General features: G+C 47.5%; 3 protein-coding genes across 6 annotated transcripts; 1 reads left to right on the top strand and 2 right to left on the bottom strand.

The window, feature by feature from the left end:
• Positions 1 to 18,003: 18,003 nt before the first annotated feature.
• LOC140467257 (tubulin alpha chain, testis-specific-like) lies at positions 18,004 to 26,434 on the bottom strand. 2 transcript variants are annotated; one of them, XM_072563504.1, is made up of 5 exons: positions 26,281 to 26,434; positions 24,384 to 24,606; positions 22,973 to 23,121; positions 19,959 to 20,639; positions 18,004 to 18,381 (listed from the first exon to the last, which is right to left on the bottom strand). In XM_072563504.1, the coding sequence occupies exons 1-5, from the start codon at positions 26,281 to 26,283 to the stop codon at positions 18,088 to 18,090; spliced, it is 1,350 nt and encodes a 449-aa protein (XP_072419605.1). In that variant the 5' UTR covers positions 26,284 to 26,434; the 3' UTR covers positions 18,004 to 18,087. The 2 variants fall into 2 exon arrangements, with proteins under 2 accessions (XP_072419605.1, XP_072419606.1); XM_072563505.1 differs by lacking the exon at positions 26,281 to 26,434.
• An 8,332-nt stretch (positions 26,435 to 34,766) lies between these two features.
• Positions 34,767 to 38,093, bottom strand: rabif (RAB interacting factor). The gene is given in 3 exon segments (XM_072563503.1): positions 34,767 to 35,324; positions 37,863 to 37,906; positions 37,909 to 38,093. Coding segments are annotated over 3 exon segments (375 nt in total). The 5' UTR covers positions 37,991 to 38,093; the 3' UTR covers positions 34,767 to 35,075.
• Positions 38,094 to 73,074: 34,981 nt separating this feature from the next.
• On the top strand, positions 73,075 to 287,730 carry LOC140467254 (voltage-dependent L-type calcium channel subunit alpha-1S-like). 3 transcript variants are annotated; one of them, XM_072563500.1, is made up of 44 exons: positions 73,087 to 73,342; positions 75,336 to 75,441; positions 85,240 to 85,379; positions 93,845 to 93,963; positions 101,716 to 101,868; positions 107,963 to 108,159; positions 116,224 to 116,327; positions 127,576 to 127,727; positions 132,680 to 132,764; positions 139,436 to 139,596; positions 139,782 to 140,007; positions 144,332 to 144,539; positions 163,265 to 163,385; positions 164,133 to 164,247; positions 164,885 to 164,981; positions 166,993 to 167,062; positions 177,586 to 177,718; positions 178,882 to 179,011; positions 179,161 to 179,220; positions 185,673 to 185,779; positions 189,238 to 189,325; positions 192,718 to 192,825; positions 204,463 to 204,515; positions 215,952 to 216,092; positions 219,974 to 220,175; positions 222,204 to 222,362; positions 224,419 to 224,529; positions 233,786 to 233,869; positions 235,115 to 235,171; positions 242,384 to 242,512; positions 243,347 to 243,412; positions 243,630 to 243,721; positions 244,020 to 244,179; positions 246,872 to 246,999; positions 248,024 to 248,120; positions 256,092 to 256,194; positions 260,611 to 260,712; positions 266,149 to 266,288; positions 271,844 to 271,972; positions 273,473 to 273,708; positions 276,135 to 276,241; positions 281,976 to 282,088; positions 284,935 to 285,021; positions 286,585 to 287,730. In XM_072563500.1, exons 1-44 carry the CDS (start codon positions 73,176 to 73,178, stop codon positions 286,792 to 286,794), a joined length of 5,553 nt encoding a protein of 1,850 aa, XP_072419601.1. In that variant the 5' UTR covers positions 73,087 to 73,175; the 3' UTR covers positions 286,795 to 287,730. The 3 variants fall into 3 exon arrangements, with proteins under 3 accessions (XP_072419602.1, XP_072419601.1, XP_072419603.1); XM_072563501.1 differs by lacking the exon at positions 235,115 to 235,171 and having other exon boundaries at positions 73,075 to 73,342; XM_072563502.1 differs by lacking the exons at positions 73,087 to 73,342; positions 85,240 to 85,379 and having other exon boundaries at positions 75,337 to 75,441.
• Positions 287,731 to 288,358: the final 628 nt, after the last annotated feature.

The raw sequence follows: 288,358 nt of genomic DNA, 5'->3' as shown, positions 1-288,358 counted from the left end.
TTACTGGCTGCTCACCTTTCACTCCCTCCAACAACCCGATGACCTGGATATTCTTTGTCCGACCTCTGTTTTCCAGGTCGTCGACCTGCTCTGTTCAGGCCCAGAGCTGCTTCTCGAGGGCCTGGATCCGCTCCATCGAGGACTCAATTACGGTCTCCGATGCTGCAGTCTGCCGTTTGACCTCCTCCATTTGCTTTCCAAGCCCTTTTAGCTCCTGCTCATGTTTGTACAGCTTGGCCAAGATCAGTTCCAGCCTGGTGCGACTCTCCTCAATCGAATCCTCGATCATCTCCTGGAGCTTCACAAACTCTGCAGCCAAGGTCTGTTGGGTAGGTGATTCCTGCGGAGTTGCAGAGGAGGTCACGGGTGTGCCCGATGCCACCGGGCAATGTCCTGTGTGTTGGGACTTAGCCGAACCTTTACTTTTAGTCTGGATTAGAATGGTACTGGAAAGGCACAGCAGTTCAGGCAGCATCCAAGGAGCAGGAAAATCGACGTCTCAGGCAAAAACCCTGAGATGTCGATTTTCCTGCTCCTCAGATGCTGCCAGAACTGCTGTGCTTTTCCAGCACCACTCTAATCCAGAATCTGTCTTCCAGCATCTGCAGACATTGTTTTTACCTCTTTACTTTTAGTCATCTTCCCTTGCTAAAAAAAGGATTTATAACAATTCCATAACTATATAATTATCGAATTTTTCCAAAATAACAGGTGGTGAGGGTAAGAACACTACTTTGCTTGAGTTGTGGTGCAGAGCTCAGCAGGGCAGACATTTCAGATCGCTGGCATCTTGGATTCCCCCTAAGCCTATTCTTATAGCTCAATTTCACCATCCCAGGCAACATCCTGATGAACCTCCTCTGAAGCCCCTCTCGCGCTGTCACATTGTTTCTGGAAGGAGGTGACCAGAATTGCAGACAGTACTCCAGTTGTGGCCTAACCAATGCTCTGTACAACTCCAACATTACCTCCTTGATCTTATTCTCTATGCCATGATTGTTGAAAACAAGTGTCCCAAATGCCTTCTTAACAATCCTATTCATGGTCTCTGCTGACTTCAGGGATCTGTGAATGATTAACCCAAGATCCCTCTGTTCCTCTGAGCTACCCAGTGGACCACCATTCATTAAATGCCCTCATCCTGTTTCTTCTTCCAAAGTTCATTACCTCACACTTCTCAGGGTTAAGTACCATCAGCCACTACCCATCTGACCATCCCATCTATATCTTCCTGTAACTTACAACCATCTATATCATATATGTGTATAATAAACAATAAGGATCCCAGTACTGATACTTGTGGTACACCACTGCATACCAGTCTCTAGTCATTTGAAGAGTTTTCTACCACTACCCTTTGTGTCCTATTACTAAGCCAATTTCTGATCCATCTCACCAGGTTTCCCTCAATTCCATGTGATTTAAGCTTCTCAGTCTCCCATGTGCAACCTTGTCAAAAGCTTTGTTAACATTCATACATAAACCACATCAATTGAACTTCCCTCAGCCATGTATTTAGTCACATTTTCAAAACATTCTGACATATTTGTTAGGCCTGCCTTTCTCTGACCTTGACTATTCCTAATTAACTTATGCCTTTCCATTAATTTGCTCCTTCAGAATTTTCTCCAATAGTTTCCCTATCACTAACACGAGACTCACTGGTCTTCAATTTCCTGGTTCATCTCTAATAATCTTCTCATAAAGTGGAACCACATTAACTGTCCTCCAGTCTTCAGGCACCTCCAACAAGGCCAGAGAGGAATTAAGAACTTGTATCCGAACCCCTGCAATTTCCTATCTCACTCCCCACAGCAGCCTGGGATGTAATTCATCCGAGCCAGGGGATTTGTCTGCTTTCAAACCCAGCAGAACCTCCGATACTTCCCCATTTCCTATGTCAATCTGTGCAAGTTCCTCACAATCCCTTTTCCTGAACTCTGTACCTATGTTCTCCTTTTTTGGAATAAAGATTGAAGAAAATTATTCATTCAACACCTTTCTGATATCTTGTGGCTTCACCCACAGGTAGCTTTAGTCCTTAATGGGCCCTACTCTTTCCCTGTTTAACTTCTTCCCTGTAATGTATTTATAAAATATCTTCAGATTCTCTCAAATCCTGTACACGTCCTTCCTCTTGCCCACTTTTTGCTCTTCTAATTGCTTTCTAAGTTCCATCCTGCTCTTCCTGTATTCATCTAGGGCTGCAGCTGAATTTGGACTTGCTAAACACCCTGCTCTTCTTCCTTATCCAGTCCTGAATTCTCCTAGACATCTAGAGTTCTCTGAACTTATTGCTCCTACGTTTCTCTCTAAAGGGTATAGTTGGACCTATACTCTCCCCAGCTCCTTTTTGAATGGTCCCCATTGCTCCGCTGCAGACTTACCTGCAAAGAGCTATTCCCAGTCTACAGTGGCCAGATCCTGCTTTAATTTAATAAAATCTATCTCTCCCCCCCCTCAGTCCAAAGCTGTAACTTGCAGGCCATCTTTTCTCTTGTCCAGAACAAATTTAAACTCTCCCCGTGTTGTGGTCACTATCATTAAAATGTTCCCCCGTTGCCACATCAAACACGTTGCCTACTTTCACTAGATCCAGCACCGTACCATCCCTTATTTGGCCTTCTACATATTGACAAAAAAAAATCCCCTGGATACATTTCAAGAAATCTGTCCCTCTAAATCCTTAACCCGGTGACACATATCATCAGTGTCTACAGATATATCCACTTCAAAAGCTATTAACCCAGTAGTACCTCCTGTCTCTGTTAATTTCACTTAACACTTCACAGTCATCCTTCCTGATGCCATCTAATACCTGCAGTCATCTTTTCCATTGTGAAGAATGATGCAAAGTATTTCAGTTCTGAAGAAGAGTCTTACCCCATTCAAAACATTAATTCTGTTTCTCGCTCCACAAATGCAGCTAGATCAGAATTTCATCATCATTCTCTGTGTTTAACTCTAACACGGTCTTATTTGTTAGGGAGCTGACTACCTGCAGTCTATAGGACCATAAGATATGGGAGCAGAATTGGGCCATTGAGCCCATTGTTCCACCATTTGGTATTCAGTAATGCACAACACATCCCTGCCTGGTTACCGGCAACAAGTGCTAATTGACTCTCTGTTGCCACACCACATTGCTGTGCTTGGCCCTGGGCTACACTTCCTCTAGCTCTTTCACAGCTGCACCAGAGTTAGCAAAATTGTGCAGTTTACTTGACCCATCATCATGTCTGCCTGAGGTGATCTGTGAACAATTTGTAGGAAATGATCCAGTCACAATATCCCTTGAGATCCTCCCTTCTCTCCTGATCATTTTGCTCGATGGGAAGCCCCATAATAACTATCAGATGCACACTAATCTCCACCCATTCTACCACGATTTGCATGATACTGAAGGATGATTGTCAAGTTAATTACTCTTGCTTCCACCTTTTCTCAATCACTATTGACATTCCCATGATCATCCTTCCCATTATGAGCTTCAGTCCCTGACCCAGACAGCCCTGTCCCATTGCCTTTTGTCTGCCATCACATGATATCAATTGTGCTGTCACAGAAAATGTCTTCCAAAGGGAAAAAACAGTAACCACATTTTCAGCAAATGGATTGCCACACCTGCTGCATGTCATTTATATGCAGTCGTGATTCTGAAGGCATCTATTTTCTGCTGGTAGCTAACCTAATTTGTAAATGCATTTCATTCTAAGAAGGTTGCCTTTTGAGCATGTCTTGAATGTAGACACATGGAAAAGGACTCCTCAACACTTGTCACTTGTAAACTTGCAAGAAAGCCTGACATCCTTGGTGGACAAGTTGTTGGAGGGAATCCTGAGGAACAAGGTTTACATGGATATTTCAAAAGGCAAGGACTGACTAGGGATAATCAACATGGCTTTGTGCATGGGAAATGATGTCTCACTAACTTGATTGAGTTTTTTGAAGAAGCAGCGTAGAGGATTTATCAGAGCAGAATGGTGGACATGAGTTATATTGACTTCAGTAAGGCATTCAACAAGGTTCCTCATAGTAGACTGATTAGCGAGGTTAAATCACATGGAATACAGAGAGAACTAGCCATTTGGATACAGAACTGGCTTGAAAGTAGAAGACAGAGGGTGGTGGTGGAGGGTTGCTTTTCAGACTGGAGGCCTGTGACCAGAGGTGTACAACAAGGATCATAGAACATAGAACAATACAGCACAGAACAGGCCCTTCGGTTCATGATGTTGTGCCGAACATTTGTCCTAGCTTAAGCACCCATCCATGTACCTATCCAATTGCCGCTTAAAGGTCGCCAATGATTCTGACTTTGCCACTCCTACAGGCACCGCATTCCATGCCCCCACCACTCTCTGGGTAAAGAACCTACCCCTGACATCCCCCCTATACCTTCCACCCTTCACCTTAAATTTATGTCCCCTTGTAACACTCTGTTGTACCCAGGGAAAATGTCTCTGACTGTCTACTCTATCTATTCCTCTGATCATCTTATAAACCTCTGTCAAGTCACCCCTCATCCTTCACCGTTCCAATGAGAAAAGGCCTAGAGCTCTCAACCTATCCTTGTACGACCTATTCTCCATTCCAGGCAACATCCTGGTAAATCTTCTCTGCACCCTCTCCAAAGCTTCCACATCTTTCCTAAAGTGAGGCGACCAGAACTGCACACAGTACTCCAAATGTGGCCTTACCAAGGTCCTGTACAGCTGCAACATCACTTCACGACTCTTGAATTCAATTCCTCTGCTAATGAATGCTAATACACCATAGGCCTTCTTACAAGCTCTATCCACCTGAGTGGCAACTTTCAAAGATCTATGAACATAGATCCCAAGATCCCTCTGCTCCTCCACCTTACTAAGAACCCTACCATTAACCCTGTATTCCGCACTCTTATTTGTCCTTCCAAAATGGACAACCTCACACTTGACAGGGTTGAACTCCATCTACCACTCCTCAGCCCAGCTCTGCATTATATCTAAGTCCCTTTGCAGTCGACAACAGCCCTCCTCACTATCCACAACTCCACCAGTCTTCGTATCATCTGCAAATTTACTGACCCACCCTTCGACTCCCTCTTCCAAGTCATTAACAAAAATTACAAACAGATTAATAAAAATTACAATCAGTGCTACGTCCACTATTTTTTGTCATTTAAGTGAATGATTTGGATGCGAACGTAGGAGGTATAGTTAGTAAGTTGCAGATGACACCAAGGTGGGAAGTATAGTGTACAGCAAGGAAGGTTACCCCAAATGGCTGAAGAGTGGCAGATGGAGTTTAATTTAGATAAAGGTGCGGTGCTACATTTTGGAAAAGCAAATCAGACCAGGACTTATACACTTAATGGTAAGGTTCTGGGGAGTGTTGCTGAACAAAGAGACCTTGGAGGTAAGTTCATAGCTCCTTGAAAGTGGAGTCACAGATAGATAGGATAGTGAAGAAGGCGTTTGGTATTCTTTCCTTTATTATCAAAGCATTGAAAAGAGAAGTTGGGAGGTCATGTTGCAGCTGTTTGGGACTTTGATTAGGCCACTGTTGGAATATCATGTGCAGTTCTGGTCTCCCTCCTATTGGAAAGATGTGTGAAACTTGACAGGGTTCAGAAAAGATTTACAAGTATGTTGCCGTGGTTGGATGATTTGAGCGATAAGGCTGGGGCTGTTTTCCCTGGGGTGTTGGAGGCTGAGGGGATGACCTTATAGAGGTTTATAAAATCATGAGGGGCATGGATAGGATAAATAGACAAAATCTTTTCCCTGGGACTGGGGAGTCCAGAACTGGAGGGCATAGGTTTAGGGTTAGAGGGGAAAGATTTAAAAGGGACCTAAGGGGCAACTTTTTCACATAGAGGGTGGAATGTCTATGGAATGAGCTGCCAGAGGAAGTGGTGGAGGCTGGTAAAATTGTCACATGTAAAAGGCATCTGGATGGATATATGAATAGGAAGGGTTTGGAGGGATATGGGCCGGGTGCTGGCAGGTGGGACTAGATTGGGTTGGGATATCTGGTCTGCTTGAATGAATTAGACCGAAGGGTCTGTTTCCATGCTGTACATCTCTTGACTCGATGACTCTAGTCCCACTCGGCCCATATCTCTCCAAACCCTTCCTATTCATATACCCATCCAGATGCTTTTTAAATGTTGCAATTGCACCAACCTTCACCACTTCCTCTGTGTGAAAAAACTGCCCCTTAGGTTCCCCTCTGACCATAAACCTATGCCCTCTAGTTCTGGACTCCCACACTCCTTTATAAGGTCACCTCACCCTCCAATGCTCCAGGAAAAACTGTCCCAACCTATTCACCCTTTCCCTATAGCTCAAATCCTCCAATCCTGGCAACATCCTTGTAAATTGCTTCTGAACCCTTTCATGTTTAGATTAATTTAGGATAACTAGGCAAGGATGAGTTGGACTGAAGGGCCTGTTTATGTGTTGTATATTTCTATAACTCTATAACTGAATCCTTCCTTAAGCACAGAACTGTGGATGCTGGAGATCTGAAACAAAAACAGAGATTGTTGGAGAAACTCAGTAGGTCTGGCAGCATCGGTTGGAAGAAAGCAGAGTCAACTTTTTGTATCCAGTGACTTCGTCAGAGCTGTTAGTAGCTAGGAAAAGCTGGTATTTATGCTGAACCTAAAGTGAGGAATTGGTTGAGGGATGGAGAAAAGTTGTGAGCAGATATGTTGAGAAGCAGCCCAGAGTGAGAGAGAGAGAGACAGAGACAGAGAATCTTTCAGTTTCATCACATTGTTGGGAAGTTGATTTTGAGTCTGCTGCCCAATTAAAATTAACATCCCCCACCAGACACACTTCCCACTCATAGGAATAGCACAATCTTCCACCCTGAGAGTATTTTCTGGTGATTTTCATTCATGTAACGTAAGCTGTCAACGTGGGCAGATGTTAGGTGAATATGAATGATTTATTGTCACATGCATTTGTATTTTACAGTGAGGAAAAATAGTAAAATACAGTGAAAAGCTTTTCCACTGTTAGCCATCATCCTGCACCATTTTGAATAGTTTAAATATTAGAAACAAAGATATAGCTTAAAGGGAGTCCATCAGTCCTGAACCAGCTCATTATCAAAGACACCTGGGTCACCATTCCTCCTGCATCACCTCATCACTGTCTCCACAGGACCCAACCAGTGTTGAAGTCGCCACTCTTCATGCTGCGCCGATTCTCCTTCGCCACTGACTGACTGCTGTTTGCGCTGCACTCACCAACATCAGAGTTGCATCTCTCACCATAGGGCCTACCTCGTCGATGTTGCCATGTTGCCCTTCTGCCACGGCCAGCACCGGACCCAACCAGTGATAAAATTGCCAATCCTTAACATGTCTTAGATTTTCCTTAGGCATTTGCTTCAGCTGTGTAGAGAGCTTTCCCCAACCTCTAACACTCTCTTCTGAGATCCTAAATTTGCCAGCTCTGCACAATTATTTGTCCACTCTGCTAATTCAACAACTTTAAGTTTGAACTGGGCTGCGCAACATGGTATGTTGCTGTACTCAAGGTTGGAATTGATAGAATTGAGGTGATAACTTCAACAACACACATTGTCAAGCACAGGCACAAGAATCTGGAGAGCCATGATCATTTCAGGGTAGCAGCTTTGATTTCAGGTGCAATGGATGGTAGCTATAAACAGATTGGAGTTTGTTAGGTGAAAGTCAAAGAACAATTTTAACATGAGATTGACTATTATACACAACAAATGCTGAATGCAGTTTAGTATTGGACTAGGTTCAGCGTTAGGGATTAGCAACTTCTGAATTAAATTTTTAGAAAACAAGCTTCAATTTAAATTCCCCAATTTAGGAAATTCTCCAAGTTTAGTGCTCTGTAGAAGCAATACTTTGTTAAATGAGTAGACCAATATTTGGAGATGTCCTCATTGTGTACAGTTCCGATCGCCCTTATATAGGAAGGATATTATTAAATTGGAGTGGCTTCAGAAATGATTTACTTGGATGTTGTCAGGATGAGAGGGTTTGAGTTATAAGGAGAGGGTGGGTAGGTTTGGACATTTTCACTGGAGATTGAAAGCTGAGCATAGATAAAGTGATTTGCAAAGGTCTTTTCACTAGAACAGGGGAGTTCAAACTAGGGGCATATTTTTAAGCTGAGAGTAGAAAGATTTAAAAGGGGCAACATTTTCACACAGAGAGTGGTTTGTATGTAGAATGAGCTGCTAGAGGAAGTGATAGGTGCAGCCACAGTTAGAACATTTCAATGATATTTGGACAGGTAGTTGAATAGGAAAGGTTCAAAGAGATATAGGCCAAATGCATCTCAGCTTGAGAAACAATGCATCATGAAAGTCATTTATGTAATCTGGCCAGTTTTGGGTTTTTTTCTTTTAATTATCTTATTGTTTGTCTTTTGTGTGAATGATGGCTGAAAACACATGTTTTGAGTTTAAAGCATAGACATTAATTAGATTACCGTGTTCCATCCAATCCATACAGTGTAGAAACAGACCATTTGGCCCAACAAGTTTACACAAACCCTCCAAACAGCATCCCACCTGGACCCATTCCCTCTATCCTTTCCCTGCTCTCCTGAAATGATAATGGCTGTCCAGATTCTCGTGTCTATGCTTGACAATGTGTTGTTGAAGTTATCACCTCAATGACGCACATTGCATTTCTATCAATTCCAACCCATGGGAAATGTACCTATACTACGCATCCCTGAATACTATGGACACTTTAGCATGGCCAATTCAAGTAACATGCATATCTTTGCACTGTGGGAGGAAACTAGAGCATCCAACAGAAACCCACGCAGACATGGGAAGAACATGCAAACTCCATGCAGACAGTTGCCTGAGGGTGTAATTGAACCCAGGTCCCTGGTGCTGTGAGGCAGCAGTGCTAAGCAGTGCTTAGCCACCATGCTGCCCTTGTTTGTTTACTTTTCTCTCTGCTAAAGTTATTGTGTATTTTATAAATAGTTAGGTCTTCGCTTAAATACAAAATGGGTGTCTGAACTTAGTTATTCAAAAACTCTTAAGAACCATTGGGTTGACTATGGGTGGTTTTGATAATTTAATTATAACTGTCTTGCAAGTAGAGGTAAAAAAGCTGATTTGATTCAGGTTGTAACAAAGAACACACCTGGGGAATGTGATGGAGGAGCTGGGGATATTGGCTGTAAATTGTGGTACAATGAATATGACAATGTGAAGCAGTTTCCTGTCTAGTTTGTGGGACAGCTTGCCTAATTGTGGCACAAGTGACCTGATGAATGAGGAGGACTTTACAGGGTTTCTTGACCAATATTAACTGTCATTTCTAATGCCATTGCCAAATGATCAATCAACTTTTATTTTTTTCTGTAGTGATTTGATACAACTGAGCAGCTTGCTAGGCCACTTCAGATGGCAGTCAATAATTAACACATTGCTCTGGCTAGAATGTTTAAGGATGGTAAATATCATTATCCGAGGGGCATGAGCAGACCAGAGAACTTTAGATTCATAGTACTGTGGAAGCTGGAAATTAGAAATAAAAACAGAAATTGTTGGAAAAGCACAGCAGGGTCTGACAGCATTTGTGGAGAGAAATCAGAATTAATGTTTGGGTCCAGTGTCCCTTCTTCAGAACATTTTGGTGTGCGCATCTGCAGTCATTGTTTTTACCTATGTTCTTTTTAGTCAAGAGCCTACTGCAATCTAATTTAGCCATAGAGACATATAGTACAGAAACAGGTCCTTCGGTCCAACTTGTCTTTGTTGACTAGAAATCCTAAACTGACCCAGTCCCATTTGTCAACATTTGGCCCACTTACCTCTAAACCCTTACTATTCATATACCCATCCAGATGCCTTATAAATATTGTAATAGTACCAACCTCCACCACTTCCTCTGGCAGCTCAATCCATACACGCACTGCCCTCTGCAGGAAAACGTTGCCCCTTAAGTACCTTTTAAATATTATCTCTCTCAACCTAAACCTCTAGTTACCCTCTAATTTTGGATCCCCCCTACCCTGGAGAAAAGACCATAACTGTTCACCATATCCATGTTCCTCATGATGTTATAAACTTCTATAAGGTCACCCTCTCAGCCTGTGACACTCCAAGGAAAATAGCCCTAGCCTATTCATCCTCTCCCTACAGCTCAAACTCTCCAACCCTGCAAACATCCTTGTAAGTCTTTTCTGAACCCTTTCGAAAGCAAGAAGAGCTGAAAATGTGTTGCTGGAAAAACACAGCAGGTCAGGCAGCATCCAAGGAGCAGGAGAGTCCACGTTTCGGGCATGAGCCCTTCTTCAGGAATGAGGAGGGTGTGCCAAGCAGGCTAAGATAAAAGATAGGGAGGGGGGACTTGGGGGAGGAGCATTGGGAATGCGATAGGTGGAAGGTGGTTAAGGTGAGGGTGATAGGCCGGAGTGGGGGTGGGGGCGGAGAGGTCAGGAAGAAGATTGCAGGTTAGGAAGATGGTGCTGAGGGTTGGGACTGAGACAAGGTGGGGGGAGCGGAAATGAGGAAACTGGAGAAATCTGAGTTCATCCCTTGTGGTTGGAGGGTTCCTAGGTGGAAGATGAGGCGTTCTTCCCCCAGCCGTTGTGTTGCTATGGTCTGGCGATGGAGGAGTCCAAGGACCTGCATGTCCTTGGCAGAGTGGGAGGGGGAGTTGAAGTGTTGAGCCACAGGGTGGTTGGATTGGTTGGTCCGGGTGTCCCAGAGGTGTTCTCTGAAACGTTCCGCAAGTAGGTGGCCTGTCTCCCCAATATAGAGGAGGCCACATCGGGTGCAGCGGATGCAGTAAATGATGTGTGTGGAGGTGCAGGTGAATTTGTGGTGGATATGGAAGGATCCCTTGGGGCCTTGGAGGGAAGTAAGGGGGGAGGTGTGGGCGCAAGTTTTGCATTTCTTGCGGTTGCAGGGGAAGGTGCCGGGAGTGGAGGTTGGGTTGGTAGAAGGTGTGGACCTGACGAGGGATGATACGATGTATATGGAGGTTGGTGGGGTGGTAGGTGAGGACCAGTGGGGTTCTGTCCTGGTGGCGAGTGCGGAGGAGCGAGAAATGGAGTATCATGCGTCGTAATTTCCGTCACCTCCAAACGGACCCCACTACCAGGGATATATTTCCCTCCCCTCCCCTAACAGTGTTCCGAAAAGACCACTCCCTCCGTGACTCCCTCGTCAGGTCCACACCCCCCACCACCCCAACCTCCACTCCCGGCACCTTCCCCTGCAACCGCAAGAAATGCAAAACTTGCACCCACACCTCCCCCCTTACTTCCCTCCAAGGCCCCAAGGGATCCTTCCATATCCACCACAAATTCACCTGCACCTCCACACACATCATCTATTGCATCCGCTGCACCCGATGTGGCCTCCTCTATATTGGGGAGACAGGCCGCCTACTTGCGGAACGTTTCAGAGAACACTCTGGGACACCCAGACCAACCAACCCAACCACCCCGTAGCCCAACACTTCAACTTCCCCTCCCACTCCACCAAGGACATGCAGGTCCTTGGACTCCTCCATCGCCAGACCATGGCAACACGATGGTTGGAGGAAGAGCACCTCATCTTCCGCGTGGGAACCCTCCAACCACAAGGGATGAACTCAGATTTCTCCAGTTTCCTCATTTCCCCTCCCCCCACCTTGTCTCAGTCAAATCCCTCGAACTCAGCACCGCCTTCCTAACCTGCAATCTTCTTCCTGACCTCTCCGCCCCCACCCCACTCCGGCCTATCACCCTCACCTTGACCTCCCTCCACCTATCGCATTCCCAACGCCCCTCCCTCAAATCCCTCCTTCCTACCTTTTATCTTAGCCTGCTGGACACACTTTCCTCATTCCTAAAGAAGGGCTGATGCCCGAAATGTCGATACTCCTGTTCCTTGGATGCTGCATGACCTTCTGCGCTTTTCCAGCCACACATTTTCAGCTCAGCTTGCTATAGGAAGGATATTATTAAACTGGAAAGGGTGTGAAAGAAATCTGCAAGGATTATGCCTGGACTCAAGAGTCTGAATTATACAAAGAGGTTGGACAAACTATCACCTTTTTTTTAAGAGTGTAAGAGACTGATGGGGGAATCTTATCGAAGTGTATAAGATCATGAGAGGCATGAATAGGGTGAATGCACAAAGTCTTTTTCCCAGGGTTGGGGAATCGAGGACGAGTGAGCATCAGTTTAAGGTTAAGAGGGGAAAGAATGAAAGAGAACCTGTTGGGCAACTTTTTTTACATAGCAGAAGTAATTGAGGTGGGTAGATTAACAACATTTAAAAGGCATTTGGACAAATACATAGTTAGGAAAGGGTTAGAAGGATATGGGCCAAGTGCAGGGAAATGGGGTTAGAGTTGATGGACATTTTGATCAGCATGGGCCAGTTTGGGCCAAAGGGCTTATCGTTGTGCTGTAGGACTATGACTCCCTACCTAAGAAAGAATAGAGTTACTTTGGAGGGAGTGCAGTGGATGTTTAATAGGCTGATTATAGGTGAATGCAGGATTGTCCTGTGGGGAGAGATTAGTTCGTCTGGATCTGAATACTCTGGATTTTAGAAGAACAAGAAGGGATCTGGTTGAAACATATAAAATTCTAACAGAGTTGGACACACTCGATGCGGGAAGAATGTTTTCCCCAGCTGGGAAATCTAGAACCAAGGGTCACAGTCACAGGATAGTGTAGGCCATTAAGGGCTGATATGAGAAAAAAGTTTTCACTCAAAGGGTAGTGACCTTGTGGAATTCTCTCCCACAGATGGTTTTGAAGGTCAAGTTACTGAATACATTCAAGAAAGAACTAGATAAATTATTAAATATTAAAGGTATGATGAGGTATCAGGAGAAAGTGGGAACATTGGGCGGCAAGGTGGCTCAGTGGTTAGCACTGCTGCCTCATAGCTCCAGGGTCCCAGGTTCAATTCCAGCCTCGGGTGACTGTCTGTGTGGAGTTTTCACATTCTCCCCGTGTCTCCTCCCACAGTCCAAAGATGTGCGGGTCAGGTGAATTGGCCAGGCTAAATTGACCATAGTGTTAGGTGCATTAGTCGGACGGAAATGGGTCAGTGTGGGTTACTCTTCGGAGGGTCAGTGTGGACTGGTTGGGCCGAAGGGCCTGTTTCCACACTGTAGGGAATCTAAAAAAAATGACATTGCAATAAAGGATCAGCCATGATCACACTGAATGGAGGCAGAGCAGCTCAAAAGGGCCAAATGGCCTACTCCTGCTCCAAGTTCCTATATAAAAGAGTTTGAGTAGCCCTGTACCCTTAGGTAATGATATGAACGTGACTGCATTATTTGAAGCAAAATGGGTTATTTTTCCTTTAGAGAAAACCCCTTCATAGCTCTCACCTACCCTAAGTACCTCTCCTGCACTCACAACTATGTTCATCCCTGGTCTCTTAGTTATAGTTAAAGCTTTAATTTGATCCATGACATTTTCCATTTGAGTTTCCTTTTCAGACTCATTTTTTACATTTTCTAGTAAATCTCACAGGTTTTGCTCACAACTTCCAGCATTCTGAATAAATGTGGCCCTGTTTATTTACAATGGAAATACTTCAGTTTGAATATTATCAGCTATCCATTCCTCACCTTGGCTACTTCCTATCACCCTTCCACTTTCTTAACCCCTTCAACTTTATGAGGGTGGCAGAAAAAAGGCTTTGATTTACTAACAAGTCATAATTGTCAGCTGATGTTGTTAGGTAAAAACAATGACTGCAGATGCTGGAAACCAGATTCTGGATTAGTGAAGCTACTTTCTCCCCACCCCCACCCTCCTCTAGCTTATCTCTCCACGCTTCAGGCTCTCTGCCTTTATTCCTGATGAAGGGCTTTTGCCCGAAACGTCGATTTTACTGCTCCTCGGATGCTGCCTGAACTGCTGTGCTCTTCTAGCACCACTAATCCAGAAGCTGATGTTGTTGCCCACCTCATAGCTGCAATCCTTTGATCTTCACCATGGGTTCTTATTACAAAAGGTAGTGAGTGTTTAATTTCTCAAGACGTCTTTGGTGGCTCTCTCCACAGGAATTTTCTGTTCAGATATTTATCCTTCTCAGCAACTGTTCAGCTTTGTGGTTCCTTTGATTCTCTGCTGGCCTGAAAACTGTACCAACAATATTTTTAAGAAGTGGTATTTTGGGTTCCTCCCTTTTCCAAAGGATTTCAGATCTGCTTCTTGACTTTCAATACTGCCACCATTTTGTAGGCAGTTGATCCCATTACTGCCACCATCTTTTGTCACCTGGGTTTTATGTCTCCATCTAGGAGTTTAGGTTCAAGACAAACTGAGGAGAAAGCAAGTCAAGAACTGTCTTCAGGATTAGTCTGCTTTAGAACTCTGATTGCATGTTCACACTAAATAGTAGTTTACATGGTAATCTGAGATATACTAGCTCTAAACATTATTAGAGGACTTTTATCTCGTGCTTCTCTCTACCAATCACATGCACACCACACTTTGCTATTTATGCCAAGGAGGCTTCAGGTGGGTGAGGGATTCATGTTTGGGATTGCCCCCAATGCACACAGGACTCCCTTTTCTGCCCACGCAACCCATGCAGTGAAATGTGCTCGCCATTTCTTTGTCTACTGCAGCCAAATGAAAAATCGAAGCAGAGACAACTGTTGTGGGCGGCATGGTGGCACTGCTGCCTCACAGTGCCAGAGACACAGGTTCAATTCCCGCCTCAGGCAACTGTCTGCGTGGAGTTTGCACATGCTCCCCGTGTCTGTGTGGGTTTCCTCCGGGTGCTCCGGTTTCCTCCCACAGTCCAAACGTGTGCAGGGTAGGTGAATTGGCCACGCTAAATTGCCCGTAATGTTAGGTGAAGGGGTAAATGTAGGGCAATGGGTCTGGGTGAGTTGCTCTTCGGCGGGTCGGTGTGGACTTGTTGGGCTGAAGGGCCTGTTTCCACACTGTAGGTAATCTAATCATCTAATCAACTCAGGTCCTTAAGTGACAATCAATTGACTCAAGATCAAGCAGGCTGCCTGACATTACCATAACATTAGTCAGGGAGATGGGGATGGGTGAGCAAGCAGCAGACTGGCCTTCGCTCTTTTATGGGCATCCTATTTCAAATACGCTGGTGTGACATGTTGAAATTTGCTCAAGAGTAAGGGTGAATTATCCGTGGTCAGTCTGTATTGACACATTCAGCAGATTATCCCTAATCTGTCATTAGTGGCTGCAATTTCAGGTTCCTGAAAGTGGCCATGGTGGATGACACTCACAATCTTTCCATGAGGTGGCCAATTAGGAAGCATCCCAAGAAACTCTAAACAATTTAGTACATCCACAAGACCAGGGTGGCAGGAGCCCTGATCCGGCCCTTCCATGTCTCCATGACCCAGTTACTACTTGTCTGTAACTGTTCAGGTAACTAACAGGAACATCATATTTGCTATGTTGAAACATCTGACAGGAACTCAGTTGTCCTGTTAAGTAGAAGACTTATATTTCTATAAGGAGAAAGTGAGGTGTACAGATGCTGGAGATCAGGAGAATCCTAATGAAGGGCTTATGCCTGAAATGTTGATTCTCCTGCTCCTTGGATGCTGCCTAACCTGCTGTGCTTTTCCAGCACCACACTCTCAACTTATATTTCTGTAATACTTTTTATAACTTCAAGACATCACAAAACAATCCATTGTCTGTGAATTACCTTTTCCAAATGTAGTCACTGTTAGAAAATGTAGGAAATGTAGGAACCAATTTGCACAGAACATGGTCCCTCAAACAGCATTGTATAATGAACAGACAATCTAATTTAGACAAATAAATATTGATTAGGACATTAGGGAAAAGCTCCAGAATTGCTCTAAAAAGTGCAATGGATCTTTGTCTGTTTAATGTCTCATCTGTAAGAAGTTGATTCAACAGGAAAATGCCAGTACTAAAATATATTAATGTGTACACTGCAAAATTAATACTGCGTATATAACTTATTTACAAAGGAATGCCTTATCATTGTAGAGTGTGATGAGCTTGTTGGATTTATACAATGAATGTAAGCATTATACTGGTGGAAAGACCAAAGCAAATCCTTCTTGCTGAGGAACAGAGAAACAGGGCCCAGTAAATCCATCTAGGGTAACAGTACAGTATAGGTGTAACTGTGTCAAAGAATAGTGAATGTCTAACTGTGTGACAAATTAAATGTATCAACAAAAGGTGTGACTCTGTGTTTAAATCTAAAATAAGATTTTTCTGTTTTTTTTTGTACATATTTTTTATACATATTTATACATATTTTTCTGTTCAACCTGTTCAAAGACGATCTTACATACCTCTGGAGCAGGTAGGATTTGAACCCAGGCCTCCTGGCTAGAGGTAGGGACATGACCATTGTGCCACAGGTGCCCTTGAAGGTCTGATATTGTAATATCCAGCTGCTTATTTAATCAGAAGATGCACAAAATAACTCTAGCAGCAAAATTAATTTGTTGAAAAGTTCATCCTTGATACTTTTCAAAAATTACTGAATATCAAGGTGTTTGAAGATGTTCTAAATAAAAGGAATGGTAACCTACCTGATGTTATGGAACTAATAATCAAGAGTCCTGGACTAATACCTTAAAGGCAGAGTTCAAATGGCATCACAGCGCAGAGGGAATTGAAATATAATTAAGAAATCAGGAATACAAAGTTAGTCTCAGTAATGATGATCATGAAACCATTGCATTGTGGTGAAACCCATCTAGTTCACCCATGCCCTTTGGGAAGGACATCTTCCATCTGGAACATAGTCAAGACAGAGTGCTCTGGGAGTCCTCAGCATTGATTGTGGACCCCATGAAACCTTACTGAGTACAAAACCAAGGAGTTTCTGATTAAAAGTTGTATTGGATTAGAAATATCAATTGTTTCTCTCTACATAAATACTGTCAGACCCTGTTGAGTTTTTCCTACACTTTCTGAAGTTATGCTAAATGTTTGTAAAGCATGGTTGGCCAGCAAAGTTTTTTGTGGCAACTTCAGAAAGCTTGTCAAGGCTATTGAGGGTATGTACAAATGTATCATGTTGGTATTAAATATGCAGGACTTACCAAGAAAGAGCAGAGAATGTGGAAGGTTCTCTTGGGGTAGAGAAGACAGAGGAGGAAATTAATAAGTGCTCAAAAATCATGAGTTAAATGGTAGCAAATAAGAAAATAATATTTTCAGTGACAGGTTTGGATAACTAGAGGATATATTTAAAATGACTTTCCAAAGAATCAGAAGCAGCACAGGTCATGTATTTTTTGTGCAGCAATTTATGATCTGAAGGAAGCAGGGATTTGAGAGAAGGATCAATTAGATATTGTTTCAAAAGATCAGTAAAGACACATGGTTTCTTTCTGTCCTGTATTAGCCAATAATTCTGTGAAATAATTCAAGGGCATGAAAAGGATGTTCTGATGGCTTGAGAAGGTTACACAATTCTAGGACAACCTCGCCAAACATTAGTCATTAAAATAATGGGCAAAATGGCACTTTTTTTATTTATTCACTTGTGCGACGTGGGTGTCGCTGGCTGACCAGCACTTATTACCCATCCCTGGTTGCACTTGAATTTAGTGGTTGGCTAGCCCATGTCAGAGGGCAGTTGAGAGTCAACCCATTGCTTTAGGAAGATGGTAGATTTCCTTCCCTTAAGGATATTAGTGAGCCAGATGGGTTTTTCCAACTGTTGACAATGGTTTCATGGTCCTCAGTAGATCCTTAATTCCAGATTTTTTTATTGAATTCAAATTCCACCTCTACTGTGGCTGGTTTTGAACCTGGGTCCTCAGAACATTATACTGGATTAGTGGTGCTGGAAGAGCACAGCAGTTCAGGCAGCATCCAACGAGCAGCGAAATCAACGTTTCGGGCAAAAGCCCTTCATCAGGAATAAAGGTTAGCTGAGTTTCTGGTATTCATGAGAATACCACATGGTCATCACCTCCCTCTATAGGACTTTATCCAGGACATGCAGGATATTAGTCTAATCTCATCCATTAAAACACAAAGAAAATTGTTTTCAGGTTTTATTTATTAGAAATTTTATGTTGTACAGGTAATGCAACACAGCAAATCTATGAATTCTGGAATGTGGCTTTCAATATTCCTCATCATCCATTTCATCCTCCAGAGAGTCTGCTCCAACCTCCTCATAATCCTTCTCCAAAGCAGCCAGGTCTTCGCGTGCCTCTGAGAACTCTCCCTCTTCCATCCCTTCACCCACGAACCAATGGACAAATGCACGCTTGGCATACATCAGGTCAAACTTGTGATCCAGGCGACACCAGGCCTCAGAAATGGCAGTTGTGTTACTCAGCATACAAACAGCACGTTGAACTTTGGCTAGGTCCCCCTCAGGCACTACAGTGGGAGGCTGGTAATTGATCCCAACCTGACAACGAGAGAGAGCGAGGGAGAGAAAAGGAAAGTATTATTAGATAAAACTAACACCAATAGCAATTCATCACACAGAAAAGGCCAAATACATACAGTAATGTGTAGTACACTCTACTATTGTTTTAGATTAAAATACAGCAACAACAAAACAGAATGGTGTTAGTCATCAGGGTAGAGGTCTGTCATTCAGGGTATTGAGCTGATTGCAATAAACAGCACGAGTAAATTCAAAATTAACAACATAAGCGAACATGAAGAGTTAAGGTTCTTCATACAACAGCCTTGTATAAATATCATTTTTTAAAATTTTACATCCAGTTTGAGTGAATGACTAATCATTAACATGCTCAATAATGACTCCTTTATTAACCAATTTTGTCACCAGATATCTTTCTCCAAGAAATTAGAAAAGAGGTACATCGGCTTGCACATTTGGTTTAAGGGGCTGTCAGGAATAAATAGAATTGGGATTGTACAATCTACAACAAACCAGATACTGAAAGTCAACAGGCAGCACCCACCTGAACTCCAGTCTTTCATTCAGGTTACGGCAGTCACTGGCATTTATTGTCCTGTGACTTTGCCAGTTGGAGGGCACATAGGTTTCAATCTCTGTGGGACTATAGTTACACCTCTGAGACATTTGTTGAGTAGTTATGATAAATCTGACAACTTGATGATCCCGACATTGTACTTCCAGACTATCAAAAAACTACTGTGGGATTTGATCTCTCATTCACTGGATTATTTGCCAGTACCTTACTGGAGTCTTGGCCATCCAGACTGGGTCCTTTACACTTTACAGACACTTTACTAATATGCAATTCCAGGAGAAAGCAAGGAATGCAGATGCTGGAGATCAGAGTCGAGAGTGCGGTGCTGGAAAAGCATAGCAGGTCAGGCAGCATCTGAGGAGCAGGAGAATCGTTTCATCAGGAATGAGGCGTGTGGGCTGGGGGGCTGAGAGATAAATGGGAGGGGGGTGGGGCTGGGGGGGAAGGTAGCTGGGAATATGATAGGTAGATGAAGGTGGGGGAGAAGGTCGGAGAGGAGGGTGGAGCGGATAGGTGGGAAAGATCATGGACAGGTCAAGAGGGCAGTGCAGAGTTGGAGGCTTGGGACTGGGATAGGGTGGGGGGAGGAGAAATGAATAAACTGGTGAAATCCACATTAATTCCGTGTGGTTGCAGGGTCGCAAGGGGGCGTTCTTCCTCCAGGCGTCGGGTGGTTAGGATTTGGTGATGGAGGAGACCCAGGACCTGCATGTCCTGGAGGAGTGGGAGGGGGAATTGAAGTGTTCAGCCATGGGGTGGTGGAATTGGTTGGTGCAGATATCCCAGAGATGTTCTCTGAAATGATCCACAAGTTGGCATCCTGTCTTCCCAATGTAGAGGAGACCACATTGGGTGCAACAGATACAGTATGTGACATTGTGGAGGTACAGGTAAATTGCTGTCAGATGTGGAAAGATCTGCAATTCTAGTCTAATTAGAGCTACATTGACCCAGTCAGGTTTATATTCAGCTTCAGCAAGAATACAATTCAGTGATTCCTTTGAGTGAAGCCACTCACCTTGAACCCAGTGGGGCACCAGTCCACAAATTGGATCGAGCGCTTGCTCTTGATGGTGGCGATGGCAGCATTGACATCCTTGGGCACCACATCTCCTCGGTACAGCATGCAGCATGCCATGTACTTGCCATGGCGGGGGTCACATTTAACCATCTGGTTGCAAGGCTCAAAGCAAGCATTGGTGATTTCCGACACAGATAACTGCTCATGAGAGGCCTTCTCAGCAGAAATGATGGGTGCATAGGTGACCAATGGAAAGTGAATACGAGGGTAAGGGACCAGATTGGTCTGGAACTCTGTCAGGTCTATGTTCAAAGCCCCATCAAAGCGCAATGAAGCCGTTATTGAGGACACAATCTGGCCAATCAGCCGGTTGAGATTAGTGTATGTGGGACGTTCTATATCTAGGTTCCGACGACAGATATCATAAATTGCTTCATTATCCACCATGAAAGCACAGTCAGAGTGTTCCAAGGTAGTGTGAGTGGTGAGGATAGAGTTGTATGGTTCGACCACTGCAGTGGAAACCTGCGGGGCTGGATAAACAGCAAATTCCAGCTTGGATTTCTTCCCATAGTTGACAGACAAACGCTCCATCAACAGAGAGGTGAAGCCAGAGCCTGTGCCTCCCCCAAAACTGTGGAATATTAGGAAACCCTGGAGGCCAGTGCATTGATCCGACTGGAAAGGCAAAGAAAAAGGTTTAGTCAGTCAATGTGAACATTTAGCATTGCAAAGTATTCCCACCAGCCAGAAGGAAACAAAAAACAAACAGTGACTCCCACTACACTTCACTTCTACCAATTCTCACAGTGTTGAAAATCTTGTGAATTTCACATATTTCCTGTGTCATGAATTTGAAGCTGACAGATCAGCATTTAGAATGATATCATCACTAACCAATTAGATTTTTGATTTCTTAAATTCCAATGCTAAACCAATTATATAACATACACAATAGTCAAAGCTGCAGTTCTTCATTTAATTATCTTGTATTTTTCTTTAATTGAAAGGCCCATTGCTCAAAGGCCACAGTGTGCTGGGTGTATCTTCTGGGACTGCATCAACTGAAGGCAGATTTTTCAGTTTGAGCGGGTGCTGTTTACACAACTTCAAAGGATGCCTTGGCAACATTCTGTGTCATCCTATATCAGTTGTTTTTTTAAAAAGGCTGGAGGATAAACTTAGAAATATTGAAACTGGGAGGAGGAGTAGGCCATTCAGCCTTTTGAGCATGCTTCATCATCCAATATGATTGTCTCATTCTCTACCTCAATGTCACAATCCCAATTTCTGCCCACATTCCTTGAAGCTTTTAAAATCTGAAAATATATCTATCTCTTTCTTGAATATATCCAGCAACTTCACTTCCACAGCCTTCTGTGATAGTGAACATCACAGGTTCACGACCCTTTGAGTGAAGAAGTTTCTCCTTTTTGTCAGCCCTAAATGGCCTGCCCAAATCCTGACTCTGTGATCCCTGCTTCTAGACTCCAAACCAGGGAAAACATCCTCTCTGCATTTAGTCTGTCTAACCCTATTAGAATTGTGTAGGTTTCAATCAGATTCCCCCCTCATCCATCTAAATTCTAGTGAATACAGGAGAAAGTGAGGACTGCGGATGCTGGAGATCAGAGCTGAAAATGTGTTGCTGGAAAAGTGCAGCAGGTCAGGCAGCATCTAAGGAGCAGGAGAATCGATGTTTCGGGCATGAGCCCTTCTTCCTCATTCCTGAAGAAGGGCTCATGCCCGAAACGTCGATTCTCCTGCTCCTTGGATGCTGCCTGACCTGCTGCACTTTTCCAGCAACGCATTTTCAGCTCTAGTGAATACAGCCCAAGTTAAACCAATCTTTCCTGATAGGACATTCCTGCCAATCCTAGTTTCAGCCCAGTGAAACACCACTACACACTCTCTACTGCAAGTATGTCTTCTCTTAGGTTCTGCAGGCAAAAATGCATGCAGTACTCCAAGTGTGGTCTCACCAAGGTTTTCTGTAACTGGAGTAAGACATGAACACAAATCCTCTTATATTTAAAGTGTATTTACCATTTGCCTTCCTAATTATTTGCTGCACCTGCTAGCCTATTTCCATTGACTGGTGCACAAGAACAACCAGATCCTTTGTACATTCACATTCCCCAATATGTCACTCTTAAAAGTAACACTCTTCCTTACTGTTGTTCACGTGTATAACTTCACATTTAGTCATGTTGCACTGCATTTGTTATGTGGTTTGCATACTCATTCAACTTGTCTAAATCACCTTGAAGTTTCTTTGCTTCCTCCTTATCCCTCACAATCTCACCCAGGACTATATTGTCAGCAAATTTTGAAATGATGCATTTGGTTCCCTCATTCAGGCCATTTATATATATCATGAGTCGGTAGTTTCCCCATGTACTTGTTGTCCTTGTCATTCTAGGTGATAGAGGTTCTGGATTTGGAAGGTACTGTCAAAGAAACAGTGCAACTAGTGGATGGCACACATTACTGTATGTCCCAGAACATAATTTATAAAATTATGTTAATTTATTCTCTATTATTGGTCCAATATTGTCCAAACATAGTCTGTAGATTTCTGCTAATAAAGCATTTTCATAGAAAGTCATAGCTAGGCTCATCACTTGAAAATTGGTCCTGCTGGGGGCTGTTTACGTGAAAAGAAACAAGATATTCAGCTGTTCAATATTAACCACACTATGGTCCAACAAATAGTCTGTCGCAGGGAGAGAGATGTGACAGATCCACATTGATCTGTGCTAAGTATGCTCTGACATGAAGGGTGATTCCAGCCATCCCGAGTAAAGAATTGAGAGAACAACATAGGAAATTGTGACAAGGACTGAAGGAGAGCACAATATGATGCCAAATGTAGTACAATGGAACATCTGATGACCAAGGAAAGGACACAATCCTTAATTGGAGATGAAGAGCTGCAAACAGGTCAAGAGCCTAACATGTGCTGACTTGTTCATGTGACACTTCCTTGCACTCCCCATCCCAATACTAACCAACTTTCGGACACGGTCCAGGACCATGTCAATGATTTCTTTTCCCACAGTGTAATGTCCTCGGGCATAGTTGTTAGCAGCGTCTTCCTTTCCTGTGATCAATTGTTCTGGATGAAAAAGCTGCCGGTAAATCCCCGTCCTGATCTGGTCTAGAAGAGAAGAAGGTAACAAAGGATCCTCAACAAATTGAAGCACTACACAGGATTGTGCAACACCAGTGAGCACAAAGTGACCCAAGTAGGGAAATGTGAACTGAGTCTCTCTGGTAGGAATAATAGAAGATTGTAATTTCTTTATTGAATGTCCTCACACATAAATCAAAAAAGTTAATATACAGGCACATCAAGCAATTAGGAAGACAAACAAAAATAATATTAGGATTATTGTGAAGGATTTTGAATACAAATTCTTGCTATAACTGTATAATACTAAAAAAAAAGCAAGCACAAGCCAGGTGCTCTGGTTTCCTCCCACAGTCCTGAAGAAGGGCTTATGCCCGAAACGTCGATTCTCCTGCTCCTTGGATGCTGCCCGACCTGCTGCGCTTTTCCAGCAACACATTTTTAAGCTCTGATCTCCAGCATCTGCAGTCCTCACTTTTTCCTCCCACAGTCCAAAGATATGCAGGTCAGGTGAATTGGCCATACTAAATTGCCCATAGTGTTAGGTGTATTAGTCAGAGGGAAATGGGTGGGTTACTCTTCGGAGGGTCGGTGTGGACTTGCTGGGCCGAAGGGCCTGTTTCCATACTGTAGGGAATCTAATCTAATCTAATTTAAAGCCACCCCTTTACCATAGCCTGGGATCACTTAAAAAACCGGACTGCGTGATCCCAAAATGTTCCATAAGACCATAAGGCATAGGAGTGGAAGTAAGGCCATTCAGCCCATCGAGTCCACTCCGCCATTCAATCATGGCTGATGCGCATTTCAGCTCCACTTACCAGTGTTCTCCCCGTAGCCCTTAATTCCTCTAGAGCCCCTATTCCTCTATACACTGACCCAGCCTCCAGCTCCCATTGCTGTGGACAGCTGATTGATGGATTATGCCCAGGAGATAAACAGAAGGCTTCTTTGAAACATGGCAAATCAAACTCTAATTGTTCAGAACTAAGGAAGGGTCACTCAACCTGAAATATTAACTCGGAATCCTCTCTCCAGATTCTGCCAGACTGCTGAGCTTTTCCAGCCATTTCTGTTTGTGTTTCTGTCCTAATTCTTCACCTGGTCGAACAGGAACAGGCATTGACCTGTGGACCACTGTGGAGTGGTCTGCATGGTACCCAGAAAAGGAGGTTTGACCTTACAGACAGTTCTGTTCAAAAGCATTAGATCTTCATTAACAGACAAAGATAAGTCTCAGGACATCTTCCCACCACCACAGTTTACCACTAACCTTCCTCATTCCTTACCTATCACTGAAGGCTCCAGGTCTACAAAGACAGCACGGGGGACGTGTTTTCCTGCTCCTGTTTCATTGAAGAAGGTATTGAAGGAGTCATTATCCCAATCAGCGATCTTACTGCTAGGCATGATCCCATCTGGCTGGATTCCATGCTCAAGGCAGTACAATTCCCAACATGCATTGCCAATCTGGACTCCAGCCTGGCCCACGTGGACAGAGATACACTCTCTCTGAAGGAAGGGCAGAGAAAACATGAAGTGGTTAGTGCATCCTCAGTACCCCTCATTAACATATACCCTCCACAATCCCATCCTGCAATAAAACAGCCAGAGAGAAAGCAAGCTAACGTTTCGAGTCTAGTTGACTCTTCATCAGAGGTCTGATGACTCTTCATCTAGGCTCAAAAGATTAGCTTGCTTTCTCTCCATGGACATTGCCTGTGATCTCTAGCATTTCCAGTATTTTTTCCAGTATAGGTTCCAGCACCTGCAGTAATTTGCTTCAGAAGCCATTATCTGTTCAATATGATTAACATGTCTCAACGTGTAACAACAAGAATTGGATTCTCCCTGCTCTAAAGCCAGGTTGAGCCAACAGGCTGACTGTAAACCACTCCTCAAACTGACTTGGGGCTGAAACCAGGCGTGTCACTGAATTTGAGATCTTGTAAGATTGCTTTCAGGGATAAATTTGCCTTCTCCCCTCTGTGTGCTGACTGCCTCTCACACCAGCAGCAGGGCTAAAAACATAGGGAGGCAATTTAGAAAAATTTAAAAAAGGCTTCAAATTCCAGGTTTCTCAGAGTTCTGAGAAGCCCTCCAGACATTGTGAACAAGACCTTAACATGGGCTGAGAGGGTTGGGAGAGCAGGGAGTTGTCAAACCGGCTCAGCCTGTCAGCTAGGTAAAAACAATGACTGCAGATGCTGGAAACCAAAATCTGGATTAGTGATGCTAGAAAAGCACAGCAGTTCAGGCAGCATCCGAGGAGCAGTAAAATCGACGTTTCGGGCAAAAGCCCTTCATCAGGAATAAAGGCAGAGAGCCTGAAGGGTGGAGAGATAAGTGAGAGGAGGGTCAGGGTGGGGGTTGGGGAGAAAGTAGCCTGTCATCTCACTGTTCGCTATTCTATTAGCCAGGATGAGTTAAAGCAGACGTCTCGAATAGATGTACACGACACTGGACGTAAAAGTGAATTAGTCAAGGCTTTTTTGGGGGTTGGACTAATGCCCACGGCTGATGGATTCAAGCACAGCACCATTCCCAGGTTGCCAAGGTTGGAGTTGCTGAGGGGACACAGATATAATCAGGAAAAGCTCCACTCACTCCAGAGAGGAGTCCCACTGATCACCTCAGCGCCCTGTCAATGAGGAAATAAGTCCCAGAGTCAAACAACAGCGAGACGGGGGTAGCTTTGCTCAGAAAACTGTGCCAACTTATGGCTCTCTATAAACACCCGACCCAAGTTTCAGCTGTGCAGGAGGCAGACAGGGACCCCACTCCCACCGGATCCCTCTCCGGGACCCCACTCCCTCCGGATCCCTCTCCGGGACCCCACTCCCTCCGGATCCCTCTCCGGGACCCCACTCCCTCCGCATCCCTCTCTAGGACCCCACTCCCATCGGATCCCTCTCCGGGACCCCACTCCCTCCGGATCCCTCTCTAGGACCCCACTCCCACCGGATCCCTCTCTAGGACCCCACTCCCACCGGATTCCTCTCCGGGACCCCACTCCCACCGGATTCCTCTCCGGGACCCCACTCCCTCCGGATCCCTCTCCGGGACCCCACTCCCATCGGATCCCTCTCTAGGACCCCACTCCTTCCGGATCCCTCTCTAGGACCCCACTCCCACCGGGATCCCCCCTGCCCCCCACGCCCACCCACCCCAGGCTCCTGAACTTACCATCCTTCCAGCCGCTTCCCTCTCCCAGCTACTGCAATCGGAAAAGCCGCCCGCCCTCCGTTAAATCGGGAGCGGCTGCGGGCGGGGTTTCCGCACCATCCAGAGAGCCGGGGGCAAAGAAGGTAAGACTCTCTCTCTCTCTCTCTGTCCATCACACCGATCCCGGGCATCCTGTGGGGAAGAGCCTGTCAAAGAAGCCTCAATTCTTTAGAGGAAATTTGTCCTTACTCATACCAGACAAAATCCCAACGGGTCTCCACGGGATTCTCTCTGAAGTCCCACTATCCTTTCCGTTGTGTGCCGAGCCCATTACTACCGGTTAAGGAGAAGAATTATCCACCCGGGAAATTCCGTGTCACCGGTCATGGATTTTGCGGATTTGTGCCAGCTGATCAGAACTAGACAGGCGTTGCAGGAGATGGGTTAGACATTGGCTTTGAGTTCACTGGCATTCCTTTCTTCAGTTCCTTTTCCACACTTCTTGTAGCCGGCTGATGTTCCAGGAGGCTCCTCCCAGTCAGTTTCTACTGAACAAGGGTCTCCCACTCATTCACGCTGATGTGCCGTTTCCTGAGGGAAGCTTTCAAAAGAAGTGTTTGAAATGCTTCATATGTCCTTCTCCCATTCAAGTGCCTTTCTTGAACTGGGTGAAGATTTGCTTTGGTAGTCAGAACTCTTGGCATCCTAAACATGTGGCCAGTGGACCTGGTTTTGGATGACTATGGCCTTGATGCCAGTGCCCTTGGCAGCTTCATGGACATTGATGTTAGTACACTTGTCCTCCCAGCTGATGTGGAGAATTTGTCTCAAACAGCTGATGGTACTTCTCAAGGGTCTTGATGTTCTAGGTTGGTGCCCTGTGTGAGACATCTTTTAACATGGGAATGCTATTGCGCATCAGCAGACACATGGTCCTTGATGGTAGATCCTGCTCCAGTGGCAATCAAATCTGAACAGGTGGAGATCCTCCTACTGCTTCAGCCTTCATCTGCCCTTGCAGCTGTTGATATCACACCAATATCTTCTGCTTGAATTGCTGTTGAGAATTGTTTGGAAATGCACTTTTGTCTAGTCCCTTCTCTCTACTACCATGGTGGCTCTCTCAGGAGTTGAAAACTCCTGATGGTTTCACTCTCAGGAACAACAGAATACTCAAGTCTTTCCACAGCAGCAAAGGAAGGTGTCCAATGTTGCTGGATCTGTTAAAACCCTATTGAAGTTTATAGGCATGGTGGCTCAGTGGTTAGCTCTGCTACCTCACAGCACCAGGGTCCCAGGTTCAATTCCAGCCGAGGGCAACTGTTTGTGTGGAGTTTGCACATTCTCCCCGTGTCTCTGTGGGTTTCCTCCGGGTGCTCCGGTTTCCACCCACAATCCAAAAATGTGCAGGTCAGGTGAATTGGCCATGCTAAATTGCCCATAGTGTTAGGTGCATTAGTCAGAGGGAAATAGGTCTGGGCGGGTTTCTCTTTGGAAGGTCGGTGTGGACTTGTTGGGCCGAAGGGCTTGTTTCCACACTGTAGGGAATCTAATTTAATCTTGTAACAGTGGCTGTCATGGTGCAGAGGGAGTGTCCTTACTTCTGAGGCTTCAAGTCCCACCTCTTCAAAGCTGTGTCATAATATGTTTGGACAGTTTGACTACAAATACCTAAACCTTGTGATCTTTAATGCCGAGAAGGAACTGCCTTTAATACCCAGTGAATCTGTTCTCTAATATTTTCCGCAGTACTGAGAACACTTACAATTCAGAATGCTACATTTTAGCCAAAAATACATCACTTCCTGACAGTTCATTCAATCTATTATGTTTTAAGTCAATTTCCACATCATTTGAAATATTCTTTTGTTGCTCATTTTAGTCTTATAATAAATTATTTTGTTTCCATTTGTGAGGTTTGACACCACTCTATGCAAACCATTGCACTTCATACAAATTAGATGTGGCCCTAAAATAAAGGCTGATAAAAGTACGTTCTGATAAAGGATTATAGTCAATTATCATTATTATTTGTAAATGTGTTTGAAAGTAGAGGTAAATGAATTTTTGGTTTTCAGTTGTGTGAAGATAACTTGTATTTTGTAAGGGTCAGAAAGGTTTATCTGACAGCCTGTAAGAGATTAATGGAAAGGGCCCAAAAGCAGGTTCAATACAGAAGAATTTTGACTAGCAAAAGGGCAAATTAGTTTTTACAGTCTGCAAGCCAGCGCTCGAAAGACATCTCAAGCGATTTTAGTATTTCAGATGAAGGAGACTTGGATAAGCTTTTCTTAGGATCTATGAGAAAATGAATGAGTTAACCTATCTGTGTCTCAGGTGCAGACAGAGAAGTATGTCAGGTGAACGTGCAGAAAGGAAACACAATATTTTTTACTGTTTATAGTATCTTTCCAAATTTGCGATATAAATAGCTTTGCTTTTTGCCTATTCTTTTGTGTAATTCTCATTGTATTGGAGATACATTTGCAACAGCAGAACTGGAAGATTCTTTATCTGCTGTCAGGAAGCACTAAACAGCCACGGGATAACAAGAATTCAAAAGATATTTACAGTGTTGATGGCTGATCTAGGGCACCACATTGCAACTATGGTCTCAGGTTAAAACTTTACACTGTCAGGACACCACAATGATTTTAAAACTGCATAATCTTTTATCTGCTTGTTTTTATATCAGACGCTATTCCGTTTTTTAAAAAGTCTGATGTCAAATTAATGCCTCAATTGATGTTTAATGTCACATCTTTATTATTTTATTAGTAAGTAGTAAAATTCCTCTGTCTCACACGATAAATTTAGTAATTGGCTCTGTAATGTTTCTGGTGAACTAGTTAACTTTGTTTTAATTGGAGTGAGGTATAACTGCATGTTAAAAAGATTGACTAAGAAGATGAGGTGCAATTCACTCTCATCTGGTCGTATCACATTTCCTTAGTCTTCCTAATTACTTTATCTGCCTGCTGACATTTGTGATTCATGTGCGTGTACTGCAGCATTTGACTGTTTCTCTCCATTTAAATATCCTGCTGCTTTTACAATTTTTTTCTGCCGAAGTGGACAAATTCACTTTTTCATTGTTACGTTTTTGGCCATTCCCTTAACCTAATTATATTCCTTCACAGACTCTATCCTCGTGATTTGCTTTCCTACCTATCTTCACATCATCATCAAATTTAGCTGCAATACAGTTGGTTCCTTTAATCATTAAGATTGTTAATGGGTGAGATTGTACCAAGGCTTCCTGTAGCACTCCATTAACTAGTTTACCATCCCTGATAATGACCCATTTATCCTGATTCCATCTGCTGCTACTAATCCTCTATCGAAGCTAGTATCTGCCCAACATCTTTAGCTCTTATCATGAATAGTAACTTTTATTATGAGGCATCTTTCAAATGCCTTATAGAAATTCAAACACACACCTACAACTTTCCTTTATCCACCCTGTTTATTACAAAATCATATTGATCCTGCCTGATTATATAATGATTTTCTCAATGTAGAAGCAATGGGCTAGTGTTCATCAGAAATGGAAACGCCTGGTTTTATTATAGGTGAATATCATCTAACGTGTGGCAATGGACTAAATCTTGATTTGGATAATCCTATACACCACATATGAAGTCAGTGTTGGAGGTTTGAATGGAGGCATTAGTTTTACATCACACTCATTGGTCCCAAAGACAATCGATTCCATTCTCCACAGAAATCAAAACTTTTTTATTTGCGTCTGGCTGCATGGTGTTTCTCCATATTGGGATCCAACTTGGAAGCTTTGAGGTTGCTTTATTTGGGACATCCCGAGGTGCGGGTTCTCAAGTTCAGCTGGTTGTACACTACTGCCCTTAATATCCAGGAATTCTCCATGTAGATCAACTGAACAAAGCTGAATTCTGATGAACATGCTCTTGGGCCACATTCCTGATGAAGGGCCTATGCTCAAAACATCGATTCTCCTGCTCCTTGGATGCTGCCTGACCTGCTGTGGTTTCCAGCACATTCTTTGACTCTGATCTCCAGCATGTGCAGTGCTCACCTTCTCCTGAACATGCTCCCTGCCAAGTATGCAGTATTTTACAGGAACCTTGGTGTTGGGAATGTTTGTTCTTCCTCCTCATGATTCAGACAGTGAAGATCATAGAATCATTGCATCTCTACAGAGTGGATACAGGCCATTCAGTCCACTGAGTCCACACCAATCCTCCAAACAGCATCTCACTCAGACCTGCCACCTAACCCTAAGCCTGCATCTCCCATGGCGAATTCACTTGGCATGCCCATCTTTGGACTATGGGAGAAAATCAGAGCACCAGGGGGAACCTCACGCAGACACAGGGAGAATGTGCTAACTCCATGCAGACACGGGAGGAATGTGCAAACTCCACACAGACAATCACCCAAGGATGGAATTGGATTGGGGTCCCTGGTGCTATGAAGTAGCAGTGTTAACTACTGAGTCACTGTGCCACTGCATAAGATGGAATACATTTAAAATAAAAACAAAATCCTGGAGAATCTCAGCAGATCTGTCAGCATCTGCAGAGAGAGTAACAGAGTTACTGTTATGACTTAGAACCTTGAAATGCTTCTCGTTGCTTTTTATGATGCCAGTAGGTTGTTCAAGTCTCACAGCCTTAAAGAAATCACACAAGAACATCTGCCTCGTGAACGGTGATCATCATTCTGAGACAAACGCTTTCCAAAGTATGAGTCTTCAAAACCATAAAACTTCCTTCGGCCCTCAAAAAAAATCTATTTCCTGAGACTCAAGTCAATTTTATAACCAGGTTGCTACTGTCCTTTTTGTTCCATGAACTCTTAACTTTATTCATGAGTTTATCAAGTACCTTTTGGAAGTGTGTATGCATCAACAGCATGACCTCCATCAATTCCCTCATTAAAAAGAAAAACTCCAGGTAATTTAAACATGATTTGAACTAAACAGATCCAATCTGGCTTTCCTTTCATTAACCTGCAATTGCTCGGGTAACTATCAGTTTTATCCCAGATTATCATTTCCGAAAACCTCCCATCACTGAAAGTTAAACGGTAGTTGTTGGGCTTATCCCTACACCCTTTTGAACAAGGTGTAGAATGTACAATTCTTGGCTCCATCACTGTATCAAATGAGAATCTCAAGATTACAGTCAATGCCTCTGCAATATCCACCTTCTCTCAATATCCTTTGATGTATTTCATTTGCTTCTGGTGACTTATCAACTTTGATTTTAGTATTAGATTGGCTAATGGTAATTTGTGATCTTTTCCAGTTTTAATCCATCAGTTATAACTTGATTCACCATGATTTTACTAGTATCAAACTCTTTGGTAAAGGTAAATGCAAAGTACTCTATTTATGAAATTATTTTTTGGTCCCTAATCTGCTCCATTCCTCCCTTTACCACCATTTTACTACTTGTGTGCAAAAGATTATTTTAGGCTTCAAGAAGGGGGCAAGTGATAAACCAGGAACTTCAGATCAGTCAGTCTAACCTCAGTGGTGGGCAAATTATTAGAAGTATTCACAAGAACAGAATTAATCTACATTCAGAGAGGAGAGACAGAGATTAATCAAGAACAGTTAGCATGGTTTAAGGCGAGGACATTTCTGACCAACTTGATTGATATTTTTCAAAGAAGTGACCAGAGTGTAGATGAGGGCAATACTTTTGATGTAATCTTCTTGGACTTCAGCAAGGCTTTTGCAAAGATCCTGTGCGGGAGACTGATAGTGAAGCTAAGGCCCATAGGATCCAAAGAAATTTAGCTCAGTGGATCCAGAATTGGCTGAGTGTCAGGAAGCAGAGGGTAATGGTTGAGGAGTGTTTTTTGTGACTGGAAGTCTATGTCCAGTCAGGTTCTGCAAGGATTAGTGTTGGGGCCCTTGCTGTACAGTATTGAGCTTTTCTAAGTGCATGCTATAATCTCCAGTGTAGAAGCAGTTTTAACTAAGGGCGTGGCAAGTTCCATCACGTCCACACTGGCCCTCTGGACAGCATTCCAACCAGACCCAATCCCCCCCCCCCATCTCTGTATTTCCCATGACTTAACCCACCTAGCCTGTACACTATGGGCAATTTAGCATGGTCAATCCACCTAACCTTTGGACACCGTCTTTGGACTGTGGAAGGAAACCCGAGCACTTGGAGGAAAGCCATGCAGACACAGAGAGAACGTACAAAGTCCACACAATTGGTCCAAGAATAGAATTGGACTTGGATCTCTGGCGCCATGAGGTTGCGGTGCTAACCGCTGAGCCACTGTACCACCCAGAAAACAAAATAACCCAATTAAGGCATAGATGAGGAGAAATTGTTTCATAGTGATGCAAGTCTTTGAATATTTTTGAAGCAGAGATAGATTGATTCTTTATCTGGGAGCAAGCAGGAATGTGGATGAATCAGATCAGCCCCGATTTTATTGCATAATGGAACAAGTTGCCTCATGCTCCTCTGCCATATGGTTGTAATTTTGATAAATCTAGCCCATTTCATTTATCATTGCAAGGAATCTATGGTTTTCTGTGATGGTGCTACATACGTGGAATTCTCTAACATCTCAGGCCTTCTGAGGACAAATTTTCATTCCTGCAGCTTTGCCAATGTACCCAAGAAATATTATTCTCTGTTTCGTAAACTTGCACTCCTTGTTCCATGTTAGACCTGCATTCTGTAGCACTTTAATGACTACTCTCACTCTATAGTCATGTCATTCTTTTATAGATCTATCTAGATAGTACATATTGCTGATTACCCTGTTAACAGTTTTGAATGTGCTTGATATTGATTCTGAAAGAGATCTAATTCCAAAATGTAATCTGCTAAAGCAATAGTGCCCAAAAGATCTAATAAATGTAGGCAGCTTTCTAGAGTTCACATCCAGAGTTAATTACTTAAAGCATCTAGTTTGCTTCACAGTTGTCTGTATTCTAACTGAGATACTGTAAAACAAAAACTTTTCCAGTTTTTGTACCGGGCTCCCCCGTTGAACCATAACTTCTATTGGTTTGGATTGTTCCTGTTTAATTGAGGAAACTTCAAAATGGCAGCTGATGCACTTTTTTGTTTGTCTTCTGTAAATCACCTCACTTCATTCTCCCGCAAATGAGTCCCCTGTTCTATTGAAATAGAAAAGTTGCACTACTTCCTCTTATGATTAACTTCTCTGGGTCATAAAAGGTTGACAAAGCTTCACCTGATACTCATTATTATCTGGTTACAAATTAATTGTCTTCAACCCTTCATATGCATAATTATCAACTAGCAACTCTGCTAGTTAATCAATAAATCAAAGCTTTAAACTGGCCTGTTTTCTATTAAACTTGAGCCAATCATTACATTTGTACAAACACAAAGTGTTGTAATGCCAGTAATATCTCTCTACTATGCAGCATTCTCATCAATGCCCTATAGAACATAGGAAAATACAGCACAGCACAGGCCCTTTGGCCCTCGATGTTGCGCCGATCCAAGCCCACCTAACCTATACTAGCCCACTAACCTCCATATGCCTATCCAATGCCCGTTTAAATACCCATAAAGAGGGAGAGTCCACCACTGCTATTGGCAGGGCATTCCATGAACTCGTGACTCGCTGAGTAAAGAAACTACCCCTAACATCTGTCCGATATCTACCACCCCTTAATTTATAGCTATGCCCCCTCGTCTTACTGATATTGTATGTTAGTTCAAAGCATAGTGTGCTGACTTTTCTTTCAAGCCTTTTGGAGCTTATACTGCTCAATAACTGTTTAATCTTTTCTTCTGATTCTCCCACTCTTGAGCCTAATGCGTCGCTCAATTTTCCTAGAATCAGTCAGCTTCTTATACTTTCCCTGAGCCCTGGGGATGTTTGTATGAAGTAGAGTTTGTCCTGCTTCAGAACTCTGCTTTCCACCCTACAATGCCCATGAAATGGAGTTAAGGCAACACTATGATCAGACATTGCTGAACGGTGCAGTGAGCTTCATGCACTGAATAGTCTGCTCCTACTTCTTACAACCTTCATGAATCTATAATTATACTTGACCTTCTTTCTCATCTGTTCCAAAATAACTTAAATTTAAAACTACTGCCCAGTTTAACGTATTTATTGTCAACATCTTTCCCGTATACAACTGTTTCTAATTCATCTGATTTATATACTGCAAACTGTTCACTAACTTCTTAAAGAATATTATTCCTTACCTTTGGATACACCAAATATTTGCTTGACATTATTTCTAATTATTCCACTATTTCACTCCCCCCAACACCCCCACCCCCAACCCCCCCCCACCTCCGCACATACTGCAGGAATGCAAATTGCACAACCCTGACCCTCCCTGGCGGACTGCAGTGGCACAGCCCTGACCCTCCCTGGCGGACTGCAGTGGCACAGCCCTGACCCTCCCTGGCGGACTGCAGTGGCACAAACCCAATCATATTCCTCACATTCTCTCCCACTAGTTGCAAAATCTGATTGGCTCTGCTCTTCAAAGACAGCACACAGCATTTACAACGGCTTTTAATAATAACAAAAGTGGTTCAAACTGAGCAATCACCTCATCAGAAACTGTGTGGCATGTGATAGTGAAATACTAGACTGGTCAGTATGCCACAGGTAAAGAGCTGTGTGTGCAGTCTACACCATGGCTCACACAGACATCTGCGAAGAACAGTCTGTTGGGGATGCCATGTGAGGAAGTCTTGTGTTCAGCCCCGAGTCTCAGGCGGCAGGCAGGGAGTATATGCAGAGTGAGAGACAGAAGCATCCCACCAGTGGATTGTGCTGTAACCCTGCTGGCTCCTCATCGCCTGCTATTCATGTTGCACTCGATCCAGAGCCACATAAAAGCTCTTCTTATCATCCAGGCAGTGCCAGCCAATGGGCCCAATCTCACAGTCAGCACAAACCAGATACTTGATATTGTTCACGTTCTTGGTGAAGCCAACATTCTCAAAGGTATACATGTCATCAACGAACCAATGCTCCTGTAGCATATCCCCTTGTACTGAGCTTTCCTCAGTGCCCAGTGCCACCCTCTGCCTCATCGATGGAAGAAACAGCTGCAAAATAAAGGCCATCTTAAATCTCCAATCACTCCCACCCCCCGACACCTCCCCTTACTTACCACCGTCCGTCCCACTCCGCTCCCCACCCCCCAGCACCTCGCGCCCCCTCCACACCAACTCTCGCCCCCGCACCCCTACACTCTCCCTCCCTCCCCCCAAACCCCCCCCTCCCTCCCCCCAAACCCCCCTCTCCCTCCCCCAAACCCCCCTCTCCCTCCCCCCAAACCCCCCTCTCCCTCCCCCCAAACCCCCTCCCTTTCCCCTCGTCCGAACGCCGCTCTCCCTCCCCACCAACCCCTCTCCGCCATCCCCCTCCCCACCCTCTCTACCCTCCACTGCCCCGCCCCCTCTCGACCCCCTCCACCTCCCGCCCTGCCCCCTCTCTACCCTCCACTGCCTTGCCCCCTCCCCACCCTCCACTGCCCCGCCCCCTCCACCTCCCACCCCTCCACTGCCCCGCCCCCTCCACCTCCCACCCCTCCACAACCTCCTCTGCCACCCACCCCTCCGCCTCCTGCCTCCCACACCCCGCCCCCTCTCCCCCACCTCCTCCCCCTCTCCCCCACCTCCTCCCCCTCTCCCACTCCTCCGCCCCCCCTCCTCCCCCTCCCCCCTCCTCCGCCCCCCCCTCCCCCTCCCCCCTCCTCCGCCCCCCCTCCCCCTCCGCCGCCCCCCCCCTCCGCCGCCCCCCCTCCTCCCCCTCCCCCGCCCCCCCTCCTCCCCCTCCCCCTCCGCCGCCCCCCCTCCTCCCCCTCCCCCGTCTCCCCCCTCCCCTCCCCCTCCTCCCCCCCCCCCCCCTCCTCCCCCCCCTCCTCCCCCCCCCTCTCCCCCCCCTCCTCCCCCTCCCCCGTCTCCCCCCTCCCCTCCCCCTCCTCGCCCCCCCCGTCTCCCCCCCCTTCTCCCTCCCCCTCCCCCGTCTCCCCCCCTCCTCCCCCCGTCTCCCCCCCTCCTCCCCCTCTCCCCCCCCTCCTCCCTCCTCCCTCCCCCCCCCCCTCCTCCCCCCCTTCTCCCCTCCTCTCTCCTCCCCCTCCCTCCCCCCCTCCTCCTCCCCCTCCCTCCCCTCCTCCCCCTCCCTCCCCCCCCCTCCCCTCCTCCCCCTCCCTCCCCTCCCCCTCCTCCCCTCCCCCTCCTCCCCTCCCTCCCCCTCCCTCCTCCCTCCCCTCCCCCTCCCTCCTCCTCCCTCCCCTCCCCCTCCTCCTCCCTCCCCTCCCCCTCCCTCCTCCCCCTCCTCCCCTCCCTCCCCCCCCTCCCTTCCTCCCCTCCCTCCCCCCCCTCCCTCCCCCCCCTCCCTCCCCCCCCTCCCTTCCTCCCCTCCCTCCCCCCCTCCTCCCCCTCCCTCCCCCCCTCCTCCCCCTCCCTCCCCCGTCTCCTCCCCTCCCTCCCTTCCTCCCCTCCCTCCCCCCCTCCCCCCCTCCTCCCCCTCCCTCCCCCCCTCCTCCCCCTCCCTCCCCCGTCTCCCCCCCTCCCTCCCCCCCTCCCTTCCCCCCCCTCCCCCCCTCCCTCCCCCCCCTCCCTCCCCCCCCTCCCCTCCCTCCCCCCCTCTCCCCCCCCCCCCCTCCCTTCCCCCCCCTCCCTTCCCCCCCCTCCCCCCCCCCCCCTCCCTTCCCCCCCCTCCCTTCCCCCCCTCCCCTCCCTTCCCCCCCCTCCCTTCCCCCCCCTCCCCTCCCTCCCCCCCTCCCTTCCCCCCCCTCCCTTCCCCCCCCTCCCTTCCTCCCCCCTCCCCCCCCCCCTCCCTTCCCCCCCCTCCCTTCCCCCCCCTCCCTTCCTCCCCCTCCTCCCTCCCCCCCTCCTCCCCCTCCCTCCCCCGTCTCCCCCCCTCTCCCTTCCCCCCCTCCCCCCCTCCCTCCCCCCCTCCCTCCCCCCCCTCCCTTCCCCCCCCTCCCTTCCTCCCCCTCCTCCCTCCCCCCCACCTCCCCCTCCCTCCTCCCTCCCCCGTCTCCCCCCCCTCCCTCCCCCGTCTCCCCCCCCTCCCTCCCCCGTCTCCCCCCCTCCCTTCCCCCCTCCCCCCCTCCCTTCCCCCCCCTCCCTTCCCCCCCCTCCCTTCCTCCCCCTCCTCCCTCCCCCCCCTCCTCCCCCTCCCTCCCTCCCTCCCCCGTCTCCCCCCCCTCCCTCCCCCGTCTCCCCCCCTCCCTCCCCCGTCTCCCCCCCTCCCTTCCCCCCTCCCCCCCTCCCTTCCCCCCCCTCCCTTCCTCCCCCTCCTCCCTCCCCCCCTCCTCCCCCTCCCTCCCTCCCTCCCCCGTCTCCCCCCCCTCCCTCCCCCGTCTCCCCCCCCTCCCTCCCCCGTCTCCCCCCCCTCCCCCGTCCTCCCCCCCCTCCTCCCCCTCCCCCTCTCTCCCCCTCTCTCCACCCCCTCCCCCTCTCTCCACCCCCGCCCCCCCTCCCCCCCTCTCCACCCCCTCCCCCTCTCTCCACCCCGCCCCCCCTCCCCCCCCTCTCCACCCCCGCCCCCCCTCCCCCCCCTCTCTCCGCCCCTCTCTCCGCCCCCCACCCCGACCCCCCTCCCCCTCTCTCCACCCCCCACCCCGCCCCCACCTCTCTCCGCTGGTACCGAGCTGCCCCGGGGCTGAGCACTCGGAGCCGCACCGCTCGCACACAACCGCCTTTCCGTTCCTGCCGGCGGCGTTAACGAGGCCGGTGGCCTCGGGGACCGAGCGCAGCATCCACCTCTCCTGGCCCGCTCCCTGACTCCATGGACCCGGCGGACAAGGCAGCTCACTTCCGCTTCCGGTCGCACCCTCTCATCCTTCCCCCTCCCCCCTGATCCCTGAACAAAGAGCCCGCGCGGGATCAGAGCGCCGTGACCGCGGGCCTGGCCCCGCCCACATCCTGAGGGGGAGGGGGAGGGGGAGGGGGAGGGGGTGGGGCCGGGGGCGGGGCTTGATCCTGGCGGGAAATGGTGGGTGGACGGAGTGGATGTAAATGGTGGAGCTGGTGGTTTGGGGGGATACGGCTGGGGCTGGAGGAGGGGGCCTGACTGATGCTGGGATCACAACATCTCATAACCGTTTTATCCCCCTCCCCCCAAAAACAAGAATTTATCCCTCTCTCTCTTCAAAATATTCAATGATCCCACCCTCTGTGGAAGACCATTCCAAAGTTGGACAATTCTTTGAGAGAAAAAAAACTCATCTCTGCTTAGAGTGACCCTTAAGTTTTGCATAAATCATGTAGTTATGGACAGACCCACAAATGGCCTCCTTTCCATATCCCATCTTGTCAACATAATAAACATCTGTTTCAATAAATCACCCCTTGCACTGTAAATGCAAGAAAAAAACAAGTCTAGCCTGTCCAACCTAGCTTTATAAGACAAGCCACCGATGTTGGGTATTTGTATAGTATAACTTCTCTGAACTTCCGAATTCTCTTTGTTCAATAAAGTGAATAAATCTGCACACAGCATTCACAGGTGTGCTGTCACAGTATCCTCCCTCTCATAATAGACAATAGCTCCCCTCTATCCACAGCATGGGTTCCTCCTTCAAAGAATTCTAATAAATAGGTTAAATATGAATTTTTCCTTGACAATATCGTGTTGAATCTTCCTAATTATCTTGAGCTTTTCTGAGTGCACACTATAATCTCCAATGTGTTTAGTTAAGGGTGCAGCAAGTTCCATCAAGTCCACACCCACCCTCTGAAGAGAATCCCAACCAGACAGAATCCCTACCCTTTCCCTCTAATTTCCATGACTAATCATAGAATCCCTACAGTGTGGAAATGGGCCCTTTGGACCAACAAGTCCACGCAAAAGCTTGGAAGAGTAACCCACCCAGACCCGTTCCCCTACGCTATTATCCTATATTTACCCCTGATTAATGCACCGAACCAACAAATCCCTGCATACTATTGTTAATTTAGCATAGCCAACCTACTTAACCTGTACATCTTTGGACTGTGGGAGGAAACTTGAGCACTCGGAGAAAACCCAGACAGAAAGAGGGAGAATGTGAAAACTCTAAATAATTGCCTAAGTGTGGAATCAAACCCAGGCCCCTAATGCTGTGAGGCTGCAGTGCTAATCACAAAGCCATTGTGAGTTTGATTTCCAATGATGTCTTATAGCCTGTGTTATTCAGATCAAACATAAGATAAATGCTACGTTAGCTTTTGAAAAATTATGTCCCACAAAGAAAATTCACTTATGCTAAAATTCTCTCTGTGGGTCCTTCAAGTCTCTGGGTTTTTCCTCAGACTTTACAGGGCCATAGTGCATTGTTCAAGGATTAATGCAATTATAAATGTCTCCTTCGTGATTGATGATGAAATCACAATGTGTGTATTTTTTGACTGCAAGTGAATGAATTTAATAATCATGCCAAATCCCTCAATCTCGAATTTCCATCAATCCAAGGGACCACCCTGGTTCAATGAACAGTACAGATGGGCATGCCTGAAGCAGTACCAGGTTAATCTAAAACTGAGGTATCAAACTGATGAAGTTGAGAAACAGGACTACTTGCATGCTAAACAACATATGTAACAAGTGATAGACAGATCGAAGCATCTTGACAACTAACATATCAGATCTAAGTTCTGAAGTGCTGCCACATCCAGTCGTGAATGGTGGTGGACAATTCAACAAATCACTGGAAGAGTAGGCTCCACAAATATGCACATCCTCAATTATGGTGCAGCCCAGTACAGCACTGCAAATGATAAGACTAATGATAGTCCTCAGCCAGAAGTACTGAGTGTATTATTCATATTGGCCTCTCCCAGAGGGACATATCATCACAGGTGCCAGTCTTCAGCCAATTCAATTCACTCCACACAATAGCAAGAGACAGTTGGAGGCACTGGAAACTGCAAAATCTTTGGTCCTGATAGCATTCCTGCAGAAGTAATGAAAACTTGGGTTCTAGAACTTGCCACATCCTGAACCAAACTGTTCCAATACAGTTACAGCACTGGCATCGACCTGACATTGTGGAAAATTGCCCTTGTGTATCATGCATGCAAAGGCAGGATCAATCCAACCTAGGGAATTACTGCACCATCAGTCTACTCTCTATCATCAGTAAAGTGATGGAAGGTGTCATCAACAGAGCGATCAAGCAGCACCTGCCCAGCAATAACCTGCTCAGTGACACCCAGTTTGGGTTCCACCAGGGCCACTCACCTCCTGACCTCATTCCAGCCTTGGTTCAAACATGAACAAAGTAGCTGAATTCCAGAGATGAGGTCAGAATAAATGCCCTTGACATCAAGGCTGCAGTTGACTGAGTGTGGCATCAAGGTCAATAAGAATCAAGGGAAAATGCCACCAGTTGGGATCATATGTGGTACAAAAGATTCTGGATTGTTGGAGGTTAGTCATTTCAGCTCCAGGAAATCTCCTTAGGATTTCTCAGGGTAGTATCCTAGGTATTATCATCATTAGTTGCTTCACCAATGACATTCTCGCCATTAAAAGGTCAGAAGATAGGGAAATTCACTGATGGTTGTGTAACATTAACCACCATTCACGACTTTTCAGATATGGAAGCAGTCCGTGTCCAAATGCAGCAAGACCTGGACATTAACAATTTGGTTACGGCAGGAATCATAATTCATTCTGGGGATGTGGGCAGCGGAACCAGTTGAGTCCACATCCCATGGATGTATACCCACTATTCAGAACTACATATATCAATACATCTGTTACAAAGGCACAAATTATTGTCCCTTCTCCTTCCATGTCATGTGATATCTCAAAAGGTCCCGTAATTTCATTTCACTGACAATTAAACTTTGATTCACATCTGAAGCATCTATAAATTATTCTATGGTTGTTCCTGAGGTTGAAATTGAGGTGGTTACATAAGTTAAGGATTTAATCAAATTATTTGTTCTCCCAATTTTCCTGTCTGATCAAATAAGGTTACAGAAAGTGACCTGGTTTTTGTATTTAGCATGAAACTTTAGTTCTAAGAAATCAATTCAAACCACAGGCAAACAAAACTGATTTATCAACATAAAACCATCTGAAATACTTCTCAGACCCTTACATACACACACACACACACACACAATCACGATAAACAAACATGGATGTCATGGAAAGGAAAACATTCAATAACAGCAGTCCACAGGATTTGATTAAGTATCTTTTGCTTCCTACGTTCTTCTGATCTTCAAGTTTCTTATTATTTCCAGGTTCTTTCAGTTTTTTTTAACTGCAAAGGGCAATAGATAGCATCTTTCAGTCACTGATTACAGACCACAGCTTGTAGAAAATGGTGGGAGAGAACAGCTAACTATCTTCTATGTTTTGGTTATTTGATTGGAGAGAGAGGCTGTTTCCGATTGCCCTGTAGTGTTTGCACAGTTGCATCCACCCGCTCAGGAGCCAGTCGGAGTTGTCATTTCTGGCCTCCTGCCTCCATAACTGGTCCTGATTGTACAAACCAGTGGGCAATCTGTCTCAGGGTGAAGCTGCCTCAACATACTTGCCATGGTGGCTCAGACCTTCTACACACCCACCCCACTTCCATGGACTGAAGAAAACAATAATGTAAATATTACTCACGCTCCACCACCACACCCCCAATCTCGACCCTCAATCTCCCTCCTCCACTCTTCCCCTCCCTCTCCCCTGCCCCCCACTCATCCACCCTACCCCTCCCCCTCCACCACACACCCTCATCCTCCTCCTCATACTCTCCCTCCCCCATCCTTCCTCTCACACCCCCTCCACCCTCCACTTATCCTCTCACACTCCCCTTCTCTTCACCTCACATCCCCCCATTCTCACCCTCCCTCACTCTTGGCCCCCAATCTCCCCTTCCCCCACTCTTCCCCTCACCCTCCCCTTCCTGACTCTCGGCCCCCAATCTCCCGCTCCTCCACTCCTGCCTTCCCCTCTCCCACTCTTCTCCATCCCTCATTTCCCCCCAATCCTTCCCCTCAGTCTTCCCTTCTCTCTCTCCCCCCCTCACTTTCCCCCTCCCCCTCTCTTCATCATAGACTAGAATAGAATCCCTAGCAGTGTGGAAACAGGCCCTTCGGCCCAACAAGTCCACACCGACCCTCCGAAGAGTATCCCACCCAAACCTGTTCGCCGACCCTATGACTTGACATTTACTTTTGACTAATGCATCGAACTTAAATACCCCTGAACATTACGGGCAATTTAGCATGGCCAATTCACCTGACCTGCACATCTTTGGATTGTGGGAGAAAACTGGAGCACCCGGAGGAAACCCACACAGGCACAGGAAGAATGTGCAAACTCCACACAGTCACCCAAGGCTAGTATTGAACCCAGGTGCCTGGCGCTGTGAGGCAGCCGTGCTAACCACTGAGCCACCGTCCCACCCTGTGCTTCCTCTTCCACTCACCCACTCTTCCCATCAATTCCCCCCACTCTTCCCCTCTCTCCCCCCTCCCTGCCCCTTCTCCCCCTCTTCCACTCACTCTCCCCTCCCCCTCTCTTCCCCATCACTCTCCCCCTACTCCTCTCTTCCCCTCACTCCCTCCTCCCCTCACTCTTCCCCTCCCCATCACTCTCCCCCTACTCCTCTCTTCCCCTCACTCCCTCCTCCCTCTCTCTTCCTCTCACTCTCTCCTCCCCTCAATCTCTCCCTGCCCTTCTCATCCCCTCACTTGCCTCCTGCCCCTCACTCTCCCCCTCCCTGCCCCTCACTCTCCCCATCTTCCCATCACTCACTCTTCCCCTGTCCCTCCCCAACTCTTCTCCTCCCCTCCACTCATCCTCTCACACTCCCCTTCTCTTCACCTCACATCCTCCCATTCTCACCCTCCCTCACTCTTGGCCCCCAATCTCCCACTCTTCCACTTCCCATCCCCCTCACTCTCTCCCATCGTCCCTCACTCTCACCCCTCCTCTCCCCCTCACGGTCACTGCCCCCACTCTCCCCCATCACTCTTTGCCCCTCCCCCTTCTGCTCTGCATTTGCCTCTCTCCGCCCCACCCACAATTGCCCTTACTCTCCATTCCTCCACTCTTGTCCTCACTCACCCCCTCCCCAAATCCTGCCCTACCCCTCCCCTAGTCTTGCCCCCCAACTCTTGCGTGCACTCTCCCCCTCACCCACTCTTACCTTCACTCTCCTCCTCCCTCACTCTTTCTCTCTCCCCCACTTCCTCCCCTTCCACACTCTTCCTGTCCACCACCCTAACTTTTCCCCTTATTGCCCCGATCCTCCACTCTTCTCTTCGTTGCTACCCTCACCCTCGCCCTCCCCCTCACTCTTGCCTTTGCTCTCTCCTTTGCTCTTTGCTGCCCCCTCATTTTTGCCCTCCCCCATTTCCACTCACCCTCTCTCCATTCCCCTCATTCACTCCCATCCCTAACCTTCAGACCCCTCTCCATCCCTCACTCCCATCTCCCTCACCCCTCTCCCCCTCACTCCCCTTCCCCTGTTTTCCCCCTCCTCGCCCCCACACTCTCCCCCCTCCCCATCACTCTCATCACTTTCCCTATCCCCCTCACTATTACCACACCCTCCACTTCTCCCCAACAATCTCCCTCTCCCTTCCCCTGCCATTCCCCCCCACATTCTCCATCCCATACCTCCCACACTCTCCCTCCCATTCCCTCCCACACACTCCCACATTCATGCCCCGCACACTCCCTCCATTTCCCCCCACTCCTCCAATTCCCCCACACTCTCCCTCCCATTCACCCCACACTCTCCTCCCATTCCCCCCACTCTCTCCTCCCATTCCCCCCACTCTCTCCTCCCATTCCCCCCACTCTCTCCTCCCATTCCCCCCACTCTCTCCTCCCATTCCCCCCACTCTCTCCTCCCATTCCCCCACTCTCTCCTCCCATTCCCCCTACACTCTCCTCCCATTCCCCCCACACTCTCCTCCCATTGCCCACCACGCTCTCCCCCCACACTCTCCTCCCATTACCCCCACTCTCTCCTCCCATTCCCCAACACATTCTCCCACCACCCTCTCCTCCCATTCCCCACCCACACTCTCATTACATTCCCCACACTCTCTCCTCCCATTTCACCCCCAGTCTCCTCCCATTCCCCCCACTCTCCTCTCATTCCCCCACTCTCTCACTCCCATTCCGCCCCACACTCTCCCTCCCGCTGCGCCCCACACTGTCCCTCCATACACCCCCAAACTCTTCCTCCGATTACCCACATACTCTCCCCCGTACTCTCCCTCCCATAACCCCCCACGTTCTCCTTCCCATTCCCCCCACTCACCTCCCATTCCCACCCACACTCTCCCTCCCATTCCCCCCACCACATTCTCCCTTCCATTCCCCACCCCCCACACTCTCCATCCCATACCCCCCACACTCTCCCTCCCATTCCCTCCCAAACTCTCCCACATTCTTGCCCCCAACACTCTCTCTCCCCACACTCCCCCATACACTCTAACCCCCACACTCTCCTCCCATTCCCCCTCCACACTCTCCCTCCCATTCCCCCCCACACTCTCCCTCCCATTCCACCACTCAATCTCCCTCCCATTCCCCCCCCACACTCTCCCACCCATTCCCCCACTCTCCCTCCCATTCACCCCCACACTCTCCCTCCCATTCCCCCCACTCTCCCTCCCATTCCCCCCACTCTCCCTCCCATTACCCCCCACACTCTCGCTCCCATTCCACCCCCATCCTCTCCCTCCCATACCCCCACACTCTCCCTCCCATTCCAGCCACTCTCCCTCCCATTCCAGCCACTCTCCCTCCCATTCCACCTCACTCTCCTTCCCATTCCCCTCCACAATCGCCCTCCCATTCCCCCCCCACACTCTCCCTCCCATTCCCCCCACCACACTCTCCTCCCATTTCCCGCACACTCTCCCTCCCATTCCCCCCCACAATCCCCCTCCCATTTCTCCCACTCTCCCTCCCATTCCCCCCCCACACTCTCCCTCCCATTCCCCCCACCATACTCTCCTCCCATTCCCCCCCCACAATCCCCCTCCCATTTCTCCCACTCTCTCTCCCATTACGCCCCCCACACTCTCCCTCGCATTCCCCCACACTCTCCCTCGCATTCCCCCACACTCTCCCTCCCATCTCCCCCACACTCTCCCTCGCATTCCCCCACACTCTCCCTCGCATTCCCCCACACTCTCCCTCCCATCTCCCCCACACTCTCCCTCCCATTCCACCCCCATCCTCTCCCTCCCATCTCCCCCACACTCTCCCTCCCATTCCCCTCACACTCTCCCTCCCATTCTCCCACACTCTCCCTCCCATCTCTCCCACACTCTCCCTCCCATCTCTCCCACACTCTCCCTCCCATCTCTCCCACACTCTCCCTCCCATCTCCCCCATCCTCTCCCTCCCATCTCCCCCATCCTCTCCCTCCCATCTCCCCCATCCTCTCCCTCCCATCTCCCCCACACTCTCCCTCCCATTCCCCCCATACTCTCCCTCTCATTCTCCCACACTCTCCCTCCCATCTCTCCCACACTCTCCCTCCCATCTCCCCCACACTCTCCCTCCCATCTCCCCCACACTCTCCCTCCCATTCCACCCCCACACACATTCCTGAAGAAGTGCTCATGCCCGCAATTGATTCTCCTGCTCCTTGGATGCTGCCTGACCTGCTGCGCTTTTCCAGCAACACATTTTCACCCCCCACACTCTCTTCCCATTCCTCCACCATACTCGCCTTCCCATTCCTGCCCCATACTCTCCCTCCCATTCCCCCCCACACTCTCCCTCCCATTCCCCCTCACACTCTCCCTCCCATTCCTGCCCCATACTCTCCCTCCCATTCCCCCCCCACACTCTCCCTCCCATTCCACCCCCACACTCTCCCTCACAATCCCCCCCAACACTCTCCCCCATTCCCCCACACACTCTCCCTCCCATTCCCCCCCACACTCTCCCTCCCATTCCACCCCCACACTCTCCCTCCCATTCCCCTCCACTCTCCCACCCATTCCCAACCCACACTCTCCCTCCCGCTGCGCCCCACACTCTCCCTCCCATACACCCCCAAACTCTTCCTCCGATTACCCCGCACACTCTCCCCCCATACTCTCCCTCCCATAACCCCCCACGTTCTCCCTCCCATTCCCCCCACAAACCCTCCCTCCCATTCCCCCCACTCACCTCCCATTCCCCCCCACACTCTCCCTCCCATTTCTCCCACTCTCCCTCCCATTCCCCCCCACACTCTCCCTCCCTTTCCCCCCCCACACTCTCCCTCCCATTCCCCCCCACACTCTCCCTCCCATTTCTCCCACTCTCCCTCCCATTCCCCCCACCACTCTCCCTCCCATTCCAACATCTACTCTCCCTCCCATTCCCACCCCACACTCTCCCTCCCATTACCCCACACTCTCCCTCCCATTCCACCCCCACACTCTCCCTCCCATTCCCCCTCCACATTCTCCCTCCCATTCCCCCTCCACACTCTCCCACCCATTCCCCCACACTCATTCCTGAAGAAGGGCTCATGCCCGAAACGTCGATTCTCCTGCTCCTTGGATGTTGCCTGACCTGCACCGCTTTTCCAGCAACACATTTTCACCCCCACAGTCTCCCTCCCATTCCCCCCACATTCCCCCCCCACTTTCCCTCCCATTCCCCCCCACTCACCCTCCCATTCCTCCCCCCACTTTCCCTCCCATTCCAACCCCACTCTGTCCCTCCCATTGACCCCCCACGTTCTCCCTCACATTCCCCCCACAAACTCTCCCATTCCCCCCCACTCTCCCTCCCATTCCCCACACACCCCTTCCCATTCCCACCCACACTCTCCCTCCCATTCTCCCCACACTCTCCCTCCCATTTACCCCCCCACACACCCCCCAACACTCCCCCTCCCATTCCCCCCCACACTCTCCCTCCCATTCCCCCCCCACTCTCCCTCACATTCCCCCCACAAATTCTCCCTCCGATTTCCCCCCACTCTCCTCCCATCCCACCCTCACTCTCCCTCACATTCCCCCCCCACACTCTCCCTCCCATTTCCCCCCACACTCTCCCTCCCATTCCCCCCCCACACTCTCCCTCACATTCCCCTCCAAACTCTCCCCATTCCCTCCCCACACTCTCCCTCCCATTTCCACCCACACTCTCACTCCCATTCCGCCCCACTCTCCCTCCCGCTGCGCCCCACACTCTCCCTCCCATACCCCCACAAACTCTCCCTCACATTCCCCCCAAAAACTCTCCCTCCCATTCCCCCCACACTCTCCCTCCCATTCCACCCCCACACTCTCCCTCCGATTCCTGCCCCACACTCTCCCTCCCATTCCCCCCCACATTCTCCCTCCTGTTCCACCACCCCACTCTCCCTCCCATTCCCAACCCACACTCTCCCTCCCATTCCCACCCCACTTTCCCTCCCATTCCCTCCCCACTCTCCCTCTCATTCCACCCCCACACTCTCCCTCCCAATCCCCCACACGTTCTCCCTCCCATTTCCCCCACAAACTCTCCCATTCCCCCTATTCCCCTTCCCATTACCCCACACTCCCCTTCCATTCCCCCCCACACTCTCCCTCCCATTCCCTCCACACTCCCCCTCCCATTCCCCCCCACAAATTCTCCCTCCCATTTCCCTGCACTCTCCTCCCAACTCCCCCACACTCTCCCTCCCATTCCACCCCTACACACATTCCTGAAGAAGGGCTCATGCCCGAAAAGTTGATTCTCCTGCTCCTTGGATGCTGCCTGACCTGCTGCGCTTTTCCAGCAACACATTTTCACCCCCACACTCTCTTTCCCATTCCCCCCCACACTCTCCCTCCCATTCCACTACCCACTCTCCCTCCCAATCTCCCCCACACTCTCCCTCCCATTCATCCAACACTCTCCCTCCCTTTCCCAACCCAAACTCTCCCTCCCAAGCCCCCCCCCCACTCTCCTCCCTTCACCCCCAACACTCTCCGTCCCATTCCCCCCCACACTCTCACTCCCATTCCGCCCAAATACTCTCCCTCCCGCTGCCCCCCATACTCTCCTGCCCATACTCCCCAAACTCTTCCTCCGGTTCCCCCGCACACTCTCCTCCCATAACCCCCCCTCTCCCTCCCATAACCCCCCTCACAAACTCTCCCTCCCATTCCCCCCGACACTCTCCCTCCCATTTCTCCCACTCACCCTCCTATTCGCCGCACTGACCCTCCCATTTCCCCCCCCACACTCTCCCTCCCATTCCCGCCCCACACTCTCCCTCCCATTCCACCACCTACTCTCCCTCCCATTCCCGCCCCACACTCTCCTTCCCATTCCCGCCCCACACTCTCCCTCCCATTTCTCCCACTCACCCTCCTATTCGCCGCACTGACCCTCCCATTTCCCCCCCCACACTCTCCCTCCCATTCCCGCCCCACACTCTCCCTCCCATTCCACCACCTACTCTCCCTCCCATTCCCGCCCCACACTCTCCTTCCCATTCCCGCCCCACACTCTCCCTCCCATTCCACCACCTCCTCTCCCTCCCATTCCCCCCCACTCTCCCTCCCATTCTGCACACTCTCTTACCATTCCCCCCCATGCTCTCTCTCCCATTCCACCACCCACTTTCCCTCCCATTCCCCACCCACACTCTCCCACCCATTCCCACCCCACACACTGCCTCCCATTCCCCCCCGACACTCTCCCTCCCATTTCTCCCACTCTCCCTCCCACACTCTCCCTCCCATTCCACCCCACACTCATTCCTGAAGAAGGGCTCATGCCCGAAACGTCGATTCTCCTGCTCCTTGGATGCTGCCTGACCTGCTGCGTTTTTCCAGCAACACATTTTCACCCCCACAGTCTCCCTCCCATTCCCGCCCCACATTCTCCCTCCCATTCCCCCCCACACTCTCCCTCCCATTCCACCACCCACTCTCCCTCCCATACCACCCCACACTCTCCCTCCCATTCCCCCCACTCTCCCTCCCATTCCCCCACATTCTCCCCCATTCCGCCCCACACTCTCCTCCCCATTCCCCCGCACACTCCCCCTCCCCATTCCCCACCACATGCTCCCCCCCACTCTCCCTCCCATTTCTCCCACTCTCCCTCCTATTCCCCCTCTCACACTCTCCCCCCATTCCCCCACACTCTCCCCCCATTCCCCCACACTCTCCCCCCCATTCCCCCAAAATCTCCCTCCCATTCACCCCACAATCTCCCTCCCTTTCCCCCCCACACTCTCCCTCCCATTCCCCCCTACACTCTCCCTCCCATTCACCCTCACAATCTCCATCCCATTCCCACCCCTCACACCCTCCCATTCCCCCCCACACACACTCCCTCCCATTCCCCCCACCCTCCTCTCATTCCCCCCCACACTCTCCCTCCCATTTCTCCCACTCTCCCTCCCATTCCCCTCCACACTCTCCCACCCATTCCCCCCACAATCTCCCACCCATTGCCCCCTCCACACTCTCCCTCCCATTCCTCCACACACTCTCCCTCCCATTCTCCCACTCTCCCTACCCTTACCCCCCCCTCCCCCCAACACACTCCCTCCTATTCCCCCACACTCATTCCTGAAGAAGGGCTCATACCCGAAACCTTGATTCTCCTGCTCCTTGGATGCTGCCTGACCTGCTGCGCTTTTCCAGCAACACATTTTCACCCCCACTCTCCCGCCCATTCCCACCCACTCACCCTCCCATTCCCCCCCAACGTTCTCCCTACCATTCCCCAGACAAACTCTCACATTCCACCCCACTCTCCCTCCCATTACCCCCCCACACTCTCCCTCCCATTCCCCCCCCACACTCTCCCTCACATTCCCCCCCACACTCTCCTCCCATTCCCCCCACAAACTCTCCCTCCCATTCCCCCACTCACCTCCCATTCCCCCCCACTCTCCCACCCATTTCTCCCACTCTCCCTCCCATTCCCCCCACAAACTCTCCCTCCCATTCCCCCACTCACCTCCCATTCCCCCCCACTCTCCCACCCATTTCTCCCACTCTCCCTCCCATTCCCCCCACAAACTCTCCCTCCCATTCCCCCACTCACCTCCCATTCCCCCCACTCTCCCACCCATTTCTCCCACTCTCCCTCCCATTCCCCCCCACTCTCCCACCCATTTCTCCCACTCTCCCTCCCATTCCCCCCAACACTCTCCCTCCCATTACAACATCTACTCTCCCTCCTTTTCCACCCCCACACTCTCCCTCCCATTCACTCCCCCACACTCTCCCTCCCATTCCCCCCCCCCACACTCTCCCTCCCATTCCCCCCAACACTCTCCCTCCCATTCCCCCCAACACTCTCCCTCCCATTCCAACATCTACTCTCCCTCCTTTTCCACCCCCACACTCTCCCCCCCATTCCCCTCCCCCCCCCACACTCTCCCTCCCATTTCCCCACACTCTCCCTCCCATTCCACCCCGACACTCAAGCCTGAAGAAGGGCTCATGCCCGAAACATCGATTCTCCTGCTCCTTGGATGCTGCCTGACCTGCACCGCTTTTCCAGCAACACATTTTCACCTCCACACTCTCCTTCCCATTGCCCCCCACACTACCCCTCCCATTCCCCCCACACTCCCCCCCCACACTGTCCCTCCCATTCCCCCCACAAATTCTCCCTCCCATTCCCACCACTCTCGCACTCCCAATCCCCCCCCCACTCTCCCTCCCATCCCCCCCACACTCTCCCTCCCATTCCCACCCACACTCTCCCTTCCATTCCACCCCCCCACACTCTCCCTCCCATTCCCGCCCCACACTCTCCCTCCCATTCCCGCCCCACACTCTCCCTCCCATTCCACCACCTACTCTCCCTCCCATTCCCCCCCACACTCTCCCTCCCATTCTGCACACTCTCTTACCATTCCCCCCATACTCTCTCTCCCATTCCACCACCCACTTTCCCTCCCATTCCCCACCCACACTCTCCCACCCATTCACACCCCACATACTGCCTCCCATTTCCCCCCCACACACTGCCTCCCATTCCCCCCCACACTCTCCCTCCCATTTCTCCCACTCCCCCTCCCACACTCTCCCTCCCATTCCACCCCACACTCATTCCTGAAGAAGGGCTCATGCCCGAAACGTCGATTCTCCTGCTCCTTGGATGCTGCCTGACCTGCTGCGTTTTTCCAGCAACACATTTTCACCCCCACAGTCTCCCTCCCATTCCCGCCCCACATTCTCCCTCCCATTCCCCCCCACACTCTCCCTCCCATTCCCCCCCACACTCTCCCTCCCATTCCACGACCCAATCTCCCTCCCATTCCACCCCACACTCTCCCTCCCATTACCCGCACTCTCCCTCCCATTCCCCCCACTCTCCCTCCCATTCCCCGACGTTCTCCCCCATTCCGCCCCACACTCTCCTCCCCATTCCCCCGCACACTCCCCCTCCCCATTCCCCACCACACGCTCCCCCCCACTCTCCCTCCCATTTCTCCCACTCTCCCTCCTATTCCCCCTCTCACACTCTCCCCACATTCCCCCACACTCTCCCCCCATTCCCCCAAAATCTCCCTCCCATTCACCCCACAATCTCCCTCCCTTTCCCCCCCACACTCTCCCTCCCATTCCCCCCCACACTCTCCCTCCCATTCCCCCCTACACTCTCCCTCCCATTCACCCTCACAATCTCCATCCCATTCCCACCCCTCACACCCTCCCATTCCCCCCCACACACACTCCCTCCCATTCCCCCCACCCTCCTCTCATTCCCCCCCACACTCTCCCTCCCATTTCTCCCACTCTCCCTCCTATTCCCCCTCCCACAGTCTCCCTCCCATTTCCCCACACTCTCCCTCCCATTGCACCCCACACTCATTCCTGAAGAAGGGCTCATGCCCGAAACGTCGATTCTCCTGATCCTTGGATGCTGCCTGACCTGCTGCGTTTTTCCAGCAACACATTTTCACCCCCTAGACTCTCCCTCCCATTCCCTCCTAGACTCTCCCTCCCAATCCCCCCCACACTCTCCCTCCCATTTCCCCCTACACTCTCCCTCCCATACCACCCCACAGTCTCCCTCCCATTCACCCACACGCTCCCTCCCATTCCACCACACTCTCCCTCCCATTCCACCACCCCACACTCCCTCCCATTACCCCACTCTCTCCCTCCCATTCCACCACACTCTCCCTCCCATTCCACCACCCACACTCCCTCCCATTACCCCACTCTCTCCCTCCCATTCCCCCCCACACTCTCCCACCCAGTGCCCCCTCCACACTTGCCCTCCCATTCCCCTCACTCTCCTCCCATTCGCCCACTCTCCTCCCATTCCCCCACTCTCCTCCCATTCCCCCCACACTCTCCCTCCCATTTCACCCCCCCACACTCTCCCTCCCATTCCACCCCCACACTCATTCCTGAAGAAGGGCTCATGCCCGAAACGTTGATTCTCCTGTTCCTTTGATGCTGCCTGACCTGCTGTGCTTTTCCAGCAACACATTTTCACCCCTACACTCTCCTTCCCATTCCCCCCATAACACTCTCCCTCCCATTCCCCCCCACACTCTCCCTTCCATTCCCCCCTACAGTCTCCCTCCCATTCCACCACCCACTCTCCCTCCCATTCCCCCCCACACTCTCCCTTCCATTCTCCCCTACACTCTCCCTCCCATTCCACCACCCACTCTCCCTCCCATTCCCCACCCACACTCTCCCACCCATTCACACTCACACTCTCCCACCCATTCCCACCCCACACTCTCCCTCCGATTGCCCCCTCCACATCTCCCTCCCATTCCCCTCCACACTCTCCCTCCGATTCTCCCACTCTCCCTCCCATTCCCCTCCACACTCTCCCAACCATTCCCCACCCACACTCTCCCACCCATTCCCCCCACAGTCTCCCTCCCATCGCCCCCTCCACACTCTCCCTTCCATTCCTCCACACACTCTCCCTCCCATTCTCCCACTCTCCCTACCCTTACCCCCCCCTCCCCCCAACACACTCCCTCCTATTCCCCCACACTCATTCCTGAAGATGGGCTCATACCCGAAACCTTGATTCTCCTGCTCCTTGGATGCTGCCTGACCTGCTGCGCTTTTCCAGCAACACATTTTCACCACCCACTCTCCCGCCCATTCCCACCCACTCGCCCTCCCATTCCCCCCCACACTCTCCCTCCCATTCCACCACCCACTCTCCCTCCCATTCCACCACCCACTCTCCCTCCCATACCCCCCACTCTCCCTCCCATTCCCCCACATTCTCCCCCATTCCCCCGCACACTCCCCCTCCCCATCACACGCTCCCCCCCACTCTCCCTCCCATTTCTCCCACTCTCTCTCCTATTCCCCCTCTCACACTCTCCCCCCATTCCCCCACACTCTCCCCCCATTTCCCCACACTCTCCCCCCCATTCCCCCAAAATCTCCCTCCCATTCACCCCACAATCTCCCTCCCATTCCCCCCCACACTCTCCCTCCCATTCCCCCCCACACTCTCCCTCCCATTCCCCCCTACACTCTCCCTCCCATTCACCCTCACAATCTCCATCCCATTCCCACCCCTCACACCCTCTCATTCCCCCCCACACTCTCCCTCCCATTTCTCCCACTCTCCCTTCTATTCCCCCTCCCACACTCTCCCTCCCATTTCCCCACACTCTCCCTCCCATTCCACCCCACACTCATTCCTGAAGAAGGGCTCATGCCCGAAACGTCGATTCTCCTGATCCTTGGATGCTGCCTGACCTGCTGCGTTTTTCCAGCAACACATTTTCACCCCCTAGACTCTCCCTCCCATTCCCTCCTAGACTCTCCCTCCCATTCCCCCCTACACTCTCCCTCCCATACCACCCCACAGTCTCCCTCCCATTCACCCACATGCTCCCTCCCATTCCACCACACTCTCCCTCCCATTCCACCACCCCACTCTCCCCCCCATTCCCCCAAAATCTCCCTCCCATTCACCCCACAATCTCCCTCCCTTTCCCCCCCACACTCTCCCTCCCATTCCCCCCCACACTCTCCCCCCCATTCACCCCACAATCTCCCTCCCTTTCCCCCCCACACTCTCCCTCCCATTCCCCCCCACACTCTCCCTCCCATTCCCCCCTACACTCTCCCTCCCATTCACCCACACGCTCCCTCCCATTCCCCCCCACACTCTCCCACCCAGTGCCCCCTCCACACTTGCCCTCCCATTCCCCTCACTCTCCTCCCATTCCCCCACTCTCCTCCCATTCCCCCACTCTCCTCCCATTCCCCCCACACTCTCCCTCCCATTTCACCCCCCCACACTCTCCCTCCCATTCCACCCCCACACTCATTCCTGAAGAAGGGCTCATGCCCGAAACGTTGATTCTCCTGTTCCTTTGATGCTGCCTGTCCTGCTGTGCTTTTCCAGCAACACATTTTCACCCCTACACTCTCCTTCCCATTCCCCCCATAACACTCTCCCTCCCATTCCCCCCTACACTCTCCCTCCCATTCCACCACCCACTCTCCCTCCCATTCCCCCCCACACTCTCCCTTCCATTCTCCCCTACACTCTCCCTCCCATTCTACCACCCACTCTCCCTCCCATTCCCCACCCACACTCTCCCACCCATTCCCACCCGACACTCTCCCTCCGATTGCCCCCTCCACTTCTCCCTCCCATTCCCCTCCACACTCTCCCAACCATTCCCCACCCACACTCTCCCACCCATTTCCCCCACAGTCTCCCTCCCATCGCCCCCTCCACACTCTCCCTTCCATTCCTCCACACACTCTCCCTCCCATTCTCCCACTCTCCCTACCCTTACCCCCCCCTCCCCCCAACACACTCCCTCCTATTCCCCCACACTCATTCCTGAAGAAGGGCTCATACCCGAAACCTTGATTCTCCTGCTCCTTGGATGCTGCCTGACCTGCTGCGCTTTTCCAGCAACACATTTTCACCCCCACACTCTCCCGCCCATTCCCACCCACTCGCCCTCCCATTCCCCCCCAACGTTCTCCCTACCATTCCCCCGACAAACTCTCACATTCCACCCCACTCTCCCTCCCATTCCCCCCCAACACACTCCCTCACATTCCGCCCCACACTCTCCTCCCATTCCCCCCAAAAACTCTCCCTCCCATTCCCCCACTCACCTCCCATTCCCCCCCACTCTCCCACCCATTTCTCCCACTCTCCCTCCCATTCCCCCCAACACTCTCCCTCCCATTCCAACATCTACTCTCCCTCCTTTTCCACCCCCACACTCTCCCTCCCATTCCCCTCCCCCCCCCAAACTCTCCCTCCCATTTCCCCACACTCTCCCTCCCATTCCACCCCGACACTCAAGCCTGAAGAAGGGCTCATGCCCGAAACATCGATTCTCCTGCTCCTTGGATGCTGCCTGACCTGCACCGCTTTTCCAGCAACACATTTTCACCTCCACACTCTCCTTCCCATTCCCCCCACACTCCCCCCCCACACTGTCCCTCCCATTCCCCCCACAAATTCTCCCTCCCATTCCCCCCACTCTCGCACTCCCAATCCCCCCGCACACTCTCCTCCCATAACCCCCCCTCTCCCTCCCATAACCCCCCTCACAAACTCTCCCTCCCATTTCCCCCCCCACACTCTCCCTCCCATTCCCCCCTCACACTCTCCCTCCCATTCCCGCCCCACATTCTCCCTCCCATTCCCCCCCACACTCTCCCTCCCATTCCACCACCCACTCTCCCTCCCATACCACCCCACACTCTCCCTCCCATTCCCCCCACTCCCCCTCCCATTCCCCCACATTCTCCCCCATTCCGCCCCACACTCTCCTCCCCATTCCCCCGCAAACTCCCCCTCCCCATTCCCCACCACATGCTCCCCCCCACTCTCCCTCCCATTTCTCCCACTCTCCCTCCTATTCCCCCTCTCACACTCTCCCCCCATTCCCCCACACTCTCCCCCCATTCCCCCACACTCTCCCCCCCATTCCCCCAAAATCTCCCTCCCATTCACCCCACAATCTCCCTCCCTTTCCCCCCCACACTCTCCCTCCCATTCCCCCCCACACTCTCCCTCCCATTCCCCCCTACACTCTCCCTCCTATTCACCCTCACAATCTCCATCCCATTCCCACCCCTCACACCCTCCCATTCCCCCCCACACACACTCCCTCCCATTCCCCCCACCCTCCTCTCATTCCCAACACTCTCCCTCCCATTTCTCCCACTCTCCCTCCCATTCCCCTCCACACTCTCCCAACCATTCCCCACCCACACTCTCCCACCCATTCCCCCCACAATCTCCCACCCATTGCCCCCTCCACACTCTCCCTCCCATTCCCCCCGACTCTCCCACCCATTTCTCCCACTCTCCCTCCCATTCCCCCCAACACTCTCCCTCCCATTCCAACATCTACTCTCCCTCCTTTTCCACCCCCACACTCTCCCTCCCATTCCCCTCCCCCCCCCCAAACTCTCCCTCCCATTTCCCCACACTCTCCCTCCCATTCCACCCCGACACTCAAGCCTGAAGAAGGGCTCATGCCCGAAACATCGATTCTCCTGCTCCTTGGATGCTGCCTGACCTGCACCGCTTTTCCAGCAACACATTTTCACCTCCACACTCTCCTTCCCATTCCCCCCACACTCCCCCCCCACACTGTCCCTCCCATTCCCCCCACAAATTCTCCCTCCCATTCCCCCCACTCTCGCACTCCCAATCCCCCCCCACTCTCCCTCCCATCCCCCCCACACTCTCCCTTCCATTCCCCCACCCCCACACTCTCCCTCCCATTCCCAACCCACACTCTCCCTCCCATTCCCACCCCACTTTCCCTCCCATTCCCTCCCCATGCTCCCTCTCATTCCACCCCCACACTCTCCCTCCCAATCCCCCACACGTTCTCCCTCCCATTTCCCCCACAAACTCTCCCATTCCCCCTCCCATTACCCCACACTCCCCTTCCCATTCCCCCCCACACTCTCCCTCCCAATCCCTCCACACATTCCCTCCCATTCCCTCCACACTCCCCCTCCCATTCGCCCCCACAAATTCTCCCTCCCATTTCCCTGCACTCTCCTCCCATCTCCCCAACACTCTCCCTCCCATTCCACCCCCACACACATTCCTGAAGAAGGGCTCATGCCCGAAAAGTTGATTCTCCTGCTCCTTGGATGCTGCCTGACCTGCTGCGCTTTTCCAGCAACACATTTTCACCCCCACACTCTCTTTCCCATTCCCCCCCCCCACACTCTCCCTCCCATTCCACTACCCACTCTCCCTCCCAATCTCCCCCACACTCTCCCTCCCATTCATCCAACACTCTCCCTCCCTTTCCCCACCCACACTCTCCCTCCCATTCCCCCCACACTTTCTCTCCCATTCCACCACCCACTCTCCCTCCCATTCCCCATCCACACTCTCCCACCCATTCCCACCCCAAACTCTCCCTCCCAAGCCCCCTCCCCACTCTCCTCCCTTCACCCCCCACACTCTCCTCCCTTCACCCCGCACACTCTCCCTCCCATTCCCCCCCACACTCTCACTCCCATTCCGCCCAAATACTCTCCCTCCCGCTGCCCCCCATACTCTCCCGCCCATACTCCCCAAACTCTTCCTCCGATTCCCCCGCACACTCTCCTCCCATAACCCCCCCCCACAAACTCTCCCTCCCATTCCCCCCGACACTCTCCCTCCCATTTCTCCCACTCACCCTCCTATTCGCCGCACTGACCCTCCCATTCCCCCCTCACACTCTCTCTCCCATTCCCCCCTCACACTCTCCTCCCATAACCCCCCCTCTCCCTCCCATAACCCCCCCTCCCACAAACTCTCCCTCCCATTCCCCCCGACACTCTCCCTCCCATTTCTCCCACTCACCCTCCTATTCGCCGCACTGACCCTCCCATTTCCCCCCCCCACACTCTCCCTCCCATTTCCCCCCCCCCACACTCTCCCTCCCATTCCCCCCTCACACTCTCCCTCTCATTTCCCCCCCCACACTCTCCCTCCCATTCCCGCCCCACACTCTCCCTCCCATTCCACCATCTACTCTCCCTCCCATTCCCCCCCACACTCTCCCTCCCATTCCACCACCTACTCTCCCTCCCATTCCCCCCCACACTCTCCCTCCCATTCTGCACACTCTCTTACCATTCCCCCCCATACTCTCTCTCCCATTCCACCACCCACTTTCCCTCCCATTCCCCACCCACACTCTCCCACCCATTCCCACCCCACACACTGCCTCCCATTTCCCCCCCACACACTGCCTCCCATTCCCCCCCACACTCTCCCTCCCATTTCTCCCACCCATTCCCACCCCACACTCTCCCTCCCATTCCACCCCACACTCATTCCTGAAGAAGGGCTCATGCCCGAAACGTCGATTCTCCTGCTCCTTGGATGCTGCCTGACCTGCTGCGTTTTTCCAGCAACACATTTTCACCCCCTAGACTCTCCCTCCCATTCCCGCCCCACATTCTCCCTCCCATTCCCCCCCACACTCTCCCTTCCATTCCCCCCCACACTCTCCCTCCCATTCCCCCCCACACTCTCCCTCCCATTCCACCACCCACTCTCCCTCCCATTCCACCACCCAGTCTCCCTCCCATTACCCCCACTCTCCCTCCCATTCCCCCCACTCTCCCTCCCATTCCCCCACATTCTCCCCCAATCCGCCCCACACTCTCCTCCCCATTCCCCCGCACACTCCCCCTCCCCATTCCCCACCACACGCTTCCCCCCCACTCTCCCTCCCATTTCTCCCACTCTCCCTCCTATTTCCCCTCTCACACTCTCCCCCCATTCCCCCACACTCTCCCCCCATTCCCCCAAAATCTCCCTCCCATTCACCCCACAATCTCCCTCCCTTTCCCCCCCACAATCTCCATCCCATTCCCACCCCTCACACCCTCCCATTCCCCCCCACACACACTCCCTCCCATTCCCCCCACCCTCCTCTCATTCCCCCCCACACTCTCCCTCCCATTTCTCCCACTCTCCCTCCTATTCCCCCTCCCATACTCTCCCTCCCATTTCCCCACACTCTCCCTCCCATTCCACCCCACACTCATTCCTGAAGAAGGGCTCATGCCCGAAATGTCGATTCTCTTGATCCTTGGATGCTGCCTGACCTGCTGCGTTTTTCCAGCAACACATTTTCACCCCCTAGACTCTCCCTCCCATTCCCTCCTAGACTCTCCCTCCCATTCCCCCCCACACTCTCCCTCCCATTCCCCCCCACACTCTCCCTCCCATTCCCCCCCACACTCTCCCTCCCATACCACCCCACACTCTCCCTCCCATTCACCCACACGCTCCCTCCCATTCCACCACACTCTCCCTCCCATTCCACCACCCACACTCCCTCCCATTACCCCACTCTCTCCCTCCCATTCCCCCCCCACTCTCACATCCATTCCCACCCCACACTCTCCCACCCAGTGCCCCCTCCACACTTGCCCTCCCATTCCCCTCACTCTCCTCCCATTCGCCCACTCTCCTCCCATTCCCCCCACACTCTCCCTGCCATTTCACCCCCCCACACTCTCCCTCCCATTCCACCCACACACTCATTCCTGAAGAAGGGCTCATGCCCGAAACGTTGATTCTCCTGCTCCTTTGATGCTGCCTGACCTGCTGCGCTTTTCCAGCAACACATTTTCACCCCTACACTCTCCTTCCCATTCCCCCCATAACACTCTCCCTTCCATTCCCCCCTACACTCTCCCTCCCATTCCACCACCCACTCTCCCTCCCATTCCACTACCCACTCTCCCTCCCATACCACCCCACACTCTCCCTCCCATTCCCCCCACTCTCCCTCCCATTCCCCCCACTCTCCCTCCCATTCCCCCACATTCTCCCCCATTCCGCCCCACACTCTCCTCCCCATTCCCCCGCACACTCCCCCTCCCCATCACACGCTCCCCCCCACTCTCCCTCCCATTTCTCCCACTCTCTCTCCTATTCACCCTCTCACACTCTCCCCCCATTCCCCCACACTCTCCCCCCATTCCCCCACACTCTCCCCCCCATTCCCCCACACTCTCCCCCCCATTCACCCCACAATCTCCCTCCCTTTCCCCCCCACACTCTCCCTCCCATTCCCCCCCACACTCTCCCTCCCATTCCCCCCTACACTCTCCCTCCCATTCACCCACACGCTCCCTCCCATTCCCCCCCATACTCTCCCACCCAGTGCCCCCTCCACACTTGCCCTCCCATTCCCCTCACTCTCCTCCCATTCCCCCACTCTCCTCCCATTCCCCCACTCTCCTCCCATTCCCCCCACACTCTCCCTCCCATTTCACCCCCCCACACTCTCCCTCCCATTCCACCCCCACACTCATTCCTGAAGAAGGGCTCATGCCCGAAACGTTGATTCTCCTGTTCCTTTGATGCTGCCTGACCTGCTGTGCTTTTCCAGCAACACATTTTCACCCCTACACTCTCCTTCCCATTCCCCCCATAACACTCTCCCTCCCATTCCCCCCCACACTCTCCCTTCCATTCCCCCCTACACTCTCCCTCCCATTCCACCACCCACTCTCCCTCCCATTCCCCCCCACACTCTCCCTTCCATTCCCCCCTACACTCTCCCTCCCATTCCACCACCCACTCTCCCTCCCATTCCCCATCCACACTCTCCCACCCATTCACACTCACACTCTCCCACCCATTCCCACCCGACACTCTCCCTCCGATTGCCCCCTCCACTTCTCCCTCCCATTCCCCTCCACACTCTCCCAACCATTCCCCACCCACACTCTCCCACCCATTTCCCCCACAGTCTCCCTCCCATCGCCCCCTCCACACTCTCCCTTCCATTCCTCCACACACTCTCCCTCCCATTCTCCCACTCTCCCTACCCTTACCCCCCCCTCCCCCCAACACACTCCCTCCTATTCCCCCACACTCATTCCTGAAGAAGGGCTCATACCCGAAACCTTGATTCTCCTGCTCCTTGGATGCTGCCTGACCTGCTGCGCTTTTCCAGCAACACATTTTCACCCCCACACTCTCCCGCCCATTCCCACCCACTCGCCCTCCCATTCCCCCCCAACGTTCTCCCTACCATTCCCCCGACAAACTCTCACATTCCACCCCACTCTCCCTCCCATTCCCCCCCCACACTCTCCCTCACATTCCCCCCCACACTCACCTCCCATTCCCCCCACAAACTCTCCCTCCCATTCCCCCACTCACCTCCCATTCCCCCCCACTCTCCCACCCATTTCTCCCACTCTCCCTCCCATTCCCCCCAACACTCTCCCTCCCATTCCAACATCTACTCTCCCTCCTTTTCCACCCCCACACTCTCCCTCCCATTCCCCTCCCCCCCCCCAAACTCTCCCTCCCATTTCCCCACACTCTCCCTCCCATTCCACCCCGACACTCAAGCCTGAAGAAGGGCTCATGCCCGAAACATCGATTCTCCTGCTCCTTGGATGCTGCCTGACCTGCACCGCTTTTCCAGCAACACATTTTCACCTCCACACTCTCCTTCCCATTCCCCCCCATACTACCCCTCCCATTCCCCCCACACTGTCCCTCCCATTCCCCCCACACTCCCCCCCACATTGTCCCTCCCATTCCCCCCACAAATTCTCCCTCCCATTCCCCCCACAAATTCTCCCTCCCATTCCCCCCACTCTCGCACTCCCAATCCCGCCCCCACTCTCCCTCCCATCCCCCCCACACTCTCCCTCCCATTCCCAATCCACACTCTCCCTCCCATTCCCACCCGACTTTCCCTCCCATTCCCTCCCCACTCTCCCTCTCATTCCACCCCCACACTCTTCCTCCCAATCCCCCACACGTTCTCCCTCCCATTTCCCCCACAAACTCTCCCATTCCACCTATTCCCCTTCCCATTACCCCACACTCCCCTTCCCATTCCCCCCACACTCTCCCTCCCAATCCCTCCACACTTTCCCTCCCATTCCCTCCACACTCCCCCTCCCATTCCCCCCCACAAATTCTCCCTCCCATTTCCCTGCACTCTCCTCCCAACTCCCCCACACTCTCCCTCCCATTCCACCCCTACACACATTCCTAAAGAGGGCTCATGCCCGAAAAGTTGATTCTCCTGCTCCTTGGATGCTGCCTGACCTGCTGCGCTTTTCCAGCAACACATTTTCACCCCCACACTCTCTTTCCCATTCCCCCCCCACACTCTCCCTCCCATTCCACTACCCACTCTCCCTCCCAATCTCCCCCACACTCTCCCTCCCATTCATCCAACACTCTCCCTCCCTTTCCCCACCCACACTCTCCCTCCCTTTCCCCACCCACACTCTCCCTCCCTTTCCCCACCCACACTCTCCCTCCCATTTCCCCCCACACTCTCCCTCCCATTCCCCCCACACTTTCTCTCCCATTCCACCACCCACTCTCCCTCCCATTACCCCCCCACCTATTCCCCACACCCACTCTCCCTCCCATTCCCCATCCACACTCTCCCACCCATTCCCACCCCAAACTCTCCCTCCCAAGCCCCCTCCCCACTCTCCTCCCTTCACCCCCCACACTCTCCTCCCATTCCCCCCCACACTCTCACTCCCATTCCGCCCAAATACTCTCCCTCCCGCTGCCCCCCATACTCTCCCGCCCATACTCCCCAAACTCTTCCTCCGGTTCCCCCGCACACTCTCCTCCCATAACCCCCCCTCTCCCTCCCATAACCCCCCTCACAAACTCTCCCTCCCATTCCCCCCGACACTCTCCCTCCCATTTCTCCCACTCACCCTCCTATTCGCCGCACTGACCCTCCCATTTCCCCCCCCACACTCTCCCTCCCATTCCCCCCTCACACTCTCCCTCCCATTCCCGCCCCACACTCTCCCTCCCATTCCCGCCCCACACTCTCCCTCCCATTCCACCACCTACTCTCCCTCCCATTCCCCCCATACTCTCCCTCCCATTCTGCACACTCTCTTACCATTCCACCCCATGCTCTCTCTCCCATTCCACCACCCACTTTCCCTCCCATTCCCCACCCACACTCTCCCACCCATTCCCACCCCACACACTGCCTCCCATTCCCCCCCGACACTCTCCCTCCCATTTCTCCCACTCCCCCTCCCACACTCTCCCTCCCATTCCACCCCACACTCATTCCTGAAGAAGGGCTCATGCCCGAAACGTTGATTCTCCTGATCCTTGGATGCTGCCTGACCTGCTGCGTTTTTCCAGCAATACATTTTCACCCCCTAGACTCTCCCTCCCATTCCCTCCTAGACTCTCCCTCCCATTCCCCCCCACACTCTCCCTCCCATACCACCCCACACTCTCCCTCCCATTCCCCCACACTCTCCCTCCCATTCCACCACCCACTCTCCCTCCCATACCACCCCACACTCTCCCTCCCATTCCCCCCACTCTCCCTCCCATTCCCCCACACTCTCCCCCCATTCCCCCACACTCTCCCCCCATTCCCCCACACTCTCCCCCATTCCACCCCACACTCTCCTCCCCATTCCCCCGCACACTCCCCCTCCCCATCACACCGTCCCCCCCCACTGTCCATCCCATTCCCCCCGCACTCTCCCTCCCATTCCCCCCACATTCTCCCTCCCATTCCCCACCACACTCTCCCTCCCATTCCCCCCCACACAGCCTCCCATTCCCCCCCACTCTCCCTGCCATACGTCCCACACTCTCCCCCCACATTCCCCCACTCTCCCCCCCCATTCTCCCACACTCTCCCCCCAGTCCCCCACAATCTCCCTTCCATTCACCCCACTCTCTCCCTCCCATTCCCCCCTACACTCTCCCTCCCATTCCCGCCCACACTCTCCCTCCCATTCCCCCCCACACTCTCCCTCCCATTCCCCCCCACACTCTCCCTCCCATTCCCCCCCACACTCTCCCTCCCATTGCCCCCACACTCTCCCTCCCATTCACCTCACACTCTCCCTCCCATTCACCCCACACTCTCCCTCCCATTCCCCCCCATACTCTCCCTCCCATTCCCCTCCATACTCTCCCTCCCATTCCCCTCCATACTCTCCCTCCCATTCCCCTCCATACTCTCCCTCCATTACCCCACACTCTCCCTCCCATTCTACACCCACACTATCCCTCCCATTCCCCCCACTCTCCTCCCTTCCCTCCACACTCTCCATCCCATTTCTCCCACTCTCTCTCCTATTCCCCCTCCCATACTCTCCTTCCCATTCCCCACCCACACTCTCCCACCCATTCACACACCACACTCTCGCTCACATTCCCCCCCACACTCTCCCTCTCATTCCCCTATTCCCCCCCACCCTCTCCCTCTCATTCCCCCATTCCCCCCACACTCTCCCCTATTCCACCCCCCACTCTCCTCCCATTCCCCCCCACTCTCCTCCCATTCCCCCCCATACTCTCCACCCCACATCCCCCCACACTCTCCCCCATTCCACCCCCCACTCTCCTCCCATTCCCCCCACTCTCCTCCCATTCCCCCCCACACTCTCGCTCCATCCACCCCCCACATTCTCGCTCCCATCCCCCACATACTCTCCCCATTCCCACCCCCACACTCCCCCCATAACCCCCACACTCTCCCTCCCATTCCACCCCCACTCTCCCTCCCACCCCCCACACATTCTCCCTCCAATTCCCCCTACACTCTCTCTCCGATTCCCCCCACACTCTCCCTCCCATTCCCCCCACACTCTCCCTCCCATTCCCCCCACACTCTCCCTCCCATTCCCCCCACACTCTCCTCCATTCCCCCAGACTCTCCCTCCCATTCCCCCCCCACACTCTCCCCCATCCCCCCAACTCTTCCCCAATCCCCCACACTCTCTCCCCCATTCCCCGCCATTTCCCCCGCCACTCTTCCCCATTCCCCCCACACTCTCAACCCCATTCTCCCCCATTCCCCAGCCCCACCCTCCCCCATTCCCCCCCACTCTTCTCCATTCCCCCCACACTCTTCCCCATTCCCCCCACACTCTCCCTCCCATTCCCCCCTACACTCTCCCTCCCATTCACCCACACGCTCCCTCCCATTCCCCCCCACACTCTCCCATCCATTCCCACCCCACACTCTCCCACCCAGTGCCCCCTCCACACTTGCCCTCCCATTCCCCTCACTCTCCTCCCATTCCCCCACTCTCCTCCCATTCCCCCACTCTCCTCCCATTCCCCCCACACTCTCCCTCCCATTTCACCCCCCCACACTCTCCCTCCCATTCCACCCCCACACTCATTCCTGAAGAAGGGCTCATGCCCGAAACGTTGATTCTCCTGTTCCTTTGAAGCTGCCTGACCTGCTGTGCTTTTCCAGCAACACATTTTCACCCCTACACTCTCCTTCCCATTCCCCCCATAACACTCTCCCTCCCATTCCCCCCCACACTCTCCCTTCCATTCCCCCCTACACTCTCCCTCCCATTCCCCCCCACACTCTCCCTCCCATTCCACCACCCACTCTCCCTCCCATTCCCCCCCACACTCTCCCTTCCATTCCCCCCTACACTCTCCCTTCCATTCCCCCCCACACTCTCCCTCCCATTCCACCACCCACTCTCCCTCCCATTCCCCCCCACACTCTCCCTTCCATTCTCCCCTACACTCTCCCGCCCATTCCCACCCACTCGCCCTCCCATTCCCCCCCAACGTTCTCCCTACCATTCCCCCGACAAACTCTCACATTCCACCCCACTCTCCCTCCCATTCCCCCCCCACACTCTCCCTCACATTCCCCCCCACACTCTCCTCCCATTCCCCCCACAAACTCTCCCTCCCATTCCCCCACTCACCTCCCATTCCCCCCCACTCTCCCACCCATTTCTCCCACTCTCCCTCCCATTCCCCCCAACACTCTCCCTCCCATTCCAACATCTACTCTCCCTCCTTTTCCACCCCCACACTCTCCCCCCCATTCCCCTCCCCCCCCCCAAACTCTCCCTCCCATTTCGCCACACTCTCCCTCCCATTCCACCCCGACACTCAAGCCTGAAGAAGGGCTCATGCCCGAAACATCGATTCTCCTGCTCCTTGGATGCTGCCTGACCTGCACCGCTTTTCCAGCAACACATTTTCACCTCCACACTCTCCTTCCCATTCCCCCCCCATACTACCCCTCCCATTCCCCCCACACTCCCCCCCACACTGTCCCTCCCATTCCCCCCACACTCCCCCCCACACTGTCCCTCCCATTCCCCCCACAAATTCTCCCTCCCATTCCCCCCACAAATTCTCCCTCCCATTCCCCCCACTCTCGCACTCCCAATCCCGCCCCCACTCTCCCTCCCATCCCCCCCCACACTCTCCCTCCCATTCCCACCCACACTCTCCCTTCCATTCCCCCCCCCCACACTCTCCCTCCCATTCCCAACCCACACTCTCCCTCCCATTCCCACCCCACTTTCCCTCCCCACTCTCCCTCTCATTCCACCCCCACACTCTCCCTCCCAATCCCCCACACATTCTCCCTCCCATTTCCCCCACAAACTCTCCCATTCCACCTATTCCCCTTCCCATTACCCCACACTCCCCTTCCCATTCCCCCCCACACTCTCCCTCCCAATCCCTCGACACTTTCCCTCCCATTCCCTCCACACTCCCCCTCCCATTCCCCCCCACAAATTCTCCCTCCCATTTCCCTGCACTCTCCTCCCAACTCCCCCACACTCTCCCTCCCATTCCACCCCTACACACATTCCTGAAGAAGGGCTCATGCCCGAAAAGTTGATTCTCCTGCTCCTTGGATGCTGCCTGACCTGCTGCGCTTTTCCAGCAACACATTTTCACCCCCACACTCTCTTTCCCATTCCCCCCCACACTCTCCCTCCCATTCCACTACCCACTCTCCCTCCCAATCTCCCCCACACTCTCCCTCCCATTCATCCAACACTCTCCCTCCCTTTCCCCACCCACACTCTCCCTCCCTTTCCCCACCCACACTCTCCCTCCCTTTCCCCACCCACACTCTCCCTCCCATTTCCCCCCACACTCTCCCTCCCATTCCCACCACACTTTCTCTCCCATTCCACCACCCACTCTCCCTCCCATCACCCCCCCACCCATTCCCCACACCCACTCTCCCTCCCATTCCCCATCCACACTCTCCCACCCATTCCCACCCCAAACTCTCCCTCCCAAGCCCCCCCCCACTCTCCTCCCTTCACCCCCCACACTCTCCCCCCTTCACCCCGCACACTCTCCCCCCATTCTCCCCCCACACTCTCCCCCCCATTCCCCCAAAATCTCCCTCCCATTCACCCCACAATCTCCCTCCCATTCACCCCACAATCTCCCTCCCTTTCCCCCCCACACTCTCCCTCCCATTCCCCCCCACACTCTCCCTCCCATTCCCCCCTACACTCTCCCTCCCATTCACCCTCACAATCTCCATCCCATTCCCACCCCTCACACCCTCCCATTCCCCCCCACACACACTCCCTCCCATTCCCCCCACCCTCCTCTCATTCCCCCCCACACTCTCCCTCCCATTTCTCCCACTCTCCCTCCTATTCCCCCTCCCACACTCTCCCTCCCATTTCCCCACACTCTCCCTCCCATTCCACCCCACACTCATTCCTGAAGAAGGGCTCATGCCCGAAACGTCGATTCTCCTGATCCTTGGATGCTGCCTGACCTGCTGCGTTTTTCCAGCAACACATTTTCACCCCCTAGACTCTCCCTCCCATTCCCTCCTAGACTCTCCCTCCCATTCCCCCCCACACTCTCCCTCCCATTCCCCCCCACACTCTCCCTCCCATACCACCCCACACTCTCCCTCCCATTCCCCCACACTCTCCCTCTCATTCCACCACCCACTCTCCCTCCCATACCACCCCACACTCTCCCTCCCATTCCCCCACACTCTCCCCCCATTCCCCCACACTCTCCCCCCATTCTCCCCCATTCCACCCCACACTCTCCTCCCCATTCCCCCGCACACTCCCCCTCCCCATCACACCGTCCCCCCCCACTGTCCATCCCATTCCCCCCGCACTCTCCCTCCCATTCCCCCCACATTCTCCCTCCCATCCCCCCCACACTCTCCCTCCCATTCCCACCCACACTCTCCCTTCCATTCCCCCCCCCCCCACACTCTCCCTCCCATTCCCAACCCACACTCTCCCTCCCATTCCCACCCCACTTTCCCTCCCATTCCCTCCCCACTCTCCCTCTCATTCCACCCCCACACTCTCCCTCCCAATCCCCCACACGTTCTCCCTCCCATTTCCCCCACAAACTCTCCCATTCCACCTATTCCCCTTCCCATTACCCCACACTCCCCTTCCCATTCCCCCCCACACTCTCCCTCCCAATCCCTCCACACTTTCCCTCCCATTCCCTCCACACTCCCCCTCCCATTCCCCCCCACAAATTCTCCCTCCCATTTCCCTGCACTCTCCTCCCAACTCCCCCACACTCTCCCTCCCATTCCACCCCTACACACATTCCTGAAGAAGGGCTCATGCCCGAAAAGTTGATTCTCCTGCTCCTTGGATGCTGCCTGACCTGCTGCGCTTTTCCAGCAACACATTTTCACCCCCACACTCTCTTTCCCATTCCCCCCCACACTCTCCCTCCCATTCCACTACCCACTCTCCCTCCCAATCTCCCCCACACTCTCCCTCCCATTCATCCAACACTCTCCCTCCCTTTCCCCACCCACACTCTCCCTCCCTTTGCCCACCCACACTCTCCCTCCCTTTGCCCACCCACACTCTCCCTCCCATTTCCCCCCACACTCTCCCTCCCATTCCCACCACACTTTCTCTCCCATTCCACCACCCACTCTCCCTCCCATCACCCCCCCACCCATTCCCCACACCCACTCTCCCTCCCATTCCCCATCCACACTCTCCCACCCATTCCCACCCCAAACTCTCCCTCCCTTCACCCCCCCCCACTCTCCTCCCTTCACCCCCCACACTCTCCCCCCTTCACCCCGCACACTCTCCCCCCATTCTCCCCCCACACTCTCCCCCCCATTCCCCCAAAATCTCCCTCCCATTCACCCCACAATCTCCCTCCCATTCACCCCACAATCTCCCTCCCTTTCCCCCCCACACTCTCCCTCCCATTCCCCCCCACACTCTCCCTCCCATTCCCCCCCACACTCTCCCTCCCATTCCCCCCTACACTCTCCCTCCCATTCACCCTCACAATCTCCATCCCATTCCCACCCCTCACACCCTCCCATTCCCCCCCACACACACTCCCTCCCATTCCCCCCACCCTCCTCTCATTCCCCCCCACACTCTCCCTCCCATTTCTCCCACTCTCCCTCCTATTCCCCCTCCCACACTCTCCCTCCCATTTCCCCACACTCTCCCTCCCATTCCACCCCACACTCATTCCTGAAGAAGGGCTCATGCCCGAAAAGTTGATTCTCCTGCTCCTTGGATGCTGCCTGACCTGCTGCGCTTTTCCAGCAACACATTTTCACCCCCACACTCTCTTTCCCATTCCCCCCCACACTCTCCCTCCCATTCCACTACCCACTCTCCCTCCCAATCTCCCCCACACTCTCCCTCCCATTCATCCAACACTCTCCCTCCCTTTCCCCACCCACACTCTCCCTCCCTTTCCCCACCCACACTCTCCCTCCCTTTCCCCACCCACACTCTCCCTCCCTTTCCCCACCCACACTCTCCCTCCCATTTCCCCCCACACTCTCCCTCCCATTCCCACCACACTTTCTCTCCCATTCCACCACCCACTCTCCCTCCCATCACCCCCCCACCCATTCCCCACACCCACTCTCCCTCCCATTCCCCATCCACACTCTCCCACCCATTCCCACCCCAAACTCTCCCTCCCTTCACCCCCCCCCACTCTCCTCCCTTCACCCCCCACACTCTCCCCCCTTCACCGAGCACACTCTCCCCCCAATCTCCCCCCACACTCTCCCCCCCATTCCCCCAAAATCTCCCTCCCATTCACCCCACAATCTCCCTCCCATTCCCCCCACAATCTCCCTCCCTTTCCCCCCCACACTCTCCCTCCCATTCCCCCCCACACTCTCCCTCCCATTCCCCCCTACACTCTCCCTCCCATTCACCCTCACAATCTCCATCCCATTCCCACCCCTCACACCCTCCCATTCCCCCCCACACACACTCCCTCCCATTCCCCCCACCCTCCTCTCATTCCCCCCCACACTCTCCCTCCCATTTCTCCCACTCTCCCTCCTATTCCCCCTCCCACACTCTCCCTCCCATTTCCCCACACTCTCCCTCCCATTCCACCCCACACTCATTCCTGAAGAAGGGCTCATGCCCGAAACATCGATTCTCCTGATCCTTGGATGCTGCCTGACCTGCTGCGTTTTTCCAGCAACACATTTTCACCCCCTAGACTCTCCCTCCCATTCCCTCCTAGACTCTCCCTCCCATTCCCCCCCACACTCTCCCTCCCATTCCCCCCCACACTCTCCCTCCCATACCACCCCACACTCTCCCTCCCATTCCCCCACACTCTCCCTCTCATTCCACCACCCACTCTCCCTCCCATACCACCCCACACTCTCCCTCCCATTCCCCCCACTCTCCCTCCCATTCCCCCACACTCTCCCCCCATTCCCCCACACTCTCCCCCCATTCCCCCACATTCTCCCCCATTCCACCCCACACTCTCCTCCCCATTCCCCCGCACACTCCCCCTCCCCATCACACCCTCCCCCCCCCACTGTCCATCCCATTCCCCCCGCACTCTCCCTCCCATTCCCCCCACATTCTCCCTCCCATTCCCCACCACACTCTCCCTCCCATTGCCCCCCACACACCCTCCCATTCCCCCCCACTCTCCCTGCCATACGTCCCACACTCTCCCTCCCATTCCCCCACACTCTCCCCCCACATTCCCCCACACTCTCCCCCCACATTCCCCCACTCTCCCCCCCCATTCTCCCACACTCTCCCCCCATTCCCCCACAATCTCCCTTCCATTCACCCCACTCTCTCCCTCCCATTCCCCCCTACACTCTCCCTCCCATTCCCGCCCACACTCTCCCTCCCATTCCCCCCCCACACTCTCCCTCCCAGTCCCCCCCAAACTCTCCCTCCCATTCCCCCCCACACTCTCCCTCCCATTCCCCCCCACACTCTCCCTCCCATTCCCCCCCACACTCTCCCTCCCATTCCCCCCCACACTCTCCCTCCCATTCACCCCACACTCTCCCTCCCATTCACCCCACACTCTCCCTCCCATTCCCCCCCATACTCTCCCTCCCATTCCCCTCCATACTCTCCCTCCCATTCCCCTCCATACTCTCCCTCCATTACCCCACACTCTCCCTCCCATTCTACACCCACACTATCCCTCCCATTCCCCCCACTCTCCTCCCTTCCCTCCACACTCTCCATCCCATTTCTCCCACTCTCTCTCCTATTCCCCCTCCCACACTCTCCCTCCCATTCCCCCCCACACTCTCCCTCCCATTCCCCCCCACACTCTCCCTCCCATTCACCCCACACTCTCCCTCCCATTCACCCCACACTCTCCCTCCCATTCCCCCCCATACTCTCCCTCCCATTCCCCTCCATACTCTCCCTCCCATTCCCCTCCATACTCTCCCTCCATTACCCCACACTCTCCCTCCCATTCTACACCCACACTATCCCTCCCATTCCCCCCACTCTCCTCCCTTCCCTCCACACTCTCCATCCCATTTCTCCCACTCTCTCTCCTATTCCCCCTCCCACACTCTCCTTCCCATTCCCCACCCACACTCTCCCACCCATTCACACACCACACTCTCGCTCACATTCCCCCCACACTCTCCCTCTCATTCCCCTATTCCCCCCACCCTCTCCCTCTCATTCCCCCATTCCCCCCACACTCTCCCCTATTCCACCCCCCACTCTCCTCCCATTCCCCCCCACTCTCCTCCCATTCCCCCCCATACTCTCCACCCCACATCCCCCCACACTCTCCCCCATTCCACCCCCCACTCTCCTCCCATTCCCCCCACTCTCCTCCCATTCCCCCCCACACTCTCGCTCCATCCACCCCCCACATTCTCGCTCCCATCCCCCCCATACTCTCCCCATTCCCACCCCCACACTCCCCCCATAACCCCCACACTCTCCCTCCCATTCCACCCCCACTCTCCCTCCCACCCCCCACACATTCTCCCTCCAATTCCCCCTACACTCTCCGATTCCCCCCACACTCTCCCTCCGATCTCCCCCCACACTCTCCCTCCCATTCCCCCCACACTCTCCCTCCCATTCCCCCCACACTCTCCTCCATTCCCCCAGACTCTCCCTCCCATTCCCCCCACACACTCTCCCCCATCCCCCCAACTCTTCCCCAATCCCCCACACTCTCTCCCCCATTCCCCCCACTCTTCGCCATTTCCCCCGCCACTCTTCCTCATTCCCCCCACACTCTCAACCCCATTCTCCCCAATCTTCCCCATTCCCCACCCACTCTCCCCCATTCCCCCCCACTCTTCTCCACTCCCCGCCACACTCTCTCCCCCATTCCCCCTCCCCCATTCCCCCCACACTCTCTCCCCCATTCCCCCCACTCTCCCCCATTCCTTCCCCACTCCCCCATTCCCACCCTACTCTCCCCCATCACCCCACTCTTCCCCATTCCCCACACTCTCCCCCATTCCCCCCGCTCTTCCCCATTCCCCCCATCTCCCCCATTCCACCCCATCTCCCCCATTCCCTCCACTCTTCCTCCCATTCCCCCCACTCTTCCCCATTCCCCCCATCTCCCCCATTCCACCCCATCTCCCCCATTCCCCCCGCTCTTCCCCATTCCCCCCATCTCCCCCATTCCACCCCATCTCCCCCATTCCCTCCACTCTTCCTCCCATTCCCCCCACTCTTCTCCATTCCCCCCAGACACTCTCCCATTCCCCCCCCACTCTCCCATTCCCCCCTCACACTCTTTCCCATTCCCCCCCCTCTCCCTCTCCCACCCCCCCCCCGGTGCAGCTGTCTCTCTCTCTCTCTCTCCCGGACCGCTTGCTGTTGCTCTAATTTTATCCCGGGATATTTCTGGGCGGTCAGCAGTTTCACCGCGGGGCCGGAGCTGGAGCTGGAGCTGGAGCTGGAGCCGGAGCGGGGCTTGGGGACGGGGACACCATGGACTCGAACCTGGAGGCGGCCGGGGATTTGAGGAGCCGGCGAACGGACAGTAAAAAGCCCAAGAAGCCAGTGTGTGCCGGTCCCCCTCGGCCACCCCGATCTCTCCTGTGCCTAACCCTCCAAAACCCAGTCCGCAAACTCTGCACCAGCATCGTGGAGTGGAAGTATCCTTCAGAGTGGGGGGGATAGGGGGGTGGGTGGAGAGGGAGGGAGGGAGGGATGGGGGAGCTTGGTGAGGCTGGGATGGAGGGCTGGGCTGGGCTGGGCTGGGGGGGGGAGAGGGTGGAGGAGAAATGGGAGGGGGAAAAGAAGAGGGAAGAGTGAGGAGAGGAGTGAGGGAGGAGAAGGAGTGAGGGAGGGAGAGGGCCATTGGAAGAGAAGGAGGGAGAGAAAGGGGATTAGGACAGGGAGAGATTGAAGGAGGAGGTACAGAATTGTCACCGGGAGGGAGGAAGGGAGGGAAGGTAAGAGGAGAGGCTGAACAGGCTGGGGCTGTTTTCCCTGGAGCGTCGGAGGCTGAGGGGTGACCTTATAGAGGTTTACAAAATTGTGAGGGGCATAGATAGGATAAATAGACAAAGTCTTTTCCCTGGGGTCGGGGAGTCCAGAACTAGAGGGCATAGGTTTAGGGTGAGAGGGGAAGGATATAAAAGAGACATAAGGGGCAACTTTTTCACGCAGAGGGTGGTACGTGTATGGAATGAGCTGCCAGAGGATGTGGTGAGGCTGGTACAATTGCAACATTTAAAAGGCATCTGGATGGGTATATGAATAGGAAGGGTTTGGAGGGATATGGGCCGGGTGCTGGCAGGTGGGACTAGATTGGGTTGGGATATCTGGCCAGCATGGACGGGTTGGACCAAAGGGTCTCTATGACTCTAAGTGGGAAAGACAGCGTAAGAGAGAACAAGAGAAAGAGTGGAGAGGAAGAGAGAAGGTGGTATAGGGACAGTGATGGGGAGACAGAGGGAATGTAAGAGTGAGTGGCAGTGAGGGAGTGATTGGGAGAAGAGAGAGAATGTGGAAGAAATGGGAGATAGTGCGGAGGGAGGGTTGAAGGAAGGAGAAATGGAGCAACAGTGCAAGACAATCTAAAACAAAAGGGATGGTGAGGGGGTGAGTCTGGAAAGGAGAGGGTACGCCGGGATGCCGAGGTTAACTACAGAGAGTGGGAGTTAAAGAGATCAAAGCTGCAGAGAGAAGGTACCTGACAGGCAGATCGAGACCCAGAAGGAAAGTGAGAACCAGCATAATGGGTACAATGTTTGCATATGAATAATGTGTGTCTATAATGATTTATAGGGATGTGGTTGCAAACAGAGATAGATTTAAAGTATAGGATAAATAGAGACAGGCCAAAAGAGGGACGTGAGGAGACAGGAATAGAGTTGTTGAATGTTGTGGGAGATGTCATTCAACATCGGTTGTGCAGCTGTCACTGCTCTCTGTCCATATAAGGTGAGCTAAAGCCTGCTCAATGTATCAGTGGTCAGGGGTAGCACTGAGCTCACACTCCTGTATTAAAGGGGATTACAGACCCTCTACAGTTGGTTGCAACAGATCTCACTAAACGGCTGCTTCATAATTTTACAGGTCTTTAACAGAGACTCCTCTCATTACTACATTAATTCAAACTATTGTTAGTAAGCACAGAGTCAGATCTTTCATTGAGGCAAAGCACAGGGAGCTTTACTATGCATCTGACTCCTTGCTATACCTGTCCTGGAGGTGTTTGATGAGTACAGTGTAGATAGAGATTTACTCTGTATGTAAACAGACTCTATGTCTATGTACTGTACCTGCCTTGAGAGTGTTCAGTGGAGATGGTGTTGAAGGAACTATCTAACCCCATGCTGTATCTTTCTTGGGAGATTTAATGGAATAACTTTGAAGGAGTTTCTGATGGGCAAATGTACAGGGAATTTTACCCTGTATCATAGTTGTCCTAATTTCCCGAGAATTGTTGCATGGGAGTAGTTAGAGAGAATTTTATTGTGTAGTTAACCTCTGTACACCTGTGTTAGAGTAATGGGATGAGACAGTACAGGGAGAGCTTTATTCCATATATGACCCATATTTTACCTGCCCTCAATGTGTTTTATGAGACCAGGGATGTCGTTAGTTGTGTGAGTGCGATATCCTTGACACCATTGTCAGACCCTTTGAAATCATCATACTAATTACTATCTTTGCCAATTGCGTGGCTCTGGCTGTGTACACGCCCCTACCAGAAGATGACACCAATTCCTTGAATTTCAAGTTGGTAAGTTATTAGTGAGTCCTTCACAATTATCTCAATACGTGAGTGGGCTGCAACACAAACAGCAGATAATCTCTCAGCTAAGCACACTCAGCTACCACTAATCCAGAATCTGGTTTCCAGCATCTGCAGCCATTGTTTTTACCACACTCCAAACCTGCTCAGTGGAAGGAAACGACCATAGGCACCCTAGTTAGGATATCACAGGTACACCCTAACCTGACTTCCAAACCAGAGAGTCAGCTGGTGAAGGAAAAAACAGGAGTCAGTCTTTCCACGGGTTTTTATTAATTTACAGACTCAAACTTGGCTAGCACACACCTCTTCACTGAACATGCACCCTTTCAGCCACTGCATTTACATCCATTTCCCCCCCATCAGAGTATTTACATCTCTACCCTACCCCCTTTACTGCATTTCAAACCCTCTCCCAAGTCTACTTACATCCCTCTCTCTAGTGTATTTACATCCCTGTCTCCTCAGTGTATTTGCATCACTCTGTCCAGTACTTTTACATCCCTATCATTATTTAATTTAAAGTTTGGGAGAAGATTTGTAGCTCGGGTGCTCATTGTTGTGGTTCTGTTCGACGAGCTGGGAATTTGTCTTGCAAGACAAATTCCCAGCTCGGCGAACAGAACCACAACATTATTTAATTGAAAATTAGCCTGCGATCTAGGACAGAAGGGTGCGACTGCAGATTTGCAGGAATGTGGACCCAGGGTTGTTGTTGTGGAGCCTCAGCCCTTGCAGCTGTCCCACAGTGACAAGGTCCCTGCAGGCTGTGTGGACACTGTGGGGACAATGAGCAAACTGACCACAGCATGTTCAAGTTGCAGGAGGAAATAGAAATGTAGTTGTGGTAGGAAATCGTATAATTAGGGGGACAGAACATGTTCTCTGAAGCTGTGAGTGGGAAGTCCTAAGAGCTGTGTTGCATGTCCAGTGCCAGGATTAAGGATACCTTTTTGGGGCGGGAGAGGAGGGATCTAGCTGTCATCATCCACATTGGTGTCAATAACATTGGTAGGACTAGAATTGCGATCCTTATGAAAGAATTTGAACAGTCAAGAACTAAATTACAAAAATGGACCTAGATGGTAATAATCACTGGATTACTACCCAAGCCCTGGGCAAACTAGTATTGGGTAAATAAAGTGAAGGAGTTAACTATGTGACTCAAAGATTTGTATGGGTGAAATGGGTTAGAGGGAGCTGGTTTGATGGGATGTGCTTCATTTGAATTGTGTGGATCAGTGTCCTGACAAATTGAATACCCAGAGCTGTAGAGAAGATTTTAAACTAATTGGGGGGGGGGGGGGAATTGTGGGTGGGGAGTAGGGATTTGAAAATCTAGGTGTACAGAGCAAGAGGATATGACAGTATTATAGGGTAGCCATTTGAATAATGATGCCAGGGGTGGTACAGGATGCAGAAACATCGAAAACAGCAGTAAATAGAGCCAAAGGAGCAAACATTAATTACTTTTTACTTGAAAATGCTTAGTATTCAAAACAAAATAAATGCAAGTTTATGGCTATGAACTTAAAGCCATTAGGGAGACATACTTATCAGGAGCTCAAAGCTTGGAACTAAATATTCAGGAATATGTCTTGCTTCAAATGTACAGACAAGAAGGAAAGGATGGTCAGATAGTATTGTTAGTATGAGATGGATTAACTGTGATAGCAAGAAAGCATCATGGCTCAGAAGACGTAAAATCCGTGCAGTTAGAGGTAAGAAAGAAAAATTGAAGGCAAAAAGAAGATGCAAAAAAATCTACGGGTCCCTTAACAGTAAACAGAGGTAGGACTGAGAGTGAATCAAGGATAATCAAGCTATATCAAATAGGCAGTACATTGATCATGGATGACTTTAATCTTTATGTAGATTACAGTAGTCACAGCAGAGGAAGAGAATAATATGTTGTGGGTCCAAACAGATTTCAGGCTATTTTAGAGCTAGTGATGTACAATGAGGCAGGTTTAACACATTATGTCAGAGTAAACGATCCCTTCAGAAATCGTAACTATAACATGGTAGAATTTAGCATTCAGTTGGAGAGGGAGAAATGTGGGTAGGAAACACCTGTGCTTAACTTAAATAAGAGTAATCACAGAGGAATGAGGGCAAAGCTGGTTGGAGTGGATTAGCTGCAAAGATGTTTGAAGAAAGTAATTTATGGCCCCAAAGCAAAAATGTATCTCAGTAAGAAAGATTTTGATTTGATTTGATTGATTTATTGTGGTCACATTTACCTGAATACAGTGAAAAGTTCTGTTTTGCAAGCAGTACAGTCGGATCATAACATACAAGGGCATACAGATCATAGGGTGTTTAGGCAGACTGAGGCATACAGGGTTATGCTGCACATAAGGTGAACGAAAACACGATTAACATGAGATTTGAAATTAGAGCAGTCCATTCAGCAGTCTAATAACAGCAGGGAAAAAGCTATCCTTGAATTAATTGCTATGTGTGTTCAAGATTCTGTATCTTCTGCCTGACAAGAGGTTAGAGTATTACTGGGGCGGGAGGGGTCTTTGATGTTGGCAGCCTTTCTGCAGCAGTGAAAAGTGTAGATGGAGTCCATGGATGGGAGGTTGTCTTCCATGATGGTCTGCGCTTTCTTCACAACTTTCTGTAGTTTCTTCCAGTCCTGGGCAAAGCAGTTGCTGTATAAAGCTGTTATGAACCCAGATAGAATGCACCCTATGATGTGTCTGTAAAAGTTGGTGAGGGTCCTTATGGAAATGCTGAATTTCCTAAGCGGCCTGAGGAGGAAGAGACGTTGTTGTGCCTCTTGATTGCCACGTCTACGTGGGTGTCCAGGACAGATGGTTGGTTATTGTCACTCCAAGGAACTTGACACTCGACTCACCACCTCAGCTCTATTGACGTAGATAGAAGCGTGTTCTCCTCCTTTCTTGCTGGAGTTAATGATCAATTCTTTAGTTTTGTTCATATTGTGAGAGAGATTGTTATCATTGCACCACAACACCAAGCACTTTATCTCCTTCACGTATTCTGACTCACTGCTGTTTGATATCTGTACTCCCACAGTGGCGTTGGCAGCGAACTTGCAGATGGCATTCTTACAAAATGTGGCGACACAGTCATGAGTGTACAATGGGAGGCTCAGTACTCATCCTTGCTGGGCACCAGTGTGGAGAATTATGATGGAGGAGCTGCTTTTGTCTGTCTTTACTCATTGCAGTCTGTGGATCAGGAAGCTGAGGATCCAGTTACAGATGGGGAGCAGAAGGAATCTAGGAAGAGGATCAGCTAACTGTGGTTATCCAGGAGAGTTCAGGATAGCATCTGATTGAAAGAACAAACATACAATGTGGCAAAGATTAGTGATAGGCCGGAGGATTGGGAAAGTTTTAAAAACCAACAAAAGGACAAGGATAAACTAGCAAGTACTGTCAAGACAGACAGCAAGAGCTTTTTTAAATGGAAACGGGAGGAAGAGAGAGAAGCCAAAGTGAACATGGGCCTCTTAGAGAATGAGGCTGGGGAAATAATGATGGGGAATCAGGAAACAGCAGAGGGGTTATCAAAGATCATAAGACATAGGAACAGAAATAGATCATTCAGCCCATACAGTCTCCTCTGGCATTCAGTGAGATTATTGTTGATCTGATAATCCTCAACTTCACTTTCCTGCCTTTTCTCCGTAACACTTGAGTCTTTTACTGATTAAAAAGCTTGAATATTCTTTTAATGGCACAGCCTCAACAACACTGGTGAAGAATTTCAGATTCACTTAACTCTGAGAGAAGGAAGTCTCAAATGTGCATCCCGTTATTCTGAAATTATGCCCTCTGGTCCTAGATCCCTCAGTGGGAAGTAACATTTCTGCATCTACACTCTCGTGTATGTTTCAATAAAGTTATATCTTATTCTTCTGAATTCCAGTATGTACAGGCCCAAACCTGCTCAACCTCTCCTCATGAGAAAATCCTTCCATATCGGGATCAACCTAGTGAATCTTCTCTGATGGTGTCTAATGGTGGTATATTTTGGATAATACTATTCATAGTATCATAGCTGTGCCCTGACTAGAGCCTTTTATGGTTTTAGCAAACCTCCATTCCCTTTGAAATAAAAGCTAACATTCAAGTTGCCTCCCCTATTAACTGCTGAACATTTATGCTTCCTTTTTGTGCTACAAATGTGAGGACTCCCATCACGCAGTATGCTGTCATCTTTTTCAATTTAAATAATATTCAGCTCCTCTATTCTCCCTGCCAAGGGGGAGGTGTTGGTTATTAAACAGCTAAACTATTAAGTATTAAACCAGCTAATGTTCTGGGGACCCAGATTTGAATCCCACTATGGCAGATAGTGGAATTCTATTCAATAAAAGAAATATCTCGGATTGGGAATCTACTGCTGATCGTCATTGTTAATGGTTCACTAATGTCCTTCCGGGAAGGAAATCTGCCACCCTGACCTGGTCTGACCACAGCAATGTGGTTGACTCTGAACTGCCCGATGAAATGACCTAGTAAGCCATTCAGTTGCATTAATCACCACAATGTCTGAAAGAAATGAAACTGGATGGATCATCTGGCATTGATGTAGGTACTGGAAAAAGACAACGGCACAAACTGTTCTCTAGGGGGTACCACGGTGGGTCAGTGGTTGGCACTTCTGCCTCATAGTGCCAGACACCCGAGTTGTGTTCCACGCTTGGCGACTGTGTGAAGTTTACACATTCTTCTCTTGTCTGTGTGGGTTTCCTCTGGATGCTCAGGTTTCTCCCCATAGCACAAAGTTGTGCAGGTTAGGATAGATTGGTCATGCAGGTTAGGTGGGCTATCCATGGGAAATGCAGGGTTATAGGGTAGGGGGTGATTCTAGATTGCAAGCTCTTTCGAGGGTTGTTTTGGCATCGATGGACTGAATGGTGCACTTCCACAATGTAGGGATTCTGTAGTGATTCTATGATGACCCTGCAAAGTTCTCCTAACATCTGGGGGCCAGTGCTAAAATTGGAAGAACTGTCTCACAGACGAGTCAAGGAGCAGCCTGAAATAGTTATACTCATGGAATCATACTTACAGACAATGATCAATGTATAATGACCACCATCCTTGGATATTTCCTGTTCTGCTGGCAGGACAGACTCAGCAGACGTGGTGGCACAGTGGTACACAGTCAGGAGGGCGTGCTAAATGGGAGAGACCTCAAACAGACCTAGCAGCTCAAGGCTAGGCATCCAGGAGGCTCTGTAGGCCATGTACAGCTGCAGAACTGTACTCTAGCAGAATCTGTAATCTCATGGCACAGCATTTCCCCCATTCAACCATTACCATCAAGTCAGGAGATCACCCTGGTTTAATGGAGAGTGCAGGAGGGCATGCCTAGAACAGCACCAGGCATACCTAAAAATGAGGTGTCAACCTGGTGAAGCTACCAAACAGGACTACTTCATAACAAACAACATAAGCAGCAAGTGATAGACAGATCTAAGTGATCCCACAACCACCAGATGTAAGCTCTGCAATCATGCAACATCCAGGAGTGAATGATGGTGGACAGTTAACTCACTGGAGGAGGAGGCTCCACAAATATCCCATCCTCAATGATGGAGGAGTTCAGCACATCTGTGATCTTCAGCCAGAAGCGCTGAGTGAATGATTCATTTTGGTCTTCTCCAGTATCAGAGAGACCAGTCTTCAGCCAACTCAATTCACTCCATGTGATAGCAAGAAATGTTTGGTGACGTTGGAGCTACAAAGGATATGGACCCTGACACCATTCCTGAATTGTACTGAAGACTTGTGCCCATTTTGTCTGCTGCCCTAGCCAAGCTCTTCCAGTATGGTCACAACGCTGACATTATGCAACAATGTGGAAAATTGCCCAGGTATATCCTGTACATAAGTAGCAGGACAAATCCAACCCAGCCTGTTACCACCCCATCAGTCCACTCACAATCATCAGTAAAGTGATGGAATGTGACATCAGCAGTGCTATCAAGCAGCACCTGCTCAGTAACATCCTGCTCAGTGATGCCCAGTTTGGGTTCTGCCAGAGTCACTCAGCTCCTGATCTCATTACAGCCTTGGGGCAAACAGGGATCTAAATTCCAGAGGGGAAGGGAAAATAGATGCCCTTGACATCAAGGCTGCATTTGACTGAGAGTGTGGCATCAGGTCAATGGGAATCAAGGGAAGGTGCCACTAGTTAAAATTATATGTAGTACCAAGCAAGATATTCTGACTTGTTAGAGGTCAGTCATCTCAGCTGCAGGACATGCCTTCAGGAGTTCCTCAGGGTAGTGTCCTCGGTCCAACCATGTTCAATTGCTTCATCAAAGAACTTCTCTCCATCATTAGGTCAGAAGTGGGGATATTTGCTGGTGATTACACAATATTCAGCACCATTTGTGACTCCTCAGGTACTGAAGCAGACCATGCTCACATGCAATATGATCTAGTCAAGTCAGAAGTGTGATGGAATACTCCCCACTTGCATGATTGGTGCAGCTCCAACAACACTCAAGAAGCTTGACACCATCCGGGATAAAATAGCCTGCTTTATTGGCACGACATCCACAGGCATCCACTCCCTCCAACACTGAGGCTTAGTAGCAGCAGTGTGCACTATCCAAAAGATTCATTGCAGAAATTTTGCAAAGATCCTCAGACAAACCCTGACCACATCCCTCTGGAAGATGAAAAGCAGCAGATATATGGGAACACCACCAGCTTCAAGTTCCCTTCCAAGCCATACACCACCCTGACTTGGAAATATATTGTTGTTCTTTCACTGTCGGTACATCAGAATCTTGGAATTCCCTCCCCGGGGCATTATGGCTGAACCCACAGCAGGTAAAATGCAGCGGTTCTAGAAGACAGCTCACACCGACCACCTCACAGGCAACTAGGGATGGGCAATAAATAATGGCCAGCCAGCAATGCCCACATCTCACAAATGAATAAAAAAAATCCGAATCCGTAACATCATATTCTATCACTTATATTCCATCTGCCAAGTGTTTTTGGCAATGTGCTTAGACTGTCTATATCCCTCTGCTCTTTGTGTCATTCTCAGTAGTTGCCTTCCCACCTATTTTTGTCTCACCCACAAACCTGTCTAGGAGCAGAGGGCATAATTTTAGAGTAGCTGATCTTTGGTTGGTTTCTAGTCTATGCCATCCAGTCACTTGAATCTCCTTTATTTGTTTTGATTACATATGCATTAGATATGATTCATGCCTCAACCCAAATGTAAAAGGTTGAGAATTTGCAATGAGTAATTCACCTCCTGTCTCCTGTCCACCATTCAAGGCACAAGTCAGGAATATGATGGAATGTTTTCCACTTGCTTGGATGGGTTCAGCTCCAACAATAACAATAATGATAATAAATAAATAGTAGTTTGCAGATGACATGAAGATTGGCCAATAATTTAATAGTGGTTAGTAATAAGGAAGAATGTCTTAGGTTACCTGATAATATGGTTGGTCAGATGGGCTGATTGATGGGAGATGAAATTTAACCTTGAAAAATGTAAGGGGATGCAGCTTGGGTAAAATAACAAGACAAGAGTACAAGTTATGGGCCAAGTGCTGAAAAGTGGGATTAATATAGACAGGTCAGCACAAACTCAAGAACTTCTTCTGTGCTTTATGACTGTGACTCTATGGCTATCCAGGATAAAGCAGCCTGCTTGATTGGTACCACATCCATCGCCTTCAGCATTCACGCCCACCATTTTACATCTACACTGCAACAACTCAATAAGGCTCTTTCAACAGCACCTTCTACACCAGTGACTTCCACCATCCAGAAGGAAAAGGGCAGCAGATACATGGGGACACCACCTGCACGTTTCTCTCCAAGCTTCTCATCACTCTGAGTTGGAAATATATTGCTGTTCCTTCATTGTTGTCAGGGTTACATTGTATGGAATTCCCCCCCAACGGCATTTTGGAGTATCCCTACATTAAAAAGCCTGCAGCAGCTCAAGAAGACTGCTCATTAGCACCTTCTACAGGGTAATTAGGAATTGGCAACAATTGATGCTCTTGCCTCTGTTTCACATACTAATGCCCTTTTGTTGAATTAGGCAGCAGAAGATGTTTGGAGATTTACAAAGGTTTTGTTGTGAATCTATATAGTACGTACATTAGTTTCTATATTAGCTTTCTGAACCCCTTCCCTGTCCTGAAGCCAGCCCTACCAGGGACAAACTCTGCTACTGTTTTTATATTAGCGAGTTTTGAGAAGATTTGTAGCTCAGGTTGAGATTCTGGATCTAGGTTTGCTTGCTGAGCTGGAAAGTTTGTTTTCAGATGTTTCATCACCATACCAGGTAACATCATCAGTGAGCCTCCGAATGAAGCACTGGTAGTATGGTCTGCTTTCTATGTATGTGTTGGGGTTTTCTTGCGTTGGTGATGTCACTTCCTGTGGTGACATAATTTCCAGTGGTAATGTCATTTCTGCTTATTTTTCTCTGAGGGTGGTAAATGGGATCCAAGTCAATGTGTTTGTTGATGGAGTTCCAGTTGGAATGCCACACTTCTTGGAATTCTCGTGCATCTCTCTGTTTGGCTTGTCCTGTGATGGATGTGTTGTCCCAGTTGAAGTGGTGTCCTTCCTCATCTGTATGTAAGGATACTAGTGAGAGTGGGTCATATCTTTGTGTGGCTAGTTGATGTTCATGTATGCTGGTGGCTAGTTTTCTGCTGTTTGTCCAATGTAGTGATTGTTACAGTTCTTGCAAGGTATTTTGTAAATGACATTAGTTTTGCTTGTTATCTGTATAGGGTCTTTCAAATTAATTAATTAGCTGGTGTATTAGTGTGTTGGTGGGTTTGTGGGCTACCATGATGCCAAGGGATCTGAGTAGTCTGGCAGTTTTTTCTGAGATGTCTTTGATGTAGGGGAAAGTGGCGAGGGTTTCTGGGTGTGTTTTGTCTGCTTGTTTGGGTTTGTTGCTGAGAAATCTGCGGACTGTGTTCATTTGGTACCCGTTCTTTTTGGAAATACTGTATAGGTGATTTTCCTCTGCTCCTCGTACTTCCACTGCGCTACAGTGTGGTGGCTCGTTGAAATAATGTTCGAATGCAGCTTTGTTTGTGGATGTTGAGCTGATTGCTTCTGTAGTTCAGTATTTAGTCTGCATTGTTGTTTTCCTGTAGATGCTGGTTTGAAGTTCCCCATTGACTGTTCGCTCTACTGTGACATCTAGCAATGGCAGTTTGTCGTTGATTTCCTCCTCTTTAGTGAATTTTATTCACACATCCATCCTAGGACAAGCCAAACAGAAACATGCATGAAAATTCCTAGAAGTTTGGCATTCTAACGACAAACACATTGACTTGGATCCCATTTACTACCCTGTGAGAAAAATAACAGGAAATAATGTCATCACAGGAAATGACATCACCAAGGAAACCTCAACACATAAATAGTAAGCGGGCCATACCACCAGTGCTTTGTCTCGAGGCTGACTCATGATGTTACCTAGAATGGTGATGGAGTGTCTGAAAACAAACCTTTCAATTCAGCAAGCAAACTTACACCCAGAACCGATTTTATGTAAAAGACAAAAATCAAAAACTGCAAACCAGGCTGGGGCTAAGGGCCAAGGGCAAAGGGCAAAGATGGTAGATCACTGCATGCAAAAGATCTGGGAAGGGAGGGAATCTTAAGGAGTGGGAGTAAAAGCAGATCTGAATCCATTGATTCATGAAAGTGATGTTTTCAAGCTTGTCTCAGAAGGAGTGTCACAACAGAGTTATCTGTCACTCTCACTTTCTTTCTGTCTCTCTTGTAGGAAAAGATTGAGTACATCTTCCTGATAATATTCACAATTGAAGCAATTTTGAAAATCATTGTGTATGGCTTCCTGTTTCACCCAGATGCCTACTTGCGGAATTTCTGGAATATTCTGGATTTTGTCATAGTCTTTGTTGGGTATGTCTCATGACTTTCTCATGAATAGTCTGTTAATTTGGACAATATGCCTGCACAATCATGTTTTATTTGGCTCGCTTCACTATTGTAAAACATTTTTTTTTATCTGTGTCAAATTTGTTAAAGTTATGTTGTCAAAAATCCAAGAGTTGCATATTAAATAGCATTCATTTCCAACAGGAAAATGTTTAGCTTGGTGAATGGAAGTTGATGGGAAAGAGAATCAAAAGGTTTAAAATAAGTACATTTATAATGTTCCTGTCATATCATCAGAATATCTCAAAATATCTTGCAAGACATCGTTATTTGAAGTGTAGTTATTGCTGTATGTAGAAAATGCGACAGCCAATTTGTACAGAGCAATCTCCCACAAACAAGAATGAGATAATGCGTGGAAAAAACGTTTTTTTGGTGATGAGTTAAGGAATAAATAATGACCAGAACTTAGTGTTCCCCAGCGGTTCCACAAGTAGAATCATCATTGAATCATACAATCTCTATTGTGTGGAAGTAGACCATTTGGCCCATTGAATCCACACTGACAGAAGAGCGTCCCCACCCCTTGACCTTATCCTTCTAACCCTGCATTTTCCACAGTGAATGCACCTAACCTACACATCCCTGGTCGCTATGGGCAAATTTAGCAGGGCCAATGCGTCTAAGCTGCACATCTTTGGTCTGAGGGAGGAAAAGGAGCACCCAAAGGAAACCCATGCAGATGTGGGGAGAATGTACAAACTCCACACAGACAGTTGCCTGAGGGTGGAACTAATAAATGCAGAAATGTCAAAATTCTGTTCTGGGAATGATAGATGGATGAGATCTGGACACCACACTAGTAACTAGCATCCATTAAATTACAGACAGGAACATTGCAGAGCAAAACCTCATTGAAACCATCTTCCACTATGTCTAAGTCTCATGTGATCTGATGATATTAAGGCTAGAGTCTGGCTGTTCACATGTACTATCATTGTTTGCTGCTACACTTCTGAAGAGAAACATGAGGTCAAAGCTTTTCACCTTGCATTCCCTAATATGGAAACAATAATTTAAATAGGACCAGAAAAGGGTGCTGATTGGTTGGACACCAGTTGGTATGGAGATACAACACAAACCTTTAACCATGTGTCTTATGTAAATTAATAAATTTCAAGCAAGCAGGTCAGAGTATTGCCATAGGATGCAGCGGGGATTAGCTGTTTTCAGGTCCTCGCATTGAAAGTGATGCAATGTGTGCTTCCTTTTGCCGACAGAGAAGGGAGTTCTGCCTGTATGTGAAGCTATATAGTTTCTAGCACACATAAGGGAATCGCATGGCGTGCCAACTGATATTATTCAGTTGGTTTCCAGGGTAATGCTTAACAAAGTCTTAGCAATTGTCCAATAGCAGAGTCGCATGTAAGTTTACACACTCCTCAGCTTTGCAAACAGAGGCTAGTTGAGCATGCTCGCTCAGGGGTTAGCACTGTGGCCTCACAGCACCAGGGACCGGAGTTCAATTCCAGCCTCGGGTGACTGTCACTGTAGAGTTTGCACATTCTCCTCGTGTCTGTGTGGTCCTCTGGTTTCCTCCCACAGTCCAAAGATGTGCAGGTTAGGTGGATTGGCCATGGGAAATTGCATAGCCGTGGGAAATGCAGGGTTACAGGGATTTGGTAGGGGGATGGGTCTGGGTGGGATACTCTTTAGAGGATCAGTGTGGACTTGATGGGCAGAGTGGCCTGCTTCCATATTGTAGGGATTCTCTGATTCTTTGAGCATAGCTGGCAGTCAAAGGCCTGTGTTGTTTCAGGATTCTGATGTGGTGTATCACTTGTTGGGATGTACAGCCTTTATCCCTGGCATCACAATATCCCTGAAACTACTGAATTGTGTAGTGAGCTGCAGGTCTGTTTGATATCAGCATCCTGTTAGTGGAGAATACAACTCATGCATTTACTGCAAAGTCGCAACACGAGACAGCTAGCTTTACCTGCTGCTCAAACATTTGAGACACCTTCCTTTTCTAACATAATCTGAGATTGAGTGGGTACTATTTTTAGGGCCAAAGTGGTTGTCTTTATGTCCTTTTGTGAGGTTGTTATATATAACAAGGGATAGTTTGGGCAGGTTTGCCATTGTTGTGTAGGATAGTTTTGATATCTCAGCATGAAGCATACATAATGAGCAGGTGGATAGAGCTCTATTAATGAAGTTGCTGCTAATCTGATTTTATAGTACCCGGCTCTGTAGGAATCCCAACAGAGATTAGTTTATAATCATCACCCGTTATTGCTAGCAGTTGCAGTCCTCTGGTCCTCAACATGGGTTATCCTAATGGAAGGTTGTGAGTTTTTAAGTTCTTCTTTGTATCTGGTTTCACCTTCTCATACTCTTACCCACCTGTCAAAACTACTTTGCTTCATCCTTCAAATGCAGTATCGGTTTGCCCAGGCTTTTTCCTGTTTTTGAATCTTTGTTGCTATGCTTAAGGAATTAACTCATTTGCAGCCAATATAGATTTGCCTTTAGATTCAGAATCCCGAGGAACAGTGCAGCATAAATTTCTTATATTTTACCTATCAACATACTCTGCAAGGGCAAAGTTCAGTTCTCTTTTACACAATACATTTGTCTCGCTATTTTCTCAAATGACATGAAGAATGTCTGCACATCCTATTCCTCAAGTTTAGGTTGTGTCCGTGCAACAAACATTTCTTTACTTGACCTCAAATTATGACTCGGTTTCCCTCATCATGATATATATCAGTACCTGACATCACCCCTGTTTCAAATGCATTTCTCTCCATGCACTGCTAATTTTAGTTCACTCATTTCCACTCTTTTCAGTTCAATTTCCCCTTCTTTATCTTTGTCTGCCCTCTCCTTCTGCTCTTTATTTGCCTTCTTCCATTTGGAATTCCATCACTAGTTGTTTCATTCTGTCCATTTCATTTCAAGCTCTTTTAACTGTAACTTAATTTCAGTGTTTCATCTCTAGATTACCCGACTCCTCTTGCATTTCCTTTCAACCCAAGTGCCTCATCTACCTCTGCCCCTCAATGTTTACCCACCAAGTCAATCAACCGAGTCTTTGTAAGTTCCCTTAACAGTTACAGGGAACAGTGCTGCCACCTGCAGGAAATCTTTTGCCATTTCCAGTGCCATATCTTAACCACAGCACAGAACCAGGCATTTTACTTCAGCTCATTTATTTACTAAAACCACACTCAAATATTAATTGCCTCTGTTTCCAACTCAATCCTGGATGAACCCCAAAACATGGCATTGACTCAGTGGGATATCACCTTGAAATCAAGCCCTGCAATCCCAGGGCCATCATAAAGCCTGATTCCTATATTTGCCTGTCCTTAAAGCATGGATCAGGTTTCTATTGTTATGGACCAGGCCATACCCGTTCAAAGCATTTCAGGAAAGTAGGTCGGACCATAACTTTGCTGGTTGTTTTACGCAGGTGTAAAGTGGACATTCCAGGAGTGATGCAGCTGGTCCAACCACTTGGTTTTAAACAAGACAGAATTTTTTCTTGCAATATTACCGAATGAAACAGAAGCAAAAAGAGAACATAATATAGAATAACTTACCTATCTGTAAACCCAACAAACTATCCCAACTTACTGATGCTGTTCTAGATTCCTGCAACAACCTCCATAAACACCCCTTGGCACAAAAGGTATAAACAAACACGGGGTTTGACAGGAGAGATGTCAGAGAGAGGGAGGGTCAGCATGGACCTGCTTCTTTGGGTCTAACAGCTTCACAACTGACTGACTACTTTCAGTGAACAACCAGGCTGCGAAAAAAAACAAACCAAACCAAAGAAACGCTGAATTGGGAGAACTGGCCACTCCCCTTTAATTGTACAAGTTTTTTTAAAACTTGAAAGCCTTTTTTATGAGGCACTATCTGTTAGCTATAACCAAATTGGCCCTAAAACCCTTTAAACTTAGATTTTTTGGAACTCCTGCTTTTATGACTCTCTGAAAAAAGCCAAGGACAGCATAACCTTGTTAAAAGAGCAGCATCATCACACTATTTAACAAGAATTATTATTTATCTCAAATAATTACACTAACTACAGGTAAACAGTTATTTACCATCAGCACATATATCTACAGATTAAAACTCTAATCCCCTTTACAGACAAACACAGAAAGGAAAGAAACAAGGGTTATGGTTAGAGGGAATAATTGGTAAAGGAGTTCAGTGCTTCACGGTCACAAAGCTTCCTTTGTTGTACTGGTCAGAATGTAGCTTCTCTGTCGACCTCCTCCAGATGCTTACACTGGTCTGTATGAGGCAGGAGGTGGATAATCCACTTATAAAAAGGACTCCGACCTATCACTTAAAAGTCACAGCTTCGAGCAGCTGCTGAAGGAAAGATAAACTGGTTTTCTTCAAGTTTAAAGTGGCTTACTGTAGGCAACGGAGAGAAAGCTCCTGACTGGTAGAGACCTGATGGCTTCTATGTATCTTCACTTTAGTTAGCTGACAACCAATCATGTGGTTGTTGGCAGGCAGAAGGCCTTTGACAACAATGGTCACTAGTCTACTAGTCTACAAACCCATCAGCTCATTGCTGTCAGCCAAAGGTCTACATGTGCAAAGCTGTTTGGCTCCAGTTCATCTACAAACACTTTGGGTAACTCATAGCCTGTACAAATGGTATCCATAATGAGTATCAAATTAAATTGCCTTCAAACCCTAAAGAAATCCTTGCCTTTTAAAATAGTTCCTCTCTCATTTTTGTCTCCAATTAAAAAATACAAGGCAAATATAAAGACTTTTAAAACGAGTTGTTGTAAAGGCAGGAGAGAGTGATTGCGCTTGGCAGCATTATGAGGATTACAGTGGGAGTAGTGAGTGAATATAGGGGTGGGAGGAAGCGATTGGGGCAGAAGGGAGTAATGGAGTGATTACAGGGGAGTTGATAGTGATAAAAAGGGCAGTAGGGAGTAATTACCAAGGAATGTATTGAAAATGAAGTACACGTGTATGTATTTTAGCATAATTTACTGCTAGTTTGGGTTCTTGAAATACTAAGTTAAACATATGAGTTAGACTGTGTGTTTGAACTTAACAATTAGCTTTCAAAAACTACAGTACCCAAAATTCCAAGTGAGTTCCTAGGGAACTACCCAGAGAGTTTAGGGGAGAACTTTCCAGACTCTGACTTTCATTCTGAGTTGACGTTGCAAAGGTGTTCGAGAGAGCGACATGTATCAATCCCTGAAGTGCTGAGAAATCTTCTGATTGATTAATAGGTGCTAGTTAGTGTTCCTAAGAAACTGGGTTTAAAGTAAATAAATTATCATGGAATCAAACATTGTTATTAATCCCAGGTCAGAGTGTTGGGATACAGCTGGTTGAAAAGAAATTAATTTAAGGTTTTGAAATTTTCAAAAAAAAAGGAATTGAAGTTCCATCAGAGATAGTATAGCATAGTATAGGAAGAAAGCTAAGTCAGGAACACAATAATATTAATTAAGAAATAGGTATCTAAATTCCAGCATGTGAATCAAAATGTTAATTCCTTTATGCCCTCAAAACATTCAAAAAGAAGAGTTTCATATCCTTAGAAAAGAGCAGAACTGGGTCTTTCTATAGGTTCAGCACTAGAATTGCAACTCTGTTTGTAAGCTGTGTGCAGAAATCGATATAAAACTGTTGTTTCTGTTCAATCTAGAAAGAGTGCTTGGGTTATTTCAAAAGTGTCCACAGCATCACAAACACAGTCTTCAGCCGATTTGATTCACTCCATGTGATATCAAGAAACGGTTGGAGGCACTGGATGCTGACAACACTCTGTCAATAATACTGAAGACTTGTGCTTCAGAACTTTTGCACCCGAGCCAAGCAGTTCCAGTACAGGTTGTTCTGCTATAATGCGTATTTCATCAGCGCAATTTGGCTGTAATGTGATTGATGAATTGTCAATGTTGTTTGTATAATGCAAACTTTCTACAGAATGGTTATAGCGATTCTCTATTAGTGATCTTCTATACCACGATTTTCTATAGTGGTTTTCCATAGCATGATTTTCTATAGCGCGAGGTTACAGAGAAACACAACTATTGTGTTATAACAATAACACTGGCATTGACCTGACAATGTGGGAAATTGCTCAGGTATGTCCTGAACACACAAAGCTGAGAAAATCCAGCCTGGCTAATTACTGACCCATCAGTCTGCTGTTCATCATCAGTAAAGTGATGGAAGATGTTATCAACAGTGCTATCAAACAGCACCAGCTCAGCAATAACCTGCTGAGTGACACCCAGTTTGCACATTGACAGGACCTCTCTTCATTACAGCCTTGGTTCAAACATGGACAAAAATCTGAATTCTCGAGGTGAGGTGAATGTGACTGCCCTTGTTATCAAGACTACATTTGACTGGGTATAGCATCAAGTAGCCTTAGCAAAACTGGAATCAATGTGGGGGGTGGGGGGGGAGCTCTGCTCTGGTTGAAGTCATGCCTGGCACATCGGAAGATGAATGTGGTAGTTGGAGGTCAGCAATCTCATCTCCAGAACATCTTTACAGGAGTTCCTCAGGACAGTGTCCTAGAATCAATAATCTTCAGCTGCTTCATCAATGATCTTCCCTCCATCATAAGGTCAGCAGTGGGGATGTTCGCTATGGTTGCACAATGCTCAGCACCATTCGTGACTCCTCGAATACTGAAGTGGTCCATGTCCAAATCCAGCAAGACCTGGACAATATTCAGGTTAGAGTGGACAATGCCAAGTAACATTCACAACAAGAGAGAATCTAATCATCATCACTTTACATTCAAGAGCATTTACATCACTAAATCCCCACTATCCCCTGGGTATTACCATTGGCCAGAATATGAACTGGTCTAGCCATATAAATAACTAAAGCAGGAATTGCTGGAGAAACTTAGTATGTCTGGCTGCATCTATGGAGAGAAAACAGAATTAATGTTTCAAGTCCAGTTCTGACGAAGGGTCACTGGACTCAAAACGTTAACTCTGTTTCCTCTCCACAGATGCTGACAGAAATGTTGCTATTTTTCTTTCAGATTTCCAGCATCAGCACTCCTTTAACAAAAACAGAAGTTGCTAGAAAAGTTCAGCAGGTCTGACGGCATCTGTGGAGAGAAATCAGAGTAAACGTTTTCGAACTGGGGAAGGGTCATTCAACTCAAAATGTTAACTCTGATATCTCCACAGATGCTGCCAGGCCTGCAGAAATTTTCCAACTATTTCTGTTGTTGGTTCCGATTTATACCATTCTCAGTTTTTTTTGATTTTTACGGGCAGTTGGCTTTGTTTCATTTTAGTCACATAGGGTGATAGGGTCATACAAGGTGGATACAGACCCTTCGGTCCAACTTGTCCATGCTGACCAGGTTCGAGGCTGGGAATAACTCACCTCCTGCAGATCCTAAGCCTGCCCATCATCTACAAGGAACGTTAGGCACACTGCTCACTAGCCTGGAAGAATGCCGTTTCAACAACATGCAAGAATTTGAACCCCATTTAGGACAAAACAGACTTCCTGATTGGCAGCACAACCACAAATATTCACCCCCCCACACCAACCCCACCAACCCCACCATTGATACACAGTAGTCGCAGGATATACTGTTTACAAGATGCATGCAGTAATTAACCAAGACTCCATTCCATTTAGAATGGGATGGGTAGCAGATACATGGAAACACCACATTCTGCAAACTCCCCTCAAGCCACTCACCATCCTGCCTTGGAAACATATTGCTGTTCCTTCAGCGTCACGAGACCAAAACTCAAAACTTCCTCCCTAATGGCATTGGGGGTCTACATGTCTACTGCAGTGGTTCAAGAAGACATCTCTCCGCTATCTTCTCAAGTGCAGCTAGGGATGGACAATTAATGCTGGTGCTGCCAGTGATGTCTGCATCCACGAGTGAATAAACTAAAATAGTGAATGCTTCCAGGGGAACAGGGAGTGATTGATTACAGAGGGAGCAGGGAGTGATCACTGAGGGAGCAGGTAGTGATTGCAGAGGGAGCAGGGAGTGATTACTGGGGGAGCAGGGAATGAATACAGAGGGAACACGGAGTTATTATAGTTGGTTGGGAGCAGGGAGTGATTATGGAGGTGGGGAACAGGAAGTGATTGCAATTTGGGGAGCAGGGAGTGATTACAGAGGGACCAGGGAATGATAACATGGGGAATAGAGATTGAATTAAGGGTTAATAGAATGTGATTGTGAGGGGAGCAAGGAGTTCTTGGTGATGGAATATTTATGTGATTAAGTTGGAGGTGGGGCATGTAGGGAGTGTTTACCAGAAGAACATGGAGTGAACGTGGGATTGGAGAGAGATTTGGAGTGGCATGGTCAGTAGTTGCTCTATCTGTTAGATAGACTCTTGCTTCAATGGTTGTGAAAGCTCAGTGTTGAGTTGCAGGTTGGGTTCTGACTAACCCACTTGTTCCTTCCTTTGCAGCCTCTGTACTGTGGCCCTGGAGCATCTGAGTCCATCAGCGAAGAGTGCGGGCTTTGATGTGAAGGCCCTTCGAGCGTTCCGCGTGTTAAGACCATTGCGCTTGGTGTCGGGAGTTCCCAGTAAGTACAGAAGGTGTCACTGCCATTTCTGACAAAAACAGTTTGACCAGCTTGCTTGCATACGTTCATAACAGCATATGAATAGGGCACAGGAGGAGGCCGGTGAACCCCGTGGGTATGCTCCTCCTTGGCCGATTTGACTGTGGCCTCCAACTCCACTTTGCTGTCTCCCGACCCAGAAGCTGTGCCTCCCTGTAGATCAAACAAGTACCTTAGTTAGTCTTGAATATATTCAATGACCCACTCTCATTACCTTCTCAGGATTAAAATTCCAAAGATGAATAAACCCCTAAGGGAAGAAATTCCTCCTCACCTCTGCTTTAAACAAAGATCCCTTATTCTGAATTGGTCCCCCTCTAGTTCTTGATTCTCTGCATTGACCTTGTTGAGGTCACTGTCCTGTTTGTTTCAATAAGATTGCCTCTCGTTCTGCTCAACTCCAATGAGTACAGGCCCCACCAGCTTAACCTTTCCTTCATAAGACAAAGATGGGTGGGAGGTGGAAACTGTGAGAAGGATGCAGTGATAAAGTAATAGAATCACACAGCACAGAAACAGATCCTTCAGTCCTATTCATCATTGCCGACCAAGTTTCCCAAACTCAACCCGTCCCATTTGCCTGCTTTTGGCCCATACCCATCTAAACGTTTCCAATTCATATACCTGTCCAAACGTCTTTTAAATGTTGTACCTGTACCTGCAGCTATAATGTCCTTCAGATTCATTCCATATGCAAACACCCTCTGTGTGAAAAGCCGCCCATTCAGTCCGTTTTAAAATCTTTCTCCTCTTACCCCCTACCCTACGGAAAAGATCTTTGATATTCACCTTATCTATGCCTCTCATGATTTTATAAACCTCTATAAAGGTCACCCCTCAACCTGCTGTGCTCCAGTGAAAGAAGTCTCAGCCTATCCAACCTGTCCTTTTAACTCAAAATCCCGCAGTCCTGGCAACATCCTGTAAATCTTTTGTGAACCCTCTCCAATGTAATAATATCCTTTGTACAGCAGGGTGACCGTATCTGAACACAGTACTCCGAAAGTGGCCTCACTAGTCAGTGACCTGTTCAATACCAACACGACATCGCAACTCCTATACTCAATAATTGGAGAAGGAAGGAACATGTGCTAAATGCTTCCTTAACTATCCCTCTACCTGTGACACAACTTTCAAAGAATGATGTACCTGAACCCCTGAATCTCGCTGTTCAACAACACTCATTAACTGTACCCCTGCCTTTATTCATCTTACCAAAATGGAATACCTCATACTTATTCAAATTAATCACCGTCTGCCACTCCTCAGCCCTTTTGCCCAATTAGCCAAGATCCCCCTGTAATCTTTGATAAATTTCTTCACTGTCCACCAAATCACCAATCTTGGTGTCATCCACAAACTTACTAACCATGCTTCCTCAATCAAATTGTTTATATAATTGACAAACAGCAGTAAACCTAGCACTACATGTATGTGAGGAATCAGAGAATGATCAGAGAGAGAGTAGGGCCGATCAGGGATAGTGGAGGGAACTTGTGCCTGGAGTCTGAAGAGGTAGGGGAGGCCCTAACTGAGCTTTCTGCTTCAGTATTCACAAGAGAGAGGGATGTTGTTGATAGTGAGAATACAGTGGATCAGGTTAATAGACTGGAAACAGATTGATATTAAGGAAGTGGATGTACTGGAAATTCTGGGAAGCATCAGGATAGATAAGTCCCCAGGGTTGAACCAGATATATCCAAGGTAAAAACAATGACTGCAGATGCTGAAAACCAAATACTGGATTAGTGGTGCTGGAAGAGCACAGCAGTTCAGGCAGCATCCAAGGAGCAGCGAAATCGACGTTTCGGGCAAAAGCCCTTCATCAGGAATGAAGGGCTTTTGCCCGAAATGTCGATTTCGCTGCTCCTTGGATACTGCCTGAACTGCTGTGCTCTTCCAGCACCACTAATCCAGATATATCCAAGGTGACTACGGGAAGCGAGGAATGAGACTGCTGCATGTCTGGCGATGATCTTCACATCCTCACTCTTCACGGAAATAATACCAGCTGATTGAAGGGAGGCGAATGTTGTTACTGTGTTCAAGAAAGGAGTAGGGAAATTCCTGGGAATTACAGACGAATCAGTCTTACATAACTGATAAGCAAAGTACTGGAAAGGATTCTGAGAGATAGGATTGATGATTACTTGGAAAAACCTAGTTTGAATAAAGATAGCATGGTTTTGTGAAGGACAGGTCATGCCTCACAAGTCTTATTGAGTTCTTGGAGGATGTGACAACACAAGGTGATGAAGGTCGAGCAGTTGATGTGGTGTATGGATATCAGTGTGGCATTTGATAAGGTTCTCCACGGTCGGCTCATTCAGAAAGGTAGGAGGTATGGTATACAGGAAATTTTGGCTGTCTGGATACAGAATTGGCTGGCCAAAAGAAGACAGCGAGTGGTAGTGGGTGGAAAGTATTCTGCCTGGCAGTCGGTGACCATGGTGTCCTGCAGAGATCTGGTCTTGGGCCTCTGCTCTTTGTAGTTTTTATAAATGACTGGGATGCAGAAATGGAAGGGTGGGTTAGTAAGTTTGCCGATGACACAAAGGTTGGTGGTGTTTGTAGATAGTGTCGAGGGCTGTTGCTGGCTACAACAAGACATTGAATGGATACAGAGCTGGGCTGAGAAGTGGCAGATGGAGTTCAACCTGGACAAATGCGAAGTGATTCATTTTGGAAGGTCGAATTTGAATGCTGAATACAGGGTTAAAGACAGGATTCTTGGCAGTGTAGAGGAACAGTGGATCTTGGGGTCCACGTACATTGATCCCTCAATGTTGCCACCCAAGTTGATGGGGTTGTTAAGAGGGCATATGGTGTTTTGGCTTTCATTAACAAGGAGATTGAGTTTAAGAGCTGCGAGGTTTTGCTGCAGCTCTATAAAACCCTGGTGAGACCACACTTGGAATATTGTATCCAGTTCTGGTTTCCTCATTAAAGGAAGGATGTAGATGCTTTCGAGAGGGTGCAGAGGAGATTTACCAGGATGCTGCCTGGACTGGAGGGCTTGTCTTTTGAAGAGAGGTTGAGTGAGCTTGGGCCTTTCACACTGGAGAGAAGGAGGAAGAGAGATGACTTGGTAGAGGTGTACAAGGTATTGAGAGACTTGGATAGAGTAGGTAGCCAGAGACTTTTCCCCAGGGCAGAAATGGCTGTCATGAGGGGTCAGAGTTTTAAGGTGATTGGGTAAAGGTATAGGGGAGATATCAGAGGTCTGTTCTTTACACAGAGAGTGGTGGGTGCGTGGAATGCACTGCCAGCAGTGATAGTAGAGTCAGCGACATTAGGGACATTTAAACGACCACTGGACAAGCACATGGACGGCAGTAAATTGAGGGGTGTGTAGGTTAGGTTGATCTTAGATTGAGATAAATGTTTGGCACAACTTCATGGGCCAAAGGGCCTGCACTGTGCTGTTCAATGTTCTACGTTCTAAAATCCCTGTGGATCACCACTGATCCTAGGCCTTCAGTCCAAAAAATAACCCTGTACCTCCACCCTCCATCTCCAATAATTTGAACGAGTTGAGTGAGTGGACACATGCATGGCAGAGGAAGCACTTTGGGAGCAAAAACAGGGTGCCAGATTAATTCCTGAATGGCAGTAGATTGGGAAAGGAGGAGGGTGCAATGAGACCTGAGATTAGGTTGGAAAGGGCTCAGAGGAGATTTATCAGGATGTTGCCTGGTATGGAGCAAAGGTCTAACGAGGAAAGGCTGAGGGACTTGAGGCGTGATTTGCAAATGCCGGTGTTGGACTGGGGTGTACAAAGTTAAAAATCACACAACACCAGGTTATAGTCCAACAGGTTTAATTGGAAGCACACTAGCTTTAGCAGCGACGCTCCTTCATCAGGTGGTCGTGGAGGGCTCGATTGTAACACAGAATTTATAGCAGAAATTTGCAGTGTGATGTAACTGAAATTATACATTGAAGAATTGATTGTCTGTTAAGCCTTTCATCTGTTAGAATACAGTGATAGTTTCACTTCTTTCATGTGTAAATCACAAAACCCTTTTTTTTAAAGTTGCAGTCTTGAGGCTGTTTTTGTTAGAGAGAAGAAGTTTGAGAGGTGATTTAATTGAGACATATAAGCAAATCAGAGGGTTAGGTCGGGTGGATACTGAGAGGCTTTTTCCTCGGAAGGGGACATATCTTTAAACTGAGGGATGATGGACATAGGACAGATGTCAGAGGTAGTTTCTCTACTTAGAGAGTAGTAAGGGCAAGGGCCTGTAATAGTAGTTGACTCGCCAACATTAAGGGCATTTAAATGGTCATTGGATAAACATATGGATGAAAATGGAATAGTGTAGGTTAGATGGGCTTCAGATTGGTTTCACAGTTCAGCGCAACATCGAGGGCCGAAGGTTGCGCTGTAATGTTCTACGTTCTATGTAATATAGATGAGGCCCTGTGGCCCATTGGGTCTGGAATGCCATAAATACCCTGCTCCCTGGACTAGTCCCACTTTCCCACACTAGGCCCATACCTTTGAATGTTATGACCTGTCAACTTCTCATCCAAGTACTTTTAACAGTTGTGAGATTTCTCGCCTCAGCTACCCTCCTAAGTAGTGTATTCCAGACCCCCACCACCCTCTGGGTGAAAACAGTTTGCCTCAGATCCCCTCTAAATCTCCTGCCTTTCACTTGAAAATTATATCTCCTTGTTATTGATCAATCAACACAGGGGAACAGCTGCTTTCTACTCACCCTGTCCATGCCCTTCATAAACGTAAATACCTCTATCAGGTTTCCTCACAATCTTCTTTGCTCTAAAGAAACCAACCCGAGCTTAGCCAGTCTCACTTCATCACTGAATCGTTCCATCCCAGGCAACACCCTGGTGAATCTCCTCTGCACCCCCTCCAGTGCAATCATATCCTTCCTATCGTGAGGTGACCAGAAATGTACACAGTGATCCCTCTGTGGCCTAACCTAAGTTTTGTACAGCTCTAACATAACTTCCCTGCTCTTATAACCTGTCTTGATTGATAAAGGCAAGTGTTCCGTCTGCCTTTTTAGTCAATCCTGCTACCTTCAGAGGTCTGTGGACCAATACCCCAAGATCCCTCTGTTCCCCTAGTGTCTTGTTGAATATCCTTCATTGAATACTCTCTCCTGAGCGTGTCAGCTCAGATTTATCAGGGTTAAATTCCCGGATGCATTTATAAGTACTCTGCCCCCTCTAATTCTTTCACACTATGATTAGGCCAGTTAATGTTGCGGAAGTTAAAACCTCTGGCTTTGCTACCCCATGACTTTTACACTTCTCTGAAATTTACTGAGATACCTGCTCTTTCCTTGGGCTATCAGGGGGCCTACAGTACACTCTGTGCAATGTGATTGCCTCCTTTCTGGTTTTTAAGCTCTATCCATATTGCTTGGTTTGATGATCTTTCAAAGGTACTGTCCCTCCTAACGGCTGGTAAGAGATTCCCTGATCAAAATTGTGACGCCTGCTGTCTTATTTCCTTCCCTGTTTCACCTGATTACCCTATATCCTGGAATATTGAGCTGCCAAACCTGCCAATCCCTTAACCAAAACTCAGTGCCAGCAATGACATCATACATTTTAACTTGTGCTCTCAACTCATCTGTCTTCTTCATCAGACTCTTGCATTAAATACCATCCAATCTTGCCATCCTCCCATGGGTCTTAACTGGCCTGTAATGTTGATGCCTCCTTGACTCACTTGCTGCCAGTCATCTCCCTCGCTGAGTGTTCTCTCTGGATCCCTCCCCCTAGCAAGTAAGTTTAAACTCTCCCGAAAAGCACCAGCAAACCTCCCTACAAGAATGTTGGTTCAATTGGAACCCATCTGACTTGTACAGGTCCCACAACCTCCAAATACAGTCCAAATCTCCCAGAAATCTAAAGTTCTCCCTCCTGCACCATCTCTTAAGGCACACATTTATCTGGGCTAACCTCGTTTTCTGATACTCACTCACACATAGCAGAAGTAATCCAGAGATAACTACCTCTTGGATCCTGTTCTTTAATCTACTTCCTAGCTTGATAAATTCTACTTTCAGGACCTCATCCCTTTTTTGACCAATGTAATTGGTACCACTATGGTAATGGTAATCTTTGATTGTTGGCCCTCTCCGTTTAGATTGTCCTACAACTATTCAGTGACATCTTTGACTCTAGCTCCCGGAGGGCACATACTATCTGGAGCTGCATTTGCAGCTGCAGAAACATCTACATATTCCCCTTACAATTAAATCTCCTTCCACTATAGTCCTGCTTTTCTTCTTCCTCCCCTTTTGTGCAGCAGACAAACCCATGGTGCCATGAAATTGTCTCCCATTGCTTTCCCCTGCACGGTCACCTCCAACAACAGCATCCAGAATGGAATATCCATTAGAAAGGGGGCAGCCACAGGAGACTCCTGTCCTACTTGCTTTCCTCTACTGTGCCTGGTATCTGCCTATGCCTTTTCTGCCTATTCAATGTCAGGATCTGACAAGCCTGATTTTGCTCTGCTCAGTATTAACGTTAGCTGGGATCATAACAAGTGTGACATTATGTTATGATCAATATTGCCTCAAAGTTTTGTTATGCTTAGTTCATAAATTCGCATTGCTTCTTGATCCATTGGCCCTCCAGATTTGCCTGTGCACATTGCAGTTTTCAAATGGCTAGGATGGAGATTAACGTGGGAAAGCCTGTTGTAGTTTGGTTCCCAAGCTCTGACAGGTCTTTAATGAACTTCTGTTGACTTCTCTATCTTATTGGTCCCACAATGGAGCATGACAGTTAGACTTGCCCCTACCTAGTTTCCCACACCCTCCAAACTGCCTGGACTGTGTCTTGCTTCACAGGTGCTTGGATAGATTCCAGCTACTTGCTCCTCCTCTGCACAGGTAGCAGGGGGAGCACATGTCGACAGCACATTTCCCTCTACCATCCTTACTCTGCTCATAAGCAAGCCACCCTGTCTCCTTGAAGCACCTGGGTTTTGTTGTAAGGTGTGGCTGTGTTCTCTATCTAGAAATTCCCTCCGATCATTGCAATGAGACTGTTTCACACACAGCTTGGAGCAGATGGAGTGTCTCAGTGTGGAGCAGTCAAGGACAGTCTCATGATTGATAATTTCCCAGTTACTGATGCATGGTGAGGAGATCACTGTCTGTGAGGGTAGTGGAAATGGGGATTACCACTGATTTCAAATGGAAAATGGATCTGCATTCAAGAGAGGGCTGCTGGGTATCACAAGAAATGGGACGATCTGGATTGCTGTACTGAGAGTCTGCATGTACTTAATGAGTGAAATTACCGCCTGTGAAGTGTGGACTTTCTGACTTTGAGATTAAGAGATGAAAGGAGGGAAAAACCATGAGGTTAAGGGGAGTAAGGTAGTGGATGGAATGGAGATGTTGGGTTTGTGGAATGAGTCAATGTGAACATTGGTTAGGATTTCACTAGATATGTTTGTCCCCTGGCCAAAATGTAAAGTAGGGAATTCAATCATCGTGTGTGGGATCTTGCTGTGTACAAGTTGGTGCAGTGTTTCATTTATTCCAACAGTGACTACACTTCATTGGCTGTAAAGTGCATTGGACATCCTGATGTTGTGAGAGATGCTTGATAAATGTCGAGTCCTATTTGTAAGTGTGTCCTGACATGTTAATGAAGGTGATATTGGTGTTGAACAGAGCAAGGCCAAGCTGCTAACTCAGTTGTCTCTGTGGTCAGGTTTGCAGGTGGTTCTGAACTCGATCATCAAGGCCATGGTCCCTCTGCTTCACATTGCTCTGCTGGTTCTCTTCATGATCATCATCTATGCCATCATTGGGCTGGAGCTGTTCATGGGCAAAATGCACAAAACATGTTTTTATACTGGCACAGGTACCGTGTGGACAGTGTGACACACATACACACACAGTGCAAACACACACAGTGTGCATGCACAGTGCGAACATGCACACACACAATCTCGACACATTGTGAACACACACAGGGCAAATGTACACACATGGTGTAGACACATCTTCATGGACAGTTTGCACACATACATATACACACACAGACTGGGAGCACAAACATGGAGGGGTCTGAATGGTGGTTGGTCGATGGGGAGTGATGACAGTGGGTCAGTTGACCGGGGGAGAGATGATGGAGGGTCAGTTGATGGGGAGAGAGTGGATGGAGGGACAGTCGATGGGGAGAGAATGGATGGAGGGTCAGTTGATGGGGAGAGAGGATGGAGGGTCAGTTGATGGGGATAGAGTGGATGGAGGGTCAGTCGATGGGGGGGAGAGCGGATGGAGGGTGAGTCGATGGGGGAGAGTGGATGGAGGGTCAGTCAGTGGGGAGAGAGTAGATGGAGGGTCAGTCAATGGGGGGAGAATGGATGGTGGGTCAGTCGATGGGGGAGAGTGGACGGAGGGTGAGTCGATGGGGGAGAGTGGATGGAGGGTCAGTCGATGTGGAGAGTGGATGGAGGGTCAGTCAATGGGGGGAGAGTGGATGGAGGGTCAGTCGATGTGAAGAGTGGATGGAGGGTCAGTCGATGGGGGGAGAGTAGATGGAGGGTCAGTCGATGAGGGAGAGATAATGGAGGGTCAGTCAATGGGGGAGAGTGGATGGAGGGTCAGTCAATGGGGGAGAGTGGATGGAGGGTCAGTCAATGGGGGAGAGTGGATGGAGGGTCAGTCGATGGGGGGAGAGTAGATGGAGGGTCAGTCGATGAGGGAGAGATAATGGAGGGTCAGTCAATGGGGGAGAGTGGATGTAGGGTCAGTCGATGGGGGAGAGTGGATGGAGGGTGAGTCGATGGGGGAGAGAGTGGATGGAGGGTGAGTCAATGTGGAGAGTGGATGGAGGGTCAGTCAATGGAGGGGAGAGCGGATGGAGGGTGAGTCGATGGGGGAGAGAGTGGATGGAGGGTGAGTCAATGGGGAGAGTGGAAGGAGGGTCAGTCAGTGGGGAGAGAGTGGATGGAGGGTCAGTCGATGGAGAGAGACGATGTAGGGTCAGTTGATGGGGGTGGGTGGATGGAGGTTGAGTCGATGGGGAAGAGTGGATGGAGGGTCAGTCGATGTGGAGAGTAGATGGAGGGTCAGTTGATGGGTGGAGAGTGGATGGAGGGTCAGTCGATGGGGGAGAGTGGATGGAGGGTCAGTTGATGGGGGAGAGTGGATAGAGGGTCAGTCGATGGGGAGAGTGAATGGAGGGTCAGTTGATGGGTGGAGAGTGGATTGAGGGTCAGTCGATGGGGGGAGAGTGGATGGAGGGTCAGTCAATGTGAAGAGTGGATGGAGGGTCAGTCAATGGGGGGAGAGTGGATGGAGGGTCAGTCGATGGGAGAGTGGATGGCGGGTCAGTTGATGGGGGAGAGTGGATGGAGGGTGAGTCGATGGGGGAGAGTGGATGGAGGGTGAGTCGATGGGGGAGAGTGGATGGAGGGTGAGTCAATGTGGAGAGTGGATGGAGGGTCAGTCAATGTGGAGAGTGGATGGAGGGTCAGTCAATGGGGGGGAGAGTGGATGGAGGGTCAGTCGATGTGGAGAGTGGATGGAGGGTGAGTCAATGGGGGGGAGAGTGGATGGAGGGTGAGTCGATGGGGAGAGTGGATGGAGGGTCAGTCAGTGGGGAGAGAGTGGATGGAGGGTCAGTTGATGGAGTGAGATGATGTAGGGTCAGTCGATGGGGGAGAGTGGACGGAGGGTGAGTTGATGGGGGAGAGTGGATGGAGGGTCAGTCGATGTGGAGAGTAGATGGAGGGTCAGTCAATGGGGGGAGAATGGATGTAGGGTCAGTTGATGGGGGAGAGTGGATGGAGGGTCAGTCGATGTGGAGAGTGGATGGCGGGTCAGTCGATGGGGGGAGAGTGGATGGATGGTCAGTCGATGGGGGGAGAGTGGATGGAGGGTCAGTCGATGGGTTGAGAGTGGATGGAGGGTCAGTCAATGGGGGGAGAGTGGATAGAGGGTCAGTCGATGTGGAGATTGGATGGAGGGAGAGTCGATGGGGGTAGTGGATGGAGGGTCAGTCAATGGGGGGAGAGTGGATGGAGAGTCAGTCGATGGGGGGAGAGTGGAGAAAGGGTGAGTCGATGGGGGAGAGGGAAGGAGGGTCAGTCGATGTGGGGAGAGTCAGTCGATGGGGGAGAGATGATGGAGGGTCAATCAATGGGGGAGAGTGGATGAAGGGTCAGTCAATGAGGAGAGATGATGTAGGGTCAGACGATGGGGGAGAGTGGACGGAGGGTCAGTCGATGCAGAGAGTGGATGAGGGTCAGTCAATGGGGGAGAGTGATTGGAGGGTCAGTCAATGCGGGGAGAGTGGAAGGATGGTCAGTCGATAGGGAGAGTGGATGGAGGGTCAGTCGATGGGAGGAGAGTGGATGGAGGGTGAGTCGATGGGGAGAGAGATGATGGAGGGTCAGTCGATGGGGGGAGAGTGGATGGAGGGTCAGTCAATGGGCAGAGAGTGGATGGAGGGTCATTCAATGGGGGGAGAGTGGATGGAGGGTCAGTCAATGGGGGGAGAGTGGATGGAGGGTCAGTCAATGGGAGAGTGGATGGAGGGTCAGTCGATGGGGGAGAGTGGATGGAGGGTCAGTTGATGGGAGGAGAGTGGAGAAAGGGTGAGTCGATGGGGGAGAGTGGATGGAGGGTCAGTCGATGTGGGAGAATGGATGAAGGGTCAGTCAATGGGCTAGAGAGTGGATGGAGGGTCAGTCGAAGTGGAGAGTGGATGGTGGGTCAGTCAATGGGGGGAAGAGTGGATGGAGGGTCAGTCGATGGGGGAGAGTGGATGGAGGGTCAGTCGATGGGTGGAGAGTGGATGGAGGGTCATTCAATGGGGGGAGAGTGGATGAAGGGTCAGTCAATAGGAGGAGAGTGGATGGAGGGTCAGTCAATGGGGGGAGAGTGGATGGAGGGTCAGTCGATGGGGGAGAGTGGATGGAGGGTCAGTTGATGTGGAGATTGGATGCAGGGTGAGTCGATGGGGGAGAGTGGATGGAGGGTCATTTGTTGGGGGGAGAGTGGATGGAGGGTCAGTTGATGGGGAGAGAGTGGACGGAGTGTCAGTCGAAGAGGGGGAGAGTGGATGGAGGGTTAGTCGATGGGGAGATTGGGTGGAGGGTCAGTCGATGGGGAGAGAGATGATAGAGGGTCAGTCGATGGGGGGAGAGGCGACGTAGAGGCAGTCAAAGGGGGTGAGAGTGGATGGAGGGTCAGTCGATGGGGGGAGAGTGGATGGAGGGTCAATCAATGGGGGAGAATGGATGAAGGGTCAGTCAATGGGCAGAGAGTGGATGGAGGGTCAGTCGATGGGTGGAGAGTGGATGGAGGGTCAGTCAATGGGGGGAGAGTGGATGGAGGGTCAGTTGATGTGGAGATTGGTTGGAGGGTGAGTTGATGGTGGAGAGTGGATGGAGGGTCAGTTGATGGGAGGAGAGTGGATGGAGGGTCAGTCGATGGGGGAGAGTGGATGGAGGGTCAGTCGATGGGGAGAGAGATGATGGAGGATCAGTCGATGGGGAGAGAGATGATGGAGGATCAGTCGATGGGGGGAGAGTGGATGGAGGGTCAGTCAAAGAGGGGGAGAGTGGATGGAGGGTCAGTCAATAGGGGGAGAGTGAATGGAGGGTCAGTCGATGTGGAGAGTGGATTGAAGGTCAGTCAATGGGGGGGAGAGTGGATGGAGGGTCAGTCGATGCGGAGAGTGGATGAGGGTCCGTCAATGGCGGGAGAGTGGACGGAGGGTCAGTTGATGGGTGGAGAGTGGATGGAGGGTGAGTTGATGGGGGAGAGTGGATGGAGGGTGAGTCGATGGGGAGAGAGATGATGGAGGGTCAGTCAATGGGGGGGAGGGAAGGAGGGTCAGTCGAAGAGGGGGAGAGTGGATGGAGGGTCAGTCGATGGGAGGAGAGTGGATGGAGGGTCAGTCGATGGGAGGAGATTGGTTGGAGGGTGAGTTGATGGGGGAGAGTGGATGGAGGGTCATTGGATGGGGAGAGTGAATGGAGGGTCAGTCGATGGGGGGAGAGGCGACGTAGGGTCAGTCAAAGGGGGCGAGAGTGGATGGAGGGTCACTTGATGGGGTGAGAGTGGATGGAGGGTCAGTCGATGGGGAGAGAGATGATGGAGGGTCAGTCGATGGGGGGAGAGTGGACGGAGTGTCAGTCGAAGAGGGGGAGAGTGGATGGAGGGTCAGTCGATGGGGAGATTGGGTGGAGGGTCAGTTGATGGGGAGAGAGATGATGGAGGGTCAGTTGATGGGGGGAGTGGATGGAGGGTCAGTCAAAGGGGAGAGTGGACGGAGGGTCAGTCGATGGGGAGGGAGGCAAAGGACGGTGGGTCATTCATGTCTCTGGATTACTGTTATTCTCTCATTGTTTCTGTTGTAATTGTCTGTTGCTATTCTGTCCTTCCCATTTCCCACTGTAACTCTGCTCCCTGCCCTCTCTCCTGCCCCACCTCCCTTTCCTTATATCCTCTTCCTCTATCTTTTTCTCTTTATTTTGCAACTCATTTCTATGTCTCTGTTTCTGCTTGATCTACCTCTCGTTTTTTTTATTGTTTCTTACACTCGCCCCACGCTCCTCCTGTTTTTTGGTCCTTTATCTTCCTATCACCCTGCTCTCTCTGCACTCTTACCTTTCACCCTCTTTCTGTTATCACGTTGTGCCTTCTTCACCCACCACTCTCCCCCTATATCACCCTCTCACTCACTGCATCACTGTCACCCTCACTTCCCTCTCCTCCTATATCACCCTGTCTTGTTCCCCCACCCTCTTACTCACCCATCTCCCCATCACTCTCCCATTGACCCTATCCCGTCACTCTTGTATCCCACAATCGCCCCCATGATTTCACTCTCACCAACCCCCCTCGATTTCTCCCACACTCACTCCCCCTTTCACATCCTTTTCTTCTCCCTTCCCTCCCCCACTTCTCCCTTTCCCTTTCACTGTCATCCTCATGCTCCTCCCTTCAACCTGTCCCTCACTCTTCGCTTCCCTCCCCCCATCCCCCCCTCCCTCACTCTGCCCCCACCTCTGTCTCTGCCCACACCTCACTCTCCCACCCCATCGCCCCCTCCCCCATCATTCTCCCCGTCATACTCCCCCCACTCTCCCCTCCATTTTCCCCTCACTCTCTCCCCACCTCACTCTCTGCCCTCACCTCACTCTCCCCCTCACCTCACCCTCCCCCTCACCTCACTCTCGCCCCCACCTCACTCTTCTCTCTCACCTCATCTTCCCCCCCACCTCACTCTTCCCTCTCACCTCATCTTCCCCCCGACCTCACTCTTCCCTCTCACCTCATCTTCCCCCCCACCTCACTCTTCCCCCACCTTACTCTCCCACCTCACCTCACTCTCCCCACCTCGTGCTCTCCACTCACTCTCCCCCCACTCACTGTCTGCACCCACTCTCTCCCTCATTCTCATCCTCTTCAACACTTTACTCCCTCGCTGTCATCCTCCTCTCACTTCGACCTTGACCTCACTCTTACCCAACCCGCTTCCGACCCTCCCCACTCTTCACATGCATCTTGTCATCACATTGTCCCTTCTCCTCACTCACTTCCTCCCATTAATCTCCCCCTCCCCTCACTCTCTTTCCCTCATCCCTTCATCACCACTCTGATTCTCCCCTTACTCTTCTCTGTCCCCATCCCCTCAATCTCCCTGTCCCCTCCACATGTACCCTGTCCTCTCTCACCTGCTCTGCTCACACTCCCATTCCACTTGCTCGCCCCTTCTCTGTTACCCCTCACCCCTCCTCTCCCCCTCCCTCATTCTTCACCCCACTTTCACCCTCATTCTTCGTCCTCACACTTTCCATCCTTCTCATTCTCCCATTCCCTCCCCACACTCTGTTCTCCTCCACCTCTCACGCTCACCCTACCTCTACCACTCCCCCTCACTATCCCTGATGCCCCACCCCTCTTTTACCTTTCTGCCCCCCTGTTTATTGACACAGATATTATTGCTGATGTGTGGCTGGCCCCATGTGCCCATTCAGGACATGGTCGTCAATGCAACATCAATGGCACTGACTGCAGGTCAGGCTGGCCTGGGCCCAACACTGGCATCACTCACTTTGACAACTTTGGATTCGCCATGTTAACAGTCTACCAGTGTATCACCATGGAGGGCTGGACCAATGTGCTGTACTGGGTAAGGAGCAAGAGATGGGCAGTGTGCGACATTCCACGTGATCCATTAATGTTGAATTTGAGGCTCCAACTAGCTCCCATTTCACAGCTTCATAACCCATTCACTTCCTGACCCTCACACACTCACTCCCCGACCCTGACACTCACTCCCTGACCCTCACACACTCACTCCCCGACGCCGACACTCACTCACTGACCCTCACACACTCACTCCCTGACCCCTATACACTCACTCCCTGACCCCCACACACTCACTCCCTGACCCCTATACACTCACTCCCTGACCCCTATACACTCACTCCCCGACCCCTATACACTCACTCCCCGACCCCCACACACTCTCCCCGACCCCCACATACTCACTGCCTGACCCTCACACACTCACTCCCCGATCCCAAGACTCACTCCCTGACCCCCACACACTCACTCCCTGACCCCTATACACTCACTCCCTGACCCCCACACACTCACTCCCTGACCCTCACACACTCACTCCCCGACCCCCACACACTCACTCCCCGACCCCCACACACTCACTCCCTGACCCTCACACACTCACTCCCCGACCCCCACACACTCACTCCCTGACCCTCACGCACTCACTCCCTGACCCCCACACACTCACTCCCTGACCCTCACACACTCACTCCCTGACCCTCGCACACTCACTCCCTGACCCTCACGCACTCACTCCCTGACCCTCACGCACTCACTCCCCGACCCCCACACACTCACTCCCTGACCCTCGCGCACTCACTCCCTGACCCTCACGCACTCACTCCCTGACCCTCACGCACTCACTCCCTGACCCTCACGCACTCACACTCTCTCCCTGACCCTCACACACTCACTTCCCGACCCCGACACTCACTCCCTGACCCTCGCACACGCAGTCCCTGACCCTCACACACTCACTCCCCGACCCCGACACTCACTCACTGACCCTCACACACTCATTACCCGACTCTCACACAAGGACTCCCTGACCCCCGCACACTCACTCCCTGACCCTCACGCACTCACTCCCTGACCCTCGCACACTCACTCCCTGACCCTCGCACACTCACTCCCTGACCCTCACGCACTCACACTCTCTCCCTGACCCTCACACATTCACTCCCTGACCCTCACACACTCACTTCCCGACCCCGACACTCACTCCCTGACCCTCGCACACGCAGTCCCTGACCCTCACACACTCACTCCCCGACCCTCACACACTCACTCCCCGACCCTCACACACTCACTCCCTGACCCTCACACACTCACTCCCTGACCCTCACACACTCACTCCCTGACCCCCACACACTCACTCCCTGACCCTCACACACTCACTCCCTGACCCTCACACACTCACTCCCTGACCCTCACACTCACTCCCTGACCCTCACACACTCACTCCCTGACCCCCACACACTCACTCCCTGACCCCCACACTCACTCCCTGACTCTCACGCACTCACTCCCTGATCCTCACGCACTCACTCCCTGGCCCTCATGCACTCAGTCCCCGACCCCCGCACTTGCTTCATAACCCTCACACACTCACGCCCTGACCCCCACACTCATTCCCCGACTCTCACACACTCACCCCCTGACTCTCACACACTCACTCCCTGACCCCCACACTCACTTCCCAACCCTCGCACACTCACTGCCCGACTCTCACACTCACTCTGGATCACTCTGACCTTCACTCTCACTCCCTGACCTTCATCATTCCCGATCACCCTTACTCCCATACTCACTCCCGATCACCCTGTCTCTCAAACACACTCCCTGTCCCCCACACTCGCTCCCTGACTCTCACACTCACCCCCGATCACCCTGTCACACATCTCACTCCTTATCACCGTGTCCCACACGCTCACTCACGATCACCCTCACCCATAATCATATAGAACTCTGCAGTAGGAAAACACATGCTTCGGTCCAGTCAGTCCATGCCTAACAAAATCCCCCAAACTCAACAAATCCCACCTGGTTTATAACTGGCTGACCAGAACTGGACAAAGTAACCAAAAGAAACTTCACCAGTGACCTCAACTTGACCTCGTAACTCCTATACTCAAAGGACTAAGCAATGAATCCAAGTGTGCCACTTTTTATCCACTCGTGTATATGTGACGCAAACTTCAAAGGATTATGTTCCTGCATCCCTCGGTCCCTCTGTTCTCCAGCACTATCCAAGACCCTACCACTAATTGTTTAAACCCTACCCTCGTTGCATTTATCCAGATTGAACTCCAGCTGTTCTTTATTAGCCCATTGATCCATTTGATCAAAATCCCTTTGTAATCTTTGAAAACCTTCTTCTCTGTCTACAATGCCACCAATTCTGGTGTCATCTGCAAACTCACTAACCATGCCTTCTACATTATCATCCAAATCATTTATATAAACAACAAACAAAAGTGGATCCCTGTGCACCATCGCTGGTCACAGGCCTCCAGTCCAAAAAGCATCCCTCCACCAACACTCTCTGTCTCCTGCTGTTGTCAATTTTATATCCAATTGGTGAGCTCACCCTGAATTCAATATGACCTTACATTACTAATTAGTGAACCACCTCAAAGGTTTTACTAAAATCCGCGTAAACAACGTCTACGGCTCTGCCCTCATCATTCATTTTGGTAAATTCTTCAAAAAAACTCGATCAAATTTGTGGGACACGATTTTCCTCACATTAAACCATGCTGACTATCCCTAATCAACTTTGGCCTGTCTAAACGTCCAATCCTATATTTTATGATCACCTCCAACAATTTACCCACAACCGAAGTCAGGCACACAGGCTTATAATTCCTCGGTTCCTCCTTACGACCTTTCTTAAACAAAGGTACAATATTACCCAACCTCATGTCATCAGGCACCTAACCCACAGTGAAAGATGACACAAATATTTCTACAAGGGATCTCGCAATCTTCCCCCTTCCCACAACATTCTGAGAGACATTACATCAGAGATTAATCCACCTTTATATTCTCGAAGATCTCCCAAATTTCCTCTTCAATAATGTGAAGTGTTTTTAAAACATCAAAATTTATTTTTCTGCATTCTCTACACTCCATTTCTTTCTCCACAGTAAAAACTAACACAAAATATTTGTTTAGTATCTCTCCCACCTCCTGGGGTTCAACACAAAGACAGTCTCCTTAATCTTTAAGGGGCTCTACCCTCTGTGTAGTTACCTTCTTGCCCTTAATGTATTTGTAGGATCTTTTGTATTATTCTGAATCTTATCCAGCAATGCTATCTCAAATCCCCTCTTTGCCTTCCTGATTTCTTCCTTATGAATGGCCCTATACTGTTTATATTGATTAAGAAATTCAATTGAACCAAGTTGTCTATATTTAAAATAAGATTCTTTTTTGTTCTCAATTATCTTTATTTGTCCATTGTTCCTTAATCTTACCAGCCTTACCCTTCACTCAGACAGGAACATAATGCCTCTGAACGTTTGTCATCATGCTCCTGAAAGCCTCCCATTTGTCAGACGTCCCTTGACCTGCGAAGAGTCTACTCCAAACAATTTTTAAACTTTCTCGTCTCAAACCATTGAAATTCTGCTTTCTCCAATTAAGAACTTTAATTTTTATGGATGGCTTATCCCTTTCCATAACCATTTTGAAACTAATAGAATTATGATGGCAAAACCCAAAGTGTTCCCCCACGTTTACTTCGGTCACCTGCCCTGCCTTATTGCCCAAAAGAAGATCTAGTTTTGCTCCTTCTTTATTAGAAGCATCCACATTATTGATAAAAAAAATGTTCTTGAACATCATTTGACGGATTCTTTACCATCCAGACCTCTAACACTATGGTAGCTTCAATCAATGTTTGGAAAATTAAAATCCCCAATTATAAAACCTTAATATCCTTACATATATCTGAGCTCTCCCAACATATTTGTTTCTCAATTTCCCACTGTTGGAGGGGCTGACAGTAGAATCCCATCAAGGTGATCTTTCACTTTTTAGTTTTAATGCCTACCCATATATTTTCATTGGATGATTTTTCAGAAGTATCTCTTTAAGGTTTATTTCTGAACACTATTTAAACATTTTGCATTTGGAGCCTCTGTCTGTCAACAATAACCACATTCACAGCATGACCTGACCCTGAGCAATGTGACTCTCTGCTGGAACAGAACGTTCTGATTCCTGATCTGTTCCTGATTCTTGTTCATCTCCGCGCCTCTGACACCAGTTCAACAATTCTAAGCTTGACGTACACCAGATGTAGATTTATTAAGATAATTAATGTAGCTTGTCCAGGGTCACATGGCCTTCCACAAATTCTCTCCTTGTTACAATTATATCACAGCAATGTCATCCCAATCTAATTTTGTTTTAGTTTTAGTCAGCATGGAAACAGACTCTTCAGTACAACTAGTCCACGTCAACCATGTTCCCACTCTAAACTAGTCTCCTCTGCCTGCGTTTGGTCCATATCCCTCCAAACATTTCCTTTTGGTGTAATTATCCAAATGTCTTTTAAACTTTGTAACTGTGCCTGCATCCACCACTTCCTCAGGCATCCCGCACACTAACCACTATCTATGTTAAAGAAAAAGTTGCCCCTCATGTCCTTTTTAAATCTTTCTCCTTTTACCTTAAGAATATGCCCACTAGTTTTGAAATCCCCCACCTTAAAGAAAACACCTTTGCTAGTCACCTTATCTGATACCCCTCACAATTTAGTTAAATAATTAGAGTGTGAATTTATCACTTTTCTTCACAATTAAACTAGTATTTCATCTTGTTCAGCTTATCGGTAAGTTACGTTTCATTGTGATGTCACTTCATGAGATATTTTCTTTCAGTGATGTTGAACTTGTCCTGCTGCTACTTTTTAAAAAATCCCTAAGGTTACTTTCTTGATTCTCCTTGTTTTCATCCCATCCATAGCTGCTAACTTTTGGACCTCCAACCCAATCACTGGATAAACTAAGCATTCAGCAGACCAATCACCGATTGCTACCAGTTCACCAACCCATCCACCCGCTAACCATGGATTCATTAGACTAAGCATCAATTAACTATTGTTTCACCAACCTGTCACCAGCTACCTACAGGTTCACCACCGATTTAACTATTGGTTAATATGTGGATGTACCTATGAGAGAAGGTGCAAAACTTGACCTGTTCTCGGGAAATAAGGCAAAGCAGGTGACTGAGATGTCAATGGGGGAAGCACTTTGGGGTCAGCGACCATAATTCTATTAAATTTAAAATAATGATGGAAAAGGATAGACAAGATCTAAAAGTTGAAGTACTAAATTGTAGAAAAGCCAATTTTGATGGTATTAGGCAAGAACTTTCAAAAGCTGATTGGAGGCAGATGTTCACAGGTAAAGGGATGGCTGGAAAATGGGAAGCCTTCAGAAATGCAATAATGAGAGTCCAGAGAAAGTATATTCCTGTTAGGGTGGAAGGAAAGGCTGGCAGGTATAGGGAATGCTGGATGACTAAAGAAATTGAGGGTTTGGTTAAGGAAAAGAAGGAAGCATGTCTCAGATATGGACAAGATAGATCAAGTGAATCCTCAGAAGAGTATAAAGGCAGTAGGAGTATACTTAAGAGGGAAATCAGGAGGGCAAAAAGAGGCCATGAGATAGATTTGGCAAACAGAGTTAACATGAATCGAAAGGGTTTTTATAAATACATTAAGGACAGAAGGGTAATTAGGGAGAGAATAGGGCCCCGCAATGATCAGCAAGGCTGCCTTTGTGTGGAGCCGCAGGAGATGGGGCAGATACTAACTGAATATTTTGCATCAGTGTTTATTGTGGAAAAGGATATGGAAGATATAGAATGTCGGAAAATAGATGGTGACATCTTGAAAAATGTCTATATTACATAGGAGGAAGTGCTGGATGTCTTGAAATGCATAAAAGTGAATAAATCCCCAGGACCTGATCAGGTGTACCCTAGAACTCTGTGGGAAGCTAGAAAAGCGATTGCTGGGTCCGTTGCTGAGATATTTGTATCATCGATATTGTCACGAGAGAGGTGTCGGAAAACTGGAGGTTGGCTAACGTGGTGTCACTGTTTAAAAAGGGTGGTAAGGACAAGCCAGGGAACCATAGACCAGTGAGTCTGATGTCGGGCAAGTTGTTGGAGGGAATCCTGTGGAGGGAATACAGGATGTACATGTATTTGGAAAGGCAAGGACTGATTAGGGGCAGTCATCATGGCTTTGTGCGTGAGAAATCATGTCTCACAAACTTGATTGAGTTTTTTGAAAAAGTAACAAAGAGGATTGATGAGGGCAGAGCGGTTGATGTGATCTGTATGGACTTCAGTAAGGCGTTTTACTAAGTTCCCCATGGAAGATTGGTTAGCAATGTTAGATCTCATGGAATACAGGGAGAACTAGCCATTTAGATACAGAACTGGCTCAAAGGTAGAAGACAGAGGATTGTAGTGGAGGGTTGTTTTTCAGACTGGAGGCCTGTGACCAGTGGAGTGCCACAAGGATCGGTGCTGGGTCCACTGCTTTTCATCATTTATATAAATGATTTGGATGTGAGCATAAGAGGTATAGTTAATAAGTTTGCAGATGACATCAAAATTGGAGGTGTACTGGACAGCGAAGAGGGTTACCTCAGATTACAATGGATCTTGATCAGATGGGCCAGGGAATTGAGAAGTGGCAGCTGGAGCTTAATTTAGATAAATGTGAGGTGCTGCATTTTGGGCAAGCAAATCTTAGCAGGACTTATGCACTTAATGGTAAGGTCCTAGGGAGTGTTGCTGAACAAAGAGACCTTGGAGTGCAGGTTCATAGCTCCTTGAAAGTGGAGTCGCAGGTAGATAGGATAGTGAAGAAGGCGTTTGGTATGCTTTCTTTTATTGGTCAGAGTATTGAGTACAGGAGTTGGGAGGTCATAGTGCAGCTATACAGGACATTGGTTAGACCACTGTTGGGAAGGTGTTATGAAACTTGAAAGGGTTCAGAAAAGATTTACAAGGATGTTGCCAGGGTTGGAGGATTTGAGCTATAGGGAGAGGCTGAACAGACTAGGGCTGTTTTCCCTGGAACGTCGGAGGCTGAGGGGTGACCTGATAGAGGGGCATGGATAGGATAAATAGAAAGATTGGAGTGACTGGGCTTGTATACCCTTGAGTTTAGTAGACTGAGAGAGGATCTGATTGAGACATATAAGATTATTAGAGGATTGGACACTCTGGAGGCAGGAAACATGTTTCCGCTGATGGGTGAGTCCTGAACCAGAGGACACAGCTTAAAAATACAGGGTAGGCCATTTAGGACAGAGATGAGGAGAAACGTCTTCACCCAGAGAGTGCTGGCTGTGTGGAATGCTCTGCCCCAGAGGGCAGTGGAGGCCCAGTCTCTGGATTTGTTTAAGAAAGAGTTGGATAGAGCTGTCAAGGATAGTGGAATCAAGGGTAATGGAAGGCAGGAACAGGATACTGATTGAGGATGATCAGCCATGATCATAATGAATGGTCGTGCAGGCTCGAAGGGCAGAAAGGCCTACTCTTGCACCTATTGTCTATTAGCAAAGTCTTTTCCCTGGGGTTGGGGAGTCCAGAACTAGAGGGATAGGTTTAGGGTGAGAGGGGAAAGATTTAAAAGAGACCAAAGGGGCTCAAAGGGTCACTCAGAGGGTCGTACGTGTATGGAGTGAGCTGCAAGTGGAAGTGGTGGAGGCTGGTGCAATTGCAACATTAAAAAGGCATCTGGATGGGTGGGACTAGATTGGGTTGGGATATCTGGTGAACATGGACGAGTTGGATAGGAGGGTCTGTTTCCATGCAGTACATCTCTATGACTCTATGGATCTCCAACCCACCCACAATCTAACTACTGGTTCACCAGGCTAAGCACTGATTAACCATCAGTTCGCAAATACATCAACTGGAGAACTATAGGTTCACCAGACAAACTACTAATTAATTACTTGTACACTAGCCCAAACATCAGCCAACTCTTGGCCCAAAGCCTGGCTAACTACTGCCGAACAGACATCTATCCTGTCAATGCTGCCCTCTCCTTCACTCTTTCCTGCTGTTAACCTATGTTTCTGTCCTGCAGGTCAATGATGCCATTGGGAATGAGTGGCCTTGGATCTACTTTGTCAGTCTCATCCTGCTGGGCTCATTCTTTGTGCTGAACCTCGTACTTGGTGTCCTGAGTGGGTGAGTCACAGAATGTTCCAGTGCTGGAGTGGTACGTTTCCACCTCCGACCCCCCCCCCACAAAATATTGTTGACGTATTTGCCATTCAAAATGCCCAGTTTAACCCAACTCCCCTCACCCTTTAATTTACCTCAATAATCGTGCTCTCCTAACCCTTTAATATCCCTCACTCTGCACGCTCTCCTCACCCTTCAATATCCTCTCTCTCCTCTCACCCTTTAATATTTACCCAATAATCTCACTCTACTCATCCTTCACTCTGCTTGCTATCTTCACCCTTCAATATCCTCTCACTCTAACCTCACCCTTTTCACTTTTTAATATTCCCCTCACCCTCCACTATCCCCAACTCCAACCTATCTCTCCTCACCCTTTACTATCCCTCACTGTCCTCACCCTTTAATACCTGTTGTCATTCTCTGGTGTGACCAACGTGTGACTCCAGACTCACACCAACACAATTGCCTCTTAACTGCCCAAACAAGCTACTCAATTTAAGGATGGTCAACAAGCATTGAGCATAGAATCCCTCCAGTGTAGAAGCAGGCCATTCGGCCCATCGAGTCTACACCAACCTTCTGAAGAGTATCCCACACTGATCCACCCACTTACCCTATCCCTGTAACCTTGCACTTCCCATGACTAATTCACCTAGCCTGCACATCTTTGGACTGTGGGAGGAAACCAGAGCATCCAGAGGAATCTCAGGCAAACGCAGGGTGAATGTGCAAATGCCACACAGACAGTCATCCGAGGCTGGAATCGAACCCAGGTCTCTGGCGATGTGAGGCAGCAGTGCTAACCACTGAGCCACCCCTAAACGAATACTGACATTGTCAGGGAGGGCTTATTTTGCCAAAATCCAGGATTGAACCAGGGACCTTTAGATCTTCATTCTAACACTGTCCCCACTAAGCTATTTTGGCTTAAAGCTATGCCTGAATAGGGACTTGAACCCTGGAACCTTACCTAAGGGGCAACTTTTTCACGCAGAGAGTGGTATGTGTATGGAATGAGCTGCCAGAGGAAGTGGTGGAGGCTGGTACAATTGCAACATTTAAGAGGCATTTGGATGGGTATATGAATAGGAAGGGTTTGGAGGGATAAGGGCCAGGTGCTGGCAGGTGGGACTAGATTGGGTTGGGATATCTGGTCGGCATGGACGGGTTGGACCGAAGGGTCTGTTTCTATGCTGTACATCTCTATGACTATGACTATGACTGACACTCTACCAACTAAGCTATCCGGGTCACAGGTGTTGGACTCATTAGCGATAGCCACATAATAAATAAAGGAAAGGGGTTTAATTCATTATCGTCTGCAGTGACCCACTCAGTTGTGTCAAACTACTATTTTAAAGTAACTACGGGTGACCAATGAATGCTGGCCATCCCAAGGAGGCCATCCAGAGCCTACCAATGGAAAACAGAGCTCAGTTGTGGTGTGTTTGTTTCTCAGTTATTTTTCTCACTTTTATACATCAAGAAGATGTATAACATAGCTTTTTCAAATAGCTAATTGTTTGAGACAGTGGAGTTTGTTACAGTGGTCCAGCTACAGAGGTCATTTAAATTCAATAACGTGTACAGACGATAATCAGAATGGCCAATGGAATCAGTTCATTATATCCCGAGGCAGGAAGACAGAGTGGTAGAAGTCATGTGTCTGTGATTTAAAAAAAACCACTGGAGTCACTGTGGTCCTCAGCATCACACTGTAGGAAGGACATGGAAAGAGTGCAGTATTGATCGACTAGAATAATAACTGGACATCAAGGGTTCAATGATGAGGAGAGATTACACAAATTAGGGTTGAATTTATGCAATTGAAACATTACAGAGTGATATCATTTGAAAACTGTAGATGGTGTCTTCCCATTTACAAGTGAAATTGTGAAGAGATTGGAGAACAAAGAAAGTTTACAGCCCAGGAACAGGCTCTTTGGCCCTCCAATCCTGATCCAATCCAAATCCTCTGTCTAAACCTATCGCCCAATTCCTAAGCATCTGTATCCCTCTGCTCCCCACTATCTCATGCATCTGTCCAGACACACCTTAAATGAATCTACCGTGCCTGCCTCTACCATCTCTGCTGGCATTGCGTTCCAGATGCCCACCACCCTCTGTGTAAAGTACTTTCCATGTGTATCCCACTTCAACTTTTCACCTCTTACCTTGATCGCGTGACCTCTCGTTATTGAACCCCTCATCCTGGGAAAAAGCTTGTCTCTATCCACCCTGTCTATACCCTTCATGATCTTGTAGACCTCAATCAGGTCCCCCCTCAATCTGGAGGAAGGAAACTAACTGATTGTCTGGATGTGATGCCTGCCATGATCTCCTGGCAGTCAAGCATTTGGTTGGTTCTTTATGGCCTCTTGATTAGGATGAAGACCCAGTATGAGGAGGACCCAATCACCAAGAGTTGCTGGCCAATTAGAGACCAGCAGCTTTAGACCTCAGCAGTGCCACAGAGGGGCAGTAGCTGCAGTCAGTACAACACCTCTCCCAGTCTTCCTCCTCGTCCTTCTCACTCACCAACACCCTCTCCTCTTCGTACCCATCCATGTTCTGCTCCAATCACACCATCCCCCCCTCATTTACTGCCCCTCCTCCTTTTCTCTGGCCCTCCCCTTCCCCCTTCAGATCTTGTCCTCTCGTCCCTCCCTCTCTCCTCCCTCCCTCTCTCCTCCCCTTTCTCCTCCTCCTTCCCTTCTCCTCTCCTCATTCACTACCCTTCTGCTGCTTCCTCCGTCCCTCCCCACTTCCCTCCCCCCTCCTCTCCCCTTCTACCCCCTTCGTCACACCTCACTCTCAACTTTATTACCCTTTAGATGTGCGTCTTGCCAAGCTCTCCTTGCTGCTCTTCCATATTCCACCCTCCATATGTGTTAATGTGCACTGGTTCTTGCCCTTTATCAGTGTGCATTTGCTAACCTACAATATCTCTTGGTCAAGAACATCTCGAGTTGACAATTTGCTCCTCATTTTCAAATTCCTCCATGGCCTTACCCACATTGATGAGTTCAGAGCCTAGGCCCCAAACTCTGGAATTCCTTCCTTAAATCTCTCCCTCTCTCTACCTTTCTCTATTCATTAAAATTGGTTTTTCAACATCTGCTGTAATATTTTTTTCTGGGGATTGTTGTCAACTTCTGCTTTTGCCCCCAGAGTAGTACTTTTGGGTGGTTTCTAACATTGAACGGGGTATATGAAAAGGGTGAAGCGTGAGAGATGATTTCTGCTTTTTGGGGAGTCTAGGATGAGGGGCGCAGACTTTAAAAACCTTGCATGAAAGAGAAGAGGAAACACTTTTGACATTCGAAAAGGTGAGGTGTTCAGGAAGCAGGGGCAAAGGTTTGGAACTCTCTGTTACAAATGCCAATTGAAGCGAGATCAGTTGTTAATTTTCTTCAAGGGATTGCTGGGTTTTGTTGTCCAGAGGTATTAAAGGTTACGTGCCAAAGGGAAGCTTTAAGGGGACAGCTAGAAAGTCAGCTATGATCTCATGGATTGGCCTCTGCCTGCTCCTAGATTTGCCTGGTTGTTGGTATATTTTAAATCCAGCTTTGGTTTCAATGAGTTTATGCGTTGGAAGTGGTGGGGAGTATGAGTTCCTCGTGACACCAAGCTCTTTTACTTCAACATTCCTTGGAGAATGTTGGATCCTGTTCAGGCCCAGCTTGATGGCACAACCTTAATCACTTGGCAAGAGAGACAGGCACAGGGCACCTTTGCGTTTAATGTATGAATTTGAGCAGTAGAGAACAATTCCATATTTTTTATTCACTCAGGCAAGTGGGTGTCACTGGCTGACCAGCATTTATTGCCCATCCCTAGTTGCCCTTGAGAAGGTGGTAGTGAGCTTCCTTCTTGAACCGTTGTAGTCCACGTCACAATGCCCTTAGGGAGAGAATGCCAGTGTTTTTACCAATGACAGTGAAGGAGTGGTGATGTATTTCCAACTCAGTATAGTGAGTGACTCAAAAGGGACTTGCAGGCGGTGGTATTCCCATGTATCTGCTGCCTTGACCCTCCAGGTGGAGGTGGTCGTTGGATTGGAAGGTGCTGCCTCAAGATCTTGTTGAATTTCTGCAGTGCATCTTGGAGATAGTATACACTGCTGCTACTGAGCGTCGGCGGTGGAAGGAGTGGATGCTTGTGGATATGGTGTCAGTCAAATGGGCTTTTTTTTGTAAAAACCAAAAAGAACTGTGGATGCTGTAAATCAGAAACAAACACAGAATTAGCTGGAAGAGCTCAGCAGGTCAGCATCTGTGGAGAGAAATCAGAGTTAATGTTTCAAGTCAAGTGATCCTTCCTCACTACACTCTTTTTGTCCTGGATGGTGTCAAGCTTTGTAAATGTTGTTGGAGTTGCACCCATCCAGGCAAGTCAGGAGAATTCCATCACACTCCTGACTTGTGCCTTGTAGATGATGGATGGTCTTCTCTGCCCGATGTAGAGAAGACCACATCAGGAGCACCAGATACAGGAAACCTCTGTCTCACCTGGAAGGACTGTTTGGGGTCCTGGATAGAGGTGAGTGGGTGGAGCACCAGCAGGTTTTACATCTTTTACATTTGCAGGGGAGGTACTTGGGAGTTTGGGGGGGAGATGGTGGTTTGGTGGGGAGAGAAGTATGATCCAAGGATTGGCAAAGGGAACAGTCTTTGTGGAAGGCAGAGAGGGGTGGGGAGGGGAAGATGTTCTTGGTGGTGAGGTCTAATTGGAGTTGGATTAGTGGTGCTGGAAGAGCACAGCAGTTCAGGCAGCATCCAAGGAGCTTCGAAATCGATGTTTCGTGCAAAAGCCCTTCATCAGGAATAAAGGCAGTGAGCCTGAAGCGTGGAGAGATAAGCTAGAGGAGGGTGGGGGTGGGGAGAAAGTAGCATAGAGTACAGTGGGTGAGTGGGGGAGGGGATGAAGGTGATAGGTCAGGGAGGAGAGGGTGGAGTGGATAGGCGGAAAAGGAGATAGGCAGGTAGGACAAGTCCGGACAAGTCATGGGGATAGTTACTGAGCTGGAAGTTTGGAACTAGGGTGAGGTGGGGAAAGGGGAAATGAGGAAACTGTTGAAGTCCACATTGATGCCCTGGGGTTGAAGTGTTCCAAGGCGGAAGATGAGGCGTTCTTCCTCCAGGCGTCTGGTGGTGAGGGAGCTGTGGTGAAGGAGGCCCAGGACCTCCATGTCCTCGGCAGAGTGGGAGGGAGAGTTGAAATGTTGGGCCACGGAGCGGTGTGGTTGATTGGTGCGGGTGTCCCGAGATGTTCCCTAAAGCGCTCTGCTAGGAGGCGCCAAGTCTCCCCAATGTAGAGGAGACTGCATCGGGAGCAACGGTTACAATAAATGATATTAGTGGATGTGCAAGTAAAACTTTGATGGATGTAGAAGGCTCCTTTAGGGCCTTGGATAGAGATGAGGGAGGAGGTGTGGGCGCAGGTTTTACAGTTCCTGCAGTGGCAGGGGAAAGTGCCAGGATGGGAGAGTGGGCTGTAGGAGGGGGCGTGGACCTGACCAGGTAGTCACGGAGGGAACGGTCTTTGCGGAAGGCGGAAAGGGGTGGGGAGGGAAATATATTCCTGGTGGTGGGGTCTGTTTGGAGGTGGCGGAAATGTCGGTGGATGATTTCGTTTACGCGAAGGTTGGTAGGGTGGAAGGTGAGCACCAGGGGCGTTCTGTCCTTGTTACGGTTGGAGGGGTGGGGTCTGAGGGCGGGATGTGGACGAGATGCGTTGGAGGGCATCTTTAACCACGTGGGAAGGGAAATTGCGGTCTCTAAAGAAGGAGGCCATCTGGTGTGTTCTGTGGTGGAACTGGTCCTCCTGGGAGCAGATCCGGCAGAGGCGGAGGAATTGGGAATACGCGATGGCATTTTTGTAAGAGGTAGGATGGGAAGAGGTGTAATCCAGGTAGCTGTGGGAGTCGGTGGGTTTGTAAAAAATGTCAGTGTCGAGTCGGTCGTCATTAATGGAGATGGAGAGGTCCAGGAAGGGGAGGGAGGTGTCAGAGATGGTCCAGGTTAATTTAAGGTCAGGGTGGAATGTGTTGGTGAAGTTGATGAATTGCTTAACCTATTCACGGGAGCACGAGGTGGCGCCAATGCAGTTATCAGTGTAGCGGAGGAAGAGGTGGGGAGTGGTGCTGGTGTAATTACGGAAGATCAACTGCTCTACGTAGCCAACAAAGAGACAGGCATAGCTGGGGCCCACACGTGTGCCTATAGCTACCCCTTTGGTCTGGAGGAAGGGGGAGGATTCAAAGGAGAAATTGTTAAGGGTGATGACCAGTTCGGCCAAATGAATGAGAGTGTCAGTGGAAGGGTACTGTTGGGGACGTCTGGAGAGGAAAAAACGGAGGGCTTGGAGGCCCTGGTCATGGCGGATGGAGGTGTAGAGGGATTGGATATCCATGGTGAAGATGAGGTGTTAGGGGCTGGGGAAACAGAAGTCTTGGAGGAGGTGGAGGGCGTGGGTGGTGTCTCGAACGTATGTGGGGAGCTCCTGGACTAGGGGGGATAGGACAGTGTCGAGGTAGGTAGAGATGAGTTCAGTGGGGCAGGAGCATGCTGAGACAATGGGTCGGCCAGGGTGGTCAGGCTTGTGGATCTTGGGAAGGAGGTAGAACCGGGCAGTGTGGGCTTCCTGGACTATGAGGTTGGAAGCTGTGGGTGGGAGATCTCCTGAGGTGATGAGGTTCTGTATGGTCTGGGAGATGATGGTTTGGTGATGAGGGGTGGGGTCATGGTCGAAGGGGCAGTAGGGAGAGATGTCCTCGAGTTGGTGTTTGGCTTCAACAGTGTAGAGGTCAGTGCGCCCCCTTTATCCGCTGGCTTGATGGTTAGGTTGGGATTGGAGCAGAGGGATTGGAGGGCTGCGCGTTGTGAGGGTGAGAGGTTGGAGTGTGGGAGGGGGGTAGACAGGTTGAGGCAGTTAATGTCCCGGCGGCAGTTGGAAATGAAGAGGTCGAGGGCAGGTAATAGGCCAGCGCGGGGTGTCCAGGTGGATGCAGTGTTTTGGAGGTGGGCGAAGGGGTCCTCGGAAGGTGGGCGGGAATCCTGATTGTGAAAGTAAGCTCGGAGGCGGAGGCGATGGAAGAATTGTTTGATGTCACGTCGTGTATTAAATTCATTGATGCGTGGACGGAGGGGAATGAAGGTGAGTCCTTTGCTGAGGACTGATCGTTCGTCCTCAGTGAGGGGGAGGTCTGGGGGGATGGTGAAAACTTGGCAGAGCTGGGAGCTGGGATCTGGTGTGGGTGTAGAGCTGGGAGTGGGGATGGAACCTGTAACTGAATTGGTGTGATGGCGGGGCGAATGGGGGTGGAGTCATGAGCAGGGGTAGTGTTCCCCTCGGGGTTCTGGGGGGATGGGGATAGTGACAGTGGGGTCTGTGGGGGGGCATGTCAGCAGAATGCAGGTGGGTGGCACTGGTGGGGGCAGAAGTGGTGGTGACCACGGCAGTAGGGGTGGCGGAAGTCACTGAGCATGTGGCATCAGCGATGATGTGAAGGGCAGACGTGATGTCAGGTGTGATGCATGAGGAATTGTGAGGGGCGGAAGTGGTTGTGGGAGTGGCCATGATGGGAGCAGAAGTGACATCATCAATCAGCGTGGGGGTGGCAGCTGCATCAGCCGCATGGCTAATGGCGTCTGTGTAGATTCCGAGGCCAGGGGAATCTTCTGGAATGTTTGAGGAGCGCTGGTTATGGAGGTGGGTGGATAAAAGTTTGTTGTACTTACAGTTTTTGGTGTTTGAGATGGAATTGAAATACTGTTTGTTGAGAGTATGAATTCTCCTGAGGATGTAGTACAGAGTGGGTCCTTTGCAATTCTGAGAGAGTGTGGCCCTCAGCTGAGGCAGGGCTGACTGGAGAGAAGTTAGGTGCCGGCACATTGCTGCAAGCGTGGAGTGGAGGATCTTGAAGGAGAACCGTTGCTGGTGTTTTTGAATCTGTAGTCTGTACTGTTTGTCCTGTTTGGGTCCGAACTCTGCTGGTTTAAAGATGGTCCGGAGTCCGTGTGGGATGAGTTGGTTACGGAGGCAGGCACTGAGGAAGCAAAAGTGGCTGTGGTAGCGAGTTTGTTTCACGACATGGTTAAAGAGCTTCAGGGCAGAGGAAATGACCTGGGACTTGCAGTGGGAGAGGGACTCCCTGAGATTCTTGTAGATAGAGGAGGAAAACTTCTTCAAGGCAGGCATCCAGGCACTCCACCCCCATTCCCCCCACGATCACACCTACTCCAGTTACAGGTTCCGCCCCCACTCCCAGCTCTACGCCCACACCAGATCCCAGCTCCCAGCTCTGCCAAGTTTTCACCATCCCCCCAGACCTCCCCCTCACTGAGGACGAACGATCAGTCCTCAGCAAAGGACTCACCTTCATTCCCCTCCGTCCACGCATCAATGAATTTAATACACGCCGTGACGTCGAACAATTTTTCCGTCGCCTCCGCCACCAAGCTTACTTTCACAATCAGGATTCCCGCCCACCTTCCGAGGACCCCTTCGCCCACCTCCAACACACTCCATCCACCTGGACACCCCACGCTGGCCTCGACCTCTTCATTTCCAACTGCTGCCGGGACATTAACCGCCTCAACCAGTCTACCCCCCTCCCCCACTCCAACCTCTCACCCTCACAACGCGCAGCCCTCCAATCCCTCTGCTCCAATCCCGACCTCACCATCAAGCCAGCGGATAAAGGGGGCGCAGTGGTAGTCTGGCGCACTGACCTCTACACCGCTGAAGCCAAACGCCAACTCGAGGACATCTCTCCCTACTGCCCCCTCGACCATGACCCCACCCCTCATCACCAAACCATCATCTCCCAGACCATACAGAACCTCATCACCTCAGGAGATCTCCCACCCACAGCTTCCAACCTCATAGTCCGGGAACCCCGCACTGCCCGGTTCTACCTCCTTCCCAAGATCCACAAGCCTGACCACGCTGGCTGACCCATTGTCTCAGCATGCTCCTGCCCCACTGAACTCATCTCTACCTACCTCGACACTGTCCTATCCCCCCTAGTCCAGGAGCTCCCCACATACGTTCGAGATACCACCCATGCCCTCCACCTCCTCCAAGACTTCCGTTTCCCCAGCCCCCAACGCCTCATCTTCACCATGGATATCCAATCCCTCTACACCTCCATCCGCCATGACCAGGGCCTCCAAGCCCTCCGTTTTTTCCTCTCCAGACGTCCCCAACAGTACCCTTCCACTGACACTCTCATTCGTTTGGCCGAACTGGTCTTCACCCTTAACAATTTCTCCTTTGAATCCTCCCCCTTCCTCCAGACCAAAGGCGTAGCCATGGGTACATGTGTGGGCCCCAGCTATGCCTGTCTCTTTGTTGGCTACGTAGAGCAGTTGATCTTCTGTAATTACACCGGCACCACTCCCCACCTCTTCCTCCACTACATTGATGACTGCATTGGCACCACCTCGTGCTCCCGCGAGGAGGTTGAGCAATTCATCAACTTCACCAACACATTCCACCCTGACCTTAAATTAACCTGGACCATCTCTGACACCTCCCTCCCCTTCCTGGACCTCTCCATCTTCATTAATGACGACCGACTCGACACTGACATTTTTTACAAACCCACCGACTCCCACAGCTACCTGGATTACACCTCTTCCTACCCTACCTCTTACAAAAATGCCGTATTCCCAATTCCTCCACCTCCGCCGTATCTGCTCCCAGGAGGACCAGTTCCACCACAGAACACACCAGATGGCCTCCTTCTTTAGAGACGCAATTTCCCTTCCCACGTGGTTAAAGATGCCCTCCAACGCATCTCGTCCACATCCCGCACCTCCGCCCTCAGACCCCACCTCTCCAACCGTAACAAGGACAGAACGCCCCTGGTGCTCACCTTCCACCCTACCAACCTTCGCATAAACCAAATCATCCGCCAACATTTCCGCCACCTCCAAACAGACCCCACCACCAGGAATATATTTCACTCCCCACCCCTTCCCGCCTTCCGCAAAGACCGTTCCCTCCGTGACTATCTGGTCAGGTCCATGCCCCCCCTACAACCCACCCTCCCATTCTGGCACTTTCCCCTGCCACCGCAGGAACTGTAAAACCTGCGCCCACACCTCCTCCCTCACCTCTATCCAAGGCCCTAAAGGAGCCTTCTACATCCATCAAAGTTTTACTTGCACATCCACTAATATAATTTATTGTATCCGTTGCTCCTGATGCGGTCTCCTCTACATTGGGGAGACTTGGCGCCTCCTAGCAGAGCGCTTTAGGGAACATCTCCGAGACACCCGCACCAATCAACCACACCGCTCCGTGGCCCAACATTTCAACTCTCCCTCCCACTCTGCCGAGGACATGGAGGTCCTGGGCCTCCTTCACTGCTGCTCCCTCACCACCAAATGCCTGGAGGACGCCTCATCTTCCGCCTCGGAACACTCAACCCCAGGACATCAATGTGGACTTCAACAGTTTCCTCATTTCCCCTTTCCCCACCTCACCCTAGTTCCAAACTTCCAGCTCAGCACTGTCCCCATGACTTGTGCAGACTTGTCCTACCTGCTTCTCTCCTTTTCCACCTATCCATTCCACCCTCTCCTCCCTGACCTATCATCTTCATCCCCTCCCCCACTCACCCATTGTACTCTATGCTACTTTCTCCCCACCCCCACCCTCCTCTAGCTTATCTCTCCACGCTTCAGGCTCACTGCCTTTATTCCTGATGAAGGGCTTTTGCACGAAACGTTGATTTCGAAGCTCCTTGGATGCTGCCTGAACTGCTGTTCTCTTCCAGCACCACTAATCCAGAATCTGGTCTCCAGCATCTGCAGTCATTGTTTTTACCTAATTGGAGTTGGCCAAAGTGTTTAAAGGTGATAGGTTGGATGCAGAGACTGGAGGAGTGATACGTGAGGACAAGGGGAACCCTGTCTTTTTTGCGTTGGGAGGGGCTTGAGTTTAGAGCGGGGAATGGAGGAGGTGCGGTGGAGGGCTGTTTGGATGACAGAAGGGGGAGAAGTCCATTGTTCAAAATAGGTAGACATCTGGGCTGCTTGGGAGTGGAATGTCTCCTCGTCCGAGCAGTTGCAGCGGAGCTGGAGGAATTGGGGAAACAGGATGGAGGTCTTGCAGGATACTGGGTGGGAGGAGGTGTAGTCAAGTAAATGTGAGTGATGCCATAAGTTGGGCATTTTGCAAGAAGATCATGTGTCCCTCTGGAGGTAAAACCTGAGCCTTTCTATCTGTCATCCAGGGAGTTTTCCAGGGAGAGAGAGAAGGCCAAATCACGGGGAGATTTCCAGAAGTTCAGAGAGAAGCAGCAGCTGGATGAGGATCTGAAAGGTTACCTCGACTGGATCACACACGCTGAGGATATTGACCTGGATCACATCAACCACGGAGATGGTAAGGTGCCTTAGGGGCAGATGATGATGCATGGTAATGTCACTGGATTAGAAATACAAAAATTCAGGCCAATGCTGTGGGGACATGAGTTCAAACACCACGTCTATTGAATTTAAATTCCATTAATAAATCTGGGATTGAAAGCTAGTCTCAGTGGTAGTGACTATAAACGGCTGTTTATTTTTGTAAAAGCTTGTCTGGTTCACTAATGTCCTCTAAGGGATGAAATCTGCTGTCCACGCCTGATCTAGCCTGCATATATATTACTTCAGACACACAGCCACATGGTGTCCTCTTCAATGGCCTGTCAAGGGCAGTTAGGGATGGGTGAAAAGTACTTGCCTTGTCTGCGATGCCCACAGCCAATGAAAGGTTAAAACAGAAAAAATTGTTGATTGAGTCCTTGGGACCATAGACAGTCACCTCATACATTTACAATCCAATCCTGGAACTTGTGTTGAAGAATTTGGTATCCCATATCTATGATTTATCCCCCTACTTCTCAATTTTGCCAACTTTTTACACGCTATTGTTGTGTCTGTAGATGCAACTTGCCCTATAGTTTCCATTACACACCAGCACTGAAGGTTGGGACCAGCAAGGATCAGTGCTGGGTCCACTGCTTTTCATCATTTGTATAAATGATTTGAGTGTGAATATAGGAGGAATGGTTAGTAAGTTTACAGATGACACCAAAATTGGTCATATAGTGGTTATCTCAGAGGACAACAGAAGTTTGATCAGATGGGCCAATGGCCTGAGAAATGGCAGGTGGAGTTTAGTTTCGATAAGTATTAGGTGTAGCATTTTGGAAAGGCAAAGCAGACCAGGACGTCACATGTATGGTAAAGTCCTGGGGAGTGTTGCCGAACAAAGAGACCTTGGGCTGCAGGTTCATTGTTCCTTAAAGGTGAAGTCACAGGTGGATGAGGGGGGTAAAGAAGGCGTTTATTGGTCAGTACATTGAGTATTGGAGTTGGAAGGTCATGTTGCAGCAGCACAGGACATCGGTTAGGTCACTGTTGGAATACTGTGTTCAGTTCTGATCTCCCTACTATAGGAAAGATGGTATTAAATTTGAAAGAGTTCACAAAAGCTTTACTAGGATGTTACCAGGGTTGGAGGATTTGAGCTGTAGGGAGAAGTTGAGTAGGCTGAGGTTGTTTTCCCTGGAGCATCAGAGGCTGAGGGGTGACCTTACAGAAGTTTATAAAATCATGAGGGGTATGGACAAGGTGAATAGTTAAGATCTTTTCCTCCAGAAGTGGTGGAGGCTGGTGCAATCACATTTAAAAGGCATCTGATGGGTACATGAATAGAAAGGGTTCAGTGGGATGTAGGCCATATGCTGGCAAATGAGATGAGATAAATGGACAAGTTGGACCGAAGGGCCTGTTTCTGTTTGGTACATCTCTATGACTCTGTAATAGAGTCTGAGATTCTTTAGTTACAGCAAACAAAATGGTCAATTCTTTATCATTTCTCCCACTGTCTTTAAGCCCAGCTGCTGGTAACACTGAACAAGCCCAGACTGAAACCTGGCTTGATAGGTCATATATTTAGATTTGCAGTTGTGGTGCTTAGTCGCAACATATTCACATGAGACTGCAGATGTTCTTTAACAACAGAACATAAGTTTACTAAGCGAAAAGATATGTAGAAGGCAGTTAGAAAGATCTTCACACATGTATAAAAGCAGTTTCCCAATACCATCTGTTACAGCGATTCAATTCCAGAGAAATATCATTGCTGTCTCAGCTTTGTAAATCTTTATTTAATTCACACTAGTCAATTTCTTTCACTTGGTCTGTTGAAAGCATTTTGTTTTCCGCCTCTGAGTCTGTTGGCACGAATCTCTCAGAATTCTGATGGCCGAAATCTTCTCAGTTCTAAAACTTGAAGATTTCTGTCCAATCTTTACTGGCTTGAAAGCTCCATAGACTAGGTGTCAGTAGGGGAACACTTTGGGGCCAGTGACCATAATTCTATTAGATTTAAAATAGTGATGGAAAAAGAAAGACCAGATCTAACAGTTGAGGTTCAAAACTGGAGAAAGGCCAATTTTGACAGTATTAAGCAAGAACTTTCACAAGCTGATTGGGGGCAGATGTTTGCAGGTAAAGGGACGACTGGAAAATGGGAAGCCTTCAGAAGTGAGATAACGAGAATCCAGAGACAGTATATTCCTGTTCGGTGAAAGGGAAGGCTGGTAGGTATAGGGAATGCTGGAAATGGAGGGTTTGATTAAGAAAAGGAAGGAAGCACATCTCAGGATAGATCAAGTGAATTCTTAGAAGAGTGTAAAGGCAGTATATTTAAGGCAGTATATTTAAGAGGGAAATCAGGAGGGCAAAAAGCTTTGGCAAATAGAGTTAAGGAGAATCCAAAGGGTTTTTACAAATACAAGGACAAAAGGGTAACTAGGGAGAGAGTAGGGCCCCTCAAAGATCAGCAAGGCGGCCTTTGTATGGAGCCACAGAAAATGGGGGAGACAATAAACAAGTATTTTGCATCAGTATTTACTGTGGAAAAGGATATGGAAGATATAGACTGTAGGGAGATAGATGGTGACATCTTGAAAAGTGTCCATATTACACAGGAGGAAGTGCTGGATGTCTTGAAACGCATAAAAGCAGGTAAATCCCCAGGACCTGAGCAGGTGTACCCTAGAATTCTGTGGGAAGCTAGAGAAGTGATTGCTGGGCCTCTTACTGAGATCTTTGTATCATTGAAAGTCACAGGTGAGGTGCTGGAAGACTGGGGGTTGGCTAATGTGGTGGTAAAGGTGGTAAAGACAAGCCAGGGAACTGTAGACCGAAGAACTTGGGCAAGTTGTTGGAGGGAATCCTGAGGGACAGGATGTACATGTATTTGGAAAGGCAAGGGCTGACTCGGGATAGTCAACATGGCTTTATGCGTGGGAAATCATGTCTCACAAACTTAATTGAGTTTTTTGAAGAAGTAACAAAGAAGATTGATGAGGGCAGAGCAGTAGATGTGATCTATATGGACATCAGTAAGGCCTTCGACAAGGTTCCCGATGGGAGATTGGTTAGCAAGGTTAGATCTCATGGAATACAGGGAGAACTAGCCATTTGGATACAGAACCGACTCAAAGGTAGAAGACAGAGGGTGGTGGTGGAGGGTTGTTTTTCAGACTGGAGGCCTGTGACCAGTGGAGTGCCACAAGGATTGGTGCTGGGCCCTCTACTTTTTGTCATTTACATAAATGATTTGGATGTGAGCATAAGAGGTACAGTTAGTAAGTTTGCAGATAGATGGGCCAATGGGCTGAGAAGTGGCAGATGGAGTTTAATTCAGATAAATGTGAGGTGTTGCATTTTAGGAAAGCAAATCTTAGCAGAACTTATACACTTAATCGTAAGGTCCTGGGGAGAGTTGCTGCACAAAGAAACCTTGGAGTGCAGGTTCATAGCTCCTTGAAAGTGGAGTTGCAGGTAGATAAGATAGTGAAGAAGGTGCTTGGTATGCTTTCCTGTATTGGTCAGAGTATTGAGTACAGGAGTTGGGAGGTCATGTTGCAGCTGTACAAGACATTGGTTAGGCCACTTTTGGAATATTGCGTGCAATTCTGGTCTCCTGTTGTGATAATTGAAAGGGTTCCAAAAAGATTTACAAGGATTTTGCCAGAGTTGGAGGATTTGAGCTGTAGGGAGAGGTTAAATAAACTAGGGCGGTTTTCCCTGGAATGTCAGAGGCTGAGGGGTGATCTTATAGAGGTTTATAAAATCATGAGGGGCATGGATAGGATAAATAGACAAAGTCTTTTCCCTGGGGTGGGGAAGTCCAAAACTAGAGGGCATAGGTTTAGGGTGAGAGGGGAAAGATATAAAAGAGACCTCAGGGGCAACGTTTTCACACAGAGGGTGGTACGTGTATGGAATGAGCAGCCAGAGGAAGTGGTGGAGGCTGGTACAATTGCAACATTTAAGAGGCATTTGGATGGGTATTTGAATTGGAAGGGATATGGCAGGTGGGACTAGATTGGGATGGGATATCTGGTCGGCATGGACGGGTTGGACCGAAGGGTCTGTTTCAATGCTGTACATCTCTATGACTCTATGACTAGAAACCCTTTTTGTTGAGGTGTGTGTTTTCCCTGAACTTACTGACTTGTCTTCTATGAGAAATGGAGAAACTATTTTATCTTCTGAACTCAACTCCTGCGTCTTCTCAATTAACTTTTTATTTTGAAGTCAACCTCAATGTGTTAACTCTGCCATAAACCCAACAGTAGAAACATTAGATTCATTGACACTACAGGGGTTCTTCAAGGCACTCCATTGTATTCACGTCCTTTTTTTGAACTCGTGCATCTAGCTCACTGAACTTTTTGATATTAAAAGGAAACCTTCTTAGAACTGACCAATATCTATCTCCCTCTATTTTGAGATCCAGAAATACAACATTTGTCTCATCTCTCCTCTTCAAATATCAGTCTCCCCTTTGAATCAGAGAGTCTTCGATTGAAATCCCACTCCAGAAACGTGAACGTGAATCCAATGCAGCACTGAAGGAGTGTTGCATGGTTGGAATTGCGATCTTTTGTTAGGCTCCACCTGCCCTCTTAGCTGCAATTAAGAAATTCTATCACAGTACTCGAAAGAGAGCAGAAATGTGCTCACCAGCATTCTGACAAATATTTATCCCTGAATCAACGTGATCAAAATAGTTTATCTGGTCTTTAATATTTGATTGTGTTTGGGATTTTGCTGTGCCCAAATTAGCTCCCACATTTACTACATTTCAACAGTAAGCGCACTTTCAAAATGTCTTCACTGTTTGTGAAGTGCTTAGTGATAGCCTGAGATTGGTAACGCTCGTTTGCTGTTGAAGCAAACCTGCCTTTGGGATGTTTTGTGTTGCCCTGTGGGGCCATGGCTGGCATTTTGTAATGGGTGAATACAGTGAGTACCTCTCTGCTTCCACAGGAATGCTAACCTCAGATGAAGGTGGCTCCATGGCTTCTCAGGAACTGCTCGAGTTGGAGGGAATGAGTCTGCTGTCACGTGTCAAGTAAGTTACCGGGCCCCAGCCTATTCCTGTGTGAGAGTTCAGTTATAACCAGTCCTATTGGCCGTGGAGTGAGGGAAGAGAAATGATTGGAGTTGGTGTAGGTGAGGGAGCAATGCGGCTGTTGAGGTGGGGTAAGGGTTTCTGTGATGATGTGATGAGTTTGTTGTGTATAGAGGTGTGGAGTTCATAGTATTGGACTTGGAACCTGAATGCCCTGAATTCAGATCCCACTGCAGCAAATTATGAACTTGAACTGCAGAGTACATAAAGGCCATGGCTCAGCAAGCAGCCTCTCAGATCTGTCAAACTGTCACTTCAGGTCAGCACTAAGACAGTGATGGACTGCTAGGGGGGGCCAGGTTAACAGTTTGGGTTCCTCCAGGACCACTCAGTTCCAAGGCATTGCTACCTTGGTTCAAATATAGGCGTGTTCCTCTTGCAGGATGTGGGAGGTGAGGGTCAACACTAGTGTTCCTGCTGACTTCACCTGTGAGAACTGCACCCAACTCCAGCTCCTCACAGACTGCGTTACGGAACTGGAGCTGGAACCAGATGAACTTCAGATCATTCAGGAGGCCGGGGGCAGGGTGATAGAGAGGAGTTATAGCGAGGTAGTCTTGCCTCAGTTACAGGATAAAGGTAGCTGGATGACTGTCAGGAGCAGGAAAGGGAATAGGCAGACAAGGCAGGGATCCCCTGTGGCCGTTTCCCCATTGGGGGGGAGCTACCAACTAGTGGAAAGCCACAGCGGCCAGGTTTCTGACAGTGAGCCTGCTCTGTGGCTCAGAAGGGGGAGAACAGGAGAACAATACAGATAGGAAATTCAATGGTTAGAGGAATAGACAGGAAATTCTGTGGTTGCAAGTGAGACTCCGGGACAGTATGTTGCCTCCTGAGTGCCAGGGTCAGGGATGTCTCAGATTGAGTCTACAGGATTCTTAAGGCGAGGGAGGTCAGCCTGAAGTCGTGATACACATCAGTACCAATGACATAGCCAGGGAAAGGGAGGAGGATCTGAAAAGACAATATCAGGAGTTAGGTTGGAAGCTAAAAGGCAGGATGAGCAGAGTAGTAATCCCAGGATTGCTACTGGTGTCACGTGCTAGTGAGACTAGGAACAGAGAGCAAGTACAGCTGAACGCGTGGCTGCAGGGCTGGTGTAGGAGGGAGGGCTTCAGATATATGGCTCATCGGTATACCTTCTAGGGAAGGTGGGACCTGGACAAGAAAGACGGGTTGGACCTGAACTGGAGGGGCACCAATATCCTGTGCGGGAGGTTTGCTAGAGCTCTTCAGGAGGATTTAAACTAAATCGGCAGGAGAATGAGAACCCGAGATATGGATCAGAGCTCGGAGCAGATAGTGAACAACCAGACACAGCACGCAGAAAGTCTGTGAGGAGAGATAGGCACTTGATACGGCAAAGGTGCAGTCAGTGTGATGGGCTGAAGTGTGTCTATTTTAATGCAAGAGCTATCAGGAATAAGGGTGACAAACTCAGAGCAGGCATCAGTACTTGGAACTATGATGTTGTGGCCATTACAGAGACTTGGATATCACAGGGGCAGGAATGATTGTTGAATATTCCAGGGATTTAGATCTTTCAAAAGGAATGGGGTGGGGGGGGGAAGGTAAAAGAGGTGGGGGAATGGCATTGCTAATCAAGGATAGTATCACAGCTGCAGAAATGGAGATCGTCGAGGATGGTGTGTCCACCGAGTCAGTGTGTGTGGAAGTCAGAAACAGGAAAGGAGCAGTCACTTTATTGAGAGTTTTCTACAGACCTCTCAATAGCAATAGAGACATGGAGGAACAGATTCGGAAATGTGTAGAAGTTGTTGTCATGGGTGACGTTAACTTCCCAAATATTGATTGGAACCTCCTTAGTTCAAATAGTTTGGATGGAGCAGGTTTTGTCAGGTGTGTCCAGGAAGGATTCCTGACTCAATATGTAGATAAGCCGACTAGAGAGGAGGTCATATTGGATTTGGTGCTTGGCAATGTACCAGGTCAGGTGTCAGATATCTTAGTGGTAAAGCATTTCGATGATAGTGATCACACCTCCCTGACCTTTAGTATACTCATGGAGAGGGATAGGAGTAGATGGCATAGGAAAGTACTTAATGGAGGAGGGGGAATGACAATGCTATTAGGCAGGAACTGGGGCAACTGAATTGGGAATAAATGTTCTCCAAGAACTGCAGACAGAAATGTGGAGGTTGTTTAAGAAGCACTTGCTGATAGTATTGACAGGTTTTCCCACTGAGGCAAGAGAGGGATGGTAGGGTGAAGGAACCTTGGGTGACATCTAGTCAAGAGGAAGAAGGAAGCTTACTCAAGGTTAAGGAGGCAAGGATCAGACAGAGCTTTAGAGGGTTACAAGGTTGTCAGGAAGGAACTGAAGAATGGACTTAGGACAGCTTGAAGGGGGCATGAAAATTTTTTAGTGGGGATAATTAAGGTAAACCCCAAGGCGTTTTACCTTATGTGAGGAATAAGAAAATGACCAGAGTGAGGGTAGGGCCGATCAGGGATAGTGGAGGGAATTTGTGCCTGGAGTCGGAGGAGGTAGGGGAGGTCCTTAATGAATACTTTGCTTCAGTTTTCACTACTGAGAGGGACCTTGACATTTCCAAGGACAGCATGTATGCTCAAACAGGTTGATGTTAAGAAGGAGGATGTGCTGAAAGTTTTGAAAAGCATAAGGATAGATAAATCCCCTGGGCCAGAGGGGATATACCCTCCACTACTACAGGAAGCAAGGGAAGAGATTGCTGAGCCTTTGGCGATGATCTTTGCGTCCTCACTGTCCACAGGAGTAGTGAGATGATTGGAGGGTGGCAAATGTTATTCCCTCGTTCAAGAAAGGAAATAGGGATAATCCTGGGAATTATAGACCAGTCAGCCTTATGTTAGTGGTGGGCAAAGTGTTAGAGAGGATTCTGAGATAGAGGATTTATGATTACTTGGAAAACCATAGTTTGATTAGAGACAGTTAGCATGGCTTTGTGAGGATGCCTCTCAAGCCTTACTGAATTCTTTGAGGATGTATCAAAACACATTGATGAAGGTCGAGCAGCGAACGTGATGTACAGGTGCACAATCCTTTATCCGAAACCTTGAGGCCAGCTGGTTTTTGGAATTCGAAAGTTTTTGGATTTCGGAATAAGTGACAGTTTAACGGTGAAATTAAATGAATCTTACCAAACAGTAGCTGCACCTGTGAGTACTGTGACCCCTGAGACAGGATTGATGCCTGCCAGTGCTGGGCCACACCGCGATGTCACGTCTGAGTGACGTGGGTCGAGTGGGTGTGAAGTTGGGTTAACTAATTGCACGCCACACAACCTTGTTATGGAGGAAAAAACTTCATGAAAGAACTTTGGATTTTGGAGCTTTTTGGATTTTGGGATTTCGGAGAAAGGATTGTGTACCTGGACATGGATTTTAGCAAGCTGTTTGATAAGATTCTCCATAGTGGGCTCAATCAGAAAGTAAGGAGGTATGGGATACAGGGAAGTCTGGCTGTCTGGATACAGAATTGACTGGCCCATAGAAAACACAAAGTGATGGCAGATGGAAGCCTGGAGCTCGGTGACCAGTGGTGTTCCACAAGGGACTCTGCTGTTTGTGATTTTTATAAATGACTTTGATGAGGAAGTGGAAGGGTGGGTTAGTAAGTTTGCCGATGACATGAACATTGGTGGAGTTGTGGATCGTGTAGAGGATTATTGTAGATTGCATCGGGACTTTGACAGGACACAGAACTAGGCTGAGAAGTGGCAGGTGGGGTTCAACCTGGAAAAGTGGAAAGTGATTCATTTTGGAAGGTCAAATTTGAATAAAAAGTTGAAAATCACACAACATCAGGTTATAGTCCAATAGGTTTAATTGGAAGCACTAGCTTTCGGAACGCTGTTCCTTCATCAAGTGGTTATCAAATCATAATTTGAATACAGATTACAGGGTTAAAGGCAGGTTTCTTGGCAGTGTGGAGGAACCAAGGGATCTTAAGGTCAATGTTCACAGATCTCTCAAAGTTGCCACCCAATTTGAAAGAGTTGATAAGGTGTATGGTGTGCTGGCTTTCATTAGCAGAGGGATTGAGTTTAAGAGCCGCGAGGTTATGCTGCAGCTCTATAGCGCCCTGGTCAGACCACATTTGGAATATTGTGTTCAGTTCTGGTTGCCTCATTATAGGAAGGATATGGAAGCTTTAGAGAGGGAGCAGAGGAGATATACTAAGATACTATCTGGACTGAAGGGAATGTTTAATGAAGAAAGCTTAAGGGAGCTAGGGCTTTTCTCATTAGAGCGAAGGAGGTTGAGAGAGGTGTACAAGATGATGAGAGGCATGGATAGAATGGATAAACAGAGACTTTTCCCCAGGGTGGAAATGACTATCATGAGGGAGCATAATTTTAAGGTGATTGGAGGAAGGTTTAGGCGAGGTGTCAGAGGTAGGTTCTTTACACAGAGAGTGGTGGGTGTGTGGAATGCACTGCCAGCAGTGGTAGTAGAGTCAGATACATTAGGGACATTAAGTGACTCTTGGATAGGCACATGGAAGATAGTACAATGAAGGGTTTGTAGGTTAGTTTGATCTTAGAGTAGGATAAAAGGTCAGCGCAACATCAATGGCCGAAGTGCCTGTACTGTGCTGTCCTGTTCTATGTTCTATGTTCTTAAAAGAGTTGAATTCTAGAGGTGAGGTAAGACTGATTGTCCTTGACAATTAAGGCCACATTTGACAGTATGTGACAACAAGGAAACCTCACAAAACTGGAGTCAGTAGAAATTGGGAGAAATCTTCCACAGGCTGGAGTCACACCTGGCACAAAGTAAGATGTTTGAGATTACTGAAGATCAATCATCTCAGTCCATAGAACCATTGAAAAGTTATGGTTCAGAAAGAGGCTATGCTTATCAGCAGTGCCTGAAACAAAAAACCAGCCGCCTATTCTAATTCCACATTCCATAGCCTTGCAGGTTTCTGCGTTTCAGGGTTAGATCCACATTCCTTGCAAATAAATTGAGGGTATCTACCTTAATCACCAGAATGGGCAACAAATTCCAGACACTCACCACCCTATGGGTGAGTACGCTCTTCCTTATGTCTACTTCAATCATTCCAGCAATGACCATCAATCTGTGCTCCAGTTATTTCACCATTCCACAAGAAGCGACACGTCTTCCCTGTCCACTTTACCGAAGTCAAAGTGTAATCAATTAAGCAATTAATTCTTCTGTTCTAAGGAAAACAGTCTTAGCCTACCCAATCTTTCTAAGAGCTGCTATTTCCATCTCTGGCAGCAGGACACCTCTGCAGGAGTTCCTCAGTGTAGTGTCCCAGGCCCAACCATCTTCAGTTGCTTCATCAATGACTTTCCCTCCATCATAGGGTCAGAAGTGGGGATGTTCACTGGTGACTGTACAATGTTCAGCACCATTTGCGATTCTGACACATTAAGCAGTCCCATGTCTAAATGCAGCTAGACCTTAACAATACCCAGGTTTGGGCTGACAAGTGGCAACTAGCACTCATATCACACAAGTGCCGGGCAATGACCATCTCCATCAACAGAGAATCTGACCATTGCCCTTTAACATTCCATGGTGTTACCAACAACCAATCACCCATTTTCAACATCCTGGGGCTTACCATTGACTAGAAACTGAGCTCAGTATGCCATTTAAATGCAAAGGCTATGAGAACAGGTCAGAGACTAACAATCCTGCATTAAATAATGCACCTCCTGAATACCCAAAACCTGTTCACTGTCGACAAGGCACAAGTCAGAGAGAGAATACTCTCCCACTTTCCTGGATAAGCGCAGCTCAAACAACACCCAGGATGCTTGTCACCATCCAGATGAGCATCAGCATCTCAGCCAGGCCCACAGGTACTGAGCGGACCTCCCAGTCACCACTCATTTTAATTCATCTACCCACTCCCTTTTTGACATGACCATCCTTGGCCTCCTCCATTGCCTCAACGACCCACACCGCAAATTGGAGGAACAATACATCATCTTCCGCTTGGGCCGCCTGCAGCCTGGAGGACTCAACATTGAGTTCTCCAATTTCAAATAATCTCCCTTCCCATCCCCCAACTCCCTTCCCAGCCCCTCTCCCGCCCTTCCGCCCCTCCCTGCAACCAACCAGATTCATTCCTCCCTTTGATCCATCAGGTTGTACCCTCTACCTGTCTTCACCCATCCCCACTTCATAACCCTGCTCTTGCCATCCCCTTTATCTGCCGCTCCCACTACAGCCAGCCCCAGTCCTGAAGAAGGGTTATACGTGAAATGTCGACTTCTTCACCTCCTGATGCTGCCTGGCTTGCTGTGTTATTCCAGCCTCCTGCTTGTCTGCTTTGGATTCCAGCTTCTGCAGTTTTTTTTTGTCTGACCATCCAGGACAAAGCAGCCCATTCAATTGGCATCACATCCACAAACATCCACTCCCTCCACTACCGACACACAGTAACAACAGTGTATCCTGTCTACAAGATGCACACCAGGATTTCACTAAGGATGGGGTAGGGACCTGCGTAGCTCAGTGGATCCCAGCCACTTGGCCCACAGTGGTATGGTTGGTGATTGGAGTGTGATTAATTCTGGGAATAAAACTAGGCTCAGGACTCACCTCCTAATGTAATTTTCCCACAGTTGGCGATGTCAGAGATGGAACCGGCTGTTCAGGCGGAAGTGCAGAGCAGTGGTCAAATCCGACTTCTTCTACTGGCTGGTGATATTCCTGGTTTTCGTCAACACTTTGATGATAGCGTCAGAGCATCACCATCAGCCTCACTGGCTGACTGATGTACAGGGTAAGGACTGAACCTGTGAGCATCAGGAACAAGAATAGCAACCCCCTGTACAATGACCGTGACTCTCTTCCAGCAATCACTGTCTACCCCATTCCCTGTTCCTACCATTCCCTCTATCTGTCTGTATTACAGTGTCTCTCTATTCCCCGTGCTCACTCTCTCTCTATTTCTCCCTTGTTTTATAGACCATGCCAACAAGGTGCTGCTAGCTCTATTCACAGTGGAGATGATCCTGAAGATGTACAGCCTTGGCCTGCAGGCTTACTTTGTCTCACTGTTTAATCGCTTTGACTGCTTTGTGGTATGTGGTGGGATCCTAGAGACTATCCTTGTGGAGGTGGAGATGATGTCTCCACTTGGAATTTCTGTCCTCCGGTGTATCCGACTTCTGAGAATCTTCAAAATCACCAGGTATGGTTTGTGAGGGTGGGGTTAGGCTGAGTCCACGAATAGCACTCCATTCTCTCGTGTCAATGAGTTGAAAACAGATATTTTCTAATCACCTTGTTCAGAGATGCTGTTACACCCATCTGAAGGAGTTGGGCCTTGAACCTAGGCCTCCAGGTCCAGGGGTATGGACACTAACACTGTGCTAGGGGTACGGACACTAACACTGTGGCAGGGGTACGGACACTAACACTGTGCCAGGGGTACGGACACTAACACTGTGCCACAAGAGCTCCTGTGAAATGGTAACATTGCTCACTGCATCACCATTGCTTCAGGAAAACTGATTAAATGGTTAATCTGAGACAATTCAAAAGATGAAACCAAACATGACTAACGGTTTTAGCCATTATTAAAGAGCATGACTCATAGAGTCTAACAGCATGTTAGTCCATCTTTAGTCCAACTAGTTCATGTCGACCATGTTCTCAAATTAAACTAGTCCCACTTGTCTGCATTTGGCCCATATCCCTCCAAACCTTTCCTACTCATGGACTTATCCACATGTTTTTTAAGCAGTGTAACTTTACCTGAACCTATCACTTCCTCAAGCAGTTCATTCCACACATGAACCACTCTCCGTGTAAAAAAAGTTGCTCCTAACATTATTTTTAAAATTTTCTCCTGTCACCTTATAAATATGTCCTCTAGTTTTGAAGTCCCTCATCTTTATGAGAAGACCCTTGTCATTCACCTATCTAGGCCCCACATGATTTTAGAAATCTCAATAAGGTGCTGCTGTGCTCCAGCGAAAAAAGTTCCACCTTTTCCAGTCTATTTTTATAACTTACATCTCCATTTGTAGCTACATCCTGATAAATCTTTTCTGAACCATCTCTAATAATATCCTTTCTATCACAGGGTGACCAGCACTGCACATGGCACTCCAGAAAAAGCCCTCACCAATGTCCTGCAAAACCTCAAAATGATGTCCCAAAATCCATACTCAACAGTCTGAGCAATGAAGGCAAGCATGTTAAATGCCTTCTTAACCACTCTGTCTGGCTGTGATGCAAATTTCAAAGAATTATGTAGTTGAGCCTCTAGGCCTTTCTGTTTTCCAACACTACTCAGGGCCCTACCATTAATTATACACCTTCTGTCCTTGTTTGTATTATACTCTCTCTCTCTATCTCCCATGCTAGCTCACTTTCGCTCTCTATTTCTCCCTTGCTTTATAGATCATGCCAAGGTCCTCTTAGCTTTGCAATACCTCACATTTATCCAAATTAAACTCCATCTGCCACTTCTCAACCCATTGACCCAATTGATCAAGATCCATTTGTAATTTTAAATAACTTTCTTCAATGAACTCTATACCACCAATTTTGGAGTCATGCCTCCTATATTTTCATCCAAATCATTTTTCTAAGTGACAAACAAAAGTAGATCCAGTACTGATCCCTGTGAAACACTGCTGGTCACAGGACTCCAGTCTGTAAAATAACCATCCACCATCATCCTCTGTCACCTACCATAATGCCACTTTATATTCAATTTGGCAAGCTCAGCCTGAATCCCATGAGATTTAACTTTACTAATTAGTCTACCATGTAGAACCTTGTCAGAGGCTTTACTAAAATCCAAGTAAACAACAAATGCTACTATGCTGTTATCAATCTTTTTGGTTACTTGATTAAAAAAAAACTCATTCAAGGTTGTGAGACACAAAACAATGCTGACTATCCCTAATCAATCCTTGCTTCTCCAAATGCATGTAAATCCTATCTTCCAGGATCACCTCCAACAATTTATCCACCACTGATGTCAGACTCACAGTTTCCAGGCTTCTACTTACAGTCTATCTTCCAACATTAGCCAACCTTCAGTCCCTTGGCACCCTCCCTGATTTTAATGACTCCTGAAAGATCATCACTAATGCCTCTGCTATCTCTTCAGCTATCTCCCTTCGAACTCTGGTGTGCAGTCCATCTGGTCCAGGTGATTTTATCTGCCTTCAGGCCATTAAGATTTTCTAGCACCTTCTCCTTGGTGATAGCCACCATACTCAGCCAAGCCCCCTCACTCTCTTGAATTTCTGGATTATTACTTGAGTCTTCCAGTGTGAAGACTGACATGAAGTAATTATTCAGTTCCACAGCCATTTCCTTGTTCCCCATTACTATCTTCCAGCATCATTTTCCAGTGGCCCAAAGTTCACTTTTGCCTTTCTTTTGCCCTTTACAGATCTCAAGAAACTCTTACAGACTTCCTTTATATTACTGGCTAGCTTACTCTCATATTTAATTTTCTCCCTCCTTATTTTGTTTTTTGTTGTCCTTTGTTGGTCTTTATAAGCTTCCCAATCCCCTAGTTTCCCACTGCCCTTTGCCACATTATATGCTTTCTCTTTTGCTTTTGTGCTATCCCTGACTTCCTGAATCATCCTCCCTGTACCATGCTTCTTTTTCCTCAGGATGATTTTTTGCTGTGTCTCCTGAATTACTCCCAGAAACCCCTGCCATTGCTGTTGCACTGTCTTTCCTGCTAAGCTGCTCTCCCAGTCAATTCTACCCAGCTCCTCCCTTGTGCCTCTGTAGTTACTTTTATTCAGCTGTAATACCGTTAGCCCTGATTCTACCTTCTCCCTCTCAAATTGCAGAGTAAATTCGATCATATTATGATCCCTGCTTCCTAAGGGTTCCTTCACCTTAAGCTCCCTTATCAAGTCTGCCTCATTGTACAACACTAAATCCAGTATCACCTGCTCCCTAGTGGACCCCACCACAAGCTGCTCCAAAAAGCCATCTCATAGACATTCCACAAATTCCATTTCTTGTAATCCACTACCAACCTGGATTTCCCAGTCCCCCTGTATATGGAAATCCCCCATGATCACTGTAACTTTGCCTTTCCTGCGCACCTTTTCTGTCTTCTGGTGTATCTTGTGCCCCAGTTCATGACTACTTTTTGGAGGCCTGTACATAACTCCATTAATGTTTTTTTTAACCTTTGCAGGGGTTCCTCAATCCTATCCACACAGGTTCTGCACCATCTGACCCTACTTAATTTCTTATGATTGATTTAATTTCATTTCTTATTAATTCTTGTTATTTCTTCCTTGTTCTTAAAGTTTTTAATTAAAGAGTCGATGGCCAGAGTCATTTCTTCTTTAATAATGATGCTATCTGTGAATGAGGTCTTATGTTTTGCGAAAAAGATGACAAATACAAAATAATGTTTCAGTGCAGGCATGAGATTTTTTTTGCTGGCTTCAAACAAAATGGCTTTCCAAACGACCTTCAACCTTCCTCAACTTTCTGAATCTAAACCTCACGGTTCCAGAGAAAACGATCTTTGGATTTACTGTACAACCTATGTGGTGTCATTCCAAATTCCTTCTTACTTATTGATATACATGAGTGACATGTAAGGCATACGCTCTTAGCAATTACAGTGGTAAACAGAAATTCATTTTCCCATTCTACATTGACGTTAGTGGTTTTGTTTTAGATGGTCCAGGTTCATTACTTGTCATTACTGCTTCACCTTGTAATTTGTGATATCACTCTCTCACTGGTCACACTGCAGGTTGGAATGTCCAGAATAACGCTGCTGATTTCAAGTTTGGATGCATAGGAAGTCACTCTGACTGTGATTTGTTTCCAAGGCCACTGCTGGCTCCCAATGGCCTGCCATTGGACATGGGGTGTGGCAGAGATCCCCATAATGTTTCTTCATCCTACACAGACCTATTGGATAAGCAGCTGAAGCGGAAATAACTATAGGTCAACACAGAACAGGCAGAGGAGTGGGACTAGCTGAGCTGCTCTCTTGTTGAGAGTCTGCGTGGGGATAATGGGCTTTATAGCCTCCAATGTTTCTGCTGCTGTAATTTACTTGCTTCACTCATCAGTTCCTCGTGGATACAAAACCTACTTTAAACAGTCCATCTGAACCAAATGGCAACAAGCTAACAAAACCTATAAAGAGCAGCTTCTGGAAGCAGAGCTCTTGAGGCAATCTGTTCTACATTCTTATTGTTGGTGTGTTGTACATTGTATATTTTTATATAATTGATGATATTTCTTTAGATATGGAGACTGACACTGCACAATTATGGTGATTTATATTTGAATCCCTTTGCAGCAAAGGCCAACATTGCATTTATTTTAATAGCTTGCTGCAGCTTTATGCTAATTTGCTGTGTTCCTTCTGCCAGTCAATAGACAAGGTTCCATGGTTTACCTGCATGAGTTCCTTTTCCCTCAGTGTATAGAGTAAATATTTAGTTGGGACTACCTCTCCTGTTTTGCTCATCTCGTTGTTTCACTTTGTTCTTGCTCAGGTATTGGACTTCTCTGAGTAACCTGGTTGCCTCCCTGCTGAACTCAGTCCGTTCCATTGCATCCTTACTCCTTCTCCTCTTCCTGTTCATCATCATCTTCTCATTGCTGGGGATGCAACTGTTTGGTGGAAAGTATAACTTTGATGACATGGTTGTGCGAAGGAGTACATTTGATAACTTTCCTCAGGCACTGCTGAGTGTGTTCCAGGTGAGTATTGGGTTGCATGAATCCCTCTGTCTTGCTGAGTGTAATTGCATATTTGGTGGCCATTTGAGCAGGTGTTTGGGAATTCAAGCCCCACTGCTGAGAGTTGAGACTGAATCCAGGCTGATGTAAACTGGTCTGTTTTCCTTCCCCACTCACCCATTGTACTCTATGTTATTCTCTCCCCACCCCCACCCTCCTCTAGCTTATCTCTCCACGCTTCAGGCTCACTGCTTTTATTCCTGATGAAGGGCTTTTGCCTGAAACATCGATTTCGCTGCTCTTTTGATGCTGCCTGAACTGCTGTGCTTTTCCAGCACCACTAATCCAGAATCTGGTTTCCAGCATCTGCAGTCATTGTTTTTACCTCGTTTCTGAGTGGCAGCCAGTTGGTACCACAGGGATGAGTGCTTGGACCCCCTGCTATTCAATTATATATTAATGGTTTAGATAGGGAACCAAATCCAATTTCACTGGGTTTGCAGATACCACAAAGCTGGACAGGAGTGTGAACTGTGATAAGAGCACAAAGATGCTTCAGTGTAATCTGGACAGGTTGAGTGAGTGGACAAATGCTTGGCAGATACAGTATAATATGGATTAATATGAGGTTATCCACTTTGGTAAGAAAAACTGGGAGATGGATTATTGTCTGTCTGAATGGCAATGGATTGGCAAAGAGGGAGATGCAATGTGACCTGGGTGTCCTAGTGTACCCCTTGTTGAAAGCAAACATGCAGTACAGCAAGCAGTACAGAAGACAAACAGTATGTTGGCCTTCTGAACAAGAGGATTTGAGTACAAGAGCAGGGATTTTTTTACTGCACAATGTCATGGTGAAACCATAGCTGAAGTATAGTGGGTAGTTTTGGTCTCCTTACCTGAGGAATGATCTTCTGACGATGAGGGAATGCAACAAAGGTTTACCAGACTGATTCCTGGGATGGCAGGACTGATGTATGAAGAGAGACTAGATCTTTTAGCAGTATATTTACTGGAGTTTAGCAGAATGAGAGGTGATCTCATAGATACCCATGAAATTCAAGCAGGACTGGAGAGGGTGAATGTTGCTGACACTCAGGGATATCAGAACCAGAGGTCACACTTTAGGGGTATGGCCATTGCAGACTGAGACAAGTGTAAATTTCTTCACCCAGAGAGTGGTGATCTTATGGGATTCTGTGCGGCACGGGGCAAAATATTAAATGTTTTCAAGAAGGAGTTCAATATCATTCTTAAGGCTAAAGGGATCAAAGATGCGAGAGCAGAGACGTGGTACTGAGTAGGTCGGTTAACTACGGTGGGTTGAGCTCAAAAGGCCGGATGACCTAGTGCTGTTTTACTTTATGTGTTTCTACATGGAGTCCTCAGGGCATGCTGCCTTGTTCAAGGTAATAGACAATAGGTGCAGGAGTAGGCCATTCAGCCCTTCGAGCCTGCACCGCCATTCAATATGATCATGGCTGATCATTCCTAATCAGTATCCTCTTCCTGCATTATCTACATAACCCTTGATTCCACAATCCTTGAGAGCTCTATCCAACTCTTTCTTAAATGAATCCAGAGACTGGGCCTCCACTGCCCTCTGGGGCAGAGCATTCCACACAGCCACCACTCTCTGGGTGAAGAAGTTTCTTCTCATCCCTGTCCTAAATGGTCTACCCCATATTTTTAAGCTGTGTCCTCTGGTTCGGCACTCACCCATCAGCGGAAACATGTTTCCTGCTGCCAGAGTGTCCAATCCTTTCATAATCTTATAAGTCTCAATCAGATCCCCTCTGTCTTCTAATCTCAAGGGTATACAAGCCCAGTCGCTTCAGTCTTTCAGTGTAAAGTAATCCTGCCATTCCAGGAATTGACCTCGTGAACCTACGCTGCACTCCCTCAGTAGCCAGAATGTCTTTCCTCAAATTTGGAGACCAGAACTGCGCACAGTACTCTAGGTGTGGTCTCGCCAGGGCCCTGTACAGCTGCAGAAGCACCTCTTTGCTTCTCTACTCAATCTCTCTTGTTAGGAAGGCCAGCATGCTATTAGCCTTCTTCACTACCTGCTGTACCTACATGCTTGCCTTCATTGATTGGTGTACAAGAACACCCAGATCTCTCTGTACTGCCCCTTTACCTAAATTGATTCCATTGAGGTAGTAATCTGCCTTCCTGTTCTTGCCACCAAAGTGGATAACCATACATTTATCCACATTAAACTGCATCTGCCATGCATCTGCCCACTCACCTAACTTGTCCAGGTCACCCTGTAATCTCCTAACATCCTCATCACATTTCACCCTACCACCCAGCTTTGTATCATCAGCAAATTTACTAATGTTATCGCTGATACCATCTTCTATATCATTAGCATATATTGTAAAAAGCTGCGGTCCCAGCACGGATCCCTGCGGTAACCCACTGGTCACTGCCTGCCATTCCGAAATGGAGCCGTTTATCACTACCCTTTGTTTCCTATCAGCCAACCAATTTTCAATCCAATCTAGTACTTTGCCGCCAATACCATGCGCCCTAACTTTACTCGCTAACCTCCTGTGTGGGACTTTATCAAAAGCTTTCTGAAAGTCCAGGTACACTACATCTACTGGATCTCCCTCGTCCATCTTCAGAGTTACATCCTCAAAAAGTTCCAGAAGATTAGTCAAGCATGATTTCCCCTTCATAAATCCATGCTGACTCTGTCCTATCCTGTTACTACTATCCAGATGTGCCGTAATTTCATCCTTTATAATAGACTCCAGCATCTTTCCCACCACTGAGGTCAGACTAACTGGTCTATAATTTCCTGTTTTCTCTCTCCCACCTTTCTTAAAAAGTGGTATAACATTAGCCACCTTCCAATCCTCAGGAACCGACCCCGAATCTATCGAACTCTGGAAAATAATCACAACGCATCCACGATTTCCCGAGCCACCTCCTTCAGTACCCTGGGATGTAGACTGTCAGGCCCCGGCGACTTATCAACCTTCAGACCTAACAGTCTCTCCAACACCAAATCCTGGCAAATATAAATTCCCTTAAGTTCAGGTCCTTCAGCCACTGTTACCTCAGGGAGATTGCTTGTGTCTTCCCCAGTGAACGCAGATCTGAAGTACCCATTTAATTCCTCTGCCATTTCTTTGTTCCCCGTAATATATTCCCCTGTTTCTGTCTTCAAGGGCCCAATTTTAGTCCTAACCATTTTTTTGCCTTGCACATACCTAAAAAAGCTTTTACTATCCTCCTTTATATTATTGGCCAGTTTACCTTCGTACCTCATTTCCCCTCTGCATATCAGATGCTGCCTATCAGATGGAAACACCAAAACAAGGCTCAGGTTAATCCCTTTGGTGGATGTAAAAGGTCCGAAAAGTAAAATGTTGATCCCTCAGCCAAGAGAATATATATACTAGATTAAGTTTAAAAAGAAATGAAATGCCAGATACACTTAACAACCCAAGTGCTTCGGTGGTAAGAGTTAATTTCTGAGGTTGATGTATTTTCACAAGAGCGAGTGAAAGTTTAGATTTTATAGATAATTACTTTGTTATTGTGTTTTTGTTGTTTGAGTCAACAGAAAAATGAAACTAAAATTCAACAAATTCCCCAAGACCTGATTGCCTTACAGCCCTAGGGTTCTTAGAGAGACAGTGATGGGGGTAACGACTGCAATAGTTTGGATTGTGTAAACTCTACTACAATCGCAGCAGATTGGACACTGACAAATGGAAAGAGGGAAAAAGTAAACAGGAACAATATGGCAAGTTGGCCTGACAGTCTTTGGGAAAGGGCTGGAATCAATTAATACAGCCTTGCAGAATTATTATTGAAGAAGAAGGCCATTTGGCCCATTATGTCTGCACTAGCTCTTCAAATGAGTGTCAATCCCTTGTCTTTTTCCTGTACTCTTGCACATTAGTTAAATAGAAGCAATGAAGCTAGAGAAGTGATTGCTGGGCCTCTTGCTGAGATATTTGTATCATCGATAGTCACAGGTGAGGTGCCGCAAGACTGGAGGTTTGCAAACGTGGTGCTACTGATTAAGAAGGGCGATAAAGACAAGCCAGGGAACTATAGACCAGTGAGCCTGACCTCGGTAGTGGGCAAGTTGTTGGAGGGAATCCTGAGGGACAGGATGTGCATGTATTTGGAAAGGCAAGGACTGATTAGGGATAGTAAACATGGCTTTGTGTGTGGGAAATAATGTCTCACAAACTTGATTGAGTTTTTTGAAGAAGTAACAAAGAAGATTGATTAAGTCGGAGCAGTAGATGTGATCTATATGGACTTCAGTAAGGCGTTCAACAAGGTTCCCCATGGGAGACTGATTATCAAGGTTAGATCTCATGGAATACAGGGAGAACTCAGGTTCTCTATCTCATTTGGATACAGAACCGGCTCAAAGGTAGAAGATAGAGGGTGGTGGTGGGAGGGTTGTTTTTCACACTGGAGGCCTGTGACCATTAGAGTGCCACAAGGATTGGTGCTGGGCCCTCTACTTTTTGTCATTTATATAAATGATTTGAATGCGAGCATAAGAGGTACAGTTCGTAAGTTTGCAGATGACACCAAAATTGGAGGTGTAGTGGACAGCGAAGAAGGTTACCTCAGATTACAACAGGATCTGGACCAGATAGGCATTCAGATAAATGCGAAGTGCTGCATTTTAGGAAAGCAAATCTTAGCAGGACTTTTACACTTAATGGTAAGGTCCTAGGGAGTGTTGCTGAACAAAGAGACCTTGGAGGGCTGGTTCATACCTCCTTGAAAGTGAAGTCGCAGGTAGATAGGATGGTGAAGAAGGCGTTTGGTATGCATACCTTTATTGGTCAGAGTCTTGAATACAGGAGTTGGGAGGTCATGTTGTGGCTGTACAGGACATTGGTTAAGCCACTGTTGGAATATTGCGTGCAATTCTGGTCTCCTTCCTATCGGAAAGATGTTGTGAAACTTGAAAGGGTTCCGAAAAGATTTACAAGGATGTTGCCAGGGTTGGAGGATCTGAGCTCCAGGGAGAGGCTGAACAGGCTGGGGCTGTTTTCCCTGGAGTGTTGGAGGCTGAGGGGTGACCTTATAGAGGTTTACAAAATTGTGAGGGGCATAGATAGGATAAATAGACAAAGTCTTTTCCCTGGGGTCGGTGAGTCCAGAACTAGAGGGCATAGGTTTAGGGTGAGAGGGGAAAGATATAAAAGAGACCTAAGGGGCAACCTTTTCATGCAGAGGGTGGTACATGTATGGAATGAGCTGCCAGAGGATGTGGTGGAGACTGGTACAATTGCAACATTTAAGAGGCATTTGGATGGGTATATGAATAGGAAGGGTTTGGAGGGATATGGGCCGGTTGCTGGCAGGTGGGACTAGATCGGGTTTGGATATCTGGTCGGCATGGACGGGTTGGACCGAAGGGTCTGTTTCCGTGCTGTACATCTCTATGACTCTATCTCATACCCTCTTGAATACCTGCTGAATACCTGCCTTCACGACATTTCTAGGCAAGTATATCGCAGACCTGAACCACTTGTTTGATAAAGATTTCTCACATTTCTACATTTGCAAATTACTTTAAATCTATGCTCCCTCATTCCTGGTCCTTTTATGTGCAGGAACACAGTCTCTCCCTATCTATTATACAGGCTGCTCAATTTTGAAAACTTCAATCAATTTTATTCTTAGCATTCTCTCCAAGGAAACCAGTCCCAACCTCTCTAATATATTCTCATAGTTGAAATTTCTCATCCCTGAGAACACTTTTGGACAACCCTTCTGCACTCTCTCCAGTGCATTCCCATCCTTCCTGTAGTGTACCACCCAAAACTGTATACAGTGCTTAAGCTGAGGACTAACAGATGTCGTACACAAGTTCTTCGTAACCTTTCTGATCTTAGACTATATGCCCCATTAATAAAGCAGAGAATGCCATATGCTCTATTAACTGTTCTGACCACCTGTCCTGTCACTTTGATTGACTGTGCACCAACAGGCCATCTGCTCCTGCACCTTGTTTAGAATTGTAGCTCTATTTTATACTCGTGTTCTTCCAACCACACCTCTTCACCCACGCCAATTTGTTGATGTTGTTTTGGAGTTCCACACTGTCTATCTCAGTTTCCAATTCTTACACCTTTTGTATCATCCACAGCTTTGAAATTATCTCCTGCACACCAAGGCTGAGAAATTACATATCTATTTTAATGTCTTTGTTTTGAAAAGAACATCACACCAGACTCAAAACGTTAGCTGTGTTTCTCTCTACATGTATGTTGCCAGACCTGCTAAGTTTCTCTAGCACTTTGCATTTAGTTAATAATCACACGACACCAGGTTATAGTCCAACAGGTTTAATTGGAAGCCCTAGCTTTTGGAGCGCTGCTCCTTCATCAGGTGGTTGTGGAATATAAGATCTTAAGACACAGAATCTATAGGCTATAAATTTTTAAAGCATGTGAAGTTACCTGCCTCACCTACCCTCCCAGACAGTTTATTCCAGATTCCCATCCACCTCTGGGTGAAAAATAAATTCCTCAAATCCCCTCGAAAAGTCCTGCTTTTCACTTTAAAATTACGCCCCCTTGTGTTTGAACCTTCAATTGAGGGGAACAGCTGCTGCCTGTCCCTCAAAATCTTCTCCACCTCAGTCAGGTTCTCATTATTCTCTCCTCGAAAGAAGCCAACCTGAGCTAATCCAGCTTCTCTTCATAGTTCAATTGCTCTGCCCAAGAAACATCCCGTGAGTCTTCTCTGCACCCCCTTCCTATAGTGACCACAATTGCATGTAGTCATCCAGCTGTGGTCTAACCAAAGTCCTAACCAACTCCAGCATAACCTCTCTGCTCTTATAATCCAAACCATGTCTGGTAAGAGTAAGTACCCTATTAACATGCCCTGTCACCTGCAAGGATCTTTGGATAATCACCCTAAGATTCCCTTGTTCCTCTGAGCTTCCTATTGCCTTGCCATACATTGAGTACTCCCTTGTTTTGTTCCTTCATCCAGAGTGCACCACCTCACATTTAGAGTTAAATTCCATCTGCTGCTGACCTACCCATCTGACCAATAACCTAACCTCTTCATTGTCAATCACTTGGCCAGTCTTTGTGTCATCTGCAAGCTCACCTAACCACCCCTCCCCCAAATTTTATTCTATATGTTTATATATAATCACAAATGATAAGGAACCCAGCACTGATCCCTCTAGTACTGCACACCAGCCTCCAGTCACATAAACAACTTCTATCACCATCTTCTGTCTCCTATCACAAAGCCAATTTTTGATACACCTTGCCAAGTCACTCTGAATCCCATGTGCTTTTACCTTGTTTACAGTTTCTCATGTGATTTTGTTAAAGGCTTTACTGAAATCTATATAAACTACGCATCGACTGCACTACCCTCATTTGAACACTTTCTCAAAACATTTCAATCAAATTTGTTAAGCATCACCACCCCTGATCAAACCTTGCCTCTCTAAATAGGGATTAATTCTCTCCTTCAGAATTTTCTCCAATAGTTTCCCCACCACTGATTGTGCCGTAGTGTCCAGGGTTGTGCAGGCTAGGTGGATTAACCAGGGGAAATGGGTCTGGGTGGAAGGCTCTTAAGAGGGTCAGTGTGGACTCAATGGGCCAAATAGCCTGCTACCACATGTAGGGATTCTATGATCTATTCTAAGATCACTGATGTGAGACTCACTGATCTGTAGTTTCCTGATTTATTTCTATCACCCTTCTTGAAAAGGGAATGACATCAGCTGTCCTCTGGCATCTCCTCCATGGTCAGTGAGGAATCATAAACTTGGGTCAGGGCCCTTGTAATTTCCTTGCTTGTCTGTCAGAGCAGCCTGTTTGAGGGCCCAGCTGGAACGAGGGATTTGTCCACTTATAAACCCATCGGAACCTCTGATATTCTGTATGTCAATCTTCTCATGAACCTCACGATCACTCATCCCAAAGTACCTACATCTTCCATTTCCTGAGTTAAGACAGACCTGACTGTACTCGTTTAACACCCTACCAGCCAGCTTCACACACACACATTGTCCTGTTGGTCCCTAATTGGCTTTATTGTTTCCTGGTTATTCTCTTCCCCTTACTATTCTTATAGAATATCTTGGGATCCTCCCTAACCTTACCCACCAGTGTTATCTCATGCCCTCTCTTTGTTTTCCTAATTGTTTTCATAAGTACCTTTGTGCACTGTCTGTATTCCCACTGGGGCTCCATTGATGTGCTCTCCTTGCACCAGTTAAAACCCTCTCCTTCTTCATATCCATATTTTTATCCTGAATATTTTTAGAGTTCTTTGGGCTTGTTGCTCCTACATTAACACCCCAAAAAAGGCCTGTATTCAGTTTCATTTTGAATGTGATCCCTTCAGTTTTGCTGTAGATTTACTCTGAAGTAGTTGTTCTCTGTTTACTTTGCTCAGATCCTGTTTTATTTTAACAAAATCTGCCTTTCTGCAATTCAAAGCCTTTTTGCTGACTATCTTCCTGCTTTCTATAACAAACATAAGATGTGTGGCGTTTGCTGTCGCTATCACTAAAATGCTCCCCCACCTGCATCACCTTGAACACCTGTCTGGTTTCATTCCCCAGAATCTGGTCCAGCACTGACCTTTGTAGCACCATTTACAGAGGAACCTCGATTATCCAGCATCGGTTATCCAACAAGATCACAAGGTCCCAATGCCTGGCTAAACAATATTATCTAGCACTCGAATATCCAGAATTCAATTAACCAAACGAAATACTCCCCGCCCATGTACTTCGGATAATAGAGGCTCCTCTGTATATGTTGAAATCAAAACCTCTTCAGAGTATGTTTCAAGAGATCTGCCCATCTAGACCTATTATGCTGTGACTATCCCAATTAATATTTGGATGTTTGAAATCCCTTAATATAATTACCTGATTATTGTTTCACACTCTGCAGTAAATTGTTCACATTTCTGCTTCTCTATTGTTTGGGGTGTATATAAATTTTTGGGTTTGTAACTGCCCCCTTTTTATTTCTAAACTCTACCCACAAAGTCTCATTTGCAGACCCTTTCAAGATATCGTCCCTCCTTGCTGCCGTACTGAGCTGACTCCCTAACTAATAATGCAACATCTTTGACACTGTCCCCTGTCATAAAGTCATAGAGAGGAACAGCATGGAAACAGACTCTTTGGTCCAACCCATCCACGCCGACCAGATATCCCAACCCAATCTAGTCCCACCTGCCAGCAACCGGTCCATATCCCTCCAAACCCTTCCTATTCATATACCCATCCAAATGCCTCTTAAATGTTGCAATTGTACCAGTCTCCACCACATCCTCTGGCAGCTCATTCCATACAGTACCACCCTCTGCGTGAAAAATTTGCCCCTTAAGTCTCTTTTATATCTTTCCCTTCTCACCCTAAACCTATGCCCTCTCGTTCTGGACTCACCGACCCCAGGGAAAAGACTTTGTCTATTTATCCTATCCATGCCCCTCATAATTTTGTAAACCTCTATAAGGTCACCCCTCAGCCTCCGACACTCCAGGGAAAACAGCCCCAGCCTGTTCAGCCTCTCCCTGTAGCTCAAATCCTCCAACCCTGGCAACATCCTTGTAAATCTTTTCTGAACCCTTTCAAGTTTCACAACATCTTTCCAATAGGAAGGAGACCAGAATTGCACCCAACAGTGGCCTAACCAATGTCCTGTACAGCCACAACATGATCTCCCAACTCCTGTACTCAATACTCTGCCCAATAAAAGAAAGCATACCAAATACCTTCTTCATTATCCTATCGACCCAAGACTCCATTTTCAAGGAACTATGAACCTGCACTCTAAGGTGTCTTTGTTCAGCAACACTCCCTAGGACCTTACCATTAAGTGTATAAGTTCTGCTAAGATTTGCTTTCCCAAAATGCAGCACCTCATATTTATCTGAATTAAACTTCATCTGGCACTTCTCCGCCCATTGGCCCATCTGGTCCAGATCCTGTTGTAATCTGAGGTAACCCTTTTCACTGTCCACTACACCTCCAATTTTGGTGTCATCTGCAAACTTACTTACTGTACCTCTTATGCTCGCATACAAATCATTTATGTAAATGACAAAAAGTAGAGGGCCCAGCACCGATCCTTGTGGCACTCCACTGGTCACAGGCCTCCAGTCTGAAAAACAACCCTCCACCACCACCACCCTCTGTCTTCTACCTTTGAGCCAGTTCTGTATCCAAATGGCTAGTTCGCCCTGTATTCCATGAGATCTAACCTTGTTAATCAGTCTCCCATGGGGAACCTTGTCAAACGCCTTACTGAAGTCCATATAGATCACATCTACCGCTCTGCCCTCATTTATCCTCTTTGTTACTTCTTCAAAAAACTCAATCAAGTTTGTGAGACACGATTTCCCATGCACAAAGCCATGTTGACTATCCCGAATCAGTCCTTGCCTTTCCAAATACATGCACATCCTGTCCCTCAGGATTCACTCTAACAACTTGCCCACCACCGAGGTCAGGCTCACTGGTCTATAGTTCCCTGGCTTGTCTTTACCGCCGTTCTTAAACAGTGGCACCACGTTTGCCAACCTCCAGTCTTCCAGCACCTCACCTGTAACTATTAATGATACAAATATCTCAGCAAGAGGCTCAGCAATCACTTCTCTAGCTTCTCTTTCTCTAGCTTCCCACAGAGATCTCAGGTACACCTGATCAGGTACTGGGGATTTATCCACTTTTAACCGTTTCAAGTCATCCAGCACTTCCTCCTCTGTAATCTGGACATTTTGCAAGATGTCACCATCTATTTCCCTACAGTCAATATCTTCCGTGTCCTTTTCCACAGTAAATACTGATGCAAAATATTCATTTAGTATCTCCCCCATTTTCTGTGGCTCCACACAAAGACCGCCTTACTGATCTTTGGGGGCCCCAATTCTCTCCCTAGTTACCCTTTTGTCCTTAATGTATTTATACACACCCTTTGGATTCTCCTTAATTCTCCTGCCTGAAGATCCTATCCCCTGGAATGTTAAGTTGCCAGTCCTGGCCCTGCTCTCAGTCACATTTCTGTGATGACAACAACATCCCAATCCACATGTCAGTGCATGCCCTAAACTCAGCATCTCTTACCTATCAATTCCTCACATTAAAGCAGACGCCATTGAGCCCTGCATTACTCCTCAAAACTCAACATGGCTGAAACCCCTCTCACTTGATTCTGTTGCTATAGAATGCTTTGTTCTCCTTGTACCTAACCCCTGTCAAACTAATTTAAACTCCTCCCAACAGTACTAGCAAACCCCCCTCCCAGCAAAGGCAATAGCTCAATGAACTGTGGACATTGGAAATCAGAAGCGAAAACAGAAATTGCTGGAAAAACTCAGCAGGTCTGGCAGCATCTGCGGAGAGAAATCAGAGTAGATGTTTCTGGTCCAGTGACCTTTCCTCATAACTGATGGTAGCTAGGAAAAAAACGGTTATTATGCAGAAGATAGAGTGTGGGGAGGGGGTAAGGTGTAAATGATGGGTGGTGATAGAATCCAGAGAGATAGAAGAACAGTTCAATAGACAAAAGAGTGGAGAATGACCAGCCTAGGAGAGTGAATAGCTACAAATGGGGCTAAATACTGTAGTGGCTAACAATGGGTTGTGTATAATATGTGATAACAAGGCCTGGTGTGGTTGACGACATGGTAGAAGGTACCTCAAATCCTAAAATTGTTGAACTTGATATCGAGTTCAGAAGGCTGTAGGGTACCCAAGTGGAAAATGAGGTGCTGAGCTTCGCTGGAGCACTGCAGCAAGCCTGAGGCAGCGATGTTGGCCAGGAAACAGGGTGAGGTGTTGAAGTGGCATTCCACAGGGATGTTAATTAATACAAGCTGGTGCAGACTGTCCAGCTTGTAGAGGTCCCACCTTCCCCAGAAACAACCCCAGTGATCCAGGATTGTAAAACCCTCCCTCCTGCACCGAGTCTTGAGCCACACATTTGTCTGCCCTTTTCTCCTATTTCTGTACTCGTGTGCATAGGGCATCAGGAGGAATCCTGGGATTATAACTTCTGAGCCTAGTTCCCTGACTCTTGATGCAAGACCTCATCCCTCATTCTATCCATATCATTAGTACCAATGTACTCCACATCTTCTGTCTGAACTCCCTCCCTCTTCAGGATGCCCATCAGCCATTCCGTGATATCCCTAACCCTGGCACCAGGGAGGCAATATGTCATCCTGGAATTGTATCTGCGGCTGCAGAATCACCTAGCTCTTCCCCGAACTAATGAAACCCCTATCACTTTTGCTCTTCCTTTCTTCTTCCTCTCCTGTACAGTCAAGCTGCTTGTGGAGCCAGAAGCTTAGCTTTGTCTGCACTCCTTTGAACCAATCACCTTCCACAATGGGAAACCGATTTGTGGGCAGGACCACAGGGGACTCCTGCTGCACCTGCCTGTTTCTCTTTGACAGTCTGGCAGTCAAGGTAGATAAAGATAAACTATTCCACTAGTTGGAGATTTGAAACATAGGGGGATTAGTCTGAGAATTCGGGCCAGACCATTCAGGAGAGATGTTAGAAAGCATTCCATACACAAAGGGGAGTAGATGTTTGGAACTCTCTTTCCACAAAAAGCAGTGGAAGCTGGATCTGTTCAATCTGAGATAGATGGAATTTAAATCCAATTGGTGTGAGGTGATGTATTTTGGGAGGTCTAAACAGAGAAGGATATTTGCAACGAATAGTCAGTCCCTCATGTGTACTGAGGCAACAAAGTGTGAGTACTTGAAATGTCAGGACTTAGGAGGCTATGGATCAAGTGCATATGAGCGGATTGGTGTGGTTTGGTGTTTGTTGGTCATCATAGACATGGTGGGATGAAGAACCTATTTCTATGCTGTATGGCTCTATGACTATAAGATAACTTTTGTTAAACAAAGATATTAATGGGTTTGGACCAAATGCAAGTGTATGAAGTTAGGCTACAGATCAGCCATGGTCTCATTGATTGGCCCGGAACAGGCTCAGAGGCTGAATGGGCGAAAGTGAGGACCGCAGATGCTGGAGATCAGACCCACCCTCCTCTCCGACCTATCACCTTCATCCCCACCTCCATCCACCTATTGCACTCTTAGCTACCTCTTCCCAGCACACCACCCTCCCATTTATCTCTCCACCCCAGAGGCTCCCAGCCTCATTCCCGATGAAGGGCTTTTGCCCAAAACGTTGATTTTCCTGCTCCTCGGATGCTGCCTGATCTGCTGTGTTTTTCCAGCACCTCTCTCTGGTCTAGACTGACTGGTCTCCTCATTTTCTTTTGTTCCTATGTTCCAAACAGATGATGTTATCAAAGAACGAGCATTAATTAGTACTAGATTCTAAGGCAAGCAACTAATTCTTAAATTTCCACACTTAACAAACTGCCACACTCTACTCTCTGCTCTGCGGGTCACACTTGTTCATCAAAGACGATCATGCAAATTTTTTTAAAATCAGAATAAGTCCTGGGAGAGAGAGTTAGAGTTTATGAGCAGCACAGTCACACTGTCTGAATACAGTAGAATTACCTCTGGTTTCTTCCCAAAAATTTGATTCTGGTTGGAATATTGTATCGTCTTGCTGTCATTACTCCAACCAGAGCCGATAGTTAATTTGTATCTATTAGACTCCCCTATCATATAAAACACACCTATTTAATATTCATCTTAAACTCAAAGAATACAAGTTGGCTTTGTGCATACTGCCTTCAGGATGGGAACTTGAATGACACTGGGATTCCCCTCAAATACCAGAGTATTTCTTCTTCTTGAGACATGGTCTGGTCACTCCAAAATATTCACAAATCTCATCAGTTCCTGGGGGAGTCCTGATGAGACACATTTGCAAATATCGTTGCAGCTGTCTTTTCCAATTTATAAACTGATAGGGGGACCGGGAATTTTGAGTAATGCCAGGTGGACACATTGTGTGAGGCTTTTTAAAGTATACGATATAAATTAGAAACAAAGCAGTGGAGAAACTCAGCAGGTTTGGCTGCATCTGTGGAGAGAGAAACTGTCTGATATAATGGAAGAGTTTTGTTCTCCTCCTTTTTTGGTTGCCTGTGTATGGATAGTATTATAGGAATCCAAGATGGAGGACAGGAAAAATCTCTGGCTGTAAAAGCTGCTCCTTTTTTTTTGAGGTATTTTAGGTGTTGGAGGTGAATTCCTCGAATTCCAGGAGCAGCAATTCCTGTTTTATATGCTGTTGCATTGTTTTGGAACTTTGGGGGGAAAAAAGTCAAAACAACAGCACTTTTAAAGGAAGAGCAGACAAAGGAAGCACATGGTGACAACAGTGCAGGGGAGAGAGAGAGAGAGAGAAAGAAAACGAGAACCTGCACAGTTACCCCCTTTGCTGTTGGAATTCGTGTATCGCTGGACATCGGAGTGCATCTGGGAAAATTACCAAACAGTGAAATTCACAATTAATCTTGGATGAACTGTTGGGTGAAGTTCACAGCACAGAATCAGATAAGTTAATTGTGGTTTTAAGTCTGTCCAAGAGAAAGGCTGCAGTAGTCAGTATAGTGGATTCTTTCTTGATTATATGTTTTTAGAGATAAGTCTCTTGATTAAACTTAAAATATAAGCTCTAACTATTAATTTAACCTGGGGCAGTGTTTGTAGAGGAATAAGACGGTGTTATTTTCTGGGTCCGTAGATTGTGAAGGAGCAAAAATGGCCTTTGCAGTGATATGTACTTCTTGTCAGATGTAGGAGTTTAAAGAGAGTTTAAGGGTTACTGCGGATTATATCTGCCATAAATGCTGTTGGATGCAAATCTTATCAGATCGAGTGGATCGTTTGGAGAGACAGATAGAAGCGATGAGGAATTTGCAACAGCAACAGTATATGATGAATGGCAGTTATAGGAAGGGGGGGGAAGTCTCAGATACAGTCACATAGATGGGTTAACTCCAGGAAGGGTGAGAGAGGTTGGCACCTAGGGCAGGAGTCTTTTGTGGATATACCCATTTCAAACAGGTATGCTGTTTTGGAAAATGGTAGGGGGTGATGGATTCTCTGGGGAACGTAGCACGAACAGCCAGGTTTCTGGTATTGAGACTGGCTCTTAGGCAACGAGGGGTACGTCGGCTTCCAAGAGGTCAGTTGTGTTAGGGGATTCTGTAGTCCGAGTACAGACAGACGTTTCTGTGGCCAGCAGAGAAAAAGCAGAATGGTGTGTTGTTTCCCTGGTGCCAGGATCAAGGATGTCTCAGAGAGGGGGAGAGGGGCCAGCAGGAGGTTATTGTCCACATTGGAACCAACGACATTGGAAGGGAAAAGGTTGAGACTCTGAAGGGAGATTACAGAGAGTTAGGCAGAAATTTAAAAAGGAGGTCCTCAAGAGTAGTAATACCTGGATAACTCCCAGTGCTATGAGCTAGTGAGGGCAAGAATAGGAGGATGGAGTAGATGAATGCATGGCTGAGGAGCTGGTGTATGGGAGAAGGATTCACATTTTTGAATCATTGGAATCTATTTTGGGGTAGAAGTGACCTGTACAAGAAGGACGGATTGCACCTAAATTGGAAGGGGACTAATATACTGGCAGGAAGGTTTCCTGGAACTGCTTGGGGGGGTGGGACTCAGGGAGATAGTGAGGAAAGAGATCAATCTGAGATGGGTACAGCTGAGAACGGAAGCGAGTCAAACAGTCAGGGCAGGCAGGGACAAGGTAGGACTAATAAATTAAACTGCAGTTATTTCAATGCAAGGGGCCTAACAGGGAAGACAGATGAACTCAGGGCATGGTTAGCAACATGGGACTGGGATATCATAGCAATTACAGAAACATGGCTCAGGGATGGGCAGGACTGGCAGCTTAATGTTCCGGATATAAATGCTACAGGAAGGATAGAAAGAGAGGGAAGAGAGGAGGGGGAGTGGCATTTTTGATAAGGGATAGCATTAAAGCTGTGCTGAGGGAGGATATCCCCAGAAATACATCCAGGGAAGTTATTTGGGTGGAACTGAGAAATAAGAAAGGGATGATCACCGTATTGGGATTGTATCACAGACCCCCTAATAGTCAGAGGGAAATTGAGAAACAAACTTGTAAGGAGATCTCAGCTATCTGTAAGAATAATAGGGTAGTTATGGTAGGGGATTTTAACTTTCCAAATGTAGACTGGGACTGCCATAGTGTTAAAGGTTTAAATGGAGAGGAATTTCTTAAGTGTGTACAAGACAATTTTCTGATTCAGTATGAGGATGTACCTATTAGAGAAGGTGCAAAACTTGACCTACTCTTGGGAAATAAGACATGGCAGGGGACTGAGGTGTCAATGGGGGAGCACTTTGGGGCCAGCGACCATAATTCTATTTGTTTTAAAATAATGATGGAAAAGGATAGACCAGATCTAAAAGTTGAAATTCTAAATTAGAGAAAGGCCAATTTTGATGGTATGAGGCAAGAACTTTTGAAAGCTGATTGGAGGCAGATGTTTGCAGGTAAAGGGATGGCTGGAAAATGGGAAGCCTTCAGAAATGAGATAACGAGAATCCAGAGAAAGTATATTCCTGTCAGGGTGAAAGAGAAGGCTGGTAGGTATAGGGAATGCTGAATGACTAAAGAAATTGAGGGTTTGATTAAGAAAAAGAAGGAAGCATATATCAGGTATAGACAGGATAGATCAAGTGAATCCTTAGAAGAGTATAAAGGCAGTAGGAGTATACTTAAGAGGGAAATCAGGAGGGCAAAACGGGGACATGAAATAGCTTTGGCAAATAGAATTAAGGAGAATCCAAAGGGTTTTTATAAATATATTAAGGACAAAAGGGTAACTAGGGAGAGAATTGGGCCCCCCAAAGATCAGCAAGGCGGCCTTTGTGTGAAGCCACAGAAAATGGGGGAGATACTAAATGAATATTTTGCATCAGTATTTACTGTGGAAAGGGATATGGAAGATTTGGACTGTAGGGAAATAGATGGTGACATCTTGCAAAATGTCCAGATTACAGAGGAGGAAGTGCTAGATGTCTTGAAACGGTTAAAAGTGGATAAATCCCCAGGACCTGTTCAGGTGTACCTGAGAACTCTGTGGGAAGCTAGAGAAGTGATTGCTGGGCCTCTTGCTGAGATATTTGTATCATCGATAGTCACAGGTGAGGTGCTGGAAGACTGGAGGTTGGCAAACATGGTGCCACTGTTTAAGAACGGCGGTAAAGACAAGCCAGGGAACTATAGACCGATGAGCCTGACCTCGGTGGTGGGCAAGTTGTTGGAGTGAATCCTGAGGGACAGGATGTGAATGTATTTGGAAAGGCAAGGACTGACTCGGGATAGTCAACATGGCTTTGTGCATGGGAAATCAAGTCTCACAAACTTGATTGAGTTTTTTGAAGAAGTAACAAAGAGGGTTAATGAGGGCAGAGCGGTAGATGTGATCTATAGGGACTTCAGTAAGGCGTTCGACAAGGTTCCCCATGGAAGACTGATTATCAAGGTTAGATCTCATGGAATACAGGGAGAACTAGTCATTTGGATACAGAACTGGCTCAAAGGTAGAAGACAGAGGGTGGTGGTGGTGGATGGTTGTTTTTCAGACTGGAGGCCTGTGACCAGTGGAGTGCCACAAGGATCGGTGCTGGGCCCTCTACCTTTTGTCATTTACATAAATGATTTGGATGTGAGCATAAGAGGTACAGTTAGTAAGTTTGCAGATGACACCAAAATTGGAGGTGTAGTGGACAGTGAAGAGGGTTACCTCAGATTGCAACAGAATCTGGACCAGATGGGCCAATGGGCTGAGAAGTGGCAGATGGAGTTTAATTCAGATAAATGCGAGGTGCTGCATTTTGGGAAAGCAAATCTTAGCAGGATTTGTACACTTAATGGTAAGGTCTTAGGGAGGGTTGCTTAACAAAGAGACCTTGAAGTGCAGGTTCATAGCTCCTTGAAAATGGAGTCGCAGGGAGATAGGGTAGTGAAGAAGGTGTTTGGTATGCTTTCCTTTATTGGTCAGAGTATTGAGTACAGGAGTTGGGAGGTCATGTTGTGGCTGTCAGGACATTGGTTAGTCCACTGTTGAAATATTGCGTGCAATTCTGGTCTCCTTCCAATCAGAAAGATGTTGTGAAACTTGAAAGGGTTCAGAAAAGATTTACAAGGACATTGCCAGGGTTGGAGGATCTGAGCTACAGGGAGAGGCTGAACAGGCTGGGGCTGTTTTCCCTGGAGCGTCGGAGGCTGAGGGGTGACCTTATAGAGGTTTACAAAATTATGAGGGGCATGGATAGGATAAATAGACAAAGTCTTTTCCCTGGGGTCGGGAAGTCCAGAACTAGAGGGCATAGGTTTAGGGTGAGGGGGGAAAGATATAAAAGAGACCTAAGGGGCAACTTTTTCATGCAGAGGGTGGTCAGTGTATGGAATGAGCTGCCAGAGGATGTGGTGGAGGCTGGTACATTTGCAACATTTAAGAGGCATTTGGATGGGTATATGAATAGGAAGGGTTTGGAGGGATATGGGCCGGGTGCTGGCAGGTGGGACTAGATTTGGTTGGGATATCTGGTCGGCATGGAAGGGTAGGACCGAAGGGTCTGTTTCCCTGCTGTACATCTCTATGACTCTATGACTGTATGAATGCTGTACTGGTAAAGAAAAAATCCCAAGGTTTCCTATTGAAGATTGTTGATGAGCAGACCCTCCCACGCCATCTTGGATTGTCTGTTTGCCTGTCTGCTGGAGAACCCACTGTGACACACTGTATTTGCTGCAGATATTGACTGGTGAGGACTGGAATTCCATTATGAACGATGGCATCATGGCCTATGGTGGCCCTTCCTTCCCTGGTGTGCTGGTCTGTATTTACTTCATCATTCTGTTTGTTTGTGGAAACTGTATCCTTCAGTGTGAACACTCTCCCAGTTAAACTGTGGGTAGGTACGTGAATTGGGGTTGGGAATACGCATAGTGAGGGATGTAGAGATTGGCGAATGGGTCTGGATTGAAGTGGTTGGAGTGATACCAGCTCCAGCTCTCTCTAAGGGGGGAGGCTTGAGGTCTATTTGTGGCCACTCCATTAACGAATGGTAGATGGTTTGATATTTGATGGAGACTCAGCCCACTTGTCAATTAAAAGGGTTCAGAAATGATTTGCAAGGATGTTGCCAGGCTTGGAGGGTTTGAACTATTGGGAGAGGCTGAATAGGCTGGGGCTGTTTTCCCTGGACCGTGATGACTCCACAGAGGTTTAAAGATCATGAGGGGCACGGATAGGGTAAATAGCCAAGGTAGGGGAGTCCAAAACTAGAGAGCATAGGTTTAAGGTGAGAAGAGAAAGATTTAAAAGGGACTTGAGGGGCATATTTTTCTTGCAGAGGATGGTGCGTCTGGTGGTGCTGCAGGAAGTGGTGGAAACTGGTACAATTGCAGCATTTAAAAGGCACACTAAAAGATGGGTACATGAGTAGAAAGGTTTTAGAGGGCAATGGGCCAAATGCTGGCAAATGGGACTAGATCGATTAGGATCTCTGGTCAGCATGGATGATTTGGACCAAAGGGTCTGTTTCCATGGTGTACATCTCTATGACTCAATTGTAGTTTTTCTTTTGGCATATATTTGATCCTCAGCTCGATTTCTCCAGATATTCTGTTAAATGTTTTCTTGGCCATCGCTGTTGACAATCTCGCAGAGGCAGAAAGTCTGACATCAGCTCAGAAGGAAGCAGCAGAGGAGAAGAAGAGGAGGAAGTTGGAGAGGTAAGTTAGAGAACGAAGCAGGTGATGGGAGGTGTGAAGAAATTTCCATCGCCATCACCATTGCTGTGAGAACACAGTATCCGGTACGTTGCTGCATCTGGATGTTTATTTAGGGAAAATGAGCTAAATGTGGAGTATGGAACTCCTTGAGAGACATGCCCCAGTCCTCAGGCTTGGTCACTGAGAACCATGGCCTAATCCTCAGGTTCAGTCACTGAGAACTGTGGCCCAGGCTTTGGGCTCGATTACTGAGGACCACAGCCCAGGCCTCAGGCTCGATTACTGAGGACCACAGCCCAGGCCTCAGGCTCGATTACTGAGGACCACAGCCCAGGCCTCAGGCTCGATTACTGAGGACCACAGCCCAGGCTTCAGGCTCGATTACTGAGGACCACAGCCCAGGCCTCAGGCTCGATTACTGAGGACCACAGCCCAGGCCTCAGGCTCGATTACTGAGGACCACAGCCCAGGCCTCAGGCTCGATTACTGAGGACCACAGCCCAGGCCTCAGGCTCGATTACTGAGGACCGCAGCCGAGGCCTCAGGCTCAATCACTGAGAATCATGACACAAGCCTTAGGCTCGGACACTGAGAATCAAACTGAGCTCTAATTCTGCATTCTGCTTTCGTTATTCAGGGCTGCCAACCCGGGCCGAACAGAGGAAGAGAAGCTACTGTTGAAGAAACTTGAACTGGCAAAGCTTAAGGCAGAGGGCATTCCCACCACTGCCAAGGTCAATGTTAAATCTGTCTCTGCCAGCTTAGCACTGTCCCTGCATTCTTGTTAACTCAGCCAGACTTCTCTGGGTCCCATCAGCAAACACAGGCATAGTAGTGCTGATTGATGCTGAGCCCTGCATATGGCAGAATTTATGGGGAATGTGAAATATTGACTTAACCACTGAGGACCACAGCACTCCAGACTGGCATTGTATAATTCTAATGGGGGAAACACAGGCCAGGTCTGGGACTGTATAACTCCAGTGGGGAAAATGCAGGCCAAGTATAGAATTCTACAAATCTAGTGGGGGAAACACAGACCTGGTGTGGCATTGAGCAGCTCAAGGAACTCACTTTGCTTTAGGAGGATACATAGGAGGAAATGATGCTTAGTGTTTCTGGAGCTGTGCATGTGCCTGTTCAGGAACATAGAATTCCAGGCAGCCTGGGAAATTCATAGCTTTCATATTTTTCAAATGAACATACCTGTATACTCAAGAAGCTTTAGTTGGTGCATTAATAAGGATCGGTCACGACCATTTCCCTTTAAGCCAATGGCCTAACAGCCCCCACCCAGCAGGGGAAGTTGAAATGTTCTGTCATTGTGGCCAACGATATTTTACTTTGTGTAAGATGGTTTGTTTAAGCATTATTTCCTTCCCTGCCCAATGTCCAAAAAGATCATGGGATTAGTAAAAGATCAGCATCACCAGTTCCAGGTTCATGAAAAATGGATCACAGTCTTTTATGGGGGCAGGGTTTTACTGGAGTGGAGGAGGGGGGTTTGACAGAGTGGGCTTTGGTGGGTGGGGGAGGGACTTTATGGAGATGATGATGTAGGTGTTTGGGGCATGGATGATGTGTTTGATGGAGGGGAGGATAATTTTGAGAGAGTGAGGGAGTGATTTGATGGGATGGGGGGAGGGATTTCATGAAGTGCAGGAGGTGTTTGATGAGCTGGGTGTTAGAGGGGGCAGGAGGTGATTGATGAGCTGGGTGTTAGAGGGGGCAGGAGGTGATTGATGAGCTGGGTGTTAGAGGAGGCAGGAGGTGATTGATGAGCTGGGTGTTAGAGGGGGCAGGAGGTGATTGATGAGCTGGGTGTTAGAGGGGGCAGGAGGTGATTGATGAGCTGGGTGTTAGAGGGGGCAGGAGGTGATTGATGAGCTGGGTGTTAGAGGGGGCAGGAGGTGATTGATGAGCTGGGTGTTAGAGGGGGCAGGAGGTGATTGATGAGCTGGGTGTTAGAGGGGGCAGGAGGTGATTGATGAGCTGGGTGTTAGAGGGGGCAGGAGGTGATTGATGAGCTGGGTGTTAGAGGGGGCAGGAGGTGATTGATGAGCTGGGTGTTAGAGGGGGCAGGAGGTGATTGATGAGCTGGGTGTTAGAGGGGGCAGGAGGTGATTGATGAGCTGGGTGTTAGAGGGGGCAGGAGGTGTTTGATGAGCTGGGTGTTAGAGGGGGCAGGAGGTGATTGATGGAATGGGGAGCAGGTTGATGTGCGGGAGGGCTTTGACAGTTTGGGTGCAGGAGGGGAAGGAAGGTTTTTGATTGTGTAGGTGTTGGAGGATGGAGAGGTTTGATGGAGTGGGAGTTTGACAGAGTGCAGAGATCTTTGACCGAATTGGGTAGGGGTTTGATGGAGTGCTGGGTCAGGGAGAGGTTTTGATTGAGCGGGAAAGGGACTTGATAAAATGGATGTTGGAAAGTAAACGGTGCAGAGAAGGGTTTGATTTTTCCCAGCTGTCCAACTGGGTTCTGCCCTGTTTCCCAAGTCACTGGGGTCTGACTTCGGGCCTGGATTTGAATTGCTGGTTTGAATAAGCCAATGTCAAGTGGGGATCTTACACAGGGCTTGGACACTGGAATGTGGTATACATATTGTATGTAATACTGATGTGGATATAGTCTGGGATTGAGAATTCCATTGTGTATGTGTCCACTGAAATTGTGCATATTCTGAATTGGCTCTCTGTCTATATGAACCCTGCTGAATTACTCACCGGATCTATTTACAATTTGCAGCTGAAAGTGGACGAGTTTGAAGCTAATGTCAATGAAGTGAAGGAGCCTTATCCTTCTGCTGACTTTCCAGGTAATGCCAAACACTAATACCAGACTTAAATTCAGTGAGAAAGATCTTTCATTTCCGTAATACTTTGTACCACAACATCCTCAACCATTATCTTGTTAATCAAGTATTTTTGAAGTTACTGTGTAAATAGGGAAACATAGAGCCAATTTACACAGCAAGGTCACACAAACAATGAGATAATTGACCCATGGAGTGGGGTTTTGCAATAACCAGGAATGTCCACCTTGGAAACAAATAGGATGGGTATAAATTTGGATCTCTTAAGGTTACTTGGTCTAGCCACCCCCCGCTGGTTGGACTCATACCTGATAGAAAGGAAGATGGTTGTGGTTGTTGGAAATCGGTTATTTCAGTTCCTGGACATTTCTGCAGGAATTCTCAGGGTAGTGTCCAAGACCCAACTATCTTCTGCTTCATCAATGACCTTCCCTCCATCATAAGGTCAGAAGTGGGGATGTTCACTTATTTTTGCACAATGTTCAGCACCATTCACGCCTCCTCACATACTGAAAAAGTCAATGTCCAAAAGTAACAGGACCCAGACAGGACTCACGACTTGGTCCGTTAAGTGACAAGTGACATTCACATCACACAGGTGCCAGGCAATGACCATTGCCAACAGAGATGAATTCAACCATATCCCCTTAACATTTAATGGCACCACCATCACTGTATCCCCCATTATCAACATGCTGGATTACCACTGACCAGAAACTGAACTGGACTGGCCATATAAATGCAGCAGGTGAGAGTTAGGAATATTGCAGCAGGTAACTTCCTGACTCCCAAAGCTTGTCATCATCTGTAAAGTACAAGTCAAGAATGTGATGGAATATTTCCTACCTGCCTGGATGAGTGCAGCTCCAACAACACTCACGAAGCTCAACATCATCTCAGACAAAGCAGCCCACATGATTGGCACCACATCCACGAGTATCCACTCCCTTCACTACTGAAGCACAGTGCAGCAGGGTGTGTATCATCTACACGATGCACTGCAACAGCTCACCAAAACTACTTCCAAACCCATGACTATTTCCATCCGGAAGGATAAAAGCACCAGATAGAACCATCACCTGCAGGTCCCTCTCCAAGCCACTCACCATCCTGATTGGAAATTTATTGTTGTTCATTCAGTGTCACTAGGTTAAAATCCTGCAATTCCCTTCAGTTGGACTGTGGGTCCACCTATACCCCAAGAACTACACAAGCTTAAGAAGCTTGCCATTGCCTTCTCAAAGCCAACTACAGATGTGCAATAAATGCTAACCTTGCCAGTGATGCCCACATCAGATGAATGAAATAAAATATAGGATAGTGTGACAGTCTTAATGGCACCATATGCTACAGCAACCGGCAAACAGGAGTTGGAAGGAGCATTGGTGTAGAATCCCTGCATGGCATTGTTGATATCCAGCTAAGAGAGGAGACTTCTCTCTACCTCCAGCAGTACACCGCTTCCCAAGTGGAATGTGAGATTGGAATCAAGACTGCAAAGTGGGTCTTGAACCTACAACCTTTAGTGTCGAAAGATGAGTGTTACCATACTGACATCATCACTAACAAACCTCCCAGTGGCACTCCCGTGGTGAGGTTACATTGCTCTGGAGTCAATCTCATAAGTTGTGATGAAGCCTGAAGAGAAAACCAAGTGCTCTGTTTCTCTATCCCCCTTACTTTCTATCCTTCTGTGCCTCCCTTTGACTGCCATATTTTTCCTATACTTCTCCTTGTCTAACTGTCTCTCCTTCTTTTTCTCTTGGTTTCCCTCTCCTTTGTGCCACCACCCACTAAGTCCCATGAACTAATGTTCTCCACCCATAGAATTCCCTATTCTAGGGTTCACCACTCACCCACTGGATTCCAAACCTTGACTCAGATAAAATATATTCTGGGTTGCTCGGAGATGAAAGAGCGGAAATAACAGAGACTATTATCATCATTTTATGATCCTCTTTGGTGAATATGCATGGTGTCAGAGAAGTAGAGAACAGTTAACACTGCATCATTGTTTAACAAGAGAGAAAGGGATAAACTGATTAATTATAGTCAGTTCCACCTTGACCCTATGGAAGTAACTGGAGAAAATTCTGAGGGACAGGATAAATCCTTATTCTGAAAGACTTGGATTAATCAAGGGCAGGTAACAAGGATTTGTTTGACCAATAAGATAAAACAGGTGTTTGGACTAACAAGATTACATATTTTGGGGTAATGAGAAGACTTGACGAGCGAAACGTGTTTGATGGAGTTGACATAAACCTTTGCAAAATTTTTGACTAATATCCCACATGGTCTCTTGAACAAAACCTCATGGGATACAAGACAGTGAGCGGTTGAATCCGTAGTAGGAAGCAAGCTGTTATTTTAGATTACTTACAGTGTGGAAACAGGCCCTTCAGCCTAACAAATCCACACCTACCCTCCAAAGTGCAACCCACTCAGACTCATTCCCCTACATTTACCCCTTCACCTAACACTATGGGCAATTTAGCACAGCCAATTCACCTAACCTGCACATTTTCGGACAGTGGGAGGAAACCCACGCAGACACGGGGAGAATGTGCAAACTCCACAGAGTCAGTCACCCGAGATAGGAATTGAACCCGGGTCTCTGGTGCTGTGAGGCAGCAGTGCTAACCACCGTGCCACCCACACTTGCTGAATCTTTCTGTGACTGAAACATTGTTTGCAATGGGTCTATGCAAGGTTGAGTACTGGGCTCCTCACTATTTGTGGTCTTTATCAATTACTTGCTCTTGAATGTAGAAGATTGATTAAAAAACATAAAAAGTCTTAGCCATATAGTTAACAGTGAAGGAGAAATCTGTAGACTGCAGGAGGATCTCAACAGAGTAATCAGGAGGGTGAATTGTGGTCGATGGAGGTCAAATTGGTGACTGTGTAGTCATACATTTGGGGAACAGCACCAATGTAAGAGAGAGAATAAATTATAGGTTACTGAGAGATGTCAAAGAACAAAGGAACTTGACAAACAAGATGACAAATCCCTGAAGGTGACTGAACATGTGACAAATTAGTCAAGAATGTGTATTTGCCAGCATTAGCTAAAGTGTGGAATTTAAGAGTTGGTCGGTTTATGCTGGAAGCCAATGCAACACTAGTTATGTCACAGCAATGTCACTATGTGCAGGTCTGGTCACACTTATAGCAAAGGTGTGCTTACACAAGAGAGGATACAGCAGAGAGATTTACAAGGATGTTGCCTGCCGTGGAGAATTTTAGTTATGAAGAAGGATTTGATAGGCTTGGGTTCTCTTCCTTGGATGAGAAGGGATCAAGACTGAAATTAAATGGATTTTTGAGTGAACCAGAAGATTGGTGGGGATTGAAGGGAGTGCGAAGGAGATTGACCCAGATGCTACAAACCAGGCAAACCCTTCATCAGAACCATACTGGGAACATTAGCTTTGCTTTCTCTCCATTGAGGCAAAAGTGAGGACTCCATTGAGGCTGCCAGACCTGAGTTTTTCTAGTAATTTCTGTTTTTGTTTGATTTCCAGACTGTGCAGTTCTTTGAGCCTACCAGTTTCTCTCTCTGGCGTATTGCCTCACTATGTCCCTATCTCAGTGCCTCTCCTCCTGAAACCCTCATTAAACCTTTGTCACCGCCATCCTTCATTATTCTAATACATTCTTGTCTGGCATCTCACATTCTAACTTCTTTTCGTTTTTTTCCAACTTACATTTGAAAGTCCGGTTCCCTATCACTCTGCTGCTCCCTATCTCTGAAATCTCGTCCAGAACCCAGGAATCTTGTACATCTTTATCCTCCTCTAATTCAAGCTTCTTAAGCATCTTTGATTTTATTGGCTCCACAATTGGTGTCTGTGCCTTCAGCTGCATCTGCCTGAAACTTGTTCCTTCCATCTCTTAGCTTCTCCACCCCAACTTCTCAAAATCACCAAGCTTCTGATCATCTGACTGAAAATGTGGCTCAGTGCCAACTTTTGTTTAATAATTGTCCTGTAAGACACCACAGGATATTTAGTGATGTTGAAGGTACCATATTAATACAAAGTTAAAAATCCCACAACACCAGGTTATTGTCCAACAGGTTTATTTGAGAGCACGAACTCTTGGAGCGCTGCTTCTTCATCAAGTGGTTGTGGAGCAGGACCATGAGATACAGAATTTACAAATTTAGATTTCAGCCACGTGACACTCTAACCTTTTGCTACAAATTCTGTGTCTTATGGTCCTGCTCCACAACCACCTGATGAAGGAGCAGTGCTCTGAAAGTTCGTGCTCCCAGATAAACCTGTTGGACTATAACCTGGTGTTGTGGGATTTTTACTTTGTCCACCCTAGTCCATCACTGGCTCCTTCAAATCTTAATAATACAAGTTATTTGTTGTTGCCGTTCTGTTGAAGCTCTGACTGTGACATCTGAGCCAACTGTGGGTGGCACGGTGGCATAGTGCTGCCTCACAGCACCAGAGACCTGGGTTCAATTCCCACCTCAGGTATCTGTCTGTGTGGAGTTTGCACGTTCTCCCCACGTCTGCGTGGGTTTCCTCCGGGTGCTCCAGTTTCCTCTCACAATCCAAAAATGTGCGGGCTAGGTGAATTGGCCATGGTAAATTGCCCGTAGTGTTAGCTGAAGGGGTAAATGTAGGGGAATGGGTCTGGGTGGGTTGCGCTTCGAAGGGTTGGTGTGGACTTGTTGGGCCGAAGAGCCTGTTTCCACACTGTAACTAATCTAATCTAAAATAATCTAATCTAAACTCAACACACAGGAACTGCATTTTGATTATTTCAGAAAATGTAGCCTTGAATGGCAGACTGCATACAAGAGTACTGTAGGCAGAGAATGCAAATTATATATCACACACACACACACACACACACACACGATAGGCAGACAAAGATTATATACTATCTCTTAAACACATAAAGTATGAGCAAATTGAGATTATATATTGTATATTAACTGTACAAACTATTCAGATTGAAATTGTGTATAAAATGTATAAAATATAAGCAGATTAAGTTTGTATAATAAATTAAATGTATGTAGGTAGGTCAAGATTATATATTAAATATGTATGCAATGAAAGGCTTTGGTCTCAACGATATTATTTGGAGTAGTAACAAGAATTGGGATGGAGACTTATTTTTCATTGGGACGTTATGTTGGAGTTATTCATTGGTGAGGTCTCTGCTGGCACACTGTGTACAGTCCTGAATGCTCTGTTATAGGAAGGACATTGTTAAGCTGGAGAGGGTTGAGAAGAGATTTATCAGGATGTTACTGGGAATAGAGGAGAGGCTGAGACCTTTTTCATTGGAGCATAGTAGGTTGAGGGGTGACCTTATAAAGGTTTATAAAATAATGAGGGGTACAGATCAGGTGAATGGCAGGTGTCCTTTCCCTAGGATGGGGGGCTTCAAGACAAGGGAGCATATTTTAAGGTGACAGGAGAAAGATTTAAAAAAGACACGAGAGGCAATTTTGTTTACACAGGATGGTTCATGTATGGAATGAACTTCCAGAGGAAGTGGTGGATGTGGCTACCGTTACAAAATTTAAAAGACACTTAGGTAAGTACATACCAGGGAAATGTTTGGAGGGATATGGGCCAAGCACAGGCAGGTGGGACTAGTTTAGTTTGGGATTATGATCGGCATGGTCTAATTGGACTGAAGGGTCTGTTTTCTTGCTGTATGACTCTATGTCACTGAACTCCACAACCAGGAGTGTTAGAAATGTGATGAGTTCTATTTGCGAACTGACATCAACTAAAGTGATATGATTGCACCTTCATAAGACCACAAGACATAGGAGCAGAAATTAGGCCATTCAACCCATCAAGCCTGCTCCACCATTCAATCATGGCTGGTAAGTTTCTCAATCCTATTCTCCCACTTTCTCCCCGTAACCCTTGATCTCCAAGACAATCAAGAACCTATCTATCTCCACCTTAAGTATACTCAGTGACCTGGCCTCCACATCCTTCTGTAGCAGTGAATTCCATAGATTCCCCACTCTCTGGCTGAAGAAGTTTCTCCTTATTTCCATTCTAAAACATCTTCCCTTTACTCTAAGGCTGTGCCCTCGGGTCCGAGTATCTCCTACCAGTGAAAACACCTTCCCAACATTCACACTGTCCAGGCCATTCAACTTTCTGTAAGTTTCAAATAGATTCCCACTCATCCTTCTAAACTCCGAGTATAGTCCCACAGTCCTTAAATGTTAAGCTTTTCATTCCTGGGACCATTCTCTTGATCCTCCTCTGAACCTGCTCCAGGGCCAGTACATCCTTCCTGAGCTATGAGGCCCAAAATTGCACACAATACTCCAAATGAGGTCGGACTAGAGTCTTATAGAGCCTCAGATGTACATCTCTGCTTTTATATTCAAGTCCTCTCAAAATAAACACCAACATTGTATTTGCCTTCCGAACTACTGACTCGAGTTTACCTTGAGAGAATCCTGGACTAGAACTCCCCCATCTCTTTCACTTCAGACTTCTGAATTTTCTCACCATTTAGAAAATAGTCCATGCTTCTGTTCTTCTTATCAGACTGCATGACCTCACACTTGCCCATGTTGTACTCCATCTGCCACTTCCTTGTCCACTGTTTTAACCTGTCTAAATCCTTCTGCAGCCTATCCACCTCATCAATACTACCTGTCCCTCTACCTACTTTTATATTACCCGCAGACTTAGCCAGTATGCCCTCAGTTCCTTCATCTAGATTGTTAATGTATAAAGTGAAATGTTGTGGTCCCAACACTGAGCCTTGTGGAACACCACTTGTCACTGGCTGCCATCCTGAGAAAGACCTTTTTATCCCCACTCTCTGCTTTCTGCCAGATAGCCAAACTTCTATCTATGCCAGCACCTTGCCTCTGACACCATGGGCTCTTATATTACTCAGAAGCTTCCTGGGTGGCCCCTTGTCAAAGGCCTTCTTGAAGTCCAGGTAGATAACATCCATTGGCTCTCCTTGGTCTAACCTGCTCATTCCTTCCTCAAAGAATTCTAGCAGATTTGTTAGCATGATGGGGTGTCACGTTAGCAATTTTCCAGTCCTCTGGGACCCTCCCTGACTCTAGTGATTCCTGAAAGATCACCACTAACACCTCCACTATCTCTTCAGCTATCTCCCTTCGAACTCTGGTCCAAGGTGGGTTCATCTACTTTCAGATTTTTCAGTTTTTCTAGTATCTTCTCCTTGGTAATGACCACCATACTCACCTCTGCCCTCTGACTCTCTCGAAGTTTTGGGATGTTATTCATTTTCTTCACCGTGAAGACTAACACAAAGTAATTATTTAGTTCCTCAGCCATTTCTTGTTCCCCATTACTGTCCATCCAGTGTCATTTTCCAGTGGCCCAATGTCCACTTTTGCCTCTCTTTTGTCCTTTTATATATTTAAAGAAACTCTTACAGTCTTCCTTCATATTACTAGCTAGCTTACCCTCATATTTAATCTTCTCCTTCCTTATTTATTTTTCAGCTGCTTGAATAATCTTTTGTCGAGCTCCTGATGAATCCAACACTCCAGTTTGTGACTTTTTATTGTGTGTGTGTGCGTGCGCGATGTGTGTGAGAGAGAGAGAGACATGGTGCTAGCTGGGAGGAGGTGATCGGGGCAGGACAACTGAAGTGTTTTTCACTCCATCTTTATCCTTTAAGAATGTAAAAAGTAGGAACAGCTTGTTGAGCCATCCTCACCATTCAGTAGGATCATGGCTGGTCCAAAATTCCTCATCCCATTTTCTGTGTTTTCCCCGTAACTGTTGAGTCTCCTACAGATCAAGGATCTATTTATCTTACCCTTAAATATACACAAGGACTTTGCCTGCACGGCTCTCTGGGGCAAGAAGTTCCAAGACTCACAGCCCTCTGGCAGAAAGAAATTCCTTCTTGTTTCAGTCTTTATTTTGTAAATATTTTTATTGAAAAACAAAATTCAGGTTTTTTACAAAATTACAAAACTAGTACAAAATAGTATAACCACTTTACAATATAATAGCAGCAACAAAACAAAAAGAAAAAAACTATTAAATCTACTCCACAAACTACCAAAACACAAAAAGAATAAAAAAAACCTTATGAAAAACTACAGTACAGTAAATAACCAATAAATAAATAAATAAACAGTTGAAATAAAATTATACCAAGTTCTAACAAGATAGCTTAAATTACAATCAATAACATTACAACTCTCATCACAGCTCCCCAACAATGGGAGCAATAGTGAGTAGATTAAATTCCCTACAGTGTGGAAACAGGCCCTTCGGCCCAACAAATCCACACCGACCCTCCGAAGAGTAGCCCACCCAGACCCATTCCCTACATTTACCCCTGACTAATGCACCTAACACTATGGGCAATTTAGCGTGGCCAATTCACCTGGCCTGCACATCTTTGGATTGTGGGAGGAAACTAGAGGACCTGAAGGAAACCCAAGCAGACACGGGGAGAATGTGCAAACTCCCCGCAGACAATCGCCTGAGACAGGAATCAAACCTGGGTCCCTGGCACTGTGAGGAAACAGTGCTAACCACTGAGGCACCGAGCCGCTCACAAGTAGACCTGTATTTATATGGGATTCTTCCTCCCAGGGGCCCCCAAACCAACAGGCACCATCCTCACAGCTAGTCAAAGGCCCTGGATAATGTAGTCGATACATCTACATCAATATAATTCAAAAATGGCTGCCATGTTCCATAGAACAATTCAATTTTCTGGTGCATAGTACTCATAAGGAAGTCCAGGGGAATGTGTTCCATAACTATCTTATGCCAGCTGGAGAATCCTGGGGGATTTTCCGATACCCGACTCATTGAAATGTTTTTTCTTGCACAGAAAGAAAGAATAATAAACAGTTTCTTCCCATGTACATCCAGGGAGGGAAACATTTGGAAAAGGAGGCACACCGGATCCAACCCAATCTCAGTCCCCAAAACCTTTGCTAAAGCACTCGCTCTGTCATCCCAATATCTGCGGATCTTGTGGCATGTCCATAAACAATGAATAAGAGTACCTTACACTTTGCACTTGGGGCACATTGGGGATGCTCCTGTCTTAGAATTCGCAAACCGTTCTGGTGCCAGGTGGGCCTTATGGAATACCTTCAGTTGAGTAGCCTGAAACCTATTACAAATAGAGATCTTCCTAACATTTTCCCAAATATCCTCCCACATCTCTGAGGAGATTTCCACCCCTAATTCTTGAGTCCAGGTTTTACATAGTTGTTCCATGGTCTTCGACACATTACTACCTAGCAAGTGATAGAGAGTGCTAACCGAGGGGGTGTCCGCTGACCGGAGCGCACTTAAGGATTAAACATCAATGTGGTCTTTTTTTGTATGAAGGCTCTAACTTGAAAATATCAAAAGAGATCCTTACTAGGTAACCTGAACTTCCGAGCTGAAAATGTGTTGCTGGAAAAGTGCAGCAGGTCAGGCAGCATCCAAGGAGCAGGAGAATCGACGTTTCGGGCATGAGCCCTTCCTGAAGAAGGGCTCATGGCCAAAATGTCGATTCTCCTGCTCCTTGGATGCTGCCTGACCTGCTGTGCTTTTCCAGCAACACATTTTCAGCTCTGATCTCCAGCAGCTGCAGTCCTCATTTTCTCCTAGAAGATTCCAACCTGAACTTCTGACCCAACTGTTCGGAAGACATCATGACCTCCTCATCGAATAGGTCTCCCAAACAGGAGATTCCTCTAGACTCCCAAAGCTTAAAGCCAGTGTCCATCAAGCCTGGCTGAAATCCCAACATTTCCACTATAGGAGTGAAAGGGGAGGTTTTTTGTAAATTACCCTCACCCTCCAACCTTTGACTGTGTTCAGGACAATTGGACTTTTACAATGATCCGTGACAGTTCTCATCTTGTCCATAAACAACAGGTTAATGAGGGGGCATTTTGCCTGAGAGGCTTCGATATCTAACCGGGTTGATCGTGGATCACGGGAGGCACAATCAACCACATAGGATAACAAGGGACTCACCTTGTTTCAGTCTTAAATTGGTGTCCCTTTATTCTGAGACTATTCCCTCTGGTCCTAGACTCTCCCATGAGGGGAGGCGTCCTCTCTCAGCATTTACCCTGTCAAGCCCCTTAAGGAACCTTTACGTTTCAATGAGATCATCTCTTACTCTTCTCTACTCCAATGAGTAGGATCCCAATCTGTTTAATCTTTGCTTATAAAATAATCTCTCCATACAAGGAATCGTCCTAGTGTACCTTCTCTGAACTGTCTCCAATGAAATTATATCTTTACTTAAATAAGGGACTAAAGCTGCTCACAGTATTCCAGTTGTGAGTTCACCAGCACCTTGTACAGTTGCAGTAAGATTTCCCTACTCTTAGACTCCAACCCCATTGAAATAAGGGCCAACATTCCATGAGCCTTCCTGATTCCCTCCTGCAGCTGGGTGCTAGCTGCATGTGTTTCTTGCACAAGATCCCCAAGTCCCATTATGTTGCTGTTTTCTGTAGTTTTTCTCCATTTAAATAATACTTCCTGTGTTTTCTGCAGGTGATGATGAGGAAGAGGAGCCCGAGTTCCCCCTGAGCCCCCGTCCTCGTCCTCTTGCTGAGCTCCAGCTGAAAGAGAAGGCAGTCCCCATGCCCAATGCCAGCTCCTTCTTCATCTTCAGCCCGACAAACAAGTAGGTGAAGTTTGGTGGAATGGGTTAGTGCACACAGCTCTCTTGTGTGCTGTGACATTGTTTCTATGTTTCTTAGAGGACAGGTAGAGCTCAGAAACCAGCCCTATAATTGTAAGCATTTGTGATGCAGAACGACAGAATTCTGTTCCACCTGACATCTTCAAAGGTGAAGATCTACAGCTGCCTCCCCTTTTCCTGTTCTGAAGGTGCTGTCCCTTTGTGCTTTGACCCACCACTGTTGATGCTATACATTAATGATCCAGATGAAGGAACTGTGGGTATTGTTGCAAAGTTTTCAGATGACACAAAGATAGATGGAGGGACAGCGAATGTTGAGGAAGTGGGGAGGCTCAATAAGGACTTGGACATGCTAGGAGAGTAGGTCAAGAATTACCATATGGAATTCATTGTGGGAAAATGTGAGGTTGTGCACCTTGGTAGGAAGACTAGAAGTGTAGACTATTTTCTAAATGAGGAAGGCTTCAGAAATTTGAAGCACAAAGGGACTTGAGAGTCTTAGTTCAGGATTCTCTTACACATAACATGCAGGTTCACTTGGCAGTTAGGAAGACAAATGCAATGTCAACATTCATTTCAAGAGGGCTAGAAAACAAGAGCTGAGATGTAGTGCTGAGGCTGTATAAGAGTCTGATTGAGACTGCACTTGGAATGACATGAACAGTTTAGGGCCATATCTTTAAGAAAGGATGTGCTGGTGTTTGAGGGGGTCTGGAGAAGGTTAACAAGAATGATCCCAGGGATGAAGGGCTTGTCAAACAAGGAGAAGCTGGAGTTGGGGAGACTAGGACCTGAGGGCACAGCCTCAGAGGGAAGGGATGATCTTTTAGAACTGAGATGAGAAGGAATGTCTTCAGTCAGAGGTTGACGAATCTGTGGAACTCATTGCTGCAGAAGGCTGTGGAGGCCAAGTCATTGAGTGTATTTAAGACAAAGATAGATAGGTTCTTGATTAGTAAGGGGTTCAAGGGTTACAGGGAGAAGGCAGGAGAATGGGGTTGAGAAACATGTCAGCTGTAATTGAATGCCAGAGCAGAACCAATGGACTGAATGGCCTCATTCTGCTCTGATATCAAATGGTCTGTGGACTATGGTCTCACAGACTTCCCCTTGTTCATGGATTGCTCCCATTCTGTCTCTTCCAGACTACGCAAGTTGTGTCACAGGATCATAAATGCAACCACCTTTACAAACTTCATCCTTCTCTTTATTCTGTTGAGTAGTATCTCACTGGCTGCAGAAGACCCCATCCGAGCAGAGTCCTTCCGTAACAAGGTAGACTGTTACTGTGCTCTGGGCTGTGGGGACATGGTCCTTCTCTCTAATATGTTGCTGTTGTGCTTCGACTTTGTGCTGTGTACTTTCGTTTTCAACATTTTAACATTTTCTAATTAGTTACCTGAAGATTTGTATTTACTTTCCAGGTCCTTGCCTATTTTGATATTGCTTTTACTGCCATTTTCACCATGGAGATTATTCTGAAGGTAATGCTTTATGTAATGTGATATCACTCATGCTCCTGTTTCACTGCCCTTCTCCCTTGGTCTTCCGTCTGTGTCCGTCCCTTCCCCACTCTGTGTCCGCTCCTCACTCTCCCTGTGTCCACACCCCCCACTCTTTTTGTGTGCACATCCCCCACTCTCTTTGTGTCCACACCCCCCCCACTCCCTTTGTGTCCACACACCCCCCCACTCTCTTTGTGTCCACACCCCCCCCCACTCCCTTTGTGTCCACACACACACCCACTCCCTTTGTGTTCATCCCCCACTCTCCCTGTGTCCATCCCCCACTCTCCCTGTGTCCACACCCCCCCACTCTCTCTGTGTCTACCCCCCACTCTCTCTGTGTGCACATCCCCCACTATCTCTCTGTCCACACCCCCACTCTCTGTGCACACCCCCTCCCACTCTCTCTGTGTCCACATCCCTCACTCCCTCTCTGTCCACCCCCCACTCTCTGTGTCCACACCCCCCACTCTCTCTGTGTCCACAACCCCCACTCTCTCTGTGTCCACCCCCCACTCTCTCTGTGTCCACCCCCCACTCTCTCTGTGTCCATACCCCCCACTCTCTCTATGTCCACAACCCCCACTCTCTCTGTGTCCACCCCCCACTCTCTCTGTGTCCACCCCCCACTCTCTCTGTGTCCACCCCCCACTCTCTCTGTGTCCATACCCCCCACTCTCTCTATGTCCACAACCCCCACTCTCTCTGTGTCCACCTCCCCACTCTCTCTGTGTCCACCCCCCACTCCCTCTGTGTCCATGCCCCCCACTCCATCTGTGACCACGCCCCCCACTCTCTCTGTGTCCACCCCCCCACTCTCTCTGTGTCCACCCCCCCCAATCTCTCTGTGTCCACCCCCCACTCTCTCTGTGTCCACACACCCTCACTCTCTCTGTGTCCAACCCGTCACTCCCTCTGTGTCCACCACACACACTCTCTGTGTCCACATCCCGCACTCTCTCTGTGTCTGCCCCCCCACTCTCTGTGCACAGCCCCCCACGCTCTCCGTGTCCACTCCCCACTCCGTGTGCACACTCCCCACTTTCTCTGTGTCCACACTCCCCACTCCCTCTGTGACCACACCCCACCACTCTCTCTCTGTCCACACCCCCACCTCTCTGTGTCCACACCCTCCCTCTCTCTGTGTCCACACCCCCCCACTCTCTCTCTGTCCACACCCCCACCTCTCTGTGTCCACACCCTCCCTCTCTCTGTGTCCACACCTCCCCCACTCTTTCTGTGTCCACACACCCCCAATTCTCTGTGTCCACACCCCAACCCACTGTCTTTGTGTTCACTCCCCCCCACTCTCCCTGTGACCACACCCTCCCACTCTCCCTGTGACCAAACCCCCCCACTCTCCCTGTGACCGCACCCCCCCCACTCTCCCTGTGAACCATACCCCCCCACTCTCTTTGTGTCCACACCACCCCACTCTCCCTGTGACCACATCCCCCCACTCTCCCTGTGTTCACTTCCCCCCCACTCTCCCTGTGACCACACCACCTCACTCTCCCTGTCTCCACACCCCTCCACTCTCTCACTCTCTCTGTGTCCACACCCTCCCCACTCTGTGTCCACATGCCCCCACTCTGTGTGTACACCCCCCACTCCCTCTGTGTGCACACCCCCCACTCTCTCTGTGTCTACACCCTACTCTCCCTGTGTCCACACCCCCCACTCTCCCTGTGTGCACCCCCCCACTCTCCCTGTGTCCACACCTCCCCACTCTCACTGTGTCCACACCCCCCCCACTCTCACTGTGTCCACACCCCCCCCACTCTCCCTGTGACCACACACCCCCACTCTCTTTGTGTCCACACCACCCCACTCTCCCTGTCTCCACACCCCTCCACTCTCTCTGTGTCCACACCCCCCACTCTCTCTGTGTCCACCCCCCCCACTCTCTCTGTCCACTCCCCCTCTCTCTGTGTCCACAACCCCCACTCTCTCTGTCCACCCCCCCACTCTCTGTGTCCACACCCGCCCACTCTCTCTGTGTCCACAACCTCCACTCTCTCTGTGTCCACCCCCCACTCCTTGTGCACACCCCCAACTCTCTCTGTGTCCACATCCCTCACTCTCTCTGTGTCCACACCCACCACTCCCTCTGTGTTCAAACCCCCACACTCTCTGTGTCCACACCCCCAACTCTCTCTGTGTCCACACCCCCACTCCCTCTGTGACCATGCGCCCCACTTTCTCTGTGTCTACACCCCCCCACCCTCTCTGTGTCCACACCCCCCCACTCTCTCTGTGTCCAAATCCCTCATTCCTTCTGTGTCTGCCCCCCCCACCCTCTGTGCACACCCCCCCACGCTCTCCGTGTCCACTCCCCACTCCGTGTGCACACTCCCCACTTTCTCTGTCCACATCCCCCACTCTCTCTGTGTCCACATCCCCACTCCCTCTGTGACCACACCCCCCCACTCTCTCTCTGTCCACACCCACCACCTCTCTGTGTCCACACTCTCCCTCTCTCTGTGTCCACACCCCCCCACTCTCTTTGTGTCCACCCCCACTCTCTCTGTGTCCACATCCCCCCACTCTCCCTGTGTTCACTCCCCCCCCCACTCGCCCTGTGTCCACACCCCCCCACTCTCCCTGTGTCCACACCCCCCCCACTCTCTTTGTGTCCACACCACCTCACTCTGCCTGTCTCCACACCCCTCCACTCTCTCTGTGTCCACACCCCCCCACTCTGTGTCCACACCCCCCACTCTCTCTGTGTCCACACCCTACTCTGTCTGTGTCCACATCCCCCACTCTCTCTGTGTGCACCCCCCCTCCCTCTGTGTCCACCCCCCCTCCCTCTGTGTCCACACCCCCAATCCCTCTGTGTCCACACCCCAATCCCTCTGTGTCCACACCCCAATCCCTCTGTGTCCACCCCCCAATCTCTGTGTCTACCCCCTACTCTGTCTGTGTCCACCCCCACTCTGTCTGTGTCCACAATCCCACTCTCTCTGTGTCCACCCCCCACTCTATCTGTGTCCACCCCCCACTTTCTCTGTGTCCACCCCCCACTCTCTCTGTGTCCAAACCCCACTCACCCCACTATATCAAAGAGTAGAATCAAGGCCAAAGAGAAAGATATTCATTCAGAAAATGATAATCATAATATGTAATAGGAAGGATATAGGCTATGAATCTAAGAGTCTACTAACAGATACAATTAAAGTTTACAAAGAAACTAAAAGGATAAAATTTAATTCTCTGTCATAATTAAAACACTGGATGAACAGCAAGTGCAGGTAGAAATGAAATAGCTATGATCTAGTGACCATTACAGGGACCTGGCTGCACGATGACATTAATTACAACCGGAACTTTGAAGATCACAGGACATTTTGGAATGACAGGAAATAAAAGAAAATTAGGGGGTGACTCAGTTAATCCATGGTGTTAGCCCAACACAGAGGGCAGATAGTTTAGGTAGGAACTCTAAATTAGAGGTCACTTGTGGGAGTTGTGTAGGCCACCTAACAGTTAAGCACAGAAGATGGCATATAAAGGAAGAAATAATGAGAGCTTTCCAGAAAGCTATGATGATAATCCACACATCGACTGGAAAAGCCAGATGGGCAAAAGTAGCTTAGATGAGCTCATAGAATGTTTTCAATAATTTCTTAAAACAGCATGTTCAAGAGCTAACCAGGGAACAACCTATACCATAACTGGTACCAAAACAGAGACTGCTGGAAAAGCTCAGCAAATCTGGCAGCATCTGTGAAGAAAAATCAGAGTTAGCGTTTTGGGTCGAATGACCCTTCCTCAGCACTGATGGTAGCAAGGAAAATGTCTGTTTATATGCAGAAGGTAAGGTGGGGGAAGGGGGTAAGGAGTAAACAGTAGATGGGGATAGAGTTCAAAGAGAGAGAAGACAATTGGACAAAGAATAATGGTCCTGCTCAGATGGTGACTAGCTATTAACGGGGACCGTCGGTGGCTAACGATGGGTTACGTGTAATAGCAGACTGTGATAACAAGGCCTGGTGTGTGGGTGTTAGGGTGAGGAACGGGAGAGCTCAATTTCTAAAGTAGTTGAACTTAATATGAGTCCAGAAGACCGCAGGGTCCCCAAATGGAAAATGAGGTGCTATTCTTCCAGCTTGCACTGAGCTTTGTTGGAGCACTGCAGCAACCCTGAGACAGATGTTGGCCAGGGAACAGGGTGGTGTGTTAAAGTGGCAAGCAACTGGAAACTCAGGGTCTATTTTGCGGACAGAACACAAGGGTTCTGTGAAGCAGTCACCCAGTCTATGCTTCCTTTTCCCATTGTAGGGGAGATCCCATTGTGAGCAGCAAGTGCAATAGACTAAGAGTGTGTGAAGTGCAGGTAAATCACTCCTTCATTTGGAAATGTGTGTTTGGGCCTTTGGACACTGAAAAGTGGGAAGGTAAACAGGCAGGTATTACACCTTTGGCAGTTGCAGCAGAAGGTGCCTAGGAGGGGGCAATGTTGGGAGTGAAGGAAGGGTGGATCAGAGGGTCCTGGAGGGAACAGTCCCTGAGAAGGCTGACAAGGGAGAGGAGGGGAATATGTGTCTGGTGGTGGCATCACAATGGAGGAGGTAGAAATGGCAGCTAATGATCCTATGGATGTGGATGCTGGTGAGATGGTAGGTAAGGACCCTATCACTGTTGCAGTAGGGAATAGAGGGGGGTGAGGGCCAATGTGCAGGAGGTGGATCAGACCTGGTTGAGGGCTCTGTCAACCATGATATGGTGGAATCCTTGATTGAGGAAGAAGGTGAACACTTCAGAACCTCTCTTGCCGAAGTTGGCATCGTTGGAACAGATGCGACTGAGATGGAGGAACTGGGAGAATGGAATAGAATCTTTCCAGGAAGCAGGGTCTGAAGGTGTTTAGTGAAGGTAACTGTGGGAGTCAGTGGGTCTGTAGTGGATATTGGTGGCCAGCCTATCCCTAGAAATGGAAAATTGAGATATCTGTTTTGAAGGAGGGAAGGGAAGAGTCAGAGATGGACCAGGTGAAAGTGAGGGTGAAGTGGAAATTGGAATTATTAATGATCTCATTGTGAAGGTTCTCCAAGTGGCAGTGACCATAATATGACTGAATTTTGTGTTCACTTTGAGGGAGAAAGTGCTCAAGACTATTTTTAAAAGTATAAATAAGGTCAGTTATGAGGACATGAAAGCAGTCCTCATGTCCTCATATGGACTAAAGTTCATTGGCAAATTCCATCAAATGACAGGACATTGGAGATGCAGTAGCAGACACTTAAGAGGAATTTCAGAATATACAGAACAGATATGTTACAATGGGTAAGAAAAACCATCGAAGGAGTGGACCCTCTATCTGTCGTTAATTATAAATGTTAGAAGTAGTATCAAACGAAAAGAAAAAAACACTGATTACACAAAGACAGAAGATTGGACAGAACATTAAAAAAAACTAGAATGACCAAATAATTAATAAAAGGGAAAATTAGAGTTTGAAAGAAAGTAAGACATATGTATAAAAACAGATCACAAATGTTTTTGCATTGTCCTTGATATCCCTTATGAGCTTTCTATCTTAAAGCTTTACCCTGTTTCTTTTATTTGTTTGTGGGATGTTGGTGTCACTGACTAAGCCACCAGTTATTCCCACAACCACATTGCTGTGGTCCGAGAGTCACATGTATGCCAGAGCAGGTAAGGATGGGAGACTTTCTTCCATAAAGGACATTGGTGAGCCAGCCAAACTTGTCCTGTCCCTTCAAAGATCTGTAGACAGATAGCCTAGACACCCAGTTCACAAACTCTCCTTACGATTACTGTGACTTCTTTCTTTTAGGTTTATATTATCTTATTCTTGATAATTCCTTCAGGGATAGTGGAAAAGAACTGCTGAAGCTGCAGTGGAAAGACTTTGAAGTGATGGTCAAACTGGACTAGGGAGGTTTTCTAGACATGTTCTGATAAAATAAACACTGAAAAGGTGTTTATCCCTCTGACAGAACGTCAATAGCTAGATTCTAAAATCATTGGAAAAGGAACAAAAAGGTGGATATGAATTTTGTTCATGAAAACTCAAATTGATAGACTGATGAAAGCTGAGAGCACAAATGTTTAAAAAGAGAGCTGTCAAGCACTGGAGTTAATCAGCTAAGAGAATACAGACCAACAAGTCACATGATAGGATGGTTATCGTTTCAATGGATCAGCACAGACATCAAGCATTGAGTGACCTCATTCTGTCCTATGAGTTCCTACTGTTCTCTGACAAAGTTTTCAAAATAATCAAAAGTTCCTGAAAAATGTAGTTATCTTGATAACTTTTTAATTCTGTCTTTCAGTAACTCGTGTAGTTTCTGCCCTCTCTATTGTTATCTCTATATCTCAGACACCTCTCTCTTTCTCACTGTCTATTGCTCTTTGCTCTTTATTTCTCTCTTTCTCTCTCTACCTCCCAACCCCAACAGATGACAGCGTATGGTGCCTTCCTACATAAAGGCTCCTTTTGTCGGAATTACTTCAATATCCTGGACTTGTTGGTGGTCAGTGTCTCCCTCATCTCCTTTGGAATTCAGTGAGTGTCTTGTTTGATGTCAGCTTGTTTTAGTAGAATCCTTGATTCAACCATTCAGCCCATCGTGCCTCTGCCCACTATTATGGAGAGCTAACTGATTTGCCCCTCGCTTCCCCCCGCTACATTGCACATTGACCCCTTTCAGTCATTTATCCGATATCATTGTGGAACCAGCATTCTAATCTTTCCAGGCTTTGAGTTAGAATCCCTACAGTGTGGAAACAGGCCATTTGGCCCAACAAATCCATACCGACTCTCCAAAGAATATCTCATCCAGACCCATTCCCCTACACCTATTACTCTACATTTCCCATGGCTAATCCACCTAGCCTGTATATCCATGAATACTATGGGCAATTTAGCATGGCCAATTCACCTAACCCGCACATCTTTGTGACTGGGAGAGGAAACCCACGTAGACACGGGGAGAATGCGCAAACTCCACAAATACTATCAGTTGCCTGAGGTTGGAATTGAACCTGGGTCCCTGGCACTGTAAGGCAGCAGTGCTAACCACTGAGCCACCTCTCGCTGCTTGAGACAATTTCTGCTCATCACCTCTGCTGTTCTGACAGTGACTTTAAACCTGTGTCTACTGCTTACCAAAATACAGCCACTGGATATAGCTTGTTCTAACATACCGTATTATAGCCATTCATCATTTTGAACTCTGCCATTAAACCATATCCTTCTCTGCTCTCAGGAGAAGAAGCTCAGCTTCTCTCTTTCTCCATTGAACTGAAGTTGCTCATTCCTGCTGCCTTTCTGGGGAATCGCTTCAGGTCAGAATTGAACACATTACTCCTGAAGAATGAAGATAACTTCTTTGCTTTTATATTCCATACCTGTATTAATAAGGACACAGTGCCAAATGCCAACTTTTAAATAGACTTTTCAACTTGTCTTGCCCCTTCAGAAATTAGCCAATCTCAGATCCCCCTCTGCAGTTGTGCTGTTGCCTTTATACTGCCCCTTCTATCAAAATGTTTCATTTTGTAATCGCTGTTAAAATTCACTCACCGCATGTCTGCCTATTTTCGCTAGGTCTGACTGTATCTTCCTGATCCCTGTTACTGACCTTTACTTGGTTTACAATATTCCAAGTTTCATGTTGCAATTTTTATAATTTGTCTATTTTATATTTTTGAAAGTGTAAGTGATGAAGACTGGTTCAGTCCAACTGGCTCATCCTAGAGTGAATGCTCTACATCACCTTCCTGCCACCTTAGTTAATCCAGTGGGTATGAGGTCAATATAACAAAATCTTCTAGATTAGTATTACACCACCTGGTAAAACATGCTATTCTAGATTCCTATTCTATTGTCCTGTATAATAAGTTCTTCAGCATCACTGTTCTATCATCGCTGATGGGGTAGCATTGCTAATAAGAGATGAAATGAGATCAGTTGATGAGGCTTGGATGGTGTAGAGCCCATTTAGGTGAAGGTAAAGAACAACAAGGGAAAGAAGACACTGGTAGGAGTGATGTACAGGTATAGACCTACAAACATTAGCCACACTGTAAGGAAAACTATAAATCAACAAATAATAGGAGTATGTTAGAAGAAGAGAGCAGTAATGGTGACACAGTGGCTCAGTGGTTAGCACTGTTGCCTCACGGCACCAACAAGCCAGGTTCAATTCCAACACTTTGGTGTCTGGCTGTGTGGAGTTTTCACATTTTCCTTGTGTCTACATGGGTTTCTGCTGAGTGTTCAAGTTTTCTGCCACAGTCCAAAGATGTGCAGGTTAGGTGGATTGGCTATGGGAATTGCACGGTTAGAGGGATAGGATAGGGAATGGGTCTGGGTAGGATGCTCGTTGGAGGGTTGGTATAGATTGGATGGGACAAATGGCCTGTTTCCACACTGTAGGGTTTCTATGATTCTAAGAATACTTGTGTATGACTTTAATCTTTGTGGTGATTGGGTCAGTCAAGTTGGAAAGAGTAGCTACAACAACAAATTCATCAATAGCAATAAGGATAGCATCCTATAGCAATGTGCCATGGAGCCAACCAGTGAGCAGGCGATCCTGGATCTAGTACTGAGCAATGAGGCACATTTAATAAGTGACCTCGGAGTAAAAGATTCCCTCGCATGTACTGATCATAACATGGTAGAATTTCATATCCAATTCGAGACTGAGAAACTTAGATCGGAAATAACGGGGTTTAAATTAAATAAAGAGAAGGGCAATGAAATCAGATAGACTTAGCTAAAGTAGACTAGGCAGATAGATTAACAGAAAGAACAGTCAACAAACAGTGGCAGACATTTAAGTAGGTAATTCACGACTTTGAGAAAAAAATACTTCCTAGCCAGGAGGAAAGATTTTCAGAGAGTGATAAACCAACCGCGGCTAACCAAGGAAGTTAAGGAGAATATGAGGTGAATGGGAAAGGATATAAGGAGGCAAAAGACAGTGATAGCCTGGAATTATAGAATCCCTACAGTGTGGAAGCAGACCATTCAGCCCATTGAGTCCACATCAACCCTCTGAGGACATCCCAGTTGTGGTCCAGAACAATTGTTTGATTTAAATGGCAACTTATTTTGTTTAATGTAACATTCTCATATCCAATGTTAAGTGAATTGTGCTTTTCCACATCACTGTGTTACCACATCGTGTAACATCCCATTCTGATTGATTGTAACAGTATCTAGGTAAAAACAATGACTGCAGATGCTGGAAACCAGAGTCTAGATTAGAGTGGTGCTGGAAAAGCACAGCAGGTCAGGCAGCATCCGAGGAGCAGTAAAATCGATGTTTCGGGCAAAAGTCCTTCATCAGGAGTGCAGGCAGAGAGCCTGAAGGGTGGAGAGATAAGTGAGAGGAGGGTGGTGGTGGGGAGAAAGTAGCATAGAGTTTCAGGACCTGGTTGAAGAGCTTCAGGTCAGAGGAAATGACCTGGGAGTTGCAGTTGGAGAGGGACTCCCTGACCTCGGATGCTGCCTGAACTGCTGTAACACCATATAGAACAATGTAGTTAAAGCAAAGGACTGTGGCTGCTGGACATTCATTCTGAAGAAGAGCAATATTGGACTCAAAACATGAACCCTATTTCTGTCTCCACAGATGCTGTCAGACCTGCTGGATTTTTCTTGCACAATATAGTATTTGAGATGATTAATTTTACATCATTTCACAACTATTGATTTGCCTAATTATTTGCTTCTAGTAAGAGCTTCTAAATGAAAGACAACTTCCTCAGGAATTGCATGACTGTGAGTTTACAGAGGCAGTGTATGTTTTAGAGATTGACTGGGATTGAGACTTATTGAGTCCTATTATCCAGGCTGACAGTTTTTGTGGGATTTTTTTGTTTGAGTGAGTGAGGAGGTGAGTGAATGAGTAGGTGTGTGAGTAGGTGAAGGAGTCCGTGAGTGAGACCATACATGAGCTCCTCCTGCAATGTGTTCAGTTAAGGAGCTCAGTGCTTACCTTTCTTTTCTAGGTCAAGTGCTATCTCTGTGGTAAAGATCCTTCGAGTCCTCCGAGTGCTCAGACCTTTGAGAGCTATTAACAGAGCCAAGGGATTAAAGGTGAGCCGAGATGTGAACAATGTGTCTTTGTGACTGCAACTGTATATGTGTGTGTGAGTCACTGTGTATATGTGAATTTATGGTGTATGTGTACATCTATGTGGATGTTTGAGAACAGGCATGTGTGTGCATGTATGTTATGCATATGTGGACACATGTCTATGTTAAAATGCATCCCTCACAACATGTTTAGGTATGCATGCATGTTTGAGTCTGTGTATGCACATCAACATAGATGTTTGTGTTTGGTAAGGTATCAGTACAAATGTATATGAATCTGATTATTGTGTGTGCCTACACCTCAGTACACATACATGAGTATGTCAAAGAACTGTATGCACTTTTGTCTGTATAATGTGCATGCAGGTATATGTGTAGGCCTGTGTGCATGTTAATTTGTGTATATGTGTGTATGCATGTATGTGTATATGTGAGCATATTAATCTGGCTGTGCATGTATAGATCTGTCATTCAGGAAGACCATGATTGATCAGATTATGGCCTCAAATCTGCAATCCTATATATCCTTGATAACCTTTCACCCTGTGCACATATATCTGTGTTTGCGTGTTAGTGTGTATATGTGCACATGTATTTGTGTGTATGTATGTCTGTGTGTGCATGAATGTGTGCATATTTATAGATGTGTATGTATATATGTGCATTTGCAACAGTTTATTATATGCATGCACCAGGGCCAATAATAAAGCTTGTTTTAAGTTTTCTTAATAATCTCGGCTGTTAACTAAGTTTAAAACAGCGATTAACTGAAGGTTTGAGACCCATTTGTGCTCCTGCAGTCAAATAGACATGGGGTCAGACCCATTGACATTTTGGACTGAATCTCCTTTAGTTTAACAACAACTGGAGTTTGCATTTATAAAATGGCGTTCATGCAGCAAAACATCCCTCGGCCTTCCTTCAAAGGACTCATATAGGGATATATTAGGACAAGTTCCCAAGGCTTTGTGAAAGAGATGGGTTTTGAAGATTGTATTAAATGAAGTAAAGGGTTGGAGATGTGTAGGGAAGGAATTTGGAGTTTACAGCTCAGGCAGCTGAAGGCATGGTCACCAGAGTTGGAACGATTAAAATTGGGGATGCTCAAGATGCCAGAAATGATGAGTGAAGAAATATGAGGGGTGTAGAGCTGGAGAAGGTTTCAGAGCTAGGAACAGGAGGAGCACTAGAAGGATTTGAAAACAAGGATGAAAATTTTAAAGCTGAGGAGTTGCTGAAAGTCAGTGAGCTGAGGGTGCTGAGTGTTTGTTAGAGACACAGGTAGCAGAGTTTGGGATGAGCTGAAGTTTGTTATCTTCAGAAGTGGTTGGCTGACTGGTCCAGCTGCCTATGGGAATGAATGATCCTGGATGCAACAACTATGTGACAAGGGTTTCAAGGGCAGAGTTCAACAATGCCAAGGAGGGGGTGGAGTGGGTGGTTTTGCTGAGAAAGTGAATTTGTGATTTGGAGCTCCTGTCGGGTTAAGGAGGATGGTGAAGTTGTAAACAGCCTGTTTCAACTTCAGACTGACCAGGGAGAGGGAGCAGAGATCATGGAAGGGACCAAAGACAGTGGCCCATTGAAAGCAGAGATGAGACAAAAATCTTTCTCTCAGAGAGTTGAGAGTCTTTGGACCTGTCTTCCTGAAAAGACGTTGGAAGCAGAGTCCTAGCATATTTTGAATACAGGGGTAGATAATTTTGTTAAGCAACAGGGTGAAAGGTGATCAAGGATATATGGGATTGCAGATTTGAGGCCATAATGAAAGGACTGGACACTCTGGCAGGAGGGAACATATTACCGTTGATGGGGGAGTGCCGAACCAGAGGACACAACTTAAAAATACGGGGTAGACCATTTAGGACAGAGATGAGGAGAAATTACTTCACCCAGAGAGTGGTGGCTGTGTGGAATGCTCTGCCCCAGAGGGCAGTGGACGCCCAGTCTCTGGATTCTTTTAAGAAAGAATTGGATAGAGCTCTTAAAGATAGTGGAGTCAAGGGGTATGGAGATAAGGCTGGAACAGGATACTGATTAGGAATGATCAGCCATGATCATATTGAATGGCGGTGCAGGCTCGAAGGGCAGAATGTCCTACTCCTGCATCTATTGTCTATTGTCTATTGTCATAATCTGATCAATCATGGTCTTCCTGAATGACAGAACAGGCTCAATGGCTGATTCCAGCTCCCTGTTCTTTCGGTAAGTCAAACCTTCTAATGGGTATCAGGAATCCTCTGAAAAAGTCCTCAGCTGCTGAGTCTCCAGCTGGCTATCTTCGTTTAGGAAGTCACTGATCGAGCTACCTCTGAATGCGCTTGTGGTCCCCTGCCCTTCTGTTTAGATTAGATTAGATTAGATTACTTACAGTGTGGAAACAGGCCCTTCGGCCCAACAAGTCCACACCGCCCCACTGAAGCGTAACCCACCCATACCCCTACATCTACATCTACCCCTTACCTAACACTACGGGCAATTTAGCATGGCCAATTCACCTGACCCGCACATCTTTGGACTGTGGGAGGAAACCGGAGCACCCGGAGGAAACCCACGCAGATGCTGGGAGAATGTGCAAATTCCACACAGTCAGTCACCTGAGGCGGGAATTGAACCCGGGTCTCTGGCGCTGTGAGGCAGCAGTGCTAACCACTGTGCTACCGTGCCGTTTAAAGCTATGTATAAAAAGGTTTGTACTTGCTGTCAGAACAAGCTGCAAGTTGTGTGGTTCACAACATTCTGTACCCACCCAGTTTCCCTGTGCCCTGCTCCCACCCCCTTAGCCCACAATCATCCTTCCGTTCATTCTCCTGTGCACACCCCTAGTATCTTTTATCGTTCCTTACGGGCGGCACGGTGGCACAGTGGTGAGAGCACTGCTGCCTCACAGCGCCAGAGACCTGGGTTCAATTCCTGCCTCAGCCAACTGCTGTACGGAGTTTGCACATTCTCCCCATGTCTATGTGGGTTTCCTCCGGGTGCTCCGGTTTCCTCCCACAGTCCAAAAATGTGCAGGTTAGGTGAACTGGCCAGGCTAAATTGCCCGTAGTGTTAGGTGAAGGGGTAAATATAAGGGAACAGGTCTGGATGGGTTCTCTTCGGAGTGTTGGGCTGAAGGGCCTGTTTCCACACTATAAGTAATCTAATCTAGTCTCCCTGTGCCCACGCTCCCACCTCTCACACATCCGTGCCCATCCCCAGTCCTTCGTTGCCCACTCCATTCACTATGTTCAACTTCCCCTTCCTTCATTCCTCTGTAACCCCTCTCTCCCTACATCTGCCTTGCACTGGCTTTTTTAATGGGTGTTTTGTGAGTTGGTGTCAGCCTCTATTATGAAGCCTTCCTCATGCAATGCCAGTGTCTGATCTCCTTCTCTCTGCCTCTCTTTCAGCATGTGGTTCAATGCGTGTTTGTCGCCATCAAGACCATTGGGAACATTGTGATTGTTACCACCCTCCTCCAGTTTGTCTTTGCCTGCCTCGGGGTGCAGCTTTTCAAGGTGAGAGCCCGGTTTGAGATCAAGGTGACACTGATACTGAACAAGCCATTGCTGATGACTGGAAATCCGGAATCCAATCACCTGTTTCGAGTCAATAGCAGTCACAGGGCCCAGAATAAAGGGGCTGAAGCATTAAGGTTAAACCCGAGACACAAGGCCAGAAAATCAGGCAGGAGGCAAATGTTAGCAAACATCTTTCTGATGGTCTGGCCCACGGATAGAAAAACAAGCAGTTTGCGAAAGCACTTTGCCTTTTTTGTAAAACAGCCCAGAATTGGCTCCATCCAAATCTACCTAGACAAGACCAGGGAAATCAGCCTTCACGTGGATCTGTGCAATTGACAGATATAGAGCTGACCGATCACTACTGTGTCAGGAAGATGATTAATAATTACTCAGTAACTGGGAGGAGCATATAACACTGTGATCAGAGGTGAACAATTATTGCTGGATTTAGAGCTGGTGATTCAGGATCCTTTGAGGCATATTGTTAAACTGTTATTAGACCTTGGAGTGCAGGTTCATAGTTCCTTGAAGGTAGAGTCATAGGTAGACAGGATAGTGAAGAAGGCGTTTGGTACAATTGACCTTCTTGGTCAGTGCATTGAGTATAGGAGTTGGGAGGTCATGTTGTGACTTCGGTTAGGTTATTTTTGGAATACTGTGTCCAATTGTCGTCTCCCTGCTACAGAAAAAAATGTTAAACTTGAAAGGATGCAGAAAAGATTAACAAGGATATTGCCAGGGTTGGTGGGTTTCAACTAAAGGGAGAGGCTAAGTAGGCTGGGACTGTTTCCTTGGAGCATTGGAGGCTGAGGGCTGACCTTGTAGAAACTTATAAAATCATGAGGGGCATGGATAGGGTAAACAGACAAGGTCTTTTTCACAGGTTAGAGAAGTCCAAAACTAGAGGGCATAGGTTTAAGGTGAGAGGGGAAAGATGTAAAAGGGAATTAAGTGGCAACTTTATCCCACAGAGGGTGGTGTGTGTATGGAATGTGCTGCCAGAGGAAGTGATAGAGGCTGATACAATTGCAACATTTAAAAGGCATCTGGATGGGTACATAAATAAGCAGGGTTTAGTGGGATATGGATCAAATGCTGGCAAATGGGACTAGATCAATTTAATATCTGGCCGGCTTGGATGAGTTGGACTGAAGGATCTGTTTCCATGGAGAAAGTGAGGACTGCAGATGCCGGAGGTCAGAATCAAAGAGTGTGTTGCTGGAAAAGCACAGCTGGTCAGCAGCATCCGAGGAGCAGGAGAATCAATGTTTCGCGCGTAAGCTCTTCATCAGGAATGAGCATTCTTGATGAAGAGCTTATGCTTGAAGGATTGATTCTCCTGCTCCTCAGATGCTGCCTGACCGGCTGTGCTTTTCCAGCACCACACCCTTCGGGTCTGTTTCCATACTGTCTGACTCGATGACTCTACTGAGTCAGATGGCTGAGGAATAATTATTAGGTATACGTGATTCAGAAATTTGACTGAGACATGACAATCTTGCCAGATTTTTTTGTATGTGAGGTTATTCACCTCATTCAGTCTATGCTGGCTCTTTGAAGCTGGCTCGGTTTGTTCCACAATCCATCTCTTGCTGCACTTCTTTTTAATCTTTTTCTTCTAGTATTTATTCCACTCTCATTTAAAGACTGTGTAATTGAACCTGGAACTAGGAACCTCCACGGGGAAGTATCTTCCAAATAGAAACCACTTGGCATTTCAAAACGTTAAACGTTATTCCTCACATCAATTCTGGTACTATGTGAATCACCTTAAATTGATGCCCATTGGTTATTGATTCCTCAGCCTTTCCAAACACTTTTCCTGCTTTACTTAATCAAAATCCTAAGGATTTTGAACTCCTTCATCAAATTTCCTCTCCTGGTTCTCTGTTGTAAGGAGAACAACTGTCTGTCCAAATCACAATCCCTCCTCCACAGATCAACACCTTTCTCTCCAAAGCCTCTGTGATCCTTATTAAAACGTGGTGCCCAAAACCAGCCACACTATTCCAGCTGGAGCTGAACATTTCATTCACCCATGGCATATGGGCATTGCTGGCTGGGCCAGTGTTTCTTGTCCATCCCGAGTTACCCTTGAGAAGCTGGTAGTCAGTTGCTTTCTTGATGTGCTGCAGTCCATGTGCTCTAGGTAGACCCACAATGTCATTAGAGAGAAAGATAGAACATAGGACAGTACAGAGCAGTACAGGTCCTTCGGCCCTCGAAGTTGTGCAAACCTTTGATCCTACTTCTTTGTATTATCACCGATCACGTCTATCCAAGCGTCGCTTAAATGTCCCTAATCTATCTGACTCTGCTATCACTGCTGGCAGTGCACTCCACGCATCCATCACTCTCTGGTGTAAAGAACAGACCTCTGATATCTCCCCTAAACCTTCCTCCAATCACTTTAAAATTATGCCTCCTCGTGATAGTCATTTCCACCCTGGGAAAAAATGTCTCTGCCTATCCACTCTATCTATGCCTCTCATTATCTTGTACACCTCTATCAAGGCACCCCCATCCTTCTTCACTCCAATGAGAAAGCCCTAGCTCCCTCAACCTTCCTTCATAAGACACACCCTCCAGTCCAGGCAGCATCCTGGGAAATCTCCTCTGACCCCTCTCTAAAACTTCCCACATCCTTCCTGTAATGAGAGGACCAGGACTGAACACAATATTCCAAGTGTGGTCTAACCAGGGCTTTATAGAACTGCAGCATAACCTCGCGGCTCTTAAACTCAATTCCCCTGCTAATGAAAGCCAAAACACCATATGCCTTCTTACCAACCTTATCTACTTGGGTGATAACTTTGAGGGATCTATGGATGTACACCCCAAGATCCTTCTGTTCCTCCACACTGCCAAGAATCCTACCTTTAACCCTGTATTCTGCCTTCAAATTCAACCTCTCAATGTGAATCACTTCACATCTTTCCAGGTTGAACTCCATCTGCCACTTCTCCGCCCAGTTCTGCATCCTGTCAATGTCTTATTGCAACCTACAACAGCCCTCCACACTATCCACAACTCCACCAACCTTCATGTCATCAGCAAACTTACTAACCCACCCTTCCACTTCCTCATCCACGTCATTTATAAAAATCACAAAAAGCAGAGGTCCCAGAACTAATCCCTGCGGAACACCACTGGTCACTGAGCTCCAGGCTGAATGCTTTCAATCTACCACCACTCTCTGTCTTCTATGGGCCAACCAATTCTGTATCCAGATAGCCAGATTTTCCTGTATCCCATGCCTCCTTACTTTCTGAATGAGCCTGCCATGGGGAACTTTATGAAATGCCTTGCTAAAATCCACGTACACCACATCCACTGCTCTACCTTCACCAATGTGTTTTGTCACATCCTCAAAGAATTCAATAAGGCTTGTGAGGCACGACCTGCCCTCACAAAGTAGACAGGCAGGAGGTTGGAAGAACACAGCCAACCAGGCAGCATCAGGAGGTGGCGAGGTCGATGTTTCAGCTGTAACCTTCTTCAGGACTGGGGGTAGGTGTGGGGGGAGCTGCAGATAAAGGGTGTGGCAGGGGTATGGTGGTGAAGTGCGGATGGGTGAAGACAGGCAGAGGGTACGACCTGGTTGGAAGCGGAAGCTGAGGTGTTGTTCCTCCAATTTGCGGTTTGGTTCGTTGTGGCAATGGAGGACGCCAAGAATGGTCGTGTTGGAAAGGAAGTGGGAATGGGGCATTAAAATGGGCGGTGACTGGGAGGTCCAGTCGGCCCCTGTGGGCCCAGCTGAGATGCTTGGCGAAATGTTCCCTAAGTTGAATAATAATTCCTCTCTCTCAGGATCATCTCCAGTAATTTTCCCACCACTAACGTACGACTGACTGGCTTGTAATTCTCAGGGTTGTCCCTATTCTTGAACAAGGGAATAAGATTTGTCACTCTCCAATTGTCTGATGCTGCTCCAGTGGACAGTGATGACACAAAGATCATTGCCAAATGCACAATAATCTCTTCCTTTGCTTCCCATAGTTCCTTGGCTATATCCCGGGACTTATCTATCTTCATGTTTTTCAAAATTTCCAGAACATCCTCCTTCTTAGCATCAACCTGTTCGAGCGTATCACACTGTCCTCACAAACGACAAGGTCCCTGTCACGAGTGAATATTGCAGCAAAGTTTTCAATAAGGCCCTCCCCTACCTCCTTCAACCTCAGGCACAAGTTCCCTCCACAATCCCTGATTGTTCCATCCTCACTCTGGCCATCCTCTTGTTCCTCACATCAGTGTAGAACGCCTTTGGGTTTTCTTTAATCCTATCCCCCAAGGCTGTTTCATGCCCCCTTCTAGCTCTTCCAAGCCAATTCTTCAGTTCAGTCCTTGTAATCTTCTGGAGCTCTGTCTGATCCTTGCTTCTTCAACCTTTAGTAAGCTTCCTCTTTCCTCTTGACTAGATGTTCCACATCCCCTGTCATTCAAGGTACCTTCACCCTACCATCCCTTCCTTGCCTCAGTGGGACAAACCTATCCAACACTCGCAGCAAGTGCTCCCTGAATAACCTCCACATTTCTGTTGTGCATTTCCCTGAGATCATCTGTTCCCAGTTTATGCTCCACAGTTCCTGCCTAATAGCATTGGAATTTCCCCTCCCCCAATTAAATACTTTCCCACACTATCTGCTCCTAAACCTTTCCATGACTATAGTAAAGTTCAGGGAGTCACCAAAATGCTCTCCCACTGAGAGGTCTGACACCTGACCTGGTTCGTTGCTAAGCACCAGATCAAATATGTGTACCACGACTTGGGGCTGCTCACCCTCTCCCTTAAGAATCCTGGAGTTTCCAGGATTTTGACCCTGTGACACTGAAAGAAAGGTGATCTATTCCCAAGTCAGGGCACTGAGTGGCTTGGAGCGGAACTTGCGGCTGGTGGTGCTCCCGTGTATCTGCTGCCCTTGTCCTTCTCGATGATGGTGGTTATGGATTTGGAAGGTGCTATCTAAGGATCATTGGTAAACTTTTGCAGTTCATCTTGTAGATGGTACGTGCTGCTGCTAATGAACAACAATGGTAAAGTGGGGTGAATGTTTGTGGGTGTAGTGCCAGTCAAGTGGGCTGCTTTGTTCTGGATGGTGTCAAGCTTTTTGAGTGTTGTTGGAGCTGCACCCATCCAGGCAAGTGGGGAGAATTCCATCCCACTCCTGACTTGTGTCTAGTGGACAGGCTTTGGGGAATCTGATCAGTTTTGTCAGGTAGATGTCAGTGTTGGATCTGTGCTGGAACAGTTTGCCTAGTGGTGCAGCAAGTTCTCAAACACAGGTCTTCAGGACTATTGCCAAAATGTTGACAGGACCCAAAACTTTTACAGTATCCAGTGCCTCCAACTATTTGGGATGGTATAGTGGCACAGTGGTTAGCACTGCTACCTCACAGCGCCAGGGACCCAGGCTCAATTCCAGCCTCAGGTGACTGTCTGTGTGGAGCTTGCAAATTCTCCCCGTGTCTGTGTGGGTTTCCTCTGGGTGCTCCGGTTTCCTCCCACAGTCTAAAGATGTGCAGATTAGGTGGCTCGGCTGTGCTAAATTGCCCATAGTGTTCAGGTATGTGCAGGCTAGGTGGATTAGTCATGGGAAATGTGGGGTTACAGGGATGGGGTGGGTCTGGGTGGGATGTTGTTTGGAGGGTCGGTGTGAACTAGATGGGCCGAATGTCCTGCTTCCACACTGTAGGGATTCTATTCTATATTTTCTTGGATCAAATTGGCTGAAGACTGACATCATTAGTGCTGGGGACTATTGGAGGAGACTGAGATGGATCATTAACTACTGGCTAAAGATTGCTGCAAATGCTTCAGCCTCATATTTTGCAATGATGTGCTGGGCTCCTCCATCATTGAGGATGCAGGTATTTATACAGCACAGAAACAGACCCTTCTGTCCAACGCTGTGCTGACCAGATATCCAAAACGGATCTAGTCCCATTTGCCAGCATTTGGCCCCTATCTCTGTAAATCCTTCCAATTCCCCTAACCGTCAAGATGCCTTTTAAATTTTGTATTGGTACCAATATCCACCACCTCCTCGGGCAGCTGGTTCCATATACGCACCACCCTCTCCGTGCAAAATTGCCTCTCAGGTACTTTTTAAATCTTTCCCCTCTCACCTTAAACCCATGCCCTCTAGTTTTGGATGCCCGTACCCTGGGAAGAAGACCTTGACTATTCACCCTATCCATGCCCCTCATTATTTTGTAAGTCTCTTTAAGGTCACCCCTCAGGCTCCAATGCTTCAGGGAAAGACAATCCAGCCTATTCAGCCTTTCTCTGTAGCTCATGGCAACATCCTTGTAAATCTTTATTTTGAACCCTTTCAAATTTCACAACGTCATTCTAGGGAGACCAGAGCACAGTATTCTAAAAATGTCCTGTACAGCTGCAACATGACACCCTAACTCCTGCACTCAATGCACTGACCAGTGAAGGCAAATGCCTTGTTCACCAGCCTGTCTACCTGTGACTCCACTTTCAAGGAACTGTGCACCTCCACCCCGAGGTCTCTGTTTGGCAGCCCTCCCCAGGGTGCTATATAGGACCTGCCCTGGTTTGCATTACCAAAACACATCATCTCATTGTGAAACCTCCTCCTCCACTGAATTGTTTAATCATCCACCACCATTAACAATGGAATGTGGCAGGACTGCAGAGATTAGATCTGATCTGTTGGTTGTGGCATTAGCTCTGTCTATCACTTGCTGTTTTGGCATTCTGCTTTGGTCGCTTCACCAGGTTGAAACATCCTTTTTTAGGTAAGCCTGGTGCTGCTGAGTTCTGACCCAAAATGTCGACTCTCCTATTCCTCCTGATGCTGTTTGACCTGCTGTGCTTTATCCAGCTCCACTCTTGATCGACTCTGACTTCCCAGCATCTGCAGATCTCGCTATCTCCAAGCTGTTCCCAGCATGCCTTCCTGCACTCTCCAGCAGCTGCAGTCATTGTTTTTACCTTCCTGAACTCTCCATTGAACCAGGGTTGATCCCCTGGCTTGATGGTGGAGGATATGCTGGGCCATGAGGTTACAGATTCTGTTGGAGTATAATTCTGCTGCTGCTGATGGTCTACGGCATCTCATAGATTCCCAGTCTTGAGTTGCTAGATCTGTTTGAAATCTTGGCCACTCAACATGTTTATAGTTCGCATAATACATGGATAGTATTCTCAATGTGAAGATAGCACTTTGTCTCCAGAAGGACTGTTCAGCGGCCCACTCAACACTGCCATGGACAAATATGTCTGTAGCAGGCAGATTGATGAGGATAACACCACATCTGCTTTTCTCTCTATTTGGTTCTCTTATCAACTGCCATAGACCCAGTCCAGCAGCAAGGTCCTTTCAGATTTGATCAGGGTGGCACGGTGGCTCAGTGGTTAGCACCGCTGCCTCACAGCACCAGGCACCTGGGTTCGATTCCCGAATCAGGTGACTGTCTGTGTGGAGTTTGCACATTCTCCCAGTGTCTGCGTGGGTTTCCTCCGGGTGCTCCGGTTTCTTCCCACATTCCAAGAGATCTGCGGGTCAGGTGAATTGGCCATGCTAAATTGCCCAAAGTTAGGTGCATTAGTCAGGAGTAAATGTAGGGAAATGAATCTTGGTGGGTTACTCTTCAGAGCATTGGTGTGGACTTGTTGGGGCGAAGGGCCTGTTTCCATACTGTAGGGAATCTAATCGAACCTAATCAGCTCAGTCAATTGTGGTGCTGCCAAGCCACTCTCAGGGAAGCCCAACATTTAGAGTACATTGTATGCTCTTACCAACCTCAGTGCCTCCTTCAACTGTTGTTCAATGTGGTAGTCAGCAGGGGGTTTCCTTGCCCATTTTTAACTTGATGCCATAATACATCAAGAGTTCTGGAGCCAATGTTGAAAATCCCAGGGTAACTCCCTCCTGATTGCATGTCACCTCTGCTCACTCTTTCCTGCCAGTGGGACAGCACATGTCCAGGAACGTGATGGCGGTGTCTAGGATGTTAGAGGATTCCGTGAGTGTGGCTGTGTCACACTGATGCCTGACCGCTCACTGAGACAGCTGTCCCAGTTTGACCCAGGCCAGTCTGTGAGACAGCTGTCCCGGTTTGACCCAGGCCAGTCTCTGAGACAGCTGTCCCGGTTTGACCCAGGCCAGTCTGAGACAACTGTCCTGGTTTGACCCAGGCCAGTGAGACAGCTCTCCTGGTTTGACCCAGGTCAGTCTGTGAGACAGCTGTCCTGGTTTGACCCAGGCTAGTGGGACAACTGTCCCGGTTTGACCCAGGCCAGTCTGTGAGACAGCTCTCCTGGTTTGACCCAGGCCAGTCTCTGAGACAGCTCTCCCGGTCTGACCCAGGTCAGTGAGACAGCTGTCCCTGTTTGACCCAGGCCAGTCTCTGAGACAGCTGTCCTGGTTTGACCCAGGCCAGTGAGACAACTGTCCCAGTTTGACCCAGGCCAGTCTGTGAGACAGCTGTCCCGGTTTGATCCAGACCAGTCTCTGAGATAGCCCTCCCGGGTTGACCCAGGCCAGTCTGTGAGACAGCTCTCCCGGTTTGGCCCAGGCCAGTCAGTGGGACAGCTCTCCTGGTTTGACCCAGGCCAGTCTCTGAGACAGCTCTCCTGGTTTGGCCCAGGCCAGTCAGTGGGACAGCTATCCAGGTTTGACCCAGGCCAGTCTCTGAGACAGCTGTCCTGATTTGACCCAGGCCAGTGAGACAACTGTCCCAGTTTGACCCAGGCCAGTCTGTGAGACAGCTGTCCAGGTTTGACCCAGGCTAGTGAGACAACTGTCCCGGTTTGACCCAGGCCAGTCTGTGAGACAGCTCTCCTGGTTTGACCCAGGCCACTCTCTGAGACAGCTCTCCCGGTCTGACCCTAGCCAGTGAGACAGCTGTCCCGGTTTGACCCAGGCCAGTCTCTGAGACAGCTGTCCTGGTTTGACCCAGGCCAGTGAGACAACTGTCCCAGTTTGACCCAGGCCAGTCTGTGAGACAGCTGTCCCGGTTTGACCCAGGCCAGTCAGTGATACAGCTGTCCTGTTTTGACCCAGGCTAGTCTGTGAGACAGCTCTCCCGGTTTGGCCCAGGCCAGTCTCTGAGACAGCTCTCCCGGTTTGACCCAGGCCAGTCTGTGAGACAGCTCTCCTGGTTTGACCCAGGCTAGTCTGTGAGACAGTTCTCCTGGTTTGACCCAGGCCAGTCTCTGAGACAGCTCTCCCGGTTTGACCCAGGCCAGTCTGTGAGACAGCTCTCCTGGTTTGACCCAGGCCAGTCTCTGAGACAGCTCTCCTGGTTTGGCCCAGGCCAGTTAGTGGGACAGCTGTCCTGATTTGACCCAGGCCAGTGAGACAACTGTCCCAGTTTGACCCAGGCCAGTCTGTGAGACAGCTGTCCAGGTTTGACCCAGGCCAGTCTCTGTGACAGCTGTCCTGATTTGACCCAGGCCAGTGAGACAACTGTCCCAGTTTGACCCAGGCCAGTCTGTGAGACAGCTGTCCCGGTTTGACCCAGGCCAGTCTCTAAGACAGCTGTCCTGATTTGACCCAGGCCAGTCAGTGGGACAGCTCTCCTGGTTTGACCCTGGCCAGTCTGTAAGACAGCTCTCCCGGTTTGACCCAGGCCAGTCCCTGAGATAGCCCTCCCGGTTTGACCCAGGCCAGTCTCTGGGACAGCTCTCCCGGTTTGGCTCAGGCCAGTCTGTGAGACAGCTCTCCTGGTTTGACCCAGGCCAGTCTGTGAGACAGCTCTCACCTTGCAAGGTCATCAGGGCTGACTTTGCCATTCTCATTTCCAATGCCTACTTCGATGCCAAGTTTCTTTCCTTTGAGACTTTGTAGTGGTTTAATACAACTGAGTGGCTTAGTAGGGCCATTTTAGAGGGCCGCTAAGAATCAACCACATTGCTGTGAGTCTGGGATCACAGAATGGATCCGACAGGTAGGGATCGCAGATTTCTCTCCCTGAAGGAAGGTTAGTGAACCAGATGGCAGTTTCTCCTACAATATTTCACAGTCATTATTAAAATTTAATTCCAGATTATGATTAGATTATTGCAAGGTTTATGAAGGTTTGTAGCTCAGGTTGAGGTTTAGGGTGTAGGTTTGCTCACTGAGCTGTAGGTTTGACATCCAGACATTTCATTACCTGGCTAGGTAACATCATCAGTGGCGACCTCCAAGTGAAGCAAAGCTGTTGTCTCCTGCTTTCTATTTATATTTTGTCCTGGATGGGATTCCTGGGGTTTGTAGTGATGTCATTTCCTGTTCGTTTTCTGTGGGGTTGATAGATGGTATGTAGATCTATGTGTTTGTTTATGGCGTTGTGGTTGGAGTGCCAGAAGTTTCAGAAATGACAGCCAGACTACTAAGACCCCTCGGAATCCTAGTAGCACACAGACCCACCAACACTCTCAAACAAAAACTAACAAACTTAAAAGACCCAGTACAATCCATGGAAAAAACCAACATCATCTACAAAATTCCATGCAAGGACTGCCACAAACACTACATAGGACAAACAGGAAGAAAGTTAGCCACCAGGATACACGAACACCAGCTAGCCACAAAAAGACACGATCCTCTCTCTCGTAGCCCTACACACGGATGAAAAAAAACACCAATTCGACTAGGACAACACATCTATCCTGGGACAGGCTAAGCAAAGACATGCCAGAGAATTCCTAGAGGCCTGGCACTCCAACCACAACGCCATAAACAAACACATAGATCTAGATACTATCTATCAACCCCTCAGAAAACGAACAGGAAATGACATCATCACAGACCCCAGGAACCCCATCCAGGACAAACATATAAATAGAAAGCAGGAGACAACCGCTTCGCTTCACTTGGAGGTCGCCACTGATGATGTTATCTCGCCAGGTAATGAAACATCTGGATATCAAACCTACAGCTCAGTGAGCAAACCTACACCCTAAATGATTAGATTCCCTACAGTGTAGAAACAGGCCCTTCGCCCCAATCAGTCCACACCGACCCTCTGAAGAGTAACCGACCCAGACCCATTTCCCTCTGACTAATGCACCAGACACTATGGACAATTTAGCCTGGCCAATCCACCTGACCTGCACAACTGTGGATTGTTGGAGGAAACCAGAGCACCCAGAGGGAGCCCGCACAGACATAGGGAGAACATGCAAACTCCACACAGACATTTGCCCGAGGGACCTTGGTGCTGTGAGGCATCAGTGCTAACCACTGAGCCACTGTGCCGATATGAATGGAAAATCCACCGTCACTGTCCTCAGTGGAGAGGAGTACCTGGATTTCTGGATTTCTAGTTCAGCGACAATACCACCATTGCCTCCTGAGAGTTTACAGATGGCTAACTGGAGTACTGTTGATGATATTCTGTACTTTTAAAAATTCTTGAATTGTTGCAGTTCATGGGCGTAAGCCCACCCATAGTATTGTTAGGTTGGAGATCCATGGTTTTTCAATATCAGTGACAGTGAAGGAACAGTGATGTGGTTCCAAGGTATAATGATGCATGGCCTGTACCAGAACTTGCAGGTGGTTCCCAGTTTATGTCTGAAACTGATGCTGGATTAATACCCTCCCCTTGATAACTGACCATGTAAAATCATTGTTTGTTGCTAATTTATCATCTCCTTTAATTTAGGGAAAGCTTTACAGCTGCACTGATCCCTCCAAGATGACAGAAGAAGACTGCAAGTGAGTGTGAGTAGGGTAAGAGTTGGCCCCGCTGTTTCAGTGAATGTTCTGGCTGGAAGCTCATGGGTCTCTGTGGCCTGAGGACCAAGAGTTGGATTTTTACAGATATTTGGCTGAACGTTTTTAGGATCAATGATCATAAATGATTGCCTTCTCTTTGTGCTGTAACAGGGCATTGTGCCTGTCCAGATAGAATTAGAAAGCTGCTGCAATTCCACCTGTCTTTTCCTAGTTTCTATCAAAATTGTTTTTTCCAGGTATTAATTCAATTCCCTTCTGATTTAGGCAATTTCTTTGTAAAGAGCAGGGAACTAATTCTTAAGTACATTCAGGGTGTAAGATTTACTGCTGCACTGCAGTCAGGTGCTGAGCCATAGAACAAAAACACTGAGCCTACCAGCTTAGTGTGAGGTGCAAGAAATGTTTGGAAAGTGTAATTATTTTCAACATATCGGACTTAAACAACATGGCATGGATTCAGTCGGGGTCAGTGAGTAAAGCACACCATGTAAATAGATTTAATGTTGAATGGGATTAAATGAGTTCAACTGAAATGAGTAGCCAAGTGAGGGAAATCTCCCTCAGCATAAACACACAGCATTAACCTTGAATGGATTCGGAAGCTGATGATGTGGTTGAGGCATTTAGAAAGTTCAGGAGAGAAGGGTTTGAGTCTGTTTAAAGCTAGAAGATGGGAGGGAGGATGAGAGTAAAAGGCCAGGCAAAATGTTTGAAAAGTTCAGCATGCATCTCCAGCCAAACATCTGAGCATCTGATCCAACAGATACACATTTCAAAGCCTGAGGCAGAAAACATTCTGTACAAAGTTCTAACCTAAAAAGTGTAAAGTCCAGGATACAGATGGAAGACAGAGATGAGCTTCTTTCAGACTCTGCAATCCTTGCAGTACAAACTCACAAGGCTATGGACCAGTGCCAGAGCGTACATAGACAGTACCAGAGTACGGGTACACACTGCCAGAGCATAAACAGAGAGTACCAGAGCACGGGTACACACTGCCAGAGCATAAACAGAGAGTACCAGAGCACGGGTACACACTGCCAGAGCATAAACAGAGAGTACCAGAGCACGGGTACACACTGCCAGAGCATAAACAGAGCATGGGTACACACTGCCAGAGCATATACAGACAGTACTAGGGCACGGGTACACACTGCCAGAGCATATACAGACAGTACCAGAGTACGGGTACACACTGCCAGAGCATAAACAGACAGTACTAGGGCACGGGTACACACTGCCAGAGCATAACCAGAGAGTACTAGGTCACGGGTACACACTGCCAGAGCATAACCAGAGAGTACTAGGTCACGGGTACACACTGCCAGAGCATAACCAGAGAGTACTAGGGCACGGGTACACACTGCCAGAGCATATACAGAGAGTACTAGGGCACGGGTACACACTGCCAGAGCATATACAGAGAGTACTAGGGCACGGGTACACACTGCCAGAGCATAAACAGACAGTACTAGGGCACGGGTACACACTGCCAGAGCATATACAGAGAGTACTAGGGCACGGGTACACACTGCCAGAGCATAAACAGACAGTACTAGGGCACGGGTACACACTGCCAGAGCATATACAGAGAGTACCAGGGCACGGGTACACACTGCCAGAGCATAACCAGAGAGTACCAGGGCACGGGTACACACTGCCAGAGCATAAACAGAGAGTACTAGGTCACAGGTACACACTGCCAGAGCATAAACAGAGAGTACTAGGTCACAGGTACACACTGCCAGAGCATAAACAGAAAGTACTAGGTCACGGGTACACACTGCCAGAGCATATACAGAGATTACCAGGGCACGGGTACACACTGCCAGAGCATAAACAGACAGTACCAGGGCACGGGTACACACTGCCAGAGCATATACAGACAGTACCAGGGCACGGGTACACACTGCCAGAGCATATACAGACAGTACCAGGGCACAGGTACACACTGCCAGAGCATATACAGACAGTACCAGGGCACGGGTACACACTGCCAGAGCATAAACAGACAGTACCAGGGCACGGGTACACACTGCCAGAGCATATACAGACAGTACCAGGGCACGGGTACACACTGCCAGAGCATATACAGACAGTACCAGGGCACGGGTACACACTGCCAGAGCATAAACAGACAGTACTAGGTCACGGGTACACACTGCCAGAGCATATACAGACAGTACCAGGGCACAGGTACACACTGCCAGAGCATATACAGACAGTACTAGGTCACGGGTACACACTGCCAGAGCATATACAGACAGTACTAGGTCACGGGTACACACTGCCAGAGCATATACAGACAGTACCAGGGCACAGGTACACACTGCCAGAGCATATACAGACAGTACTAGGTCACGGGTACACACTGCCAGAGCATATAAGACAGTACCAGGGCACAGGTACACACTGCCAGAGCATAACCAGAGAGTACCAGGGCACGGGTGCACACTGCCAGAGCATAAACAGACAGTACCAGGGCACAGGTACGCACTGCCAGAGCATATACAGACAGTACTAGGGCACAGGTACGCACTGCCAGAGCATATACAGACAGTACTAGGGCACGGGTACACACTGCCAGAGCATATACAGACAGTACCAGAGTACGGGTACACACTGCCAGAGCATAAACAGACAGTACTAGGTCACGGGTACACACTGCCAGAGCATATACAGACAGTACCAGGGCACGGGTACGCACTGCCAGAGCATATACAGACAGTACTAGGTCACGGGTACACACTGCCAGAGAATATACAGACAGTACCAGGGCACAGGTACGCACTGCCAGAGCATATACAGACAGTACTAGGGCACGGGTACACACTGCCAGAGCATATACAGACAGTACCAGAGTACGGGTACACACTGCCAGAGCATAAACAGACAGTACTAGGTCACAGGTACACACTGCCAGAGCATATACAGACAGTACCAGGGCACAGGTACGCACTGCCAGAGCATATACAGACAGTACTAGGTCAGGGGTACACACTGCCAGAGCATATACAGACAGTACTAGGTCACGGGTACACACTGCCAGAGCATATACAGACAGTACCAGGGCACAGGTACACACTGCCAGAGCATATACAGACAGTACTAGGTCACGGGTACACACTGCCAGAGCATATACAGACAGTACCAGGGCACAGGTACACACTGCCAGAGCATAACCAGAGAGTACCAGGGCACGGGTACACACTGCCAGAGCATATACAGACAGTACCAGGGCACAGGTACGCACTGCCAGAGCATATACAGACAGTACTAGGGCACAGGTACGCACTGCCAGAGCATATACAGACAGTACTAGGGCACGGGTACACACTGCCAGAGCATATACAGACAGTACCAGAGTACGGGTACACACTGCCAGAGCATAAACAGACAGTACTAGGTCACGGGTACACACTGCCAGAGCATATACAGACAGTACCAGGGCACGGGTACGCACTGCCAGAGCATATACAGACAGTACTAGGTCACGGGTACACACTGCCAGAGAATATACAGACAGTACCAGGGCACAGGTACGCACTGCCAGAGCATATACAGACAGTACTAGGGCACGGGTACACACTGCCAGAGCATAAACAGACAGTACTAGGTCACGGGTACACACTGCCAGAGCATATACAGACAGTACCAGGGCACAGGTACGCACTGCCAGAGCATATACAGACAGTACTAGGTCACGGGTACACACTGCCAGAGAATATACAGACAGTACCAGGGCACAGGTACGCACAGCCAGAGCATATACAGACAGTACCAGAGTACGGGTACACACTGCCAGAGCATAAACAGACAGTACTAGGTCACGGGTACACACTGCCAGAGCATATACAGACAGTACCAGGGCACAGGTACGCACTGCCAGAGCATATACAGACAGTACTAGGGCACGGGTACACACTGCCAGAGCATATACAGACAGTACTAGGGCACGGGTACGCACTGCCAGAGCATATACAGACAGTACTAGGGCACAGGTACGCACTGCCAGAGCATAAACAGACAGTACCAGGGCACAGGTACACACTGCCAGTGCACAGGTAGATAGGTAAAGATGCTGACAACCAAAGACTTAGCTTTCAGTTCAGTTCAAAAGAGGAATGAAGGAATGAAAAACCTGCAGGACGAGTGAATGGACAGAAGAAAATGTCTTTCGTGTGGATCTAACTGCAGAGCTTGAAGAAAATCCAATCACTGGAAGAAGGAAAACAGATAGTCGAGGAGTTATCTGAGACAGAGCAACAGTACAAATAAGAAGGAAAACAAACCAAAATGAACTGTAGCTGGAAGATGAAGAGTTTGCAAACTCAGTCGATTTAGGGTCCGTCAAACTACAGGAAATATCCAAATGTGACAGTTCCCAGAGGAATGAAATTCATATAAACATTCAAATCAGGAGGATGTTGGGAAATACACCTGGAACCATAAACCTCACCAGAGCACTGACTAACATCATCTCACTCAGACTGACCAGGAGATCTTTCTAAAACATTTAAAAGGCATTTGTTACCCAAGGAAAGATGATTTGAAACTAAGAAACATCATGTTAATAGCTTATGGGGAGTCTGTGATTTGCCTGATAGGAACAACCCAAATGTGTGGGACCTTTAAAGGACAAAATGTTATCTGTATGTTCCACATCACAGAAACAATGGTTCTGACTTCCTGGCATTGCGTAGAACTGTAGCATATCCCAGTTAACTGATGAAGGAGGCAGTGCTGAGGGTTGAAGGTAATATAGCTATTGAAAAGCTTTTTCATTAGAAGCAAGAAAGATCTGATACAAATGTGTCCAGTGTATTTTAGTGAGATGTTAGGATGCTTTGGAGATTTGGACCATCACATCAGTATTTCTTTATATTTGTTTGGGGTACGTGGACATCACTGGTTGGGCCAGCAGTAATTGCCTATCCCTAATTGCCCTTGAGAAAGTTTTTGTGACCTGCCTTCTTGAACCTCTACAGTCCTTATGGTGTATCGGGATAGTGTTGTTCGGAAGTGAATTCATCATTGTAAGCCCTTCGTTTGCAGTGAAGGGAGTGAATGATGAAAGTGATGGATAAGGGTCAATCAAGTAGATTTTTTGTCCTGAATGGTATCCAGTTTCTTGAGTGTTGTTGGAGATTAGATTAGATTAGATTAGATTCCCTACAGTGTGGAAACAGGCCCTTCGGCCCAACAACTCCACACCAACCCTCCGAAGAGTAACCCACCCCCTGACTAATGCACCTAACAACTATGGACAATTTAGCATGGCCAATTCACCTGACCTGCACATCTTTGGACTGTGGGAGGAAACCGGAGCACCCAGAGGAAACCCACACAGACACAGGGAGAATGTGCAAACTCCACACAGACTGTCACCCGAGGCTGGAATCAAACCTGGGACCCTGGTGCTGTGAGGCAGCAATGCTAACCACTGAGCCACCGTGGGAAGTATTCCATCACAATCCTGATTTGTGCTTATTGATAGTGGACAGGCCTTGGGATTTAGGAAGTGAGTTACTCACTGTGGTGTTCCTACCTTCTGACCTGCTTTTGTAATCATATATTTACATGGCTAGCCCAGTTCAGTTTCTGGTCAATGGTAACCTTCAGAATGTCAATAGTGAGGGAATTCATTGATGGAAATGTCATTGAATGTCATGGAACAATGATTTGATTGTCTCTCGCTGGAGATAGTCATTACTTGGCATTTGTGTGGCATGAATATTGCTTATTGATCCAACAATGCAGCCAATGATTTAACCTCCATGTGAAATCGCAATAGAACAAAAGGAAATCATGTAGAGAATTCCCAAAGGTGGAAAAAAATGAAGTGATCACTATAGTCACAGAGTCTACAGTTGAGTAAATCTCATTTTGGTAAGTGAGAAGGCAAGTAGATGGCAAAGGATTTGCCTGGATCCCAAAGATCTTAACAAAGCTACAGTGAGGAATCATGACCTCACATTAGCCCTGGAAGAGTTGACACCATGATATATACCTCTGACGTATTCACGAAACCCAATGGCAGAAACAACTACCTGAACATGAAGCCAGGTGAGGAATCTTTGCTAATGACAACATTTGACCCATTCTGGGCTGGCTTCAATTCCTGTTTCAATGATTTGGCCTTAAATTGGTGACAATGTGTTCCAGCAGTATATGGATATGACATACTGGTGATGTAAAGGGGTGGTCAGCATCGCTAATGATATCCAAATCTACAGTGTAGGTGAAAAACATCCAGCCAACGCCATGGAGCGATCCAGGAAAACTGGGATCAAGTGGTTTGCAGAGAAATGCACTGTGAAAAAGACCAGTTCTTCAGAATGGTGCACATACCTGATGGAGTCAAGCCAAATCCTGAAAATATTACAGCTACCTCTGAAATGAAAGTTAAAGAGATGAGAAAGAGGAGAGCTGTTTCTCGGCATGACCCTGGACATGAGTTCCTCCATGCTTTGCTTTTCAAAAAATGTGGCAAATGTGTGAGAGAGACAATGAAGAAAATTGGTGATGAGCAGGGGTCAGAATCACCTCCGTGGAGTTTCAACATTCTCAGGGAAGATGTGTGCAAGGAGATACATTCTACGACAGACAAAAGCCAGTCACTCAGCTACTTATTAATGCACAGGCAGAAGGACGTCCGTATTTAAACGCCCTGCTGAGTGGCTGAAAGGACAGCTACAAATAGAGGAACCAGATGTGAAAATCAGGTAAACATTGATAATGAGTCAGAAACTCTATCAATAAACCGAAACTGGTGAGGAAATAAGAAGGAACAGAATTCATATTCGACCGAGACCCGAGTTGGAAAATGAAAGAAGGTCAACAGCCAACTGAAACAACATCAATGGTATCACTAACAAGAGACACATTAGGAACATTGACACAGCTCCTATGACACCAGCTGCAACATTGCCTGAGCGGTGTGCCAGCTTACAGTGACAGCACTGAATCCTAAGCCTACAGGATAGAGATACATTTTACCACCAGAGCAATAGCATGAATAATGTCTTAGGGAAAAAAAAGATTATCAAACTCTGAAGATGTTCTGATTAATCAAAAAGAAATTGTTAATCTTTAGATAATTAAGGAAAGTTAATGATCGCTATATCAATATGACTATTCCAGTGTGTTTTAAAGAAAGGGATGTCATATTGTTATGTGATTCTTGAAGAGCTTGGAAGTGATTGTCACATGACTGTACTGCCAGGGTGCCACATTTACTGCTCCAGTGTCTCAGGCACCAGGCACAGGGAGCAGCAAGAAATATAAGGAGTGAAGATGGTCCTCTGAATCGAAAAGTGTGATTATTTTGAATTTGTAGGATCCAAAAAACATAACATCTCAATTCACTAAAAAAACTTGTCAATTCATCTCTGCTAATTTTTCTACTTAACCTGTGTTGTCTGTTCTTGTTCCTTATATTTTCAAATGCTTCCTCCTTATCATAGAGATCTACAGCACAAAAAAAAGGCCCTTCAGCCCATCATATCTGCTTTTGTCAAAAACAACAGCCTAATTATTCAAATTAGGTAAAAACAATGACTGCAGATGCTGGAAACCAGATTCTGGATTAGTGGTGCTGGAAGAGCACAGCAGTTCAGGCAGCATCCAAGGAGCAGTAAAATCGACGTTTCGGGCAAAAGCCCTTCATCAAATTGCAATTCCCAGCTCTTGGCGTTGTATACAGAATCACAAGTGGGCATCTAAATAATTCTTAAATGTTCTAAAGCTTTCTGCCTCTACCACTTTTACAAGCAGTGGGCTCTAGAACCCGACCACCCTCTGGGTGAAAAACCTTTCCTCACAGCCCCTCCAAATCTCCTGCCCTGACCTTAAACCGATGCTCCTGGTCGTTGATCCCTCCATCAAGGGGGTAAGTTTGTTCCTGTCTATCCTATCTCTGCCCTCATAACTTAATACATCTTAATCATATCCCCTGTCAATCTCCACTGTTCGAAGGAAAACTACCCTAATCTGTCAAATCTCTCTTCATGTCTGAAATTCTCCCACCATGGCAACATCCTGGTAAATCTCCTCTGCACCTTATGGATTTCAGAACTGCACACATGCTCGAGCTGAGGCCTAACCAACATATTATACAATTCCAGTATAACCTCCCTGCTCTTACATCCTGTGCCTTCTTAACCATTTTATCCACCTGATATCTTAAGTGTCTGGTGGTATATATATATATATATATATATATATATATAATATGCACACCATGGTCCTTCTGATCCTCGATGCTTCCCCGGGCCCTACTGTTCATCATGTATTCTCCTGTCTTGTTTGTCCCACCCAAGTGCATCACCTCACACTTACCTGGATATTCGGGTTGAATTCAATTTCATAGATTCCCTACAGTGTGGAAACAGGCCATTCGGCCCAGCAAGCTCACACCAACCCTCCAAAGAGTAACCCACCCAGACCTATACCCCTACCCTATTACTCTACATTTACCCCTAACTAATCCACTTAACCTGCACATCCCTGAACACTATGGGTAATTTAATGTGGCCAGTTCACCTAACTTGCACATCTTTGGATTGTGGGAGGAACCAGGAGCACCTGGAGGAAATCCACGCAGACATTACCCTCTGCTTCCAGCACACTCAGCCAATTGTGAATCCAAATTTTCTTGGATCCCATTGACTCTTAGCTTTGATATCAATCTCCCATGGTAGGAACTTACCAGGAGTCTTGCTGGAGTCCTAGTCGACCAAATCAAAAGCATGAGGAGAAAGTGAGGACTGCACACATCAAAAGCATTGCCCTCATCTACACACCTGGTCATGTCTTCAGAAAACTCATTCAAGTTGGTCAGACGTGGTCTCCCCTTAACAAGACTATGCTGCCTGTTCTTGATTAACCCCTGCCTCTCCTATGCAAATTAATTTTGTCCCTCAGAATTGCTTCCAATCATTTCTCCACCACCGACATTAAACTAACTTGCCTGTAGTTTCATGGTTTATCCCTTGCTTCTTTCCAGAATAATGGTGCCACATTGATTGTCCTCCAGTCCTATGGAGCCTCTCTTGTGGCCAGAGAGGAATTGAAATTTTTTGTAAGCATTCCTGCTATTTTATTCCTTTCCTCACTCAAATGGGATACATTTCATTTGGCGTTGGAGATCTATCTGCTTTTAAATCTGCCAGACTACTCAGAACCTAATTTAAAATTGTATCACAGTCGTTCTTACTGATTTCTCGAGGTATATGGTCCCTCCCACCAGTAAACACCAACACAAAGTGTTCATTTCAAATCCTACCTGGCTCCATACATAAATTACTCTTTCCTCGTTATCCGTTATCTTTAATGGATGTATGAAGCAATTTTGAATTTTCCTTTATTTTACCTACCAGTATCCTTTCATATCCTCTTTTAGCTCTCCTTTCCTTTTTAAGTTCCCCGTTGCACATTCCATACTCCTGTAGGACTTCTGTTTTGAGCCTCCCTTTTTCTCTTATTCCAATGCTATTTATCCTTCAATATCCAGATTCACAGGACTTTTATGTGTTGACCCTGTTTTTAGATTAGATTAGATTACTTACAGTGTGGAAACAGGCCCTTCAGCCCAACAAGTCCACATCGCCCCGCCGAAGCGCAACCCACCCATACCCCTACATTTACCCCTTACCTAACACTACGGGCAATTTAGCATGGCCAATTCACCTGACCTGCACATCTTTGGACTGTGGGAGGAAACCGGAGCACCCGGAGGAAACCCACGCAGACACGGGGAGAACGTGCAAACTCCACACAATTAGTCACCTGAGGCGGGAATTGAACCCAGATCTCTGGCGCTGTGAGGCAGCAGTGCTAACCACTGTACCACCGTGCCGCCCACATGTCTCCATATGTCTTTCGTTAATGTATCCAATTGTTCTGAGACAGATTTACCTGAAAATATCTGCTCCCAGTGCACACCGGATAAACAATATCTACTCTTATTGAAATCAGCCTTCCTCAGTTGAGAACATTGATTTCAGGCCCATTTTTGTCTTTTCCCATAACAATCTTGAATATAACAGAGTTATAATCGCTGTCTGCTGTACCTCAGTGGCACTTCAACCACTTGACAAACTTTGTGACCTAAAGTGAAGTCTAGACTGTCCCCTGTCTTGTAGGGTCTTCTATGTACTGGCTTAAAAAGCTGTCCTGGAAGCATTTGAAGAATTCTGCTCCCTCCAAGCCTTTCACGCTCTGATTACCCCAGTTAATTTTGGGGAAGTTGAAATCTCCTGATATTGCCACCCTGTTACTTTTATGCTTCCCTGAAACCTGCCTATCTGCTCTTCTCTCAGACTGTCAGGGGGCTTACAGTAACTCCCAGCAATGTGATTGCTGCCCTCTGGTTTTTAAGTTCTATCATATGCCTCATCCCTCCTAACTGCTGTAATAGATTCCGTGATTAAAATTGTGACATCTTTTATCCTGTATCCGGGGATATTGGACTGCTCAAACCTGCCCTTCTCTCACCCGTGTCTCAGTGGCAGCGTTGACATCACGGCCCTATGTTTTAATTTGTACCTCAACTCAACTGCATTGTTTGTCAGACTCCTTACATGAACTACATCTACCTGATCAAAATCTGTCATCATCTGGAACATCTGTTAAAAAAGCTCTTAAACCTCTATAACAGTCTCAGCTTCTGCAATCTGTCCATCATCTTGGAATCGTTCCAGTAAAACTCTGCTCTACACTTTCTCTAGCCTTGATGTCCTTCCTAAAGTGATGCATAGAATTGAAACTGATATGATTGTTGGGGTTGATCAGTTCTTCTTTAAGGTTTCAGCATAATTTTCTTGTTTTTGTATTTAGTGTCTCAGTGATAAAACCAAGATTTCTGTTTACCATGCAAATCCTTCTCAACTTATTCTACCAAATTTGAAAATCTGTTGAAAACTGCAGTCATTCTGTCTTTCTTCCTCTCCTCCCTCTCTCTCATTCTCACTTTCTCTCCCATCCCTTTGACTTTCTCATCCTTTATCCCCACTCTCCTTCCCACCTCCTTGTGCTCTTTTTCTCACTCTCACCCATTCCTGGTCCTCTGTCTCTGCCCCCTTTCTCCACATATGCCTCTCCCTCCTTCTCTCCCTCTTGTATTTCTGCCTCCTCTCACTTACTTTCATCCCTCCTGTCTCTCCATTCCACTCCACCACTCCACACTCCTTCCCATTACCTTCCCCCATTTCCCCTTTCTTCCTACTCCCTCTCCTCTCCATTGTGTCTCCCCCTTCAATCTCTCCCACTAACCCTCTGCCTCCTTTCTACCTCTTTCACTCTCTTCATCTTCCATCAACTCACTCCACTCTCGCAAACCTCTTACCCCTCTCTTTATTTTCTATCTCCCCCCACCCTCTTTCTTGTTCCCTCCTTTCTCCTTCTCTCTCTCAGAGGACAGTTCATTGTCTATAGTGAACCAGACCAGCTGTCAGTCCAGGAGCGAATGTGGGTTAATAGCGACTTCAATTTTGACAACGTGCTGTTGGCGATGATGGCTCTCTTTACAGTTTCCACCTTTGAGGGGTGGCCCCAGTGAGTACCAAGATTGGGCTCTGGTTGGACCCGAGGGTAGGGCTGAGTGTGTACTGAGGGAAGGGCTGTGAACTGAGGGCAGGGATGGTGGTCCTGGGGAAGGGATCGAGTGAGTATTTTTATACATTCATGAGATGTGGGAAGTTAAAAATCACACATCACCAGATTGTAGTCCAACAGATTTATTTGGAAGCACTAATTTTCAGAGCACTGCTCCTTCATCAGGTGGTTATGGAGCATAACATCATAGCACACAGAATTTATAGCAAAAGTTTACAGTGTGATGTAACTGAAATTATATGTTGAAAAAGACCTGGATTGTTTGTTAAGTCTCTCATCTTTTAGAATGAACATGCTGGTTTCAGTTCTTTCATACGTAAATCGCAAAACTTTTTTAAAGTTATATTCTCAAGTGAACTTTAACAATTGGTGTCATGTCGGCCCAGATAATATATTGAAGGTGTGAGGTGCCCTGTGTGAGGCGGATTCGATTTCTAAAAAAGATATTTACAGAATCTTACATGGATTCATGCAGTTTTTGAGCTAAATAGAATGTAATTCTGCAAGTATAAATTCACCCCATAAACTCATATGTGAGTGTGTGTTTGGGGGGGGGGGGGGGGGGTTATGGGTGTCTGTGAGAGAGTGTGTGTATGTATGTGAGTATGAGTGGAAAGGGATATAAGTCTGTGAGAGGGTGTGTGAGAATTTGGGAGTGTATGTGTGAGCGTATGAGAAAGGGCCTGTGTATGAGAGACAGTCTGCGTGAGTGTGTGTGTCTATGTTTGTGTGTGTGTGTGTGTGTGTGTGTGTGTGTGTGTGTGTGTGTGTTTAGTGTGGTGGGGTCACCTACAGTGTGACATGAACCCAAGGTTGAGGCCATCCCCATGGGTACTGAACTTGGCTATCAGCCTCTGCTTGGCCACTTTGCGTTGTTGTCTGTCCCAAAGTCTGCCTGGGAGGACGGTCACCCAAAGGTCCGAGGTCAAATGTCCCAGACCACTGAAGTGTTCTCTGACTGGGAGGGAACATTCCTGTCTGTTGATTGTTGTGCGGTGCCCATTCATCCGTTGTCGTAGCCTCTGCTCAGTCTCGCCAATGTGCCATTGTCTCAGGGCCTCCCTGCCTGCAGTGTATGAGATCGACAACATTGGCTGAGTTGCAGGAGTACCTACCATGTACATGTTGGGAGGCGTCTCCACGGATAATGGTGGTATCTGTGTCACAGCATCGATGGTGACAGGGTTCAATGGTGTTATCCTGAAAGCCAGGGAGTTTGCTAAGAACAATGATTTGTTTGAGATTTGGTGGTTGTTTAAAGGTGAGAAGTGGAGGTGTGTGGAAGGTCTTGGTGAAGTGCTCATCCTCAACGATAATGTGTTGCAGGTCGTGAAGAACATGGTGTAATTTTTCAGATCCTGGGAAGTACTGGACAATGAAGGGTACCCTATCGGTTGCAGCACATGTCTGTCTCCTGAGGAGGTCATTACAGTTCCTTGCTGTGGCACGTCGGAACTGGCGGTCGATGAGTTGAGCATCGTACCCCATTCTTGTGAGGGCATCCCTGAGTACTTCCAGGTGCCCGTCACGTTCCTCCTCACCTGAGCAGATCCAGTGTATGCGTAGGGCTTGTCCGTTAGGGATGGCTGTTTTAATATACTTTGGGTGGAGTTATCCGTGGGTTTGCGGTTGAGTGTGGTGCTGAGGTGCCCATCCTTGATGGAGACGCATGTGCCCAAGAATGAGACAGATAGTCGAGAGTAGTCCATGGTGAGTTTGATGATGGGATGAAACTTGTTGATATCACTTTGTATTTTTTTCGATGACTCCTCGCCATGGGTCTTGAGGAGGAAAATGTCCTCAATGTACCTGGTGTACAATGTTGGTTGGAGATCCTGCGTAGAGAAGAAGTCTTGTTCGAACCTGTGCATGAAGTTGTTGGCATATTGGGCCGCACATTTGGTCCCCATCGCTGTTCCATGTGTCTGGATGAAGAACTGGTTGTCAAAGGTGAAGACGTTGTGGTTGAGGATAAAGCGGATGAGTTGTAGGATGGTGTTCAGAGACTGACAGTTGTTGGTGTTGAGTACTGAGGCTGTTGCCGCGATGCCATCATTGTGGGGGATGCTGGTGCAGAGTGTGGAAACGTCCATTGTGACGAGGAATGTTCCCGGTTCGACTGCTCTGTGGGTGCTAAGAAATCTGTAGTGTCACGACAGAAGCTGGGGGTCCCCTGTACAATGGGTTTCAAAATACCTTCTACGTGCCTTTGACCTTGGGTTCATGTCATACTATAGGTGACCCCACTGCACTATACACACACACGCACACACTCACAGACAGACGCAGACTCACAGACATGCAAACAGACATACAGACATACTCCTTCACACACACATTCCGACACAAGGCACTTCTACAGACACACACACAGTCCTATAAACTCATACACTCACGCAGACCCTCTCTCATACACAAGCTCTCTCTCATACATTTACACACACACTCACGTGCACGCATGCACCCTCTCACTGACTTATACCCCTTTACACTCACACTCGCATACATACACACACTCTCTCACGCTCAGCACCACCCCCCACCACCACACACACCCACATATATCAGTTTGTGGGGTGAATTTGTACTTGCAGAGTTCATTTTATTTTGCTCAAAAACTGCACGAATCCATGTAAGATTCTGTAAATCTATTTTTTAGATTAGAATCATTTTGAACATTGTGGCACAGAGTGTCTCACACAGGGCACCTCACATCTTCAATGCATTATCTGGGCCGACATGACACCTATTGTTAAAGTTCACTTGAGAATATAACTTTAAAAAAGTTCTGCAATTTACATGTGAAAGAACTGAAACCAGCATGTTCATTCTAAAAGATGAGAGACTTAACAAACAATCCAGGTCTTTTTCAATATATAATTTCAGTTACATCACACTGTAAACTTTTGCTATAAATTCTGTGTCTATGATCTTATGCTCTACAACCACCTGACGAAGGAGCAGTGCTCCGAAAGCTAGTGCTTCCAAATAAACCTGTTGGACTATAACCTGGTGTTGTGTGATTTTTAACTGTGTCCACCCCAGTCCAACAACTGCTCCTCCAGATCATGAGGTGTGGGCACACTGACCAGGTCAGCATTTATGACCAGGCATTTATGACCAGGCATTTATGACCAGGCATTTATGACTTATCCCTCACTGCCTGGGTGGCAGTTCAGAGCCAGCCACACTGCTGTGGGTCTCGAGTCATGCATAGGCCAGACCAGCAGTTTTCTTCCCCGAAATGCCGTTGTGAATCAGGGGGCTTTTACGACAATCAATAATATTTACGTGGTTGCCATTGGGCAAGTTTTTTATTGTAGATTTTTTTAAATTTACATCCAATTTTACCATCTGCTACGATCAGATTTGAACCTGTGTCTCAAGATCATTAACTGGGGTTCTGGAATACTAATCATTACCACTACGCCACCACCACCTCCCCATTTACAGAGGGAAGGGCCCGATGAGTACTGAGGGAGGGGTACTCGAGATTCTTAATAATTGTTTGCATTTTGGAGGAGCACTCAGAATCTCTGTCAAAACCACTTGTTTCATTGAGTACCCGGGGGACTGATTATGAGTGTATTTTAGGCTGTGCTTCCACTTGTACTTGGACTTGAATACTTTGAGCACTTATTAGGGCTAGGGTGAGTATCTCAACTGAAGGATTTCCCTGGTTCCCCCTATTTACTTTCCTCTTGTCAAGTTGCAATCAAGATTTGCTATGGGATTGATCTAACAGAGCGAGTGGAGGCGGGGATTACACAGGGCGCTGACTAAATACCCAGACTAGGGGTAACTGTTGTCTCTGCCATCAGGTTATTGTACAAAGCCATTGACTCTCACACTGAAGACATGGGCCCTATCTACAACTACCGAGTTGGCATTTCAATATTCTTCATCATCTACATTATTCTCATTGCTTTCTTCATGATGAATATCTTTGTGGGGTTTGTTATTGTAACGTTCCAGGAACAGGGAGAGGCTGAATACAAGAACTGTGAACTCGACAAAAACCAGGTAACGATCCTCGCCCTCGGCTCGTAGCTGAGTAACAATCCTCAGCCATAGCCTGTATCCGAGTAACAATCATCATTCACAGCCCATGCCCAATTAACAATCCTTGTCCTCACCCCATGCTTGAGTAACAATTCTCATTCATAGCCCATACCTGAGTAACACCTTGGAGTTTTCCTTAATCCTATCCCCCAAGGCTTTTCCATGCTCCCTTCTAGATCTAAGTCCGTTCTTCAGTTTTTTTCTGGCTGCTATCTTGTAACTCTCTCGAGCCCTGTCTGATCTTCGCTTCCTCAATCTTAAATAAGCTTCCTGCTTCCTGTTGACAAGATGTTCCACATCCCTTGTCATCCAAGGTTCCTTCACCCTGCCACATCCCTTCCTTGCCCCAGGGGGACAAAACCTGTCCAGCACTATCAGCAAGTGCTCCCTGAACAACCTCCACATTTCTGTTGTGCATTTCCCTGAGAATAGCTGCCCCCAGTTTATGCTTCACAGTTCCTGCCTAATAGCATTGGAATTTCCCCTCCCCCAATTAAATACTTTCCCACACTAACTGCTCCTAAACTTCACCATGGCTATAGGAAAGGTCAGGGAGTTGTGATCACTATCAACAAAATGTTCTCCCACCGAGAGAGCCTGAGTAAAAATCTTCAAACAGCTCATACGCATTAGCATTCGTTGGGTACACCTCATGCTCTGCTAGCAAACCTCACTGCACCCTGGACCCAAGTGAAATTCCTCACCCATACTTGCTAAAAAGTAACAATCCTCGTCCGTATGCTGTACCTGAATAGCATTAGTTGTCCACACCTCATACCAGGTTAGAAATTCTCATCTATCTCCCATACCCGCGTAATAATGCTTGCCCACAACTCGAATTGAAGCAACATTTCTCAGCCACAGTCCATCCGAGTAACATTTCTCATTCACACCTCCTACCCGAGCAATAACCCTTGTCCACGCTCTTTACCTGAGTAACAAACTGCCCCCACACCTTATTCCTGAGAAATGATCCTCACCCACACCTTACACCCAGGGAACTATCCCAACCCATCCTCTATACCCAGTAATAATCCCCACCTACACCCCAATAACAAGGTGCACCAAAGCCCCATACAGCAGTAATAATCCCTCATATTGGACCTGAGTGACAAATCCCACCTACACATCTTACCCGAGCAATACACCCCTCCCACACCCATACACCAGTAATCTACCCCACTAACACCCTATATGCCAGTGACATGCTCCAGCCATACTAGGGGTACCCAGTAATATATCCCACCCCTACCTTGTATCACAGTAATATTCCCCAATCACACTCTGTGTGCCATTAGCAATTCCCTCTTAGTCCCCATAGTCCAGTCACAATCCGAACTCACACCCCGTACTCCAATAACAATCCTTTGTGGGCGGCACGGTGGCACAGTGGTTAGCACTGCTGCCTCACAGCACTAGAGGCGCGGGTTCAATTCCCACCTCAGGCGACTGACTGTGTGGAGTTTGCACATTCTCCCCGTGTCTGCGTGGGTTTCCTCCGGGTGCTCCGGTTTCCTCCCACAGTCCAAAGGTGTGCAGGTCAGGTGAATTGGCCATGCTAAATTGCCCATAGTGTTAGGTAAGGGGTAGATGTAGGGGTATGGGTGGGTTGTGCTTCGGTGGGGTGATGTGGACTTGTTGGGCCAAAGGGCCTGTTTACACACTGTAAGTTATCTATCTTAATCACAACGCATACTCCAGTGATCATTCTCACCCACACCTTGTGCAGCAGTGGTAATCCCCACCATACCTTGCCTCAAGTGATAAAACCTGTACCATTAACAAATCTCACCCACACACTGTACCTAATAATAATCCCATCCACAACCTGTATCCAAGGAATAATCCCTCCCACAGTAATAATCCCCACCCGCATCCTTTGTCTGCCTGTTATGTCCTCACTTTTTTGTTGGCTATTGGCTCCCATTCCCACAGGCTGTGTATTTTTCTGTGACATGTTGCTAATTTATTTTTCTGTCTCCTGTGCAGCGTCAGTGTGTCCAGTATGCCCTGAAGGCACGACCTCTCATGAGATACATTCCCAAGAACAAATACCAGTACAAGGTGTGGTATGTGGTGACTTCCTCATACTTTGAATACCTCATGTTTGCCCTCATCCTCCTCAACACGGTTTGTCTCGCGATGCAGGTGAGTGAGCATTATTGTGATGCTTATTCACATTGATGGACATATTATATGTACTTTGTATGGACATGTGTTTGCAGGGGAGATTGGTTACTGGGTTGGGAGAGTGGAATGGATGGGTTTGGGCCAGAGAGGGAGCAGGATTTGGGAACACAGGGCAATAAGTATTGGGAACAGTGTGGGGAGGGCGTTTCTCTCAGGATCTTGAAGTCAACTAAGTTTTCATTAATCTAGCAACACTCCCCATTCTCAGTGGTGTCAACAATCTCAACTGAAACAGAAATAAACCAATAACATCTCTCCAGAAGAAATCCAGTGACCATATGAGAGCTGAAAAAAGAGAGGTCATATCCACTGATCTCATGAATGTAGCTGTCACTTACAGATATGGTTTCAAATACCTCAGGACATTGAATGAACAATGCAGGGGTGAGGAAATGAGTGAGGGGATGAGGAGGTGCCTGGGTGCAGGGGGAGGTGAGTGAAGTGAACAAACCACTGATCATAGGATGATTTTGGTGGGAGGATAGGGGGCATTGATTTCAGAGCTGAGAGTGTGGCGCTGGAAAAGCACAGCGGGGCAGGCAGCATCTGAGGAGCAGAAGAATCGACGCTTCGGGTAAGAGCCCTTCATCAGGAAAGAGGCTGGTTGTTCTGCTCTGTCCAATGACATGAGCTGATTAATCCAGACATTAACCTGCTTAATATTCCCTGGGTAAATATAGGAATTTAGGAATTAGGAACAGGAGTAAGCAGTCAAACCCTTCAAGCACCCTCTGGCATTTAACATGATCACAGCTGATTTTATCCTGGGTCTGAAGTAAACTCTCCTGCCTGATCCCCACAGCCATTTATTCTGCTTTTCAACAGAAACATATCTAATTTCTTTTTTGAATCTACTGATTGATTCAGCCTGCACTACCACAGTGCACAACCTTCGGAAAGAAATTGTTTTTCCTCATTTCTGTTTTGCACCTACCTCTTCTCATTCTGTATTACATAGGTTTTCTACAGTGTGGAAACAGGCCATTGAGCCCAACAAGTCCACACCAATTCCTGACTAATGCACCCAACTCACACATCCCTGAACACTATGGCAATTTAGCACAGGCAGTTCACCTATCCTGCACATCTTTGGACTGTGGGAGGAAACTGAAGCATCTGGAGGAAACCCACGCAGACAGGGGGAGAATGTGCAAACTCCACACGGACAGTCCCTGGTGCTGTGAGGCAGCAGTGCTAACCACTGAGTCACTGTGCCGCCGCTATGATCTCTTGTTTGAGACCCTCGCAGAAGGGAAAACATCTGTTCAACCTCCATCTTATCAATCCCCTTCAGCATTTTATATGCTTCAATCAGATTCCCCCCTCATTCGTCTGAACCCCAGTGAGTACAAGGCCAAGATATTCAACTGCACCTTGTATGTCAGCCCTTTCATCCCTGGAATTAATTTTAGGACCCTCCTCTGAACTATCTCCAGTGCCACCACATCCTCCTTCAAGTAAGCAAACTAAAATTGGACACCATATTCCAGATGTGGTCTCACCAATGTCATATATAGTTGTAACAACACTCCTTTTACAAGAAATAGCAGTATTCCATTTGTCTGTCTTATTATATGCTGCACCTGCATACCCATTTTCTGTAATTCATGCACAAAGACACCCAGATCCCTCTGCACTGATGCACTTTGAATCTGCTTCCCATTTAAATAATAATTTGGCCTTTTATCAGAATATTTTCTGTGTATCTGGTTTGGGTTTAGGTTTTGGGTAAGGGTTTGGGATCAGGGTGAGGGTTGGATAGAGGTTAGTGTTTGGGCTTGGAATGAGGCTTGAGGTGAAAGAGTCAGGGTTTTGATGGAAGCCATGGTTGGCAGAGTGTCAGAGGTCAGTGTGGGGTGAGAGTCAGATTTAGGATGAGGGTCTTCGGTGACAATATGGGACTGATTGGGAGTTTCAGGTTGGGATGAGGGTTCAGCTTGGATTGGAGGGGCATGCTCACTGTTGTAACTTGCAATACCTGCTTGGATCCTGACCTGTCTGTCTCTTTCCACAGCACTATGAGCAATCAGAGGAGATGAACCAATTGTCGGACACGCTGAATGTAGTTTTCACTGGGCTATTCGCATTGGAAATGGTTTTTAAACTTTGTGCTTTCAAAGCTAAAGTACGTATGTGGCCAATTGAAGCAAATAATCAAATTTCAGGCTCATAGATTATAATTCTGACTATCATGGGAATGCTAGTGACCATGGGATTACTGCAGGAATGCTGTTCACTATGGGATTACTGTGAAAATGTAGGTTATTATAGGATTATTAACCATAGAATTGTACAACATGGAAACGGACCCTTCGGTCCTACTCATCCATGCAATCCAATTATCGTAATATAATCTCGCCTCATTTGTCAGCATTTGGCTCATATCCCTTTAAACCCTTCTGGCAGCTCATGAAAATGGTAGTTACTTTGGGATTATGGTGGGAATACTGGTTCCTGTGGAATTACTGTGGGAATGCCGGTTCCTGTGGGATTATTGCAGGAATGCTGGTTCCTGTGGGATTATTGCGGGAATGCTGGTTCCTGTGGAATTACTGTGGGAATGCTGGTTCCCGTGGGAATGCTGGTTACCATGGGATTCCTGTGGGAATGCTGGTTCCTGTGGGATTCCTGTGGGAATGCTGGTTACCATGGGATTCCTGTGGGAATGCTGGTTCCTGTGGGATTCCTGTGGGAATGCTGGTTACCATGGGATTCCTGTGGGAATGCTGGTTCCTGTGGGATTCCTGTGGGAATGCTGGTTACCATGGGATTACTGTGGGAATGCTGGTTCCTGTGGGAATGCTGGTTACCATGGGATTCCTGTGGGAATGCTGGTTCCTGTGGGGTTCCTGTGGGATTCCTGTGGGAATGCTGGTTACCATGGGATTACTGTGGCAATGCTCATTCCTGTAGGATTACTGTGGAAATGTTGGTTACCATGGGATTACTGTGGGAGTGCTGATTACTGTGTGGAATGTTGGTTACCATGGGATTACTGTGGGGAATGTTGGTTACCATTGGATTACTGCATGAATGCTGGCTTCTGTAGGATTACTGTGGGAATGCTGGTAACCATGGTATGACTGTGGGATTACTGTGGGAATGCAAATTCCTGAAGTTTGGATTAGTAAACTAAACACATTTAGGAAGGAGAGCTCACATTTGGAGTGAGATACAGCCTGAGTTAATATATAGTTCGGGGAATTTGGAGGCAGTGTGAGAATTCGGTGCAGAAGGGAAGAGGTGCTTTTTCACATCATGGTTTGTGAGGTGTTTTCAAAGGATCAATTGAAGCCCATCACTGAGGCCTAGCACAATAGAAGTGACATTACAGAAAAACCATAAGTTTATTGGTAGGTAACTGACAGGTTACTGCCAGATTGATGGTAAACAGAAGTATATACAGCATACAAACTAAAAGGCCAGAAGGAATATTCAAGCATCAAATTAAGAACTAATTACTTAAAATAGAGATGTTGGACCAGGTGATGAGTTGGAACTGTATGATGTGGGAGTTCATGGACTCCATTGTGGTTTATAGTAACTACATCTGTAGCAAGTGTTGGTCGCTGGAGAACTCTGGCTCAGATTGATGAGCTGGAGTCTGAGTGTCAAACACATCAGGGAGGGGGAGAGTTACCTGGACACTGGGCTTCAGGATACATTAAGTACCTTGAATTTGGTCAGTCATCAGGATGTGACTATGAATAAGGGAAATTTCCCCCACAAACTCCTGCCAATGCTGCTCTACCATTTATCCTTCAAGGCTCCACTTCCGATCAACTCTAGCCAGCTGCTCCCTCATGTTTCTTCACTCCATTGTAATACCATTATAGTGATTCAATCTTCTCCCCCTCAATCTGCAGCGTGGACTTGATGGGCAGAAAGACCTGCTTCCACACTGTAGGCACACAATGAAATCTCCTGATTTAATTTCTCCCCCACATCCTGACCACTACTGGAAGACCTGAGCATAACTCCCATCAGGGTCTTTTCTCCTTTGTGGCTTCTCAACTCTCTGTACACATGCCTTTCAACTCTGTATCACTTCTTGCGAATGATTTAATTCCATTTCTTAAGAACAATCCAACCTCTGCCCATCTACCTGTCCTCTCGATAGGACGTGAGTCCTTGGATATTCAGTTCTCAGCCCTATTCCCCTTGCAGCCCTGTCTCTGTGATACTCACATCATTGTACTTGCCAATTACAGGGTTATTTACCTCATTTCTTGCATTTCAGTATAAACCCCTCAGTCCTGATTAACTGTCTCCCTTCTCATAATTGTCCCCATATCTGCTGGGCCTGAATTTAGATTTCTGAGCCTTCCCATACTCTCTCTCCTATTACTTGTTCTGGAAATTTAATTTCCTCTCCTGAACCCTCCCCAACTTTAACTTTTTCCACAATTCACTGTGCAACTGAACATCCTCTCCTCCAATGTGGCTTGTGTGGAGCCACAGAAAATGGAGGAGATACTAAATGAGTATTTTGCATCAGTATTTACTGTGGAAAAGGACATGGAAGATATGGACTGGAGGGAAATAGGTGGTGACATCTTGCAAAATGTCCAGATTACAGAGGAGGAAGTGCTGGATGTCTTGAAACGGGTCAAGGTGGATAAATCCCCAGGACCTGATCAGGTGTACCCGAGAACTCTGTGGGAAGCTAGAGAAGTGATTGCTGAGATATTTGTATCAGCGATAGTCACAGGTGAGGTGCCAGAAGACTGGAGGTTGGCCAACATGGTGCCACTGTTTAAGAAGGGCAGTAAAGACAAGCCAGGGAACTACAGACCTCAGTGGTGGGCAAGTTGTTGGAGGGAATCCTGAGGGACAGGATGTGAATGTATTTGGAAAGGCAAGGACTGATTAGGGATAGTCAACATGGCTTTGTATGTGGGAAATCATGTCTCACAAATTTGGGCGGCACGGTGGCACAGTGGTTAGCACTGCTGCCTCACAGCGCCAGAGACCTGGGTTCAATTCCCACCTCAGGCGACTGTGTGGAGTTTGCACATTCTCCCTGTGTCTGCGTGGGTTTCCTGCCACAGTCCAAAAATGTGCAGGTCAGGTGAATTGGCCATGCTAAATTGCCCATAGTGTTAGGTAAGGGGTAAATGTAGGGGTATGGGTGGGTTGCGCTTCAGCGGGTCGGTGTGGACTTGTTGGGCCGAAGGGCCTGTTTCCACACTGTAAGTAATCTAATCTAAAAATTTGATTCTGTTTTTTGAAGAAGTAACAAAGAAGATTGATGAGGGCAGAGCAGTAGATGTGATCTGTATGGACTTCAGTAAAGCGTTCGACAAGGTTCCCCATGGCAGACTGATTAGCAAGGTTAGATCTCATGGAATACAGGGTGAACTAGTAATTTGGAAACAGAACTGGCTCAGAGGTAGAAGACAGAGGGTGATGGTGGAGGGTTGTTTTTCAGACTGGAGGCCTGTGACCAGTGGAGTGACATAAGAATCGGTGCTGGACCCTCTACTTTTTGTCATTTACATAAAAGATTTGTATGCGAGCATAAGAGGTACCGTTGGTAAGTTTGCAGATGACACCAAAATTGGAGGTGTAGTGCCCAGCGAAGAGGATTACCTCAGATTACAACAGGATCTGGACCAGATGGGCCAATGGGCTAAGAATTGGCAGATGGAGTATAATTCAGCTAAATGCGAGGTGCTGCATTTTGGGAAAGCAAACCTTAGCAGGACTTATACACTTAATGGTAAGGTCCTAGGGAGTGTTGCTGAACAAAGAGACCTTGGAGTGCAGATTCATAGCTCCTTGAAAATGGAGTCGCAGGTAGATAGGATAGTGAAGAAGGCGTTTGGTATGCTTTCATTTATTGGTCAGAGTATTGAGTATAGGAGTTGGGAGTCATGTTGTGGCTGTACAGGACAATGGTTAGGCCACTGTTGGAATATTGTGTGCAGTTCTGGTCTCCTTCCTATTGGAAAGATGTTGTGAAACTTGAAAGGGTTCAGAAAAAATTTACAAGGATGTTGCCAGGGTTGGAGGACTTGAGCTACAGGGAGAGGCTGAACAGGCTGAGGCTGTTTTCCCTGGAGTGTCGGAGGCTGAGGGGTGACCTTATAGAGGTTTATAAAATTATGAGGGGCATAGATAGGGTAAATAGACACAGTCTTTCCCTGGGGTCCGGGAGTCCAGAACTAGAGGGCATAGGTTTAGGGTGAGAGGGGAAAGATATAAAAGAGACCTAAGGGGCGACTTTTTCATGCAGAGGGTGGTACATGTATGGAATGAGCTGCCAGAGGATGTGGTGAAGGCTGGTACAATTGCAACATTCAAAAGGCATCTGGATGGATATGTGAATAGGAAGGGTTTGGAGGGATATGGGTGCGGTGCTGGCAGGTGGGACTTGATTGGGTTGGGATATCTGGACAGCATGGACGGGTTGGACCGAAGGGTCTGTTTCCATGCTGTACATCTCTATCACTCTAAGTCAGGGACCACAAAGAAGCAAAAGAAAAACCATATGCTGTAGTGAAGACTGGTAGGAAGCCAGAGACAAGAGATGTGAAGCTGGCAAAGCACAGCAGGTCTGACACATCACCCCTCCTGCTCCTCAGATGCTGTCTGACCTGCTGTGCTTTTCCAGCTTCACAACTATTGACTCTTGCTTCAAATATCTGCAGTCCTTCCTCTCTCCAGGAAGTCAGAGAATCGGGAAGACTTTAAATCCAGCAGATGATAACTGAAAAAGCAACAAGAGGTGAGAAGATGAAATATGTGGGTAAGCTAGCTAGTAATATAAAGGAAGATTGCAACAGGGTTTTTTGATTCAGTATTTTTTTAGTTTTCACCACGGGATTACTGTGGGAATGTTGGTTACCATGGGAATGCTGGTTACTGTGGTAGTACTGGTTACTATAGGTTTACAGTGGGAATGCTAGTTACAATGGGATTATTACTGGAATGCTGGTTTCTGTAAATTTACTGTGGGAATATTGGTTACAGTGGGAATGCCAGTGATCATGGGTGTACTGCAGGAATGCTGTGGGAATTCTGCTTACCATGGGATTACTGTGAGAATGCTATTTATAATGGGATTACTCTGGGAATGCTGGTTCCTGTGGGATTACTGGTTACTTTGGGATTACTGAGGGAAAGTTGGTTACCATAGGGATGTTTTTTCTTTATTCATTCATGGGATGAGGAGGCAGCATTTATTGCCCATAAGGTAATTAAGAGTCAACCACATTGCTGTGGGTCTGGAGTCACCTGTAGGCCAGACCAGGTAAGGTTGGCAGCTTCCTTCCCTGAAGGACATTAGTGAAACAGATAGGTTTTTCCAACAATCAATTCATGGTCGTCATTACATTCTTAATTCGATATCTTTACTGAATAGTCTCCATCATCTGCCATGGCAGGATTTGAAGCTGGTCCCCAGAACATTATCTGGGTTTCTGGATTAATAGTTCAGCGATAATACCATTGGGCCATTGCCTCCCATTGCCTTCACTTTGGGAATGCTGGTAACTGTGTGTGTGTGACCTTGTGATGAGATATGGGAATAGTCTAAATTGCTCAATGAACGTAGGAAATAAGAACTGGAGCAGACCATTCAGTCCATCTACCCCATTCCAGATCATGGCTAATCTTTTACTCCAACACTATTTTCCTGCAATATAACCATACCCCTCGATGTTTTTGCAATGTAGATGTTTATTAATTGTTAGCCTGAAATGGCTCAATCATTGAATCTCCACAGTCTCTGGGGTAGAAAATTCCAAAGACTCCCCATCTTCATAATGATAAAATTCCTCCTTATTGCAGTTTGTAGTGGCTTGTCCCTTACATTGATAACATGTGCCCCAATTCTCCAGGTGTGTTCTCAGTGAGGCTCTGCAAGACACTATACAAATGCAGTAGGACATCTTTGCCCCTGTATTCAAATCCTCTTAAAAACTTTCAGTGCCTCCTGATCAAGGAGACCAAAGCCCCTTTGAAGTTTGACACTTTCCACTCTCTCATCGTTTAAGAAATACTCTCTATTCATATGTCTCTATATTATATTCCACCTGCAAATACTTGACCACTCACTCAGCCTCTCCAAATTCACACCTGGTTTTGCGCCATTTACACTGCACTTAATGCACTGAAATACTGTATTTAATCCCTACAACCAAATCACTGGTTGAGATTGTAAATATCTAGGCCCCAATCCTTGCAGTAATCTAAGCCAGCCTGGCAAATTGAAAAGGACCCATCATCCTCACTGTTTCCTGTTCCTAAACCAGTTCTCAATCCAGACCAGCATACCTACCCCTTCCCCAACATATCCCATGTACTCTGGTTTTAGACACCAAACTTTCAACTGGAAAGTTATTGCATTAAAAGTCTTCTCTAAATGTCATCATCTGCACAGTTACTTGGTCACTAAACAGCCAATCAGGAACAGAGTGGGAGATATGAAGGGCAGTAGACTGCAGGGCCAGCGGTCTCTGAGGCCAAAGCTGGGCCCTTGCCTGAAGGCAGACCAAAGCAGTAACCTGACAGAGGTGTGCCTGGTAATGGGATATTAATCTGGTGAGGGGATAGGCAGCCCTGCTTTCAATGTTCCTCCTGTTCATCCTGACTTCTCTCTTCTTTCATGCCTTCTATAAGGGACCTGTTCTTGGTGAGTATTAGACTGTGTCTCACTATTACCCTCTCACCCTCACAGTAATCAGTCCTGTTATCCTTCCTCACTTCACCTCTTATCTATCCCATTACCTACTCTCACTCACAGTGATCAGTCCTGTTGATTCTCTTACTCTGTCTCACACACACTCTCTAAATGGTCCATTCTGTTTCTCTCTCTCTCACACTCACTGTGGTCAATCCTGCTTCACTCCCTCCTGTCTCTCTCTCTCTGTCCTTTGCCTCTCTCCATCTCTCTAACTCTCACTCTAATACTGATCATCCTGTTGAGCTGTCTCACTCTCCAGTGATCAGCTTGTAACAGATTTTACACCCTGTTGCCCAATCATCTGTTCCGTTCCTCTATCTTGCTCTCTTTCTCACTCTCACGGTGGTCAGGCCTTTTTCTCCCCCCTCCCTCTCAACAACCATTCCTTTGCCTCTCCCTCTCTCTCACTCCAGCTTTCATAGCGACCAGTTCTGCTCATCTCTTTCTTGTTCTGTCTCTCACTCACACTCACAGTTGTCAGTTCGATTCATGGAGACTGCTGTTTGGTTGCTGAACCAGCCCATGTCTCTTCTACAAGAACCAGCAGACAATCTCTTCACTTCCCTCACTTGTATTGTTTGCTCTTGCAGGTTCTGAATGTTTCTGTTTGTTCTCTCCTGAGTTTCATTTGATTATCCACTGGATATGGTTCATTGATTCATTATTCAAATTTACCCCTTCAGCTTGACCTCCAGCCCAATATTTCACTGTAGTTTAGGGTTGGAATTTAATCATCTTGGGGTCAGTTATTGACACAGGGGTCAGATTGAACCCAGCTGAAAATGTGTTGCTGGAAAAGCGCAGCAGGTCAGGCAGCATCCAAGGAGCAGGAGAATCGACGTTTCGGGCATAAGCCCTTCTTCAGGAATGAGGAAAGTGTGTCCAGCAGGCTAAGATAAAAGGTAGGGAGGAGGGACTTGGGGGAGGGGCGTTGGAAATGCGATAGGTGGAAGGAGGTTAAGGTGAGGGTGATAGGCCGGAGTGGGGGCAGAGAGATCAGGAAGAAGATTGCAGGTTAGGAAGGTGGTGCTGAGTTTGAGGGTTGGGACTGAGACAAGGTGGGGGGAGGGGAAATGAGGAAACTGGAGAAATCTGAGTTCATCCCTTGTTGTTGGAGGGTTCCTAGGCGGAAGATGAGGCGCTCTTCCTCCAGCCGTTGTGTTGCTATGGTCTGGTGATGGAGGAGTCCAAGGACCTGCATGTCCTTGGTGGAGTGGGAGGGGGAGTTGAAGTGTTGAGCCATGGGGTGGTTGGGTTGGTTGGTCCGGGTGTCCCAGAGGTGTTCTCTGAAACGTTCTGCAAGTAGGCGGCCTGTCTCCCCAATATAGAGGAGGCCACATCGGGTGCAGCGGATGCAGTAAATGATGTGTGTGGAGGTGCAGGTGAATTTGTGGTGGATATGGAAGGATCCCTTGGGGCCTTGGAGGGAAGTAAGGGGGGGGAGATGTGGGCGCAAGTTTTGTATTTCTTGCGGTTGCAGGGGAAGGTACGGCGAGTGGAGGTTGGGTTGGTGGGGGGTGTGGACCTGACGAGGGAGTCACGGAGCGAGTGGTCTTTTCGGAAAGCTGACAGGGGAGGGGCGGGAAATATATCTCTGGTGGTGGGGTCCGTTTGGAGGTGGCGGAAATGACGACGGATGATACGATGTATATGGAGGTTTGTGGGATGGTAGGTGAGGAGCAGTGGGGTTCTGTCCTGGTGGCGATTGGAGGGGCGGGGCTGAAGGGCAGAGGAGTGGGAAGTGGAGGAGATGCGGTGGAGGGCATCGTCGATCACGTCTGGGGGGAAATTGCGGTCTTTGAAGAAGGAGGCCATCTGGGTTGTACGGTATTGGAACTGGTCCTCCTGGGAGCAGATGTGGCGGAGACGAAGGAATTGGGAATATGGGATGGCATTTTTACAGGGGGCAGGGTGGGAGGAGGTGTAGTCTAGGTAGCTGTGGGAGTCGGTCGGTTTATAGTAAATGTCCGTGTTGATTCGGTCACCCGAGATAGAAATGGAACCCAGCAGTGCATCTCAAAGCTGTTCAGCGATCCTGCATTGGACCATAAATCTCAGTTCAGTGATTACCAGTTGTATCTCAGAAATCCAGTGTATCCCAGAGGGAGGAAATTGGATCTCAGAAGAGAGCCACAGCAGTGTGGAGATTCAAAGTATCCCTGTGCAGGAACAATCAATGACAGCGTAATCTAGTGGATCATAATTGAGCTGAGGTTACATAGATCCGTCAGTAGTTCTCAATCTTCAGTGAATCAACAGAGTGGTCAGTAAATCCCAGCAGAGGTTCTATAAATCCCAGAGGTGACCTATGCTCCTTCACAGCAAGGCCTGACCAACTGGTATCGCCATGTTGGAACTGGACCAGATCATCAGGGATTTGACCTGATCAGTATTTTACTCTGTGCAGCCAATAGCACTTCACTGTCCAGCTCTGGCAGGACTTGGTTATCCCCTTTAAATAGACCTTGCCTGGATCCCTCCGTATCTCTCCTAACCTTCACCCGCTGTTCCTCTCTGTTTCAGCTTTCCCCTCTGTGGTCTCTTCTCACCACACATTTCCCCTCTCCTGCTCGCTTCTCCCTGTCATTCCCTCTCACCTTTCCTGCCCTCCCTCTCCTCATGTACCCTCCTCCTCTCTCCCTCCATTCCACTACGCCTCTCACACTCACTCTCTCTCTCCCTCTGTTTTTAGGGTTATTTTGGAGATCCCTGGAATGTATTTGACTTCCTAATTGTCATCGGCAGTATTATCGATGTGATCCTCAGTGAGGTCAATGTAAGTACTGATGGTCTGATGATGAAAACGCTGTAGCACTGATATGGGAATGTGGAGGATATGGCCTCAGCTCTGCGCCGTTCTCATGGCTGTGTTTCATGTGGGTGCTCGGTTTGTGTGCTAGGGCTAGGGTGAGTTAGTTGACATTAGACATGTAGGATTGGGTGAATGAAACCCTTTTGGATAAATATAAACACATCTGAAGCATGGGTCCCTTGGAGTTCGATGTCAGCTCCGACCAGCTCACACCTCCTGCTCCCTCTCACATCCACCAAATAAGCTGAGAGTTTTCGATGAGTAGACTGTCGTGTGCTGTTTCTGGATTCCCCCAGACAGAGCATGCTTGCAGATTCAAGTATATGTGAGGGACTAGGGGACAGGGCAGTTGTGTGTGTGTGCCCCCTTTTGTTGGTAGCACATGGTATGTTTGCCCATTCTGTCCATCCTGGTATGTGCTGGGTGGACTAGAGTGGGCTAGTGAGCTGGGGTTGATGTGGGCTATTGTGAACTTGTGTGTTCTGGCGTGAACTCGTGTGTTGGTGTGAGCTGGTGTGAACTAGTCTGTGCTGGTGTGTTGGTGTGAGCTAGTGTGTTCTGGCATGTTAGTATGAACTGGTGTGTGTTGGTGCGAGTTGGTATGAACTGGTGTGAGCTGCTGTGTCGTGTGTGTTGATGTAAGCAGCTCATTGCGTGGCAGAGGGCAGGAGGGTGAAGATAGTGAATTTGTTTGAGACAGTCCTCAGAGGCCACATGGACATACTGCTGAGTATGGAGTTTAGTATAGTCAGCTGAACAGTAGACAGTGCAGTTTCAGCACATGTGCCTGGTCTCTCACTGATGTACCCTGGCTGAGACCTGCCACATCGTCTCCCGGCCCAGTATTTGTGGGTTTTGATGTTCATGTGTGTAAGGGCTTGTTCTGTGCAAACATTCTCTCTCTCCTATGGTCATCTCTCTATCTTTGTTTTCCTCTCTCTGTCTGTACATCTCCCGTTCTCTCTCCTGAGCCTTTCCTTTATCGTTCTTCCCCTCAATCTCTTTGTCTGCCTAACCTTGTTCATCCCTTCTCTCTCTGATGCTCTGTCTCACTCCCTGTTCTTCTGTTTCACTCTGTCTCCCTTGTCTCATTGCTCTCTTGCCCCATCTCTTTCTCTTCCATATGTTTCTCACTCGTTCTCTCTACCTCATCTCTCTCTCTCTCTCTTTCTCTCATGCTCTCTGCTCACCTTTGCATTCCTTTGACAGACAGCTCTTGCTTCCAGTGGGGGTCTCTACTGCCTGAGCTCTCGATGCGACTCCAGTGTAAATATCTGGCTGCATGTGGGGTTGGCTGTGTGCAGAGCATGTGCCTCAGAGCTGCTTCTGTTTGGAGTGTACACTTCGCCATCAAACTCTCATCCTGTAGTGTGGTGTAATCAACTATCCTGTCAGACTTGGACACTCAAAGAAGCAAGCACATTGAGTTTACAGCCTGTGGGGGGCTGGGACCAGTCACTTTGAGCAGAATCCTTTAGAGGGCCTCTATGTGACATGGGCTGTGGAGAAACAAACAAAAACAGAAATTGCTGGAGATACTCAGCAGGTCTGGCAATGTCTGTGGAGAAAAAGCACCATTAGCGTTTCGAGTCAAGTGACCCTTCTTCAGAACTGGGCTGTGGGGGATGTGAGGCAGAATCTGACGTCAAATTCATTGAGACCATCTTGACATTGGGAGCACCTCACTCCATCTTTTAGATACTTCTGAATCAACCTGTTCAGAGGGTGTTACCACACACATCTAGGAGCAGGTAGGACTTAAACCTGGTCTTCCTCACTGCACCACAATAGCCCTCACTCCATCTTCTATGCTTTTCACAAATAGCAGAAGTGAGTTAATAATTGACAGGGATTAATTGCTTGTTAAATGCCTTGTTGATGGCACAGCTCACCTCATTAATATTCAACATTCCATCTTACCAAACTTGCCAAACAAGCTAGATATCGAGAAGTCTCAACATGGACCTAAAAGTGGGTATCTCACCGAATCAGCTCACCACTTGCTCTGAGGGACCTTCATGTTGGACATCAGGTGCACCTATCTCGGGGCGTGTTCCATGGTTACCCAGCCATACCCTCCCCATGTCCATGGACATTGGCTTCTGACATGTGCCAGCCTCTAGGAATAATCATGGCAGATCACCAGACTTCTCACAGGACCCTTTTCTATACATCAGTGCCGCCCCTTGGGCTGCCCCAGTAACTCTCATTGTAATGTTGTGTCCTCAGAGACACACAGCCAACTCATGGACTGCACCACAATGTATCTCTTGTTCTTTGCTCACTGTCAAGCACTCACTTACTCTGAACATACCTGAATGCTTACAGCACCCCTGCATTGTGTTGCCATTTTGCTCTTTGCCCCTGAGCCTGCGAAACCAGGCTCATATTACTCCTGTCTTGCCATGTTGTTTTGTACATGCACAAAGCCAGGAAGTTTGTCATTGGTTATCAGCAGACCTGTCAAGTCAAACGGGGTGGCTGTCCCTCGGGACATCTGGCACAATAAATGTAGGGCAGCCTCCACCAATCGAGGGGCTTGGATACCGTCAGTCAGTTCTCAGGGTGGTCAGAATCAGGAAGCACACCTTAAAAGGAGCCTAAAGTCAGGCAGCCCACCATTGATTTGCCTCTTCATGCCCCAGTATGGGCTGTTCTCCCACTGGAATGAGAGAGGGAGGTAGATTATATGTGAGAAGAAATTGGGTGGGGGGCACAGTGCAATTATTGATGAAGGTGGAGAGGTGTCCCGAGTGAGTGAGCAGGCAGTGCAGAGGGCATGCAGGGTTAGTGGTGTCAGGAGTTAGAGTGGGTGACAGTGAGTAAGGGAAGATAGTGGAGGCAACAGTGGATGAGCCCTCATGGGAGGTGGATGCAGTAGCAGAGGTGGAGTGAGTATGAGGTGTTGGAGAAAGGATAATGACACTTAACACTGGCAAATGGAGAAATAGCGAAGTGAAGAAGGTAATTGACTTTCTTCCTACTTCCTACATTCCTTGAGATGGCTGAACGTATTTTCACTGGGTGGTAACCATGGTCTGGTGGCCTGCACTGCTGGTCCTGGGGGAGGAAGAGCACCCATCCATTCACTGCCCCATAAAAAGGAGCTCCAGATCTCCCACTGTCTGCCATGTCTGGGGCAAATGCCAACAACAACTGGTTGGGCAGCTCTGGACTGACGGTATCTGCCTAGGTCCACATTTTAAAGACTGGGCAGGCGCCAGAAGAGGTGGTGAATACTTGGATACCCACTGAGTGGTGAGTTGATTTGGAAACGGTGTGTGGTAAGATGGGACTCAAATTGGATGTGAGAGAAGCCCTAGGATGTGCTAGGTAGTTAATGTGGCACGTTTGGTAAGATACAGTGAGAAATCTCACTGAGCCTCATAATGGAAATCCCTCCAAAATGTCAACATAACTCAGATTAAGTGAGAGAAACAGAAGATTCAGCCCATTGTTTTTCTTTCTGATGTTCAAAGCCTCTTCATTGTGCGAATGATGGATAGAAAGTTGTAACAGAGCCTGACTCCTGTATTTGTCAGCTCTCTGACTAGGCCCCTGAGTAAGAACCTCTTTGGCTAAGAGGTACTAAAGAACGTGAGTGTCATGAAATCTGGGAGCCCAATGTATTCACAACCATCTGTTTTCTTTGGTAGTTCCCACAGAGAGGTAGAACATCATGATGACTCCAGTCCTCGTGAGTGCTCGGCCTGGTTGAGAACCGGGAGGCCGGGATTGTGAATCTGAATATACAGCTGGATGGGTTTGTGTTCAGACCCTGCACAAACCTACTCCACCATTAAATCCTGCCCCAATTCCTACCTGGCCATTGCGCTGTGACAGTCTGGGAAAGGCATTGGGATCCAGAAATCCCAACCTGAATCTTCTATATGTCCAAGTTGTTCCTAACTTCCCCACTTTGCTTCTTTGAGCAGTGCAGCCCTAACCAACCAGTGTGGATGGAATTAGGTGTGATGACAGTCAATTAAACACTTACTGATGTGAAATCCCAGCTCTGTTTGGTGTAAGAGTAACAGCTGAGGAACACTCTTCTTCAGTCACTCATTAACATGGTCTGTGAGCCCACTAACTGGGCATTTCCTGTGGTCCCTCTTGTACCTCACGCACTAACTCTCCTTGCTCCATTTTGTCATGTCCTCTCTTTCTCTTTGCTCCCCTCCCATGGGCACCTCACCCCATGCCCCCAAGTTACCAGCTGCATGACTTTTAGTTCCCCAACTTTACGATTGCATCTCTATTATCTGAATTGGTAGTCCCTGCTCCCCTCAATGACAAACATTTTCAAATCACAACATGAACGTCTGAACGCAGTTGATGGTGGCATAATGATAAAAATGGACATTAAATCACAATGAGATATCAGACCAGGTGAATGTCAAAAGAGACCAGTTTTGAAATGAGAATAATATCGTGCAGATGGTGGAAACCTGAAATAAAAATAGCAAGTGTTGGAGAAACGCAGCAGGTCTGGCGGCATCTGTGGAGAGAGAAACAGTTGTTCTTCAGGTCTGATAATGACTCTTCTTCAGAACTGAAGAGAGAAATAGAAAATGATGGGTTTTGTACTGTACAGAAAGGTGGGGTGGTGCCAGTGTAATAGAAGGTAAGGTTAGGGGGTATGTTAGAATGTGAGGAAGATTCATTTTGCCTTAAATAAAAGTTACCAGCAGAGAGCTTTCTCACTCACACCTTGAACTGACTACTCTGGTATCATGGAGATCACAATAATGCAGTAAACTTCCAGTATTACAGGGATAGAATTTTTACTGGTTTATCGAGAGTGCTGGTTCATGAGGGGCCTGTTAAAACCAAGTTTACTGTACTTAATACAAGGCGTTTTAAAATTTTTTTTTGCGGGACATGGACGATGCTGGCTGGCCAGCATTGAGGACATTTAAGACCAACATGTATAGCCCATCCCTAGTTGCCCTTAAGAAGGTGGGGGTGAGCTGCTTTCTTAAACTGTGGCAGTCCACCTGCTTGGGTTGACACACACTCCATTTGGGAGGGAATTCCATGATTTTGACCCAGTTTCCTGGGTGTGTCTCCCTCCTGAAACATAACATCTAGGTAACTTTCCCGTTCCCTGGTTTGAATCATAGAATCTCTTCAGTTTGGCAAGAGGCCATTCAGTCCATTAAGTCCACACTGCCCCTCCAAAGAGCATCTCACCCAGACCCAGCCATCCAGCCTATTCCCATATCTACCTTGGCTAATTCACCTATACTGCACGTCCCTGGACATATGGGAAAATTTAGCATGGCCAATCCACCTAACCTGCACATCTTTGAACTGTTGGAAGAAACTGGATTAGAGTCATACCCATCCACAGACCTTTTAAATGTTGTAATTGTAACAGCATCCACCATCTCCTCTGGCAGCCCATTCCATACACACAATAGAACAATAGATAGAACAATACAGCACAGAATAGGCCCTTCGGACCACGATGTTGTGCCAAACTTCTATCCTAGATTAAGCACCCATCCATGTACCTATCCAAATGCCGCTTAAAGGTCGCCAATGATTCTAACTCTACCACTCCCACGGGCAGCGCATTCCATGCCCCCACCACTCTCTGGGTAAAGAACCCACCCCTGACATCTCCCCTATACCTTCCACCCTTCACCTTAAATTTATGTCCCCTTGTAACACTCTGTTGTACCCAGGGAAAAAGTTTCTGACTGTCTACTCTATCTATTCCTCTGATCATCTTATAAACCTCTATCAAGTCACCCCTCATCCTTCGCCGTTCCAACGCCCTCTGCCCCCCACACCCCAGGTCCCTTTTAAATCTTTTCCTTCTAACCTTAAACCTTTGCCCTCTAATTTGGAATTCCCTACCTTGGGGAAAAGACCCAGTCTGTAATCTATAAATAATTCTCCTGTTTAATTTGCAGGTGCCCTATAATAGATAGTCAAATTAGCAGCTATTACCAACCAATGAACTTATGGTTTTCTTGTGATATCATGTTGTTTTGTGTTGGGCCCCTGACCCTGGGCTTCAGTTTAACCTTTTCAAAAAAACTTCCAGACTATGAGCCAAAGAAAAACAAGTAAAAAGCACCTCTTCCCCTCTGCACTGAATTCACTCAGTCTGTGTCTAACTCCGGATGTGATCCCTCCTTCCTGATTACTTGAAGCTTACTGATCTAATACTTTTGATCTCAGCGTACTGGTCAGAGAGCAAGAGGCAAAGGGAGTGGTTATGGTTGTAGAGAGCTCCAGAGCTGTTAGAGTGGCTGTTAATGGTAGCTGTTAAGTGTTTCAACTCTGCTGAATGTAAATCCAAAAATATGATGAGGGGGGAGGCAGTGTCGTCTGTCATGATTGTGATGAGGTCAGTGAGTTGGACCTCACAGAATATGAGTTCCTAGATTGGGGCTGTTAACCTGGTCCAATCAGGAAGTCCTGGCTGACAGATATAAACAAGAGTGACAGAGGTTCTGTTCACTCTGAGAGCTGGCTCTGAGGAAGCTGGAGCTGTGGCAAGTATTACACCCATGTAGATAAAGGGTGACTTGGTGATGGGATACCAGCCTCTGTGGAGTTATTTCATCATCAAACGGAAGACAGAGGTCATGATCTGATGTTACGGAGTTGATCGTTTAAACTGTCAAATGGAAAATGAGGTGCAGTTCTTCGCTGGAATGCAGTTGCTGCCCTAGGATAGAAATGGTAGCCTGGGAGTGAGATGGTTTATTGAAATAGCAAGCAGCTGGGAATTCAGGGTCATTTCCCATAGACATGTGGAGGTGTACCACAAAGCAGTCACCTAGTCTCCATTTGCTGTTGCCAATGTAAAGAAGACCACACTGTAAGCAGTGAGTGCAGTTGACCAGATTGAAAGAAGTACAAGTGAAACTTTGGAAGGGCTTTGGAAGGTGAGGACGGAGTGGGGGCAGGTGTTACACCTTCTGCGAAGGTGCCGTGGGAGGGGGCTATGATTTTAGGGGTGATTGAGGAGCGGACCATAGTATCACAGATGGAATGTAATGGTGATGCGGGAAGGAAGGATGAATTTGTTGTTGTATCCTGCTGGTGGCAGCAATTGTGAAGGATGATCTTTTGATTGCAGAGACTGGTGGAATGGAAAGTGAGCACAAAGAGGATCCTATTGTTGTTCTGAGAGGGAAGGAAAGGGAATGGGTATGGGCAGAAATGTAGGAGATGGATTGGACATGGCTGAGGAATCCTGTCAACCACCTTGGGGAAGTCCTCAACTGAGGTAAAGAGGGCATCAGAGACAGCCTGGTGGACGGTGGGATCTGCAGAACACGTGCAACAAAGATTGCAAAAATAGAATTTAGTCCTTGCAGGAAGCAGGGTTTGAGGATGTATAGTTTAGATAACTGTGTGAGTCAGTGGGTTCGTCATGAATATTGGTGACTAACCTTTCTGGCTAGCTCAGTTGGCTGGATGGCTGGTTCACAATGGAGAGTATGTAAACTGCAGAGTTTGGTTCCCATTAAGGCTGAGGTCACCATCAAAGTCCTCCCTCCTCACAGTCATCTGAGACATGGTGGCCCTCAGGTTAAACTCAACACTAGTCGTCTCTCTGCAATGAGAGAACATCCCTGTGATCCTCTGAGACTATGGAGACATTACTTACTGACTTACTTTAGCGAAAAACTCCTTTATTATTAATAAGTGCACAGTCAACTGATCTAGAGTCCCTTGGTTTCCCTCCTTTGCCATTTTGGTATCACGTTGATTCCTGGCATTCAGGCAGGCACCAGGAGCAAGTGTACCTGTGCTTTTTGCTCACATTGAAGTATGCTGGGTTTTCTGCCCCTATTGGGATTGTTGGTGAGTGCCGTTAAGCCAGTGCCAATATTGGTGTATACCATAGTGACAAGATTACTCACTGCCCACTCCCCAGGGTTTCCTGTCTGCACGTGCCATAAGTCCTCACCCCCTTCTTGATTCCTTGCAGCCTCTCCTGAGATCTCAAACCCTGACTCTTTCCCTCAAGCCTTCAGCCAGTTCCCTAAAACTCACAGCCTCCCCTGAGCACTCATCACTTTTTCCTAACCCTCATCCCTTCCTCTCCCCCACTAATATTTTACGTGGCCACAGGTGAAATTTCCTCTAACCATGTTCCTGTGAAGTACCTTGAGACACACAGTGACATTATTTCATGCAAGTTATTGTCATAGGAAAGCACTTTGGGCTTTCTTGTGATTGTGTAATCTGCCTCCCTCAATCACCCATTCCTGTTAGCCTCAATGGTTAACCAACCTCAGCCTTCCTGGCCTCCACATCTCATTCTCTTTCCCACCCTGTTCCGATCTGCCTTTATCCCTGGATTTTTTGTATCTGATCTTACTGTCTCCATCATTGCCTCCCAACTCCCAGCCCCAGTCTCCTGTTTGACCCTTAACTCATCCCTTGCAGTTTGCACACACAGCCATACTCTCCTTTTTTGTAACCTGTGTTCTCTTGGTGATTTCTCAGGAGTCAGAGGACACTTCCCGTATCTCCATCTCCTTCTTCCGTCTGTTTCGTGTGATGCGTCTGGTCAAATTGCTGAGCAGAGGAGAGGGGGTTCGAACTTTGCTGTGGACGTTCATCAAGTCCTTCCAGGTATGAGAGCACAGCCGTGTGAGTCAATCACAGACTGAGCTGCAAAAGGACAATCAAATCAACTGTCAGCCAGTGACAAGCTGTAGCAGCAAAGGAAGGAAACGGTTAAAGACTGTAATAATCAGCAGGTCTGCGAGATCTGAGAGCAACTTATCCAAATGGTGAGAGATTGCAGAGCTCTGAGATACAGAGGGATCTGGGTGTCCTAGTGCAAGAATCACAAACGGTCAGCCTGCAGGGACCAAGTAATGTAACATGAGAGGGTTTGAATTTATAAGTAAAGAAATAAAATGAACTACCAAGGCTGGCAATCTGAAACAAATAGAATTAGCAGGAGAAACTCAGCAGGTCTGGCAGCCTCTGTCGAGAGTAAAATGGAGTTAACATTTTGGGTTGAGTGTGTGTTAACCATGCCTCTGATCAGCACAATATTATTGAATGGCAGGAGTCTGAAGGGGCTGACAGATCTACTCCTCTTTGTTTGTATACACCTCTTCCTGATCAAAACAGCGACAACTCTGTAAATGAGGCTGGCTGTGACCTAAAAGGATGGACTCCCCGATGAGAGAATGGGATCTGATCTAGGGAACGGTTGGGAGCTGGGTCAGCACCAGACTTCTCATCATTAAGTGGATACATGCCTTCGGCCACAGTGCTTTGTGATCTGGCTTTTGCTGAAAAAGGACACATTTTGTCAAATTCTTGTGTCAAAAACTTTGGCAAAATCTTTCACAAGAAACCTTGATGAGAAGCTTGAACACAATGCGTCTTTTTTCAGCAATGCTCACATTCTAGAGAGGAGTATTCAGTGCTTTTGTTATTGTTTTCTGACAGGCTCTACCCTATGTGGCTCTGCTGATTGTGATGTTGTTCTTTATCTATGCTGTCATTGGGATGCAGGTAAGACCAGGCTCCATTAACCCCACATCCAGTGCTCATTAACCCTCTAATGTACATGTAGGTTTCCACAAGTCTGTTCGTACTGTAAATGAGTGCTGTACAAAGACCTTAATGCTGTCCATAGACCTTAATGCACCGTAATCTTGAAACCAAATTCTTTCTCAGCAATCCTGTAGAGATATCTCTCTCACCTCTGCCATCTTCTGTTGTTAATCAGGTCTTTGGTAAGATCGCCAATGTGGATGGAGCACAAATCAATCGCAATAATAACTTCCAGACTTTCCCACAAGCTGTGCTCCTGCTATTCAGGTGAGTGACTCCCTGCCCATTCACCCCGACTGCCCTTTCACCCACCCGATTGACTGCCCCTGACTCCTCCCTTCACCCCTGACTGACTGTCCCCTTTGTCCCCTGACTAACTGTCCCCTTGCTCCCTGATTGCTCACTTGCCCTGTGACATGGTTGTTCGATGCTGTGACTAACACAGCCTCCTGACTGCCTGCTCCCTTCCACTTGACCCCTCACCCCAAATCTGACCTTTCACCCTGAGCCTGAATGCCCACATGGTGTCCCCTGCAGTGGCTGACTGTATTGTTGTCATCTCTAGATGTGCCACAGGTGAAGCTTGGCAGGAGATCATGCTGGCCTGCCGACCTGGCAAACTCTGTGACCCTGAATCTGACTACGAGCCTGGCGAAGAGTACACCTGTGGAACCAACTTTGCTATTTTCTACTTCATCAGTTTTTACATGCTCTGTGCTTTCTTGGTAAGTGAGAATCACCCAGGAGTTCCCTCAATAAGGTGCACCTACAGAGACCAGGAAAATGTAATCTGGGGGTTGGATATAAGGTCAAAGAAACAGTTTATACCAGACAGTAAGTGCAGGACAGGGTTGGGGAGTCACTAGTTATGTAAGGCTCCAGCAAAGTTCAGATTGAAATCTTGCACCTCCACCCCCCCAACCAACAGACCTCTGATACAACTTAGAAACATAGACAATGGGAGTCAGCCATTCAGCCCTTCAAGCCTATACCAGCATTCAATATGATCAAGGCTGATCATGCAATCTCAGTATCTCGCTCCCGCTTTCTCTCCATACCCTCAATCCCTTTAGCCACAAATTCCATGTTCATCTCCCTCTTGAAACTATCTAATGAACTGGCCCCAACAGCTTCCTGTGGGAGAGAATTCCACAGGTTCACAACTCTCCGAGTGAAGAAATTCTTCCTCATCTCAGTCCTGAATGGCTTACCCCTTATTCTTGGACTGTGACCCCTAGTTCTGGACATTCCCAACAAAAAGGAACATTCTCCCTGCATTGAGCCTGTCCAGTCCCATCAGGATTTTATATGTTTCTCCTCATTTTTCTAAATTCCAGCGAGTACACACCAAGTCGACCCAGCCCTCCCTCACGTGTCAGTCCTGCCTACCCAGGGATCAGTCTGGTGAACCTTCACTGGACTCCCTCAATAACCAGAATGTCCTCCCTCAGACTAGGAGACCACAACAGCACACAATACTCAACAGTGTGGCCTCACTAAGGTTGCAGCTTAACTGCAGCCAAACACTCCAACTCCTATACTCAAATCCTCTGGCCTGACCTAGTGGGAGGAACAAAAGGATTGACTCCTATTCTATATACCACTGTCAGCAGATGATTAAGGCCCCTGAGAAGATGTAGGAGGGATTTACTGACAAGATTCCGGGACTGGAGGAGTCTGAATTGATACAAGGAGAAGCAGGGTCAAATTTCAAGGCCAGAAGAGGTTAGCTTAATAGAGGTATTTCAAATGGCTTAGTAGAGAATATAATAAGGCCTTGGCCTAGTTGCATTTTCACTGAACTGTTAATCCAAAGACCCAGGTAATGTCCTGGGGACTCGGGTTCAAATCCCACCACAGTAGATTTGGAATTAAAGGGTCTAATGATGGCGATGAATCCATTGTCAATTGTCAGAAAGACCCATCTGGCTCACTGGTGTCTTTTAGGGAAGGAAACTGCCATCCTAATCTGGTCTGGCCTACATGTAACTCCAGATCCTCATCAATGTGGTTGACTCTTAACTGACCTCTGGGCAATTTGAGATGGGCAATAAATACTGGCCTAGCCAGCGACAGCTTCATCCTGTGAATGAATTTTTAAAAAAAACCTCTTTCCAATGGCAGTAGAGTCAATGAGACAGAGTTAAATGAATTACCAAAAGAACCAGAACAGGCTCAGTGGGCTAATTGGCGTCTCCAGAGATCACAGAGAACCATGAGGCAGACTGTCCAGTAAATGAGAGAAAAGGTCTGTAGGAAGATGGAAATAGATGGGCTCATGACATTGTGATTATGAGCTCTGGATGTTAAGTGTGACCATAGACTGGTTGGGTGAACGGCTACGTGAAGAGTTTGTTCTCAGATTGGCTGCATTTGTTGTCCATCCCAGACTGTTCTGAGAAGGTAGTGGTGAACCATTTTCTCAAACCAGCACAGTCTGTGGACTAAAGGGTTCACTGTTCGTAATAATATCTGAGCATGTGCTATGCCCTAATGACACCAGATCGTATAGAATTGCAATTTTAGTGTGTATGGAGTAGGTCCCAGAGTAGATTACGCTGCAGATTGCTGGTGTAACGTTCCTGCTAGAGAGTTCCCAGTGTAAGGTTCCCTGTGTAGGGTTCCTGGAATAAGGTTTCAGGTATAGGTTCCCAGTGTAGGATTCGCAGTGCAGGGTTCCTGGTATAATGATCACTCTGTAGGTTTACCCGTGTATGTTCCTAGTATAGGCCTTGTGGTGTAGTGATCCCAGTATGGATCTCATGATGTAGGGATCCCAGTGTAACATGCCTTCTTTACAGTCCCAGAGTAGGACTTTCACTATATGTTCCTTCTGGTGTAAGGTTTTGATTCTTAGTTAGGGATTCTGATAAGGGTTCCCAATATATGATTCACAGGGTTCCAAATGTAAGCTCCAGGTCTGAGATTCCCGGAGTAGGTTCCACATCTGAGGTTCCTGGTGTAGGTTCCAGGTCTGAGATTCCCGGTGTAGGTTCCTAGTGTGGGGATTCCAATATAAGTTCCTGGTGTAAGGTTCCCATTGGAATTTTCCCAATGGAGGCTTCCTGGTGCAGTGTTCCCTCTGTAGAGTTCCCATTGTGGGTCCCCACTGTAGGTCTCGTAGTGTAGGTTCCTATGCAGGGTTTGTAGTGTAGGGTTCCCATTGTAGGTTTCGAAGGTAGAGTTCTCAGTGTAGAATTCCTGGTGTAGGGTTACCTATGCAGGTTCATGGTGTAGGGCTCCCAGTATATTCACTCAATTAGAGAGGACTCAGTCCCATGCAATGAGCTTGGTGCCTGCATTGTTATTTGGCAATGTGCCATATATTAGATACTGCGTTATACATTACACATTGCGCCATACATTATACACTGTTGCACACTGCATCTTATATTAAGTAGTGTTATCCTTTTTCAGATTATTAACCTGTTTGTAGCTGTAATTATGGACAACTTTGATTACCTGACACGTGATTGGTCCATTCTGGGCCCTCATCACCTGGATGAATTTAAGAGGATCTGGGCCGAGTATGATCCTGAGGCCAAGTAAGTTGGTTGAATACGCCCTCAGACACACTCACAGGCAAAATCTCATGCAAACATGCTGCAAAAACAAATTCTCTCTCACACACCCAGGCACACACTCACAGACACATGTACAAACATGTGTTATGTATAAACTTACGTGCATTTTTATACACAATCATAGACACACACTCACTCTCACAGACACTCGCTATCTCACACAGGAACAAATACTGTACATACTTGATGAACACCACACTGTCAGACACCCACACAGACATTCACTCATACACACACACCCCACTCAAACACACACCATTCACAGCCACACACCATGCTTTTATACATACACTGCTTGCAGACACACACACACCACACACACAGACACACTCTGTTTCACACACAGACACACACACACACAGACACGCTCTGTTTCACACAAGACACACACACAGACACACTCTGTTTCACACACAGACACACACACCACACATACAGACATACTCTGTTTCACACACACACACACACACATACACACACAGACACGCTCTGTTTCACACACACACACATACACACACAGACACGCTCTGTTTCACACACACACACACAGACACACTCTGTTTCACACACACACACACACACACACACTGTTTCACACACACACACACACACACACATACACACACAGACACGCTCTGTTTCACACACAGACACGCTCTGTTTCACACAAGACACACACACAGACACACTCTGTTTCACACACAGACACACACACCACACATACAGACATACTCTGTTTCACACACACACATACACACACAGACACGCTCTGTTTCACACACACACACATACACACACAGACACGCTCTGTTTCACACACACACACACAGACACACTCTGTTTCACACACACACACACACACACACACTGTTTCACACACACACACACACACACACATACACACACAGACACGCTCTGTTTCACACACAGACACACCCAGTCAGGCACATGCTTATTCGATGATTTTCTTGATTATTCGCCACAGGGGACGGATCAAACACCTGGATGTTGTGACATTGCTCCGTCGCATTCAGCCTCCTCTGGGCTTTGGCAAATTCTGCCCTCACCGTGTGGCCTGTAAGGTAGGATTCAGCCAGATTGAGCTCCTTTTGTTCATTCACTACATGACTGGTTGGCTGGGCGGTGAATCGTGGGCCAGTGGTTGCAGATGTGTTAGTACAATTAGCAGCTCCTTCTAAGTTTAGAAACATTAACATGATTCTCTAAAAACCCAAGAAAATGATTTTGGGGATGTTTATTAATGTTGGATGGTCAAGTCAAGATGTTGTGAAGACACTGTTTTTCTCTCACCACAGTTGCTGCATGATCCACTGAGTATTTTCAACATTTATTGCTTTGATTTCAGATTTCCAACTTTTATGGTAATGTTTAATTCACTGCCATTTCTTATCCAGGAATTCCCACCTTGACGAGGTTCTGCCCTTCACTGCAGTGGTGTGACCATTGTCTCTTCAAGTTTGTTTGTCTTCATTGGTTTCTCATTTTTCCTCATGTTTGACCAGATATCAAGAAAACCCCATTTCCACACCCATAGCTCTTTCCTAGTGTTATGGACCTGGTCAGACCCTCTCAAAACAGTGGCTCAGCGGTTAGCACTGCTGCCTCACAGCACCAGGCAACCGGGTATGATTCCAGCCTCAGGTGACTGTCTGTGTGGAGTTTACACATTCTCCCTGTGTTTGCGTGGGTTTCCTCCGGGTGCTCCAGTTTCCTCCCACAGTACAAAGATGTGCAGGTCAGGTGAATTGGCCATGGTAAGTTGCACAGAGTGTCCAGGGATGTGCAGGTTAGTATTAGGAAATGCAGGGTTACAGGAAGTTGAGTCTGGGTGTTATGCTCTGCAGAGAGTTGATGTGGACTTGTTGGACCGAATAGCCTGTTTTCACACAGTAGGGATTCTATTAAAAAGATTTGAAGAGGGTAGCCCAGACCCTAATTTTTCCATTTGTTTTAAGCAGGTGTAAAGTGGATATTCCAGGAGTGATGCAGCCGGCCCAACCACTCAGTTTTAAACAAAACAGAATTTATTTACAGACTACTGAATGACACATGAACAAAAGAACCAAATTTAGAATTACTTAACCTATCTGAAAACCCAGTCAACTCTATCACAACTTAATGATGCTGTTCTAAATACTTGCAACAATCCCCATAAACACCCCCTTGGCAAAAAAGGCAAAATCAAACACAGGTTCTTAAAGGAGATATGTCAGAGAGGTGAGTTTTGAGAAGATTTGTAGGTCAGATTGAGGTTCTAGATGTAGGTTTGCTCACTGAGCTGGGAGGTTCATTTTCAGACATTTCATCACTTTACTAGATAACATCTTCAGTGGGCCTCAGGTGAAGCAGTATACATGATTCCTGCTTTCTATGTATATGTTTGGGTTTCTTTGGGTTGGTGATGTCATTTCCTGTGGCGATGTCATTTCCTGTTCTTTTTTCTCAGGGGTGGTAGATGGGGTCTAACTCTATGTGTTTGTTGATAGAATTCCAGTTGGAATGCCGTGCTTCTAGTGATCTTGGGGATTTCCATATGCAGGTGAATGGGGAAAACCAGGTTGGTAGTGGATTGCAAGAAAAGGAATTTGTGGAATGTCAATGAGATGGCCTTTTGGAGCAGCTTGTGGTGGAGTCCACGAAGGAGCAGGTGATACTGGATTTAGTGTTGTGCAGTGAGGCAGACTTGATAAGGGAGCTTAGGGTGAAGGAACCCTTAGGAAGCAAGGATCATAATATGATTATATTTGCTCTGCAATTCGAGAGGGAGAAAATACAATCAGAGGTAACGGTTTTACAGCTGAGTAAAAGTAACTACAGAGGCACAAGGGAGGAGCTGGGTAGAATTGACTAGGAGAGCAGTCTAGCAGGAAAGACAGTGCAACAGCAATGGCAGGGGTTTCTGGGAGTAATTCAGGAGGCACAGCAAAAATTCATCCTGAGGAAAAAGAAGCATGGTACTGGGAGACGGATGAGGCAGCCATGGCTGACCAGGGAAGTGAGGGATAGCCCAAAAGCAAAAGAGAAAGCATAATGTGGCAAAGGATAATTGGAAACCAGAGGATTGAGAAGCTTACAAAGACCAACAGAGGGCAACAACAAAAGAAATAGGAGAGAAAAGATTAAATACAACGGTAAGCTAGCCAGTAACATAAAGGAAGACTTTAAGACTTTCTTTAGACATCTAAAGGGCAAAGGAGAGGCAAAAGTAGATATTGGGCCACTGTAAAATGATGCTGAAGAGATAGTAATGGGGAACAAGGAAATGGCTGAGGAGCTAAATAATTACTTTGTGTCAGTCTTCACGGTGGAAGACGCAAATAACATCTCAAAAATTCAAGAGATGAATATGGTGGCCAGAACCAAGGAGAAGGCATTAGAAAAACTGAATAGCCTGAAAGTGGATAAATAACTTGGACCAGATGGACTGCACCCCAGAATTCGAAGGGAGATAGCTGAAGAGATAGTGGAGGTGTTGGTGTTGATCTTTCAGGAATCGTTGGAGTCAGGGAGGGTCCCAGAGGACTGGAAAATCGCTCACGCTTTAAAAAGGAGTAAGGCAGAAGATGGAAAATTACAGACCAATTACTATCCTTGGTCATGGGTAAGATCCTGGAATCCATTGTGAAGGATGAGATTTCTGAAAACTTGGAAGTTATGGTAAAATAGGGCAAAGTTAGCACAGTTTCATCAAAGAGATATCATGCCTGACAAATCTGCTAGAATTCTTTGAGGAAGTAATGAGCAGGTTAGACCAAGGAGAGCCAATGGATGTTATCTACCTGGACTTCAAGAAGGCCTTTGACAAGGGGCCACCCAGGAAGCTTCTGAGTAAGGTATGGGCCCATGGTGTCAGAGACAAAGTACTAGCATTGATAGAAGTTTGGCTGTCTGACAGAAAGCAGAGAGTGGGAATAAAAGGGCCCTTCCCAGGATGGCAGCTGGTGACAAATGGTGTTCCGCAAGGGTCAGTGTTGGGACCACAACATTTCACTTTATACATAAGACCTAGATGAAGGAACTGAGGGCATTCTGACTAAGTTTGTAGATGATACAAAGATAGTAGAGGGACAGGTAGCATTGAGGTGATGAGAAGGCTGCAGCAGGATTTGGACAGGTTAGGAGAGTGGGCAAGGATTTGGCAGACGGAGTACAATGTGGGAAAGTGTGAGGTCATGCACTTTGGTTGGAAGAGTAGAGGCATGGAGTATTTTCTAAATGGGGAGAAAATTCAGAAGTCTGAAGTGCAAAGAAACTTGAGAGCTCCAGATCAATTTTAGTCTCTTAAGGTAAACTTGCAGATTGAGTCAGTAATTAGGAAGACAATTACAATGTTGGCAATTATTTTGAGAGGAGAAAGTGAGGACTGCAGATGCTGGAGATCAGAGCAGAAAATGTATTGCTGGAAAAGCGCAGCAGGTCAGGCAGCATCCAAGGAGCAGGAGAATCGACGTTTCGGGCATAAGCCCTTCTTTCCTGAAGAGGGGCTTATGCCTGAAACGTCGATTCTCCTGTTCCTTGGATGCTGCCTGACCTGCTGCGCTTTTCCAGCAACACGTTTTCTGCAATTATTTTGAGAGGACTTGAATATAAAATCAGGGATGTACATCTGACGCTGTATAAGGCTCTGGTCAGATCACATTTGGAGTATTGCGCACCGTTTTGGGCCCCATATCTCCGGAAGGATGTACTGGCCCTCAAGTGTGTTCAGAGGAGGTTCACAAGAATGATCTCAGGAATGAAAAGTTTAACATGAGGAACGTTTGAAGACTCTGGGCTATACTCAATGGAGGTTAGAAGGATGTGGGAGGATCTAATTGAAACATGCAGAATACTGAACGACCTGGACAGAGTGGATGTTGGAAAGATGTTTCCATTGATAGGAGAGACTAAGACCTGAGGGTAGAGCCTTTGAGTAAAGGGAAGACCTTTTAAAATGGAGATAAAGAGAAACGTCTTAAGCCAGAGAGTGGGGAATCTATGGAATTCATTGCCACAGAAGGCTGTGGAGGCCAGGTCATTGAGTATATTTAAGACTGAGATAGATAGGTTCTTGATTGTCAAGGGGATCAAGGGTTACAGGGAGAAAGTGGGAGAATGGAGTTGAGAACCTTATTCGCCATGGGCGGAGTAGACTCGATGGGGTGAATGACCGAATTTCAATTCCTTTGTCTTACGGTCTTCTAATGATAGATATATCCAAGACATTAAACATTCTTGAATCACTATCCTCACTGCTTCCTCAGATGAACTGTCAATGTGCCACCACATGATCACTATTAGTCATTGCCTTAAGCAGCACCAACTTACCCTGTGTCACAGCTTTTCTCCCACAGGCTCCTTCATCCTTCACTCATCCGATACTTAAACAATCAATTTTTTATCTTCCTTTCACATTTGAATTATCACAAGATTCACCAACCTGTGAGTATTGTATGGAACTGTGCCCCTCTGGAACCTACCTTTCCTTCCCTCTGACCCCATCCCTTTTACTGATCACCCCGCCCCCCCCCCCCCCCTCCCCATGCTGGGTATTCATGACACCCTGTGACCTTCCCACTGACTGAGAATGCTTGGTCCTCAGCAAATTTCTAAGTTTCATTTTGGTACACTCACATTTCAGCCCCAGCACAATGCTGAGCTCCTTTACCTCTGCTTCTGTGTTCACTTCCTCGACCAGTAGTCCTCCCTTGCTAATGGACCCTTTTACCCACCTTCATAATTCTCCCTCCCTGCACCCCTTTCTCTGACCTTGCACCCTCTTGGATGATTTGATGGAGAAATTAAAATAGAGCAGCCATTACAGGGACCACAGCTGGGACCTCTATTTGAACATATTGGACATTTAAGAGGGACAGAGAAGAAGGAAAAGGAGGTGGGATAGGTACAACAGTAAGGAATGATTTTGGATCAGAAGAATAATGCGTATGATCTGTTCGGGTGGAGCTAAGAAACAGCAAGGGCCAGCAGACGTTGGAATTATTTCTCGGCCACCAAGTAGTAGTAGTACTCTGAGGTATTAATCAGGAGATATGAGAAATATATAGCATGGATAATCTTTGGGTGACTTCAATCTCCTTATGGACTGGGCAAAGCAATTGAGCACTAAAGCTGTGGAGGATGAGTTACTCAGAGTCCTATAGCACAGCAACAGACTCTTTGGTCCATCACATCAATGTTGACCAACAAACACCAAACTGCACAAATGCCAATTCTTTGCTTTTGGTCCATAGACTGCTATGCCTTGTCATTTTAAGTGCTCATTCAGATGCTGCCTAAACACTGCTCCACCACCCTCTCAGGTAGCACATTCCCTACTTCTACCACCTTGTGTGTGAACAATTTTTTCCCAGATCTCTTCTAAATCACTCCTCACCTTAAAGTAATGCACATCTGCCATGGGGTAGAGATTCCCAAGTTCTACTCTGTGTATGCCTCTCATAATTCTCTATACCTCAATCAGACATCCCCCTCAGCCTCCTCTGCCCCAAGAAAAGCAAAGCCAGTTGATCTCATAACTGAGACTTTCTATCCCAGGCAAAATCCTGATGAAATCCTGCAACATTCCACTGCAATCATGTCACGTCCTTCCTATTGTGGTGACCAGGACTGCACACAGTATTCCATCTGTGGCCTAACCAATATTTTATAAGGTTGAAACAAGACTTCTTTGCTCCTATATTCTACACTCAGCTAATGAAGGCAAGCATCCTAAATGCCTTCTTTACCACCCTGTCTAGCTGAGCTGACACCTTCATGGATCTATGGACTAGTACACCAAGCTCCCTTTGTTCCTCAGTACTCCAGAGAGACCCACCATTCATTATGTATATCCTTCCCTTATGAGACCTCCCAAATTGCATCACCTTGCATTTATTGGAATTAAATTCCATCTGCCATTGGTCTGCCCAATTTAGCAGCTGATCAATATCAGTCTGTAGACTGAGACCATCCTTCTCACTATCAAGAACATCTCCAGTTTTCTTGTCATCTGCAAATTTAGTAACTAAACCTTCTACATTGACATCCAAGTCATTAATAATGGACATAGCAAGGGTTCCAACACCAATCCCTATGGTACAACACTGGTCACAGGCTTCCAGTCACAAAAACAACCCTTTGCCTCCTATTTCTAAACCAATTTTGGATCCAGTTTGCCAATTTGCATTGGATCCCATGGGACTTTACCTTTTGGAACAGCCTTCCGTGTGGGACTGTGTCAAAGACCTTTCTGAAGTCTGTTACGACATCAACTGCACTACCCTCATCAATATATTCCGTCACCTTTTGAAAAACTCAATTATTCAGGATCTCCCTCTAACGAATCTGTGCTGACTATTCCTGATCAGTGGTTAGCACTGCTGCCTAACAGCGCCAGGGATTCGGGTTCAAATCCCGCCTCGGGCAACTGTCTGTGTGGAGTTTGCACATTCTCCCTGTGTCTGCGTGGGTTTCCTCTGGGTACTTTGGTTTCCTCCCACAGTCTAAAGGTGTGTAGGTTAGGTGAATTGGCCATGCTAACTTGTCCATAGTGTTCAGGGATGTGTAGACTAGGTGTGTTAGTCAGGGGTAATATAGGGGAGTGGGGTCTGGGGGGCACACTGTAGGGATTCTATGGAATTCTAAGGTTGAGGAAGATGAGTACAGGTGGAATTATAGGAGTCTGAATGACATGGACTATGGTGAAACACACAAAAAAACCCAAAAAATATTGAAGAAATTCAGCAGGTCTGGCAGCATCTGTGAAGACAAAACAGAGTTAACCTTTTGAGTCCAGTGACCCTTCTTTGGAACAGCTCTGGACATTGCTGGGATATGGTGAAATGTGTGACAGGATCGGACAAGGAGCCTGGCTAAGCCCATCTGAATGTCAGGAACCTCTCACTTCATTGTTTATGCTTTTCCCAAATAGTGAGGTGAGATTATGATGAGGCAGTGGTGAGATCCTAACTGACATGGATTATTGATTGTTAAATGCTTTGTCAATACAACTCACGTCATTAGAGTCATAGAGATGTACAGCACGGAAACAGACTCTTTGGTCCAACTCGTCCATGCCGACCAGATATCCCAACCCAATCTAATCCCATTTGCCAGCATTTGGCCCATATCCCTCTAAACCCTTCCTATTCATATACCCATCCAGCTGCCTTTTAAATGCTGTACTAGCCTCCAACACTTCCTCTGGCAGCTCATCCCATACACGTGCCATCGTCTGTGTGAAAAAGTTGCCCCTTAGGTCTCTTTATATCTTTCCCCTCTCACCCTTTAGTTCTGGACTCTCCCACCCCAGAGAAAAGACATTGCCCATTTACCTTTTCCATGCCCCTCATGACTTTATAAGCTTCCATAACATCACCCCTTAGCCTTCGACGTTCCAGGGAAAACACAACAGGCTATTCACTCTCTCCCCATAGCTCAAATTCTCCAACCCTGGCAACATCCTTGTAAATCTTTTCTGAACCCTTTTCAAGTTTCACAACATCCTTCTGATAGGAAGGAGACCAGAATATCTTCCTAAACTTGCCAAACAAGCTCAGTGTCGGGAAAATGCAAGATGGAAACCAGAACGGGTACTGTACCTGGTGGATTCAGCTCACCACTTGCTCTGAATGACCTCTATGTTGGCTGTGACCACATTGCATGATCCATGGACACTAAGCACCCTTCCTACCTGGACATTGGCATGTGGCATCCAGCAACCCTTTCGAACTATGGTGGCACCTCTCCAATGCACTGGTGTACCTTGCAGGGTAGACCAGCAAGGGACACCTTTTGCTGAGGCACAGGATCCCAGCTCAAGGATTGGTCCAGGCAGTATCTCAAGGCTCTTTCCTTGCTGCCTTAGCTCTAGCTCTGTTAGTGTTTCCTGGCATCCCAGGGCATGCACAGCTTCCCCTTCTCTGCTGTCATGGGAGTTTTCACATCCACCTGAACAGTTGATGCATTTTTCTGAGCTCCAGTTTGTGTATGTGTCTTTCTGAGTTTACTGACCCTCCCACTGCTGACCTCTCCATTCTCTGTATCTTTCCCAGCGTTTGGTGTCTATGAACATGCCCATGAACAGTGATGGCACAGTCACCTTCAATGCCACGCTCTTTGCCCTGGTACGAACAGCTCTGAAAATTAAAACCGAAGGTAGGAGAACTTGTGCTGACGGTGAACATCCCTTAGTTGTAAACTGACAAAGGCAGTTAAAGATGAAGCAAGGCAATTTAGGAGATTGCTTGTTGACCCACCCCTACTGAGTATGGGCTCGTGATATGGTTGCGAGCCCACAGTGTCAGAACTAGAAACAGCAGGGTTTCCATCAGGAACATGCAGCACAGTGGGACTTTTAATAGAGCCCTAGGCTCATGATCTAGAAATCTGAGTTGAAATCTCACCTGAGTATCTGGAGGAGTTTTCATTTATTTGGAATAAAAAGTTAGTCAAGTCTCAATAACGCTGACTATGAAATGACTATTATTAAGACCTATGTGGTTCTGTCCTGTCCTTTTGGGAAGGAAATCTGTCACTCTAAGCTGGTTTGGCCTCTTCATGACAGCTGACCCACAACAATGTGGTTGACCTTAACTATCCTCTGCAATAGCTGAACAAGACACTCAGTTGTATCAAAACTGCTGTGGAACTTTGGAATGAAATGAAACCTATCTTGCTCTGACCTCATTACTGTAAACGAAAGACATAATCTCGTTGACCTTGTAAATGCCTCACCAGGATCAGGAGATTTATGCCAAAATTGGAGAGCTGTCTTATAGACAGGCAAAGCAACAGCCTAACATATGGAATCATATTTTCCAGACAATGTCCCAGAGACCACATCACCATCCCTGGATATGTCCTGTCCCACTAACTGGACAGACCCAGCAGAGGTGGTGGCACCGTGGGATATGGTGAAGAGGGAATTGCCCTGGGAGTCCTCAACATTGCCTCCAAACCCCATGAAACCTCATGGCATCAGCTCCAAACATGTACAATCCTGCAGATTATCATTCACTACACCCCCTCCAGTTGATAAATCAGTGCTCCTTCATGTTGAACATCACTTGGAGGAAGCACTGAGGGTAACAAGGTGCAGACTGTAATCTGGGTGTAGGACTTCAATGTTCATCACCAAGTATTGCTTGGTAGCACCACTGCTAACTGAGTAGGTTAGGTCCTAAAGGACATAGCTGCTGGATTAGTTCTGCAGCAGGTGGTCAGGGAACCAAAATAAGGGAAGAATCTATTTTGCCCTTGTCTCTTGGATCTATTTATGATAGTTTTGATAGGACTGATCTCAGCACAGTCCCATCTTCAAATTGAGAACACCCTCCATCATGTTGTGGCACTACCACTGTGTTAAAGAACAGATCTAGCAACTCAAGACTACTATCCATGAGACACTGTGGGCCATCAGCAAAAGCAGAATTGAATTCAACCAAAATCTGTCACCTCATGGCCCAGCATTTCCTCTACCACACCATTTCCATCAAGCCATGGAGAATAAAACAATTAATGGGCTAGACCGAAGTTCTGCAGTCCTGCCATTTCCAGTTGTGAATAGCCCTTTAAATCACAAGCCAGAGGAGGAAGCTGAATAAAGGTCCCCATCCTCAATGACAGTGCGAGCCAGATCACCAATACATCAAGACACTAGATTTGACACTTTAAGAAGTGGAATGGCTTTGTGGTATTATTGCTGGACTACACTGGGGAGACTGGGCGCCTCCTAGCAGAGCGCTTTAGGGAACATCTCCGGGACACCCGCACCAATCAACCACACCGCCCTGTGGCCCAACATTTCAACTCCCTCTTCCACTCTGCTGAGGACATGGAGGTCCTGGGCCTCCTTCTTCGCCACTCCATCACCACCCGATGCCTGGAGGAAAAATGCCTCATAACACTTCAACCCCAGGGCGTCAATGTGGACTTCACCAGTTTCCTCATTTCCCCTTCCCCCACCTCACCCCAGTTCCAAACTTCCAGCTCAGCACTGTCCCCATGACCTGTCCTACCTGCATATCTTCCTTTCCACCTATCCACTCCACCCTCCCCCCCGACCTATCACCTTCATCCCCACCCCCATCCACCCATTGAACTCTTTGCTATGTTCCCCCACCCTCCCCCCGACCTATCACCTTCATCCCCACCCCCATCCACCCATTGTACTCTTTGCTACGTTACCCCACCCTCCTCCCTGACCTATCACCTTCATCCCCACCCCCAATCACCTATTGTACTCTATGGTACTTTCTCCCCACCCCCACCCTCCCCTCCTTTATCTCTCCACCCTTCAGGCACTCTGCCTGTATTCCTGATGAAGGGCTTTTGCCCAAAACATTGATTTTCCTGGTCCTCGGATGCTGCCTGAACTGCTGTGCTTTTCTAGCACCACTCTATTCCGGAATCTGGTTTCCAACATCTGCAGTCATTGTTTTTACCTACTAATTGAGAGACCCAGGTGATACTTTGGGGACCCAAGTTCAAATCCCAGTATGGAAGATGGTGAATTTGCACTCAATAAAAATCTGGAATTTAAATGTCGAAAGGTGACCATTTTTAAAATTGATTTTGTGGGATGTGGGTGTTGCTGACTGGCTGGCATTAATTGCTCGTCCCTAGTTGCCCTAGAGAATGTGGTGTTAAGCTGCCTTCTTGAACTGCTGCAGTCCACCTGCTGTGGGTTGACCCACAATGCCCTTAGGGAGGGAATTCCAGGAATTTTACACGGTGACAGTGAAGGAACGGCAATATATTTCCAAATCTGGAAGGTGAGAGGCTTGGAGGGGAACTTGAAGATGATGGTGTTCCCGTGTATCTGCTGCCCTTGTCCTTCTAGATGGAAGTGGTCGTGGGTTTGGAAGGTGCTGTCTGAGGATCTTTGGTGAATTTCTGCAGTGCATCATGTAGATAGTACACACTACTGCTACTGAGCATCAGTGATGGAGGGACTAGATGCTTGTGGGTCTCGTGCCAATCAAGCGGGTTGCTTTGTCCTGGATGGTATTAAAGCTTCTTGAGTGTTGTTGGCACTGCACTCCTAGATGGGGAGTATTCCATCACACTCCTGACTTGTGCTTTGTTGATGGTGGACAAGATTTGGGGTGGGTCAGGAGGTGAGTTACTCACTGCTGTATTCCTAGCCTCTGACCAACTGTTATTTATGTGTTTATATGGTGAGTCCAGTTGACTTTCTGGTCAAGGACAACTCCTCACAATGTTGATGCTGGGAGATTCAGAGATTGTAACAAAATTGAATGTAGCGGGATGGTGGTTAGATTGTCTCTTATTGGTGATAGTCATAGCTTGGCATTTGTGTGATACGAATATTACTTGCCACTTCTCAGATCAAGCCTGGATATTATCCAGATCTTGTTGTATGTTGATTGTCAGAAAAACCCATATAGTTCACCAATGCCATTTTGGGAAGGAAACTGCCATTCTTACCCACTCTGGTCTACATCTGCCTTCATGTGGTTGACTCTTAATTGCCCTCTGGGCAATTAGGGATGGACAGTAAAGGAGTGTGATGGGATAATTGCCACCTTCCTGGGCAACAAATGGTCATTCAGCCAGTGATGCTCACATCAGAGAAAGAAGAAAATCAATGCAGAACCCCGAAGGAGGTGTTGGTTACACATAGGGTGGATGTTGCCGATGTCCTCTGGAGCCACTGTGGGAGTAGAAGGGGAGACTGTCAGTGCATCTGAGGGAGTAAGTAATCTAGAGCTGCTCATTGCCACCTCTGAGTTAAGGCCAGTGAGTGTGATTCTGTTCCTCTTGTCACTCCTGGCCCAATCAGGATTTGAGCAGCCCTCTGATAGGTAGGCCAGAGACTGTAACTATTCCATTCAGTGCCGGGAAGTATAGACCCATGGGAGCTAGGTGATACTTAGGCTCACACACGCACTCTCTTTAACACTTTCTCTCACACACAAGTGCGCACACACAGATACACACAAACCACACGCAAGTGTACACACAGACATACACATGCACAAGCACTGACGTTCACATACTCCTACACTTACACTGCTCACACATGCAATGGCACATGCACTGCCTCACACACTAGCTTTCACATGTACTTTCTCACACATGTGAATTTCTGCAGTGCATCATGTAGATAGTACACACTACTGCTACTGAGCATCAGTGGTGGAGGGACTAGATGCTTGTGGGTCTCGTGCCAATCAAGCGGGTTGCTTTGTCCTACACTTTTAAAACCTACTCATTCAAATGCATACTGTGCAAGTGGGGATTACAAACACGTACACTCACTCATAGAGACATGCACATACACACATACTTGCTCCTGCATACATTCATATGTGCTCACACATACACTCACTTTTAAACTTATTCTCTAACATACACACAGTGGGAGCAGGGATTACTGACATGTAAACTGTCACACTCAGACACGGCATCCACACATACAGAGGTGGGGAGTGAGTTTATGAAGGTTTTGCACATACTTATTAGTGTATGCCAGGACTGAGGGTTAATTAGTTAGTTGTTACGGTGCTATGAATGTGTAGTTATCTGTTTTATTCTTTTTGTCAACAGGAAATTTTGAACAGTCGAATGAGGAACTGCGAACCATCATCAAAAAAATCTGGAAACGAACGAGCATGAAATTACTGGACCAAGTGATCCCTCCAATAGGAGGTGAGTGACTGTGACAGAGCCAATTTCTCTGTGACACTTTCTGTTGAAGACCAGCACCATCCTGGGAGTTACCACTGACCACACACTGGACTGGACAAACCATAAAAATACTGTGGAGACCAGAACATCAGAGGCTAGGGTACCTGACTTGACTACCCAAAGCCTATTCGTCATCTATAAGGGACAAGGCTGAAGTGTAATGGAAAACTCCCATTTGCCTTTACAAAGCAGTTTACAATATACAATACAAGATAAAATAGCCCACTTGTTTTGGCATAGCATCCACAAACATCCACTCCCTCCATCACCGATGCTCAGTAGCAACAATGTGTACTATTGAATTGAGTTGAATTGAATTGAATTGAATTTATTGTCACATGTACTGAGGCACATGTACTTTGCTTTGCGAGCAATACAGGCAGATCACAGAGTTAAATAGCATAGATAACTAAATAATAGGTAAACAGCAGGAAAAATCAAAACACAGGTACAGGCGAATGCTAAGAGTTTGTGAGTGCATTCAGTATTCTAACAACAGTAAGGTAGAAACTGTTTCGAAACTGGCTGGTGTGTGTGTTCAGGCTTTTGTACCTTCTCCCCAATGATAGAGGTTGTAGAAAAATATTGCCAGGGTGGGATACTTTGAGAATGCTGACAGCCTTTCCTTGACAGCGGGCCTGGTAGATGGATTCTATAGATGGGAGGTTGGCCTTTGTGATCCTACTATATACAATATGCACTGGCAAAATTAATCAAAGAGCCTTAGACAGTGCCTTCCAAACCCACAACCACACCCACCAACAAGGGCAGCAGATATATGGGAACACCACCACTAGCAAGTTCTTCTTCAAGCCACTCACCATCCTGAAATATATCGCTATGCCTTCAGTTTTGCTGGGTCAGAATCATTGAATTTCCTGCCTATCAGCATTGTAGGTCTATCTACAGCACAAGGACTGCAGCAGTTCAAGAACACAGTTCACCACCACTTTCTCAAGGGCAACTAAAGACAGGCAATGAATGCTGGCCCAGCCAGTGACTCCCGTATCCCATGAATAAATACACAAACCCAGGAATGACAAGGACTCCAGGGTTTGTTGTGAGTGAAATGTTTATGTTTTAATATGATTTAGGTGCTTCTTTGGCAACAATATTTAGTGAAGAAGGAAATCAGGAGGGTAAAAGGGGGACACACAATAGCCTTGGCTAAGAAGATTAGGGTGAATCCAAAGATGTTCTTTAAATATATTAAAGGGAAAAGAATAACTTTGTAGGGTGGCACGGTGGCACTGCTGCCTCACAGCACCAGAAACCTGGGTTCAATTCCTGCCTCAGGCGACTGACTGTGTGGAGTTTGCACATTCTCCCTGTGTCTGCGTGGGTTTCCTCCATGTCCTCTGGTTTTCTCCCACAATCCAAAAATGTTCAGGTTAGGTGAATTGGCCATGCTAAATTGCCCGTAGTATTAGGTGTAGGGGAATGGTCTGGGTGGGTTACACTTCGGCGGGTCGGTATGGACTTGTTGGGCCGAAGGGCCTGTTTCCACACTGTAAGTAATCTAATCCAATCTAAAAAAAAACTAGAGAGAGAATGGGACTCAAAGGACCAAATATATGTGTGGAACCGCAGGAGACATGCGAGGTCCTCAATGAATATTTCTCCGCTGTGTTTACATGAAGACTTGGGAAACTTGGGGAAGTTAGTGGTGATATCTTGGTGACAGTCCATATCACAGTAGAGGAGGTGTTGAATGTATCAGAGTGTATGAAGGTGGATAAATCTCCTGATCCAGACCAGACATATCCAAGATCACTGCAACAGGCTAGAGAAGAAATTGCAGAGGCCCTGGCTGATATCTTTGCATCATCGTTAGCCATGGGCAAGGTCCCAGAAGACTGGAGGGCAGTGGCTCCAGTCAGGGCTGCAAAGAAAAACCTGGGAACTGTAGATCAATCAGTTACTTGAGAACATTCTGAGGAAAAAGATGTACATGCATTTAGAAAGATAGGGTTTCCTTAGGAGTAGTCAGCATGGCTTTGTGCATGGGAGATCATGCCTCACCGATGTGTTAGAGTTCTTTGATGAAGTAACCAGGTTGACGAAGACAGGACAGTGTGGTTTTCAGTAAGGCCTTTGATAAGGTTCCACATGGTAGTGTTATGAAGATGCGGGTGTACTGTACCTTTAAGAGAGTTACAAGCTAGCAGAACTACCTGACAGTACCAAGTGTTCTGAATAAGATACAGTGTGGCCTGTGATCCAGCAGCAAGGGTAGCTGGCTGCCTGGAGATAAAAACAAACTTGAATTAGGCCAATCCATTTAAATTAGACCCAAAAAATACCAAACTCCAATCATGTTTGAATTGAGTATATTAACAATATTAAAAACCAGTGACACAATCTGACGCTTTGGGGATTTAACCAGGAAAAATTGAACAGTTGGGAGAGAACTGCCAAAAGACCAACAGATATAGGCTGCTAGTCAGAATTCTCTGAGAGATACCTACCTAGAGAAGGAGTTTGCACAGAGAAAAAAAACATCAACACCAACCTGGAGTGCAAATCTACAGAGGAAGGTACGGCAGCTGGCTGGTTTTGAAATTCGAATTTTTTTGGTAAATCTTACTCGGGGGTTTTATCAGACTAGTATTATAAAAGAGAAAGTAAAGATAGGTTAGAGGAAGGAGTTGTAAATAGTTGTTAGCTAATTATTCTCTGTTATACTTTAAGAAATAACGTTGTTAATTTTTACTTTAATTAGTTCTTCGCCACTAGAATTATCACAGATTACTGCATGGGATAATTTTTTCTGTGTTGCTGGTTAAAATTAAGCAGGAGAGTTTACCCCGTGTCATATCAGTAAACTGCTCTGGAAGGTTAGATTGAATGGAATCCAGGGGAGATGGCAAATTGGATACACAATTGGCTTGATGGCAGGAAGCAGAGGGTAATAGTGGAAGGATGCCCGTCAGACTGGAGGCCTGTGATTAGTGGCATACCTTGGGGTAGGTGCTGGACCTATTGCTGTTTGTTATCTACATCAATTATTTGGATGAGAATGTACAAGGCATGATTAGTAAGTTTGCAGATGACACTAAAATAGGTGGTATCGTGGACAGTGAGGAAGGCTATCAGAAAGTGCAGCAGGATCTTGATCAGCTGGGGAAGTGGGCCAAGATATGGCAAATGAGTTTTAATATAGATAAGTGTGAGGTCTTGTATTTTGGAAAGTCAAATCAAGTAGAAGTTTCATGTGAATGGTTGAGGTCTTCAGGAGTAGTAGAACAGGGATGCTGGGGTTCAGGTACACGATATTCTGAAAGTGGAGTCACAGGTAGACAGGGCAGTGAAGAAGACTTTTGGCCTTCAGTCAGGACGTTGAGTATGGAAGATGGGAAGTTACGTTGCAGTTGTTCAGGATGTTGGTGAGACTGCACTTGGAGTATTGTGTTCAGTTTTAGTCATCTTGCCATCGGAAGGAGGTTATTAAACTGGAAAGAGTGCAGAAGACGTTTACAAGGATGTTGCCAAGATTCAAGGGTCTGAGCTATAGAGAGAGATTGAATATAGGAGACTGAGGGGGATCTTATAGAAGTGTATAAGATCATGAGAGGCATGGATAGGGTAAATGCACTCAGTCTTTTTTCTAGGTTTGAGGAATTGAAGACTAGAGGGCACAATTTTAAGGTTAAGAGGGGAAAGAATAAAAGGGAACCTGAGGGGCAACTTTTTTACACAGAGGGTGGTACATGTCTGGAATGAGCTGCCAGCAGAAGTGGTTGAGGCAGATATATTAACAATATTTAAAAGGCATTTGGACAAATACATGGATAGGAAAGGATTAGAAGGCGGTAAAAACAATGACTGCAGATGCTGGAAACCAGAGTCTAGATTAGAATGGTGCTGGAAAAGCACAGCAGTTCAGGCAGCATCCAAGGAGGTTGAGCAATTCATTAACTTCACCAACACATTCCACCCTGACCTTAAATTTACCTGGACCATCTCTGACACCTCCCTCCCCTTCCTGGACCTCTCCATCTCCATTAATGATGACCAAATTGACACTGACATTTTTTACAAACCCACCGACTCCCACAGCTACCTGGATTACACCTCTTCCCACCCTACATCTTGCAAAAATGCCATCCCGTATTCCCAATTCCTTTGCCTCCACCGTCTCTGCTCCCAGGAGGTCCAGTTCAACCACAGAACACACTAGATGGCCTCCTTATTTAGAGACCGCAATTTCCCTTCCCACGTGGTTAAAGATGCCCTCCAACGCATCTCGTCCACATCCCGCACCTCCGCCCTCAGACCCCAACCTCCAACCGTAACAAAGACAGAACGCCCCTGGTGCTCACCTTCCACCCTACCAACCTTCGCATAAACCAAATCATCCGCCGACATTTCCGCCACCTCCAAAAAGACCCCACCACCAGGGATATATTTCCCTCCCCACCCCTTTCCGTCTTCCGCAAAGACTGTTCCCTCTGTGACTATCTGGTCAGGTCCACACCCCCCTACAACCCACCCTCCCATCCTGGCACCTTCCCCTGCCACCGCAGGAACTGTAAAACTGTGCCCACACCTCCTCCCTCACCTCCATCCAAGACCCTAAAGGAGCCTTCCACATCCATCAAAGTTTTACCTGCACATCCTCCAATATCATTTATTGTATCCATTGCTCCTGATGCGGTCTCCTCTACATTGGGGAGACTGGACGACTCCTAGCAGAGCGCTTTAGGGAACATCTCCCGGACACCCGCACCAATCAACTCCACCACCCCATGGCCCAACATTTCAACTCCCCCTTCCACTCAGCCGACAACATGGAGGTCCTGGGCCTCCTTCACCGCCGCTCCCTCACCACCAGACGCCTGGAGGAAGAACGCTTCATCTTCCACCTCAGAACACTTCAACCCCAGGGCATCAATGTGTACTTCAACAGTTTCCTCATTTCCCCTTCCCCCACCTCACCCCAGTTCCAATCTTCCAGCTCAGCACTTTCCCCATGACTTGTCCTGACTTGTCCTACCTGCCTATCTTCCTTTCCACCTATCCACTCCCCCCTCCCCCCGACCTACCACCTTCATCCCCTCCCCCACTCACCTATTGTACTGTATGCTACTTTCTCCCCACCCCCACCCTCCTCTCATTTATCTCTCTACCCTTCAGGCACTCTGCCTGCATTCCTGATGAAGGGCTTTTGCCTGAAATGTCAATTTTACTGCTCCTCGGATGCTGCCTGAATTGCTGTGCTTTTTCAGCACCACTTTAATAAGGATTAGAAGGATATGAGCCAAGTGCAGTGAAATGGGATTACCGTGGGTGGACATTTTGGTCGGCATGGACCAGTTTAGGCCAAAGGGCCTCTTATTGGACTCTATAACTTTATGATTCCATGTTTCTAATTAATCATTAACATTTTCTGTTCAGATGATGAGGTGACAGTTGGCAAGTTCTATGCCACGTTTCTAATCCAAGAACATTTCCGTAAATTTAAGAAACGTCAAGAAGAATATTATGGAACTCTCCCATCAAAGAAGAACCAGAATCAAAATGAGATTGTGCTCCAGGTAACGATGATCATTTCTGGGGTTCTGAGGGCCCTGTGAAGTTCATTGGGAAGTGGTGGCACCGACTGCCATTCTGATTCTAGTTTGGACCATGTTGCTGGGGAAACGGTGTGATTTTAACGGTTTGCCATTGCTTTGCTGCTGTTATTTCTCTTTCTACAGACACTGCAACACCTTCTTAATTTTTTCCATAACTTGCAGTTTTTATTTCTGGCCTCCAATACCTGCAATGTGTTTTGCTATGCCTCTGTGATTTGTGTTGGTTTGTTTTGGGACTGCCTTTGTGATTGACATTGATTAGTCTGACAATGGATCACTCTGTGCAATAGGAGATATTGAAAAGGGAAGAAACGTGACTGATGCTCTGACAGAGACCAGATTTCAGCATTTCAGTTTTTAGTCAATGATAATTCCCACAATGTTGATAGTTGTTATGACATAAGGATGGGAAACCAAACTTAATCAGACTTGCTAACACTGGATTCACAATACAGTGAAATTAAAATATTGGATGCCCCCCACAAATTTCATACAAATAACTGGACACTAAGTTTATAACATAAACCAAAATTAACAATTTACAATTAATATTGTAACTTTAGCAGAACACAAATGAAAAATAAGGCAATCTAATTAACATTTACAATCTAGGCCCAATCTGCACTGATTGCCACATTGAAAGATAGACTTTTAAGGGTTAATATTTTACAGAAGGAATCCTAAGTTACCAGTTTGATAACAGTTATAATTGTGAAATCACCGGTCAATGCAAACAATTTCCACAGAACTCGAGAGACTTTTCCTGATTTCTTATAGACTAGGTTTTTTTTTCCTCAGGACATTAAAAAAAATCAATACCTGGAGAATAACTAGAGAGCAAAACTAAAAAAAAAGGCGATCCAGCAGCTTCCAAAGCCATACCTGGCTCCTACCCAACACTCAGTCAAAACCACTTCATCTTTTGTTTTCTCATTGTTTTTCAATGTTCCCCGTGTTTGGTTGGCCACCATTGGGCATCCCTTGATTGGCCAATTTGACCGTCCAAAGTGAATCATTTTGCATTTATCCAGGGTTGAACTCCATCTGCCACTTCCCAGCCCAGCTCTGCATCCTGTCAATGTCTTGTTGTAGCCAGCAACAGCCCACGTCACTACCTACAAGCACCACCAACCTTTGTGTCATCAGCAAATCTACTAACCCACCCTTCCACTTCTTCATCCAAGTCATTTATAAAAACTACAAAGAGCAGAGACCCAAGAACAGATCCCTGTGAGACACCACTCATCACTGACCTCCAGGCGGAATACTTTCCATCCACTACCACTCGCTGTCTTCTTTCAGCCAGACAATTCTGTATCCAGGCAGCCAAATTCCCCTGTATCCCATACCTCCTAACTTTTTAATGAGCCTATCATGGGAAGCCTTATCAAATGCTGTACTGAAATCCTTATACAGGGAGAAAGTGAGGACTGCAGATGCTGCAGTTCAAAGTTGAGAATATGGTGCTGGAAAAGCTCAGCTGGTCAGGCAGCATCCGAGCAGCAGGAGAATTGATGTTTCAAGCATAAGCTGTGGGAGATAAAGTCTCCCAGATAAAATCTCCCAGGACTTTTGCTCGAAAGGTCAATTCTCCTGCTCCTCGGATGGTGCCTGACCAGCTGTGCTTTTCCAGCACCACACTCTCGACTGAAATCCATATACACCACATCCAATGCTCAACCTTCATCAACTTGGCTCGTCACATCCTCAAAGAACTCAATAAGGTTTGTGAGGCATGCCCTGCCCCTCACAAAGCCATGCTGACTATCTTTAATCAAACTATGTTTTTCCAAATAGTCATAAATTCTATCTCTCAGAATCCTTTTCAGTACCTTGCTGACCACAGATGTAAGACTGAGTGGTCTGTAATTCCCAGGGATTTCCCTATTCCCTTTCTCGAACAGAGGAACAACATTCGCCTCCCTCTGATCAGCAGGTACTACTCCCGTGGAGAGTGAGGATGCAAAAATCATCGCCAGAGGTGCAGCAATTTCATTCCTCGCTTCCCGTAGTAACCTTAGATATATCTGGTTCGGCCCTAGGGACTTATGTATCCTGATGCTTTCCAGAATTTCCAGCACATCCGCTTCCTTAATATCAGTCTGTTCAAGCCTATTAACCCCATCCATAGTGTTCCCACTATCAACAAAGTCCCACTCTCCAGTGAATACTGAAGCAAAAAACCCATTTAGGGACACTCCTACCAAGTTCCCTCCACTATCCCTGATCTGCCCTCTCCTCTCTCTGATCATTCTCTTATTCTTCACTTACGGGTAAAATACCTTTGGGGTTTCCCTAATCCTTCCCGCCAAGGCTTTCTCTTATCCCCTCCTAGCTCTCCTTAGTCCAGTTTTGAGTTCTTTCCCAGCTACCCTGTAATCCTGTAAAGCTGTGCCAGATCCTTGCTTCCACAACCTTAAGTAAGCTTCCTTTTTCCTCTTGAGGATAAGCTCCTCTGCTCTTGTCATCCAAGGCTCCTTCACATTCCTTGCCTGTCTCAGTGAGACAAAGTTTCCAACACTCGCAACAAGTGCTCCTTAAACAGCCTCCACATTTCTGTTGTGTATTTCCCTGGAACAATTGTTCCCAATTTAGACTCCACAGCTCCTGTCTAATAACAGTATAATTTCCCCTCCCCCAATTAAATACCTTCCCATATTTTCTGTTCCTATCCCTCTCTGTGGTTACGGTGAAGGTGAGGCAGTGTGGTTACTGTCACTGAAATGCTGTCCCACTGAGAGATCTGATACCTGACCTGGTTCATTGCCGAGCACCGAATCCAATTTGGCCTCCCCCCCCCTGTCGGCCTATCTACATATTGAGTCAGGAATCCCTCTTGAACACACCTGACACTATCGGCTCCAGCCAGGCCATTTGCACTAAGGAGGTTCCAATCAGTATCGGGGAAGTTGAAATCACTCATAACAACAATTCTGTTACATCTACATCTTTCCAAGATCCACTGTCCAATCTGTCCCTCTGCTGCTCTTGGAGACTTTATAGAAAACACCCAAAAAAGTGACTGCTCCTTTCCTGTTACTGGCGTCCACCCATACTGATTCAGTAGACAAACCCTCAACCACCTCCTTTTCTGCAGCTGTGGTGCACTCTCTAATTAACTATGCTACTCCCCCTCCTCTTTTACAGCCCCCCCCCGCCCCGTTCTCTTAAAAGAACTAAACCCCGGAATATCTCACAACCATTTCTGTCCCTGTGAAATCCGTGTCTCCGTTACTGCCGCGAGATCGTAGTTCCAAGTACTGATCCATTTCTAAGTTCATCAAACTTATTCCTGACACACCTTGCGTTGAAACCGACACATTTTAACCCATCCCTTTGCCCTATCAACAGTGTATCCTTCCTGAGAGACTCCCTACATTCTATTTCTGCCCATTCAACAACTACCCTCTCCTCTGATCTGTCGCTCTGGTTCCCATCCCCCTGCCAAACTAATTGAAACCCTCCCGAAGTGCTCTAGCAAATCTCCCGCCCAGGACATTGGTGCCCTCCAGTTTAAGAGGGAATCAAATTATAATCTGAAAGGGAAAAATATTTAGGGTTGCCAAGAAAAGGTGGGCAAGTGGGGCTCGATGATTTAACTCATCCAAGAGCTGATACAGTCCCAATGGGCTGAATAGGTCCCTTCTGTTCTGTAGCTTTTTTATGAGTAAACAGAACTGTAGGAGAATATGCTGATCAGGGAGAAGGAGCTGTTAGGGGCAGTTTGCTTGTGCAGCCACTTCAGTCAATTACAAAGTGACATCAATCAGCTGTGAGTTCAGATCTTGTCTGTCAGAGGCAAGGAAAATGAAACAGTGACAGGAAGTGACCATGTTGTTTGTCATCTATATTCTCATCCAAATCATTTATATAAGAGGCATGGTTAGTAAGTTTGCGGATGACACCAAAATTGGTAACAAAGTGGATTGGTTAACCAACAGGACCTAGATCAACTGGGCTAGTGGGCTGAGCAATGGCACATGGGAGTTTAAAGCAGATAATGCGAGGTGTTTCATTTTGCTGAAACAAAGCAGGGCAGGAATTGCACATTAATGGTCGGGCCCTTGGGAATGTTGTTCAATAGAGAGATTCAGGGCTTCGAAAACATTGGTCTTTGAAAGTAGACAGGGTAGTGAAGAAGGTGTATGGCATGCTTGACTTCGTCGGTCAGAGCATAGAGTACAAAGGTGGAGCATCATGTTACAGCTGTACTAGACATTGGTAAGGTCATGTTTGAAATAAGAGTATAGTTCTGGTCACCCTGTGAAAGGAATGATGTTATTAAACTGGAAAGAGAGCAAAAAGATTGACAAGGATGTTACTGAGACTGGAAGGTTTGAATTCTAAGCAGAGGTTGGATAGGCTGAGACATTGTTCCCTGGAGCATAGGGAACAGAGGGTTGACCTTAGAGAGGTTTATAAAATCATGAGGGCCATAGATAAGAATAGCTAAGGCCTTTTCCCCCAAGGTTCTGCCCTCCAGAACTAGAGGGCATAGATATAAGGTGAGTGGGGAAAGATGTAAAGCAGACCTAAGGGGCAACATTATCACACAGAGGGTGGTTTGTATATCGAACAAGCTGCCAGAGGAAGTGATAGAGGCACGTACAAATTCAGCATTTAAAAGACATTTGGACAGGTACATTGACGGGAAAGGTTTAGAGGGATATGGGCCAAACACAGGAAAATCGGACTAGTTGAGGAAACCTGATCAGCATGGACAAAGGGCTGAAGGGTGTACTCAATGTCTGTATGATCTATGGTGTGAATGAGGAGAACCATTTAGGTGTTTTTCTCTGTCTAATATTGAACTGCAATTTATCTGTCAGGTTGCATCATATTGTGGTGAAGTCTGTGATTTGAAAGCTTGTGCTTTTAGAGACAGATCTTAATTGAAAAGGGAAGCTAATCCTTTAAGTTCTATGGGAACTAAATCTGAAATTGAGATTGTAAACCAGCATTTCTGAAGATTGAAGCTGCTTTAAATCTACTGAAAGACACAACCATTCAAGCTGAGTTGGTGATGTCAGTGGTGCAGCATAAGCAGACTGAAGTAGGCAGAGGCTCGATCAATGAGGGTAGGCAGTTTCTGTGTCTGCTTCTGTTAGGGATTCACACCACTCCAATTGTCAGAAGCAGAATTGGGGTGTTCTGCAGCAGGGGCCATTTTACATGATAGCCTGCACGTGCATCTTGGATTAACTGGAGTCACCCATAGGTCAGACCAGGTAAGGACAGTAGACTACCCTCCATAAAGGACAATAGTCAACTGGATAGGTTTTTCTGACAATTAACAATGGTTTCATGGCCATCATTAGACTCTTCAATCCAGATTTCTTATTTTTGAACCTGGATCCCCAGAATACTAGCTAGATTAATGGTCTACCACTAATAGTACAGGGCCAGTGCTCTGTAGGAGATAAAATAGTAGAGGATGAGCGGGACTGTTAAGGGACGAGCTGGATATCTGAGAGATGTGGAACAATGCTTGACCTTTCATCCTGCTTCCATGTTAGGCTGGATTGCGCAGTATTGAGGAGGAGGTTGGTGATAATCTCCATCGAACTGTATCTGGAGAGCTGCCAGTTGAAGAGGAAGGAGACCAAACAATGGAGGAGGGGGGCTTGGATGAAACAATTTACAGGGTGAGTCACTTCACAGGTTTGATGACGGTTTCCATGGTGGTGATCTTTCATTTACAAGAAGAAACTGTCTGCAGGAATTCGTTCAGCATTGAGAGTTTGTACATTCCATCAGATCAGGTCAGAACCTGGGCGGCACAGTGGCACAGTGGTTAGCACTGCTACCTCACAGCGCCAGTGACCCGGGTTCAATTCCCGCCTCAGGCGACTGACTGTGTGGAGTTTGCACGTTCTCCCCGTGTCTGCGTGGGTTTCCTCCGGGTACTCCGGTTTCCTCCCACAGTCCAAAGATGCGCAGGTCAGGTGAATTGGCTATGCTAAATTGCCCATAGTGTTAGGTAAGGGGTAGATCTAGATGTAGATGTAGGGGTATGGGTGGGTTACGCTTCGGCGGGGCAGTGTGGACTTGTTGGGCCGAAGGGCCTGTTTCCACACTGTAAGTAATCTAATCTAATCTAACATCCCACCTCATTGTGGCAGATTCATGATTGACAATGACAGCGAATGTAGCTCCCATAGTAACAACAGAGTCTCTAAAACGTTCATGGTGAAGAATGGCAAAAGTTAAAGATTTATATTGGATAGTGGTGAGACTCAGTGTGGAGTAATATCTCCCAAGCACTCACAATGAGCAATGATACCCCACAACATTAATCATTCCCAATACTCAGTGAGTCATAATGCCTCACAGTGATTAATGAGGGAGTACATGTAATGATAAGTAATGATAAGTCCCAAACACGCACAGTGAGCAATAATATCTCACAATGATCAATGATAACTCTGGAACACTCATTGGGAGTAATAATAATTCTGAATCATGGTAATTCCCAAAGACTCAGTGAGCAATAATGAGTCCTGAACACTCATAATGAGTAATAACAGCACCCATGCACCCAGTGAATAAAAATAACTCCTCAACACTCAGCGAGTAATGATAACTCCCACATACTCATTTTGAATCATAACTCCCACACAGTTATGAAGAGTGATAATAAGGCCTAAACAGTCATAGTGAGTAATTATAACACCTGAATGCTTATATTAAGTAGTAGTAACTTCCAAGTACTCATTAAAATAATTATAGCTCCCAAGGTAATGTTAGCAATCACAAAGCCAAGGTGTTTATAGCACTGGTGATTAATGGCCCCCTCAAAAGGCAGACTGATCAGGACAGTCCTTGGCCATGTATCTGCCATGGAGAAAGTGAGGACTGCAGATGCTGGAGATCAGAGCTGAAAAATGTGTTGCTGGAAAAGCACAGCAGGTCAGGCAACATCCAAGGAGCAGGAGAATCGATGTTTCGGGCATAAGCCCTTCTTCCTGACCTGCTGCGCTTTTCCAGCAACACATTTTTCAGCATGTATCTGCCATGTTTATTTGTTCCAAATTTGACAAAAACAGAAACATTTGGATTTTCTTTTTCATGTGGTAACCATTGAGTCTGATTAATTTTAGTTGTCTCCCTGTTGGTACAATCCCCTTTGAATTTTGTCTTTGCAGAGAACTGGTGGTCTGTTTGGAGGACAGTCTGATTCCTATCCGATGGACAGAAGTAGCTCCTTGCAGCAACACGTGACAAGTCAACGGCCGCTTAAATTCAGTAAATCAGAGGGTGGAGGAGAGGAGCCTGAATCACCACACAGCAGACCGACAGATTCACCATTTAACACAACCAGTTTCTTCGCAGCAACTGACAACACAAACACAAATAATGCAAACAACACAGCCCTAAGCAGGTAACAGAGACATCCTTTCTCTCTCATACAGACTGTATCCTCACCCACCCCCTCACACACTGCACTCCATTGGATCCCCACCCCCTCACACACTGCACTCCATTGGATCCCCACCCTCTCACACACTGCACTCCATTGGATCCCCACCCTCTCACACACTGCACTCCATTGGATCCCCACCCTCTCACACACTGTACTCCATTGAGACCCCACCCCCTCACACGCTGTACTCCATTGAGACCTTACCCTCTCACACACTGCACTCCATTGAGACCCCACCCCCTCACACGCTGTACTCCATTGAGACCTTACCCTCTCACACACTGCACTCCATTGAGACCCCACCCCCTCACACGCTGTACTCCATTGGATCCCCACCCCCTCACACACTGTACTCCATTGAGACCCCACCCCCTCACACACTGCACTCCATTGAGACCCCACCCTCTCACACACTGCACTCCATTGAGACCCCACCCCCTCACACACTGCACTCCATTGTGACCCCACCCCCTCACACACTGCACTCCATTGTGACCCCACCCTCTCACACACTGCACTCCATTGAGACCCCACCCCCTCACACGCTGTACTCCATTGGATCCCCACCCCCTCACACACTGCACTCCATTGTGACCCCACCCTCTCACACACTGCACTCCATTGAGACCCCACCCCCTCACACGCTGTACTCCATTGGATCCCCACCCCCTCACACACTGCACTCCATTGTGACCCCACCCCCTCACACACTGCACTCCATTGAGACCCCACCCCCTCACACACTGCACTCCATTGAGACCTCACCCTCTCACACACTGCACTCCATTGAGTCCCCACCCCCTCACACACTGCACTCCATTGCATCCCCACCCCCTCACACCCTGCACTCCATTGCATCCCCACCCCCTCACACACTGCACTCCATTGCATCCCCACCCCCTCACACGCTGCACTCCATTGAGACCCCAACCCCTCACACACTGCACTCCATTGCATCCCCACCCCCTCACACACTGCACTCCATTGCATTCCCACCCCCTCACACACTGCACTCCATTGAGTCACCACCCCCTCACACACTGTACCCCATCCAACTCCCCACCCTCACATACACTGTACCCCATCCAAATCCCTACCCCCTCACACACTGTGCCCTATCCATCCCCCAACCTCACACACTGTACCCCATTCAACTCCCCATCCACTCTCACACACTGTGCCCCATCCGACACCCCACTGTCACACACACTGTGCCCCATCCGACACCCCACCCTCACACAGATACTCTACCCAATCCCATACTCCACCCTCACGTACACGTTGGCCCCCATCCAACTCTCCATCTTCACAAAGGATTCCCCACACCGTCACAAACACTTTCCACTGACCATGTTATTGAGAGATTGCAGGTTATTTGGATGATTTTGCAGTCACTTATATTCACCTCTTTATTTGGACATTGTACTGGGTACAGGGAGCCCGGCCGTGGGCACTGTGCTGGGTATAGGGTGCCTGGTTGTGGGCACTGTGCTGGGTACAGGGAGCCTGCCCGTGGACACTTGTGCTGGGTATAGGGAGCCTGGTTGTGGGCACTGTGCTGGGTACAGGGAGCCTGGTCGTGGGCACTGTGCTGGGTACAGGGAGCCTGCCCGTGGACACTTGTGCTGGGTATAGGGAGCCTGGTTGTGGGCACTGTGCTGGGTACAGGGAGCCTGCCTGTGGACACTTGTGCTGGGTATAGGGTGCCTGGTTGTGGGCACTGTGCTGGGTAAAGGGTGCCTGGTTGTGGGCACTGTGCTGGGTAAAGGGAGCCTGGTTGTGGGCACTGTGCTGGGTATAGGGAGCCTGGCCGTGGACACTGTACTGGGTACAGGGAGCCTGGCCGTGGGCACTGTGCTGGGTATAGGGAGCCTGGTTGTGGGCACTGTGCTGGGTATAGGGAGCCTGGCCGTAGACGCTTGTGCTGGGTACAGGGAGCCCGGCTGTGGATTGAGCGCTAGCTGTCCTCTATCGGGTGAGAAGGTCACAGAATTGTCTCTGCCTTTTGGGAAATTGCTGTTGTCTGCCTGAGACTGTTCTCATAAATGGAGGGTCTGACCCCAGCTGTCTTGGAGTTCAAGCGTTAGCTGCAGTAATGTGGCTGTCATATTGTTTACAGATAGTGGATGTCAGCATATTGAGAATATTCCCATTCCTTGTGAAGTTCATCTTTGACTTCATTCCTAAATGTCAAATTTGGAATGGATTATCACTAACATGTTGCTCCTTGGATGTCTGGCTGTGGTGAGAAACTGTATTGAAGGTCTCCATTAGCTCCTGAACAGGTTTTCTAGTTGGGGGTGGGGGGGGGAGAGAGTGTGTATTAAAGTGTATTGACTCTCCAAGAGACTGCCTGATACTCTGACCCTTTCACTCTGTTGCAGAATTACCTATGAAGATGAGTTTAAGAAGGAAATTATGACATTTCAATGCACAGGTGAAGACAAAGCTCAAGTGGGCAGGGTCAGACAAGCCCCAGTTCGACTGCCAGGTAAGTACGACTGTCTGCACATCTGTAAGACCTCCCTCACATCTGTACCACTGAAATAATAAGTATCAGAGAAAACTCTTCTCCCATCTCTTACCAAATAATGGTCTGTTTAACAGAATAGGGACAATAGAGTAGGTCATTCAACCTGATGAGTCAATTACCTCATGGCCAATAACCTCAATGCCTCTTTCTCACACGATACCTTCATATCATTAGTGTCCAGAAGCTTCTCAATTTCTGACTTAAACATGCTTAATGACTGTAATTCTCTATCTCTACCTAAAGACTTACCACCCTCTGAGTAAAGAAGTTCCTTCCCATCCCAGTTTTAAATGGCCTGCCCTTTTACCTGAGATTACTTCCCATAGTTCCTAGCATAGGGCAAGATCCCATTGTCACCCACCCTTCAGTGTCCTGTCAGCATTTTGTAAATGTCAATGAGATCACCTGTAATAGTTTCAAATTCTCATAACTATAGACCCAGCTTCCTTAACTGTCCTCATAAAAAAGTCCCACCATCCCAGGGATTCATCTGGTGAAATTTTGTAGGTGCATTCCCTCTATATGTACCTTCCTTCAATAAGGAGACCAAAACATGACTCCATACTCCAGGTGTAGTCTCACTATGCTCCATACAATCACTGCCGGATACCTATGCTCACATCTCCAACAAACCATTTGACTTCCTAATCGCTTGCTGTATCTTCTTGCTAGGTTTGAGCAACTCATGAACAAAGATTCCAAGGTCCCTTGGGCGCCGGTACTTCCTAACCTCTCACTGTTTCAGAAATAATTTGTCCTTTTTTTCGACCAAAGTGAATAACTTCCCACTCTCATCGCTGTTATCAAGGATTTTCAATGTTGCTATTTAAAAAGTGGGTGGCACGGTGGCACAGTGGTTAGCACAGCTGCTTCACAGCACCAAAGACCCGGGTTCAATTCCCGCCTCAGGCGACTGACTGTGTGGAGTTTGCACATTCTCCCTGTGTCTGTGTGGGTTTCCTCTGGGTGCTCCAGTTTCCTCCCAAAAATGTGCAGGTTAGGTGAATTGGCCATGCTAACTTGCCTGTAGTGTTAGGTGAAAGGGTAAATGCAGGGTAATGGAGAGTCGGTGTGGACATGTTGGGCCGAAGGGCCTGTTTCCACACTAAGTAATGTAATCTAAACTTCACTTATTCACATTATATTCTACCTGCCACGTTCTTGCCTATCCACTTTGCCTGTTTAATTGCACTTGAAGTCTCCTCATCTCATTTTATGTCATTGGTAAATTTGGAAGTATTACTTTTGATTCCATAAACTAATCGTGCTAATAGCGGTGCCCCAAGTCTCATACTGGTGGCACCCCATCGTGGGAAAAATCCATCTACTCCTACTGTCTGTCTTTCTGTCTGTTAACTAATTGTCATTCCATGCTGGTTCACTACCCCTAATCTAACTTTACTTACTCAACTTCTGTAAAAGACCTTATCAATAGCCTTAAAATATCCACATCCACTGGTTCTCCTAGATTTATGATAGAATTAACACCCTCAAAAACTTCAGCACATTTGTCCAAGGATTTCTCTTTCATAAAACCATGTTGACTCTGCTCAAGAATACCCAAGTATCCAGTCATCACATTCTTTCTAATAGTTTCTATCTTGCCAATTCATCATTACCCACAGAATTATGTGAAAAATCGAGAAAATGTTAGGTGTCGGCTGGGGCTAGGTATTGTCTGCGTTGATGCATTATTCCAGTTTAATAGACATGGGAGGTTCAGCGGACCCAAAATTAAATTATCTAAAATCAGGAATGCACTGGATATTGGGTATTTCTATTTCCAGAGAGCAGTGTTCTTTGGAATATGTTGTTGCTTGGTGTGGTTAATGCTAACTTCAAGATGGAGCTGGACCAGTTCCTGACTGAGGTGGAGATTGAATCCTAGAGGGGTAAGTAACTTATTAAATGCAATGCATGGGATCTCTGGTTTTGCTTGTCAAATGGGGCTGGAGAGGAATTTTCCAAAATATATTTTCCTTTATTTTCACATCTCCATGAGGATGACGTGGCTCTGGGATGCGTGAACGATGATGAGAGAATGGACAAGGAGGGCAAGGAATGTTAACCCCTCCTCACAAATAGGAACAACCTGTTTCTACTAACAAGATTCAATTAATGAAAAAACTGGGGAAATCAAAACTGAAACAAATGCTACAAGAGGGACAGAAAGGGAGGCAAGAGAGAAGGGGGAATGGCGTTTTTGATAAGGGATAGCATTACAGCTGTACTGAGGGAGGATATCTCCGGAGATACATCCAGGGAAGTTGCTTGGGTTGAACTGAGAAATAAGAAAGGGATGATCACCTTATTGGGATTGTATTATAGACCCCCTAATAGTCAGAGGGAAATTGAGAAACAAATTTGTAAGGAGATTTCAGTTATCTGTAAGAATAACAGGGTGGTTATGGTAGGGGATTTTAACTTTCCAAACATAGACTCTGACATTTATAGTGTTAAGGGTTTATAGGGAGAGGTTTTTGTTAATTGTGTACAAGAAAATTTTCTGATTCAGTATGTGGATGGACCTACTAGAGAAGGTGCAAAACTTGACCTACTCTTGGGAAATAAGGCAGGGCAGGTGACTGAGGTGTCAGTGGGGAAGCACTTTGGGGTCAGCGACCATAATTCTATTAGTTTTAAAATAGTGATGGAAAAAGATAGACCAGATCTAAAAGTTGAAGTTCTAAATTTTAGAATGGCCAATTTTGATGGTATTAGGCAAGAACTTTTGAAAGTCGATTGGGGGCAGATGTTCACGGGTAAATGGATGGCTGGAAAATGGGAAGCCTTCAGAAATACAATAATGAGAATCCAGAGAAAGTATATTCCTGTTAGGGTGGAAGGAAAGGCTGGCAGGTATAGGGAATTCTGGATGACTAAAGAAATCGAGGGTTTGGTTAAGAAAAAGGATAGATCGAGTGAATCGTTAGAAGAGTATAAAGGCAGTAGGAGTATACTTAAGAGGGAAATCAGGAGGGCAAAAAGGGAACATGGGATAGCTTTGGCAAATACATTAAGGACAAAAGGGTAACTAGGGAGAGAATAGGGCCTGTCAAAGATCAGCAGGCCAGGCAGCATCCGAGGGGCAGGAGAATTGACGTATCGTTAAACACTGAGATCCTTGTAGAGGGAAGAGGAGGGCTTCTTCAAGGTAGGCATCCTTGCAAAAGGATCCACAGTAGGTTAAGATCAACTTAAAACACTGAGATCCTTAATGAAGAAGGGCTTATGCCCGAAACATCAATTCTCCTGCTCCTCGGATGCTGTCTGGCCTGCTGCGCTTTTCCAGCACCACGCTTTTCAACTCTGATCTCCAGCATCTGCAGTCCTCACTTTCTCTCTGTCAAAGATCAGCAAGGCGGCCTTTGTGTGGAGCCGCAGGAGGTGAGGGAAATGCTAAACGAGTATCTTGCATCAGTATTTACTGTGGAAAAGGATATGGAAGATATAGAATGTAGGGAAATAGATGGTGACATCTTCAAAAATGTCCATATTTCAGAGGAGAAAGTGCTGGACATCTTGAAATGCATAAAAATAGATAAATTCCCAGGACTTGATCAGGTGTACCCTAGAATTCTGTGGGAAGCTAGAGAAGTAATTGCTGGGCCTCTTGATATTTGTATCATCGATAGTCACAGGTGAGGTGCCGGAAGACTGGAGGTTGGCAAATGTGGTGCCACTGTTTAAGAAGGGTGGTAAGGACAAGCCAGGGAACGATAGACCGGTGAGTCTGACCTCGGTGGTGGACAAGTTGTTGGAGGGAATCCTGAAGGACAGGATGTATTTGGAAAGGCAAGGACTGATTAGGGATGGTCAACATGGCTTTGTGCGTGGGAAATCATGTCTCACAAACTTGATTGAGTTTTTTGAAGAAATAACAAAGAGGATTGATGAGGGCAGACTGGTAGACGTGATCTATATAGTCTTCAGTAAGCTGTTCGACAAGGTTCCCCATGGGAGACTGATTAGCAAGGTTAGATCTCATGGAATACAGGGAGAACTAGCCATTTGGATACAGATCTGGCTCAAAGGTAGAAGACAGAGGGTAGTAGTGATGAAGGGCTGTTTTTCAGACTAGAGGCCTGTGACCAGTGGAGTGTCACAAGGATCATTGCTGGGTTCACTACTTTTCATCATTTATATTATTGATTTGCATGTGAGCATAAGAGGTGTAGTTAGTAAGTTTGCAGATGACACCAAAATTGGAGGTGTAGTGGACAGCAAAGAAGGTTCCCTCAGATTACAATGGGATCTTGATCAGATGGGCCAATGAGCTGAGGAGTGGCAGATGGAGTTTAGATAAATGTGAGGTGCTGCATTTTGGAAAAGCAAATCTTAGCAGGACTTATACACTTAATGGTATGTCCTAGGGAGTGTTGCTGAACAAAGACACCTTGGAGTGCAGGTTCATAGCTCCTTGAAAATGGAGTTGTAGGTAGATAGGATAATGAAGAAGGTGTTTGGTATGCTTTCATTTATTGGTCAGAGTATTGAGTACAGGAGTTGGGAGGTCATGTTGTGGCTGTACAGGACAATGGTTAGGCCACTGTTGGAATATTGCGTGCAATTCTGGTTTCCTTCCTATCAGAATGAGCTACAAAAGAAGTGGTGGAGACTGGTACAATTGCAACATTTAAGAGGCATTTGGATGGTATATGATTAGGAAGGGTTTGGAGGGATATGGGCCAGGTGCTGTTAGGTGGGACTAGATTGGGTTGGGATATCTGGTTGGAGTGGATAAGTTGGACCGAAGGGTCTGTTTCCATGCTGTACATCTCTATGACTCTATAACTGTGGATGCTGGAAATTTGAAACAAGAACAGATATTGCTGGAAAAACTCAATAGGTCTGGCAGCATCTTTGAAGAGAAATTAGAATTAATGTTTCAGGTCCAATGACCCTTCCTCAGTTCTGAGGAAAGGTCACTGGACCTGAAACGTTAACTCTGATTTCTCTCCACAGATGCTGCCAGACCTGCTGAGCTTTTCCAGCAATTTTTCATTTTGTTAGCGGATTTCTAGCACCCGCTGGTCTCTAGGCTTTTCCAAAACAGATGGATTATTACAACTGACCAATAGCAGGTGGGCTGGATGGTCTCTTTATCTAGTGTAACTCACTGTATGAATGTGGTTGGGAATTTTCAGAGGCCCCAGATAATGGTATAGTGTGACTGACTCGTGGTGAGCACTGCTGTTCTAATGCTGATCAGCTGCACAGAAACTCCTGTGTGATAGACCAACATCAATATGCTGTTTTATTTGACAGTGTCAGTCTGGCATTATGGGAGTACTTTCACCCCTGAGCCATAAGGTTCTGGGTTCAAGTCCCACACTGGAGATATGAACACTGAATATAGGCCTCTGCTACCCTCTTAACTGAAAACAAAATAGCCCATTAATGACACTGGAAGAACAGCAGGGCAGTTCTGGCTAATATTTATCCCTCAACTACTAATGCAAATGGATTATAACATCATCACTATTTGTGGGATCTTACTGGTTGTAAATTGTCTGCTGGGTTTCCTGCATAACAGCAGTGACCAGACTTGGGACTGATTTAATTGGCTTGAAATTGCTCTGGGCCCTCATGTTCAGTGCTATGAAAACGCATGTCTTTCTTTGCTTTTTACAGTGTTTAATGGTGTTCCAGAGTAGTGTATTAATCACTGATCAATGAACTGTTCTGACAGCTCCAGAGCCATACCCCAACCATCAAGTACAGAAAACTTGGTCAGAAACAACAGACACCAAGAGAGTGAAAAGAGACACGACAACACCAACATTGTTTCCACACAGCAACCAGGTAATGGTACAGCGGGGGAGCTATTGGTAGGAGCCTGTTGATGTGAAGAGCCTCGGTAATCGAGGTGGCTTGGAAGACAGGCTTGTGGTAAAAGCAGTCAGGACGGGTGCGAATGCAAAATCAGTCCTCAGGCCCAGCAGACATCTTTATAAAGAGTCTCAATTGAGGATAGGCAACACAACAAGACAGCTCATTCACAGCACAGTGTACACTATAGGAGCCATCTCTCACCCCATGAACTTGACCAGATAAACTCTCCCTTCCCAGTTTCCATACTGCTGCTATCGAGCTCAATTATGACGATTTAACATTTATGACTACAGCGGAACCTCGATTACCCAAAGGATACAGGTGGGGAATATTTGATTCAGTTTATTGAATTCCAGATAATCAAAAGCCGGATAACATAATTTAGCTGAGCATTGGGACTTGTGATCTTGCCAGATAATGCGATATTCGGATAATCAAATGCCGGATAATTGAGGTTCCTCTGTGTTTAGTATTTTATTCTCTTAAACTTCACCACATTTCACAACAGATCAATAGATGAAACTTTGATCACTTACCATCTTCTATATAGTGCCTGCATATCACACATATTGTGTACAATGTCTGTATATCTCAAACACTGGGTATAGTGTGTGGATAATCACGCAGTGGGTACAGTGTTTGACACATACACACATCAGGTGCGATGTTTGCATGTCACACACTAGGTACAGTCTGTATATCGCTCACACATTGGTACAGTATCTATATGCTGCAAACATGGGAAGAGCATCTCTAACATCACACACACTCGATACAGTGTCTGAATTTCATACACACTGGATATCATGCACATTGTGTACTGGCTCTGTATACCTCTCCATCTGCACAGGTATCTGTGTACTTCAACACTGAGTATATCTGAAACACAAGGTACACTGTCTATATATGGGACTGGTGTCTGTATATAATGCCCTCACTGGGCCAAGTGTCTGTATATCACACCCACACTGGGCCCGGTGTCTGTATATCACACCCACACTGGGCCCGAAGTCTGTATATCACACCCACACTGGGCCCAGTGTCTGTATAGCACATCCACACTGGGCCCGGTGTCTGTATGTCACATCCATACTGGGCCCAGTGTCTGTATGTCACATCCATACTGGGCCCAGTGTCTGTATGTCACATCCATACTGGGCCCGCTGTCTGTATGTCACACCCACACTGGGCCCGGTGTCTGTATGTCACATCCATACTGGGCCCAGTGTCTGTATGTCACATCCATACTGGGCCCGCTGTCTGTATGTCACACCCACACTGGGCCCGCTGTCTGTATGTCACACCCACACTGGGCCCGGTGTCTGTATATCACACCCACACTGGGCCCGAAGTCTGTATATCACACCCACACTGGGCCCAGTGTCTGTATAGCACATCCACACTGGGCCCGGTGTCTGTATGTCACATCCATACTGGGCCCAGTGTCTGTATGTCACATCCACACTGGGCCCGGTGTCTGTATGTCACATCCATACTGGGCCCAGTGTCTGTATATCACAACCACACTGGGCCTGGTTTCTGTATATCACGCCCCCGCTGGGCCCGGTGTCTGTATATCACAACCACATTGGGCCCAGTGTCTATATGTCGCGCCCACACTGGGCCCGGTGTCTGTATGTCACATCCACACTGGGCCCGGTGTCTGTATGTCACACCCACACTGGGCACGGTGTCTGTATGTCACACCCACACTGGGTCTGGTGTCTGTATATCACACCCACACTGGGCCCGGTGTCTGTATATCATGCCCACACTGGGCCCGCTGTCTGTATGTCGCATCCATACTGGACCAGGTGTCTGTATATCACACCCACACTGGGCCCGGTGTCTGTATATCACACCCACACTGGGCCCGGTGTCTGTATGTCACTCCCACACTGGGCCCAGTGTCTGTATATCACACCCACACTGGGCCCAGTGTCTGTATATCACAACCACATTGGGCCCGGTGTCTGTATGTCACGCCCACATTGGGCCCGGTGTCTATATGTCACGCCCACATTGGGCCCGGTGTCTGTATGTCACATCCATACTGGGCCAGGTGTCTGTATATCACACCCACACTGGGCCCGGTGTCTGTATATCACACCCACACTGGGCCCGGTGTCTGTATGTCACTCCCACACTGGGCCCAGTGTCTGTATATCACACCCACACTGGGCCCAGTGTCTGTATATCACACCCACACTGGGCCCGGTGTCTGTATGTCACGCCCACACTGGGCCCGGTGTTTGTATATCACAACCACATTGGGCCCAGTGTCTGTATATCACGCCCACACTTGGCCCGGTGTCTGTATATCACGCCCACACTGGGCCCGGTGTCTGTATGTCACATCCATACTGGGCCCGGTGGTCTGTATATCACACCCACACTGGGCCCGGTGTCTGTATGTCACGCCCACACTGGGCCCGGTGTATGTATGTCACACCCACACTGGGCCTGGTGTCTGTATATCACACCCACACTGGGCCCGGTGTCTATATTTCACGCCCACACTGGGCCCGGTGGTCTGTATGTCACATCCACACTGGGCCCAGTGTCTGTATGTCACGCCCACACTTGGCCCCGTGTCTGTATATCACACCCACACTGGGCCCAGTGTGTGTATATCACACCCACACTGGGCTCGGTTTCTATATATCACACCTATACTGGGCCCGGTGACAGTGCTTATAGTGTCACTATGACGTAGATGGACTCGGTACAAGCTGTATATGATGTGATTCAGTCACGGTCTTCATGTACCTGCTGCCATCAAACACTCTAAGATAAATTGTTTTGTTTTTACCCAGAGTGTGGACATGAACCAAATCTGTGAGTACCATCGCAAACTCGAGAAGTTGGCAAGATGTCAAACTGTTAACAACCTGCTAAAACAGGTACAGCATCATGTTCCAAGGGGTTAGCCTCATCACTGTCATAGCCTCATCACTCAATATTTGCCATGTCACAAGCTCTTACCCTCCACAGCCCATAAGACCATTAGGCCACATGAAATAGGAGCAGGAGTAGGCCATTTGGCCCATCAAATCTGCTCTAGCATCCATTATGATCATGGCTGATCCAACATTCTTCACATCCACATTCCTGCCCTTTTCCCATAATTCTTGATTCCTCTCCTGACCAAGAGTCTATCTCAGTTTTAAAGGTACACAAGATCTCAGTCCGTGCATTCCAAACACGAACCATTTTCTGTGTAAAAAATGGTCTTTTACCTTATCTTTCTCTGAAATCAGTAATCTCTGGCTGTCAATCGTTTTACCAATCAGAGTAAATTCCTTGACAACTCTATTCAGATCCCTCAGAATTCTGAAGATCTCATAGGACAGCAGCCACACGTTCTCCAATCCACACGTCCTCATTTCTGCAACTATCCTCATTTAGTTTTTCAGCACCTTCACCAATATATTTCCATTTTTGCGAAATACACTGCCCACAATTAGACACAATACTACACGTTGACACTGAACTAGTATTTTATCAGATGTTCAGTAGAACTTCCTTTATTTTGTACTCCAGGCCTCCACTTATAAAATCCAGATCCAAGTTGCCTGAAGAATCCACATTAAAAACTGGCACTCCCTGACTATATAGCACTCTCCCTGTGAGGGTCATCAGCCCCTTCAGTAACCACGGTACTGCAGGCCTCAACAATAAAGGATATTCTTCTATTCTATTCTGATTACTGCTGAATAAAGTTCATCTTCACTTACCTATCAAGTACTCTTCCAGCTCTGACACTTTGACGGAGGACTCAATCAGATATGCCAGTGGCAGGTTCTTGGGGGAACGTTGTGTCATGCGTAAGCCTCGGTCTGACCAAGACGTTAGAGGGGTGATTGGAGGGGGCAAGGACTTGGGAAAAAACCCTCCCACTTCCCGTTGTAAAGCTGAGACTATTTCTTTTGTTAACCATGGCGATCTTCAGCCCCTTTGCTCAGTGTATCCACCACTGAACAGCCTAGCTCTGTTTTGCCCTTTGCATCGGATGCCACCCCACACCAGGCTTTTATGCAACTAAGTTACCTCTGTTAATCCTTTCAAACCTTTTCCTCATCTTAAACATCTCAATTAAATCATCCTTTAGTTTCCCGTGCCCAAGGGAGTACAATGTACTACTGCTCCTCGGATGCTGCATGAACTGCTGTGCTCTTCCAGCACCACTAATCCAGAATCTGGTTTCCAGCATCTGCAGTCATTGTTTTTACCCTGTTTTTACCTAGGGAGTACAAACCTACTCTACTCAGTCTGTCCTCATAACATTATCCTTTTAGATCTGATTTCATCCTGATTTATTTTTCCTGACCTTTGAGCCCAGGACCTAAGTGTTCTGAAAGGTCAGAAAAATCACTCTCTTCACCCACTTCTCCAGTTGGCCATTGGGGAAGGGGTAGTGTTGGCCCCTGTGGGATTTCTCACATCCTTTGTTTCTCCCATTAAAGGTGCTGACAGCCCGTGGATTACAGGAACTGGCTAGTGACCCAGCCTTCGTGGCAATGACTGTGAGTGAGATGGCAGAAGCTTGCCTGATGGATCACAATGAGCTGGAGAGCACAGCACTGAGCCTGGTGGAAGGCCACTCAGTATCAACGGAACCTAAAAACAACCTCTCACCTGAAGCCCAGGTGGATCTGCCATCCAGCTCCTGCTGAGCACTTTCTGAAAGGATAAGCTGAGGCAAGGGAGAGATGTTCCAATGCCACAGCTGAATTACTGTCTTGTTTACTTTTTGTGTTTGGAAATCTGTCACTATCACCAAAGGGTGTAAGGTAATATGTTTGAAAATGTATGAGATTTCAGCTGCTTCAGATACTGCCTGAGTACTGTATGGAAACTTTAGGACACAGCAGCAGAGAGTGGAATTCTCCAGTTCATGTGACATCATCAGGCCATGTTGGCTAGGTTCCTACTGCATCCGCTGCACTCGATGTGGTCTCCTCTATATTGGGGAGACAGGCCGCCTACTTGCGGAACGTTTCAGAGAACACCTCTGGGACACCCGGACCAACCAACCCAACCACCCCGTGGCTCAACACTTCAACTCCCCCTCCCACTCCACCAAGGACATGCAGGTCCTTGGACTCCTCCATCGCCAGACCATAGCAACACGACGGTTGGAGGAAGAGCGCCTCATCTTCCGCCTAGGAACCCTCCAACCACAAGGGATGAACTCAGATTTCTCCAGTTTCCTCATTTCCCCTCCCCCCAACTTGTCTCAGCCAAATCCCTCGAACTCAGCACCACCTTCCTAACCTGCAATCTCCTTCCTGATCTCTCCGCCCCCACCCCCACTCCGGCCTATCACCCTCACCTTGACCTCCTTCCACCTATCACATTTCCAACGCCCCTCCCCCAAGTCCCTCCTCCCTACCTTTTATCTCAGCCTGCTGGACACACTTTCCTCATTCCTGAAGAAGGGCTCATGCCCGAAACGTCGATTCTCCTGTTCCTTGGATGCTGCCTGACCTGCTGCGCTTTTCCAGCAACACATTTTCAGCTGGGTTCCTACTTCAGTCATACACAAGTATAGTATCATTATTCTTGTACATCAGAGTGAAAAAGGCTGATTAAACACTCAGTGCTGACAAGATGTTATGGACTTTTGTGTTTGCAGGAGTTCATGCATGTCGTTCATAAGCCACTAACTCAGTGAGTAATCTTAATCATTTTACCCAGATCTGTATATTCAGGTGGGAGTGACAGTGCTGTATTTGGGTGAACACAAAACATCTTCTGGTGTCTGCAGAATCTGGCTAGGGCATGATGTATGGGAGGCCATACAGCGTGTCAACACAATCGAACATTATTTGAGAACATAGCAGTAGAACTTGACTAAAATCTCTCCTAGCAAGAGGAGTGAACCATTCAGTTCCTTGAGTATATCACACCATTTAGTCAGATTGTAACTGCTCTTAACTGTTTTCATATAGTTTAATACTCTTGCCTCCAAATTTTAGTTTTCAGTTTGTTAATTTAAGGTAGCCTCACTGGTTTTCTGAGGAGAGTTTTTCGGATTTCCACAGCCCTTTGTATGTGTGAAGGAGTAATTCCTGCCCTCACCCCTGAGGGACTTAGTTGTAATTCTAACGTCTAGACCTCCCAGCAGTGCATCTACACATGCCTGACCAACTTCCCATAATCCACTCTCAGTAAACTCTCAGTAGGGCAGCACGGTGGTACAGTGGTTAGCACTGCTGCCTCACAGCTCCAGAGACC

The sequence above is a fragment of the Chiloscyllium punctatum genome, chromosome 45, assembly GCF_047496795.1.
Source record: "Chiloscyllium punctatum isolate Juve2018m chromosome 45, sChiPun1.3, whole genome shotgun sequence".
In the NCBI taxonomy this organism is placed as follows: Eukaryota; Metazoa; Chordata; class Chondrichthyes; order Orectolobiformes; family Hemiscylliidae; genus Chiloscyllium; species Chiloscyllium punctatum.
Note: the sequence above shows the minus strand (reverse complement) of the source record. Positions and strands in the feature narration are given on the sequence as shown.

Coding starts and splice junctions, on each gene's coding strand:
- LOC140467257 (XM_072563504.1), bottom strand. Junction 23,122..24,383: donor CCTGGAGCCTTCAGTGATAG/GTAAGGAATGAG, acceptor CTTCTCTTCTAG/ACCAGATCAGGACGGGGATT. Junction 18,382..19,958: donor GGTGCCCCACTGGGTTCAAG/GTGAGTGGCTTC, acceptor TCTCGTTGTCAG/GTTGGGATCAATTACCAGCC.
- LOC140467254 (XM_072563500.1), top strand. CDS start 73,176: ATGGACTCGAACCTGGAGGCGGCCGGGGATTTGAGGAGCCGGCGAACG. Junction 101,869..107,962: donor ATGTTTTTATACTGGCACAG/GTACCGTGTGGA, acceptor TTATTGACACAG/ATATTATTGCTGATGTGTGG. Junction 276,242..281,975: donor AGCCCCAGTTCGACTGCCAG/GTAAGTACGACT, acceptor CTGTTCTGACAG/CTCCAGAGCCATACCCCAAC.